The sequence below is a fragment of the Rhipicephalus sanguineus genome, chromosome 1 (assembly GCF_013339695.2).
Source record: "Rhipicephalus sanguineus isolate Rsan-2018 chromosome 1, BIME_Rsan_1.4, whole genome shotgun sequence".
Classification (NCBI taxonomy): Eukaryota; Metazoa; Arthropoda; class Arachnida; order Ixodida; family Ixodidae; genus Rhipicephalus; species Rhipicephalus sanguineus.
Genome location: NC_051176.1, coordinates 224,405,579 through 224,693,936, shown reverse-complemented (window position 1 = coordinate 224,693,936; position 288,358 = coordinate 224,405,579). Strand labels below are relative to the sequence as shown.

The 288,358-nt window shown below is 42.9% G+C and overlaps 6 protein-coding genes and 1 long non-coding RNA gene across 10 annotated transcripts in view; 2 read left to right on the top strand and 5 right to left on the bottom strand.

Moving 5' to 3' along the window:
* Positions 1-24,041: 24,041 nt before the first annotated feature.
* LOC119373275 (sorting nexin-21) lies at positions 24,042-43,376 on the bottom strand. Its single transcript, XM_037643298.2, has 4 exons — positions 42,940-43,376; positions 36,878-37,014; positions 30,408-30,789; positions 24,042-26,095 (listed from the first exon to the last, which is right to left on the bottom strand). The coding sequence occupies exons 1-4, from the start codon at positions 43,082-43,084 to the stop codon at positions 25,773-25,775; spliced, it is 987 nt and encodes a 328-aa protein (XP_037499226.1). The 5' UTR covers positions 43,085-43,376; the 3' UTR covers positions 24,042-25,772.
* Positions 43,377-43,783: 407 nt separating this feature from the next.
* On the top strand, positions 43,784-62,082 carry LOC119373263 (uncharacterized). The gene is made up of 6 exons (XM_037643288.2): positions 43,784-43,968; positions 44,164-44,356; positions 47,926-48,087; positions 53,024-53,231; positions 58,701-58,896; positions 61,144-62,082. Exons 2-6 carry the CDS (start codon positions 44,183-44,185, stop codon positions 61,295-61,297), a joined length of 894 nt encoding a protein of 297 aa, XP_037499216.1. The 5' UTR covers positions 43,784-43,968; positions 44,164-44,182; the 3' UTR covers positions 61,298-62,082.
* A 19,545-nt stretch (positions 62,083-81,627) lies between these two features.
* Positions 81,628-115,774, bottom strand: LOC119373245 (ubiquitin-conjugating enzyme E2 variant 2). Of its 3 annotated transcripts, none has more exons than XM_037643264.2 (4): positions 115,634-115,774; positions 102,996-103,147; positions 96,362-96,487; positions 81,628-87,087 (listed from the first exon to the last, which is right to left on the bottom strand). In XM_037643264.2, the coding sequence occupies exons 1-4, from the start codon at positions 115,656-115,658 to the stop codon at positions 86,947-86,949; spliced, it is 444 nt and encodes a 147-aa protein (XP_037499192.1). In that variant the 5' UTR covers positions 115,659-115,774; the 3' UTR covers positions 81,628-86,946. The 3 variants fall into 3 exon arrangements, with proteins under 3 accessions (XP_037499192.1, XP_037499199.1, XP_049275770.1); XM_037643271.2 differs by lacking the exon at positions 115,634-115,774 and adding an exon at positions 115,382-115,526; XM_049419813.1 differs by lacking the exon at positions 115,634-115,774 and adding an exon at positions 108,484-108,634.
* A 13,188-nt stretch (positions 115,775-128,962) lies between these two features.
* On the bottom strand, positions 128,963-157,664 carry LOC119373232 (docking protein 5). The gene is made up of 7 exons (XM_037643244.2): positions 157,315-157,664; positions 156,823-156,907; positions 153,758-153,980; positions 150,870-150,986; positions 147,767-147,956; positions 140,571-140,718; positions 128,963-136,550 (listed from the first exon to the last, which is right to left on the bottom strand). The coding sequence occupies exons 2-7, from the start codon at positions 156,886-156,888 to the stop codon at positions 136,293-136,295; spliced, it is 1,002 nt and encodes a 333-aa protein (XP_037499172.1). The 5' UTR covers positions 156,889-156,907; positions 157,315-157,664; the 3' UTR covers positions 128,963-136,292.
* Positions 157,665-157,920: 256 nt separating this feature from the next.
* On the top strand, positions 157,921-229,187 carry LOC119373221 (RING finger and SPRY domain-containing protein 1). Its single transcript, XM_037643232.2, has 15 exons — positions 157,921-157,994; positions 161,627-162,097; positions 162,373-162,538; positions 171,700-171,826; positions 173,444-173,502; positions 182,057-182,126; positions 183,188-183,328; positions 187,795-187,805; positions 189,092-189,196; positions 193,007-193,150; positions 194,091-194,202; positions 205,198-205,300; positions 211,871-212,026; positions 215,380-215,484; positions 216,764-229,187. The coding sequence occupies exons 2-15, from the start codon at positions 161,676-161,678 to the stop codon at positions 216,849-216,851; spliced, it is 1,809 nt and encodes a 602-aa protein (XP_037499160.1). The 5' UTR covers positions 157,921-157,994; positions 161,627-161,675; the 3' UTR covers positions 216,852-229,187.
* A 6,470-nt stretch (positions 229,188-235,657) lies between these two features.
* Positions 235,658-239,040, bottom strand: LOC119373213 (obg-like ATPase 1). Its single transcript, XM_037643224.2, has 2 exons — positions 238,054-239,040; positions 235,658-236,149 (listed from the first exon to the last, which is right to left on the bottom strand). Exons 1-2 carry the CDS (start codon positions 238,909-238,911, stop codon positions 235,814-235,816), a joined length of 1,194 nt encoding a protein of 397 aa, XP_037499152.1. The 5' UTR covers positions 238,912-239,040; the 3' UTR covers positions 235,658-235,813.
* A 27,155-nt stretch (positions 239,041-266,195) lies between these two features.
* Positions 266,196-288,358, bottom strand: part of LOC119373199 (uncharacterized) — a 61,215-nt gene continuing 39,052 nt past the window's right edge. The window contains exons 2-4 of one of the 2 annotated variants that reach the window (XR_005179779.2): positions 279,323-279,511; positions 276,762-276,856; positions 266,196-266,412 (exon numbers count right to left, since the gene is read on the bottom strand). This is a non-coding gene — a long non-coding RNA (uncharacterized LOC119373199). The remainder of the gene's footprint in view (positions 266,413-276,761; positions 276,857-279,322; positions 279,512-288,358) is intronic. The other variant, XR_005179785.2, reaches the window with a different exon arrangement.

Genomic DNA, 288,358 nt, shown 5'->3' with positions numbered 1-288,358 from the left:
TTTTTGAATAACAATTTAATCGCAATTATTCGGTTGATGGAGCATCATCAAAAAAGAAAGAAACAGGTTTCATCGTACTGCTGGATGCAATTTCCCGAGACGCTGCACACCATGGGTCACCACCATGTTCGACTGAGCTTCTTGGCACAACACAGGAGTTGCTCGGAGGATTTCATGAAGAACGGTCGCTTCGTCCGCGTTGCCCTGCACCTATCACCGATCGTGGTTCGCCCGTCTGTGACGTACTCGTGCCTCTCGCCGATAGTCGCCCCGTGACGGTTGCCTCGTCCGCCATGCCGTGTGCCTCTCAACGACCAGGGCTTCGCCCCGTCACCGACGTGCTCGTGCCTCTAGCCGATCGTGGTCCCGTCCCTGAACTTCTGTGACCGACTCCCACCCAATCTTTCCTATCTCATTCTTCTCCGTCGCTCTGCCCCTACTTCTTTCCTTTTTCTTTCTACTTTTCTTTTTATCCCCATCCCCCTACCTCTATAGGCGCTTAGCCGTGTCACCTTAAGGTAGACAGAAATTAGCGCCTTTTTTCCTTTTCATCAAGAATCACCAACAACAACAACAACAACAACAACAACACACTTTTCAACGAGGCACCTGTGCCTGAGGCTACCGGTTCGTCAATCAGTGAAGGTTCACCTTCGTTTCTTTAGGTCAACAATCAATCTTCATTCGTTTAGTTGTGTATTACGAGTATTTTGCAATGCGAAATACGCATGTATTTTGCCTACTTTTTAGGCAAGTACGTGTAAAAAGATGGCTGATCCCTCCGTAATAGGAATCGGTATAACACGAAAGTTTAACGTGGTTGAGTGTTTATATATATAGTGCATTGGTATATGAGAGCTTGTATAATGAGAGCTTGTTGTTTGGCAGATATCGCACCGCTTGATGTGGGCGCACCCACGTTAACGCCTAGTGGCACATCTTCGTACCGAGGACTAACTTCTAACGCCCATGATCATGATTTAACCCTTGCGGTAGCTGAAGTTGTCGAGATATACGTGGACACCGCATAGGGTGAATCCCGCGCAAAGATGGCATCAACAAGCACATAGTAAACAGTGATGCTCGATATGCATTCCTTTAAAGCGTCATGAAACGCGAAGAGAAACGCGACGAGCGTCGTGTCTTCCCTCTAGCTTGGGACACTAAAGAGCAAAACGATTTTTCTCGCATTAGTAAAGTAGTCCTCCACGATACCAAAAACACCACGCTTGCTGCGAGAAGACGCTTAATAAGCAAGAAAACGCGCAAAAAGAAAATACAGGTGGCGACGCCACCTTGGAATTCCCGCACCATTTGCCGTGACGTACGTATTTTTGACGGCGCCTGCTCGGGCCCACGTAGTTCCTAACCGGTTAAATCGAAGTACATTGTCCTCTGAGGGGGCCAGAGACTTGACATAACGAGTTTATGGAAATTTCGTCGCGCCAGTGGCGCCAAAATACGTTAAATGCTCTTTGAAATGTTTTAAGTCATAAATTACAAAGTTCGGCGCGAAATTTAAAAATGAAACTTTTAACTTGGTTTTCTCCTCTAATAATAAACCTATGGTGGTGAAATAAACTACACAAGAGTTCTCCGAGCACACTTTATCAATCTAAACCAATTCATTGTTTCTCTTTAGTGTCCCTTTAATTCTCACAGGGCGAGCGGGGAACGCGGTGCGACAGCCAGGGAGGGCCCGGCGAGCGTCGTAGAGCTATCTTTCAATATGGATGGATGCTATGAGCGAGGCTTTACGATGGATGGATGGATGCTATGAGCGTCCCCTTTAAAACGGGGCGGTGACATGTCTGCCACCAGGCTCGAAGAAAAAAAAAAAAAAAGCTTCCTTGTTTCATGTTGGCCAAATACCTTATCTACATTGATTAAATCTATGTTATACCAAAAAATATAAATTCACGGTCCATCTCTCTGCCTCTTAAGGCAGAATGACCTTATTTTTCCCCCATTATTTATTTTTGTTCTTTATCTCTACTTTTCTGCCACCAATACTCTAACCGTCTCTTACTTATTTCTATCGCGGACGTGTTCAGCTTTCCATTGTTGTCCCTAAAACCCAAGGCTTCATGTAGACTCGTGCCCACACGTATACCTGGGTGAATATCGCCACATTCAATCAGTACATGTTCCATCGTTTCCTTAGTTCCCTCGCAGCATGTACATTGTTCTTCTTCGTTACTAAATCTCGCTTTATAACTACGCGTTCTAAGGCAGCCCGACCTTGCTTCAAACAGTAAAGCGCTTCCCCTTGAATTATCATAAAACCTTTCCCTCCTTATTTCGTTTTTTCCTTTTCGGTAGTTACTCAGAGCCGGCTTCTTTTCCATCGCTGTCATCCAATAAGTCCTCTCCGCCTCTCTGACCTTCCGCTTAATGCTCCTTGTTGCCATATCGCCCGCACTGCCAGCCGTATATTTACTGGTGAGCCTCCTAGTTCTTTTTCTCCACTGCGTGTCAACGCTTTTTCTATACAAATACCTGAAAACCTTCTCTGCCCATCTACTCTCCTTCATTTTCCTCAGCCTCTCTTCGAATCTCATTTTGCTCTGCGCTTCCCTCACTTCAAAGCCTGTCCATCCCATATCACCCTTTACCGCCTCATTTGTCGTCTTCCCGTGAGCGCCCAACGCGAGGCGGCCCACCGTCCTTTGATTTACATCCATTCCTGATTGCACCTCTGACTTCATGCACACCACTGAGTTCCCAAATGTAAGCCCCGGAACCATCACACCCTTCCACAGCCCTCGAAGCACCTCGTACCTATTGTATCCCCATAAAGCTCTGTGCTTCATAATTGCAGCATTCCTCTTTCCCTTTGCTACCGATGCTTTCTCTTGTACCTCCATATATCTATCCCCCTCATTTACCCATACTCCGAGGTACTTGTACTCGCTTACCCTCGGTATTTTTTGGCCCTGTATTAATACCGTATGGTCTCCGTGATCATTGAATACCATCAATCCACATTTTGTTGCACTAAATCCTAGTCCTAGAGCCTCACACTCCCTTCCGCATATATCTGCCAGTCGCTGTATATCATCTTGACTGTCCGCAAATAAGACAATATCATCAGCATAAAATAGACCTGGAAGCTTCTGCTCAACCATCGCTCCGACCTGTTTGTGTGACAAATTAAATCCAATGTTGCTACCTTCTAGCGCTTTTTCCATTCTCGCCATGTACAGCATGAATAACAGCGGGGACAAAGGGCATCCCTGTCTCAGCCCCTTGCTAATTTCAACGCTGTCCTTGCTACTTATTCCTTCCCATTCTATACAAACTGTATTTCCTCGGTATATTTCCCTCAAAAGCTGTACACAGTCGTCACCTATGCCCACTTCCTTCAATATATCCCACAAAATTTCCTGATTAACGTTGTCATACGCCCCGGTGATATCTAGATAAGCTACGTATAAGGGCCTGTTTTCTATTTTAGATATTTCTATACACTGGGTAAGAACAAACAGATTATCGTCTAACCGCCTGTCGATTCGAAATCCATTCTGAAGTTCTCCCAAAATATCATTTTGTTCTACCCACGCTTCTATTTTTAATTTTACTGCCTGCATCGCCAACCTGTATAGCACCGATGTAATTGTTAGCGGTCTATACGAGCGAATGTTATCCTTTTCTCCCTTGCCTTTATAGATTAAGTTCATTCTACTTTTTCTCCAACTGTCTGGTATTTCCCTCTCCTGTAAGCACTTTTCTACGGCTTTCAGCAGTGCTTCTTTAGTGTTATGTCCGAGTTCGTTAATGAGGCTGACGGGAACCCCATCTAAGCCCGGAGTAGTGCGCTTAGGAATTTTTCCTTCGGCCTTCTTCCAATTGAAATTCTCTACTACTTCATCTTCTTCGGTTGCACTCCTTTGCGTACTTTTACTCACCGGGGGAATCCCCTGGGGGACCTTTTTAAACGAATCGGCTGTTATCTTTCGGATGTAACCTAGCGCTTCATATCCTTCCAATTTATTTCCTCCTTCATCTACCATATGTTGTTGCATTGTGACAGACTTCCTACCCAGCGCTTTTAGGTGGCTCCAAAAAATCCTAGGCGCGGCCTTCTTCTTTTCGCGAATCTCTGTCATCCAGCGTTCACTTTCACCTTTAATTTTTGCCTCGACTAATTTCTGCACAATGGATTTTTGCTCTAAATATATTTCCCATATTTGGTTGACTTCGTCCTGTGGCCGCTTCTCCTTTTTTGCCTGTCTGTGCTCCCGTGATGCCTGACGTCGCATCTCGATCGCTTCCCGGATTTCTTTGTTCCACCAACTTTTTGGCTTTTACGAGGCTTGGGCTAAAGCCGCCACCTCGAGGTGTATGAAAGCGTTGACGAAATTAGACTTCTCACGTGCCGAATGGGACGGTCGTAGCAACGGCGCGTTGCCGGAGCTAATTGCGGCGGCGACGAAGTTCTTTTTTTTTTTCCGAGCCTGGTGGCACACAGGTCACAGCCCCGTTATAAAGGGGATGCTCATAGCATCCATCTATCCATCCAAGAGCACTGTAAGAGAAAAATGTGAAAGATAAAAGGCACGTTATGCAGCCTCCGGTATGTAGCGTGGAAATTTCGGCAAGTTGGTAGGACATAATTGAATATAACAGCGCAATAGACAAGGACTGACGAAGAAAACACCACACAACGCCGACTTTCAACAATGATTAAATAGCGGTGAGCAGGAAGCCAGTGTACAGCTTAAAATTGATCGAGATACGCAATCTCTTTTCGCAAAAGCGCAACTGAAGGGGTACTTACGCAACTCCAGTATGTGTTTGGCGGTAGCTCAGTGGGCTGACTTTCGCCCAGAATAACACTTCTCTCTCTCTCTCTCACACACACACACACACACACACACACACACACACACACACACACATATATATATATATATATATATATATATATATATATATATATATATATATATATATATATATATATATATATATATCCCCGCTCCGATTTAATTAAGCCCTGCATGTCAGTGCACTTCGAGGTTTCGGCCGATGAGCGCGAGCGAGCTAGCACCAATACGCGGCGGTACCATTTGAGGCGGGCTTTGCGCGTTTTCTCAGTGAAACTTGCAGAGCGCTCAAGTGACGCGGTCATGTATTCGCGATGTGAAAAATTACTTGCTTTAATGTGTGTGATCTGCAGCGTGCCGCCTAAATATGTGACAGATTTCATTCCACACGTTTACTTGCAATTATCGAAAGCATCAAGAAAACAATTAACAAATATCTATTACATCAACACTCTTTCATTTTCTTGATGAATACGTAAATCCTGTACTCATTTTGCTTAACAGTGTGAAAGCCGCAGTTTTCATCACCCTGCGATTTCGTTCACAATGCGATTACGGCGCCAGACTCGGTGTGTTCAATTAGCTCGAAACATGCTCTGCACCCATCCCTTAATACATACCGCCACCACGGCACCACCACACGCACACGATAGTTCTTTCGTAGGTAAAATGACCGGCAACTGATAGTTCCTCTAACGCGATGCAGCAAGCGAGTTTTATGCCAGCATGCCGACCGCGGCTGAACATGGCGGAAGCTGAAGTTCTGTGACATTGCGCGCGCATATTGCATCAAGTTCAAACGAAGCTCATGAGTGCCGGATCTGCCTGTGGACAAAAGCGCGGTCACTAACTGATGAAGATAGCGATGCGGACAGCGCCGCCTTATTTTGATTGTCTGCGAACGCCGTTTTTGCTCTTTTGCGTCGCACAGGCGTATCGCGCTCGGCGCACTCCGAGGATCGTCGCCAAATATGACCGAATTAAGTAGTTTGACGCCATTAAACAATGCATATGCCGGCCGGGACCAGGGAACACGTCCGAATTATCCGATTTTTCGAATTAACGAGGGTCGAATTATTAACGAGCTTTTATGTATACACATGAAAAATTGAAAAATTTCGGGGGAGGGGGGTGTTGAACCCTCCCTGGCTAAGCCAATGTTGCAGGTGACTTTTACGGCGTCGTGCCGAATGTCGGAGACTGCACAGTGCTCGGCGAGTGAAACGCGACTTGGCCCACTAGCAGCTGGAGCTTTTATCAACCGTGAACACTTCGTGTATTTGTTTTATTGTAATAAGAAAATAAGGCTCCCGCTTTTTCTGGATGCCATAATGAACTAGCTCGGTGTCTCAAAAAAAAAAAGTACCAGCTGCCTTTTCATTTCAATCTGCCTTTTTCACGGTGCGACGGCGCATGCGCCCTCACCCTTTAGTGCAAAAGTCTCGAAACGTTTCGGTATGGTCCCTGCATGCCGCTCGATCTCCCGAGATCTTTGTTAGGCACGTGTACTGATATATGAACAGTTGTGCTCTAGCATGTCGAAGCGGTGTCAACAATTTCCAAATCTTGGCCCAAGTTTAGCTTAGACATACAAAAGCCATTTATAACAAGAAATGTGTAATACAAATGAAATTGTTGGTTTTCTAAAGAGCTTTATTAATCACCTGTGAAAGAAAATGGGTACAACAATGCAACTAGTGACATCTCCCAGCATTGCCACAGACACACACTACACACTAACAGTTATCCGTGTGTATACATATTAAAAGTGCTTTCCATTACTTGCTCATGTTTCTGCTAGTCTTTTATGGCATTGCCGCAACAGGGGATTCAGTAATACAACCCCCCCCCCCCCATTTTTTTCTTTCTAAATTTTGACCGATCAGTGCCACATTAGTATACAAAGACGTTGAAGACGCACTCATGAAAATGTTCAATGCATGAGCTGTAGAGAAAACCAGATAAAAAATATGTTGTGTAGCACTGCATGAAAACTATACGCCGTATGGAAGAGCTCCCAATTAAACTTTTTTTGAAATTTTTGTGTGGCTAATGACATGTTCGCAAATGGTATGTAGGACCATATGCTGGTAGGTGCAAAGCATTTACACAGGCTCACACAGCCAAAAAATTTCACTTCCATCATTTCACTGCAATGACAAGGCTATTATGGTGCAATGTGACGACAGATTGATGAACTTCAACTGACAGCAAATTGTCACACATGGTTACTTTTTCTTTGTAAGGGTGCATGCCATCTTAACTCGTCTGCATGTACTTACTAGCAATGAATTGAGGTGTTGGGTCCCACCTCTCACAGCATTCTCAGAAAACTGAGTAGACAACTACAAGATTCAAAACAAAAGCGCAGACACTACACAGAACACAATGTTCTAAAAAGTTTGCTACAGACCGGGGTTTTACTGGATTTTATCAGACAAGCAATCTTTTGCTGTATTCACCACAGTCAACCCCAAATCTTTAGTCACGCTTTGCTCCTCATGCTTTCTATTCACATGTTGCCCAATTCTTTAGGCTACATATTAGAATGCCTGAAAGTGCACTTGAGCCGATGAGACCAACTTAACATCCAAAAGTTATTATAATTCGGTCTTATTGAATTTTACCCCGTAAATGACTAATGTAAAGGTCTTAAAAAACATGACACTGCTCGTGTTGCAACAAACACCATAAAAATGCCTAGTGAAGTATTTTTTACTTCTTCAGGAGAATATGATAATTAAATGAAGGTCCTGGACTAAAGCCTTGAAATAGTACTGCCAAGCCTCAGTACGCCCTAAACAACGCAATAGCTTTTCTACAGCCACTTACGGTTTCATTTCCCAGAAAGCAACCATGACATAACAGAAATGCGGCCACGTGGGAGCAGGACATGACATTTTGACACTCACTCCAGCTTGTTCAGTCATCTCATATGCTGCTTTATCGGGCTTCACAATAACTAGAAGCATACAAGGCAACCAATCAAGCTCGAGTTGGGGCTAAAATATCACAATGTCCAATGTCCGTGACCAGTTTCTGCCTCGTGATGTCATGACACATTCGCCTTTTGGAAAACAAAACCAAAACTCGCAGCAGAAGAGTTATTATATTCATTTATCAAGACTACAGAGCCCTCCAAGGTTTGACAGCAATTTTTCAAGTAATAGAAAATTGGGCTAGTTGGTTTTGATTCACTGCAATGCACTGAAGCAGCATTTCTCTAGTTTCTTCCTTTTATGTCTGTTGTCATTATGTGCAATAATAGTTGGGCTTACATACCTTTTGTTCATTTTCAGACAAGCAATTTCTATGAATACATATACTGCAGTTCAAGTTCTGCTTTCATCCAATCCAGTGTTTGTTAGTGTTCATTGTTAGAGCTTCCCATTGCAATGATCTTTCAAGAGTCTTGAAGTCTTGGACCTCCATTTAATGCAAAAAATGAACAGTCACTACTCCTTTAACCTGTCCCATTCATTGCAAAGTGCTCAGGTGATTACTGTGCAGCACTTCACGATAGCATAAAGGCAGATTTAAACATTCTAAAGCTCTATGACAGAAGATTGATCGTACTTTGGTTGTAATCTTTTGGTGTAGCAAATGACAAGAACCTATTTCTAATTGTCAAGTCACGATTGTTATTCTGAAGTAAATTAGATTACAGCACTATACAACTGTTTGTAAAAACACAGATGCGTAAATATACGCAACATTAGCTATACCATTAAAGATTTGTATTGTCCTTCAGCAAAAGTAAACAAACATTCACAAAATATATGACAGAGAGATGAGAAATACACAAAGCAGTACAACAAAAAGGCATTTAAGAACAATTGGAATGTACAGGGTCCTGAGTGTTGAAATGCAGTTTCCTTGACACAAGGATCACAGCTGAAAATGATCCCAATCCATTTCAACAAAAAAAATGAAGGATTGTTCATGTGTGCATCCTAAAATACAGTTTACCTCTGTTGCTATTTAGTAGCTAATGGCAGCTATCACTTATGCTGCAAAGCTGGAGACGATGGCTTATATAGGATTGGCTGTCACAAATTTGGCATTGCCTGCAGCCTTTCTATAAACGTATCCACATGTACAACCATAAAAAAATTAAAACACCAGTGTATGGCTGGCACCTATTTAAAAGTGACACTGCTATTTTCAAGAACGTCTCTGCTTTCAGTGTTCACAGCAAGTGAACAACATGGTTGTTCAGTAACTTTTCTTTTTATTTCAAAATGTTTTATTTCTTTGGGTGATTTGCATTTGCACCAAGTGCTCAACGAAACAACGAGGTAACAGGAACAACCTACGGGGTGCATTCAGTTTGAAAAGTGACGTAAAGATTGTGCACTCCGGTTGTCAAAGATGGTGCAAGCAATCCCCAAAACATCATGTTACTGTGCAACTCTCAAACTGTGCAGACCACATGATTACATACACATATTTCTGAATATTATTCAAGTGCTCCAATCATGTGCATCAAGAAACTTAACGACTGGTATGTATTAGCGGAAACATGAAACACTGGATGAAACCTTTCATTTTACTACAATAGTGTTCACAAGTATAGAATATCAGATTAGTTTGTTCATGATCAACAGATTGAAGTAGACAGCAGCACTACCTGCTATTCATTGACTCAATCTTCTATGACCGCATAGCCACTGCAACAAAAACAGACAGTAACTTAGTTTTAATACAGCAATGTACAAGGGCAGAGAAACAGTTATGTTCATGATATGTTAGTGAAATAGCAATCTAAGTGTGAAGTAATGAACAGGAGTAAGGACACCGCTGCTGCAAATGAAGATGTCAAAATAGCTTGCAACAAATCACAGATACACAAAACTGCTAGTGTCCTTTCATTTCATCCTGTTTAGGGGTACTGTAATTCAATGTGTTGCTGAAGGATTTAGTACGGGTGCCTTCATTTTTCACTGGCACAAGAAAGCTCGAATAAGGATGCAATGAAACATAATGGAACAGGTTTGCACTTCATCTGTTCAATCCTGTTTGCATTTATCCTTGTACAAGTTGTTCCCTTGCACTATCTCAAAAATATGTGGAAGTTCAGTAACTAGCCTCATTTCAAACTTTACTGGTGAATCCTTGGGAGAAAGTATTACAAAGAGGATATGAAACACATTAGCCCCATTATTCATCTCACCTTTCCTACTGCCAAGAAAAAAGCAGTTCGCATTAGACACTAGAATTCATTTTAAAATTTATGAATTTCCAGGTTCCACTTTACCGATGAAAATGGGAAACTAGGAAGAACATAATTTTAAGTGTACATTTAGCAGTTATTGCAAATCGATCATGTAATCAGATTTTAAACATTGTCCCAGATATCAGCAACTTTAGACATGCATCATTGACCACTGCACACTGCTAAAGGAGTTATTCGTTTAGCTATGCCTGCAGTATTCTAGCACCAACGTAAACCTCCAGCTAGAGGTATCATCAAACTTATCCAGGAATAACCTTTGTACTACAAACATAAATCACGCTCTTTCAGTTGCTTTGGTCACACATTTTCTTCCAGCATCAACAAAAGCACAGACTAGATTCAGCAAGGTCACAATTAGTCTAAACACTAAAATGAATTTACCAGTCATAAAGCTTAAGCCTACACAGACCTAGACTTTCATTCACAAACCTCACAAGCTCAATGTCAACTTTTATGCACGAAGCATATTCTTTCAAAATGTTCAGGATTCCATGCACAGCGCACACAAGCATGTGAAGCCTTCACTCACCCAAAAAGCTAGCAGCAGCCTCAATCTGGCTCTTTGATGCAACTCACTAATATCAACATTGCACCAATATTACAAGGAAATCAACCATCTAATCTATTACTATACATGCCAGACCAATCAACTTGAAGCTATAAAGACAGCTCCAAGTGCACAGCGAGGTCAAGTCACTTCCAACAAAGACGGCTCACAGGCAGATTTCAGGACATGCAAATTTCAGTAAACGCATATTCTCCAGCACTCGTATCACTGTGTCACATGCTTAAAAACACATGACAAAATAAAGTGGATGCCACACCCTGGAGATGCAATTACAATGGTATCGAGACAATTTCAGCGTATATGTGCTTAAGTAAAAAACTCTGAGCACAAATAAACGATGCAGGACCAGGAAAGAGAAACACACCACAGATGCTCCAGCTAGACCTCCAGGTAAACATATTGTTACAGAGTATATGTGCACCTGACTAGGGCATTACTATAATCTGCTCGATGAAAACTTCTGAATTCTCTTTACAGCAGAGATTCAAAAGTGGCTAACTTCATCAACCATCAGAAGTTATACTTCTAGTGTGAAAACCATGGGCATGGCACATTTTTTTAACGTTTGATGCGTCAATCACACTGCATATCAGCCAAAAACAAAGTGTACAAACTAATTATTCCAGCAGTATACCACAGTAATAATTCGTTAAGTTATTCCTGCAGTATTCCGTAGTGTCGCTGCAGTGTCTCAATGATTATGGTTCTTAGCTGCTGACCTGAAAGTCGCAGGTTCGCTCCCGGACCCAGCGGTCGCAATTAGATGGAGGCAAAATGCTAGAGGCCCATGTACTGCACGATGTCAGTGCACCTTAAAGAAACCCAGGTGGTCTAAATTATCTGGAGTCCTCCACTACGGCACCTCTCATATACTGAGTCACTTTGGGATTGTAAACGCCAAAAACCAACCAACCAACCTATTCGGCAGCATTCTCAATCGACAGCCCAACAGATAAGCTGTAATTGCAACACAATGAAACGAATATTTATTTACATAAAAGCTACTCAACTGCATAAAAATCGAAGAATTGCAAGGAATGTGTTATCCAGCAACTAAGTATATGTTAATTCATGGCAGCCTGCTCTTGTATTCACTTGAAGTTTTATAAAGCACAATGACTGGTTGACTGATCGATTGGGTGTGAACATTTCAAAGCTACTAACGAGCCGCGAGAGACTTCACTGGGGCACTCCGGATATATCAACTATCTACAGTTCCACAACATGTAAAGCTGCAAGCAAAAGTTCAACTGCTGTGAGACTGGGTGAGTTGGTTAAGGTTAATTATAAAGGCAGTGCAGGAGATGGCAACACAAAACAAACAAGACAACAGGACAACACCTTGTGTTGTCATCTTCTGCACTGCCTTTAAAAAAAAAAAAGTGTGAAGATTTTCTTAGAAATACTACAAGAAAATAGTTTTTTCCCAGATTTGACATGCTGGCTGAAACCAAGAGATACAGCTTGCATTGGTATGTTTCAACGAATGTAGTGCAACTGAAAATTACGCATTCAAACAGGTGCAAAAAAAGGCATTTAAACTTTTAGCTGATGTCTCTCTAGGCTATTGCTCCATGCTATACCTATTGCTCCATACAGGACCATTTTTCAATTCCGGCATTATGTGAATGCAATCACCACAACAGAAATTTAAACGATAGGCTTGTGCTCAGCATTGTGATGACATGAACACCGATCTGCTACAGGGGCATTTCAGCTGCTTCTGTTATCATTGATTAGCTCTGAAAATTTAATGTACTCAATATGACAACCCTTTTTTCCTCTTAGTCATTCTACACAGTTAAATTTTCTCTCAATGAAAATTGCACCTTACATTAAGGACACCACTAAAACGTTCCAACACTACAGCTAAGGCCGACAGAGGCCACAGAGAAATTAGAATGTCTTTTTCTATTCCATCATAGTGTGCATGTACTTGCTTAAAATTATGATTCCGTGTGACAATCCCCTTAACATAACAGTAGCTGGACAATGATACTCTGAAATTGTATCATGATGCAGATACAAGTTACTATTGGATTAATTGTATTCAATTGATACTTGCCATCTGCATGTCAATATACTTAAATACACTTCAGTATTTCTCCCTTTATAAGCTATAGGGGCCGCTGGAAGTTCATAACAGTCCGCTTGTGAATTGCCAACAGACCTTGTACCTTTCGAATTTCCTGCATTAACTGCACGTAAAAACATTTTTGACATTTTGACAAGGTGATATACAGCAATTCCGAAGCTGTCAATAAGGCTGGCAGTACTTGCCTCAGATTAGTGAAGGCAAAGTCAAACCTCAATATAATGAATATCAGCATAACAAAGTTCGCAATGTAATGAACTTTTTTTGTTACTGTTTCTTTTTTTTTTTTCCACTGAGTTGCATGCATTTTCCCCTCAATATGACAAAGCAGTTTTGTGCTGCAGTTCAGATGCATTTGCTTTGGTGAGCAAAAAAAAATTTGCAGATTTGTAAATTTCGACAAATAATCTCTCTTTCAAAAAACCGGCATTTCCCCGAAGGGGAGTATGAGGAAGTGCGAAGCACGGGGTGATGTTATGAGGGGGCGCGCGCGACTAAACTGCAGAGCCGAGCGAAGGAGACGGCAGCGAGAGAGCACGCGCCAGCCGACCCACGGAGGTCTGGCCGTTTTTAAGTGCAAAGCACTTTTACTGATGATGATGATCTGTCTTCCGAACTCGTTCCAAAGAACCCGCAACGCGTTCAACTTGTTGGCGGCGTTGCGCACGCCCGAGATGGGGCTCAGGTTGTTGTCCAACCACAGTCGATCGCACACCGCGCAGCTATATCCGAAGCTGCGGTCCAGGAAGTCTCGCTTGAAGCGCGCGTCCGGCCGATCGAATTCGAGGGCCCGCGCTCGCTCACGCATCGCGCGTCCCCGCGCCAGATCGGCTTCGGGGTGCTCGGCTCGCTTCGCACGCTTTCGTTCGGCGTCTCGCTGCCGGCCTTCATCACCACAGGCAATGCGCAGGGCGCGCGCAGCTACGGAGCGGAGGGCGGAGCGCGCGCAGTCACGTGAGGCGTGACGTCGCTGCGCCGTTGCTACAGACGCTCCTCTCCGCTCCTCGCGCCGTTGCTATGGGACGGCGGATTCAGGGTCGCTTATAAAGTGCATTCGCACTTAAAAAACTAAATTGTGTATGCAAGAACCGCAACTCTCATTGTCAAGCTTAAAAAGTTAGTCCTTTGTAGACAGCCAGCAGAAAGCTGTTGCAAAGCTTCACAGCTCACGACACTTTTCGGTGGTGGTATTTACCAACAACCATCAGTCAAACATATATGCGATTCAGTCCGAAAATCTGATACAAACGTAATATGAAGGCACAGTGCAAAATGTAGTGGAATGCATAGGCTTTAGGAATGTGTGACATCCTTAGTGCAACTTAAATACCAGAACCTCGGTGCAACGAAATTGGCGAGTTTTTCTTGCACGCACTAAGTCATTACACAGAGCTTCAACTGTGTGCAGTGCACCTTCAGCAGTCTTTTTGTGCCACCTATATGTTGCTGTTGTTGCCTCAAAAAGAGGCTCATATAATTACAAAGAAACACTGTATTGTGGGCCAGAAGTCAGGGTCTTATTTTGTTATATATTTCACACAGTTCCACAATCACCCTGCATTATTTCAGATTACACATTGAATACATTGGTATGTGTATCACATTTTTTGAAGTTTAGTGTATCACAATCAGGAGATCCTGTGCATATGTAGGAATTTGTGTGTCAAGTGAAGCTTTCCTCAATTTTTTCTTAAAATCCAAAAGCAAATGTGCAAACATGATGTTAACGACAAGTATTTGTACAAACATACACAAATGTATTGCAATTTTACACACTTTTTATAAAGAGTGCCTTAATTTTCTGTTTTAGATTGTCTTCTTGTAGTTCAACGCTTGCACATAACATGGTCTTGTCCCGTTTCGTTCACTTCTTTTCTATTGGCCATTTTTGTTAAGTTCTTCACTTCCCCAGTGGATTTCATTTTTCTTTAACGCCTTCTTCACACCTTATGCCTTCTGTTTGTCTATTTGGGCCTATACCCAATGGCAAATATCCAGTGCCCCAAGTTGCTTATTTGGCCGTGTAATCGCAGCATGTGCCCAGTGGCCCTAATTAGAGATTCAGGTTATATACTACTGCCACACAGCCAATGAGACATACCATGAGGCCCAAGCTGCCTAGCAAAGAAAGCCTGGCTTTAGAGATTTTCAGGCAGTAGTAAACATGCCTAAATGACAAGCATGATTCGCGCAAATGTTCAAAGTGCATGCCACTGATAATGGTTGTACAAAACATTCATCTCCCTCATTTTGTTTTCCCCAGACAAGGAAAAAGCAGGTGATACTGAACATAGCATGCAACCGTGATTGCTCAGTGCTTTGATGAAGAGTTTAAGGACATCGACTTGCAAGATGCAGGAAATCCCATCAATCACCTGCATTAGGCAATTACACAAGCATTACTGCAGTGCTCCTTCATGTTCTCATGAGAAAGTATAGCCTCACAATGCAGATAAGCTCTGCGATGACAGTTGCTCATCAGCAGTGCATACACTGTGTACACTTCTTGCAAGCATGTCAAATTACTCATTCACCTAGAGGTAAATGAGGATGTAGTCACCACGTTGTGGGCCTTCCATTAAATAAGAATTAACCTGCGGTGAACAATAGTAAATGCAGGCTGGTGTGATAAAAGTAATAGACACACCTTAGTGTGAAAGTAGGCTCCGTGCTCTACTACAGAGTCTTTTATGGCTGCTGGCTGATAGTGACTTCAGCCATAACGTTCTGTCTCATGGTAGCCAAATCATTCGAGATAGCTATGTGCTCTGTCATTTTGGCAGCAATGGTCTTTTATAATACCAATACTTCACACAATACTGCGGTGCACAGTAATAATGTAGATTGTGTTAGAATTTGGCCCACAATATCTACAAGAGTTCCGGCCACCTGATTACAGCAAGAGAAGAAATGTCAAGAAAAAGGTTTGTAAAATTTAGCGCCTAGTTTTGTAACTTCAAATCCAATTAGGCCTCTACTGGTGGTTAGCTACGAGTGAAGCTGTGTTCGTAGAGTCTCAAATCCACAGTGACACATGCTGCTGTTCCAGCACTGTGGAGAAAAGCAAAGTGGGAAACTAATAACTGGAATAGCAATGCATTCAGGTCAATTTCAGTACTTATTTTACGAAAATGCCCAGTGCTAATCACAGATACTAGCACAAGTGTATGCTGCATTTTGCAATAACATATGCCAGAAAACAACGCATTGAAAACTTTAGTGATAACTGGACATTTGCAATATTCAGTCGACTTCCCTTAATTCAAACCCCACGAAACCGACAAAATTGATCAACATACCTGGTGCGTAAAATTAAGCGCAAGAAAAACAAACAGAAAACACTCCACTAACTCATTCTGTCTAAATACACATAAATCAAACACGCATCCTATTTCTTAGCAAGAAAAACTTGTCTCTCCTCTGGCAATAAGAAAAAGACAAGACCAGCAAACTTAATCTTCACGGAAGAAAACATTACTTCATGACTGTACCTAGGCTGCACTTTTATCCTTATGGACAATAGTATGCCATCCTTTGCATGATCGACCACGCGTTTGAATTCTTGTATTCATCAAACGACTTCTCAGCAATTGCAGATAGGATCAAGGCCCACACCTTAGACAATGGCATATATATGTACTCTTTAGCTGGGGATACTTCATGGTTTGCTTGCAAGGAGCAATCATCCAGATAACGTAGCAACGGCACGCACTCCTATTAATCTGGTGGCGGCAGTGAACGTCTGTCGGCACTATAACTAAACACAAAGCAGGTTTTCTCTCCTGTTGCTATATCAAGCGGCGCTTTGCAGCAAATCCAAAACGATTGAGCCACACGGTGAGAATGGTCAGTGGCGGGAAGGGAAAGGCACCTGTGTCGCGCACGTCCAGCAACTGGTGAAACGCAGCGTGTTAGACATGTACACGTCTGTCACTGAATTCGTATTTCCCATGAAGCAGCAGTTGCTATAACACAACATTAAAGACACATTAAATGAAACAATGAATCTGTTTAGATTTATAAATCTTATTCTGAAAACACTAATGTTATTTGACCATCATAGGCATAATAATAAAGAAGATCAAGGACACAAGTTTGATTTTTAAATTTCGCGTCGAAATCTCCGCACATGAAGTCGCGGATTTAAAAGTGAAGTTTTCGTAATGTAGCGACATCGGTGCAACGAAATTTATTGATACTTGAAATGTTAAGTCGCTGGCCCCCTCAGAGGATAATGTACTTAATTTTTAGCGATTAGAAACTACATAGGCCCTAGCAGGTGCCATCAAAATCTATGACATAACTGCAATTGGTGCGAGAATTTCAATGTGGCGTCGCCACCCTCATTTTTTTTTAGCAGGTTTTCTTGCTTACCAAGCGCTTTCTCACAAGAAGCGTGGAGATTTTGGTATTGTGAAAGAGTTTTTTACTAATACCCGAAAAATCGTTTCCTTTAGTGTCCCTTTACCTTTAAACCTCTTCTGTTTGGATGCTGCAGCATACCACCAACAGATAGGAGCTGCCATCGCCTCACCAATGGGTATCTGCAGTTATTTATCCAGTCGATCACACTTCGCAAGGGTCCTCGCCAAAAAAGTAAATATCACTAGTCTGTCCTGCAATGCATGTAATTCTACGGGACACCGAGAACACACGAAGCCACTTGCTGGCACTACCTTAACACGAAACAATTTGTTTCAATTTGAGATAACAATCAGACTAATAGTGGCAAGCTGTCATTGTCATGCTATGCACTAACTCATTCTATCCCCATGCATGGTATTGTGATTGCCATATTGTGATGCTAATGGGGATGACACTGGCCAGGTTTGATGTGACACAAGGTTGTTGCGAAAATGCGTTTTTGTTTGGTAATGCACTGCAATGACTAAGGAATTCACGGACACATTTTAGGAAAAAAAAACATGCACATTAGAATCTGGTAAGTACTGTAACAATTTATTGTGAGCTACCATCACTGCATTAAAATCCTCCTGGGATAGGTAAAACCTAGGAATTTCCGACATGTTAAACATGTTCGCTATACCCTAAGCATCGCCAAGACAGACAATGCTGCGACTGGAACCACCACTGCAGTCACCACCGGGGTTGGGTGCATCGGAGTTGGGTGCATGACCATCCTAGTTTGAAATAACCGGCATAGGCTAATTTTAGGATCAAAATAATGAAAGCTTGGTCCCATAGAAATGCATAGCTGCCACCCAGAATTTTCATTTAAAATTGAATTAACAGAAACCCACCTTGGGAATTAATGCAGAAACTATGATGCCCACTGCTGTTGCAACGCTTGGTAAGCAAAATCGAATGTTCTCAAAAATCCCTTACTTTTGGTAATCTCAAGTCATCATCAAAGAAACAAAGGACACGCAGTGTAGTATAAATATGCCATATACAGTTTTCACACTCAAGCTGAATGCTCATGCCCTCCGCTTAACAGCTGATGTGTGATTTTAGTATTGGTAAGCCACACATCTCAATTTTGAGATATTATCACTGCACAGCACCCTATTTTCTCAGTAGAAGTGGGATGAACTCTCACTGCCATTAAAATTGTAATGTGCAGAGCTTGCAGACAGCATTGTTTTGTTTACTGCTCATATTTCTTGCGTGGTATCACTCAAAACATAAGCCAATGATGATACTAGTCTTCGAGAAAAAGTTAAGATGACTCTGGGCGTCACTGTAGATTTCGGTGACAGCGCACTTTGTATTATCAGATACACAATATCTGAACTCTCCTATCAAAAACATAGATAATGATACCAGTCGTAACAAGTGTTTCAAGATACAGGTACAAGATACCCAAAGAGGGTCTTAAGATAGTATCCAAGATACAAGAACCTTAGATACTACCCAGCCCTGCAGCCAACTTTTTCTCAAAATGTCTTGGAATGGGCTGTTCTTATCACAGATTTCAACGTCTGCAAAGAATATGCATGAGAACATAAATTCCCCAGTCAAGCTTACTACAGCCCAGTAAAATCAACTCTGCATAGTTTTCAAAACTCTCTGTAGAGTTGATTTCATGGGAAGCCTAAAAAAATTTTTTTTTTCCAGACTAAGTAAATGCACTCAATCATTCCACTACGCACTCGTGAATGCCCGAGTCACACATTGCAGCTCCAAACACACAACTATCCCACACTTATGATAAAGATTTCCTACCCTTACCCGACTGTTTTCTAACACTAGTTACGAATTTTTTTTGTTTTATCGTGACCTAGGAAATCAATGGTTGCTGCTGTCCTGACACCTTCAAGGTGACAAATAGGCTCCATGGACCCGGCAAGGCAGAAGATCGCCGCCCGCCGGGCTGCCAACGTCATGGACTTATTAGACAAGAACGTTTAGTGTGGTGGGGTCGCGCAGGGACCCAGGGGGCCTGGGAGGTCCTGAATTCCCTTGCAATAAAGTTTTTTTGACTCGACTCGACAGTGGCAGCAGTGGGCAAAGAACTAAAGCCAAATCAATACTGAAAAGGTAGCAAAGAAAGTGACTTCAGTGAAGAAGGAAAGCCGTGCTCAAAGCTTTGCCACAGCTGGACAAGGCAGGCAAAAAAAGAAAGGGCAGAGTATTTATGTGATTTACCACACTTATCGCTATTACAATAGCGGCATCAACGTAAACTCTGTACTGAAGCAGCAACAGTGCAATGTGTGCTGCAGAAACCTGCACAAGTGCACAGCGTTACCAAAGTACAGAGTCCCTTGGCATATCAGATTCCCTTATGTACCACGGACAACTGCAACTACACAGGAAGCAAAGCCTCCCACGAAACAAAAACCAACTTTATGTTCTCAACTATGCTCGCTTCTATACCATGGCCTTAAGTCTCTACCAATACAGTCGAGCCCGACTATATCGAACCCGTTTATATCAAATTATCCCGTATATCGAACAATTTCTAAACACGGTAAATTTACATTGAGAATACATAGCAAAAGTTACTGTTACATCGAACGAAAATAGCAACGACAACCGATATATCAAACTCCATGTGCCTCAAAAGTGCCCCAGCAAGTTGGCTTTCCCTCGCGGTGGCGGGGAAAACTGCCGGCGCCACCCTAGAAAAAGTGGTTTAGACCCGGTTGTGCACGGGCGAACACCCCCCTGCAAGAAATGATCCTGGCCCGCTCGCAGCAATTACAGCCAATCAGAGGCCGTCGTGCTTTCTCCGAGGCGCGGAGGCGGTAGAAGTGAGCGCCATTTTTTCTTTCTTTATGCTTGTGTGCCTGCTGCTGCCTGTTTTCGAGTCCTCATTCAGCGTGGTCCGTGCTGGTGGTGTTGCCTGTTGGTGCTCTGTGAACTTTATTGGCGCGCTGTCATGGCTTGTGCAAAGAGGCAGAATTTGCCGTTCGCCGCGAAACTCGAAATCATAAATCGGGTCGAGCGCGGTGAAAAGAAGTCCGACGTCGCCGCCGCGTACAAAATTCCAAGGAGCACCTTGAGTACTATCCTGAAGAACAAGGCAGACGTCAGGGCCAAGTCGGACAAAAGGCCAGGTGCCCGTGGCGCCCGACGTGTGCGCACTGCTGTGTACGAAGATGTTGAAGCGGCCGTTTACAAATGGTTTGTGGACGTTCGGTCGCGAAACATCCCGGTGTCCGGCCCTATGATCGAGCTATTACCGTCAGCTATTACCGTAAATTGACGATGGCCCATTGCCTACATCCTCCGAAGTGATTAGTGCACTTGCGTTGGTCCGGCGCTATTGCGTAAATGTGGAAGGTTGCGGCCTCAGCTGCTCCGACTCGTTGGACAACGTGGAGGCGTGCGTGCTGTCGCAGGCAGCGAAGTCGTTGACACAGAAGAAAATCCAGGACTATTTTGTTCCAAAGTAGGGCACGCAAGTAAGCCACCATATTAATAAAGTACTTTTCTTAATGTTATGTGCCTTTGTGTCAAAATCCTATAGCGGGCCTATATCGAATTATGCCATATATCGAACTAATAAATGTTTTTTGGCGAGTTCGATATACCTGGGTTCGACTGTATTGATATCAGCATAAGCATGACATGGCTTCTGCTACCCAATATATTTCCTACAGAGGGTTACAAGTTTTCAAAACTTAAAAAAAAAAAAAAGCATCTTTAGGTCATACAAAGCAAAGAATAGAAAAGGACAATGACCAATTATTGCCACCAAAAATTTTTCTTCTGCAAAAATGCTTATCTTCACAACTTCTATACAAACCCAAATAAAAAAAATACTGACAGAATGACGATAATCAGTAACATGAACAGCACTTAAAAATGCAAATGTAGGGCTAATTCAAGAAAAAAAAATCAATGCCTCTGTCGATAATTGTTCAAAAATGCAATAAAACATAAATACAACACTGCTGCTAAAGCAAAGCTTCCACAAATGAGAAAAAGCAGGTGCAATTTAGTTGTGGTGTCACGATTATGCAAATGTGCAACCAGATCCCAGCTATTTCATTTCTGACGATGAGTCAATAGTGGTAAAAGACAACAAAAAGCAGATTACACAATAACTAGTCATAGTGGAAAATGCAGTTTGGCCGATTTTGTGGTATTTTTCAACAGAACAGCTTACCAATACTCTATGTTCACAATGCCTTTATAGCAATATTCATTACCACCTTTGTGAAGCACCTTTACTCGTTGAGAGAGTAGCAACCTCAGAGATTCTCTACTCGCACATTGTTTGCGAAACCACCCACCATCTGTCGCACCCTCTTGCTGCATAGTTAGTGATTACATAGCAAAGGAGAGAGCAAGGGATTTTAAACTATTTTTGACACGAAACTGTAAAATTCCCAGCTACATGCAGTGCAATGATGTCTGGCTTGTGTTCACTGAAGCCTTGGCTGCAGATCATCTGTTTTCTGACTCTGTTCAAACAGTGTGACGGGGCCCCTTTAACAATACGGGACATCCTAGATTGTCAGCACAGAACAGAACTTCTCTGTTGCACACACACGAACAATGTACCAGTATTTTCTTGAGCAATTTAATCTAACGAAAAGATGTACTCTCTTCAACCGTGATTTGATGAGCGACTACAGTAAAACCTCGGTGATACGATCACGGCTCGTACGAATTTCGGGGTGATACGAATTTTTCTGTGGTCCCAGCCAAGGCCCATTAGCCTGTAATGTATTGGAGTATGGTTGTTGCGAACCGATTTGCACCCCGCGACATTTGATACGAACGTACGCTAGCGCACAGGTACGAACAGGTGCTGCCCGCGCTGTCGCGGAAGACGCGGCGGTCACGCGCGGGCATGCGCGCTGCGCGACCATCAACGGTGCGTTGTTGCCTCCGAGGTAATGAGCGAATCTTGGAGGCCTTTAGGCGCCTTCGCGTTTAGACCATAGATGACGTTGACGTTGCGCTTTTTTTTTTCCGACGCGTTGACGCGTGCTCCTGTGCTCGAGGCAGCGGAGTCTTTGTTCTGTGTTAACACGCGCCTGCCACGTCGATGCAAGCCATGTCCCCGCAATCAGACGTTCTATGAAACAAGACTGAAACTTGGGCTGCGGGTCCGTCATGAAGTCCCATTAAAGCTGGACGAAAGCCCCAAGAGACGAAGCGGATGGTCTTGGCGAAGGAGCTTGGCCTCTATCTATCGTGTGCAAAGCGCTTCTTAAGTCACTTTTGCCGCAGTACTCCGGTGTCATGCAGAAAAGCGTAGTAAGATTAGGAAGGGGCTACTGGCGGTCACGAGGCACAACACATCTGGTTCATTAATTACACACGCGCCGATGCACCGTATAGTATTTACGAGTACAAGTATTATCGTTGACATCTAAAAACTTTACTGGCAATCATTCAGAGCTGTTCATGAAGTCGCTGCGCCCTTGAGAAAAACTAAATAAAAACGTATGCCAGCTTTCTTTTGTCGCATACTAATTTTCCATGTTTTCTGGTGATACGAATTTCGGATGATACGAATATTCTTGGTAATCCCGCGAGATTCGTATCACCGAGGTTTTACTGTAAACCATTTTTGCTACATAACAGATACTGCTTTAAGCAGCATTTTATTACTATGCTTTTCATTTAAGTCTAATGTCTCTACAAAAAAAGTTCAGTTAATGGCTTTCATCTTTTCAAAAATTCAGTGATAGCTTTGCACTTCTGTGACAATGTATTTTCACCTGAACTTCTCTGTTTCCCACTGACTAATCCTACCATCCTTGCTATACGATGCTGAGTAAGCTTGAAAATAAAAATGTTCTTAAGTGTATATATTATGCAGGCCAATTTTACAAAACTTTCATATAAAATGTATTAGACCCATTACAACCAGCACATAAAAATGAACAACATTGAAGGTCCACTTAGCATTATGACCCCTGTTGGTTTCCCACTAGTGAGAGACTGTAGAAGTCAACAATGCACCAAGAGCAGTGTAGCAGTTATGAGGCAGTTGCAATCATCACATGTACTTTCATTATAACTAAGGGAGTTCACACAAAAATGTAGTGATGTGTACTGCAAGATAGGGAAATACTATGAAGAAGTGTGCCCAATTTCTACATTACATGTGTACAAAATGCAGTGAACAGTTAGGGTTACAAGATTTCCCAAAATTCATCTATATTATTTCTAAATTACACATGCCAGATCTCCAGTGGATCTGTATCATGTCAAATTAAGAAGATGATCATCGCAAAACTCTTACACGTAAATCACAGCATACTTGCCCTATGCTCTGTGCTGGCCTAGAAATATTTTTTTTCCTTGAAAACTATTTCAGCAGTTACTGTCACCTCTCACAATAATGATACAAAATTAACATGAAAGTTTCCTTTGCTTTAAGATTTTAACGTGCAGGGTCAAAGCATAACCGTAATGAAAAAGAAATTATGGCAGCTTCGCACTAGTGGTGCCAAGCCTGAAGGAAGAGCGGAGCTGGGCGGCCTTTCCTTGTTCCTCTATTTTTCTCTTTCTTTCTCTATCTCTCCATTTATCGCTGCGTCTTTCTCTCACTCTCTTTCTTTGTTTCTATCTCTCTCTCTTTCTGTCTTGCTCTCTGCTTTCTATCTCTTTTTTGTGTGTTTCTATCCCTTTCTCTCTCTATGTCTTTCTCTGTCTTTATTTATCGCTTTTTCTCTCTCTTTCACGTGTTTGTTCAACGCTCGCACCTGCTGTACTCGGGCGCCTACCTGCCCGAAGTTTTTTGTTCGCGTTGGACAGATTATGACCGGCTTAAACAGCTCCGCTATTAAAAGAAATGGGGGGGGGGGGGGGGGGGGGCGAGGTCTTGTTGGCCTGTGGTCAAACTTTGAGAGACTAACTGCATTGCTCATTATGGCTATTAATAACTATATTGCACAATGCCAGGGTTTTCATCTTATAAATGCTCAAACTCTGAACAATTCTCATTTGTTGACATTACATAATATATAAATAATGCAGACATAAAACATGCAAGAATAGGACGCCTGGATTTGTTCTTCAAATGAGAAATGTAGAACTCAATAATTTATTGGCCTGAGCTATATGTTGAACTAGATAAAAACAAGGTAGTTCGGCACTCTGGTCAAAGATGAACTTACTACACATATGTGATTTAGCGAAACGTATATTTAAGAAGGAAGGTGCAAGTGCCAAAACTAGAGGCACAAAACTGTCAAATGGACCTTACTGTTGCTATATACACTACTGAAAAGAATGCATAACATTGTAGTGATCCCGTGTCAATGCTTCATAACAGGTCCTGAATAATTGGGCAATCAGTATGCTAAAACTACATTTCCTATTCAGCAGTGAAACTGCATACCACAGTCACAGTATGCAAAATCACTACCTCGAAAAAATTTGAATTTACTTCGTTGTCATTACACTAAACAAACATACTTGCAGGATATCATTTTATGTTTTTTTCTTCTGTGCATGCAAGCGCCAACCAAAACACCATTCGTCAAGTTTGGAAGTCATAAAGTAAGGTGTACAGCATTGCAGCTTCTTCATTGCAGCATATAATGCTAACAACTGATTGTTCTGAAAAGCCTTGTTTCAACAGGAAGCACATTTCCATTTTTAAATTTAACATCTTTTTAACATGCATCGTGTATAAGTCTAAAATGTAGGGTATTAACTTGCATTTGATACAAGCTTGAAAACACTGTAAAACACCTTAATTTCATCATGAAATGGCCATCAGAAAATACTAGCAGGAGCAATTTCAAGATGGTCGATAAGATAAAGCATGCAATGTGTATTTAAGAGTTTAATAAAGGTGCCATTACCTCCCACACATGGAAGGTTAGGTGGACAACAGTGAATCATAAACACATATCTGCTCTGCCTCCCATTTACCCAACCAAAGCCTTGCTTAGTGTGCCAAATTCTTCTTGCAAACAATATTTTGTGCTCTAAGTGGTGCTCTACAACAATTCCATTCACCTTTTCCCGTGATTTAGTCTTTCACCACCATGGTGAAGCCACAGGAAGGTATCTTTGAATGGCCGAGCAAAAAGGGCAGCACAGTTAAGCATGACATGTTGGGTACAATGGGCACATCATGTGCTGCAACAAGCACAACTATGTGCACACCTGCCATGACAAAGTGAGGAAAGAGCAGCAAGCAGAAAAAAAAAAAAGTTGTTGCAGAATCCTCTTAAGGCAATGGTGAGAAATGTAGCTGGAATATTTAAGGAAAAAAAAAAGAAATAAAGAAAACTCAGCGATAATAAAAACTACACAAACCCTTGCTCAATTCACACCTCACATTTTAAATTGCACAAAAGATGTAAGTGCAGATGATTCTTGCAAACTCCTGCAAACTCAAAGACTTAAATGTTCCAAAACCTGCCTACTCTCAAAGACTTAAGATTCCAGGTCACAGAAGTCCCATGAAGTGATGTACAGATGCACCTACTTGGCCTGCAAAGACTGTAGTATTGTCATCAAAACCTTTTGTGCATGGAAAATGAATTCCAGACCTCGTCCACAGCAAGAAAAGAAGAGCTGCAATATCCCAAAGGTAAGCAGCCACACAGTGTGCCGTGAAACGCACCCGGTGAGGAGCACGTGTTCGAGTCTATAATGTTAGGATGAATACAAGGTAGCACTGTCCTTCTTGAGTACCAGCTCAAGCAGTGTTGGCAGAGCATCCACATTGATTCCCGTGTCCTTCACCTGGCGCAGCCGCTCCTCCAGCTCTCGTTTCTCCTTTCCCACCGCCCACCACAGCCGGATTGCCAGAACCAGTAAGGGCACCTCTAGGTCGCTGGGATTTGATGCAGAGCTGCCAGGCAGCCGCTTGGATAGGGCCAGCTCAGCATATTTTTGTGCCTCAGCCACATTGTCCACTGCGTTCAGGCAAGCCGTCAGCACCGCCAGGGTGGTAAATGTGTCCGGGTCACCATCTCCTGCAGCGAGGGGTCATTCAGCAACAATCCATGTCACCAGATTGCACAACAGCATATGCTCTAAAAGCTTCTTAAAAAATATTTTTTTTTATGACACTAAATGAGTCCCAATGAAAAGAAAACCTTCAGTGATGCATACAGACAAAAAAATGCAAGCCTTCCGATCAGAGAATAACTTTTCAAATATTAACCCTTTTTTTTTGCACCACAAGTATGTCAGGTTTGTCCAACTCTACATATAACAATATTTCTCAGTAACAAACCTCCTCCATGCATAGATTTCACGTTTTCTCCAGAGTACCATGAATGAGCTGGTTTCCCAAAGTAGCTGTTACAACATGCCCAAGCACATGCTCTTTCATGTTACAACAAATCAGTAATATTGGTGCGTGGCAAAAATATCCGACTATGCCATATTCAGCATGGCTCTCCTTGGTTTCTCGTTGAAACAAGGTCCACAACTCATGGTTCTTGTTGCAATAGTACCATGTTTCCAAAAGCAAGAAAGCCACTTATTCAGCATGCAACCTTGAATAACAAAGAAGTCCTAGACAATTAACTTTTTCCTTCATTTGAATGATGTTTAAAGCATATACTTACCACAAACAAACAACAAATAAACTGCCAGTGATTTTTAGTTACACACTGCATTTACTGCACACTTGCTAGTGACAGCATTGTGCAATCCCTTATTTCTTTTTGATTGCAGAGCACAGTTTACCCAGAATAAACAAGATCAAATGCTCATCTATGTAAATAATAAGCATTTTCTTTCTGTTGTACCATACTCATTATAAACGGTTAGTTAATCCCATTCCTGAGTATGTGTTTTTTTTTTTAGCAAAACCAATTGTACAACATAAAGGCATGTTCTTGACACCAATATAAAAACAAGAAGTTCACAATTTCAACATTTTTCTTGGGCCTGAAAAAATAGATATTACAAGTCACTACACTGGGATTCTCTGCCAAACTATGCATGCTATAAGACAAACACGTGCAGTATGACACAAACAAACAGCTTTGTAAATTTTAAGAAAAATATTTCACTCAAAGTAAAGTCATTATTATACAATGGTAAATCCATTTCACACACAATATATGTTGTAGCCTTGTATGAGGAACGCAAAAAAAAGAAGGGTGTGGAAGGGGGGGGGGGTAGTTACAGCAGTCTCTCCTACAAAAGAAAGCCCTTTGCTCACATTCCACAGAATGCCCATTCAGTGCTATATTTAGTATGTGACATGATCCCACTGGACCAACTTTATTAATTGGATCTCTTGCTAAAATTTAAATACAATCTCAAACATCAGATGATTTTTTTTTTTATCTCAGACTTTAACTAGGCCATGTTATGTGTCACATGTAGCTATGACATTTAAGGCAGAGAAACTTTTTGAAAAAAAGTCACAGTTAAGTCAGGCTACAGTGTCCCATGTAAAGTGTGCTGAATAATCTTGGAAGAGAAAACATACAAATCTTATTGGAAACATTTCGGCACGCACACACTAGACGAAAACAAAAGGCGAGAAGACAAACGGGCACGAACTCACAACTCAGTTTATTGAAGGAAGTACACGAAATATATAACCCAGGGCGGTGGACCAAAAATTTGACAAAAAAAATGAAGAAGAAAAAATGTGTTTGCCTTTCAAAAGAAAGCGGAAAGTTCGTGAGGTGCAGGATAGGGGCAGTTTATTTATTGCCCTTAACCTGCGGTCGTGTAGACTGGCCGATGCATTAACACTCGCCTTAATGAACATATGAAGTCAGTGGATAATAGTAATCACTCCCACCTAGCCGAGCATTGCAGGAACTGCCAATGTCATCCTGTGTGGTGTGACACTAACATTTTGTTTTATCATAAAGACAAGATAACTCGGGAAATAGTTGAAGCTTTTCGTATTAGAAGGTGTGCTGATAAATGCGTAAGCAACCCATCGATTGCACTAACAGACAAGGAGTTCACCTTTTTGAGTAGCACTTGACTTTTACAATCTGCTGCACGTTGTGGATACCACTTCTGCAAAATTACTGTCATGATGTGTTTTTCTTTTGTTTCCTTATGTTTTGCTTGTTTGTTTGTTTGATTCTTTTTACGCACATGCACTCTTGAGCTACCCTGGGTTATATATTTCGTGTACTTCCTTCAATAAACTGAGTTGTGAGTTCGCGCCCGTTTGTCTTCTCGCCTTTCGATTTCGTCTAGTGTGTGCGCGCCGAAATGTTTCCAATAATGTCCTCAAACCAACTCGCCCAGCTCTCCTTACTAATACAAATCTTAATCTGAAGTGCAATCTCGGCAAGTATTTCATTAAAGAATTCACACAGAATGAAAGTGTTTTTGTGCCTTAGTTCTGTTTATTCTATTTGATGGATTAAAAAAACTGTGATTGTGTATATTATACTACCGAAAACTTTTTTTCGTGGCTTGAATGTGAGAGGGAGAGAAGCATCCATGCAGAACAAATACTTTGTGTGCATGAGCAAGTCGTGCTTTAGTAAATTTTTTAAATGTCAACACTCACACCTCAGATTTCCCATGATGTGTACCAATACAATGCAATGAACGATTAGTGAACAGTGTCACCGTGAAATACTGACCGCGGCAGAGGCTTTCATCAGCTTGGTAAAACAAATATAAATGAAAGCATACACAAGTACTCAGAAGAGAATGAGGAGAGTCACAGTGAAGTTCCAGTGATGACATGAGTGAAGATGAACACACCACTGCCAGCATCTTTGTATTTTCCCATTGCTCATCTTGCCTAGTATGAGCCCAATTGCAGGAAAAATACCAAGGTATGTTTCAGTTCTTCAAACTATCTCAAGGGTGCTAGGATCAACTATTGTAAAAAACAGGAATATAAAGTCAGCTGCACTCAAAGAGACACTAAAGAGGAATATTATTTCACTTGTAAAAGGTCTCGGTCAGGGTTATGTTCAACACAATTATCGGCATTTGAGGGCACCAACAGCACAAGGTGACACTGGAATGAAATCATGATGAATGAGGTGAAAAAAAAAAAACATAATGGACATTAAATGTAGAAATTATAAAAATAATCATCTTTCCGCAATGCCAAAAAAACCATTCTTACCGTGAGAACAGGGTTGATAAACCGGAAAATTCCAAAACATAATACTGATGACCTAGAAACTTTCACACAAGCTTCCTGTGAGAAATCTTGATGGCATCAGCTGGGGCCTAGTTAATTGTTTGTTAGTAAAAAAAAAAAGTAAAGAGGAGGAGGAGAAAATTTAACATGGCAAGTTTCAAGAGCTTTTACTGAGCCATGCAGCCTAAGTACAAATATTATATACTATATATTTTGAAATATATGGCATCACAATGACATACTGACACTGGGGTTCAGATAAAGGTGAAACGAAACTTTTACCTTCAATATATCTTCTAATAATATGCCTATCACTGTAAAACTTTTTAAAAATATGTTTGCAAAAAATATTGTATCATTTTAAACTGATGAAAAGTTTCTATATTTAGTATCAATTCAAAGCACCATTCACATGAGGTTCAATGTAGACAGTAGCAAAGTTATTAATGAAAGGTCCTGATACTATTTTCTCTGACTGTAGCCCTACAACAACACTGTCATTTGGTGACATAAGAGGGTTATATGCATGTAATGTTACCATGCATGACTGCTGTGGAAGCTACTCTACATTTGAGCAATATTCCACATTATATCACCTAACAGCCCTGCATGAAACTCACCAGTTTCACTGCACTCTGCATACATGCCACAGCTGGTAAAAAATGAATGCAATAGCAAATTCACTGCCGTCTAACTGAAAGAGGATGTGTCTAAGTGAAAGAGAAGGCTGTTACCAAGTGTAGTCTACTACAGCATGCACAAAGCCACTCCAGCTCTTGAGCATAGTAGAGAATTACCGTTTGCACACAAATAAAAAAATATGGTTACATGCCTCCTCAAATTTAACCAAAATAACAGCAGCATCTCAGGGTTATTCTGCTACAAAAAAAATAATGACACTATTTGCGCAGCTTTATGCTTTGAAGTTTTTCTAATGCCCATAAGAAAAACATTACTCACCGCCTTATACCACTTTTGTTAAAGGTATAATGTGTTATAAGTCATTCAGTAAGTGCTAACTTGCCATTCCTAAACATGTACAGAAACAACTCAGTTAACCTTAAGGTGGTCCCATACTACTTCCAAATGCCAACCACTCACAGTACGAACTTAGCAGGCCGCAATACCAAAAGAGTACGACACGTATTACTCAGATTAAAGAGAACCCAATTAAAAAATTGTGTACCACTTACCAAGAACTTTCTCTTGTACTGAGTAAGCATTTTCAAGCAGGACAGAGGCATCTTCAAACTGGCCAGCAGTCATCAGCCGGTGAGCACGGCACACCTCCCGGCGCCATGTGAATTCTGCAAACTCTGGTGATCGGCGCAGCTCTGGCGAGGCATGAACACGAGACAGCAGGTGGCGAAAGGCCAGACTACGTTCAGTTATCACCTCACTGGTGAAGTTTCCCAGCAGGGCTTTGCGTGGGAAAGGGAAGTCACGCAGTGCCACGCATGATGGGTGACGGCGACGCAGACCCGCAAAAAGGGCAGAGAAATCGGAGTAGCGACGCTCCAAGACCCCTGGGAGTCGCTCCAGTCCGGGACTCTTTTTCACAAGCACGGTGTAGCACTGGCAGGAACAAGCCAAAAATATCGAGTCTTAAAGGGGCCCTGCAACACTTTTTCAGCATGGTCAGAAAATGCTGCTGATCGGTAGTTGAGGCTCCTGAGAACGTGCGAGCCAAACATTACAGTGTAGTATGCGGCATCAAGTTTACAATCAATTGCCAAAGTCAGCTAGAAATCGCTCACTCTTCTCTCTACAAATGATGCCATAAAACCAAATGAGCGCGCCCTGAACCCAATGTCCACGGCCACTGGCTGATTTGAGCATCGTGAGCTGCATAGTTACGGCCACCGCAAGATGCTGCCATATGCCCGCACACACACATGATCACACCGTAAGTAAGCCGTGCATTCGAAGAAAAAAAAAAGAAAGGGAAGTGCTCAAGGTCATGACACGCATTGATGAACGGTCGTAGCTTCTTGCCCCCTTGACATCTCCCCCCCCTCCCCTGCGTAGCCTTCAGCCCGCCCGCTGGTATGAGAGGAGAAAGCGCTAAAATCGTGCGACAAATCTCTATAACTAAGCTCGTACTTGACGGATTCTAAAAATTTTTGTGGCAGTCGATTCGTGAGGCAACGAACTCCTTCAATGAAGCCATTCGACGATTCCTTGGAAAAAGTGCTGCAGGGCCCCTTTAAGTACAAAGTCTGCTACAAGACAAAAATTGAATGCTGTTAACACATGAGCCATCAGAAAAGAAAGTTTCAAAGACAACAAAAAATTAAGTGTTATTCTGCTTGAAGAGATGTGCCAAAATTCAATTTAAAATACCCAAATGCATTTTGACTGCCTTTTGTCTTTTTTTTTGCCAAGAAGTACTTTAAGACTGCTTTCAGTAACTAGCTTGGCGAATGAAGATACAATACTGTGCAAGTACATGAGATCAGAAGTAAAAATTACTGCCTCACGTCCTGCACAGCCATTAGCCATCAATGCTCCGATGAAACCAAACAGGCAGCACACCAGTCTTCTACAGGCATTAAAGATTATCACCATCCAATGACAGCATTTTCTATTGCCCATGTTTTGTTTTCATATTCTCAGTCAAAGTGCAACATGCTATTCACTGTTCTTGCATGAATAACTAGAATTAGAATGAACTACGTGAGTAAAGACTGTCAAGGTTGTAGCGTTCATCACTGCAGTGCATCAATCAAAGGCATAACTCCCACCACTTTCCTTACTAGGTTGACAACCATATTTTCCAATTTTGCCGATGGTTAGAAGCTAAACCTTACATACGAAACGGTACTATCAGGGTAGGATTTTTAAGTCTAATAACGAATTAAGTACCACTGATAATACTGCTGTCTTGATTGAAATGTAACAACACTTTGTCCCATCTTTAGCACTGTGATTTTTTTCTTGTCGTAATGTACCAACCAACCCAGCCCAGCACACTTCTGCAACCCTGCTCTTCTACACAACTGTTCTGTCAATGTGCCACTAAAATTAACAATGAGGTCAAATGCTTTCTATAGCATTCAATACATGCTATCTACACAATCGAGAAGGAAACAATACGAAAGCTGCTGCAGTTAGTGGATAAGGTGACCATGGCTGCATGGCATTTCGTCCCTTCTGTCAGATAGGAAGCTGCCACTTTAGAAAAAAATGTACTAAGTGAACAACGCTGGCATTCATGAAGAGAGCACTATACATAGAGACAGGCGTGCTAAAAGTACTAATGTCTATGGTGTTCTGTATACCTCACATGAGCTACCCTAAATGTACATCAGCAAGGTCCCCAAATCTCACTTTTCTGAACCTCCCTCTCAAAACAAAAGTGACTAAGTAAGTTAAAAAAAATTAGCAAGAACTTGTGAAAATTAAATCCTTTACATACACACAAAAAAAAAAAAATTTGCAATGGCTTAGCTCGGCTATGCCAGGATATACGTAGCATTAGCAAAGGTTCAGCTGATTATCCTTAGCTTTCCTGATTGTCTAGAATTATTGGCCTTCTGTTCATTCTTCGTACGCTGAACCGCTAATTTCCAGGCAACTACTTCAGGATCCGATGAGATAAGCTTCGCGGCTCTTCTGCGCCGCTGAGCAGCATTTGCGCTCTCCTTCTCCATGGTGTTACCCACCTGCAAACGCCAGTCAGAGGTGCTATCAAGTGGCTCCAGCACAGTGTCAGATGGCGAATGCACAGCGAAGGCAAACAGCTGCGCGCGCGCTGGCGCCAATATGTCTGCCAAGGCTACAACGTCACTATGGAAAGCGCAGACCGGCGGCGGCGAGTCGCGCGCGATGGTGGCGGAGTCTGCGCGCGCGCCGGCGCCAGTTTGTCTGCCGCGGCTACGACGCCACTCCTGCTGAACGCGCAGACAAGCAGCAGCGAGCCGCGCGCGGCAGTGTCGGAGAGCGCGTGAGATGCCAGCTCCGGTGACCCAGCTGTGTGACATCACTGACCCTCGCGCATGCGCAGCACGGCTCATGACGCTCCACGTGAAATCAGCTCCAGCTAGGCAAGTGTAGCTAACGCTAAAAAATCTATGTGGAAGAGCATTCTCCCAGGGGAACCTTTTTATAATGAGTTTGTGAAATCAAACTGCGTTATGCCAACCAAAAGATGTGTGCTCTTTACTGCTGATAATTTTCACTGATAAAAAATGTTAGAATAAATTCTTTAAAAATAAAACATGATTTATTCTTAATTCTTACCATGAATTATATCATCCAATTACATCAAACTCTTAACATGAAGCTTGAAAAACAAGAGTGCTTTTTTAGGTTTGTGACAACAGCATAGATCAAGGGTCTCAAACATGTGGTCCGTGGGCCATTTGCAAGCGGCCCGGCCCTCACATGACTGTCTTCAACCCATATTTTAAAAATTTTCTTAATAAGTATGTCATGAGCCTGAACCCGCAATGGACAGCTGTCGCCAACAGAGAGGAACTTGGCAGGAAAGGCCGACGAATAGGTTTTTCTTCGAATATTTTTGGCTCAAAGGGGATTTCGTAGTTGCCCGAGGTTGCCGAAGGCCATGTCGCTTGCCATGAAAAGGGAATCTACCTCGTGTCTCACTGCCTTCTCCGAAATAACGGATTTCCCCTCCCTCTAGCTTCAGGAGAAGAATGTACTTACCCATATACGAGATATGAGAAAGCCTTTCTTTTCAAATGGCAACATTAGCCAACATATTGTTCAAACTCTCTCCCTCCCCCACCTTCTTCACTGTCCTGGTCCTTGCGGGACTAAATTTCGTGACTGCGGCCCACTAGCTAAGGTTAGAAAATCATTGAACAGGGAACGTCGCTGGAGCCAACATTTTGATAAGTGGATTTGCCTTCATAAGGGCAGCAATAGCCTTCCGTAGCAACGTTTTTAAGTATGCCTTGCTCACTCTCCCCTAATCTCAAAGGTGGAGGAGAACAGTGAGCTTGCTTACAAACAAGAGAAAACTAGGGGTGTGCGAATATTCGAAATTTCGAATATTTTTCTAATGGTGTTTGCTATTCAATTCGATTCGCAGTGGAATTTTACTATTCGAACTATTCAAACTTCCCAAAAACAAATAATGTCAACGTCCGACTGAAAGTGACCCCCCTTCAGATTTTTATTATGCTTCACCTCATTACACTCTCGTATTGCAGCAAAGCTTCCTTTCAAGCTCCGTTACAGTCGAACTTTGCCAAGACACAGTCAACGTCCAATTGGAAGTGGTCCCTAGATTTTCAGTGTGCTTCGCCTCATCACACCCTTGTATTGTGACAAAGCTGCCTTTCAAGCTCCGTTGTGGTCGCAAATGTATTAACTCAAGAAAACACTGGTTCCAACATGGAGATTAAAGATGTCGCAGATGTGGGGGCTCAATTAATGCTGTTTTGGACCTGAAATTTGGGCAGGAAGTCCGAAAAATCGGACGCCGAAGCTTTTTAGCATACAAAATTTCAGATGTTCTTATATATCAACGTCTACAAGGCAGATTTGGTACTCCGGACTTGAAGGGAGCACACCCTTGTCCGCCACATCAGTTGGGCCTCCACAGAAGTTGAAAGAGGAGGAGAGGCTGAGGAAATGGCATCCTTGCCTATCACGTGTAAAGTGTTGTCGGCAACACTTTATTTGCACCAAATCATGTACGTAAATACAATTCGGCCTCTACATTGCCTCATTCTTGATAAGACAACTATGAAACACCACCCCGACAGTGCTTCATCAACCTAGTGAAAAACACTTTCATGTTGCTATCTCATAAGAATATGCTTAGGAATCCTTTCTAACTTTTTTTCTGCAATTTCGCTTCGAAGTATTCGAAAAATATTCTACAAATATTCGAGAAATATTTGAAAAATGTTCGATTCGATTCGCACTCACACTTCAATATTCGAATTCGCTTCGCACCCAAAATTTTGCTATTCGCACAGCTCTAGAGAAAACAAAAAAAAGTCACAGTTTTGCTGCAAGGGCAAAGCAAAGAACGACAAGCAGCTCGATGCTTGCAGCCCACCGCTGAAGCACAAAGAAGGACGTCCGAAAAGAATGCACAGGTATACACAGGAAAGGCGTGAACTAACAACTGTCACAGTTGTTATGTCTTTGTGCTTGAGCAACACGCTGCAAGTGTCAACAATGGAGAATCAGACACTCTTAGATATTTCATTTTCTTTTAAACTGCAGCATGTGGAGTGACCCCTCTGGACTCTTGCGACACGGGGGCGTCTAATGCAAGGTGTGCCCAGTGTTTAATTTTTTTTCGTTCCACATCACGAGTGGGTACAGGAAGGAGCCACTTTGTCGTGCGCGTCTCAAGGGCAGTTTTCAAATTTAAAGAAACTGTAGGAGCGTTGCGCGATAGAAAACACACTCAAGCTCCCCCGAGATCTGCGTACCATCAGCGATAAATGGTGTATATAAATAGCTTGCCGTTATTTCGCTGGCGCATGCATGGCACATAGTTAAGTTGTCCAATGCAGCGCACTGGGGAGCGAGGGGTCGCTGGTTCAAATACCCTGTTGGGTGCTTCCAAATTTTTTTCTTGTGCTTTATTTTTCTTTGTGCCTTTTTAATATATATACATACACATACATATCCGAGACATGACAGAGACGGCGAAAATACGCTGAGAGTGTCCATATAATTGCTATCGCAATAAAAAAGGGGGGGGAGGGGGGAGGAGGGGGGATTGGGATATTAGAGAAAGAAGTTTGTGTATGACAAAGGGAGGATTGATGTTGTACAGTAAGAAAGGAACATAAGGGGGAGGCAGTGGAGGACAAAGGCTGAATACTGGTTTTGGTCTCCGACAGTGTGGCCATGGTGAAGAGCCATGCTCCCACTAGAGTTGCAGAAAAGAGTGCCAAAATCTAGTAACATAGGACCTATATTGCTACTAACAAAATTGGAGGGCCAATACATGGTACTGCAATTGGGAGTCCTTAAAAATTTAACAGCCAAATAAACATTTCTAAAAGCCCTACTTTCTGGCATGTCGTAATGACAGGTGCTAAAATATCAATAAATTCTAAACAGCTTCTTGATTATCAGCCCAAAACATCTTGCCCAATCAGAGGCGTAGGCAGAAATTTTTTCCGGGGGGAAGGGGGGGGGGCACCTCCTTGATCTGAAGTGGGAGCCGGGCGGACAGATGTGATCGAGTGTCATATTGTGTAATGTATGGAATGGCAAAAAAATTTCGGGGGGAGGGGGGCGGTGTGCCATCCCCTGGCTATGCCACTGCCCCATTCTTCCCCAACTTTTAAGAACATGAAACATGCAGACGAAGAGGCCTAGGTATAGAGCCATATAAATTTGGCATGAACATGCAAGGAAAGCTCCAGAAAGTTCTCTAGTAGTATAGTTCTTGCAAAAGAAGGAATTGTTGACTTATACAACTGAAATAACAAGGATCGTTCAAAAATTACTCAGCCAAAAGTATACCTTCAGAACACTTTTCTGTTGTATTCTCGTGTGCTATAATGTAGACAAAGCCAAATAACAAAACATGCCCACCAAATGCATAATTATTTTAGCTATGTACTCTGTCATACTAAATGAAATGCTAAGCGAGTTTATTGTCACAGTGATGCATACACAAATCCAGTCATGAAAGCATAACATAACACAATAGTGTACCCACCACAAACTTCTTACGTCCTTCAACGACTGTTTTGGCTGACACAATCTCAAAGACAACCTGCTGAGGTCCTACTCTGGATGGAGGATCACCTGCCGAGGCCATCAGGGTGTTTGGCTGTGAAGTCTTTGACCACGACCCTAGAGACCAAATAATGTTTATTAAATCGCCAAGCTCCTCTTAAACAGAAAATATTTTGGGATAGCATGAAGTGTAACACCACATTCAAACATCACCAGTATTAGCAAAGAACACTGCTTGCCATAAAATGAAAAATGGGCAAGAATACTACATTATGGGCAAGACACCTCCAATGTCATAATACAATAACTCAATTATGGATATTACATCCAGACAAGCTATGTAGTCCACTATTACAGTTACACTTATGAAGTTCATGCAGTAACTGGCATGTGCTGCACTACTTCAACACACGATACATTACTAATTATAATCACCTTGTAATAATGACACTGACTACAAAAAGAAACTCCAAAATTCCCAAACTCACCATAACCAGAATTATCAGATACATTAGATATCCCTACTGTTTTATTGTTAAAAAAGCTAGCAAGCAAGTAAGCATATGTGTACTGTTGTTTTCAGTTAATGTTTTGTTTATGGACTTCAGCTGTGTGGTCTTACCACGTCACTTTTTTTTTCTTTTGCTGTTCTTCTCAAACTTCCCTCCTTTCATTGTTGATCAAGGCAGCTACGAAAAGTGCATGTGCCGACTATCAAGTCCCTCAGCTAATCAGTGCTCACCAATCACAATGCAGCCACCATGACTAGGAATAGACCATGCAACCTTGTGCTTAGCAGGAGGGTGGCATACCCGCTGAGCTAACATGGCCATTAGGAGGGCCCCTCCAGAGAAGTACCGACAAAAAACTGCAGCATTTCAGAAGGAAGGGAAGGATTTTTGCTTGCAACACTGGTCATAGCAATGACGGATACATCTGCTTTGGGTGGGGAAGCTCAAAACTCTCAATGTTTCACATTTACTCACTCCTCTTCTATTACTGAACACTTTTGAAAAATTCGAGTATGCTACTTCACCCTGAAATCAAATTCGAGTACGTTTTCTGTATCATCTACTAATAAAAACTGGTCGCAGGTGCCCGTGTCTTCTGAGGAACCGAGCAACATAAATACTTAAACTTTGGAAATTCGCGTAGGAGCTTTTATAGTGCACTGTGACCTGCAGAGTCCCGGTTACCTTTTTTTTTTTCGGCCAGTGCTTTATATACATGACAGTCTGCAACCTAGAATTTCCTTAGTACTAATGAAAGGATCTGCACTTTACCACTGTGCAGAAAATTCCACTATACAATTCCACAGTTTTTTTCTTCCTCAGTTCAGAAACACCAATGGGCAAGAAAATGCCTCAAAGAACGAATTCTTTATAAAAATGTTACATGAGGCAATCATGACATGAATAAAAGGAAAAAAGATACGAAAGAGAGAAAACATCTATAAACACTGATTGGCAAGATTACCGTACTCCTTTTCAATATGTATTAACCCTTCGAGGGTCAGACGTACATGCACGTCATCCGCAACAGCCACAAGACGGTCAAAGACTTACATCTATGTCATGCCTGTATTTTTCAAATGCCGCCTTTTTTGATGATTTCTTTTGTTTGGCATGTGCTGCCATACTGCGGGAATAAGTGGAATTTTTTTCTTGCACCAATGTCTCTCCGTTTTGTTTTTTGTTTTTCTATGCTTTACTACAACGGTGCGCCTACTAGTCTCGGTTTCGTTTTTTGGCTGGTTCCCACTTGTTGCGCCCACAACACTGATGGCTTTCCAGATTAGAATCTCTCAAAGGGTGACCATTTTGTTACTCATTTATTGCTCCCTGGGCGCGATTACGCTGACTGATGCAAACGATGCCAATGTGGTTGCATTTCCTGTTTCGGGGACTCACAAAAAACACTTCCGTCTCGTTGGAGATAAGACGAAGGATTATTATAGGTTTCGGACTTGTTTTCGCCTTCCAGGCGCGCTCACAACTACCAAGTTTTCTTCAGTGTACTCACCCGCGCAGTTTGCTTTCGCTATGGAAGTGCGCGTCGGTTTCTCTGCCGCAAGTGAGTCTAGCGAAGATTCCTCCGAATTGCCGCTTGACTGCCAAATAAGAATCTGATTCAGTAAATGTCAGCCCGTCAGATGAGGTGTTACTTACGAGTTAAGATTCAGATGTTGATGAGCGAGAGACATCTGAAAAGCATGCACAGCGAGACGATGCTGACTGGATCAAAAGTGGCTTTTCTCCCCCCCCCCCCCCCCCCCCCCCCCCGTGTTTCCGCTTCTTATTCTTGTACATCTGTGAACTACACAGACGTTTATTTCAACGCATAATTTTTTATCAGTAATCTAGGTTTTTTTAAGAATTCATCTTACTGTTACTCACAAATAAATAATGTCACTTTATGGTCACCCAAAAAAATTTGAAAATTTTTTTTTCTTTAATAGATTCGTCTGAAGAATTTAATTCAGCAATAAAAAAATACACATTTTTGGGACGCATTTCACAAAAAAAAATCGACCCTCAAAGGGTTACGAGAGCTTGCATCAGCCCTGTTAAGCACATGCTAGTTTGTCATAATACTAGCATATAGGTCAAAGGCATTTGGCAAATTGCAAATGGTCCTGGACCATTGAAGCTATAAGCCGGTAACTAGAATGAGCATTATCATGGTTGTGACTGAGCCCAATCAGGACCCACAAAAAATGTCAAACTACAACTACAAGATTCACACTTCTATGGGCAAAGTGAAGAACATCTGCATAGCAGCACACAGCTATTCAAGAAAAAACTCAGTTCCTTCTCATTGTAGTGTAAGATTGTACTTAGCACCAATAATACTTGACCTACATGACAAAATGTTTGTGAAAACTTATACTAAGTAGCAAGCGTACAACTGCCATGTTAGTAAAAGCTGCCCATTCGTGTGGCGTATTTACTGACATGGATACTATCGTGATGCCAGGCTACAGTGTCAACCTCACGCACCAGTATGCCTAGTTGTGATGACACGAGGTACCAAAATGGTATGGTACCTCGTGGTATGGGTCTGAGCTTGTTGGTAAGGCTTCATGGGTTCGAAACAGCGCGAAAAATATGCGGACACAGAAAGAAACAGACAGGACCAAGCACTGAACTGCAAGCGAGTGAATGCAACTCGCTTTATTCCCTGCAAAACAGGAGTGGTGTACGAGATCCCGACGTCCTGTGGAGGATTGTACATTGGTTAGATGGGCCGGTGTGTGAATGACCACCTACGAGAAGACGCCAGCAATCTTGGAGCAAACACTGGCAGCAATTTGGCAATTCATTGCGCTAGGTGCAGGTGTAGCCCAAATTTCCAGCAGACATGCATCGTTCACAGATACCAAGATTTCCGAGCCCAAGAAATCTATGAAGCCTTCGTAATGCACAATGTTGGGTCAGCATGTGTTGGTTCACTTTCGATAGCGTTAACTGACAAAGAGATTAGCTATCTGCACCGTTAATTTGATGCGTTGTATAGGGTAGGGCGCATGCGTTTCTTTCCAATACCCCAGCCCTCATCTCATGTGAAAAGCGTATTTATTTGTGTTCGCACAAATAAAAAGCATTGTTGGTAGTTCAGCGCTTCGTCATGTCTGTTTCTTTCTGTGTCCTCGTATTTATCACGCTGTTTCGAACCCATGAGAGTCATGGAGCGGAGTGGCCATGGAAACGTCACAATATCTTGCACGAGCATGCGATGAGAAGCTCATACCGTGTTGTGACATCGGGGTACTGTAAGAACTGAAACTAGCTTTTAAAAACTACTGTAATTACTTTTTCAGGGTACACTCACAGTTATTGGCACATTTTCTAGGCTCTCTAGGGCTTGGCCTTTCATTTGACGCAAAAAAACGACAACTGAAAATTTTCATGTCAGTAACCCTTTAAGTCCATTTATTCTTGTGCAATTACTCTCCATTTTACACAATTTTAATAGCCTACCACAACCTGCCTTCCTCCTTTTCAACAATTTTTTTTTAATTTCGTGAAACCAGTCTGGTGCTTGCTATTTATTGAACTAATGTAACTGCTTTTTCAGGGTACCCTTATGCTCACCAGCACATTTGCTAGGCTCTTGAGGGCTTGACCTTTCATTTCACGCAAAAAAAAAAAATGACAACTGAAAATTTTCGTGTTAGTACCCCTTTAAGCTAATTTACTCTTGTGCAATTACTCTCCATTTTACACAATTTTTAATGGCCTACCACAACGTGCCTTCCTTCTTTTCAAGAATCTTTTTTTTTTTTAAGTTCATGAAACCAGTCTGGTGCTTGCTATTTAGTGGACTAATGATCTCTATTCATTGGAAACAGCTAAATTCGTCCGTATTTTACACAGGGAGCCAGTTTATTAAGTGAAATGCAAAAACATAAGCTAAAGGTTTGTACACATCGCTGCTCTTGAGAAACCACTTGACAACATAGTCAATGACAACATAACCAACTAAAATTGAATAAAAGACATAGTGCCTTTTCTTCAGCAACATATAAAAGTTTAAATCAAGGGTGGATATTACGGAAACCCAAAAACCACGACTAGAAAGTGTGTGTGTGTTTCTAGATTTAGGCACTTTAAGAAGTGGTAAAGACATCTTAGAGGGGCTTGATGGGAACTGATCCACACAAAAGACAGGGACATAAGAAGGAACATAGGTGGACAGACGAAGAGCAAACTAACAACTGTTAGTTTGTTAGTTTGCACTTCGTCTGTCCACCTGTGTTCCTTCTTGTGTCCCTGTCTTTTATGCGCAAGATGAATCACCAACAAGCCCAAGTCGAAACCCTCCTAAAGTTCATCTTAGAGGGGCAGTGTTTATATTTGCTGGTCAAATGTTACACGCGATACTAAAAAACGGCAAAGAATGAAGGAACTGCACAAGGCACTTAATAGCTTTATTCCTTCACTCTGTGCCCCGTCTTCGCAATATTAGGGAGTTTTCGAATAGGGGTCCCAAATGTTTGCAGCCCCAAAGTGCTTAGCGTGTGCTGGTTTTGCGTCAAGCAAGAGCTAAGAGTTTTCGAATGGCTCTGCGTTGCTTTTGGGCACTCCCCCTGCCCCAGGTCACTCCAGTCTTGTCCAAGAGCCGTCGCTTCAGTGGGTGCCGTCATGTTTGTTTGATGCAAAGCTTTTGGGGCAGGCACTGGGGGTCCCGCTAAACTCGAGAAATAGCGTCCCCAATGCAAAACCCAAATGCTGTTTGGGTGTCATGCATGCACAGTGGCCTCGACGCTATTTCTTTGGGGCGCCTATTTGAAAAGTCCCTTTTTTTGTTTCTTACAAAGCTCATTTTTTTATGGTTTTTCACACAACGAATCCAAGACAAATGAGCATTCATCGCACACACAAAAAAAAAAAAACATTTTTTGTTGACAAATGAAACATTCACACAGAACCGTCAAAACGGAATTTATAGGTAGCATATCAACAAACTGCAAACTGACTACATATCCATGTAGCAACCACACGTCATAACTTAAAGGTATCTTTTGCTGGAAGAAGTTTAGCACTTAACGCGTTAGAAGTACTTACTGATTGAAGATCATACGTATGATGAAACAAAAGAGAATTTAAAAAACAAACACACACACTATGAGTAACAAGAGAAGTCGAGCGCAAGTAACAAAATGTGCTCAAATAGGCAGGCAAGAAAGTATGGGAAAGCACGCAAATTCGCTATTATCTGTCGTGGCGAGTTTTACGAGAATGAAGCGATTGTTTAAACAGTTTGTAACGCAGACTGATCAAAAGCCAAAATATCTTAACAGCTTCCTTTCGCTTTCTCAAATATTCGCTTTTACAATGCACTGTTTACCCAACCAAGTGAGCTAAGGCTGATTTCTCAGTCACAGCTCTACTACAGGGCCTAAAAGTGCATAGTGTTGACAAGACTGCAGCCGTTTTCGAAAGTCATTGCGCAATATCAACTATTCCCCCGTTAGAGGCAACGTATTACGGATCAGCTCTCAATTTAAAACAGGTCGGTAAGAGAATGCGAAAAACTCACGAATGGTTCTCGATGATGACGAGACGAAACACTCCCCTGTATCATCATCTGCAGCGTCCGAAAAGCAAAGGGTGCCCACCACTTGGGAACAACGCAGTTCGTCCACGTCGTCAGAAAGAGAAGAGTTCAGTTCCTCAGAGCTCATAACTAGTCAGCACTACGTACTACTCGGGTTGTAGCACCTCGCGCCCAAATCATCACCTCGACTTCCTCGACTGTCAATACAGCCAGCCTTGTGCAAGACGCAGCCTGCGCAGCTGCAAGGGCATACACCTTTGACACAGCGAACCCAGCAACGAGTACAACGATTACTTTAAGAAAAATAATCGTTTGGCCTCCGAGCGAGTTTCACTGCCGTCGTCTTACAGTCCGACACAATTTTCGTGGCAGGCTCTGGATCGGAGTCGGACTCTCCACACTGCCATCAACGAATTTTGATCAATTGGGCGCATTGGCGCTGTCATAGCGGACGATAGGGCGCTGTCGTCGTTGACCATTGGGTAACAGAGTTAATTGACTGATTCCGTTAATTGATATTCGCTAATTTAACATGTGTCACTGTACCAGCAAAGATATCTGTTAATTACTGTGGTGTATACAATCGGCGACCGGGGATCATCCTTTGAGTGTGTCAAAATAGCGAAACCGAAACCTTACTGAGCTCGCGCAACTGCAGTTGCCACACAATGCGAAAAAAGCTTTTTAAAACACAGAAGTTTCACAATAATATTTGCGTGTAGATCTTTTTGCATGTGGTATGGTCATTGTTGTTGTGAAACATATCTGCGGATGCTTGTTTCTACTTGTCCGCCTTGCGCATTGCTTGCGCGCACCTATGCTAGGAACAGTACCTATGCGCACCTAGCGCACACTTCGCGCGCAGAGAAGCTTGTGCTTAATGCGACATGTCTTCCGATAGTAGAACATATTTTCGGCCGAAAACCACGCACCATCACTCTGGAAGCAGAGTCGCTTCGTCGTACGAGCATGATGATGTTTTCGTGCTGTCGCGGATATGAATAGCGAGAGGTAAGCAATCACTGTGAACGATTGAAAACTGGAATCGATGCTGACTTTTCTGCATTACATAAGAGCGTTGCCGAGAAGCTATATGACGCGAGAACTTTTAACGCTATTGTTTGATTGTCTTTACAATACGCGATCACCGTGTACGCTAGTGGGTCACGCAACTGCTGTTTTCTCTTTTTCACTTGTGTTTTTCAGAAATTGTTAAAACTGACGAATGGCAGTAGAAATACTTGACGCCGACCATTTGGCCATATCTGCCATCGTCACCGTCGGACTGCAATTTATTTTCTTTGTCATCGCAGCGACGTTTCATTTCGACAAGTTAACAGATTTCGCTGGTGGTGCCAACTTTATTATACTGGCCTTGACTGTATTTATTCTGTCACAGGTATGTATGTTTGTGTGCCTTATTTGCTCCCTACTTTTGAAACAGCTATACATTTTCGTCGCGGCATGCATTCATGTGTGCACCATGCAAAACAGCGACGAGATAAGAGAAGCGTCTTATTGGAACGCAAAGGAGTTTCTTTCCTTTTTTTTCTTTTTTCTGCTGACATGCTACTTAAGATCGGAAGGGGGGGGGGGGGTGATAAAAAGAGTCTGTCTAGAAGGGAGTGGGGGGAAAAAACAAATTTGAAATATGCGAGTAAATACCATAATGATAGTTACAGGTAATTAAGATGAGAGCGTAAAATTGTGGCTTTTTAATAACACAAATCGACCAGCTAAAGTTTTTGAAGGAAGCCCAATTTCTGAAAGGTAGTTAACTAAACCAAATAATCTGAGACCTGTTTTGAAAGCCGGGGGGCTTCATAATGTCACCAGAGCATCATATGGATCATGTTCATTTGGCGTACATGACGAAAATCTTGTTCATTATCAACAACACATAAAGGAATATTGAAGAATTAAGGAATGACAAAGACACCAAGTTGTTATTTGTGCTTTTTCCTTCGTGCATCGTTTATAATGAGTGCATTTAGACTTGACCAACTTTCAATCATTCAAAAATTTCTCACAACAACGTCCAGGGCATTTCACAGTTTTTAAATATTCGGCCATATTTATAACAGTAGGTATTGATCGTTTACCCTATGAATGCTATATTCAGTTGGAGCCAATGATATAATGCCTGAGCCTGATAAGGAAGTAGCCATAAAATTTTTCATTTTATTTTTGGTTTAGCTTGTCTTGGGAGGTTGTCTTGGTGAGCTGCCCAAAGTAGACTTTACAAAAAAAAAATTAGAATACCTTTTTGCAAAATGTATCACTTTGAATAACAGAGAGCTGAGCTAGTTGGTAAGTATTCGTGTTAAAAGACTGGGCGTGCAAATACGTACACAAGAGAGGAATGGTGTCTTGACTTCTGTCTTGTGTCCGTGTTTGCACGCCCAGTCTTTTAACAAATTAACACTTTAAACTTGCAAAATAACAACGTATATGCATTCACCAGGATTCATCGTTGTCGTCGTCCTCAGCCTATTTTATGTCCCCTGCAAAACGAAGGCTTCTCTCAATGATTTTTACTTGACCATGTCTTGTGTGAGTTGGTTCCATTTGTGCCTGCAAACTTCATTTCATTATCCAGCCTAACTCGCAGCCAACCTCAGTTGCATTTCCCATCCCTCAGTATCTTTTCCATTGCTCTAACTGAACACCCATTATCTGCCCTATGCATTGTGTGGCGAGCCCAGGTCCATTTTTTTGCATAATGTCAACTAGAATATTGGCTACCCATGTTTGTCCCGTGATCCATTCTTCTGTCTTCCCATCTCTTCACTAATAAATTTTTAAGAACCCTCATTGCTCAGCAGCTTCTCCTCTCCATGTTAAATTATGAATCATCAATTTCCTTTTTATGTACATATATATTTTTCCCGGTCCCAAAACTGTACAAAATATATAGCTGAATGAGCTTGCAGCCAAGGAAGATAAATACATTGGAGCTCTAGATGTGAAAATTAAGACTCATCACACGAACCCTGTTGTGACAGTCTCATATGACACCAATTACCATTAGCTGCTGTCCACACACATACCACAAGCGTGCTGCGAAAAGCCCAGACCATTCGGCACTCGACGGAATAAAAGGGGACAGTGTCACCATTCCAAGAAAAGCAAACGATTGGGAGGACCAATTTGGCAGCTTTCAACTACACAGTCATTGTATGGCCTTCAACCATCACTTCGAGCTGACAGTTTGTGATGCCATATGACCACCACCTCCACTTTTACTTGCGCAATGAATCTCATTTACACATCTGAAGCTGTGCTGTGCCTAGCATGCATTTTGCTTGGATAACACAAAAGGTGCTGCAGTGAATTATTTATGGTACCCTTGAGGAACTGAGGCTTCATACCATAATTCCACAGTCAAGAGCTACCCCAAAAACAGAAAAAAAAGAAAAGAAAAATAGAACAAAAAATTGTGTTAGTACTTCTTTAGTATCCCATAAACCTTCTGTTTAAAAAACAAAATTATCTGAAGACTCTTGCTTTGCTTAGATTACAATGAACATAGCAGTGTGTTATTTCCTATAACATGTTATTATTGTAAGCATACTTTTAGCAAGCAGCATGCGTCCGAGCGATTTGTATCATGCGCTGAACTTTGAAAAATTACATGTCTGCATGAGAGTGCATGCAGTTTAAAAAATATATATATTTGCTAGAGTCGTGCATGCTTGTGGTGATGAAGTAGACTTGTTTGCAACTGCTATTATCAAAGGATAACAGGCCCATTATTTTTTACCAATATTAATGTCTGCATACTAAATAAATCGACTAAATACTATACACATCATACCATAATACCATGATAGCCGGACTAGGATACATGATGCGATCATGTATCCAGTCAGTTGTGACTGCTTTCATGCAGTCATAACTGACAGCTACAGTCTTTAGCACTTGTTCTGAACTGATGCCAGAGCTCATCATAATTTTTTTTTATTTATTTATTTCGATACCCTAAAGGCTCAGTGGGCATTACATAGGAGGGGATAATTATACAATCAGAAATTAGAAACTGGTCACAGGTAGCAAGGAAATGCATAAAATATAAATAGAATAGAAATAGCATCGTTACAAATAAATAAAGAGAGCACCTCAAATATTATCTCTTCATCAAAGAGAGATATACACTATTCTAAATATTGATTACAAGCAAACAAACAAGATCATTATTTATTAGTGTTAACAAAATGGAGACAGACCAGTAATTCTGTCCTAAGGAATGATATATTAGTAAACGTAACTATTTGTTGTGGTAAAGCATTTTAATCTTTACTGGCAACACAAGGGATTATTCTGATACATCACTGTTCTTGCAAAAATTGGTTCCACTTTCAGAATACAATCTATATGCGAAGAGATATTTTTGCCGGAAGAATATTTCGTGCTGTGAAGGCTTAGTTATTGTAATATGTTAGGTGAAAGAATAAAAAATGACAAATACCATGCGATGGCAAAGGCCAGTGTACAATGGCGTGGTCAGTATTGAACGTAATGATGCCATTGTTAATTATTTGTCATATTTGAGCATCATTGTTTCATTTTGTTATTACTAGACACAGATTAACTCATTAATGCATAAAAGTCAAAAGTAAAAAAAATTGTTGTGCATGCTTCCTCGACTCTGGTGCAAAATATGGAACATGATATTTTGTTAGAAACTTTTTAAATTATATGCACACTGCATTGTGTACACACATAAGCTGGTTTTTCTTTTTTTCTTCTTCTTTTTTTTCTTGTACAGCATAACATTTTGTAGAGGGCATGTTTCACTAGAATGGACGTCCTTTTATCACTTAATATCAAACTTCTTTATTTTGCTGTAAAATAAGCTGCATATAAGTATTTTTACCTGAAAAATTAAAAGTACCCTAAACACAAGACATATTCGTAGCTGAAAAAAAAGAGAAACTAAGAATACTAAGTCATGATTCTCTTTTTCAGACATATAGCCCAAGGCAATGCCTCATCACTGGTCTCGTCTGTCTGTGGGGTGTACGTCTATCAACATTCCTTCTTTTCCGGATCATAAAAATTGGTAGAGATGAGAGGTTTCAAGAAGCTAGCAAGAATATTGCCCGTTTCGCCATCTTCTGGACCTTCCAGGTTGGTTGACAATTCAGCAATGGCAATCAATGGAAAGTGCTTCGTAGTTTGCCAAATGGAGCAGTCTTCATTATTGTCACTGGTGCTCTGATCTCACAAGACAAGGACTGGGAGACTGATTGCCATTTGTCCCAGATGGCAATCAGCCTTTTGCAACACTTCTGGTTGGCTGTCATAACAGCGGTGGCTTGATTTGCAATAAGGCAAATCTTTACTGTTTGCATCACAATAAACAAGCAACTTCATTCTCATGCATGCTTATGTGAGACTGTCGACACTTGACCTGCATTCATTGCACTGCTTATTTTTTCCGTGCCTGCAAATTTTAATTATGCTAATCTATAATTGTTGATTCTCATGTCACATTTTACCATCTTCACGGTGGAGGTCAGCTCGGAGTTTGCGCGATTATAGTGGTAAAAGCTGATGGCTTTGTCCAGTCAACGCCTCCTTTAACACTATGTCTGGAACGTAATCCGCAAAAGGGCTGCCCTTCCCTCACCTATTCTCTCCTCTTTTTAGTACAGAGGTCAGCACCTCTTGCGGCGTTCCCTTGTAAACACGCACAGCCCTCACAGCTGCCAACGTCATGTCATGCGACTACGTGGTACAGTGACAAGCACTCTCCCATGCCGCCTGGTCACAACACGCAGCAGGAGGCATGGCCTCCACGATTGGTTCCAGCAGGAGGCTCTCTATGCAAAAGAGAGCGACGTCCCAGGCATATGGTTAGAGGATGCGTTGGTCCAGTGCAGGGAATCTCAAAGTAAGTACCGTATATGCTGAACAAGCCATCAGTGAGAATGCACAGGGGCGTAAGTGGTGAATAATACAAAACTGCCGGCAAACAATAATTAGTACTTCCAAAGAGTGCAAGAAATTACTTGTACACCTTTGCTGTCTTTTGTGTATTAATTCTTCAGATTGGCAAACACCTACCTAGGGATTTTCTGTTAGTCAAATACTCAACGCTTTAACTCCTGACAGGAACAAGGTGTAAAGTGCGAAAAAAGGACGACATGGACTAAGGCGGACAAATGGCAGGTACTGCTCGTCTGTCTGCCCTAGTCCACATCGTCCTTTTCTCTTGCTTTAACCTCGTTTATCATGAAACACCATCTAGCCCAAACAACCACCCTTCTAACTTAACTCCTGCTTAAAGGGGTACTGACACAAAAACTTTGGCCTCGCGTTTTTTTGCTGCAATGTGTTGCTCGGGGCCTGTTAGTCATAACACGGCACATCGTTTGCTGCAGCGCGCGACAGATAATTAATTACAGGCTCCTCATTACCGACCAGTGTCAGTTTCGGTTTCAAAAACGACAAGCCTCCGGGTGCAACTATCACCACCTAGCGGCTGCAGCGCTCGATCACGTCAGCACACAGAAGTGTGACGCACTTCCGCGCTGTTCGCGTCGTCTCCTCGCATTCGCACGCTTGCCGCACGTGCTGCGCGATGACGTCGCCATCATCGTCCTCGTTGTCGTCGTCTTCCTCATCGTCGTCTGTTGGCGACGATTTCCTTGAGACACCAACAGCGCAGCGGCGAGCGCGTCAAAACAAAAATGGCGGCTACGACGTCATCACAACTTGTTGTACCGGCTACAACGGTTACGTATGGGAAGTAAGGGGGTCACCTCGGGTCACCTCCGAGGGTGTCAATGCAATAGGTGCTCCCTATAATGCTGGATCGCGCACGCGAACTTCAATATTCATATAAAATACCTTCCAAGCTTTATTCGCTGTCGATATTTCGCAGATGGTACACGCACGTACACGGAAATCGATCCAGCAGGCTATCTCGGCCGCGAAATTTTGTGTCAGTACCCCTTTAAGGTAAGTTTTGTGCTTGGTCAGTACTTGAAAGGAAGACAGTGTGGGAATGCTGACAACTCTTGCGGCTATCTTCATTCCCACAGCATGAATATTGCCCACCTACTGCAACTCATATCATCTACTGCAGCAAATATGCACCTTTTTTGTTACCCTTACCAATCATCATTTTATGCTTCAGTGGAGACAAACAATGTATCAGCTCGTTTTGAACCTGGTCATTTATTATACTTGACAGTGTATATTTCTTTCATTATCAAGCATCCAGGCTACTGTATTTAACACTTATGTACACATTGAGAGAAAATTTGTTTTAAAAACATTTTTTCATCTTTTCAGTTTTATGACAAATATTTATGACAAATATTTATGACAAAGCGTTGTGTAAGGCCTCTTACTTGAATGTAGTGATAGAGTTTAAACTCAATTTAATGAATGATGTCCATGCTCGTAAGTTTGTAAAATTGAGAAAAGAGATTTTTCAGTCCTTCAAAATCTAAAATTGTAACATAGCAACACCCAAAAGCTACTGCGACATTGTATTTGCCGCTAACCAATGCACATGTGAAAAGTCCATGAGGGTCAGCCAGATGTGGAGCTTCTCGCATCACCCTGATATGGTGCCTCCCAAGTCCAGGCGATGCAGGCCAGGTAGACGGTCACATGAAGCTATGACAGGCTACCAATATGCAAAGACAGGGATAACGAATACAGTGAATGTGCAAGCAGGTCGAGCAAGCAAGTTGCGAGGAGACCACCACTGCCATCTTTCGAAATAACAAAAGCAACTACCACAGTGTTTCTGTGGGAGCATTTACAGGGACAATAAACCACCATCGCCTCTAGCAGCATCTGGTACGTAACAGTGTGACCGACTGTTGAGTCAATTTTGTGCATGCGCACAGCATGCAGCCTCGTCAAACTAAAACTAGGGTCATGACTGGGGTGGCTAGCTGTTTTAATGCAATAGTGTTAGTGCGTACACTTGAAGAAAAACCCATCTGTGTTGAAATTAGAAGGAAATCACCACTTTTTTTACTAATTTACTTCAGGAAGAACTTCATTAAATTGGATTTGGTGCCAAGTTAGCTTGGTTACTTCGTGTTGATGACAGCATTGAACCCTATGGGTATCTGCCAGGGAACAGAAATTTCTTCTTTAGATTGGGAACTTTGTAAAATTGGGTTTCGTTAGATTGAGTTTTAACTGTATATGAGGGGTTCCACATTTTTAGTTCTCAGTTTTGGTGAAATCAGCCTGGTGTATCCTAGAGAGTTTTATTTTTTTTATAGTTCCTGGTTATTCAAGACATGGCATTTACTCATACTGCAAACCACCAAAGTTGTAAAACAGAATTATATAAGAAATACATCAAGAACAGTGAAAGCAATTATAATGGTGCATAAAATGGTTATAAGCTAGCTTCAACAAAATAAAGGTTGCGGCAATTCAGATAAAGAAATGTGTCTTAAAGCATGCCTATCCTTTTTTTCTTCGTTTAACATCCTTCCTTAAACGCTCTAAAGTATTGTTGCTATACTCATCACTGTGTTTTTATCTCAAAGCACTTGTGACAAGCAGACACAGCATGCAGGAAAGACACACATATGTCACGCATTTGTCAGACTTCATTAAAAACAATGTCTGTCAGTGAGACCTCAATAACAACGCGTCTCATTGTTACAGAGACTGGGTTAAAGGCAAATGGCTATGTCTTGCTGTATGACTACAAATTATGGGTAAAGAAGTTCTTTAGCACTGACCTTGTAGTGCCCATAAATGCCTCTTTCAGTCCTGTATGCCTGTATACAGGGTGTTTTTTTTTTTTTTAGACAATGCAGATTTTTTATAAAAATCCTATGACAGTAAGGCTCCTGTCGTTTTGGCACATATACTCTGTCGAGGCGGAAATGCTTTGCCACAACTAAAATGACATTGAAGTGACTAATTAACAAACACTTTTTAATTAACTTTTTAATTATTGATTTGAGGGCAGTCATTTATATTAGAAAGTAGTAGTGCATGCCAATTTTATGGCAGTCCTATTTTTTTTAGAAATCGTAAAAGTTGTATGTAATTCAAGATATTCATCATCGAATTTTAAGGGCTGATATCGAAACTGATCGTGCCCTGCACACGAAACTCGATCACTCCGTTACATCATACTGGAATGACCCCTGACAAGGAAGTGCGCCAAATTTTTCGTGATTGTTAGTTAACATGGCACGTAATGTTTCTTTAAAAAATTTATTTCTAGCTAAATTTAGTGCTGATATGTATGCACCATTAGCAGTGTAGTAGGCTTCCTATCATGCATCGGAAGAAGAAAACTTGGCGGTGCAGTATGCATACGTTTTTCTATTCGCTAGGCATTTTAAGTGTGCATTGTACCAAGGAGAGTTAGTATTGCAGGAAAGGTTAAGCGAGGGGATGCATTTGTTTACGAGTTCGTGGACATTAGTTTTGAAAAGCTACCAGTTGTCATCAACAGTCTGATCGTCAAAGTTAGTATGAAAGAAGTCAAGAAAGTTCTATAGCTCAGTATTAATTGCCTCAAAATTTGCTTTTTTATACTCAAGAATGACCATGTTATCAATATGCTTTTTTGAAATAGGAGTGTTTTAACAGTAAATTCTAGAAGTAGGTGGTCACTTAGGCCAGGTAAATACAATATATTAGACACAAGTTTGGGGCAGCATGTTAGTATTAAGTCAAGTCAAGCTGTTCCATTTGCCAATCTAGTTGGTTTAATGACTAGCTGTGAAGGAGCTAATGATGAGCAGAGATTCAAAATGTCAATTGGTTAAGGAGAAGGGGGATGGGCTGTAGGTGGCACTGAAGACCATTGTATGTTTGGAAAGCTGAAATCTCCCAAAAGAAAAAAGGAAATGTCCAACATGATACAGTGTGCCTGCTTGTTTGCACATGAGGTAGAGATTCCTCTACTATTGTCAGTGTTGTAAGCCTATTCTTAAGTGCTGTGGAGCAAAGGCTGTTAATTAACGGTGGAATTGAAGATGTCAGATGCTTTGTGCATGTGTGTCTGATGAGCATTTAAATGGAACATCAAATAAGGTATCAGCTGAGTCATGATGCAATGCAGGCGGTGTGGGTGTACACTGTCAGCCTGCCTGTCATCTTTGTAAACTCCCCGCGCAAGGCTGAGCCCCTGACGGATGCCACCATGACCCGGCTTGACATGGCTGGCACTATTGTGTTTGTCATTGGCTTCCTCTGCGAGGCCATGGCAGACGCCCAGAAGTACAGCTACCGGCAGAACACGTCCAATGCCAGGCATTGGTGCGACGTTGGTGAGTAGAGTGGCAGCATCTGACCTATGCTGATATGCATATGTAGAGCTTAGTACATTTGTAGGAAAGAAGATGACTTTTGAGGGCTCGTTTTTCTTTGTTAGACACAATATCAATGAGAACTAACAGACAATAATGCCAAGGAAAGTATAGGGGATGTTATTTGTAGTAACTGGGATACATATGTGAAGAAAGTAAAGTGGATGAAAAGATAACTTGTCACCGGCAGGGACCGAACCTGCGATGGCGCAGCCATGGCAGTAAGTGTTCCACGCTTGCCGCCATGGCTGCGATCGGCGCTGACTAGCACTCCTAGGTTTAAATGCACATATATACCCCATAAAGTGGACGGGAGGATGACCGCTGCCGTAGCTCAGTAGCGGAGCATCAGACGCATTATTCAAAGGTCGCAGGTTCGGTCCCTGCCGGCGGCAAGTTATCTTTTTGTCCACTTTACTTTCTTCACATTTGTAGCCTAATTACTACAAATAACATCCCCTATACTTTCCTTGGCATTATTGTCTGTTAGTTCTCATAAGTACATTTGTGTATGACACTTATGCAGAGAGTTTGTTAAAAATGTGTAGGCCACGATACATGGGACAAATGCCATCTCTGGGCCATCTTGTTTGAAGCTCACTACTCTTGGCAGTTTGAAGCTATTGGCAATGCATCGAATTGACTTTGTCATTGTGCCTAAATGACAATTGCTGTCTTCGTAGATGGCCCAGACATAGGCTTGGTCAAACACTGTATGATTTTTATGCTTTTGACAAAGTCTGTACTTAGATCAAAGATCTCTTTGTAGAATTGCCAAGTGGATATTCCACAGAACATCACTGCTTAAATTATATCTCAACCTACACAATATTAGAGAGAGAATTATCTGTGTAGTCTTGCTGTTGTGTGCTGCAAATCTATATAGCATTTAAATAACTCTGCGTGATATGAAACACATAAATCACCTCACTATTCTTCTTTAATGAGCCTTGCTGTTATTGGGGCATTGTAGCAGGGGACTATAAAGACCAGCGTAATGTTTTACAAGAGTTATATTGTGAGTTTTTTTTTGTTTTAGTGTTTATACAAAGCACACATAAAGAAGTAGTGATATATTTTGCTTGAAATCCTTATATCCTAAGAATTTTGGCTATTTGTCTCCATAATACAGCTTTTCTGTTTTTTCGGATCAACACAGCCATGTGTGTTACAGGTTCTTTGTAACTCTCACACACCTACATAGGTCGGCAAACTCACTCATGAGTCGATTCACTCAGACTCACTCAGACTCAGATCAAGCCGTGAGTCTGAGTCTGAGCAAGTCCGGCTGAGGAAAACTTTGATGAGTCTGAGTCGGAGCGAGTCCAGTTAAGGAAAATTTTCTCTCCCCGCAAACTCTTTCACGGGAAGGTCTTGATAAAAATATCTCGTGTGAGTCGCGTATTTCATAGAAATGCCCTACTGGATTGAAACTGCTGAAAACTCGTATTTGAAGGTGCAAGATCAAAAGGCATATCGTAGAGCACCGATTACATGAGAAATTGGTGTTAAAAAGCATTGACACCATGATCGGAAAAGCTAATATTATGATAACGGACTCATGAATCAACTCACTGCATCGGATCTTGTTAACTACTTCTACATCCTGTATAATGCCCGGGTGGTCGCACATTATGAAGTCTATTTCATTTTTAGTTTCGCCATTAGGACTCCTCCACGTCCACTTACGAGTAGTCCGTTTTCTGTAGAAGGTATTCAAGATCCGTAAATTATTGCGTTCTGCGAACTCTACTAGTAACTCCCCTCTGGCATTTCTAGAGCCGATGCCATATTCCCCAACTGCATGATCTCCAGCCTGCTTCTTGCCTACTTTTGCATTAAAGTCGCCCATCAGTACAGTATACTGTGTCTTTACCTTACTCATTGCTGATTCTACGTCTTCGTAGAAGCGTTCAACCAGTTGATCATCATGGCTGGATGTAGGCGCATAGGCCTGTATCACCTTCATCCTGTACCTCTTATTAAACTTAATCACGATACATAACACCCTCTCATTAATGCTATAGTATTCCTCTATATTGCCAGCTATATTTTTATGAATAAGGAACCCCACTCCTAGTTCTCTTCTGTCAGCTAAGCCACGATAGCATAGGACGTGTCCGTTCTTCAGCACTGTATAAGCCTCCTGTGGCCTCCTAACCTCACTGAGCCCTATTACATCCCATTTAACACCCTCTAATTCCTCGAATAGTACAGCTAGACTCGCCTCACTAGATAAAGTTCTAGCGTTATATGTAGCCAAGTTCAGATTCCAATGACGGCCTGTCCGGACCCAGAGATTCTTAGCACCCTCTGCTGCGTCGCAGGTCTGACCGCCGCCTTGGTCAGTTGCTTCGCAGCCGCTGGGGACTGAGGGCCGAGGGTTAATTGGTGTATTCATGTGGGAGGTAGTGGCCAAGTACTACACCAGGGTGGCCAATCCTGCTCTGGTGAGGGAGTGCATTGCTGGCTGTGGTCGCCAGTGAGGCTGCACCCCAGGCCTTTTTACACAATTCCATCATCACGCGGATTTTTTTTTTTTTTTTTTTTAATCCGGTTGGGAATTGTCCGGCACCGGGATTCGAACCACGGACCTCTTGCATGCGAAGCTGATGTTCTACCCACTACGCCATCGCTGCAACCGCTGCAACCGGATGTAGAAGTAGTTAACAAGATCCGATGCAGTGACCATAGAATGGTAAGATCTAGAATTCAACTAGACGTGAGGAAGGAACGGCAGAAACTGATACGCAAGAAGCCGATTAATGAACTAGCTCTGCGAGGGAAAGTACAGGAATTCAGAGTTTCACTTCAGAATAGGTACGCGGCTTTAACCGAGGAAACCGACCTTAGCATTGACGCAATGAATGATAATCTGACTAGTATCATTAAGGAGTGTGCAGTGGAAGTCGGGGGTACAGTCGTTAGACAGGACACTGGTAAGCTATCCCAAGAGACGAAAAACCTCATTAAGAAACGTCAAGCTATGAAAGCCTCAAATGCAACAGACAAAATAGAGCTGGCGGAGCTTTCGAAGTTGATCAATAGGCGTAAAGTAGCCGACATAAGAAAGTATAATATGGAGAGAATTGAGCATGCTCTAAAGAACGGAAGAAGCCTCAAAGCTACGAAGACAAAACTGTGCATAGGCAAAAATCAGATGTATGCGTTAAGGGACAAGGATGGCAAGGTCACAACCAATATGGATAGAATAGTTGAGATAGCGGAAGAGTTCTACAGAGATCTGTACAGCAGCCGAGACAGTCAGGATGATAACGTAAGAAGCAGTAATATCCCAGAGGAATCTGACATCCCACCAGTATTAACAGGAGAAGTAAAGAAAGCCCTAAAGGGAATGCAAAGAGGCAAAGCCGCTGGTGAGGATCAGGTAACATCAGACTTGTTGAAAGACGGTGGAGAGATTATGTTAGAGAAACTGGCCACCCTGTATACGAAGTGTCTCTCGACAGGGAGGATACCAGAATCTTGGAAGAATGCCAACATCATCTTGATCCATAAGAAAGGGGACGTCAAGGACCTGAAAAATTACAGGCCCATCAGCTTACTGTCCGTTGTCTACAAGCTATTCACAAAAGTAATTGCTAACAGAATTAATACGACATTAGAGTTTAATCAACCAAGGGACCAGGCAGGATTTCGTACAGGCTTCTCAACAATAGACCATATTCATACTATCAATCAGGTGATAGAGAAATGCGCGGAATACAACCAACCCCTATACATAGCCTTCATAGATTACGAGAAGGCATTTGATTCGGTGGAGACATCAGCAGTCATGCAAGCACTGCGGAATCAGGGCATCGACGAAGCCTATATAAACATAATGGAAGAAATCTACAGCGCATCCACAGCCACTATAGTCCTTCATAAAGAAAGCGACAGAATCCCAATAAAGAAGGGCGTACGGCAGGGAGACACGATCTCTCCAATGCTATTCACCGCGTGTTTACAGGAGGTTTTCAGGGCCCTAGATTGGGAAGAATTAGGGATAAGAGTTAATGGAGAGTATCTCAGTAACCTGCGCTTCGCTGATGACATTGCATAGATGAGTAACGCGGGAGACGAATTACAGCTCATGATTACTGAACTGGATACGGAAAGTAGAAGAGTAGGTCTGAAAATTAATATGCATAAAACTAAAGTAATGTGGAACAATCTTGGCAGAGAACAGCGCTTCGCGATAGGTGGCGAGACGCTGGAAGTTGTAAAGGAGTACGTCTACTTAGGACAGCTAGTAACCGCGGAGCCGAACCATGAGAGTGAAATAACTAGAAGAATAAGGATGGGATGGGGCTCATTCGGCAAGCATTATCAAATCATGAATAGTAGTCTACCACTATCTCTCAAGAGGAAGGTATATAACAGCTGCATCTTACCGGTACTTACCTACGGAGCAGAAACCTGGAGACTTACAAAGAGGGTTCAACTTAAATTGAGGACGACGCAGAGAGCGATGGAAAGGAAAATGATAGGTGTAACCTTAAGAGACAGGAAGAGAGCAGAGTGGGTCAGGGAACAAACGGGGGTTAAGGATATCATAGTTGAAATTAAGAAGAAGAAATGGATATGGGCCGGCCACGTAGCACGTCGGCAGGATAACCGGTGGTCATTAAGGGTAACTGACTGGATTCCAAGAGAGGGCAAACGCGTGAGGGGAAGACAGAAAATTAGGTGGGTAGATGAGATTAAGAAGTTTGCAGGTATAACGTGGCAACAGAAAGCACAGGACCGGGTTGATTGGCGGAACATGGGAGAGGCCTTTGCCCTGCAGTGGGCGTAGACAGGCTGATGATGATGATGATGATGATGATGAATCAACTCACTCAGACTCAGATTGAGCCGTGAGTCTGAGTCTGAGTGAGTCCGGCTGAGTAATATTTTGGTGAGTCTGAATCAGAGTATGTAGTTGAGAAATATTTTGGTGTGTCTGAGTCCGAGTGAGCCTTAAGCGGAAAATACATTATTTAAGTGAGTCTGAGTGAGCTCCACTATTTTTGGCGACCTATGCACACCTGTATATAATTGCTTTTACTGATGTCTGCTGTCTTCAACTAGCTGCCACAGAACAACCTGTGTGAATGTAAGGCCTGATGCAGTTTCTGATTATTTTAGGTTCAACTCAAGAGCTGAGTTGATCTCGAATGCACTCCAGTGACATGTATACTGTATACATGCAGCATACATGTCACATTTACTTGCTGCCAGTAAGTGATCAGGGCATATGTTGTCGATTCAATTTGCTGTTTTACCAGTTTTCTTCTGCTGTGCTGTTTCATTGAGCACAAATTTAAGTCCATTACACATAGTTCTGTGACCTTTATTAGGCACGTTATATTATTGCATTTTGCCTAAACAGCTGAAGCCATGTTCTGTGTACAACACATATTTTTTTTATTGTGCTTGCTGCAGGGTTGTGGAAGTACTCGCGGCACCCCAACTACTTTGGGGAAATCACGCTGTGGTGGGGAATCTTCCTGATCTCCACCAACGTGCTTAGGGGGGCCGAGTGGGTGGCCGTACTCAGCCCCCTTTTCATCACAGCCATCATCCTTTTTCTTAGTGGAGTGCCCCTGCTGGAGAACAGCGCCGACATACGCTATGGCTGGTGCGTGCCACATGTCTGATAAGGCTTGCACCACCTCAGCTTTTATGAATCATACTCAACTTGGGGACAAAGTGCATGCTGTGCACCCAAGCAAAATAGTTGCATAGGTGCCATATATATCAGAGTGCCATGCTTTCTCAAAGGGCCCCTCACCAGGTTTGGCCATCGCAAACAATTAAGCGTGGAACATAGATCACTCAGTGGAGATGGTTTTACATCAGAAGGCCGTGCGCCCTTCCTTGTGAGGGAGTCACGCTTTGAGCGAGAGTGAAAGTCATGCACCCACGCATGCCTAAATAACATGCTTTCCTTGGAACATCACTGTCTATGACACATGACTTTATCCAGTGTCTGCAAATTTGCTGCCAAGCAAAATAGAAAGAGGAAAAAAAAAGGAGGTAGGGCTCATTAAGTGAACATAGAATGCTTTCTAGCCTCCAGCAGCTGGGAAAATTCAGGAGAGGTGTGCCGGCTTGCAGACGCTAGCCGAGGCAAAGGGGAAAAATGTTGCTTTGCCAGTGAAGCTTGCCTCCAGTAGGCATCGTAAAGGGACAGTTAAAATTCTTCTAAGTCCTTCAATAATGAACTGATTTGAAAAATTGGTTCATTATTGAACAATGAAATGCTCCCTAGACAGCTAATTGTGTGTAACCAAAATTTGCATTGAAACCTGGCAAGGGGCTCTCTAAATAGTCCCTTCAGAAAATTTGAATCCAGATTCCTCATGTCGTGTTTCATTGGTTCTATGCCATTTAAATGTTTCTAAAGAAATGCAGATAGTACAAAGCCGTGACACACAATCCCTTCTCACTCACTGATAAACATAGTCCTGAAGGTGGTCATCATGTGAGCAAAAGGAGCTGACAGGGTGCTATCTGTAGTTAAAACAAATCTCTCTATTCTCATAGTACTGTCACATCTATTCCATCAGAAGAGTGACCTTTCTCCGCAGGCATTTTCATTTCTATTTTTTCTGCATAACAGGTACAGAAACAAACCTTACTTGTATAAGAGGGTACATAGTCCATGAATGTATGCTTCTTAACCACTGACTCAAGCTTAATGAAAATTGAAAGGCACACTTAAAACAGCAGTATAGCACTGGGTGACATATGTTATCACTCTGGAATAATTTGTCAGAGTTATGACTCTTCAAATGTTCAGATGACTGTGATTAGTCACAGAAACTATTGTTCTAAAATGAAAAGAAAGCTTAGTACTTTTGCACTCTATTTAACATTAGAAAGGCGCTAACTATGCTACTGTGCAGGAATTTTTTTTTCTTGCATGCAAAATTTCACTTATTCCTTAGGAAGGAAAATGAAACATTCACTGTAGCATTTCGTGAAATTCAACCACAGAAAGTCCTCCAAAACAAAGTCTACATAAAGTAATGTAAAAACAATCGTGTTTTTTTTTAATGCAATATTTTAAGATTCATACTGAAAAAAGAATCCCTTCAACAATTCAAAACTGTGCCATTTAATTTTTACTTCACATATATGGCCTATAAAATTTCCCTGGAACAGCATGGCCTTCTTGTCTTCTGCATTCTTTCATGAAAATGGTCTCGACCTTGTATTTATTTTCCACCAGGTTCTTTTGTGCACTGCTGTGCATTTGCTGTTGCCCTGGACACACATTATTCGAAGCGCTTTTCCTAATGGTATGGCATGAACATCAATGGCCAGCATTGTGGAAGAAGATGCTGTGTTAGTCTCTTGCTGTGGCCAGAAAAAGGCCCAACTGTAAGCCATTTTTGCACACAAACACTCACCCACTACAGGCCGTGTCTTTCAGTTTCATGAAACAGTGCAGCTTTCTAAAGTTGTAGTGTGTGCCAAACTTCAGGGCCATTTTACAGATTCAGAAACTAAGAGTACAACATGCACAGAAAAGCAGTCAATAAAAGTACCAAAGGGGTTGGAAACCGAAGTAGCTGTGTATTGAGGAAGGCACACAAAATAAATCATTTTTGAGACCAAAATTAGAAGTTTTATTTAAGCGAGGTTCATTTTAGCAGTATACTACATGTCTAAAATAATTCATACACCATTGGAAAACATTTCAACCAATCACTTATTTGCATTTTTATATGACTAACTGTGCCACAGTGTGTGGGTTTGCATACCTGTAAAAAATGTTTTACCTTTGAACACTTGACTTTGCACTGTTGTAAAGCAAATGATTTCTTGTTCTGAAAACATTCATGGCTGTCATAACACGTAACACTGTTATTTTATCCAGCATGGAGGAGTACCAGCGGTATAAGCGAACCACCAGCCCCTTGGTGCCACTGCCTCCAGGTCTCTACAGGGAGGTGCCATCTTGCTTCAAGTGTCTGATTTGTTTTGAGTTCCCCATTTACACAAATTCAAAGGCCATTGCAACATCCATATAATATAAGTTGCATTGGCAATACATCCTCTCTACAGGAAAGCAAAGGCGGTCGTAGTGTGCTGCCATGGGATAGAAAGAAGCATTTACATGAAGTCCACTACAGTAATCTCCACTAAGAGACAATTTAACAGAGTGGCAGTTTCTGGCTAATTAATAACGCATACTGAGTTAATGAAATTTATAGCATGGACAAAGACACAGACTAGAGGATAAAGTGCTGTGCATTTAAACCCACCAGTCGGTGTCTTTGTTCCTATTTGTCTTTTTATTTCTACTGAAGTTATTTATGCCTAGCGACCCACAGCAGAAAGGGGAAAATATATGTATACACTTTTGTTTATGTTTTAATTGAGAATCTACATAAAAGCTGGTTTCCAGTGTTTTAATGTTCTACTGTACATTTGTATATACTGCATTTCGTGTTCGAATATCGAGCAAAATGCGTGCATTCAGGGGTAGTGACAATACAAGTCTTCACGAGACTCATACCTCCATTGCGCATGTTCTGTTTGTGATATGTCTTATGTGCCACAAAGGGTGCGCTTTCTTCTTGTTAGGGTACAAAGTGGGTGTGTCGGTAAAGATCCAATGCTGGATCATTTCTTGGAAGTCAGCGCTTTGTCCCATCTCGTCTTCTTTCCTTCTGTTAATTCAGTGCACTGATCTTTTTTCATAGTGGTGCTTTCTTCTGTCTCGTGAACAAACTTATCAGCATGTATGTTCTGTTTTAGAAAGCAGTAAGTCTGCAGTTGGCTGCTCAGCTTGCTCAAGATGGATTTGCAGATTCGCAGTAACACACTTATCAGCATGTATGTTCTGTTTTAGAAAGCAGTAAGTCTGCAGTTGGCTGCTCAGCTTGCTCAAGATGGATTTGCAGATTCGCAGTCGAAATACACAGTCAACTTTTAATTTGTGTTTGTTTAAATTACTCATTGTTTAAAATTCATTGCAGCTCTCGAGAGTTTCATCAAATTCAACATTCATCTTCTGAGGATGTCTGTGTTAGCTTACATCCATGCACATGGGAAAGTTGCATAAACAGTCTTGCAATGTGCTGCAGAGCATGGCATTCGCACCCCAGGCATGTTCAGTCACAGCTACTGGGCCTCTTTGTTATTGCCCCTGTTAATCTTTGGAAGCCTCACGTGTGGTATGGCATAGCTGAAACTTACACGTTCTTTACTGCATGGTCAGTGGCTTGCACACTTCTGCTCTGCTATCCATAGTTCATGCATGCTGAAATGGCTGAATTTCTCCAATTGAGAACTGAGTCATGCATTCTTTGACCACATTGTTCTGCACAGAAGTGAGGCTGCTCTTGCCTGATACAGCTTCTGTTTGTTGCTGGCTTATCAGTATTTCCACGCCTTCTACAGCTAGTTCAGTTTCCTTGGTATGAAAGAGAGCTCACGTAAATAGCAACAGTTCATTCCAGTATGAATTCTTAGCTTTACAACATTTTTAGTCTGAAAAAAAAAAAAAAAGAAAGAAAAATTTTTGAGAAGCACTGGGCACTTTTTGCAAACATTTAAACATGGTCAAATTAACCTTTTAATGAAAAATCGTGCTAGATTAATGGCAGTTGTCTTTTGTGTGCAGCACAACCATTAATCAAAACAGACAAATTACTTCAGCTGTGCAGATCCTGGAGCATTTGAAAGTAACATTGACTAACTGAAACCTTCAAGAGGCACTCTTTTGTAACTCTGTGACAAGAAGAACAAAGAATAATTTTTATTTAATTGGATATTTTCTAGTTTATACAATTAAGTAGAATTCAATGTCAGGACACCTGTCAGAATGTTGTGGGCTAGCAAGAATTCAAACTTAGATAGTTAGTAGTTGCTCTAAATTAAAACACATTGTAGCTTGGGTTAGCCAACCCCACTTTATGTATATTTAGACAATACTTCTGATTGCACAGTTCAAGATTTTTTTGCCTTTCACAGTCAGGTGAAACTCTTGGCTTCCTTGCTCAGTGATTTTCTGGGGGAAAAACCATTTCCACAGCCTTGAGCTGCCAAACACAAATATATTTGAAAAGTGACGGTAAAATGGATATTGGCTATTCCGAAATGTGAAAAATTAACTTGAGATTAAGACATAATTTTAGCTTCTAGTTGTTGATTTAATGCATAAAAATGTCAGTGTGATCCATGTCAATACAAATTTAAGTGCACGTGATGTACTGTAAAAAAAGCCCTTTTAAAGATTCCAAACAGTACCTCTGTTCATCCTTTCCGGTAAATAACTGCTGCATAATTAATTGTTGTGGATAAGTTTATGCCATAATTCACACAGACACTTTGTTGAATATGAAAGGCGGCATTTGGAAGGTTTTAGTGAAGGGGGAACAGAAAATATTTAGTTATCTTAGAGATGATAAAGTACAAAAAGATGCAGTATTGTTTCGCATGACTGACCCGGTAATACAGGTGTTGCATGTGCCACATCAAACCTGATCAACCACAACAGATGTAATGGAATAGTTAAGGAAATAGCAGAAGGAATACTACAATAAAAACAGTTGCTTTTGAATGAAATGGTAGGGATAGAAGGAATGTATGACTAATGAATGGATGTGCACATTCTGGAAGTTGCCAACGTTATTGTCAGTGAGCCTTTCATTTTATTTTGCTATGTGACATTAGAGCTCAGGAAGGCACAGTTTGTATTGTGAGATTTGGTTAACTAGCTCTATAATGTCACTTTTACAGCAGCTGCATTTAGGACACCACGCATTTGAGTAGCTCACTTGGATTTCGTTATTTCATAATATTTCAGGATGGAAAACATAGATGGCCAATAACATTTGCCACTTTAAATTCTCATACCTGTTACAGGCATGCCTGTTGCCTCTGCAGCTTCTTGCCAATACTGTTCCAATTTCTGTGACAGTGGGTTTCACTTCCCAGTGTATAGTAGCTACTTAACAGGGTGGCTACTTGGGCTGGTTGGTACTGCATTCTAAAAGGAAAAATACGTTCTTTGTGTGCTGTGTCCTATCTGTCTTCTTTTCTGAAACGTTCTGTGCACAAAGAACGTATTTTTCCTTTTAGAAAGTAGCTACTTAGTTTACAGCACAATTTTAGAATGACTATGTGAAGATGAAGTACAGTAGTGGTAGTTGCAGTTCATTAACGAAAGTGACAAGCAAAATGGATATAGTAATTGTGCAGTAACCACTAATAGGCTGTAGTATAACTATACTGTTGTAACTGTCCCTATAGCTAAACAACTCTCATTGCAGTTAGAGAAGACATTGCACACCTGCTATTTATGATCCAAACTAATAGAATTCTGTCATTGCCCACTTTATACTGCTATCCAGTGGATTTCTCTCCCATATAGTAGCAGTTCTGCACATAGTTGCGAGCAAATGTCAGGAGATGGTGGTTGAAGCTGACACTATCTCAGCCAGCTTTGAAAATGCAGGAAGGCACATTCGGAGGAAACTATAATGTTTTCTGGTTTGTTATATTAGTAGGACTATTTATGTTTTGCTAGAAAAAGTTTATAAAAAGTGCAATATTAAATTCATGTTCACATGTCCTGTTAATTTTGGACAAAATCACCATCAGCAGCTTTGCTCTTGTTTTCAAAATGTTTCGTCTTGGTGCTGCAATTGTCAGCTCACGCTGGAGCTGTAACATGCAGCAAAGTTTGCACTTTTACCAAAGAAATGCAATACTTTGTAAATGTTTATCAGTAGGTAGTACATACACCACAATCCCTGTCCTGCATACCTGCCAAGCACTGCAGCTAACAACAGCTTCAAAAAACAATAAAAAAGCTGTTCTACCAATGTGTAGAAAACGGTTGCTCTGCAGTGGAGATAATTTTACAACGCAATTTGTGCATAAGGTGCGAGTCGTCTAGTGTAGCTGCTACATAAAGGTACATAGGCACTTGCACATTTATTCACGTAGAATAAATGTAGATTAGAGCATCCAGCTTGATAGAGTCCTCACTCCTAATTAGAAAGCACTTCTGATCATGAAACTAGAGGTTGTTCCGGGTTGGCACCACAACTATGAAAGTACTGGCATAGAAGACTTTAATTGTATTGATTTATTCGTCTGTTTGACACACTGTATGTACATATATAAATATGACTATAGAGATCTTATAGAATAGTGATGTTAATATAGGAATTTTTATCTCATTAACTAAGATATAGATCATATTAGAGCTCAATTGTAGAGGTTAAAGAATGCAATATAGTAACTGCTTATGCCCATGGTTCATGACATAGTGCCAAAAGTAAGAAATGCCGCCAGATTTCCTTTTTTTTTAAGCATCTTCAAGATCACCTTTAGCAGAACCACAGTTATGGCAAATTTATGGAGCTGAATTACTTAAAGGAGCAGACATTAGTTGTACTGCCATGAATCACTAGGGGTGTTTGAATAGCCAGGCTTTCTAATGGAATCAAATATAACTTTTAGAGAAAATGACCTTTGAATATTGAAATATTGAATGTTCCAAATTTGTAAAAAAAAAAAAAAAAGTAGATGAAAAGTTCTGCAGAGTCTGTCTGGCAACAAATGGCTTGTTTACGTTATTTGATATAAATAAAACTTTTAATGACTGGATGTTAATTAGCCAACTGAGAAGTCTGTAAATGAGAAACAAAGGAAGGTATGATCACATTTGGGGCACTATGATAATGACAGTAACGAAGAAAAACACATCAAATGTAGTGCTCGTTTGAGGAGCTAATGGCAATGCTACAGCACTTCGCACCATTTTCAAGGAATCCAACGTGTAGAGACTGACGAGTTATTAAATTGCTTCGTATAGTGATAGCAAATTTATAGGCTGCCGAAGGAGGGACATGAGACATGCTTACTTAACAGGTGGCAACTGTTGTCCCTTAGTGACCTCCTTCCATGTGTTTGTTCAGGAACAGTGTTGCTTGCACAATAACCGGAGTTCTGTTGACGAGAATCATTCAGATGAGTTTCCGTTTTCAACAATCTTTCTGCCTACAAACTGCAAGAACTGTTGTCCCTTTCAAGGGAAACGAATCTTCGACTTCAAATAGTGACTTCTCTAAATGAATATTTGCTGACACCTACAAGTCGCAGTATGCAGTAAGCTAATTAACAATTCTACAAATAACTTTCTGTTTATTTACATTAGCAAACACGTTGCACCTACAGGACATGAGCCAGCCAGCACTTAAAGGTTGTCAGCTTTCTGTGAACCTTGAAACTATTACAGCTGTTGAGGTATGCATTAAGAATATTGTAGGAAAGCATGCTTTTGGTTATGTTCCAGTTATTTGCTTACAAGGTGCTTGTTATGCGGTGCGACACAAAGCTACATGTAATGCTCATATACTATGGGCTGGATATATCTGAACTGATGTTGTCCTCGGGATTCCTGCTAAATGGTTATGCCCTGATATCTAACCGGCTTCAGTTGCACAACTGCATTTTGTGCCTAAACGCATTGATCATTAGTGTAATTAGAACAGTTGTGTATGTTCTCTAACTGCACATTGTGATTTTCTGTGCAAGGCATGTCCATGTTTTGAATAATTTATCTGAAAACTGGAAAAAAAAGGGTTTTCTGCAGTGGTGATTCTGCAAAAGTGTGCGCGAATTAAAAAAAAAACTAAGGTGGTAGCTGTGTTCTGTTTACTGCAGGCAACTAGTTAGCATGTTCGATTGTATTCAGATACATTTGATGCTACCTTTATGATTTGGTGCAATTTTCTTGAGACAAGTGTGCCACTTTATTAAGGCACAATGCTGTGTTGAAGCCACTTGAATGTGCAGGCATAGATGATAGCTAGCCGTCAACTATGACCACGCATAATGTATGGACAACAGTATTGAATAGTCACCAACATTCTTATGTATGCATATGTACAATTTCTTGCATCCCTGCAACTTGTTCATAAGCCTGGTCAGGAGTGATTGTGCTCCAGTTTCAGCTCTGGTCTCACAAAAGCAGCGAAAAGCTGCTGTTGTGCAGATGCTCAAGCATGCATTGTTTTCACAAACACGGCTGTTGCAGGTTACTGTGAGTTTCACTGTGACAACAGGATCACATTTAAGTGTTTAACAAGTGTGCCTCCAAAGGTGCACTAGTCACAGCAGGATTTCTTGTGCTGGTGTAAGTCTTCCCAAGAACACCTAATAGTGCTCCTGTTTGCCCTGTGGAATTCTTTCTTCTTTCTCTTCCTCTCTCTCTTTTTAAAGGGACCCTACAACACTTCTTAACGTAACCATCGAATGGCTTGATTAAAGGAGTTCATTGCCTCACAAATCGACTGCCGCAAAAAATTTTAGAATCCGTTGAGTACGAGTGGAGTTACAGAGATTTGTCGCACGCTGTGATTGCTTTCTCTCTTCTCTCGTCCCTACGAGCGCATTGGAAGCTAAGCAGGGAGAAATGGCATGGGGGAAAGAAGATATGTCATACACGTGTCATGGGCTTGAGCACATTTTATTTATTTTTTTTCTTCGAACGCGCAGCTTACTTTCAGTGTGATCGCGAGCGTGCATGCGGCGGCTTCCCGTGGCAGTCGCGGCAACTATGCTGCTAGCGATGCTGAAATCAGCCAATGGCCGTGAACTTGGGTATATTGCGCGGTCATTTGGGTATGTGGCATCATTTGTCGAGAGAAGAGGGAACAATTTCTAGCTCACTTTGAGAAATAATTGTAAATTCCAGGCCACGTGCTGCACTATAATGTTTGGCTCGCGTGTTCTCAGGAGCCTCGACTACCGATCCGCAGCGTTTTCTGACCATGCTGAAAAAGTGTTGCAGGGCCCCTTTAACCTCCTACTACATAGCAATCGTATGCTCTCAAAGTGTACTATTTTGAGTTGTTCAACCGCAGGAGACAACTATACCAGACCGTACACAGCTTGGAAGCCACTGTCTGTCCACTCTGTCTTGTTTTTATATTACTGATGTGTTATATTTGACTGTCACAAATTCCTGTAAGCAGACTAACTATGTTTGTTTACACAGCACATATTATCCCATGCGTTCGAATTTTTTTCGGTATCTGTTTTCTGAATTTATGAATTATGCCTGTACCTGCAGAACAGTGTTCGCACGGGCTTCACTGTACGAGTTATAATTATATGTGCATACATTCATGAGTCACTGCACTTTTTAGAGGAATATTATAACCTACTTACTCATGTAAAATTTTAAAATGTCCTACCTTCATATTTTTGTCATATATCCTACATTTCAATCAAATGGGAAAAACATGCTCAAGTCACTGCAATCATTGCCGTAGCTTTCCTACTCTTGGAAACTGTACACCAATGAAGTACGCTTTTTCTTCTTAGCGCTTAGCTTCAGCATAATAGATGAGCCTCAAGCATGTCATAAGAGCACTGCAGAAAACTTTATAGAGTATCTAGTTTAATAGGAGCTATAAGAGTTTTACAATTAAAAGTCTAAACTATAGCATTACCCAGTGCCAAAAAAGCATTGCCTTCAGTTTCAATACTGCACTTGTTATCCTGTTGAAAGCATCTAAATCCAGGCTGTGCTTTTGTATGAGACTAGCAGAGACTGTATTTTTAATTAAAGTTTCTGTGTTTTTCATTGCGCTGATACTTCCAAACATAATCTTTTACAAGTGATTTTTACCCTATATTAATGGAGGCAGATAGTGAACAGCTGATTCCAAAACAGAACAGGACTAAGGCCAACAATAAAAGTATTTTTAGAAGCTAAGCTGGTCCACTATATATCATGCATTTATTCATTTATAAAAGTAGCATATATTTTTAACAATATTTTAAAGTGCCATGTTCTTGCACATATTAGCTACGCAAGGAAAGCAAAATATTTTAACATGAATTGCAGGATGTATGCGAGTCCTTAACTTTGTGTGGCTTTACAGTAGCATGTAATGGGCAATAGCATAAGGCCATAGCCGATACTTCAGCAGTGACTAATTAATAAACTAGAGAAATTGAGACAAAGTGGTAATTTTCACTAATGAAAATTCACAGCAGTGGTGGACATCAGAAATAACAAATAACTGCCCGTAACCTCTTGATTTGATGTATTTGCTCAAATATAGGTTCACCTATATTTGAGTTTTAAAGTTTTAATGCACAAATAACTGCCCGTAACCTCTTGATTTGATGTATTTGCTCAAATATAGGTTCGCCTTTCTTTTAAATCTAAAATGAGCTGTTTATGTGTGTCGATGAACAAAGGATCTTAACCTATGTTCATGGACAGAGCTAGCAAAAGTACCGAGATTGTGGAGTTCCCACATCATGCCCATTGTTCTTCAAGCACCACCAGGACCGGCTATGTTATATGGGTTGCCCTAGCTAACGTTAGCCAGAGTTTTAAAATATGCCAACGCACTCTATGACGACGCAACCAAATGCATGTTGCTGACTATTGCATCGAATAAGTTGCATTATTTCTCATATTCTTTCCTAATTAGTTAATTAGGAAAGATTAATTAACCAACTTTTAAAGCAACGAAGCTGGGCAAAAAATTCCGATTAGGAAGTTGTAGATCAGTTTACAAAATGTCCGATTAGACAGTTTCTAACTTTGTATCTATTAAGTATTAGCGTTTTTCTGCTTACTGCAGATGCCCACGAAGTACAAAAAAACACCATAGGACATGCATACTTGTGCGCCATGATTGCAGTGCTCCCTAACGTTTCACGTATTATTTGCTTCCCTCATGGCAGTTCATAACAGCGATAAGATGATGCCACGGCTATCGCTTGTGTGCTGCCGCAAGCAACAGGTGCATCATCGCACAGCCACTACCTTTGTCGCCCTGTTGCCTTTTAAGCGGCAGCACACCTGGCCAATTGCTATGGTCATTTGCACGCAGAACACACAATGATTGCAGTGCAATCATGGTGCAGAAGCAGGCATGTTGCGTAGTATTTTATTGCATTTAACAGGCATCTGCTGTAAGCAGAAAAGCACTAATACTTCATAGATACAAAGTTAGAAACTGTCTAATTGGACATTTTGCAAACCGATCTACAACTTTATAATTGCAATTTTTCGCCCAGCTTCATTGCTTTACAAGTTGGTTAAGTAATCTTGCTTAATTAAGCAATTAAGCTGAACAGCAAAAGTAGTGTGGCTTATGCCATGCAGTAGTCGGCAACATGCACTTGGCCATGTCTACATCTTTTTCAACTCTGGCTAAAATTACCTGGGGCACCCTGTATATGTATATGTATTATGTACGTATATGTGTAGTAAGTAGACACACCAAAATATAGAAAGGAAAAAGAAGAACTGAGCGAATAAAAAAGGATGTAACTTGAGGATGCTGCTTGGAGCATTGACTAGCGAGATTTAGCTGCCAAACTTAGTGATAAATAAAAGTTCGTCATGTTCAAAATTTTCTTGTTTTTATAAATAGCTACAGGTCACCATATATTCAAATTGTATTTTATTTCCCAGTGAGTTCAGTATATATAAGCCAACATATGTTCATTTTCTACTTATTTTGAGTAAATACGATTAAGTTTGCACTTTACTCTTGTTAACTTTACCACCTATGTTGCACGTATGGAAGTAAAGCCTTTCCAAGTCTAGCACTAGTTTCGAGCTATTGGTCTTCAAAACCATCATTGAAATACACGGGTTTCTTTTTTAGGGGTGTGCGAATATTTGATTCGAATAGTTCCACATTTGATTCGATTCACCAGTCACCTTTACTATTTGAAATATTCAAAGACCTCGAAACTTCATAACATGTATTGAAATCGATGCGAATAATTATGTACCTGTGCCAAATTTCACAAAGTTTTAATGCACAAATATACAAATTAGTTTCACTTTCCACATTGCTCCCCCCCTCCCCCCAGTGCACTTTTGCAAATGTTGTGTCAGTATCGAAGCGTGGCCAGAGCATGGCATTGTGTATGAGGCCAAGCACATTTTTGCGATAGAGTGCTGAAATTATACTGAACAAAACCACCTAAACAAATCGCGAGCCATTACAAATTTAAGAAGAAATGCCTAAAAAATAACAAAATCCAGCTTTACGCTGGGTTATATTACGATGAAGCACCTGCAGTGAACATTGTGCTGATCAGTTTTCACTACTCCTCAGAATTGAGAAAGCATGCTTAGTAGGGGTGTGCGAATATTCGAAAGTTTCGAATATTCGTCGAATATTACATTTGAAATATTCGTATTCGATTCGAAAATCGTGCATTCGAAAAGTTTCGAATATGCGATAACTTCGAATATTCGAAAAATTCGAATATGCGATTCGATTATCATGCATAAAATAACTCGTCTTCCACATTTCTGCTGCGTTCGTATAGCTAAAAACGTTGCCGAGAGGAGCGATAAGCATCGTAAGTGCACGGAGGCACGATATCTGCCTGCGACGAGCGCCCCAATACGTATGATTGCTGGTGCATCTCCGACGTGCAGTGCTGTTGGTGATCATGTAACCGTACCTTTTCAATATTATGCGGCCGTAACGTGCCGCACTACCACTCGTTCACTATGCGGGACCACTTCTGAAGAAAGACAGTGACCCACGTGACTGGTGGCGGACTGTAAGCACCTTCAGATACCCCAGTCTAGCAAAGCTTTGCCCCATGTACCTCCCTATACCAGCCACTTCTGTTCCAAGCGAGCATGCCTTTTCAGTGGCGGGGGGGGGGGGTGTCTCTGTTAGAAGGGAGCGCCTGCTGCCTGATCATGTGGAGCAACTCATATTTCTTCATGATAACATGTAGTCATTACTTTCATTGTGCCGTGATATTTGCTTGTGTTGTGATGTGCATTGTGCTAGCCTGGACATTGTGTTCTGGAGATAGCAGTGTATGTTGTGTTGCCAGTCAGGCTGTTAATGTTTTTGTTTTTTTCAAATAGCTACATGTTAAATAAATATTGTTACTGTGGAGGCATTTTTCCTTTGATATTCGATATTCGAAGGTGGATATTCGTATTCGATTCGTATTCGAAAAATTTGATATTCGCACACCCCTAATGCTTAGGATTAAACTATGACAACAAGATTAGCATATCAGCACAAATTTGCCTAGTGAGTGGCTGTTTTCACTGTCCGAAAGAATGGTGACACGCGCAATGGTGTTACTGCTTCCTGAACATACAAAGCAGCTATCCATCCTTTGTGACAACATTAAATAACTGTTATGTGGTACAGTAAAGCAACAGTGTCGTACAATGTATAAATTTCTTGAAAATTATTTGCTGTGCGACAAACTTACTTTTTCGTTTTGGTTGGTGAAAAAAAAATATTTTTGCAAAACTCAGTAGTTGTACTGTACGTATTTCAAAACGTTAGAAAAATATTCAATTCAATCTGAACTTTGTTTTCATTATTCAAATTTGCTTTGAAGTTGAAAGTTCGATATTCACATTTCCCTAGTTTTTTTTTTTTTTTCTAGGAGCTTGGTACCACAGCGCTTACAGAAGGCTTGTATGACATATTGGTATATATAAAAAGTATATAATATATGGTAGCAGTTTAACTGTTAAGATGAATTTCTTGATACTGGTGCTGGTCTTGTGACTCCTACTAGGTGAACATGCCTTGAGCATTGAATAGCTTCATTTTTGCACTTGGAAGAGATGGGCTGAAGCTATAAATGAACAGAGTACAATTGTGTTAAAAAGCTTGCTGGCAGTTAGGTTGTGCACAACTTCTGACATCCACCACTGATGGAAATTTTGGCTTGAGAAAGTTATCGTTTGGTATTCAGTACTCCATTTTTAAAGGAATACTGAGATAACACTTATTACGTTTAGCTTATTGCACTGAGTGAACGTTCTGGACCTCTAAACTCCAGAAAAATTGCCGGCAATCCTCAGAATGCCCGGATAACAGCTTTGCTACGAACCAGTTTGAGTTTCATTCTCCAGAAGGTGACCGTGCCATAATGTCTAAACTCAGTTTGTCACATGGGAGCAGGACATCGCAACATTTGCAATCGCACCAGCTTGCTTGGTAGTCTAGTATGCTGCTATTCATTGCGTGGCCCACGATAGGAGGTATATGCACAATAATGCGTACACCTCCTCAGAATAATCCCTGGGAAAAGAAGCCAAAACTGGCTTATATAAAGCTGTTATGAATTGTTTAGGGCAATCTGAGGCTTTCCACTATTTTCTCTACAACCTTCATTTAATGTTTTCTCTACAACCTACAACCATCATTTAATGCAAAAAAAAAAGTGAAATGAAATTATGTCAGTAACTCATTAAGGGCTAATTTTTTAAAATGAAAACGGTATCATTGTGGCTCCTTTTTTTTTATTAGCAAAAAGGGTAACCCCTGCATCAAGAATCGCTTGCTGCCATGTAGTATAACAAATTTTATTGAATGAAAGCACTGATAGAACAGCCACTGCCATTCGTGTTGTGAGATGAAACGCCCTCGACGACTGCTGTTCATCACAATCTATTCACAAAGTGAGAAAATAACCATGATGAGGATGATAATGTGAGGTCATTGTAAGTAAGAAAGTGGCAGTCACTTGTGATGCGCTGAAGTTGTCCAGTTAAAAGTTTTAATAATTTAAAAAAAGCTATCACCAAGATATTCAGTATATAAGCAATACTGCATTGATGGTTTAGTCAGAAGGCAGATCAAAAGTCCTGCAAAATTCTTGAGAGGGATGTAGCTTCTGCAACTACTGGAAGAAAAAAAGATCCTGGATGGTGATCTCAATGCTTTGTAATATTAAGCTTAGAGGGATCATGATTTTTTAGTAGACGGTCGTGCAAAACGAATACATGAGAAGCAACAAGGGCACCATGAACATGTTTATATATTATACACCAGCCTTTGTAAACCATGAATTTCTGCCAACTTGCTCAGCTTTTTGTTCTCAATTGGGGGGGGGGGGGTCACTGTTGCATGGATTTTAACATTGCATTTGTTCAGCATAATTATTTTTTTTAATTTCTCAGTGGCTATCTAACATGAAAGGTTAGAAACATTAGAACCCAATGCTACAGTAACTCACAGAATGAAGGCATGGTATTTGTGGTTGAATGCTGCTTCAAAAACTTATTTTGCATCTTTTTATTGCTGAATCCATATAAAACAGGATACAACAATGTATAATGATTGCTGAACTTAGTTTTTTGAAAACTTCGGTAAATGTATAATCAACGCCTCCTCTAGAAAGATGCCTGTGGCGTCGCTAGCTATCCCATTGTAGCCATCCTGCCTTGAGTTGTGGTCACTTGTCGAGAGATGGCGCCACATACTACCCTGTTGTTTTCAATGAGGCTGGCGTGGTGTGACGTCGGGGGTGGTAATGTGCGCGTGCGCAATTGCGTGTTGTAAGCGGCCACCACAAGGATCGCCAGCTACCGCCTCCATTATAAACGTGGAAGGAGGGAAAGGGAAGGGCAGGATGTTTTTGGCTCACACGGCAGGCATCTTTCTAGAGGAGGCGTTGGTATAGTTGGTAATGACAGATTTTTGTTTGATCGCTTTCTTCTTTGTAAACATCTTCTTGCTCTTGGCTTTATAAGAGAAACTTTTTTATACTTCTTCGGCTTACTGGGAGCGCGGTACACACAACAGACGAAGGAAGAACCACAGAACACGAGCGTCTGTTGTGTGTACCGCGTTCCCAGTAAGCCGAAGAAGTATGAATTACCAACTAGCCCACCTTTCGATACTTTTGAAACTTCTTTATGTTGAAAACATTGTGTCTTGCAGCGACGTGTTAAAATGCCCGATGCTGCGGACTGCTAGTTATGGCTGTAGTTCTATGCAGTCGTTCAGCTCTGACAGTACTGAAGATGCTAACCAAGTGCTGTTGGCTTACTTATGACGTGGGGAACATCATTCTATTAAGGTTGTGTAGCTTTCATCTCAGTTGAATGAGAGGCTGTAACCAGGCTGGTATGACAAATTATTGCACTTGTTGGCTGAATATCTTTTTACTAAAAACTTCACTTCAATTTGTTTATTTACTTAATAAACAGTAGCTAGTTAATAATGATCTAATAATACTGCTTCATTGCCAATTTCTAATTAACAGTTTGTTCTGAGGTCGTATACAATATTTAGTTTGAAAGCTCTATTAAGTAACAGTGATTACTTCAAGTGGACACAACTTTTTGGTTGCATAATGCATTCATGGGAACACACTAAGCATTTGGTCTCTGATCGCAAAGAATGTACTAGGTGACTGCCGTAAATTAGAACCCGATGCTACAGTAACTCACAGAATAAAATTGTTGCAACTGCAATGCATTTTTACATGATTGGACCTCATAGAAATAAGCTGCCACTATGATGCAGCCCAGTGTGCAGGGCTTTAAAAGGCAGTCCTGTTTGGCATGTATTAGCATTTCAAGAAGTTTAAGCTCTTGCAAAGTGTACCAGAAGAAAAATGGATGCTATGATTTACAAGCTGTTCAAACAATAATAGATAGAATTCTGGTTCTCATCACTAGTTCCTACAAAAATTCTTATAATTATCTCTCCATTTACAGTAGTATAATGGCTTACAGGCATTTTTCACTTGAGCATGTTCATAAATCACTCAAAACATGTCTGCCAAAAATATTTTGTCTAGCAGCTTACTACCTGTAAGTCATGTATGAAAAAGATGATGTTATCAACAGTGCGTTGAATAGCAATTTATTTACAGCTTGGTTAACCAGACTTTGTTTCATCTAGTAGATAGAAAATGTTTGTCTTGCTTGAACTTTTTGTACAGGGAATCTGGAGTCTTCACACCCAAGTAACCATTGGTATTCATGGCCTGATTAAAGTCCAAACATTCAGTGTCAAGACTGGATGCATGAGGTTATACATCACTGAATATTTGCATTGGACTTCAGCTGGATATATGAACAGCACTGATATTTTAGACAGATTTGTGATTGTTCTAAGCATACTTTGTGCCGTGGCAGCGTCACTCCATCCTTCCTGAAGATGTATTCCATCCATGTTGTGGCATGTACAATGCTCACGAAATGACACGTCAATTTAAGGCTAAGTAATGCATATACTTTTGTTTACACCACATCGATTTATGTCACATTGGCGTAATATTGGCTCGTACACTTTCAAAAGAGAAAGAGTTCATGATTGGTGGCCAACCATTGGAGTCTATACAAGAATACTCATGAAAAGCAAATTCACCGAAGAATAAGGATGGTCTGGAGTGCATACAGCAGGCACTCCCAAATAATGACAGGCAATCTGCCGCTGTCCCTAAAGCGAAATGTATATGAAAGCAGTAGGGGTGTGCGAATATTCGAAATTTCGAATATTTTTCGAATAGTGTTTGCTATTCGATTCGATTCGCACTGAAATTTTACTATTCGAACTATTCGAACTTCCCAAAGACAAATGCAGTCAACGTCGGATTGAAAGTGACCCCTTCAGATTTTAAATATGCTTCACCTCATTACACTCTCGTATTGCGGCAAAGCTGCCTTTCAAGCTCCGTTTCGGTCGAACTTAGCGAAGAGACAGTCCGATTGGAAGTGGTCCCTAGATTTTCAATATGCTTCACCTCATTACACCCCCGTATTGCGGCAAAGCTGCCTTTCAAGCTCCGTTACGGTCGAACTTGGGCAAGAGAGAGTCAACGTCTGATTGAAAGTGGTCCCTAGATTTTCACTATGCTTCACCTCCTCACACCCTCGTATTGCGGCAAAGCTGCCTTTCAAGATCCGTTACGGTCGAACTTAGCCAAGAGACAGTCAACGTCCGTTTGAAAGTGGTCCCTAGATTTTCAATATGCTTCACCTCATCACACCCCGGTATTCCGGCAAAGCTGCCTTTCAAGCTCCGCTACGGTCGCAAATGTATTAACTCAAGAAAACGCTGGTTCCAATATGGAGATGAAAGATGTGGCAGAGTTGGGGGCTCAATTAATGCTGTTTTGGACCTGAAATTTGGGCAGGATGTCCGAAAAATCGGACGCCGAAGCTTTTTAGCATCCAAAATTTCAGATGTTCTTACATATCGACGTCTACGAGGCAGATTTGGAACTCCGGACTTGAAGGGAGCACACCCTTGTCTGCCACATCAGTTGGCCTTCCACAGAAGTTGAAAAAGAAGGAGAGGCTGAGGAAATGGCATCTCTGCCTATCACGTGTAAAGTGTTGTCGGCAACACTTTGGTTGCACCAAATCATGTACATAAATACCATTCGGCCTCTACATTGTGTCATTCTTGATAAGAAATACAACTATGAAATATGACCCCACCAGCGCTTATCAACCTAGCGAAAAGAAACACTTTCATGTTGCTATCTCACAAGAACATACTTAGGGATTCTCTGCAACTTTTTCTGTAATTTCACTTCGAATTATTCGAAAAATGTTTGAGAAATATTCGAAAATTATTCGAAATTATTCGATTCGATTCGCACTCAATCTTTATTATTCGAATTCGCTTCGCACCCAAAATTTTGCTATTCGCACAGCTCTAGAAAGCAGGGGTACCTGATATTCTAGTTGACATTAAGTGAAAGAAATGGGCCAGAGCCAGTCACGTAATGTATAGGACAGACAACCAGTGGGCAGTTAGAGCAGTGGAATGGTTACCAAAGGATGGAAAACACAGCTGAGGATGGCAGCAGGTTAGATGGAATGACAAAATTAAGGAGCTCACAGGAATAGAATGGAAACAGTTCACACAAGATAGGCTAAATTAGAGATTATTGGTAGAGGTCTTCGTCCTACAGTGGACATAAAATAGGCTGATAATGATGATGAAATGACACATCAGAGCCAACATTACATTTACGGATCAGACTTCTTGCGACATGACGTGGTTAACTTGAGCAATTGCGTGTACCAGTTATTATACTTAAATTTTTAATGTCGGATATTATTCCATGAGCACTGTACAGTTGACACGGGCCCAGGAAAAGCGTGATCTTTGTAGGGATCTTTTATAAAAGTCTGAAAAAATGTTTGCCAAGGAAACGTTACAGATACAAATTATGCAAACTTTGTCAAAGCATAAAAGCCACTATATACTTCTACATAAAAGAGCATTGGAATGGGCATAATGCTGAATCCTCCTATAAAAAATATGATGAGTCATTACTACAACCTCTGGAGCGTTCTGCACATGAGACAGTTGGCCTCGAAACATGTAGTGATCCTGTCAAATTGCCAATTCTGCAGAACTCTGAAACTTGTTCTCATTTTGAAATGCTGCTATGCACTCAGGATGTTACGCACTACCAAAGAGTTGCACTTGGGAGCCTATCAGACAGCTAGGAGCCTGCTTGTAACACATTGCGGGAGCATTAATTTTTGACATAGGTTGTATGTACATGAAAATGCAGAGATTAGGGACTTTTAGCTTGTACATATACTTTTTAACGTTACCGTGTTACCGGAATACCGGGTTGCATTTACCATGTTACCACGCATGTTTCAGAAAAGTTTTAGCTCGCCATACGTAACCACTTACGTACGTACGTAAACGTACACCTTTACATTTGCGCAAACCACTAAATGGCGATGGTAACTGCATTTAAACTACATTTAATTTAGACAGTATTGAATTACGCTGCAGCAAAATCACAACAGAGGTTTTCAGCGTGTGTAGTATCCCAGTATACGCAAAGGGGTGTAGCAATACCGGTTTACCGGATGATGGTGTCGACATCTAGTGAAGCTTCGTGCAACCACAGTCATGGACACATTTGTTTTCGCTTAGTGTCTTTGAGGGAAAAAATTATTAAAAAGGCAACTCATTCATAATTATGCCGCTACAAGGCATTTACATTGGAAGTAGAATGCCCAATGTTTCTGCAATAACACTTTTGTGCTTGCCTGGTTCACCTTGGCCCCGCTAGATGTCGCCACTTACCCAGCCTGTCAGGGGCTTTAGGCCTCTCACGTTTACGGATTCGGTATCCTAGATTGCTGTAGCCTCGGTTATCCGGCTGAAACAAGGTGATCGTAAGTGGCGCTCGCACTTCGGCTTATTTTGACTTTGACTCGGCGGCTGGAGTCTCCGCGAAGCGGATATCGCGAGTAGCCACGAACGAAGGTGGATTTGCGAGATAGGGCCGTAAACATAAAGCCTATCCAGCGAGTAGTTTAAATCCGATCATTTCCGGTCACGTTTTCCTCTTCATTTTTCCCAGCATCAGATTGGAATGGCCTTTCCCATAACATTGCAGCCATTACTATTTCATCAACCTTCTTGGACAATGTAACCAATTTTCTTTCCGAATGAATTTCACCTGACTGTACTGTAAATCCACCCCTTATGTAATACCCCCTTGAGGGGTCTTTAAGGAAATAAAGTGATGTGATGTGATGTGATGTAACGTAATGAAGTATACGTACAAGCTAAAAGACCCTATTAACTGTGGAATACCATTAATATATCTGGAGAGTATCATTTGCTTTGTGGTAAATGTGTGCAAATATTAGTTTTGGAACATGAGTAGATAGTGAAATCAAACAGAAATCAAACAGGACATTGCCACTCGACATCTTTCCAATTGACACTTCCATCACTATCTCACAACTTCCAATGGTCTTGCCTGGAATTCAGAAATCCAGCAGATCCTAAAAAATATGCATTCCGTGTCATGGTTATCTGTGGTTACTTGGGAAAGGGCTACAAACATCTTGAAATTTAAGTCAATAACCTGCAAAGACTTTTTCTGAATTGATGGATAGTACACCTTTGTTTTCCAGCACAAATATTCCTGTGTTTCTCTCATTCCATTGCAGCTCCTCTTTGTATACCTGATTTTTACCTCAACTCCAATGTACAACTTTACAGTATGTATAACTATTGCCTATATTGTTAATAAATGGTGCTTACCCTGTTGTCTGGCTGTGTAAATCAACTGTTACGCATTTATAAAAAGGAAATCTAAAGCTATCCCAAAGTGCTGTCTGTAAGCCAAGGCTAGGTATCCTTTCTGCATGTGCATGAAATCATTCTAATGCTGCAAGAAAAAAAAAGAAGAAGAAGCACGGTCATTTATATGAGACACTTTTTAAAATGTGCCATGGCAATTATAGGGATATTCCAGGTGAAAATTTGCCATTGGTGGCGCCATTGCCTTAAAGGCTGTACTTTCGGTAACGGTAACACGTTACCTTTTTTGTAGGTAACATAGGGTGGTAACATGTTCCTTTTCTTGTTAGCGTAACAAGTAACATATTTAGTTACTTTTTTTTGGTAACACATGTAATACTGCTTTATGGTCACTCTAAAAAAATTACGGTAAAATCTTTTTTCGATAGATCACCTTGAAGATGTTAAACGTGCAGTATTTTCGATGGAGGGGAAAATGCTTGAGGCCCGTGTACTTGAATTTAGGTGCATGTTAAAGAAAACCAGGCGGTCGAAATTTCCGGAGCCCTCTACTACAGCGTCCCTCATAATCATATCATGGTTTTAAAATGTTAAATGCCAACTATTATTATAAATATGCAGTAGGAAAATCAACCATAAGCATTCCAATTCGGCCCTCAACAGAATATTTAAAATCACTTGTGGCACATACCATTGTTTGTTCTTTCTCCGTTACATTACTCACTGAGGCAAGAATTACTGCTACAAGAAATTAATGAGTATCTGGCTAATTAAAGAAGCTTTGCTAATTAACTTCTAAACTAATTAACTTACAATATATATCGCAAGTTCCAAATTGTGTTTGGCAACTCTGAATATCATTTTCACTTTGATTTTTGAGGATGACACTATTCTGATAATTGCATTCCCAAATCTTATGACAAAACGCATTGGAGTCTCAGTAATTTTTCAGCTTCAATGAATCAAAACATGTTCTGCAGAGAAAGTTGGTGCAACTCTATATTTTACTGCATCACAATGCAAGTGTCAGAACTGGTGGAAGCATCTTACAAATACTGGCTTTATTTTGTATATTGCAATATCTGTGATAAATAGCTTTAAATGTATATCAATGAAATTTGTTAATTGATCAATTATGCATTTTCACTTGCAGTGCCTCTTCCAAGTTCTCCAGCTCAATGAAAAGACTTAGGTGCCACAGGCGAGATTTAGAATGCTATTAGTGCTTAAAAGAAACAAGAACTAGTATAATCAAGATTAGTGGACACAAACGTTGCTATGCGTCATCGAAGCTGTATGCATTACACAGAAATAGTTCAAAATGTTGAGCAGCTTCTAGCTCCTGCTAATAATAATAATAATAATAATAATAATATCTGGGGTTTAACGTCCCAAAACAACGATATGATTATGAGAGACGCCGTAGTGGAGGGCTCCGGAAATTTCGACCACCTGGGATTCTTTAATGTAGCTCCTGCTCAACAGGTTTAAAATGTAATACTGTAAGTTGCACTGCCAGCAAATACATCTCATTTTAATGAGAAGTGATTTTATTACATAACTAAATGACAAGTCATTCACTCTTGTGAGCATTTTTGTACAGCACAGATTGCATAAGTACCAGCACATTTTGAAGAAAAGCTTTGCCAAACAAATCATTGTTCACCATTTCAAGGGTGATGCATAATACTGGCAATGTGCAGCGGAACTTTCTATGCTAACAGCAGACAGTAGGGCGAGCAGAGGTAGCCGTGTTATGCAGCTTCACAATGCCATTCTGTTTTTTTTAAACAAGAACATTTCGTGTCTGTATAAGACAACTGCACAAACCCAGCAGGACAAAGCACATATGTGTACAAGAGCTTGCACTACCATGTTCAACCAAATTTGTGGGTTGACATGGAGGAGGCAAGGTAAGAAACGCAAGTGTTTATATCAGTTTCCAAATTAAACCCAAGCAGCTGGCAATGGAAACCATAAGCAGGATATTGGAATTCACGCACCTGGTCAGTGAAAGTTCTCAAGAAGATTTTCGATAGCAGTGTTTTCTTTTGTTAACGGTAAAGGAGGACACTCCAAGTACCAAGGAGTAGAGTGTGCTTTTGTAGGCACAATTAGCCTTATTTTAGAAGCATTTTTCTAGTTTTCATTAGCTTCTCTTTCATCAAGACACCACCACTTAAAGGGACCGACAACTGAAGAAAATGTTAAAGGACAATACAGCCACAAAAGGTCATGCTTAACACTGGGAACAGGCACAATCGAAATTTTTACATCTGTGCAAATTATGTGACAAAGATGTGAAAAACCACACTCACACAGCTTACCTACCATGTGAATTGGTGTGCGTTTGTGTTCAAGTTCTTTGCATTCATTAAACTTTTTTTTTTCTCTCTCTCTCTACTACAGTAGCATCATTTTCAATACTTCAGCTTTCCTTAAAGGTAGTCCTTTCAACTGGATCTATTTTCCACAAACTCACATTTTGGTATGGGTGTCCAGTGAGCTTTCAAAACAGTGCTGGGATGCTCAAGATGTTCAAATAGTAAAATAAAGGCCGCACAGGGTGATTGCAGTCTTTTCGGGCTACTGTTCTTGCACTGTTTTTTGTGATAGTCATAAACCGAACAGTCCATCAATCAAATTTCAGCAGGAAAGATTTACCAAGCAAGACTCCCAAGTTCAAGGATGACAAACTTTATTAAGAACTTGAAATTACCCAATCTTTTTACTGGCTGTAGCTCTATTGCCACACCGATTCTATCTGCCTCACTTTTGTGTGTGTGCATGTGCTGTTAGTGGTCAACTTCATTTTTAGCACTTGCGGTCACACAAAAACTATCCGCATATTATACAATGCCCAAGGACCTTACCTTTTTAAACAGGCTCTCACAAAGCTGAGAGGACTCGCCACCACAAAAATAATGATACAACTGCTTCACATTGTAAGAAACTTCTAAGGCTCAGGCTTTGAACAATGTACACACTACGTGTACAGCATTACACAGGTTGCTAGATGAATTTATAATTACTGCAAAATCTGAAATGAAACTTGCAGCCATAGCCTCAAGATGAAAATACTACCCCTGTGCAGCTATTTTCAGATTTTCATACCACCCTGAACAATGCTGGTTGAAACAATATGCAATGTTTTTCCACCAGGTTTCAAGGAACCCAAGGAGGTCATTTACACTTGGGTGCCTTTACTGGTCATACAAAGCTCTTCTTCCATTTGAGAAGGATATGAACCCTGTGCCTGTCTAACCATTAGTGAGCAAGCTATTGCAGGGCTGCACTAATTGAACTAAAATTATTGCTGTAAAATTTCCACTCGTTAAGTCCACATTTTTTCTGGCATCTTTTTTCTGGCACCGCGATCTGCCTTTTTCAATTTCCTGTGCTGCCCTCTGCCACTTTGCTAGGGGGGTGGAGCTTTGCGGAGTGATCCGGTACAAGCTGGCCAGCCAGAACAAACGCCGCCAAGGTTCGGGACCTACCACTGCGTTTCGAGACTTTCCCTACAGGGGAAGGGCGCATGCACCGTGGCACCGTAAGAGGCGGATTGTGCTACCAGCATCTAACCAAAACAAAATTGAGAGGTTGAAGATTAGGATTTCATCGACAACCTAAGAAAAAAAAAAGAGGGAGGGTTCTTCAAAGCAGTTGTCAGTCCCTTTACAGCAGGTGGGGCACTATTCAAGTTGCATGCAACAGAAAATCACAGCTAGGCACAAAATGGTACATATAATACAGCGTACCCCACCACAGCCACCCTGCACCAGCGCAAATCTTAATATTCAAAGACACATCCAATTTAAAAGAAATAGAACACAAACATGGAATCCTATGAAGTGCTTCATAAAATTTTAGGAACCAGCATTCCCGAGAGCAGCAAGAAATAGAATAAGTTCCCTGAATGAGAGTTGTATGAGCTTAGTATGAGCTTAGTTTATTCAGACATCCAAAACTACCGATATCGTGCGTGAAGTAATGTTTGGGGCTGTGAATGCCTTCTTTTCACTTCATCCACAAGTTCCCATAAAAATTTTAAAATAGTACATAGCCTTATCACAATAGAAAATCTGCAAATATATGTAGTGTTCTCTATGCAATCTGAAACAGTGTTTCACATAGAAACCAAAGCAAGAACCAGTAAGTGAAAACTGGGCATGACAAACAAAAGAATATACAGGTATATTGTTCCGATTATTTGTTATTAAGGGCCTGAAACAGCCTTTGTTTTTAAAAAACATCTTTAAGCCTGAAAGCAACACAGCTTTGAAGCAATCAAAAACACTTTATTATGTCACTCCCTTAAAGTACACAAACTTCACAGGCATTTCTTACTCTCCTAACCTTAAAGGGGCATTGAAACACTTCACAGACTAAGAAAACTTGGGTGGCCAGTAGGCAACGCTACCATTACAAGCAAGTCATTCATCCAATGCATGTAGCAGGGAGCCCCCCACAATCTCTTATAAAAGATCTCTCACTCACTCCTGTGGTTTCCAAGGTCATCGTCTATTATGCTCAACGTATGATGTCATAGACACATGCGACAAACCACAGGCGCCAACCACTGGGCAATTGTTCTTATCATGAGTTGCTCCCGAGTACACACGTGCACGCTCACTCCTCCAATTTTCTATAAAATGTGAAACTAATGGTTATAGACAACTCCCGCCCATGATGTCAACACTCCTGTCACTCCCTGGCACTTCTGTCAGACACCAAGCTGGAATGGCTACTAGTGCACCATGGAAAAAAATGTAGGAAGGGCCGGGCATTTTTATCAGTGCCATATTTATGGGTGCATTGAGGAGGAGTGGGAAGAGAACGTGCTCAATGTATCCAATTATTAGGTACTTAAAAATTTTTCTTGGAATACATTTATTGAAAGGCATCACACTAACAACATTTCCAGTTTTGAAGAAAAGGTGTTGCAGAGCCCCTTTAATACACACAAAAAAGTACATTACATATGCACCTATTGTACTTACACATGACTGTAGGCAATACCCAGAGAAAATATAACTAGCTTTCATTCGAGGTTTTCTTGGCAGCTACATAACAAAGATATCTTGATGCAGTATGCACTGCACCTATACAAATTAACAAAATCTCAGGCAGCCCACAAAATCTACAACACCCATAGCAGGCATAAAAAGTAAAAGGAGAGAATAATATGTCACATTGCACTAAAATTAAGTTTACTTAGTGCCATGTGGAGTAGTCCCAAAAATAAATTACCTTCCACCTGACTGTAGTAGAATGCTACAAGTTGAAACCAGCTCAGTTTCTTGAAAAGCAAATCTCACAGTTGAAAAAAAAAAAATGTTATCCTGCTCTGGGAATCAAACCCAGGGCCACCACCAGGGTGGGGCAGTCACTCTGCCAAGTGAGCTAACCAGAAGGCCAGCAGATGGTAGTGCTAAGCCAGATCAATTGACAATTGGAAGAATGAAGTGATATATTAACCAAATGAGTTCTGCAGAATCTGAAAAGTGAAGGAGCTGCTCTGATGCGGTGGTGGCCCCAAGCATGATTCCCAATCCAGGTTGATTTTTACGAAGTGTTCGCTTTTCATGAAGTCAATATGGTTCCTTTTGTAGCACTCTGCTACAGTCAGGTGGCAGGAATATTTTCCTTTAAGCTACCTCCACCTCGTGGACTCCTGCAGAACTCATTTAGTGAAAATAAATTATCTGTCGGAAGTACAATGGAACATCATTCACTGGAAAGTTACTTTGTCTCCAATGTGTGTCAAAGCCAGCATGAAAGGCTCATCCGAACCGAAGCCAATTCACCATGTAGTGAATGCTGCAGACAAACATCACACTTATGGCCACAACTGGCACACGACTCAAGGCACGCCACGTGGACACTACCTGCACTGCGACTCTTTTAAAATGTGCATTTGCGCAGATCAGCAGTTCAGAACAACACACATCTTGCACATGCACGAAATAGCCTGCCAGACTAGGGCAGAGAATAAAGCAATGTAGCAAAAGACTGGTCAAAAGGCTTTCCTTATCAAACATGTAGATTGTTTCATTCGGCAGAGCTCAAGGTCAAGATATCCAACATTTTGTGGACCTGCCAGATGAGCATTTTGTGTTCCGCTACCATTTCCTACACACTTCACGCACGTGGGAAGGAAGGGCATAAGCCGATGGGTACAAGGCAAGTTCATGGCCAGCCCCAAACCAAGGAAGGAACAGTGCAAAACGTATATAGAAGGATGTTTACCACTTTAAAATAGCCTGCTTTTTCTTTATTTACTTTCCTGCATATTTCACAGTGTGCACGTTTAAAGACAGGACTGGTCTCTATTGCAAACACTGCAGCGCACTCCTCTAACGTCCCAATGTTCTAAGGCTGTTCTGCTTATTGAGGAAAGGGCAAAGCTTGTCATTTTCGCTTTAAAGGTGAGATTAAACAAAAATTTTCAGTGCCACTGGCGCTGAAAGCCAAAGTAGGAAAATGGTTCTTCATAGCCGTATGTGTACAATGCATGCAAAGAATTACACAACACAAAAGAAAACTCTGCATGTAATATACCCAAGAGCTGATATTTGGAAGGAGAGAACAGACAAAATTTTTAGAAGCGGCCACAGGTGTAGTTATCTCCTCACTTAAGAACAGTATGCGTGCGCCCTACCGGCAGAAGAGGAGAAAGGGATAAGGCTTATGAGACAAAGCAGCTTCTTATACAAAAATTAAGGAAAGAAGACTGCCATGTTTACGGTTTTAAGGAAATTAAACGGAAGGAAAGAAGGAGACACAGAGAAGAGCGGTGGTGGTAGTGGTGGCAGCAGCAGCCCGGTACAGAAGGGGAGAGCACCATTCTCTTAAAAGGTGGATCCTTCAGGTGGCTGGGCCATCCTCTGGTTCTCCTTGAGGGTCATGGCACGCCTCAACTCCTGCAGCACCGTCTTGATGGAGTAGTTCCTCTGCCAGCGGTTGAGCACACCCAGGCTGCGCTTCTCCACCTGCAAGAGCAAAAAGCCAGTTAACACAGACAGGATCCCACTGCTTTTTATTAAACTGTCCTTCTAAAATACCAAAAATGCCACTATTACCATGAAAAAAGGTTTGGTCAGCCAGAAAAGGCAAAAGATAAAGAAGCATGGCAATGTCGGCTTGAAGTTCCCACCAGCTTCTAGAAATGCCATGGATTTTGTTTGTGTTCAAAAGGAGCCAATGACTCAACATAGAGTATTTACTGAACCAAATAGGCCCAAATGCAAAAAAACAGCTTTGAAAGCTATGATGTCACACTGATATGCCTCATCAAGGTTCCAGCACAAAATTTTAAAACTTTACCATACTTTTCTTTATAATCAACCTGGCACAAAATTACCAGAAATAGTTTTTGAACATTAGTTTCTTACTCTACACTGATTTGATTTAGCATTTTCCTTTAGTCTGCCTTATTCAGTATTATTAAGAATTTATTTCACTATGCTAATTGTTCTGCATTTTACAACTACCACCTTGTTCGTTTTGTTATAATTTCTAGAAGGCATCCCACTGCAGTCCTATGTAACTTTGTCATTGTCATAAAATTCTGATTCCAATTCAATGCACTTATTGTTACTCTGGCAATGAACAGTGCACAGCCCATTTTCAGACCCAGAGCTGAAGATATGTCACAATGCACACCAATGAATATATCAAGCATAGCATGCCTTCATATGTCATACCTATTTCTGCCAAGGCACCTTTTTTATTAAGGGGGGGAACCCCTCCCCATGGGTCCTTAGACCAAGAAAGTCATAAAAAAATCAATTTTTCGAAAATAGCATTTTTGGAAACTGCATTTATTACTCTCCTTATCTTCTAAGTTTCCCGTCTCTGAGGTTAATATTTCAGCTGTAACATCAATTTCAAAATATGTAGAACACCCGATTTTTTTGCCTGTATTGACGCTAAAACAACGATATTCAATGATGCCATGCTTGCATTTCGCTGCCTTGAGGGTCTACTAATTGTAGACAAGTAATGTTTTGCAAGTGTGCATGTGCACACACATTTGTGCCGCTCCACAACGAAATGTCCGATTTGTTTGTTTTCTTCATTTTCTCAAAATGCCAATTTTGTACACCCAGCATGACATTTCCTGCAATATACCAGAAACTATTAAAGATAGAAGAATAATTCATGTTGCAGCATGCAGCTAGATGTTTGGAGCAGACAACATAGCAAGTAGATCTTAGTTTTTTTTTTGTTCTAAGTTTTCAAAATTTGTCTTAGGTGTGACCACTCCATGGCCACATTCAGAACTATGGAGTTTATTGTACTGTAAAATAAAAAATAATCACCCAATCATAAAAGTGTTTCCTTTGTTGTGTGCCTTGTGCTTTCTTCTATTGATCCATATGTCATTTGCAGTGATGCTACTGGCTTAGACCACTTTGGAGCAGCTTTTGGAGCAGGCAAAATTGCGTTTTGGAGCAGCAAAACTAGCTTTTGGAGCAGGTGGTAATAGAAGTAATTTCAAAGACACGCACTGTATTCATAATAGACAGCCAATAGAAAAGCAATGTTCTGCATGAATTTCAAGTACAATAAAAAATTAAAAGGACCCCGAATTATGAATATTACCCTCTTCATCTAACCTAATTGAAATTATTAAACAAAAAAGTGACGATAAACAAACACTGAGTCACAGCACTTTTTTACAAGTGACTAGGAAACATGTCAGTTATCACAGATGAGCTTGTACATAAATATCACAGAAATAGCTCACTGCACACGATATAGAAACACAACATTAATAAAAAAATGACTGAAGACAAAATGAATATAACAGGAGTTTCTACGTACTTGTGCACCAAACATCACAGAAACAGCACATTAAATATCACAGCAAATTTTTCCGCAGTGAAAAATAACATGAGACTCAACAACAAATAAACAGGCTTTTCACAAAATAAGTTGACTCCAGCATAGCAGCATGGCTAATGATCAACTACAAAAGCATCGACGTACAACACTCAGTACACTGGTATACCAATCAGGGGTACCATTCACGCACATGGCTACTAAATGTGAATACACATAATTAAAAAAACAAATGCCAAATGACTACCAAAAAACTTCTCTTTCGGCGCTCCAACTAGTGTAAAAAAAAAGACCAAAAGAAAACTGTCACAAGCACAAAAAATATTAGAATAGCAATTTTTAAAAAATGGTCAGAAGTGCGCAGAAAGGTCACTTGCGGGCAGGCTTTTTTTTTTTACTTTCAGCCATTTTTTGAATGGCCATCTCAAATCGAGATTTCCCTGAAGCTAAAAGAGAATTTCCACTTTCAACTTCGGCAAAGTCCTTTGTTTTAAGACCATGGGCAATCAGAAGTTCAGCATTCGTGAGCATCTTCTTAGCAGTCTCCACTTCCTTTTGAAGATCTTGACCTTCGATGCTTGGGCCTGCTTCAGGCTCCTCACGTGGATGCTGAACCGACTGTTCTTTCTCCAAGGCAAGGCGTTCAGAGTACCTCTTCTTTGAATTTCTCACCACCCTGAGAATCTCAGGTGTAATAGTGTAACTACTGGGGTCAGAGTCAAAGCGCTTACCATAGGACACAACATGGCGAATGCCATTGATGCTCTTTAGTGTCAGCCGAGCCCTGTCTTGCAGTAACTTGCGATTTTCGCTGAAGCCTCTTTCTACATCGGCATTGCTGTGGGGGATGCCGCGCACGAACTCCAGTTCACGCTCACGCACCTAGCAACTCATTGGACTGAAGCAGTGGTAGCATCACTGCATTTGTCAATTTTTGGGTGGTGGTTATTTTTTTATTGTAGGAAGAACAATAGAGATTGTTCTCCTAATTATATAATGAATTAATGAAGCTGCAGAAAAAATAACTGCATTTTCAGAATCAGGAGAACAAACTAAGCAAGCATGCCAACTTTTATCAAATTTGGTTAAAAAATAGATAAGGGTAGCCTTCGAACCCACGTCCCCCCTTAAGTACTGCCAAGGGAATGGTCATGAGACAATTAAAAAGCTACGTGCAAAAGCACGTACCACCCGAAAAAAAAAAAAAAAAAAGACAGTGAAGGATGCGCATGCTTAAAGGGGTTCTCAAATTCATCGAGAATGATCATAATTAAAGAGATTTTTCGCATGCTTTCTCTCTTCTCTGATCCCTATGAGCACGCTGGATGCTAAGCAGGGAGGTAAAAAGTAAAGTTAGAAGAAAGAGGGGCATGGGGGAAAGAAGTTACATCAGCGTGCATAATGACCTTGAGCGCACGTGATGAAAAGCAATCGCTCTCTCTTTATTTTTGTGCGTGAGTGTGGCTCACTGTGTAACATTAGCAGACTATAGGGGAGACCCACGCCATGGGAGGCGCTGTAGTGCCGGGCGCTGCCGGTGAATGTGGGGAGAAAACTCATTACTCGACTGTTCACCCCTCTACTGCCCCCTTCAAGCTGCCTCGAAAACGTGTTGCTTTGCTCGCACGCTGCACGCGTTTCGCACGAGTTTTTGAGAGTTTCACGTCACGCACGATTATGATGTACACGCGTCTGTCCGCGTTTCATGAAGATCACCGCAATTGAAGATTTTTTCGTGGCAGCAATTTGGTGAAAGGTCAGCTTCTGCCCAGACATGTAGCAGATGTGGAGCAAGTGATAGCAGACGACGCCATCCTCGTCAGAGCGAAGTGCATTTTGCAAGTGAAGGACGACGCTGTTTACAATGTGGAGTTAGAGGTGAGTACAATATTCTGTAAGTTCATAATTATATACCTGTTTTATTTGGTTTGCTGTGTGTACTATGCACTCTCTATGTTTGCTACTGGATGCATGGGTAAAGCCGATTCTCGTGCTTTAGGTTAAGCGGCTCTGGCACTGTGACTGCTATTAGCTGGGATACTTTAACTTACTAGCAACCATTCGAGTTATCGTGCGGTATGCAACACTCCAAAAATAAACGGTCTATTTGGGGCTTCTTTCTGTCCCGCAAAAAAAAAAATGACATCTATCTCGCATGTCCTTCCTTGCATTATCGCCGTTCTCATAGCCGGTACTCAGAGTTCACGAACAGCGTGCGTACTATCAACGTGACATAGCATTGTTAATAGGAACATGACGAGCGCCCAGCATTCAGAAAAACTTTTTTTTGTGCGGTCTGCGGGGAAAAAGCCAGTTGCTGTCAAGGCATTTTATCTTGGTCACAACCGAAAGTGCACCGTGTGGTATGGGCTGTACCTGCACACTCACTAACAACTAGTTCACTGTGTCTGCCAAAAAACCAATGGACATGCAACAACAGCTAATGCATCTTTTATTCTTTTTTCGTAGTTGTCGTGGTCGTGCCTACTCAAGCGGGAGCTTCGCATCTCCAGCGGCAAATGCAGTTGCATCGCTGGTGTGCACAGTCAGTGTAAGCACGCAGCGGCTGTGTGCCTACGCATAAACACCTGTGAAGATGACAGCTGCACAAACTGACCTCAGCAGTGGGGAAAGCCCAACGGGAAGCGTAGGATGCAGCAATCGCAGCCCTTGCCAGACGAATTTCCTAGTAATCCATGCCTGTCTGCTTTTTTCGTGCCATCTGTTTGGGTATCAGTAGAATTTCACTGGTGGAGTCGACCCCTTCGTGTTTGCATGGCCATTGTGACAGTTGACGACGCCGCAGTAGTTCCCTCGTTTCTGTCGGGGTGACATTGCAGAACGAGGGGCGTTTCCCGTGCAGCGTGCGCTTCGCAAATGCGTGGGAACCAAAGGGAGCGGAGAGGTCGTAACAGGCTACGGTTGTATGCTTTTTCTGGCAGGGGAATGGCAAGTGCTGGCGTCAGCAGGCAAACTTAGCGGGCCTCCCTTATGGAGCACTGCACATGCACGTGGTGGTACCCCATGGCAAAAAGCGCATTTGATCAAAATGCCGCACTTGATTTAGGTCGGCTATTGGCTAACAGCATGCTACCCGCTGTTCGACGACAAATAGTGGGCGCCGGCAGCTTTGAAGCGAGTGAGGATGGGCCTCTGTATGAAAAGAGGGTGCCTGAGAAAAATGGCAACTTCGGACTCTGCTTGTAAGCCCTTCTTGCCGCACACGACTGCAAGATTTGGCTGAGATGTTCATAGCAGTGTCTGCTATCCGCAGGATGTGTTTTCTCACCATGCCCGAGGGGTGGTTCATGACCCCTAAAGTCAGTTTTATTACAGAAAACCCACATATATGTATGAAATAGGTAGCAATGGTGTGGGTAAGTGCAAGCAGCTCCAATCAGGCAGCTACTTAAATCCAAATATTGCTGCAGTAGCAGTAAATTCAAAAAAAAAAAAATTCCTTTGCTGTAAAAGAATCAAAATTTGTCCGCTTCTTAAGACTTCAAAACATCTCTGAATATCACTTCGAGTAGAAGACAGCTTCTTTTGTCTTCAAGGTCATACAAAGTGAGCTCCATTGCACCCCAAACTAAGCAACATCCCTTTTCCTATTGACTGATATTGCTCGCAAGATAAACGAGACGGCTTTGCATATAGTACAGCAGTCTCTATGGCTACGAATTTTAATTAAATTTTTTTCTGTGGTTCTATGTGCCAAAACCATGATATGATTATGAGGCATGTTGTAGTGGGGGGACTGTGGATTAATTTTAACACACTTTAATGGACACCTAGATCTAACCACACTTTAGGACACCTAGATCTAAGTATACAGGTGTTGTTGCATTTTGCCTCCAACGAAATGCTACCATGGTGGGTCTCTGTGGCTACTCGTGCTTGTAACTAACCACACACGACAACAAAATCCCAAATCGAGCACTGAACCAAGACTGGTACGAAAGACAGAACTATGTTAAGTAGAGTGTGCAATACGATGTTCTAATACAAGTGTGCTTTAAAAAATCGGAATGCATCCCAAAATTCCTGCAACGAATTCTTGCACTATGTCACCACAATAACAATTGTAAAGAGGGATCACGACTGGTACATGACGTACGAGCTCTGTGATGGCATCACTTTGATGGCCTCGAAAGGGGCTAACTTTTAAAATGATAGTTTCACCCTAAAGGCAAAGCACTGGTATGGATAGCAATGTTTCTGACAACCACACAAACTAACGTTTATATGTTGCAGTAAACACCACCTCAAAAATTAAATTAATAAGCTTTGTGTTACACATGCACAGGCATACATGAACACATCTCACTCGACAGCTGCAAACACTCGCTGTCACAATGCTGGCATAATGGATGGGGGCCAACACCAAAGAGGGAATACTTTGTACTGCCCGTCACTTCCAAAACATCTCTGAAACTTGGGATTATGCAATGTTCAATACTAGGCACACGGGAAGAGAATGCCACACAAACCACCAGCCACCTTGGCTTACAAAGCCTCTGCAACCGCCGCAGATTACCTAGAATATACGATGCACATGGGCTGCCTAAGTGCTCAGCCAAGCAGAGAGCTACTGTAGCCACCGTGGCTGCGCCATCTAGGTGAGGAGACATACACCCACCCTCCTACCAACCTTAGCGTGCAGAATGATGTGCATGAAACCATCACCCTTCAATGCTCACCCATAGCACACGATTTGTCAGGCATGATGGTATCTTATAGCACTTCCACTTGATATGAAATGCCACAGCAGTAACACTGTCTATTCGCGTTCACAGGGGTGGAAGTGAGAGTGGAGATGTGAGTGTAGAGCTGGCAGAGGGGAGAACACCACAAAACTGATTCTATTCTATGAATGCGTAGTGCACGTGGAACACCTGTGGGTGTGGCAGCTCACTTGATCTTTTTATTTTGTTGTGGTGCTGCATTTTCTTCTTACTGGACATTTTGCATTCCCTTTCCTTTTAGCACAGACACACAGTAGTTCCAATTTAATTGCTGAAGCCAAAAGGGTGGCATGTGAACATTGCTGTAAGTGGTTTACTTCACTATAGAAGACAAGGTTCACGGTGCAAGGGATGCTCATTGTTATATAGTTAATTGTTAGATCTGGTATCATATGTGGGTTCGACTATGGGTGTTTGTGGGGGGAGTCAGTATTTCTGTGCAGTTTAAGTAAAACATCAATTTAAAGGGACACTAAAGGCAATATATTAAGTCGACGTTGATTGAAATTGCCATCCAGAAACCTCGTAGTGCTACTTTTGTGCCAAGGAAGTGCTTATTTTGAAGTAAAATCCTGTTTTAATGGTCCGCATCGCGTTAGTGCACTTCAAATCACCCGCCTGAAGGCGGTCTTTCTGACGTCACTGTTGCCGTGCCCAACACTGCCTGCCTTTACGGCGCGGCGGCGTGCACTGGCGGCGTGCACCATTCGGGCATCCAGCAACATCACATGCATGCAGAATTTTGTTGAACTTTCTGTCAGAGCGACTTTAACGAGCGTGCAAAACACATGCGGCAGTACGCGATACCGAAACTACCACTGAGATGCGACCGTGTGAGCCAAGCCGGACACCGGGTGAAGCGCAGTTTGGCAAAAATGGAACCTTTGAACCACGTGCGCCGTTCCCCATGGCAACGCCAAAGAGGTTCTTTTTTCCATGAATCAAACAGAAATGAACAAGCAGCATTTTATTACGTCTCTGGATGCATGGAAGATTATTTTTTATTGCAGGTAGTTTGATTACTAGTAATTAATTGTAGTCGGACACTTTCATGTCATCGGGATCATTTCCAAAATGTCCCCTCGTGGCGCACATTGTGTGATACATTTAGCTTAATTTCTCGGTAAGTAGGGCACTGCTGTTGACAATATTGCCGTTTTAGACGTTGTCATACATTGAGCTTTCACTCTGACATAAATTGTTATTTGCCTTTAGTGTGCCTTTAAGAGTGTACAGGTGCAGTCAGTCTCAGCACCCACATCGAAAGCATGCTGAACATGCCAGAGAGCAATCTCTTCCTCAATACAATTTGTTCACAGCACCCATGACCAATTTTTAGATGCGAAGTATCTTAAGGCCGAGCTCAATCCGGTGGTGTGTGGTGTGACCACCCTTACTGCGCATGCGCATACCCTCTCCCCACACCTCTCCACTCACCCTCTCCTCCCCCTTTCCACTCTTCCTCTGAAATGCGGGCTAGACATGCCGAAATTCTCTCCTGCGCAACGCCGCGATGAGCTCGAGCGCATGCGCGTCCCCTCCCCTTCTCTCTCCTCTCCTACGCGTTCCCCGCTCGCCCTGTGAGAATTAACGGCCAGGCTAGATGGAAGATACGACGTGCGTAGCGTCCCTCTTCGCGTTCCACGACGCGAGGTCGGTAGCATGCCCAACGAACGCCAACGGAACGCGATCGTGCAAGTCTCCGGCTTCGCATCGCCTCATGGTCCCCTTTAGCGGGAGATGGTGTAATTTTTCACTATGAGGTGCTTCAGTGGGAGAGCATTGCTTGGCTTACTAGACCATATTCTGGTACACTCATGCAAGAACTTGATCTGTTGCTAATTTGCCATCTTGTGATGGCAATGGCAACAGTAACAGTGATTAGGCTGGCTCTGATGGCAAGCCGTTACAAATACTGCAAACACTGTTTTGGTTTTGAATCAGACTGCCCCATGCATGCAATTTTCAGAACAATTATCATGGGTAAAAAAAGATGCATATCAAAATAGGGTAAATACTGCAACAATTATTTTAAATTTGTCAGCGCACTTAGTTGGGCTAGTTGGTTCCACATATCGACAATGTGGACATGTGCACCATCATATCCCGCAACCATATTCAATCGGCGAGACTCATAGTAGAAGCCAAATCAATTTGGGTACGCGCAGAATCATGTATTAGCATAGCTTCACTGTCATTATCTAAGAAAGAGATACAGTTTTTGAGTGCTCATTAATTTGTAATGCACAGGCCCTGTGTCACATGCTTCAGCGAATATATGAGACGCTCCCCTTTTTTTCCAATAAACAAGTTGAAAGTTGCGCTGTATGTGCCCAGTCTCTTCTCTGTCAGCGTCTTCAAAGCGCATGCACATTGTCGATATTTGTAAAATACTGTATCCACTTTTTAAAAATATTCTTGAGGCAGACCGAAAATTAAGCATGCGGAATATTCACGGTACATTAAACACAGCCAAGACAGTCACTGCCGCTGTTGGAGTCACGACTGGGATCAGGTGTGCACACGTTGACCAGACAAATTCAAGTTATGCAGCAAAAGCCCATTTCAGGCTTTCGAAAAAGTGTATGGGCTCACAGAACCTTTAGTTAGGATTGAATTATCCATAGTCAAATTCACAGCAATGTACTCTATGGATATTTAAAAATGTACTCACACCACCATTGCTCTCACTGATGCCAACCATCTTGATCTTAGAAATGAACTTGACACAAGGGGGTTCATCCGGGTACTGGGATCCACACTCCACACGCAGGCTGTAGATCCGGTTCTCATATGGAGTCTGGAAAGCCATTGTTATGCGAGTTATGTGTACTAACATTTGTTACACATAAAAGGGGCCCTGCAACACTTTTCAAAGTAATCATCGAATGGCTTAACCCAAATATGCCCAAACTCAGAAAAATTGACAAAACAAATATTTTTCTTCACAAAGTGTACTTCTACCCTCAAAAGAAAGCACAAGTTCTTTATTTACAGCCAGGTAAACGCAACACTGTTTTTCAAGCCGTCCTATACATATAGGACCCTGGGCATTAGGTGTGCTATGTGCGGGTGTGGAAGCCTTGAAACATTTCACATGCACACTGACATTGCACTTGTTCCTCTCCATGACAAATTTCATACAAAGCACGTGTTTGCCCGGAGAAAGCGGCCGGCATTTCACGCACACTTCTTCCTCTCCATGACGTCTTTCACACAAAGCACGCGTCTGCCCACAGAAAACGGTCGGCACGCGGCAGCATGAAAAGCAAGCAATGTCTAGGCTTGCACACATTGAGAATGAGGCCTGCTTGATGTGCTGTAGGTGGCGCTAGTCATCAGCTAAAGAAATAGCGATGTTAGAGTGCATCAAAGAAGCGTCCTATATGTAGGACACTGAGCATATATGGGTTAATTAAAGGAGTCTATTGCCTCACGAATCGACTGTCGCAAAAAGTTTTAGCATCCGCCAAGTACGAGCGGAGTACAGGAATTTGTTGCATGCTTTAAGCGTTTTCTCTTTCCTTTCATACCAGCACGTGCGCTGAAAGCTACGCAGAAGGGGGGGATGACAAGGGAGCAACAAGCTACGACCGTTCGTCAGCGCGGGTGGGCACTTTTTTTTTTTCCTTTGAACATGCGGCTTACTTTCAGTGTGATCGCGAGCGAGTGTGCGGGCACGTGGTAGAATACCACGGCAGCCGAAGTAACTATGTAGCCCACGATGCTCAAATCAGCCAATGGCCGTGCATTTTGGGTTCATGGCGCGGTCATTTGGGTTTACAGAGAAGGGCGAGCGATTTCTAGCTAACTATGAGAGTTCATTGTAAATTCCAGGCCGCATGCTGCGATTTAACGTTTGGCTCACATGTTCTGAGGAGCCTCGACAACCGATCGGCAGCGTTTTCTGACCGTGCTCAAAAAGCGTTTCAGGGCCCCTTTAATTTGCGCTGTTCTGGGCTCAGAAGCAAACTACATTACCCAAACGATACATGTGCAAAGTTTGGTAGGACAGTGGCTTTTCTTTGCAAGTGAGGCTTTCTGGACAAGTGAACATAAAAACAAAAGAACTGAACAGCGAAGACTCGGGGCCCTTTCACTACTGTGCAGCCCCAATACCGCCATATTCAGATTATTTTACCTGCATCTGAAACAAAGCTACAGAAAAAAAAGTTTTATATATTTACTAGAGCTGTGCGGATAGCAAAATTTTGGGTGCGAAGCGAATTCGAATATTGAAGTGCGAGTGAGAATCGAATCGAACATTTTTCGAATATTTCTAGAATATTTCTACAATATTTTTCGAATACTTCGAAGCGAAACTGCAGAAAAAATTTTAGAGAGGATTCCTTAGCATATCCTTATGAGATAGCAACATGAAAGTGTTTCTTTTCACTAGGTTGATGAAGCACTGGTGGGGTGGTTGGTGTTTCATAGTTCTCTTATCAAGAATGAGGCAATGTAGAGGCCAAATTGTATTTATGTACATGATTTGGTGCAACCAAAGTGTAGCCGACAACATTTTACACGTCGTAGGCAAAGATGCCATTTCCTCAGCCTCTCCTCCTCTTTCAACTTCTGTGGAAGCCTCTCGTCGCCATCTTTGTGGGGACTCAGCAGATTGCAACGCTGGTGCTCAAGGGCTTCACCTTCAGTTTTCATTATGCCTAGCGTTATCTTCTAAAGCCCATTCTGCCGTGTGAGATGGTGCGATTACGAGAGCAGCAAGCATTTGCATGAAACAACATTCTTTTCGTGTGGAATTCATTGCTCTTGGACAGGATGTGACAAAAGTTCTATGTGCAAGCACATGGATGTAGTACTGGTGTAGTTACAAATGTGGGGGAAAAAAAAACAGGGACAAAGAAACACGTTCTCTCTATGTTTGTTTCTTCACCTCCATTTTCTCATTCCTTCAAAAGAAGTATGTCTGACCAACTAACTCAAGCAAAAGCACTACTACATATCAGGTAAGGAAATGTCCCAGACCCTTAATTCAGCACAGGCGCAAGAGAATAAGGCATTATCAGCTGATACTAATTGAAGTTCAGAGGTAGAATTGCTATTATTTCTGGACAAACAATTAAAATGGCTTTTGCCCAACATTCAATACAGAACCAACTACACTTTCCACAAATTAAAAAGTATATGTTCCCACTGCTCCATATATGTTCCCATCATTAAAAACATCACAGCTGACAGAGCACCAACTATGAGAAAACTAGGGATAAGCGATTTTCCTGGGCTGATGAGTTCTTGCGCACTGGCCAGCAGTGACTCAAATGAGACTGCAGACCAGTTTTTTCTTCCTTCACAGCCTTCTGCCAATGGTTTGAACTTGGGCGATGCTGATGCTTCCTTACTTTAGACATGTTTGTGATAAGCTCTGTACAATTTTCCCACCCGATCTGAGCAGCTTTCTAGACAGTGGCACCTTCACAGCGTCACCGCCATAACGCTTTACGAATGCTTTTTTTAACAACGGCTGGACACACTTGCTACTGCTATTGACAAAGAAGCTCAATGATGCAGGGCTTGCTTGTTTTCATGTAATCCTCTCTCTCACAGTTCACACTTCCATGCAACAGAGAGAACTGCACTTGCGGGTTTTCCAAGTTTCGGTCATTTGGGCTTCCATCCAGCATTTTCACCAAGAGCATTTTCACTTAAGCAACAAATGCGCCTCTCCTGCTTCCTATGCAAAGTGACTATCAATGAACGTCTCGTTGCCTCGCATTTGGCTCCCCATGGAGGCACCGCTTGGGAGCAGTTTTGGCAAAATGTGTTTTGGAGCAGGATGCCACAGGAAAAGCGGATTGGCACAGCGCGGCATCAATGGCACAGCACTTTCACCCCTGAAAGTTGCGCTATAGAGAAGTATATACGTGCAAGCATATCCATAGTGCTGATCTTGACACATTCGTCAACTATAGACATGTAGTAAATAGTTGGTGGATGTGACCGTCAACTATAGACATGTAGTAAATAGTTGGTGGACATTATTGCATTGCGCTTAGTATTACACCAATGGAAGAACTAAAAAAGGGACACAAAAGAACAAAATGTTTAGATGTGGTGCAGATCCATCCACCTTTTGTTCTTCCATCAGTGTAGTACTTTGCACAATGTAATCATAGAAGGCATGCAGAATGCTAACTAATCAATTAACACCTGGTGGCAATGTGATTGATCTGGGCAGAAATTTTCGAGCTGTCACTTTCAGGGATACGATCATTTTTGAGAGATAATGCGTCAAGGCAACGGCATGTCTGACAGCGATTGTTCTACTCAAAAGTGAGAATAGTACAGTGTACAATCGTGCCAATTCGTGCCAGATTTTGTGAAAATGACCACACCCCCAAGTGCCATCATACAAAAATAGTGCTTCACATTTTCTGCAAACCAAGCTACATATTTCCAAGCAGGCAATGCACAAATGGGGCTAACTAGTATATGCACTAGGTGCAAAGTTTCAGCAGCTGCCATAGCGGCAGCATTTATTTACGTTTACACTGGCTAGCCAAGCATTCGACTTTAAACATTTCAGCAGCTTTGGGCTCTCTCAAGATCCCAGCCCATTTGACCATGCCGTTGTTTCCTGTCAGAAACAGAACTAGCTAGCTGCCGTTTTGCGGCCAGAACTCTGAAAATCAAACCCACTATCGATGCAGTCATAAATGACGCCTACAGCACTCTGAAGACATGTGAACGGCCAACACACACCAAGTCAAAGTGAAACAAGGGTCCTTCAATACTTTTATACTGGTCATGAAACTCTCACATAACGCTACGGGAGAGGTTCATATAGTGCCCGCAGTTGCCATGCCATGGCACTGAGTAGCTAGAAGGCGATGCTATAGATGCTATAATATACACTATAATAAACATTACAGATGCGATAATAAATTCTATTGACATAATAAAGTGGACACTCATACCACCCATCCAATCCTCCATCCATCCATCTGGGCAACAAGGAAGGCAGCTATGGCTAGTTGCAGCTACCAGAGGGGTGATCCCCAACAGCAGAGTGTCAGCGCAGCGTGTTTCTGTGTATGCTTGTATTTGTTTCACTTCAACATGTCTGTACATGTGGTGACATCGGTGTTTAGTAATTCACCATAGCAGCGATGGCCAACACTTGCTGTGTGCGAGGCTGTCGTTCCGTATATAAGGGTGTCAACTAAACGGTCTGCTTATTCTATATACCAGCCGACGTGGAAGAGAGGTGGAAGAGAGCCGGTTTCTGCCGGTTCTCGTTTGAATCTAAGTGCAAGGGGCAATTTCATGCCGGAGATATTACTGAAATGCCAAGCTTAAACTGACATTCACTGCAGCACTAAATGTGAATGGATGAAAAGAACGGACAGTTGTGCAGGTACAGAATAATCAGTCTTCATGATGGTGAAGCGCTAAAAAGAATGGAGACTTTTGAAGAACAGTCAGTCTTACAAAACTTTATGCACAAATACACACTTTCACTTAGAAACCACAAATATTGCCTGGATATAGCACACTCACTTGACAGCTCCTTCTGAAATTAGTACCATGATAGCTTCATGTCCAGACATCCTTGTTCCGCAAGCAAAATTCTCATTGGCAGTTTTGCGATGCCTCAGAATAAACGGGCAGTTAGCAGGAGAATAGATAATGATAATAATGTCTGGGGTTTAACGTCCCAAAACCACGATATGATTATGAGAGACGCCGTAGTGGAGGGCTCCGGAAATTTCGACCACCTGGAGTTCTTTAACGTGCACCTAAATCTAAGCACACGGGCCTCAAACATTTTCGCCTCCACCGAAAATGCAGCCGCCGCGGCCGGGATTCGATCCCGCGACCTTCGGGTCAGCAGTCGAGCACCATAACCACTAGACCACCGTGGCGGGGCAGCAGGAGAATAGACTGTTGGGAGAGTTGGTAATTCATGATGAATGAAAACAGCACGAAAAACGTAGTTGTTTGTACGCACTTGTGCTGTAGCCTTCGTCTTTTCCTACGTTTTTTTTGCACTATTTTCATTCATCATTAGCAGGAGAATGAGCGTTGTGGGCCACACGCACGTGATAGGGCCCACCATAGCTTTTTGCGTAAGAGACATTAATCTGTGGGTCAGGTAGACTTATTAATGATGCACTGGACAATTTAAGCACGACTAAATCGGGATCAAGAAGCGCAGGTATAGGCATGAGTACAAGTGAAATCGCATCACATGACGGGAAACCTTGTTCGAACCACCACTAACAATTAATGCCATGAGCTAGTAAGCAACTTGTGTGCTATGGTATTTGATCAACACTCATCACAACTATGTTCATAGCAAACGCAGTGAAAAAAATGTGGGGGTGAAATGTTTTTCATGGAAAACACCTACACGAACATGCGACTGCCCTTCAAAACGCTGCAGATCGGTCACCTACTCCCGGCGGCACATCTGGCGGCACCTTTGTCCCTGTCTGAAACTTCTGCAGAATTCCACGAGAAGAAAAGTATAGAAGGACCCGCGTGAAACTACATTTTGTCGCAACCGCTGTGGACTATACATACCGTGGTAGAATCGACGGATCATGGATAACATCCATGCAGCTCTGAAATTACGCGCACGGCCAATGCACACCAAGTCACAATGGAACTACACTTCTTTCAACAGCTGCAAATGGAACTATAGACGCAACCATGTGTGGTAACCAGCAAGTTCCAAACGCATGTGCACACCGCCAAAGTGATACTGCTTGCTGCAACCGCTGCGAACAGAATCACGGCCGCTATAGATGGACCATGGATGGCAGCCATGCAGCTCCGTTATCATAACTTACAGGGTCTCAGTGGCAAAGGGGAAGTAGAGAAGTAGAGCTAACTCTATCATAGAAACGGAAAGGAATCTGGGAAGGAGGCTCTTACTCGAGTCGTGGCACATCCAGAACACACCTGCGAATGTGAACCGGTCGCTCGGAACAATGCCTCCGATCTACGTGCACGGCCTCCGGAACGTGAGGGAAAGAGAAAGGCGGAGCCAAAAACAAGCCGCGACGAAGCCTCCCTGATCAGCACAGTCACCCCTGAAGAAGAGACCAAGCCGGTCTCGAAACGTCGGGTTTCCTCCAAGAATTTGTGGCTGGAGGTATTTCAACTTCTTAAGGAGCATAAATTACCTTAAGTTTTCCCTGAAAATTCCTAGTTTTCACGCTTGGTTAATACTCTTCCTTATGATTTTAAATCTACAATAAAAAAAAAACTAGATTTCGAGGGCCGAGTTTTGTGAAACAAGTGCTCACAGCTTCTCATACTCGAAAAAGAAATATCCTCACCCTTGGTGGGCCAATGATCATGCCAGTCCAGTGAGTCAGTGTCATGTCGCAGTCATCCTCAAGGCCCCAGCTAATGGTGCCATCACTAACACCTTTCTGGCCTTGTTCCAACTCTTCTAGCAGACGGAAGTTGCGTGGTACCACCACTCCGCCTGTAAAGCAGGTGCCAGCATTATGCATGTCAGTTTCAAGTATGATTCAGCAAGTGTGGTGGACAAGTTCCTCCTGCATTGTTATGACTAGGGGGTGGCACTATACAAAGCACACAGCACCAGGACAGGCACAGTTCTTGTCAAAGGTATGATTTATCATGCACATGCTGCTTTTCTGTGCTTTTGAATGAAGATATGAATGTGCTTGTTAATTTTGCAAGTGGTATGTTGGCAGATGAGAATTCTCTACACAACTCCTAGGAAAACTGATTCTTTCACTACATGGTGTTTCTTAAAAGCTCTTCAGTAATTAGTGTCCCTACCTCCTCTCGTTTCATGTTCAAAGTGAGTGTGTTAAAGTCATGGAAGTGCTCCTACTATGACATTCTGCAATCTCGTGGGTCATGAAATTGATAACAAAGAAGATACTGGTAACAAAGTCCTACAGAAATAGAAATGGCTGCAACCCTGGCTAGCTTTAATTTCAAAAATCCAACAAACACCTTAAACGGCCCCAAACCACCCAGAGGCCGAAATTTAGTTGCGGTGTTGTGCACTAGTCTTCAACAAACACACTGCCTCGAGAATTTTTCGAAATAGTGCCTTAATAGCAGAGTTACCCGCGTTTGATGATCCAAAAAAGGCCCTTGCTCATTTCGCTATTTCCTTTGCTAAGCGCTGTCCATCGGCTAGTCCTGAGGTGCAACAGCCGAATTAGGATTTGGAGCAACTTTTGGAGCAGCCAAATGTTGCTTTTGGAGCATGAAAATCCAAATTTGGAGCAGGTTACGAAAAAAAGAAGAACCTCAATTTTTTGGCACCAAATCCCTAATTCAGAGCAGTATAACAAAGATTCAGAGCAGTATAACAAAGAAGGCTTACTTTTAGAAAAAAAAATACGTACAAACCATTCAACATCAGCTAACTCGTGCACAGTGCACATGAACACTGTTATTTCAATAAAAGAAGTGTGCTGAACAACCCCACAATGCAAAAAATGATGAAGTTCACATTACCATTTGCAGCGCCTGTCAAATAATTTGACAGGCACTGCAAATGGTAATGAAGACCTGCCAACCTGGCAACCTCGAAATTCGGGAGACTCGTAAAGCAGTAGCGAGTGGGGGTGACGAAAAAAGAAAATTGACGTACGTTTTTATTTGTTGTTTCTCAGGGCAAAAAATGTCATACACAGCTCTGAATGATTGCGAGTAACCTTTAGACATCAGCAATCATACTCACACTTGTAATTAAACGGCGTGTGCATGCATGAGTAATTAAGGAACAAAATGTACTATGTCCCGTGACAGTACTAATAACCCGTTTCAAATCTTAATACACTTTTTCGCAAGGCACCGGTGTACTGCATCGAAAGTGGCTTAAAATGCGTTCTGCACATGATAGAACAAGGCTAGGACATTTTGGAACCACTGTCCTTTTTTCTTTTCTTTCGCGTTGGGGTTAGGGTTAGGGTCAGCACGTCTGGATTGGATCGGATGATGTCCAAACTGCAGGTAGCCAATATGGCCTCCATTTCTTGCTAAAAAGCACAAATGAGGACAATTAAAACTCTGACCACGATTAAAAGCAAATAAAAGCACAACGTTTCGGCTCCCGTACTTGTTCACAAGGCTCCCGTACGGGGGCCGAAACGTCGTGCTTTTATTTGCTTTTAATCGTGGTCAGAGTTTTGTTTTAATTGTCCTCATGCCTGTTCCTGACCAGACGGGTTTCCGTCCAACTATCGATTTCAAAAAGCACAAATGAAAAACATTTGAGGCTGGTCGGTCATTTTGGTGCAGCATGGCACAATTTCAACAAATTTCACTGTTTTGGCTCAGCTTGGCGCAAAAATAAGGAATTGTATCAAATTGGCGCAGCTCCTGGCACCTTCTTGCCGTGAGGAGGAAGAGCGGCGGCGAGCGCGCGTACCTGCAAGCAGACGAACAGGTTCTTTTTGTGGATAACATGACCCGACACAGGGGCGTAGGCAGAAATTTTTTTCGGGGGGGGGGGGGGCACCTCCTTGATCTGTAGTGGGGATGAGCAGGCAGATGGGGTCGAGTGTCATTTTCTGCTCTGTATGCTATGGCAAAAAAAATTTCGGGGGGGGGGGGGCACGGGCCCGGTGTGCCCTAACGTGGCTACGCCCCTGACCCGACATGAACGTTGACGTCACGGCCAACGCTGGGGATTAGCGAAAGGTCCAGAAAGGAGAAGGGACTGTTTCTTGGAATTTTTGGCACACCTGCGGCTCGTAGCGCTGCCGTGTTTGGCATTGCTCATCATCACGGCATTCTGAACTCGAGGCGCGCGTTTAATTGAAATGTTAAATTATCGAAGGTGGTTTAAAGGCCCTTTAAAGTCATCAGAATGCTACCAGCAAATCTTCCTAGATATTGGGTAATTATAAAATACCAATGAATTTCTCAACTGCAGCTACAAATAATGTGTTGTTGAAGTCCCATTGGCAATGCTGCACTTTTTCACCGAATTCTAGACAGGAAACAACTACTATGACTACTGGAGTGCACTATCATGAGCAATATTTGTTGAAACACGAGCAGGTGGCAAAGATCCCCAAAGTTTGACATGGGCAATCCACAGCAACTGTTGTAAGAAACGAGTGGAAAGGGCACCGCAGTTTCTCTAATTGTTGGCACTTATCAAAACAATCATTCGCAGCTCTCGATAAGTGGTTATGTAAAGCAGAGCATGGCTATTTGCCATTTGCAGTTATGCACGAAATACTGCTGTTCATCTGTTTTTCGATTCGTTTTCTATTTTTCTGAGCTTGGCACACATAATGGCACACATAATGCATTGCTTATTTTCTTATCAAATGGCACATTGCCAGTCACACCTACCCCGGAGCCATTCAAATCTATGGTAAACAAAGAAATCATTGGTAAATCATCGGGTGACAACTGATATGCCCTTTTCTTCACGCAAATGTGGTTATAGAGTACACCCCAGCTACCTGCACAAAGTAGTAATCCCTGCTTTAGTGCTTAATGGAGTCTCAAGTACCTCTTCTGCGATGTCCATTTAATCTATTATTAACAGGCTGTCCTGTTTTGCCTGTTAATATTAGATTAAATAGGCATTGCGCAGACATGGCGAAGAAATTACTGAAGCAGTGGCACAGCATTTTAAAGGTGCCCTGCAACACTTTTTCAGCATAGTCAGAAAACGCTGCCGATCGGTAGTTGAGACTCCTGAGAACGAACACGTGAGCCAAACATTATAGCGCAGCACGCGGCCTGGGATTTACAATAAATTCACAAAGTCAGCTAAAAAGCGCTTCCTCTTCTCTTGACAAAAAACGATGCTTACGACATCACAGGCAGTTTCCACGCCATTGGCTGACTTGAACATGGTGCGCTCAGTAGTTACTGCGGCTGCCGCAAGAGGCTGCCATGCGACTGCGCGCGCGAGCGATCGCACTGAAATACAGCACGCGTCCGAAGGGAAAAAAAAAGAAGAAAATGTGGTCAAGGTCAGGAGGCATGCGTGACGTACCTTCTTCCCCCATGCCATCCCCCCCTGCTTAGCTTCCAGCGCTTTCATCAGGGCGAGAGAGGAGAGAAAGCAATTACAGCGTGCGACAAACCTTTGTAACTCCGCTCGTACTGGACGGAGTCTAAAAATTTTTGCGGCGTTCGATTCATGAGGCAATTAGTTCCTTTAGTGAAGCCATTCCATGGCTATATGGAAAAGTGTTGCAGGGCCCCTTTAATGTGACAGGTCACCACTTCGATGTGCTCAAACTTTACATGCTTGAGTCAAACTTGCAGTCCCCAAGAGACAGAAAATATAGTCGCACCTCATTCACAAGTTTAGTACACTCCAGCCAATAGGTATAAACATTTCAAAGAAGGCTCTTGAATCTATCCAATATGGTAGATACACAACTAAAACCAGCAAGACTTGAGCCTTTCTTCTAAGAATTTCTAACCATTCTAATCACAGTGAAATTATAATTTTTTAGCTTGTGCTTACTTGTGACATTCATGACTCAGCAGAATGACCTGGGTGATTCCACGTAAGATCGAACAAACGATGGCTGGTCGACCTCTTAAATTTATTTCAAAATTTTATATATTATTGCCTCATGAGTGAAAAGAAGAGATCTGCAATTTGTTTTGCCGCCAAAAATTTTTTCGAAGCACAGGAAATCAATAATGACGAAGAGGTGGAGTGAAGCGCTCATCCGCTCTGCTGTTTTGGCCAACTTTCGTTACGAATTGCACAAAATATATTAAAGTTAAGTAGCTGAAATTTATTTAACTAAATATACGCATGTTTTTGCTTCTGCTCAGGTATTTTTAGTTTTTATGTGTAGTGTAGATGTTTTTATAAAAAACCTCAAAATTGGCCCAGGAGACATTATTTTCTCTACTTTGAAGGTCTTTATCTCAAAAAAGCCTCGTGGCAGAGCGACAAAAATTCCGCCATTACGTTCTTCGCATACTTATCTACCAAACTGCCGAATATCATATTTATATAACTTTTCAGTAAAGAGATACGATCGGGCTAAGTTCAAGAAAACACCGAACAATGGAAACTTCTGACGACAATTTAAAAAAAAACCCGATGCTTCCTTGCTTAAGAAATAAGCTTCTTAATCTATTTTTCACTAGTGTGGATGGCAAGAGAGTGAGGTGTTTACAGCGTTCCCGGAGTCCTGTCGTTGCTGCATGAACTTGCCTTAAGTTTTCGGTCCAATGCGCTCAGAACCAGCACTTTCCTTCAGCTGAATTTCCCAATGCATCACAACTTTAGGCCCATGATATCATGCAGCGACCATTTTTGGCTACCACTTTTTCCCCCTCAGTTTGTTTTCTCTTGATGTAGGCTGGCCTGAACCAACTTCTAACTGTGCCAGGAGGTTTCAAAGAGGACACGCCAGTATCTAGTTATAGTGATCTGGTTAACATCGTCGATTTTTTTTTTCAGAGGGCATAAGAATGTCATCGTTCAACTGTGCGTTCCGTGAAGATCTTTCATTGCAGTCGCAGCAAAAGTAGTCCGTCTCACTGACAGTCACTGATCTTTCAGGTGTTAAACGTTCCTTCAAAGCATTGATGTCTAGGTCGGTAACTCTGCGAAATTTTGTCTTCTTTGCAATAATTAAGCTTCTTGTGCTTCGAAAGGTAGTCTCCACAATACACTCATTCAGAGCTGTTTCTCGCCGTGAGACGCACAGGAGGAGTAGAGTAAGAGAAAAGTGTAAGACTATCGGCGCCGAATGAAGTGTGAACAGCAGACCGAACGCGCGGCCAGTTCAGGCCGTCTGCTGCCGACATCTAAGATAGGCAAGCGCATCCGGTTACCAATAGTTTTGCTTTTCTTTCCTTTGACATTCCATATTTTGCTTTGCCACTGGAGCTCCACGTTCATGCTTTCCACTGATCGCAACTGGCGCAGCACAGTTTCTCTGGCAGCAGCATGCATGAAGCGAGCGCTCATAGCTCCCTTATAGAGTTTTCATCTTGCTTCCATCTCCGCCGTGTTATCAGCACCTAGCTGCGATGCGAACAGAGGGCAGATAGAATAACGAAGCTTCAGTGCACGTGCGTTCAAGTCAAACAAGATGTGTTGCTGTTTCGAACTCAATCGGTCTGAGGACACGAAAACGAGCCATTTCCTGGGCCAATTATGAGGTTTTTTATAAAAACATCTACACTACACATAAAAACTAAAAATACCTGAGCAGAAGCAAAAACATGCATATATTTAGTTAAAAAAATTTCAGCTACCTAACTTTAATATATTTTGTGCAATTCATAACGAAAGTTGGCCAAAACAGCGGAGCGGATGAGCGCTCCACTCCACCTCTTTGTCATTATTGTTTTCCTGTGCTTCGAAAAAATTTTTGGCGGCAAAACAAATTGCGGATCTCTTCTTTCCACTCATCAAGCAATAATATATAAAATTTTGAAATAAATTTAAGAGGTCGACCAGCTATCGTTAGTTCGATCTTACGTGGAATCAACCACCTACACCTTCTAGCCTTTTTGACCCGGACAAAACAGGTGTGTGCCCCCACCCCGCTTTTTTTTTTCCTTTATGTGCTTCTTTTCTGCACAACCAACTCGACTCAGCACGCCAGCTTATGTCAATATACCCTGTCTTCCTTCTCCTTTACCTGCTAAGCTACCACGGCGGGTTAACAAAGTCCATTCGGCACTCAATGGGACAACCGAGGAAAACATGTTACTGAGAGAAGCATACAATTTTAAAGGGCCTCATGAATCGTCCCCGCCGCAAAAAATTTTTAGCAAAAAATTTTTAGAATCCGTCCAGTACAAGTGGAGTTAAAGATTTGTCGCAAGCTGTAATTGCTTTCACTCTTATCTCGTCCCGACGTACGCGCTGGAAGCAAAGCAGGGAGGGACGGCACGAGGGAAGAAGGTAAGTCACGTGTGCCTCGTGACAAAGGCCAACTCCGGCGATTTTTCGAGGTCAGTGGATCTCAATAAAATTCACTGGGTACGTTCCTTTTCACATTCTCGTTATTTATGCCAAATTACAAGCTGGAGAGATACGCAGATTCATTACAAACGAATTTTATTGATTGCCCCCACTCTCCCCACCTTACTTCCCAGAGTTATGGCAACATTGTGTGCGTGACGCCATTTTTGGCAAAGCGGAAGTGACGGAACCGAGGGGTCACTACAGCATCTGCTATCCACAAGGCAAAAATCGTGTACTTTTGGCCAGCGCTCCGTCGATTGGGCGTGCGAATTTCAGTTCCTTGTGGGCGTGCGTGCGATGGGTGGCAAGTGGTGTTGCGTTGTGGGCTGCACAGGATTCCCTGTTGGCAGTCTCGAAACACTTTGGCCGTCATGAAACACTCGCACCTAATGATTACCCTGCGTCTTTATATCAGAGCACTTTAGCTAGCAATGCCAGTCTACCGCACGGAAAGTACGGTAATACCGTACCGGCTAAAGAGTGCACATGCGTGAACATTACCATACAGAAACATTTTCCATAGCATATACAGGGTACGATGAGCATACGGTGAGCTGCGCATCGTGCGAAACAACGTAACCTAATCTAGTAACATAACCTAATCTAGTCAACGCGATGTTGAACGGCGCTAGTGCCAAACTTATGCGGCTATTGCGACGGGGTCACCTTTCTCCTCAGCGTCTGCTCTTCGGCGCTTTCGCAGCTTTCATACTACGCCACGTACTACGCGCTGGCAGGACCAGCATGCCTTGCACAATTTCCGGTTTTTGACAACTTATACGTCACGCGATGACAGTACGCTCGATTGGGTTTCGGTGTTTTGCTTTTTTGGTTATTTAAGATTATTCTGCAATCTGCCGAGTATTTCTGCTATCAGGACCGTGACAGGAGCGTCTCAGGAACATAAGAGCAGCATTACTTTGACATGGTCAAAAAATCGCCGGAGTTGGCCTTTAAGCACATGATCGCGCGCGCGCGCGGGCAAGTGGCGGCCTTTCGCAGCAGCTGCAGTAACTACCAAGCGTACCGTGTTCACATGAGCCAATGGCGTAGAACTTGAGTCAGTGAGGCAGTGATTTTGGGTAAATAGCATCATTTGGCGAGAGAAAGGGAAGCAATTTTTAGCTGACTTTGAGAATTTATTGTAAATCCCAGGCCGGATGCTGCGCTATAATGTTTGGCTTGCATGTTCTCAGGAGCCTCGACTACCGATCGGCAGCGTTTTCTGACCATGCTGAAAAAGTGTTGTAGGGCCTTTTTAAGGGTCCATTTGACATCTATTGGTGAAAGAGTCATTGTATGGTCTTGAACAACCACAACAGGGTGGCCAGCGGGCTCTTAAAGATCATATGTTGTAATATCTTGTGAACATCAGCAGTTGCACTCCACATCAAGGTTCAGTCTTCCACACAGTATCAAACAGGGTTCACAAATTTTTGATAGGTGGACATTATAAGAGTGGACGAAGTTTTGAAGAATTATATTTTAGTTAAAATATGAAGCTACCTTCTTTGAGACACTCTACCTCCATTATAATAGCTGCTTCGGCTCCCTCCTTAAATTTTGTCCAAATTGCCAAAGAACTGAATGCCTCGTATGTCAGAACCTTGGCTACAAAGAGACAAATACAGAGCACGTACTTCCAATATGCGAACAAAAAAAATAAAGAGAAAGCAGTGCAACAACAGCAGTGTGTGTATCCCCAACATCCACTGTCATACACTGTGCAAGTCAATCACCTTTTTGAGTGCAGTATGACCAACAATGCTCATAAAAGAAACATTGCCAGTCATGCACAAGCACGCCATCTCTTTGCATCCACTGTTGACTAACTTGCAAACATAACTAGCTCAACTATTGATAACATGTCCCCCCCTCCGCCCCACCCCCAATAACCTAAAAACCAGCTCGTAAACAGGACGCAAGGGAAGTCCAAAAGAGCACAAAGGCTAGGGGCTCTTATTCTCCATTAACTGAAGCAATTGCTCACAGGGCAATATAGAGATGGCAAGAGATACAGGTCAGAAAATGCAGAAAATGATAAACAGAGGGCTCACAAAGTCCCACAACAAAGCTCTGGGATAGAGTTTTGACATATGAAAACTACTGTTCTTGAGGCAGGAAGGGTGAAAAACATACAAAGAGAAGGAATATGGACACAGCGCTGACTATCAATCGTCCCTACCTGGGTACGCAAGTGGATCAACACATACTAATCTTTTGATACTACTGAATTGTACTTTCAGCAGGCATGTTGCTTACAAAGTAACATTTATTGACCCTTTTTTTCCACATATTCTTGGGAAAAGAACAGTATAGAAACTTCCAGTAATTTAATCCTGGTAAGACCGACAGCATAATACCCGTGTCACACGACAAATATAATACAGTTGAACTTCTTTACAATGAACAATGATATAGTGAATTATCAGCTATAACAAACTAAATACAAACTTTGGTTGATCATGCTTCATTTCAATGGCATTTATTGTTTTTATAATGAAACCAAAAGCACGACAGCTGCTGTAATATCGGCTGTAATGAAGAAATATTTGCTTTCTGCGAGACTCGAAACTCTAAAGGTAGCATAGACAGTAGCATAAGCTTCATGCACAGTGCTGGGAAAAGCCACCAGACGAAAATCACATCCTTCTTCAAATAAATGTGAACGCAGGTCTGTTTTGTCAAACTTTTTTCTGTTGCAATTTCATCTTCTCATGCTCCTGACTATTGGTTTGAGTTACCACAAGGAGACAGGTAAGGACTACCTCTTTTATAGTGGGCTTGAAGACTAGAATAATGTGTTTTTGCATCTAGGATTCTGGCGCAAGCCAGAGTGCTGATTTGTTAGGGCAGATTTTTCTCTACTGTTACTAATATTAGATATAATGAATTTATTTATGGTCCCAATGCCACTTGGTTACAACGACGTTCGACTGTAGTAATTTACCATAAGGTTCATTTGTAATGTAATTTGTTTTCTGCCATACAAGAAAACCAATGACATTCGGTGAAGACTTAATTGTCAATTGAATGAGTTCACAGAACTCATTCGAATTCAATTTTGGACTAAGTGCATTGTCTCAATGCCATGGACATTCTAAAGAGATCACTAATGCCCCATGTTTTTCGAATATATGTATTTTAGAAACAGATTGCTTAATTGAAAAAAAAAAAAACATAAACAGTCGTGTTGCTCCCACACACTACCATGTCATCGCTGTTGATAATTTTTGTTTGACTCTTGGCTTGACATAGTTAAAGGAGTACTGACACGAATTTAAAAACTATTCGGATTGTTGCTCTAAGTAAAAATACTGGTGTCGAGAAACCTAAAACGACTATTGTGGTGCCTGGGAATGCATCGTATATATTTTAATTAACGCTACCTTAAAAAAGACACTTTCGGTTTCGATATCGAGGGGGCGGCTTCTCAGTGACGTTTCATAGCAGTGTGACGTCACGGTGATACAGAAACTCGCGACATACTAGCGGCAAATCCTTCATCTGCTCGTGGTGCACATAAACAACGATGAACGAATTGTCGTCCAGTGCCCCTGACAGTAATTTCTACGATTTAGGCTGCATGCAGGACGCAGAACTCGAAAACTCGGGGGAACTGTCTTGACTCGTCGGGATAATGTCGATTGCAGTGGGGCTAAGATAGATTTACCAGCGCAAAAAAACGACAGGACATTTAGGAAGGACACACACATAGTCCTTCCTAAATGTCTTTTTTTGCGCTGGTAAATCTATCTTAATCAGGAACCAACTCGACCAAGCAGTCATTTTAGCAGTGGGGCGAGCTTGCAGATGCTCAGCGACGAAAACTTCAAAGTCAAATTAAAATATTTTATACGTGTTCTCTGGCTCCGGTGTGTGGACAGTGTTGACACTGCATACCAAGGAAACGAAAAATGTCTCTTTTGCGATGTCTCAAGATCGTGTCAGTACTCCTTCAACATTGAGCAGCTGCGACAAATTGTGTATAAAAGGGCCAAGCACATATATTTGGAGCAACTTTTTAAACCAATTATTTGAAGGATATACATGTGTTAAATGCAAATGGCGCAGGAGGGTATGGTTATTTTTCAAATTAGATTGTTTTTGTCGTGCGATGGCACGCAGAAAAAGTTACATATCGTTCACTTAATATCATTTGGCGGCAATGACGTTACATTTGCTGTGCAACAGGGGTATCACGCTTACCAATTTTCCACACATATTACACATTTAAATGCAATACTTGATGATGTGTGCACTTGTAGTTGGCAATGGACATTTTAAGATCAGCATTATGCCATGAATATATATAATTGTTACGAATCTGACTTAACAAGATGTACACAATATTCCGCCACATTTCCATTTCAGTTGTGGCAGTGACAACCATTATTGCTAGTGGCAGTGAGAGGCTAAATGTCTTGAAGGAGCAGACCAGCCACGGGAGTGAGTAATCATATTCACATTCTCACCAATGAAAATGGATATACAGGTGCCCTTGCACTGGACGCCTTCTAACAACTGTGCCATAATTTGAAAAACTAAAATTTCAAAAATAAAGCTATTCGCCCAGCCAGCTCTGGCAACGCACTAGAATGACAATGCGATAACTTATTTTTTGACAGAAATAGTAGGATTTGTTGTTGTTTTTTTCGCAAAACAATATCTCAGCGACTGGTTTTAAACAGGAACAAATCTTATGATCTCGAATCATTGGAAGTGAACCGATATTTTTCACACATTTGTCAGAATCAACAAGCATTTCACACTATCACTTTTGATCCCCATTGATTCTGATCCGGATGGAATTTCTTGATTGTGATTTGGTCCTTTACATAAGCTGCTGAAGGGAGCCATTCAGTGTTGAGAAATCTGAACCCGATCGGGCTTGATCGCGATCAGCAGTGCACCGAGCGACACAAGTAATAAAAATGTAGTACACGAGAACGCTTCGCTCCGAGTTACGGTTGCCGACTATTTTAACATTATCCAGAACATCGAACCTGAGGTGAAGTGGTACGTTCTATCAGAGAATCGCCGCATTCCTGTTTTTACCAAGAGTAGAGATAATATGAAGAAACGAAATGAAATAACGATCAAACCATTGATTTCAGTAGGGATAATTTACGGCAATGTTTTCTTTTTTTTTTTTACGTTACAGTGACGACAGCTAAAGCCCTATATGTCCAATTCAAGAGTACTCCATGCACAATCACACCGCTCCCCAAGGCGTGCAATGCAAAAGCGTAGCTCACGCGATTCTTTCACGCCGGCATTCCGCAGTGGAGTGCAAGATAAACCTGGCAGCAAAACGCAGATAAGCTGTGACGAGTAGTCTTCCACTCTCGATGCAACATAGCCACAAAATCATAAAACGCGCACGCTAATGCGTATTACTTCGGCACGTATAAGGCGACCGAGTTTCATGCAAGTTCAAATGTCGTGTTAAAATCTTAAACCGGAGCGTTCAGACGTCCCAAACAATTACAAACATGACCCTGAGAGCAGCAACATGCGACATAATTTTCTTGCTCGTGAAAATGAAGATTTCCAGTCATGACAAACACGTTTACGGTTAAATAATCCGATGACGCACAACACGACATAGAGATGTCAAGACCGGCTAAAGCACGTCGCACAACTCGCTCGCTTGGGGCCTTCAACTGAACCCTAACGAAGGAAGTATTCTCTCACTAGAAAACCAACCGTTCCACAAACATGTCAACCAACGCATAGTAACATGACACTTACGTTCTCGCTCGTCGGTCATGGTCAGACAGCACGTAAAAATTTCCGAAAACTCTCGTACGTCACAGCACACAAAAAAATGGCCGACCAGATTGAGGTTTGGTGTCACACCGGAAACAGCTCTCTAATGCAGTTAATAAAAGTAAAGTCAGCCTCAAGCAACCGACAATGCATTCACAACTGCCGTCAAGATAGTTCCCGTCATAGTGTGTAGCGAAATACGTGGAAATTGTTATTAAAAATTATATTCATTACCCGCAGCGCAGGTGGAAGCCGCCATCTTGGGAGTAGAACAATTAGAACAAGGTTGCCCACTGACGAACTCACGGCATCAAAACTCATCTTGACTCAGCCGGCTCAGGTTCGGCTGCTCGGCGGTTTAGCCGAAACACCAGTAATGAAGTAACACCAGGTAACACTGGAATCACGCTGTACGCAATCATGACTGCTGATTAGTTCTGAAGACGAGTTCTGTGTAGAATGCGAAAAAGCATGTGCGGATCACGTCGTGGTGCGAACGACCTTCTCTGCAAGTTGGTTGTTCCTCAGGGTTGGGAAGCAACTTTGCAGGCTGCTCGTGATCGAGCCCGATCAAAATCAAAATTTTCAACAGTGATTGGCTCTCTTCTGCAGCTTGCGTAAGAGAGCCAATCGCGATCGCGAAATTCGATCGGGATCAGGCACGATCGTGATCACAAGTGGCCGTGTGACACCGGTACCCTCGGCACAGATAGGACATTGGGACGAGTCAAGCACCATGAGATCTGTCCATTAAAAATTGTGTTTCACCAATTTTCTTGAATGTTCAGAGTCACCGAAAGGTGACGACATAAATTGAACGGATGGAGAATTTTCAGTTTTTCAGAGAGATTTGTCAAATTTACAAAATGTGCACTTCATGCGAGAGGTACTGACGTACTGACCATTTAATAGTAATAATAATAATAATAATAATAATAATTTTTATTCCTTATGTCAAGTGCAAGGCTTGACGGTAAGGAAATTTCCGTAATAAATGTGTCTATTCTCACACATTTCGTGTCTCCACATGGAAGGAATTAGGATATAAATGTGAAGAAAGTAGAGTGGACGAAAAGATAACTTGCCGTCAGCAGGGACCGAACCTGCGACCTTCGAATAACGCATCCGATGCTCTACCACTGAGCTACGGCGGCGGTGACCTCCCCGTCCAATTTGTGGTGTATATATGTGAATTTAAACCTAGGAGTGTTAGTCAGTGCCGATCGCAGCCATGGCGGCGAGTGTGGAACACTCTTTTTCTGCCTGTTGGCGTCACGTTGCACGTGATCTTTTTACGAGCTGGCAGCTGACCAATAATCCCTCGCATACTACCTAAAGGCACCAAGTCTACCAGAACGAGACCCTTGCTATGAATGAAGGAAAGAAGACGACCTTTAAGGGCTCGTTTTTATTTGTTCGACACAATATTAATTAGAACTAACAGACAATAATGCCACGGAAAGTATAGGGGATGCTACTTGTAGTAATTAAGATATAAATGTGAAGAAAGTAAAGTGGACGAAAAGATAACTTGCCGCCGGCAGGGACCGAGCCTGCGACCTTTGAATAACGCGTCCGATGCTCTACCGCTGAGCTACGGCGGCAGTCACCTCCCCGTACACTTTGTGGTGTATGTATGTGAATTTAAACCTAGGAGTGTTAGTCAGCGCCAATCGCAGCCATGGCGGCGAGTGTGGAGCACTCTTTTTCTGCCTGTTGGCGTCACGTAGCATGTGATCTTTCCGTGGCATTATTGTCTGTTAGTTTTCATTAATGTTGTATCGAACAAATAAAAACGTGCCCTTAAAAGTCATCTAGCTTCTTTCCTTCACATGGAAGGAATCTTTACAGCACTTGAAAAATATGCTTTATGAAATTGTTAAAAGAAATGAAAAAGAATGTATGAAAAATACATGAATACTCATTTGTGTGTATAGCTTTTAATCTTGATGCCTTGACCTCCGTCTAATGCTGCTCTGATGCATGTCACATTTAAACCTTCAGTGTATTTTCAATTATTCTTATTTTATTTGTCACATTCATTTTTGTAACCAGTGTATATGTCGTATTGGTTTCGTATTTGTTTTATATATGCATTTGTGTTGATGAATATATTTAATATATTCATGTACTCTGTCCCTGCCGCAAGGACCCATGCATCTTTGGGCCTACAGTATTAAATAAATAAATTGATTTTTCACGCGTTTCTAAATTTCACGCATGATTTTTTCAAGTTTGTGGTTTTTCTCGTAGAATTTAGAAACATCAGTGGTCTGAAGATATTTGTAGTGCGAAATATACCTTCTGTAAAGTACAAGTATTCATTAGTCAGATATTCATTCATAGTGCAATATTATAAGAGAAGAAATACACAGAACATTTTGGCGAAATTCCTGGAGGCGTATATGGCAGAAAAATTGTAGTAATATTATTGAATGTTGAACACCTTACAAAAACGCTTTTGCTTAATATCTAAACCAAATTTTGTATTGAAACAAGAAACGATACTCTCAGAATGATTTTTCTGATAAACCACACTAAACGGCATTCTGCAAAATTCGAAAGGCTCCCATGTGACCAAAAATTTTTTTCTTTCCAAAATATTCTGACAATTCACTTTTTTCAATGCACTAAATGAGCACAATTTTTTTCGAATACATTTGAGATGGTCGCTGAAATGGCTGGGACATTTGGCGTGGAATGACCCTGCTAAAACAGCACCTGCCTGAAAGACAGTCATGAATATCAGGCAGATGAAATGCAAAAGAGTGTTTCACACCTGCCATCTCTCCACAAGACAGAACCGTTGGTTGCAATCAGTGTGCATGACGTAGTTTCCAAATAGACCACTTATGTCATTGAAATACCAAGAAATTAGTATAAGCTATGCCAATGATACCACATTTCACCTACCTTAATATGCCTCTACACACAAAAACACAGTTCCTAAAAGATACCCCTATGGAAAGAAGTTGGTATCCGCTACAACATCGCTGAGATGAGTGAACATAGCTGTTGTATCTGTCTAAAAATTTCTCTCGTAATGATATTTTATATGCCCCTGTATTTTTTGTTAGTTAATTGTGCACTGGCCTTATAGGTGCTTCAGAGGGCAAATACTTCTGGGTGCAAAACTTTTGGACGAAGGACAAAATAGACACGGACAGGTGCTGCCTCTATCTATCCATGTCTAGCACCTGTCCGTGTCTATTTCGTCCTTTGTCCAAAAGTTTTGAACTTAACGGTGCTGAAGTATAGAGTACCAATTAGCTCGAACCCATACGTTGGAAAGATAACGTTTGACGCAGTCGCAATGCACACAAAGACATTAGAGCACCTAATGTTTCTATAATTTCTGCCAACTTTCGTAGCATTCTTAGCAAACAAGATCACGTTGCTTCCTTCATTCACGCATGTAGTGCAGACGTTATAATCGGAACCGAAACATGGTTAACCACCTAAGTTAACAACTGCGAACTACAAATTTCAAAATTTATTAGTATTTTTTGTAAAGACCGCACGGGAAGAAAGGGTGGTGTTGTGATAATAGCCATAAGAAAGCACATCAAGGTTAAAGTTATACCTACCGATAGTATTCTTGACATTGTTTGGTTTGCATGCTATTTGCCAGCTGTAACTGGTTAATGGAGCATGCCATAGGCGTGCGCAGGGTTCCCCATTGGGGGGGCCAAAGGTTCGTCGCAGCGCCCCCCTATTCTACTAAGTCAATGTATGGGGCAGATTTTGCGCCCCCCCCCCCCCCCTCTTGGGTGACTAGAAGGGTCAATGTACGGGGCAGATTTTGCGCCCCCCCTCTTAGGCCACTAGGGGGGGCAGCCGCACCCCCTGTGCGCACGCCTATGGAGCGTGCTACAGGCCGCCCGATTTTTTGAAAATTTTTTTGAGGAAGAACAGAGTGTCTTAGGCTCCGTACAATCCACGTATAATAACTCCCCTGTCATTTTAGCCGGTGATTTTAACTTACCAGGTATAGAGTGGTCTGCTTTGACCTCACCTGGCACACGACACGCACGTGAATGTGCAGATTTCATTGACCTTTCAGAATATCTTCAGTTATCTCAAATTATTCGAACACCCACACGAGGTGATGCAATTCTTGACCTGTTTCTAACGACACATCCCGAACGTGTAACCGTAGATGTTCTAGAGCATATCAGTGACCATCGTGTTATACATTGCACCTTTAATACGCAAACTGTGAAGAGAATGCTACAAAGAAAAGAGATTTATGACTATTCTAGAGCGGATGCAGAAGGCTTCAACTTTGAGCTGTTTGAATTTTATTTGTCATTCTTGGAAATATATGAAACTTGTTCTTTGCATGATAACATGGATCCGTTTTCGTGATGAACTGTTAAGGCTAAGGGAGAGATAGATTCCAAAAAGATTGATCTATGATACAGGAGACGAGCCATAGTTTACCCGAGAGATTGAGCGATGCTTGAATAAAAAGAAGCACTTGTTTCGAAAAGCAACGTGCACAAAATCCCTTGAAGCTAAATCACAATACTTCTCGTTTTCTAAAGAATGTGCACAACTGATTGATGCTGCAAAATATATAAGTTTTTCAACCAGGATATTTTGCAATTCTTAAAAACAGATCCAAAGAAATTTTGGAATGTCATTTCTTTTACACCCCCTAAAGAATTACGATTGTTTGACGCTGAGTCTAGTGCTGAAATTGATGCAAGTGATGTTGCTGATCGCTTTAATGACTTTTTTAGCAGTGTATTTAGTGAAGAAAAACCCCTCAACATGTCACAACAGTTTTCCGATATTTCAATGGTTATGGAATGTATTACTGTGACCTGTGATGGTATTGTTAAAGCTATTGAGCATTTAAAATAATTTTCTAGTCCAGGTCCTGACGGCATTTGTACTAAACTACTAAAAATGACCAAACACAATTCTGCTCTTATACTGACACTTTGTTCCAGCAGTCTCTTAGCACTGGTGAAATTCCAGACAACTGGAAATCAGCACATGTGATACCAATATATAAAAGTGGTGACAAAAACACGTGCCCATTGGTGCGTGCCCATTGGTGCAGGCTTGTGTGCATCCGCCTTCGTAACACAATGATCAATTTTCACACGCTTGTGTGCATCCAAAATGCAATATACTTCTTAAGTTGTATGCAAGTGTACGTCTAATCTTCCCTTCCAATATACTCATCACATCTCTGTCTTGTTATGGAACCAATTATTATTGAACCCCTTGGCATTGCTAAAGTAATTGACCCACTTAAGGTAGCTGTTAGCTCTAGTACTGACCACATTAATACAAAGTTTTTAAAAAGTACTTCTGTATACTCATTCTCAATTATTTCAAAAAATTTTCTGCCATCCCTTGACAGCCACTGCGTTCCTACTGACTGGAAGATCAGGAAGGCGATTCCTCTCCACAAGTCCAGTGACAATTACCATCACATGTTGCTAGCTAGCAACCCCTGTAAAATGTTAAAACATATATACTATCATATCAGTTGACTATGTTTCTTGACTCCATCTCGTTCTTTTCACTGGCACAGCATGGTTTTCGTAAATCATTTTCTTGCAAAACTCAACTTCTTTCTTTCACTCACAAACTTCACCTAATTTTAAATTATTCTTCGATGGTTGACTGCATTTTTCTCAACTGCTTGAAAATAAACTACTACTCTAAAACTCAACAAGTTAGATATACATGCTCATCTCCTTACCAGGCCTGAATACTTTCATAATAACCATATCCAGTTTGTTGCATTCAATGACACAAAATCTTCTAGCAAGCTCGTGCATTCTGGAGTAGTACAGCGTTCCACAATAAGCCTTTGCTCTTCTTGATACACATTAACGACCTCTCCAGTTGCATTTCCTCTAATATTCAACTCTTTGGTGACGATTGTGTTAAATCCCTTTGTTACATGGCGTCCCCTGTATGGAGACGCAACTTACTATTGCCATTTCTCTGCACCATTGGCAAGGAAGAGACCACAAACACTGAGCTAATGGTGAAATAAACATTCTTGTTGCCTAAAGTTCCGTTATGTCACTTCTGGGTGACACGTTTCGCTACACGATTGATTTGGTGAAGGCTGTGCCATGTATAACGAGACATTAAACGTAAGTCATTTCGGGAGAAGTTTCAAAATATTTTTTTACCTTTGTTAGAACATTTGCTGCCAGCAGCTAAGTATCGTATGTAACTTGAGTGGGTCGTTCCATTCGTTTTATGAAAAAATTTAGCATGATTGACCGTACAATTATGAGAAAATTAATTACTTTGTAATTGTAATTAATTGTACAAAATACACTATAATTTACTATAACACTTCCACTTGCTCTAGTCTCCAGAACTTTGGCATCAAATTATGTAAATTTCACGCATTTATAGGCAGTCGATCATAATGCATGTTGCAAAGGGATATTTTGTGAAATTAACAACAATAATGATACTACCACCTCACAAAGCAACCTAGATGCTGTATCTGAATTGTGTACGATTTATCTCCACTTGGCTCAAGGAGAGATTAAATTTTAGAAAGTGCAAAGTACCCTGCTTAACTCAGAACTGCCATTACCTCTCCCCCTCATCTTCTCGATAACATAACTATAGAACCTATGTCTTCTTACCGCTATCTTGGCATGCACGTTACTGCTAATCTTAACTGGACATTACACATCACCAGTGTGATTAGAGGAGTGTAGAGACCAACATCTATAACTTATTATCTTGTGTAGAAGGCAGTTAATTTGGGACATGATAACGGCCAACACATGCATGATTATGTCACCAGTAATTTAATATTACATAAGTGATGTGGGATATACAACCTTAATGAAAACCAACAGAAGGTTGTATCAAACAAAGAAACGAGCCCTTAAAAATTCTCTTGTTTCGACAGCTGATATGGTGTAGTTCCGAATTTCAAAATCCCACCAAGAGAGGTGAAAAACCTGTTAGTGATGAAAAAGAGGAGTATCACGTGACGGCATTATAATGCGGACCACCAAAACAGTTGCAACAGCTTACACTGTGGACGACAGTAAATCACCACATGGCATCTGCTTCATTTGACACGTGCTCTCGCATCTCCTGGTCGTATTTCGTTGGGCATGTATCAATATCATAATCATATCTTTAGATGAACATATGATTCTGCATCCAATCCGATGCAATGTGAGGCATTGCATCATACCATGATGTGGAATGGGATGACCAGCACGTGGCAAACTGGGCAGATTCCCGTCGTCCCACCAGTTGTAGGATTACGCCATTGTATGGCTACTGCCTACATCAGAGTGGCTGAGGTGTCACATTGGCTACCAGCCTACCACAGATGGTGATGCTGCCGGCCAGCCGGTTCCTCGCTGCTATGAACCTCTCAATCAGCGAAGTCATTTGATGGTGCTGATGTTCACGGCAGCATAAACAACTGACAGTTCCTGTAGATAACTAGGGAGAGCACAGGCGAAAGTTTATGCTCTCACGGGATTCTTAGTAGCTTCTGCCTCATATGTTAGAAGAGGCAAAATGCAATGGTTGTACACTTTCCGCTTTAGTGACAGTGGCAAGCTGCTGGTCATGAGTTGAGAATGTCTACCGTTAGCACACCAGCCTACCCCCATTCTTTGGCAAAGTTCTTTTACTCCCTTATTAGTATTTGGCCCATGTTGTTGTAGTCCCTTCTCCAACCCCCATTGAAGACATCTACACAAAAGAATTTCAAAGATTTATACTTCTTATGACTGGCCTGCATTCTGGAAAATTTAATCCAAGTTTATTATCTGTAACAATAAGTAGGCGTATATTAAACACTTTTCTATGTCATCAAAAAAAAGTCCAGGGTTTTATGTGCAAAAATGGAGATATGATTATAAGGCACGCTGCAGTGGGAAACTCCAAATTGTCTTGGCCATGAGGAGTTATTTAATGTGCACCTAAATCTAAGCACATATGCATTTTTACGTTTTTCCCCCATCGAAGCACAACCACCATGGCCAGAAACTGAACATGTGACCTCATGCTTAGCAGTGTAACACCACAGCAGCTAAGCTGCAACGCCAAGTGTTTTCTGTTTTTTCGTCTTTTTCCCGCTTGTGCACAAATTTTCCTTTACTTTAAGTGGCCCTGAAACACACCTCTGGCTTGACGAGAAAACACATTACAAGCATAAACGCCTTCCATGCATTCCACACATTCCATGCATGTACTATGTGTCAGTACCCCTTCTACAGCCCTCATTAAAACAGAACCTCACTACTTCCAGAACGTGGCAAGGTTTTGCACTTGTTCTTTTTATCTCTTTATTTTTATTTTGTTAGATTCCATGCACATGTGCGATAGCTGGCATTGTAATGTCATATGGTGCCTATATATGCGGCACTTTTCCAAATAAATTGACTGGAAGCAGAACGCTGTTAAGTCTGTTTTTGTCTTTGTACATGGTTTTAGTGGTTTTGTACATGACTTTAGTTAACCCATACCCTGCACAACAGATCTTACTTCCCTGTCCCCAGCCCTCTTCTAGTGGGCACAGAACAACCAGATATAATACTCAGCAACTAAAATCATATTTAAAAATAATAAAAACCCTGTTGTGCATAAATTCCATCCGAATAGCTTCATCATTAATGAAAATAGACTCTTTTAGCCGACAGAATCTATGGTCTGCTCCTGTTCCATTAAAACATTGAGCCGTACTGGAGCGACAACACACCTTTCACGTTTTAGCCAATTTTAGCCAAATGTCTTTTAGGTCAAGTCAAGGACCGACCTACTTTTTGCACTGCAATGCCATCTAGCGATAAAACACAGAACTACGTTGAAAACTAAAATAAACAAGTGTACTTATTCTGCAGCAATAAAGCAATTTCTATTTCAAAATAGTATGACTTAATTTATTTCAACATTATGGTTGCCGCCACTGGACTGCTCAGATTCATGACACTGGAGGCAGTCATTTTGCTCGTCTCGCTCGCTATGCATTCGCACTGCGCTCAGCCTGATATGTCTCAAGCGGACCGAAGGTGATGGTCCGGTCACACATTCACATGTGAGCGTCCGGCACATGTCCAATGGCACCACCGCCGGCTGGCTGAGCGGAGCGGGACGCAAAATACGGTCAGCTAACGTCTCTCAGTCTGATGCACATCTCCCCCAATTCACAGAAAATAGTACGAAGAATGGCATATGAAAAAATGTCCAGCTGCTGCTTCAATAGACAAAGCTAAGGCTGCTAGAGCTTGTTTGCCTCCTGTGAAATACCAGTAGTCAAGATTCGTATAGCTATGCTTTTCATTGTATTCCACTCCAACTATTACATACTGAAAAATGGCCGTTTTAATTAACCAAATTCTAGTAAAACGTGTCTACAGCCTATGCAAATGCCTAGAGCAACCAGCCCTAAGGAGCAAAGAAGCTGGTAACCGGTACACTTTGTTCCCTTTGTCGAACAATACTTTTCATACCAGTAAGTAGCCGATTTCATGTTACACGACGTAAATGCAAAGTGCCATTTACATACAGAAAATACTATAGTAATATTGATTAGCAATTGCATGAGCAGCAGTGAGTCAAATTCTCCTCATGGGAATTAATGCTCCGGCCCTTAGACCTAATACACTGCCTTTTTTTTTACATATGATGAGAAGTTCCACATAAAATTTCAAGTTCAAGGCAAAGTAAGGATAATACTGTCATGTGACTGGTCATCCTGTGTGACACCTTATAAAATTCAATAAAATGGATGGCAATCAAATTGTGCATCTTTCAGCTCACCGTATTGTACACTACCTATGTCCTAACCCAGTATTTCAATAAATGGAATTAAAATTCTATCCCCATACACGCTGGCTTGATGTAGTTTTTGGCAATGTAGCAGTGGAGGTACCCCAGCACAAATCCTATACCCTGAAAACAAGAACTAGCACTGAAGGCCGGCAAAGATACCTTGAGGCAACAGTTCCTCCCTCCTCATTTTTTACAGTGAAAGCAGTTATCAGTGGTGCGATTTTGTAAGTGTTCTTAAAACGAACGGAGGCAGTCCGTTTTAAGAACGCATACAAAATCGCGCTACAGATTACAATGGCAGGGGGGTAGCTGTCCACCGCCTCCGCCAGTGTCCATAACCACTATCACGTGAAATAAGAAAAAAATGAAATAAAAAATATCCAGGTTTGGATGAGATTTGAACCTGGGCCCACTGCGTGGCAGTCGAGTATTTTACTGCAGAGCCACGCTGGTTCTTGAAACTCCTTTGCAAAAAAGCCCTATACAGGCGTCATGTCGGGCAAGGAATTATGTTAACGTGTGTAATATAGTGTGGCAGAAGAGTAAAATTAACTAGGCGTCACACAATGCTAACTGAGGAACGAGTGCTCGGTTTAAAGCTTCCCAACCACTACAAAGTGCTCAACCATAATTCTTCACCGTCATCAGCACATGCAGCATCAACAAAGGGCACGTAATGCCTTACAGATGTGTAGAGGGTACCTGTCTTCTCCGCAGAACGACAAATAATGGCATAGTGGGTGCTTCCCTACTTCACAAAAATTATGATTTGCGCGTGTAATTGTATTAGTTTCCCCACAAGAGTTTAGAATGGGCTCCAGAAAGGGCGCTCTTCCAGCTTTCACTCTGACTGTGCTGGGCGCTCTGTGCAGGCCTGGTGTTAAGGAAGCCATCTGATATGCAAAGAGAGCACAAGACAACATGTAATCAACTCATTAAATGCCAAGGTCCATGTTTGAGAACTGCACAGTGAATTTTGAGGAATACCAGGTGGAGGGTAGAATAAATTTTGACCATCTATGCCTCAATAAACGAGCATTACTTCATTTGGCCCCGTCGAACTGCAACCACCAAAAGCAAATCAAACCTGCAACTCAGTGGCGCATCAACTCGTTCGCGAGTGGGGGGGCTGCGTCGCCCACTCTGTCCGGCGTGTATATATATATATATATACATATTGTGCAGGCTGGGGCGCCCTATGCCGCGACAACACAGTAGTGTTTCACAACATTTTGCAAATATTACCGTGAAGTTTAAAAAGTACACCCAAATTTAACCTGATCATCTGAGCATTGCATGAGAAAACTTCCCAGTCTTACTTTGGCGTTGTAGATAGGATGAGTATGAAGAACCTGCTATGACTCTAGTACCTTAAATTCTCACTTATTAAACAAAACATGTGGCCGACAAAGCAAGGCACTTCGCATAAGTCTTCAGGATAAGCAGAGTGCCAATTTCTTTGCTGTTAGAGCCCTCTAATATAAAGTATTTCTTAAGTAGAAGACCAAGTTCAGTCGATTAATACTTAAGCAAAGCACACTGAGCTGGTTGTGCACAGTTATAAGATTATAAATGACTACGAATTTATATACTAGGTGTCGTTCCTTGCCCTCCCACTTTTCTCAGCTTGGGTGGGGTGTGGACGGAAAAGCGGTGAAGTGGCCCTTTACTCCTCCCCTCCGGTTCCTCCAAGTAAATAGCCTACATAAACTGTGTAATCTCAAATTTTCCTTGAAAAAATGTGGGCGATTATAACCTTAAACTACCTCTCATTGTTTCCTTCTGCATAGGTCGTTAGCTGTTAATGATTGGTCGAAATTTTCTGGGTCATGCTCACAGCACCTGCTCGTAAAACGTCTCAACAAGTGACGCATAAGTGATCCACCGCGTAATTACCACGTACGCATGACTGCGTAAAAAAGATATAATAATGAACTATATTCAATATGGCGTATTGTTTGTCATTGGTTCTTCGCTATTCGCCAAAAATTTTCAATGTGCCATAAAATCGCCTCCTTGTTACGCGACGTCACAAGTCTGCGAAAACTCGCGGCGTTAAAATGAAGTGTGCACAATAAGCAGCACATTACTGTGCTGAACAATAACTCTTCTTTTTTTGAATAGGCAATGTCTCTTTCTGAACGTAATTTAAGAAGGCTGCCCGCCAATCACATTGGCAACGGCTGCTTATAGCAGCGGGCGAGATGGATTCATGTGTATAATATTCACGATAAACGGCAGCGCACATTGGGTTAAGACACATACACGAAACACGAAAAAGGGCGACACTATCGCTGAACTTCAACTGATCTTTACTGACGACCACATTTGCTTAAATCTCAAGAGCAACAAAGCCCAAAAGCTGCAATCAAATCACAATGCAAGAGTGAAAGGATACAAGATAGGAAAAACCAAAAGACCAACACCAAAAAACCAAACCACATCACGTGTTAATACCTAAAAACTTCCTCTCTTGGAGATAGAGCAACCGATGGGCAGCTGATAATCGTACTTTCAGTTGTAGTATAACAGTGTTAAGCTGTTTTTGCGCGTGTACAACTTTCTGTGAACTCATCGTTGCTGACAAAGAGGTAGAGAGAGAAATAAACATTATTAGGAATAGACACAATCCTTTGCAGGTAGAGTCTTCTTAGTCCAGAAAACCGTGGAAGCTGATCATCTCCCTAATGTGGTAGATCAAGTAACGGGGCAAACTTGAAAGCTGGGCTTCTCAATGTGCTCGAGTCCACTGCCTTGTTACAAGCCGCCACGATCGCTGCAGGCTACCATATGATAAGCCAAGTGAAGCAGGCTAATCGGAGACAAAAGTGGGAATCTATTTTAGCTGTCCTGGCTAGGCACAACTAAAATACTGGACACTTCTGCACACTCATCAACTCACAGCAGCCTGAACATGGAGCAGTGACGATGCCATTCGTTTCCAAAGAAAGAAACTGAATTTCCTGAAAAAAAAGAGCGCGTCTGATCGGACTATAAAACGTTTGCTGGTTCCCGCCCATATTTGCGTCGCGCATTACTTAAATTTCAGGCCCGGCAGAACAAAATAAAATCATGACAGATTGCTGAAATGTTATAGATCCCCTGCTGAGCGACAGCCTGCTCTGCAGTGCTCGAGCGACAGACGCACAAGCGTGGAATATGCAGCCCGCACCGCAGGTAGCCTACAGTGCGTCACAGTCGTCACAGTTGTCACAGCAGTCGTCACAGCAGAATCATAGGACAAATTTTATTACAAAATAATGTCATTGCTGCGTTCAAGCAAAACTTTGCCTGACTTGTTAGTTTCCCAGTGTGCAGCCGACAATAACCACTGTGGAAAGTGGGGGGCTCTGCCCCCCCCCCCCCCCCAACATTTCTCAGTGGGGGGGGCTAGCGCCCCTCTTGCCCCCCCCCGGTAGATACGCCTATGCTGCAACTCCGCATTAAACAGAACGCCATTATCACCAAGAAATGACAGGTGAGGCGACAGTGCATAGCCACGTGCTTGTTATCCTGCACACTGTGCATTACACACTTACATCTCCCAGATATCTCTAGAGCAAAAACTCAATGCAATGTATTTAAAACATACGCTACTTAAAGCAGTCATGAGGACATTTCGTCACTTCCAACATGTTTCAATGGTGCGTATGTGACACTGCCTCGATTCTCACTTTTAGTGTGTAAATGTTAAATGCCTACACGTTGATAACTACACAGAAATTTGCAAATTGCCCAATGTGGCTCCATAACACAGTCACATATGTATCACCTTGTCAGATCAATTTATTATGCAAATACGTTCACTCATCCTGTACAAAACATGACATAATGACTTCACTGCAAGAAGATTAGGCGCAACAGTTGCACTAGAAAGTAACACAACACAACCTGTACTTTCAAAAAATGTACACAAGTCTTTCACTGTTAGGATTACAAAAATATGCCGCAATCTGGGTTTAATAAGGTGCAAGGCTACCATCACTATGTACACTCAGACAACACCACAAGGTGCTTCAATTCCACAACAAAGCAGCTTATGTACCACAGAACAATTCCTTTAAATCGTATTATGGCTTTGCGACATTGTCAAGCTTCACCTCAAGTAACCACTAACTCCAAACCTTGAACTAACATATGCCGATAATTACTTGAACTTATTAATACACAAATAAATAAAGTTACAATCATGTTTTGCAAAGTTAAAGCTGAAATCAACAATAACTGCTATGTGCAGGTAGATTCCAAAGTATCTTAAAGGGGCCATGACACAGTCGTCCTACCAGTCTCAGTTTATCATTGTAACCGAGAGTGAAGAGTGCAATATAGTAGTCACAAAAAAAACCTGAGCTCTAAACGCCCATTATAGCTCAAATTTTCAATTTGAAAGCGCCAACTCAAGGTTTCTCCCTCTGACAGAGATTGCCAGTTTAGCATGCACTGTGCAATATCAAGAAATGAGGAACTACCTCTGTGTTGTCCGTTTTGAAACATTGCAATACTATGCTTTATGTATCTGGACATGTACCTAACACCATAGCAAAGGCATTGCTTTTGAACTGTGCTCGTACATCCATGCCTCTCGCAGTTGAACGCTGCTGCAAACCGCTGCGATGCACATGAAAAGAACAATCACCATGACGTATTTTCGGCTCTTGCAATCATTTCCAGTTTTTACAGTGACCTTTGAGGCCAGTGTTTGTTACCAAGAGATTTCTTTCTGGGTGTGAGTCCACTTCTTGGTTGCCACACTAGCGTATAGTTCAAACGTCACATTAAAAAATTCAGATATAAATTTCCTATCACACCTAATGCACTGAAATTTTGCCAACGTGCATGGGTTAACATGCAATGCATAATGGAACTTTAAAATTTTGGCATCATGACCCCTTTAAAGTTTATTGTTCACATTTCACAGCATTCTGAAAGTAAGTTTCACCCAAACAAGCCCCATGCCGACTCTTGTGACCATTATGCCGTTATGCCATTCAGCTCATGCAAAACATAGACGATGGCGGAACATGCCACCCATTCCAAAGAAGGTTAAAAAAACGTTGTGAACGAGATTTCACAGTTTCCATTAATGGAAGCTGGCATCAACAGAATGAAGGACACCAGGAAGCACACAATAAGCAGTGAATAAATAATCTAAATGGCAATTTCCAAGTGTGCAGACAGGCGTACTTGATTGCACTAATGTGGGTGGCCAACGTGCTTCACTCGAACAGGCTTAGGCAGCGGGATCATCAAATCAACAAGAAAAAAAATGCTGGCCTGCTGCACTGAGGGCACTCAAGCAAGATGTAAGGACACACTAAATTTTAAAAAAGGGACTAAAACATTCACTACAGCAAGCAACTGGCAAATGAAAACACACCCTGTCCAAAGTATTAGTGTTTGGGAAGGACACTAGGATAAAAGGAATAGCCACAATAACATACTAAGATCGCAGCAAGCAACAGTGCTGAATGATCATGCGAACAATACAATGAGCATCTGAGAGCTGTGCAAAAAAAAAAAAAAAAGTCAGCCCCCTGCAGCATAGTTTTGTACCAATATTCCCAGAGGAAAATCTGGTGCTAGCATCATAACTTTACCATTATGTCTGTTCAGTGAGCACGGAAATAATGCACGCTTAACATTGTCCATCCGGTTTCAAATTACATTGTGGATTCTGTAGCAGTGTTATTGAGACCCATATATCATTATTTTTTTTTTGTACAGCAACAGATACGTCTATTCAAATCTAATTTGAGCCACTTGACAGTTTTTGCACCATTACAAAAAGAAACGTCTAGAACATTTAAAAAATCATTACATAGGGTGAGCATTGCTGCCCACTGTGTAGATTTAGTGACATATAATGAAATGCATCCTGAAAGTAAAGTCAAACCTTGATATAACGAAGTTCACAATGTAACCAACTTTTCTCATTTCAGTTTGTTGCTTCCATAAAATGCATGTATTTTTTTCTCTTCATAGTGTAGTAGTTTTGTGACGCAGTTCCAATCCGACAACTTTTTTGCGAGCAATAAACCAAAGTTAATATTTATGCTCTGAAGTTCTATATGCCGAAACCATGACAAGATTATGGGGCATGTGGTAGTAGGGAACTCCCAATTACCTTTGACCACCTGGAGTCTCTAGTGTGCATCTAAATCTAAGGGCAACAAATGCTTTCACCACCATCAAAATGTGGCCTCAAGCTAAGCAGCGCATCAAGGTAGAGGCTCAGCTACAACGGTGGGTCCTAAAAATAAAGCAAATGTGGGCAAGTTCGACAAAGTTCCAAACACGAAAGAAAATTCCTCTCACCGCGACGCCCATATAGACATTCATATGGATAATGTGCTGTTTCAACGTCTCGAATGTCTACTTTTTTTATTGGCCATCTATGCGGAGCATTGCCAGATTTTGATTCGTATTTGGTAAAAATGCCTGCTTCATAGCAGTCGCTGCAGTATCATGTGAAGCTCCAGATATCTTTTTTGGTATCTATACTACACTCGCCAGTCATTTTGCCTGGTGTTGCTTCTAAACTACCTTGCAATATCTTCATGAACGCACGTATGCAAAATTTAGTGAAACAGTTAAGTTCTGCCCGACAACATTTGTGCAACCGAAAGACTCAAACCTCATTGCAAAGAAAGTTTGCACAAAGTTTTTCGTGACATGTACTACTTTGTTATATCAAGGTTCAATTGTTTTGAGATTTATTGGTCCCCTGGAAATTACTTAAATGAAATTACTGCAATGAGAATGAAAACCCGTAACTGCTCTAAAGAAATCTTGCGAGAATAAAATGAAACACAACCTCAAAGAAAAGCTGCAACATGCTTTCTTGATAATAATAATTGTTGGGGTTTAACGTCCCAAAACCACAATATGATTATAAAGGATGCAACATGTTTTCTTAGCGAAACCATGAAAAATAAAAACAAGTTATGCTACTCAAGATTGCCATTGAAGCTGGACAATAATTGCAGCAACAGACTGCTTCTGATAATTGTATGAAAGTTTACGCTATGCACAAAGTCATCCTAAAGTTTAATGGCATTGCTTAATGAATAATAAAAAGAATACTCAGGAACAGGTGATAAAAAGTTTAAACAATATTGGTACAGAATGTGATACAGTTGTGTAAGAATATAGATGCCATTCAGAAAACTAGACTGTTAAAAAAAGAAAGAAAATTCAAGACATTTCAGTGGTCTAAAAATGCTCTCTTCATCTACATTTTTACACAAGTGCACCACAACATGGTAAAGCAGAAATAAAAGTGGAAAGTTTTAGCACACTAAACAACACCATTGCACAAGAAGTTCATCATGGTGTGGTCAGCTGGACAGAATAAACCAAAAGTTGGGACACAGAATCCAATAGCCATTGTATGTATGTATAACTGGTTACACCAGAATGAACAGGTAACCGTTAGCCCACCTATTCCCCTTATATTGAAAGTGGAATATAAGCGTGCAAGCTTCATTACTTTCAGCACTCTCTATCCTAGGCATGCCTGTGACACTGCTCATAAATGCAAGAGCATCGAGCATACAAAACTTAACCAGCAAAAATTCTACTGTAGACTGGGTTTGACAAGTGGACAGTGAGGCTAGCCAGCATGCACAGCACCTTTCACACAGATTTTCACACAGATGCACATACATATATACAATACTGTATGCCCTTTGTCAAAAGTATATAGGCTGGACTGCACGTGACTAGAGCAGAATGCAGGATGTGAGCAGTGGGCAACGAATGCATAACCAGTGCAAATGCGCAGAAGACCATCAACTCTCTTGACCTTCAGAGTTGTGCAACTCCAAAATCCCCGAAGCAGAATCCCCACATAGCCCAGCAATAGCTCCTATCACTCATACAGGGGCCAGTATACTCTCGACAAAGGTTGTTACGAAAACCACATAGTACTCAAAGTCGGCTTAACATAAGCACTGTTGTGCAAGTGCTGGTCTCAGAGATAAAGAATGAAAGTACGTCACCCCACATGACACACCAACGTCCAACTCACTGCCGAGCATACTTTCCCTAGCTCACTGGCTGGTCATAGGCTGTTGTTACTCTCACACTACAAAGCAAGTGTACTGCTGTGTCACAAGGTCAGGCCCAAATATTTATCAGTGAAGCTCCTACCATGAATACATGAATTTCGCATAAACTGTTAGAGCTAAACTTCCCCATCCAATCACTAATGTGTATTAAGCAAAATAATTTCAACACAGACAGGCAAGTTACAATTACTGAAATAAGTATGGGGCCCTAATTAACCAATATAATAAATTCCTTTAACTAGCTCTTTGACAAAACGCTTCAATCCTTCCGTTACTGTCTTGGTCACCCTTACTCACGGTCCCACCCCCAAATAAAGTCATGCACTGCTTTTGCTTTTCTTAACTGTGACAGTGTACCAGTAGTTACAATTAGGTGCGCAGTATAGGCACTATGCCCAGCATAAAATTAATTTGAGGGCATCTCATTTACAATATCTCACAAGAATGCAAGCATAATGCAATGGTTTGCAAAGGCACCAAACTTAGCAAAAGAAGAACAGTTCAGGCAGAAAAGACTGGTCCACAAGCAACATGACTGCAGTTACATAACAGAAAACCAGTGTGAAAGCAGCCATGGTTTGACACACACACACACACACACACACACACACACACACACACACACACACACACACACACACACACACACACACACACACACACACACACACAGACAGAAACTAATAATTAGGTACTGCCTTCAAAATTTCTCATCTTCCTGTGGTCACTTTTAAATAATCATTGCTGTTTCAACCAATACAAAAGACCTTTTTAAAAAAAAACACTAAAAAAGGGAAGAAAAAAAGGTATGCACTATGCCAGTTGCAGCACTGTTTATATACAATCCTGATCAATAAACTGTCAGTAGAGTGCAACCAGAGCGGCACCATTACAGAGCCTGTGCACAGCATACACAAATACAAGCATACAACTAAGACACATGACAATGCAAACAACACCGACCTGGAATACCTTCTGACCAGGCAGATATGACATTATAGTAACACATTCTAACTACACCATAAAAACAGAGTTGATGTAGATATACCTTATGAATATCACTTATTTTGCAATATTTAAAACAAATATAAATACTAAAGTGAGCTAAAAATGCAAAATAGTACACCGATTAGCCAAATCACATATTTGGTACATTAATTCAATTTCATGTTCAACAAGACACTTGTTCAGGAAACAAGCATTCGAAGAAAAAGTCTAGTATTAAAGGGGCCCTGCAACACTTTTCAGAGTAATCATCGAATGACCACATTACTGGAGCTTACTGCCTCATGAATTTTTTGGTGCAAAAAGTTTTCAAATCCATCAAGTATGAGCAAAGTTACAGGGGTTTTTTGCATGCTCCAAATGCTTTTTGTCTTTCATTCCGACGTATGTTTGAATCCACACAGGAGGGGATAACAAATGGAGCAAGACACTGCATCAGTGAGCATCATGACCTTGACCATTTTCAGATTTTTCTTTTCTTTGAATGTGTTCACACACTTCCCGTGTGATGACGAACGTGGTGGCACCCTGTGGCAGCCGCAGTAACTATGCAGCACAAGAAGCACTAATGTGCAAAAGTCAGGCTGAGATCTGGGTACCTGGTGTGCACTGGCTTTAATTTAATAATTAACACCTGGGGTTTTACCTGCCAAACCCACGATATGATTATGAGGCACGTCGTAGTGGAGGGCTCCGAAAATTTTGACCACCTGGTGGTCTTTTAACGTGCACTGACATCGCAAAGCACAGTGTCCACCGGCCTTGTTCTGCATAGTAGACAAATCCAGATAATGTATTTCCAAGCCAATTCAATTAGCTAACCACAATGCGATGTCTGGCAAGGTGTCTTGCTCATACGACGTTTTAAAGAGATAAAGAGTGCAATGGCAAGAACACCGGTAGTTTTCGAAGCAACGATATGCATTGGTAATTGCTCTTGTAATGAACTGAGTACAAGTGGCCAGCTCAGGCATGCAATGTTTGAAATAGCACTGGTGTAGTATGCTGCGTATTGCCTCACATAAAAGTAGGAGAAAACAAAATAAGCAGGTGACCATTCATAAAGGCCCGAAGTTCCAAGGTAGTTACTTTGTCAGCGTTTCTGAATTGAGAAACATGTTTGTTTCAAGTTGAATAAATAAAAAATATACAATATAAATATGACGGAGGATGTTTTCACAATCATAAAATCAGCCAATGGCCATGCCCGTCCCTACGACTATGTAGTCAGCCCCCTTCACTGCGCAATTTGCCGAGAGGAGAGTGAGCAATTTTGGCTGCTTCTGAAATGAAGTAAATTTCCTGCTGCACGCAGTGCAATAATTTTTGGCTCACATGTTCACAGGAGCCTTGACTACTGACCAGGAGTGCTTTCAGACTGTGTTCAAAAAGTGTTGCAGGGCCTATCCCTGCAAAGCCACAAATGGCTGTGCAAAGATGTGCCATAAATAATAAAAGCACTCACTTCAGGCAAACTTTAGTTTACAGTGTACAAGTACAATAAATGATGCAAGCAAGTTTATCCACACACACAATTATAATGTGCACTCTTATTTCCAACACAAAAAAATTGCAATCGCCTTAAAGCAAAACAATGTTTGAAACATGAACCAACCAGGCCAGATTTACGAGGTGTAAAGATGTGAACAAAAATGAACAACGCGGTTTCTCAAATATACACATTTCAGTGTCCACAACTTGTGGCACCTGAGGCATATGCCAAGCACAAGGCTTAGAAGGTCACAGAAAAAAGTGCATGGTCAGTGGATATTACAACCACAAAGTGTCATCAAGCACAAGTCCAATTTAGTGCACAAACAAATCACTACAAGTAAAGTCAAACATCTACACATGCACAGTAAGTTGCAATGGGTGTTCTACAACCATTCCAAAGGAGCGGTAGGTCCAAAGCTGCTACAGCAGCAGTCCACTACTGTGTACTTAAACATGATCCACAAGCCCATAGCTTCACCTGTTCAGCAGATCACCCACATATACACAGTCTCCCACTCTTGCGTTGATAATCAGCGTGCTTGAAACTGGAGAAGATGGGATCGCAGACTGCAACGCGAGGTCCCTCCAACAGTACTGGAAACTCGGGGTGGATTTAAGATGTTGTCAAAAGACTGTGATGTAGTAGGCACATCCCGCAGGGGCATTACTGAATGATTGGTCCGCTCCTGACTACCTGGGAGGTTCTCAGATGAGCTGAATTGCTGAAGGGGGCTGGTGGAGTTACGATAGGGCACGGACGATGTTGGGCCAGTCGATGGGATCAGACTCTGTAAAAAGATTACTAACATTAGCACCAGCGGCTGGTGCAACTGGCCACACTGACCAGTGACCCAAGCTTCCACAATTCACACTGGAAAAGGTTAGGAAAATAATATTATAATAATCTTCTCAGGAATGAACAGAAATGCTGACATATATACAGAAGCCAAATATGGCACATGTGCACCTAAGCCATGGTGCATGAAATTATCAGCACATCCGGGCATGTAGTAAAATGTGCGAGGCCATCTCAGCTGGTTGTGAATTCAGGCCCTAAGAGGATTTGGTGGTGCAGTCAAGTACACCATTTGGGCACTGGCAAAGTGCACACTAAGGGGACCTAATGCTTTGTGATGTGTCAGTGGGCTGTACACAACTGCGGGTGAGATAGTGAGCAGAGATGTCCAAGCAAGAGTAGAGCACAATGCCAAATAGTCAACACCTGATGCAACACACCATAATAATCTAGTGAATAAGGTCTGTTACATTTGAAGTCCTTTCTATCCAAAGTTAAAGTTGCAGCACATTGTAAAACGGCTGAACTTTGCACATACTGCTGGCTAACCTGAAGGTGGCCACAAATATGATGAAAACATTGAAATTAAGATAAATACAAATAAACAAAAAGGGTTTATGCAGTAATCGCACAACCATGTGGCACAACGGCCTTTCGCCCACTGTTTTTGACACAGGTTGCTGAAACGACACTGCTTTCCCGCAATAGATCTATAGTGCCTAAAATATTCTCCCTTTCCACTGTTCCTCACAGAAAAGCCAAAGCTATGAGGCCTATGTACATTCTAGAGCACGTAGGTATAACATCTGCGTAGACTGTGCCTTTAACGAATGTGTGATAAGATGCAATAGAAATTGCACAAGCATAATTATGCTGCTATTTTGTAGAAATGTCTCTTTTTCATAGCTGTGCTAGTCTTACAATTCAGAGCACATGGATGGCTGATCACCAGAGACGATGTGGGTGGGCTGTGACTTTTACCACTAAAAGAGAATTAGCACCTGCAAAGGCATTTCTTCAAAACTGTTGCCTTAAAATGACTTTTGCAGTGATGCGATCGACCGCAGCCACTTCGACGCACCTTCTGGAAGGAGGTAAAATCTCGCTTTGGAGCAGCATAACCTATTGGAGCAGTTAACAAGCAAATGTTTTCTAACTCAAATATTTGTCTCTAAGCTTGATCAGTTGTACTACGTTTAACAAAATCGATATATGCAAAAATACATGCATCTTTACTTAGAATACCCCAAAATATGAAACTGTGTTACTGCTCGTCGTTTTTCTGTGGACAGCCCTAAGTTTCTTTGGAGCCGTGACCTCAGGCCACCTACCATTTTCCCAGAATCCACCTCATATTTGTGAATGAATATGACTTTCCCTGATGCTTCAGTTACAGTACTGGAAGCACAATCTATAAAATGTCTATGCACTCTGTTTACTACCTGGAAAGACTACTCTGATGACGTTCGTACTTTCAGAACTACCTAAGGCTGCACTGCGTGGTGAAGTGTCCGTGGTTGTGCTTTATGGAGAGAATCGTGAGGATCCTAGTTCATGGACGGTTATAAAATACGGGGTTAAATAATTGGTCCTTTGTGCCCGAAATCTAACTTGTGCTCCATGAAATTTGCGGTAATGCGAGGCTTCGTATTTAACTTTGGCAAATTTTCAAACGTGAACTGTTGCTGCGGTCGAGAAACAGAACCGAGATAATGGAATGCTGGGACATCATGCCTTCTCAGCAAAATCCCACAGTCCACAGCAGTGGTATTGTTGATAAAGTCCGGTGATTGTATGGTCAGAAAGAAACAACTTGTAAATTAAGCACCTTGCACGAACTTTTATGGAAGTATGTCCCAACAAATGGCACAAAAATTTTTTTGTAAAACAAACTAACTATAATGAAATGGTCTATACAAGCACATACATGTACTGCTCAATGTAGCTTAGTCCACAACAGTTAGAAGCTATTTTACTGAGCTTAATAATGGAAGCAGATGATTTTTCAAGGGCTCGTTTATCTTTGTTAGACACAATACAGTAGAACCCCGCTGTTACGTTCCCGGCTGTTACGTTTTCCCGGCTGTTACGTCGTTTTCCGCCGGTCCCGGCATAGCTCCCATAGGATACAATGTATTGGGAACCCCGCTGTTACGTCGTAACTGTCGGACCGTTCCCGTATGATACGTCGCGAAGTGCGCCCGGAGCCGACCGAGTGACTACCAAAGAGAGCGGCCATGGCGCATTTTCACGCAGCTTGGCCTCGTTTGACCGTAATATTAGCCGCTTGAGAGGCGCAAGCAACAGAATCTTTCAATTGATGCAAACAAAAGCATGGCCTTCGAGATTCAAATTGCAAAGATGGCGTCTATGACGTAACTGCTCGCGAAAGCAAGGCCTTTGAGATTGGCATTTACTATTGACAAAAGCATAGCCTCTGAGATTTGCATTGCACAAACATGGCGTGTATGACGTAATTGCTTGCGAAAGCAAGGCCTTCGAGATTGGCATTCACTTCTGCCATCGCGTTGGTGTAGACTCATCATCATCGTTATTTGTCGGAGAACGGGAGGAGTTCGAGCTGGTTGGAGCTCGCATGGTCGTGCGTGCGGTTCGCGGTCGGACTCGCCGCGCCGGTCGTGATTGCGTGTGCTTAGTTCTTTCATGCCTACAGCTGTTGGTGTTAAAAAAATCACATACGTTGATTACATTTCTGTGGATAAGGCCGTCCTAAGCTCCGCGTTTCTATCCATCGACTAGATCGCGGCTGAGCGCGCCAATTTTCGTGCTGCTCGTAAGAATTGAAATAAAATTCTGTACCACTAAATATTTTGCCGTTTTTCCTGTTTTTCGGCTGTTACGTTTCCCGTCTCTTACGTTTATTTCCTACGGTCCCTTCAAAAACGTATCAGCGGGGTTCTACTGTATTAATGAGAACTAACAGACAATAACGCCAAGGAAAGTACAGGGGGTGTTATCTGTAGTATTTAGAATATAAATGTGAAGAAAGTAAAGTGGACGAAAAGATGACTTGCCGCCGGCAGGGACCGAACCTGCGACCTTCGAATAACGCGTCCGATGCTCTACCACTGAGCTACGGCGGTGGTCATCCTCCCGTCCACTTTCTGGGGTATATATGTTGATTTAAACCTAGGAGTGTTAGTCAGCGCCAATCGCAGCCATGGCGCTGACTAACACTCCTAGGTTTAAATGTTCAGTCTTCTCTTTCTCCGAAAGACCGCAGAATGACGTCTTGGTACATGCGCAGTGCAAATTATGAGATTTTTGCAAAAATGTAGCAGGGTATAGTAGGTTTCATTTCTTGGCGCAGGTTGGCGCAATCGGCACAGCTATCACATCACTGCTTTTGGGCATTAAAGGCGTTGCGACTCTTGCAATTTCACATCTGTATTTAAATATAACTTGCATATGTGTATTGTAATAAAAAAAAAAGAATAGTAGTTCTTGATTTTTTTTTAGTAATACAATAGTTAAGTGTTTATCAATCAGAATTAACGTGAAGTCACATAATCTACACCACTTTAACTTTAAAAAATCTCTCGAGACATGAGCATTATAAAAGTAATATACAATGAACAGAGCCAACACGAAGCGAATGACTTGTTTTGCGTAGAGCATCACCACTTGTCAAACTTGAGATCTGCAGACTCGATCGATATCACTGTGTAGTTGTTTAGTTAGGTGGGCTACTAACACAAAATATGACCATGTTTAAGAAAGACAAACAAGCTAACAAACATGTTTCATAGCCCTGGTCTAAAACCCCTTCTTGTACCAGCTAGCTTGAAAGAACATGTTAAAATTGCCCAGTGTCCTGACATGGTAGACATCAAAAACTCTCAAAGACATCAAACTTCTGTCAGACTCTCAAGGGCTTAAGGAGGTGCCATATGCATATTCTTTGGTGCCTGTGGCGATGGCATTATGACCACAGGATGACAGAGTGCTAATGTACACACAAATGTATTTCAAAGCAGTGGAAGGATGCTACCTGAGGTGGAGCTGAAGGCACTGCGTGCAACCGTCTGGAACGATGATGTGCCTCAGCAATGGCAAGGGTTGCTTGGTGAACTTTGCAATAGATCTTCTCTCCCTCAAGGGTGTGAAACACAAACATGCCTTCTCCAGTGGCACAGTGCCTACGAGACACCACAACACTAACAATGAATCTCTATAAAACTTTTGGTGCTTATGCAATATGTTAGTCTCAACACCACAACACTGACAATGAACCTCTACAAAACTCTTGGTGCTTATGCAAAATATTAGTTAGTCTCAAAAGAGAAAGCACAGCACAAAACTAAGAAGCTTGTGGCAAAGGTAATTTTGTTGAGTTTTTCAGAACTTCACTTTTGTTAAAGATATCTCATAAGTGACAGCTCGAAATTTCACCACCGTGTTAAAGAGTCAGGGGCGTAGCCAAGGGGGGGGGTTGGGGGGGTTCAAACCCCCCCCGAAATTTTTCAGCTTTGCTTGCGTATATAGGCACGCACACATACAAATGCATGCACGAACATACATAAAGTATGGTTGAACCCCCCCCCCCCCGAAAAATATTTCTGGCTACGCCCCTGTAAAGAGTGATAGAAAAAGAATAGAAAAAGGTGGGGAGATATGCCCACAAGTTGGCCCTTAGTATACTGGGAATGACAATGCAGTGCTTATTAAATTTTATGAAGCACAGATATGCTCCCACTGGGTAGTTACAACACAGTAGACTTGTGCCTCTGGATAGTTAAATTCTTTTTTTGTTAATTTTGATCCCAGCCGAAGAACCTGGCTAGCACCTGTGCATTTCTATAGACCAGACTTTTATTACTTCGACCTTGAAATTGGTCTGCCACATTATTTGAACTTGGCTGGTCAGCTCACACAGACCCAACTGCAACCATGACGTCAATAGCAACACTGTTTACCTTGATGGTGCTTAGGGGACAGTAAATAAGCCTGACCCTGGGAAGATTTTCAAGTAAAACTGGCAGATCACAATGAAAAATTATTTTATGTACTTGATTCTATGAGCACCTCCATTTCCCAATCTGTTCAAAAGCCTGTGTGGTGCAGTCAGATATGAGACCACAACTAAGTTTATGGCATTACCAACAGCACACCTATAAATCCCACATCACTGTCATCAAAATGGCTGCAGAGCCCATTTTTACATGGAATGCTGACAATGATTTATAATTATGAGAATTTTACTTGATGAAAGTGCATACAAAACATAACTTATTTTAGTTCCTGAGCTACTGGCAACAGTATTCCACCATGTGTATTCAGCGCCCTGGAGACTTGCAGGACAAACGGGCAAACTGGTTAATCTAGGCCAACGCCTCCTTTATAAAAGCTATGCATGTCAAAAGAGCAGAAGAGCCCCTCCGGTCAATCACTCTCTTCTGTCTCCCTTTCTCATTCGTCAGTGCTTGCCACTCGTGGTGCTACCGGCTGACACTAGCGTGAAGCGTCCCATCCCATCCACACCAGCGGTGCACAGGCTTGTGGCACCTCATTCACGGGAGATAAGCAAGGAAATTTTCACTTGCTGGTGTTGATGTGCACAGGGCAGTGTAGTGAAGTGCGATTTGCTTCAGTTTTGAGTAGGGACAGCGTTCATGGGGCACTGTTGCATGCCTATGTGCACATCAAGTGCAAGAAACAAGGACACCAGAGTATCATTCCACGAGATTGCTGCCGACCTCAAGTTGTGTCAACAATGGCTAATGGTGACCTCGTGAAAGAAATGGAAGCCGAACACAGCGCCCAGTTACTCCATCGCTTACAGTAAGCACTGCCTTGCCGCTGGCTTCACAAACAATACCAAAATTCGACAACAAGGAAGCGGTGCCCAGTGCGTTCAAGGGCTACTCCTTGTACATGAAGCCTGCCCTTGCCAAGGTACGCTGTGATTGAAGTATTCAAAAGCACGCTGTTCAGCTTGCATGCGACCAGAAGGAAGCACGCAAAAAGCGAAAAGAAGTAGCTCCTGCCAGCTTCAACGACAATGAAGACCCTTGTTGCCCTTACATCGCGTCATTAGTTATGAGACCGGCATTCGCACCAACAGTCCAATATGCTAGAATGCAGCTCTTACTTTGGGAAACGCCTCAGGTGTCGCTTTAAGTGACACAGTATATGCTGTAGCTGAGCCGGTGCATACCGAAGCATTAAGTTGCAGAACAGCGACGTTTCCAGTCAAACAATTGGTGTCTTTCTTGAAAGGCCTTAGCAGTTTGTCAGCATTATGCTGTTTCACAGGAAGTCCATTTCCAAACTGCTACAAGCCAGTGGGGAACATACTGTGGACGTGCTCATGGATGTCCCATTTTGATGTGCAAGAACAAAGAGCCAGGCCACAGCAAAGTGCTCCCAAAATTCTTGCACCACAAATTCAAGCAGTGGGGAACGTACTGTTGACATGCTTGTGGATGTCCCATATTGATGTGCAAGAAAGAAGAGCCAGGCTACAGCAAGGTGCTCCTGGAACTCTTGCACCACAAAATTAATCAAATCATTGCTGAATAACGATGCCTTTAATATTAGACAAGAAAGCAGTTGTAAAGATGTATGCAAAAAAGCCACTGTCGCGAAAGCTGCTAAAATTGTAGTATCCCAAGTGGACTGTTGCATTCTTGAGATGTTGAGATAAGTACTATACATAAATGTTCAATTGTTAAATTCCCATGTGCATGTGGTTCACTTGTAACAAAATTTGGGTCATGAGAACAAAATCTCACAACGGGCGCAGCGGCTTTGTCACTATTCGATTTGATCCGCACCGGAATTTGACTACTTGAGCTTCCCTAAGATAAATACAGTCAACGTCTGATTTTTTTTACTCCCTAGGGACCGTGAAATCGTCCGCAAAATCGGGCAGCCCGAAAAAACAAATTCATGCTTTTTTATTCCGCTCAAGTGGTCAAATCACCACAGCCACGTCCGAAATAGCTTCAATGCCTGCCAGTACGCTTATCAGACATTTTAGTGAGTGCTCAGGCTCTCGTTAATATGTTCCGTACCTGCCATCATCCCCGCTTAACTACGTGCCAACCACAAATTGCAAATTTGTGTCTCGTGATGAGCGCCGCCGATACCAGCAAAGCTAGAAATAAATTACAGGTCTTTCACATGGAGTGTTTGGAAATGATGACGCTGAACCCAAAGACTGTGGCGGAAGAGCGGACGACTCGTCCGGCTTTCCCCAATGCGTGTGCGCACGTAAACGATGCGCACATGCATCGCCGACTCTCCGCCGATACGCAACATTTGCTGCTGCATGACGCCGATCGTTCCTAGTTGTGTGCAGCACATTGTGAACTAAGCTGACGCGGTCATTGCCGGGGTGCTTGCTGTACCGCATGCAAGCATTTGTCATGAAAGTGTTCGTGATGGCCACTCCGTTCCTGACCACACGCGGGCGCGGCGATGGAGAGCTGCTTACGTTCGTGAAGGCAGCGCATCCGCACTGCGCACTTAGCGGTCTCGCACAAAGAGGCAGCATGAACGGCAGCGCGGCGCGTTTGGGCTACGTGCACTACTGAGTGGATAGCTGAAGATGCTTATCGGAAAAATTGTCAGCGATTAAGTCGTACTGGTGTGTTTGCCTCTTGCCGCCATCACACCTCCGTGCATTTCCGGTGCTTATCCGTAAAGACATCGCCACATTGGCTGCACTGCGCTGTTAGCGCCGTGACAGTGGCCCCTTCAGATTTTCAATATGCTTCTCCCTATCCCACTATGGCATTGCGGCAAAGCTGCCTTTCAGACTCTGCTACGACTGCAAACGGACCGACTCGCGAAAGCACTGGTTCAAACCAATGACACAAAAGACGTGGCAGAGGTGGGGGCTTTAATGCCGTTTCGGACATAAAATTTGGGCAGAAAGTTCGAAAAATGGGACACCGAAGAGTTTCAGCATCCAAAATTTCAGATGTTCTTAAACACTGACGTCTACATGGGGCAGATTAGGAACTCCGGACTCTAAGGGAGTGTGCCCTAGTCCACCACATCGGTTGGGCCTCCACAGAAGTTGAAGTGGAAGGAGAGGTTGAGGAAATACTCTTTTCCTTTCATGTGTCAAGTGTTGTCGACGCCACATTGGTTGCCCCAAATCATGTAAATAGTAACAATTCGGCCTCTGCATTGCCTCATTCTTGATAAGACAACTAGGGAACACCACCCCTCCAGTGCTTCACCAACCTAAGCCAAGAGAAATGCTTTCATGTTGCTATCTCATAAGAATATGCGTAGGAATTCTCAGCAACTTTTTTTCTGTAATTTCGGTTTGAAGTATTAGAAAAATAGTCGATTAGATCCGCACTCAAACTTTAATATTTGAATTTGCTTTGCACCCAAAATTTTGCTATCCGCACAGCTCTACTCGTGATACAAGCATTTCAGCAGTGCTTCGCTCTACTCGTGATACAAGCATTTCAGCAGTGCTTCGTTAGCATACTCGACGAACTAAATAAAATATAGTGTAATATGCAACTTGAGAAACAACTTGAGTAGCACAACTCTGGCATGACACGTACGTTTCAGCAACCTTCTCAGCGACGGCATAGTGTAAGCTAGAGCAGCACGCAAACTGAGGCGTCCGTGGCAGTCCCATTGTGAGGTGCTGAAACCAACGTTACTAGATCTTTCTTTCAGTTCTCAAACTCCGCCGCTGCACGTGACGCCTTTCCACTGAGCGCCGCGTCGGGGCACGCGTGACACTGTTTGCCCAGCTCGGTGAGAGGTGAGCCCACGGAGGAGCCGGACTGCACGGCCAACGTTGCTAAAGACGACCGCTGCGTTTTGGTTATGTTGTTATCATGCGGGCGTTTGCTTTGATTTCCCGTGCATAGTCTTAGGATGTCAATGGCTGCTGTGCCTGTGTAGTGAGAAGTAATGCCGCGTTGCTTTGTGACCGGCTGCAAAAGCGGCTACGACTCTGCGAGGGGTGCAGCTGAGAAGAGGCACTTTTTCAAACCGCCTAACGACGCCTCGCGGCTTCAAGAATGGCAACACGCGATCCCAAGAAGCGACAGGGAGCTCACGAGCTCTTTTGTTGTGTGCGACCTTCACTTTCAGGAAGAAGACATTGTGAAAAACTTCGTGCACAAGATTGGCGGTGACGTCGTCGTCATACCACGAGACAAATGGAGCCTCAAGGATGACGCCCTACCTCGCTTGTTTCCCAACTGTCCAAAATATCTGTCAAAGCATGTGTGGAAACGCAAAGCACCTGCCGTGAGGCCACCTCTCCAACCGAAGTGTCGGAATGTTCAGGACGCCGCCGAACAAGAAAACATAGCGCCGAACACCTTCGATTATGGGAAGAGAGGCTGCTCTGTGGCAGGCAGCGTCGCACTCGATAGCACCCAGTCCCTGTTCGAGGATAGCACCCAGTCCCTGCTCAGCCATGTGGAAAAGCTAAAGTCATGTCAGGGCTTTCCTGCCAAGCTTTACCCACAAATATCGCCCTCGTCGGTAGCCAGTAAAGATGGTGAGACATGGAGACGCAAAACGTGCACCATGTTGAGTGCACTGTGTTCAGGCATTACAACATGCACCATGTTGTACGGGCTGATAAACATGCAAATGTTTGTCAGGCCGTACATACTTTCTTTCGCTGCGGCCGCTGCAAAGCTAGGTGCTAGGCTGCAGTAAAAGTAAGTGCGAGCGCATTGAGTCCTCGTCTTCTTTCTCTTGTCCTCGCCGGTAGTTTGGGTTATCAAGACGCTAATTGTTACACCAACAAGCACAAGCAACCACGCTTGCGAGTGGCGGAGCGTGTAAACGTTGTGCGGAAATATTCTAGCCATTTCGAACCGAGCCTGCTGCCGGGCGTTCGCGGTACGCGCTAATCGGAAGATCGCGAGCAATACGGGTCGCCCACTCAACTTTTCCCGGTTTTCTGGATAGTAGCAACCAATTTGTCTCTAATACAGGAAAAATGTTAGCCGAAAAAGCATGCAGAACCTATGGACAACATCCGTTACCGCGCTGAACTGCAGAAGGAGGCTGCGTGTTTAGCCAGGTTTAGCTGCAAGCCGACCCGCCAATCGGGCTTACCGTGGCGGCAGCGGCCCCTGGTGACAGTAAATGGAGAGGGGTCATGTTTCCGGGGCGGTTCAGGCAGAGTTTGACAACTGGGAAAGGATCTAGTAACGTTGGCTGAAACTGACAGGCATAGTTTTATAAAGAAAGTGTCGTCTAGGCTAGGGCCCGTACTTCATTTGCTGTAATTGCAGTCATTTAAGGTACCAGGAATACCACACGAAGTTGACCGCACAGAAAACTTCATGTTGTAGATCAGCACACAGTAATTTAAAGTTGTTAGAGATTGACAATGATAGACTAAATTTTCATCCTGTGAAGGTAAACAATAAAGGTCAAATCTTATTTACAGTTACCAGAAGCACAGGCATGCTACATTATATTGGTCTTGCCTTATAAAATTTTGTGCGCATTAGATTTGCGCACAAAATTTTTCTGTACCTTCAACCTATAAACACGGCGGGTGCGTGAAAACTCGGCAAGTACAATCTAGTGAAGAAGCATTTTTTTAAAATGTTTTTATTCCCATTCTTCTAATTCAGCCAGCTGGATAATTAAATTTTTCAGTCCCATAATTGTAAAATTAACAAAATATGACTGTATCACAATACTAGGAAGGCCATACTTTTGCATTATAGCTTTGCATTATAGCTGCATACCACTGATCCTGATAGTATTTTGGCATTCAACTTGTGGTCAGATTAAAGGCGAATGACAGCCTCATCTTATCTAACAGATGAAGATGGGTGTCAACTGTAGACAGATGCTCCTTACCCATTTTCATTAGCCAAGCTACCAAGTAATTTCAGTACAGTGTGACAGCACATAATCTCTCAATGTTGGAGCAGATAACACTAAGGTTCTTTGACCATACTCTGGTCGTGCTACAAAAGTGGTAAAAAACAGCAGAGCTGTATTACGAGAACAATCAGGTATGGAAGTAGTGATCCTACTTATTGTCATCAGTAATACTTAGTTTCTCTCTTATATGAAATTTGCAGTGCTGCTAAAGCGCTATGGCATGAACATCTAGATATGCCATAAATATGTTGTAGAATCTAAAAAATGAATACACATAGAGCCAATATCTGGATTTTTTTCCTACCACAAAACCAACTAGAATGTTGCCAAAGTAAACCTGCCCACCTGCCAGCTTCAAAGGTGAACTTGGCTGGGTCACTACCATAGCGTCGCAGAGCAGTCAGGGGCCATGCAGCCAGCTTAGTTCGAGGGCTAAGCAGATCCCAAAGGTATATGTGCTCATGAGTGACCTGTAGCAAACACTCGCCGAAGACATCCAGTTTTGGGCTTGGTACCAAATAGACATGAAATTGTTCTGAAAAACAAAATGAAGGAAGGGGAACAAAATATGGGTCCTCTCATACAGCAGGAAGTGACCTTTTTCTTCCTTTATTACCAGTTCAAATGACAGATTCAATATAACAATTTGCAACCATGCCAGCATCAATTCTATCAGCTCAATGGAAGAACACTATCAAGCTGCATAGTTAGCTGCACTGTAGAAGCATAAATTAACAAAGTTCTACATACTTAGGTTCTTTTTTGTGAGGAAAGGCGGAATCAAGGTCTCCGTTTCATTGCTGCAAATACTCACATACCGCTTTCCTGCTAATTTTAGCTTAATTTACATGACTGCGAATCAACAGAAGAGTAACAAAAACAAAGCTAGCAAAACATGAAGGTTAAATTCTGCGGCTTAAGATCCCAAAACAGCACAGTATGTTTTGAATGGTGCCATAAAGGAGGGCTCTGGATTAATTTTGACTACCTGCAGTCCTTTAAAGGGACACTGATTGGCAATAGAACTGGCTTGAAAGTCACCCTGAGATGAAGATGCAGTGGTCTTACAGATACTGTATTAATCATCCTTTTCAACATTTCTGCATGAAAAGAAAGCGTCATAAGCGTGAAAGTGCCTCATTTTATATGTAGAAAAATTTAATTATTTATTCAAGTTGCAGCTGCAGGTAACTTGTAGCAAAAAGCCTTAAGTTCTGAACAGCCTGAAGGCATGGTTAGTATGAATTTTCGGAAGCCAATAGGCCCCAAGCAGTATGACTTTTTTCTAGTTGGCCCTTTGATAGCCAGTGGAACACAATGGCCACACTTTCTTGGCAACTAACCTGCACAGTGATGGTGAAACACGAAAACCCCGATTGAAATTTTCTGTGTGGCAATGTTTCTGGACCTTGTCAGATTTTTTGTGTTCAATTGCACATTCATCCCCTAAGCAAAGCAGTAGCAGCATTTGTTTAATTAACTTTACTTTTCCATTAGTTTCATTCTCATTGTCTTTCTTCAAGTCACCAGAATGAATAATGGGGACTCTTTTGATGAGCAGACTCTTGCACAAGAGTAAAGACACACAGCCAAAGCCCATTACCCTCCACATTTGTTATTTGAAAATACCTGACATGCTTCTATATTCCCGTTGATTTGGTGAGGTTATACACAAATTCAACACACCCACACCTGCCAATAATATACTATTATCGTCTTCATGGGAACATCTTGGCACTTATATGAGAAATGCATAGCCTCTGAGGCTTTCAGTGAGACATCACTTTTTCAAGAACTGTTGTGATAACTGGAAGGCTGCTAAAGGGTTGCTCAATAAACACAACAAAAACGTGTAAAACACGCATATGCTGCTTCCGATCATTTTACAGGCAGCCATGAGCAAGTAGAAACAGGCAATATCATGTAATGTTCTTGATGGATACTGCCTATATATACAGTGACATGTCTCAATTCTTTCTGCTAATATAAAAAATGTGTCTCAGCTTTCAGCTGCGATTTTCAATGAACAATACCCGATAAGGAACACCTGACAGATTGTGCTGATCAAGGGGTTAAAGTTTAAACAGAGAAAGGTGTTGAAACATGGCAGCTTGTATGAAAACATTGAAATGTCTTGTTTACTATTTTCTGCTTACCATAATAAATAATATGGATTTATTTCTGAGAAGCTTTCTTTCCAAAAAATTCATATGGATTTACTTTGTAGCTTTGTGCTACTAATGGGCGGATAAAAACTTTCCCATTTGTTGAACCTCACTACAAGTTGCAGGTTTACGTAGAATTGATTTGCTGTAATCAAAATTGTTTGTTAAATGAAACTGAATGTAGTCTTTTGAATTAAAATGTCAAAATCATTATAAATAACCACGAAAAAGACTATACAAAGGGAACCTCACTGTGTGAAATGACAAAACCATGCCGTTTAAATTAAATCCATGGCAAAAATATAAATGTCTCCTTGGGTCTACGAAGTGTGAATAGCAGCAGCCATCATAATGTGTCACAGACACTTGCTATTGCTATATTGTGCACCAAAAAATTGACAAGATTGTGCCAACAAACATGTGGCTTAATATATGCCAGCATCAAGCTGCATCAATATTTCTGCACCTGACTGTCAGTATTCTGGCAGCACCTGACAGAACCAACTTCCATATGTACCATGTGCAAAACAATTATTTCAGTAAAACACTCCCTTACCCTTCCAGTGGATAACCAAAATTTGCAATGTGGCCTGGTGAGGGGCATTTTAAAGAAGATTCTAGCAGAATGCACGCAATGTTGCCTCCTAAGGACAGACTTAGGAGGCAACATGTCTCACAGAAAACATGCAGGATGACGGCACCTCACAGTTGTAGGTGCAGTGTTTCAAAGACACAGGTTAGTTCTCACAGTAAATTGATGTACAATGTGCGCACACCAGCAGGATCTACAAGTCTATACATGGTGCACTGTGCCACAGTTACCAGCACTGAAGTTTCGAAAGACTGCTTAGTATTGCCCATCCCTTTTTACAGTTGTGCAAAAGAGCTGGAAATGCCTACCACAGCCTTCACTGCATTAAAAATGCTCCAGTGCATGTAAACAGATAAGTTCGTGGTTCTCAGTCACTGCACAGTTGTGCATCAATCCAGTCAGGCACACACTAATGATACTTACTGTACTTTGTAAACAAAAATAAAACCTAATAGAAATGGCTAAGCTGACAAGGGAGATATAATTTTTTAAAAATGAAATATAGGCCACCGTAACTTGCAGATCACTTTGCATACGCAAATTGGCTCTCCACAGCCAAAGCTGCAAAGATACTACTCTTTGGAGCTTTGGTTAGTGGGTAATGTGCCGAAACTTCACCAGACAATTTTTATGCACTTTCGTTCAACCAGCAGCTTCAAGAATTATGATTAGAAGCAAACACAGTGCACACCTTGGAGCTCTTTCTGGATCCCTGGACTTAATATATCTGGCTCCCCAGCTGAGAGGCCAGACTGTGGTTCAAGGCATTCTTGAACCATCAGCTTCACCCAGGTGTCTGCCTCCAGATCTGAAACAAAGCACACAAAATTCATAACAATACAATCATACAACAAAGATGGGCCTGCTTTACACTACAGCTGCTAATAAGATTATACAGTTTTAGCTTTTGGCACAATTATAAAACATCTGCAATGTAGGCAGCCTACAAATTTACAACCTAGCACCATCTTCGGAGCCCATGGTAGCACTGCTCCAGCTCCAATGCCCTAGCAACTGCCACAGATGCATTCTTAAGTGTCTTTCATGCTTTACAGAAAGCCTCTGAAGAATGTTCAACCTTGATACATATAAATAAACAAACAGAAAACAATGAGAAAATAGCCTACTTGTCATGGAATCTGTAATGTTTAAATTTAACACTTCATGGAAACTTAACAAGGTTTTTTTAATGCTAGCTAAGATGCGAGCTAGACTAGGAGATATAGCAAGCAAAGTACTCTATGCCTACTTGCTATTTTTTCTGCTCATTCATCCCGTTATGAACACTATCATCACCAAGATACTGTACAGTTGTGTCTTACTCAAACTGCAACACAGTAGCACAAAAGTGAACTTGGAGCAGCTAGATAAAGTAACACAGATCGAGGTTTTCATTTTCTTTGACCCCTTTCTTATTATTTGTGACATATAAGATTACTTTTGCACTGACAAACTGAAAAAAAAAAAAAAAAGTGAGTACATTACATGGTGTTTGATTGGTTCATTTTAGTTGCCAAATCAGAACAACAGGCACATTCACTGCCAACTTCTGGACTAGTTTCACACTACCATTTGCTCAGTGCCACAAATTTCTGATATTTTCATTTGTCACAGATATTCCTTTACTGTAAAACTGGGGCTCTGCTGTATAAGGGTCTACGACAACCTGTCACAGAGCACATCAAAGCTGCTACTTGCATTTACAACAGCGAAACATCCAATATGTCACGATGGTCAAGCTGATTTTGTCCTTACAATAAAAAATTTGATCAAGCAACATCACTTTATCACAACAAGAGCATGCACATCAAATTTATATCAACTTCATATACACTGCCCACTGTCACTGAACACTACTCAGTGACAGTCATTAGCACAGCTTCAATTTTAGGCTAGTCGGCATGGCATTGCAATGTAGATGCGCTGAGCGAAATGCACAAACGATTAACGGAATAAGTGGACAGGACGAGTGATGCGCAAACTATCTACTGTTTATTTTCGCAAATGCACGTCAAAGATATACACAAAAACATTTAAGATAACAAGGACTACGTTACTACGTGTTGTTCATGGAAGCAGGTCATTTTGGCACTATCATGCTCCGCGTGTGTAATCTTAACTAATCTGACGGTTGTCAATGAAGTTAAAGGCTGCCTCACTGAGGGCAATAGATGCAGAGCTCACGTGATTGTGTGATTTAAACAGATTTGCAGCTAAAATTCCACTCGTCACATACCTGCTGGGAATATAAAACTAGGAGCAATAAGTCCCTGCTGCCGTACGACTCGGGTCATACGAAGCTCGTTATGAGGGCCATAGCTTCCTCATGCCTAACACTGGCAGTCAGAAGACCATGTGACCACAAGGTCAATTATAGTATCCAGCAACAAGCAACGAAGCTTAAGAACAGCAAATACCCGGAGTCTTTAATAGCTTCGGTCGCTGAAAAGGTCCGAAGAAGTTTGCTTGGCAGTAAGAATGCACCAACAGAAAACAAGAAAACTAGGAACATATGTGTTGTTCCATATATGCACAAGACTTCTCATGCTCTCAAAAAGATTGGGGAAAAGCATGGTGCAAAAGTTGTTTTCTCTGCCCCTTTAAAGCTTAAAGGCCTTTGCAAACTAGTTAATGATTCCCCCAAAACTACGCCCGCAAAAAAGTGCACCATCAAACATGTAAACAAATATTTAGAATGTGACGAGGGCATAGTCTATAAAATTCCTTTCACGTGCGAAAATGTTATATTGGGCAGAACGGGCGCTGCATAAACCAGGGGCGTAGCCAGAAATTTTTTTCGGGGGGGGGGGGGGGGGTTCAGCCATACATTATGTATGTTCGTGAGTGTGTTTGTATGTGTGCGTGTATATATACGCAAGCAAAATTGAAAAATTTCGGGGGGGGGGGGTTGAACCCCCCCAACCCCCCCCTTGGCTACGCCCCTGGCATAAACACAAGGTTAAGAGAACATAGGTATGCCACAGAGATGCTGCAATCACCAGGGCACCTAGCTACTCATTGCACAAGATGCGGATGCAACCCCATTTTTAACCAAACACAGACATTGGCGCACTGCAAGTCTAAAAGAACAGGCGAAATCATGGAGGTATTCTTCCTGTTTAAATCACACAATCATGTGAGCTCTGCATCTATTGCCCTCAGCAAGGCAGTCTTTAACTTCATTGACAACTGCCAGATTAGTTAAGATTAAACACGTGGAGCATGATAGCGCTAAAATGACCTGCTTCCATGAACAACACGTAGTAACGTAGTCCTTGTTATCTTCAATGTTTTTGTGTATATTTTTGACGTGCATTTGCGAAAATAAACAGTATAAAGTTTGCGCATCACTCGTCCTGTCCACTTATTCCGTTACTTGTTTGTGCATTTACTCATTTGTGCATTTACTCGTTTGTGCAACACAAAAAGGTTGCTTGGGGTCTCCTAGATGCTCTTTATACTTCTAGCAGGGAATATATGCTGCCTAGGCCAGGGATATTTGTTCTCGTTTTGAACGCACTGTTGGTCTAGAAATACAGCAAGATGCAATGAACACTCGAGCCATGCCCGAATCCTTACCAGAATCGCATGCCACTGATTTGACTGATCCATCTTGAAAGCAGATGGAGAAGGCATGCTTTCGAACACTAGATGGCAGACGGGTGATGCTGGTGGCTGGTGTCAGGAGTACCACCTTTTGTCCTGTGTGGGTACGGGCATGCTTTTCCTCGAGGTACTTCTCCAGGCGACATGCCGTCGTGCTAGTTGCCTTGCGCAGCACAAGCCACCGCCGCTGCCACACCTACAGCCACAGACAAAACTACTATTTAACTTCGCACATTCCATTAGAAGTGCAAGAAGATTTATGATGTGTGTGAATACATAATGAGAGCCACATAGTCCCGCCAGGCCATATCTTTTGAAAGCTCTGTTCCGCACCAAAGGCCACAGCCACATTTTTATGTCTTGCACACAACACATGAGAGCTAAATAAAGCAAACAAGCATTATCCCTCCCCCCCCCACCCCCGCGGACAGTATACCATGCATAATCCAATGTCATTACAAAGTAAGTGTTGTGAGTGATAAACAACAAAAGCCATATGTGATGTCATAACTCAATTCATAGTATAAGCTTAATAAGAACAAACAGACAATAATGTCAAGAAAAAGTATAGGGGATGTTATTTGTAGTAATTAGGACATAAATGTGAAGAAAGTAAAATGAACGAAAAGATAACTTGCCGCCGGCAGGGACCAAACCTGCGACCTTCGAATAACGCGTTCGATGCTCTACCACTGAGCTTCGGCGGTGGTCATTTTCCCGTCCACTCTATGGGGTATATATGTGTATTTAAACCTAGGAGTGTTAGTCAGTGCCAATCCCAGCCATGGCGGTGAATGTGGAACACTCACATAGCACGTGATCTTTTTTCAAGCTGGCAGCTGGTAGTATGAGAGAGATTATTGGTCAGCTGCCAGCTCGTAAAAAGATCACGTGCTACGTGAAATCATTTGATAGACACTTCCCTTCTCGATCAAGTAAATTATTGCATCTTAAACTACCTATAAAAAAACAAAGGGGAAGATGGTGATTTACCATGGTCTAATCGCTAGGCAGCATCTAATTCACCACTAACCAGAAAGGATCTATGCTTATTTGAAGTTCGAATCCACCCCATTTCTCAGTTCGTGTAGTACAAGCTCTAGACAGCTTTAAAGGGACACTAAAGTGAAACAATGAATCGATTTAGATTGATAAATTGTACTCTGAAAGCACTAATGGTGTTAATTTCACCCATCATAGGTTTATTAATAGAGGGAAAACTCAAGGTCAAAGTTTCACCGAAATCTCCATGTGTGATGTCACGAATTTCAAAGTGTATTTTTCATATTAACGCGATAGTTTAAAGAGCTCGTTTCGCAGAAATCCCGGTGTCGGCGTCGTTGGTTGTGAGCGAAAAATAATCATCTTGTCCGTGGCCGAAAAATCGAGAAAGATGCAAATAAAATAAATAATAAAAATTTTTGGGCTCGAGTGAGAATCGAACCGAGGCCGTCTGCGTGGCAAGCAGGTGTCCTACCACGTAGCCACGCTATTTCTTGTAACTGCTTCGGGAAAGAAAACTATACGAATATCATGCAGTGGAAGGTGTATCATCAACGCATGTTATATTGTGCAGCAGAAGTGCAGAATCACACCAGACGTCAAAACACGTGAATAGCACAACGAGTGGGTGTTTTAAAGGCCCACCCATTACAAAGCACTCAAACATATTTAATCATCATCATCAGCAAGAGCATCAACAAAGTGAACAGCTGCGTAGGATTGTGTGTGGCCTTACGGCTACGTAGTAGGCGCTTCGCCGATTGCCAAAAGGAATAATTATGGCTTAGTGGGCACTTAACAACAGTACTTGCAGTAGGCATTCTAGGATACTTTGAAACGGCGAATGGCACGCACACAGTCGTTGGTTTCCTTATGGCACGGTTGAGGCATGCGCCGAGAACCGAAACAGCCAGGCTAGCAATTGAGAAGGCGATATGGACAGGGCCCGATTACGCTATCACATTCTGCTCTTGAAGGCGAAGCTCAAGCGTCCTTCAATTTTTTTTTTTTGGCGATATTGGCTAAACGAAATTTCCTGAAACTTGATATGTTAAGTCTCTGGCCCCCTCAAAGGACAGTCTACTTCATTTTCATCGATTAGGAACTACATAGGCCCAAGTGGACGCCGTCAAAATCTACGATGTCACGGTGACTGGTGCGGAAATTTCAAAGTGGCGTCGCCACCCGCATTTTCTTTTCACACATTTCCTCGCTTACCAAATGTCTTCTCACAGCAAGCGTGGTTATTTTGGTATTGTGAAATTGTAATTTACTAATACAAGAAAAATCGTCTTTCTCTTTAATGTCCCTTTAACCTCAGCTGCTTTATTTCCAGTCAAACACTACCAGCCTGATTGTTTTCCAAAAGCAAAGTGTGGGACGCATGCCATTTTACATGCTGTAATGTATCATCGGTAGTTCACAATACCACACAGGTCACAACATATTTGACAGCATAGTAATTGGAAGCTTGCACAGTTCTGACAAGTGCATACACATAAATGTTTCAACAAGTGCATGCATACATAACTGTGATACTTGTTTCCCGTTTCTCTGCACGCACACACCATTTCAGCCAGAAATTACAAACATAAACCAGCACTGCTTATGCCAAGTATAAAATAAAACTGAAAGTCAAGCAAGATATATGTAATACGTACAGCAGTTTAACTGCTCAATTCACCTGCTCGCCTGCTGTCCACAACACACACACACACACACACACACACACACACACACACACACACACACACACACACACACACACAATCAAGTCAAGTAATCTGACTGGGTGTCCAAATCATCAGCACATAAACGGAGGAAATGTACTTTTCACAGATGTAACAACAAAAATTTCTATGCGAAAGAGAAGAGCCTGGCGCTTGCTTAATAGGGAAATAAACGGCTCGCTCAACGCCAGAGTACTGTCCCGGATACCGACCACGCGTGCTCTGCACAATACGGCGAATGCTCGTTAAACACTCTTTCGACGTGTAAAGCCTATATTCAAAACACGTTGGTCAGCTCCTACTTACGCCGATGTTACGACTGCGAACTCGAACGTAGCCTTGCTTGGCGATGTCACTTGTGTCTGTTGCCATGGCTGCACAGCTGCGAGACCTGGCAAGTTGATATACACACAGTTTCAAAACATTACCGAGCGTGTATTTCTCACTACACAGAACTCATAAAATCGATCAGTATCATGATTTGTGCACACCTGCTGCAGACCACCTCTATTACCTTATTGCAGCAAGCATCAAGAATATGTCCAGCATCACTTGTTGATCCGGACCCGTGGGATAGAGAAAACCCCCATAAAAGCTGTTTCGCTCTGAGCCATGTCACCTCAGTTTCAGCTGCCGATTTCACGCACAAGCGACAGACGACCCAACAAACATGTTTAGGGGATGTGCGATTGCGTTTCCATCGTATCTTCTGTGCGCACTAACGATGGTGCAGTAGCTTAGAAGCGCCTAATCAAAAATAGAAAAAAAACGTTAGGCTTAGCGAGTCTGTCTGCTTACCTGAGACCGCGAAAACGTTCGGCAACTTTTCTCCCGGTAGCACTACGTTCGAGTGTCCGATTTCATCAGTGAAGACGCGCAGGACTTTAACACAGGAACTCGTCCCATGCTTGTTCTATTTCCTGCACGGGTACCGCTCGATTCACACTTGGATCTTCGATCAGCGCTCGCGTCAAACCCACTCGGCATCCGCCTTCTTTTTCCGTGATCGTCATCAATCAGGTTGGGGCCACTTCCTTCCCACCTCGCTCGACTGCTCCGCACACTCCCCTTCGTGGGGCAACCAGGGCGACCAGGGGGCAACGCCTCTCTCATCTGCGCCCTCCTTTTCCTTCCTCAACAACACTTGCCCACGTGCTCTTGCCTTTCTCTCTTTCTTTCCTGAACCACTCTCTCTCCTCTCTTCCAGGCCAAAAGAGAGGGCGTGGTGATCTGTAATATAAAACGAATAATAAAGCAATGTCCTATATTCATTGCGTCGCCATTATAAAGAACTTCATTGGGCGCAGCTTTATTTACTTGCAATTATTACAATTTATATAAGGACGACGTACTTTTTTTTCTACGAAAGTGCGCCTACTAAAGCTTTGATGCTGTTACAGTGGCTGGCTGAAGCTGATGGCGGACCGAAGGAGGCATCATAGAGGCATTGACATCTAATGTTTACATGAATGTTCCAGGTAAATTTTGCACCGAGATGCATTTACTTGCCTGATCACGGTCGTTTTAGGTTGCATTTTAAACTTCTGTTCAGTGCTTATAAGATGCGGGCTACCAACGGCTCAGTAAACGCGCGTCGTCTCGTTCGTATAGGTTTGATGACTTGAGGGGAAATATTTCCGTTTAATTGCCAAGTGTGATCGTTGCAACTAGGCTGTATTAAAAAAAATAATAACTCTTTCGTTGGGCTGTTTGAGGGTGTGGCCGTGAAATGCGTCACGTTTTACTTGAACGGTGATGTCATACTTGATGTACTCAAGTATTTGCGGTCGCGAAAGATAACCTGTACCCGAAACTCGATTCCGGAACACGTTTATCAAGAATTGCGGCTCGAACATCATGATATCTGTTTCAGGCAAGGTGCTTACTTTGTAAATATTTTGCTGTGGATTTTTTCATCACGTGTTCCGCTGACTGTCAAAAGTGGAGGCAAGCCGGTCATTAGGTAATAGTTGTAAATGCAGCTCTGCGTTTAGTCATGAAGTGTTTGTTGAGGTCATCAGTTTGCAGTCAGTGCTTTCCTGATAATTTCCCAATGTATATGAAAGACTGCCGCATAGCTGCCCCATCCTTATCGATGAATTAGCATCAGGAATAATGCCGGTCAATGGGATCTTGTTTTGCGCTCTCAAAAATTCGTACGCTGTTCCTGCCCATCCGTGCGCCAAGCACCTGTAGTCACTTTCGAAACTATAGTAGTTAAAAAAAAAAAAGAAAGAAGGAAAGGTGTCTGAAACAGCCTTCACAGGCTTGCTGTATTCGTATGAAGCAGCGTCTGCCCTCATTTAAATGCAATGCCATGCCAGATTTAAGACATGCAAATTCATTTTAATTTTGTAGTGAGAACATTTCTGCACGGTAAAAAAATCTGTCATATGTGAGTTAAGCGTGGGATTGGATGGGTGTAATTATAATTCTTAAGACACATGAAACTAACTTGGGCCAGTATATATTTCCATGATGTTGACTCTAGAAGCTATACGTACTAGGCAAGCCTGTGATGTTAGTGTACTATAGTTGAAACTTGATTTAACGAAATGATGACCGCACTTGAATTATTTCATTAAATCAGGACGTTTGTAACATAGAGAAATTTTTCGGTCCTTCAAAATTTAAAATTGTAACGCAAACACCCAAAAGCTACCGCTGCATTGTTTTTACTGCCAACCCACGCCTGCACGTATGAAAAGTTTGCGGGGGCAGCCCGGACATAGAGTCTACCGGGCAATGCAGGTTAGGTAGACTGTCACGTAAAGCTATAACAGGCTACCGACATGCGAAGACACAGCGAACAAATGTAGTGGTTGTGTGAGCAGGCCGAGCGAGAATATTGCAAAGAGACGATCAGTGCTATCTTTTGCATCAACCATGAAATAATGAAAGCGACCACCACCACCCTTAACACCATCCGGTACGCAAGAGCACTACAGACTGCCGAGTCCATTGTTCTGTGCATGGGTGCGCCGTGCAACCTCGTCAAAATAAAGCTAAGGCCATGACTAGGGCACCTGGATGTTTTAATGCAACAGTGTTAGAGCGCACGCTCGAACAAAAACTCATCTCTGTCAAAATTAGAGAAAATCGCCGTTTTTTTGTTACTTAACCTTTTGAGCAAAAGCTTCGTTACTTTGGGTTTATGACAACACTGAACTCTATAGGCATTTGTCAGGGAATGGAAGTTTCTTCGTTATATTGGTAACTTTGTAAAATCGGGTTTTAATTGTAATTATGGTCTGAAATTGCTAGCCTTGAAAACCATTGGGATATCAGCGTCCGTAATGTGGTCCTGGCCATTTCTGCTTTGAATGGGCACAACACATGCAGTCTTGTAACATTATTTCTTCAGTGTCTCATACACTTTAAACTACTTATGACACTTTCATATGCTGAGCTTTCCTAATTGCCCTAACATGCAATGAACATCTGTAAATTAAAGTTCTGTGATTTAACAACTTCTTAGTCATTCTAATGAAACTGTAAAAAATATTTCACAATATTATTGCATTATAAATACACCACTTAATATGTCAAGTTTTTCTGATATATCATCAGAAGAATGACGAATTTGTCCTACCTGCAATGATGACTGATGCCCAACAAGTTTGGGGTGTTCATGAAAAGGGGGTTACCTTATTTTTTATCTTTGCACAAACCTTCCCTTTCTTTGTTGTCGCTATGCTACATGAGATTTTTCTCATGTTTGTGCACAATGGTTAGTCACAAAAGTATTTCAAAACACAAAAAGCTTCATGTCCTTGCAGTGTCAGCGTGCATTAAAAAGTTGAATAATTTTTGCACTTGCATGTTGTGACATATCCAGTGCACTTTTTCATTATGACCTTTATTCTAAGGGCATTTGGAACTTCAGTTGTCATGGTTGTTTCCAAGTTTTGAAAACTAGTGTGAGCACTTATTGTTTCTGGGCATGGATACCAGTTGTAAAATTAAAAATTGCTAAACACTCATAGCCTTCTTTCATAGCCTCACTGTTTTATACATTTCTTGAAAATGCAAATAATTTCCGCTGTATATAGAGTCTCGACTGAAGCTTAACCCTTTCAGACGCTGCCTGTAAGAAACTGTCTGTAAGAGCGTCAGACCTACGCAACATTATTTCAAGGCACTCGTTATCCTATTACAATGAAAATAATGTCATAATGTGTTGATTTATGCATTTAATAGCAAGTAATCTTAATTAAATCATAATTAAATATCTATTCATCCTGAAGTAATTGATGTTCTGTTTTTGTATAAGTAGAGCCAAATCGCAGGCTAGAAATATAGTGAAAATTTATTTTCGGTTGTGTTCATTTCGAGCAAAGAAAAATGAGACTTTTAACGTGGCTTGCAGAAAGCGGCACGTTGAACGTGGTAATGCCTCCAGGAAAGTGATCATGTGCAACAGCTACACTGCGAAATGAAGTAGAATGAAAACACATTTATTATGCAGAAGGTTCAATTCATCCAAACTTCAATCTATCTGAATTAGCAGGGACAGTTGGGTGAGTTGGTTGAAGTTCATCTTTAAAAAGCGCGAGAAAACCACAACAGACAGGTAGGAAGGAGACAGGACGACGCGCTTCTAGCAACTGAAGCTTTAATCAAAAGCGAAGAAAGAGGGACTAAGCGCGTCGTCCTATCTCCTTCCTACCTGTCTGTTGTGGTTTTTTCGTGCTTTTTAAAGATGAACTTCAATCTATCTTCCTCTTTTTGAGTCAATAGTATATGCAACTAGCAAAAACAAGTGATGTACACAATTGTGTACAAAGCGTCTCAAAGGGTTAATAGGCTGTGTTATGTTCATAATGTGTCCCAGAAAGTTTGAAGAAAGGTCTACTGTTTGTGTGGATGGAGGGTGATAGGGCTATTGTGCAGTTAATTTATAGAGGAGATACATGTTTTAGCTGAGAGCTACATCTGGAATCTGGATGCGCAGCTAGAGCAGTGCTCTCGACAGAAGATGGCTCGCCAGTAGACAGTGCAGACAGGAATTTCACCACGCACTCACGTGGTCCATATTATTTTGTGGCCGAGTGTACCTCTGAGGGACTGCCTTTAAATGTTTATTGTTTGAACTCTTTGAAACTTTCAGCACCTTCCCGAGTTGACCATGTGATGCTGGAACCCAACTGGCTCACCAGATGGTTTACTTCCACACTGTTGCTTGGAAACCGCAGCAGGGACACTTGTCAGCCTCGTGCAGCTGTCGCTGTGCCAGCACTTTTGCTACTGTCCTTGTGACATGTGGAGGCCCCGCAGCAGCCTACACAGCATTTGAAAGAGCTGCGAAAGCAACGATGGGAAACCTGCTCTGCTGTGTCTGCAGGGACCACAAGTCAGGGGTAGATGATGGTGGCAGCACGGGTGGAAGGTATGGTTTTCACCGAAGACAGAGCTCTCGTTCGCTTCCCGTAGAGGCTCATGATGGCTCAACTGAGCGGCGCCGGTCTAGCTCTGCTTTCAGCTGGCATGGCACGAGGGGCTCACTTAGTGCACCTGCAACAAGCTACGTGGAACATCTCATCCTCGAAACCCTTTCTATCATTCGGACCTTGGTTGACAAGTAAGCACCAGGGCCTTTTATGTTTTACACTGTGCTCCTTTTAAAATATAGTTTGAAAGGGTTCGATTGAATATGGTTCTGGGAGTACTCGCAGCATAAAAGGATTCTTCAGCCTTATGGAATCTTATCCTGTCTCATTTTCCTCTTCCCTTTAGGGCGATTGTGGCTGTTGAAAACCATGTTATAGCATTGATGCTTCTTTTGCTTCTAGCTTTCTTTATGGGGAACCAGTTCACTGCAGGAGACATTGACTGATTGGTGTAAAATAATTGCAGTGAGCAGGAGCCTCCACCCTTCATGATCAAGCTGCACCTGATAGCTGACAAAGAGTCTGGCTGGCTTTTGGTCGTCCGATCCATGGTGAATGCGATACCTATGGATGACCCCTTAGGCCCGGCTGTCATTACTCTCATCCTTGATGACTGCCCTCTACCAACTAAGGTACGTGACAGTGACCTGTGTGTAGCCGTGCAAAGAATGGAGGGAGGAGAAAGAGAGGGCGCTGTCGGATCTATAAAATGCATTACTAGAGACCACCCTAGTGATGCAGAACTATCGGTAAATTGACTATCGATAGCATCGATAGTTCTTTTAAAACTATCGATAGTGTAGGCAAACTATCGATAGTACGTACGACTATCGACAAACTATGAATAGTGCAATGGGTAGTACCACGGTTAATATTACTAGCGATATTACTGCCACGCTTGTTTATTGCTTTGTTTTGATTCATGTTTCACCCACAAAGACTGTTAGCAACGTTTGACACAGACTGCGCCGTAATGTTGGAGAAGCTTCACAATTGTTTGAAATCATTCTGTTAAGAGGGTTCACCAGCGCGAGCTCCCATAGAGAATACATGCGCATTTTGAGAAGCCCTAGCGTGCCCAAATTTGGTCAGATTTAAATGGGGTTTTCGGCACTGCATTCATTTTTTGTATATCGAGGAAATGTTGCGGACAGATATTTTCCTCGGGCTTTCATTTTTTTACAAACCAGAGGCAAATATCCATAAAAATTGTACATTTTAACGTCTCGCTCTTTCTTGTTGTCTCCTGAAGAAAATGGCTTAGTTATCTAAATTTCTTCCACAACATTTCCTCCCTTTTTCTTTCCTTATTGTTATGGTATAATTGTCATGCATGTCAAGCCCCTGGTTTCCATTTTACAGGCTTTGAAAATGCTGTGTGTACTTTCAGTCTGCATTTAAAATTCGCGCCAAATTTAAGAGGCGCGACGTGGCTCCACCTGGTATCGCCTATATTCCGCAATCCTACACTATACCACCAGCCTCTCATATGGCTGTATTCGTGCGCTGCGTAGAAAAGTAAGGGACTTGCTGAGTGAGCTTGAAACAAGCTTCGGTATTTTTTTTTTTTTGTATCGTTTTTTGTGGGGGGAGGGGGGCTGTGCTGCCTCTTTTCCTCCCGAGCGTGTTCCCTGCGACAATGAAGTGGAATGGGAGGCTAATGCAGGTGTGTGACCCAAACACAAAGCAGCGTTCCTTCGGCGTCGGCATCGACGTTTTGGCTACCAGCACGTCATATAAGCAGGGTGCCGAGAGGTCCTTGGTGCTCAGGAAACTGCCCCATGTCCATAGCTAATCGTCCTATTGAGCGCTCGCAGGAATTTACTGCAGTTGCAAGGGGGACAGTGGCGGCATCTGCAGCAGAGACTAGCCAAGAGGCTCGTGTGCTTTCGCTCAGTTCTGTCGGTCAGGAATACGCAGAAGCGCGACATCGTGCCTGTTTAGAAACGTCATAGGCAAGCAGGCAAATCTCGCGGCAGCGAAATCGGCTGCCGCGAACTGCATCTTCAAGGCGCCAAATACACATGCGTAGATCAGAACAAGCTTTGTTCATTGGAAAGAAAACATTATTTGATGTTGAGCGGCCACTGTCAAGTGTATGACTGGACACATGCCTTTCACAACGTGGCAGCTCGGGAAGATGGTGCTGGCTCATGCCTCGCCAAGTTACCCGGTCTTCATGCTCGACCACCTTACATGTAATTTCTAAACAGTTTTATACTTCATTTTGTATCCTTGATAAACATTATCCTCGCGTTTTTCTTTTTGGCCAAAGATGCTCTATGTATGTAGGAGCAAATGTGGAGGGGGGGAGCCGAAGACGTGAGGAGTGACAATGGGCTGGAGGAATGCACCCATGTTGTGTTGGGGCTTCAAAGCATTGGAACTTCAAAGCATTGGGTACCGTGTAAGGAAAACAAAGGTAAACTGCCTAGATTAGTGTGTATGAGATGTGCGCGTTTGTATCTAGGGAAACATTTCGAGTATGCAGCTACACTCGCGTGCCCGTAGACTGGCCAACGCGACTTGTGAGTCATTAATATCTCAGGAGCTGTTTTTCGTGCATTTTAAGTGCAAGATGTGGAGCGACTCTTATCCCAGGGCAAACGCCGTTGATTTTCCCATTACTAGTGGCGATGCGCCAGACCCTAGAGACACTCGTTTTCCCGAGTGGCGGTGACGGTGGCGGTGACTCGGGGAAGAAGGGTGGGACAAAGAACCTTGTTGTTTTGAACACGAAAACGTAGTGTAGGTTGGGTGCAGTTGCCTGCCGAGGAGTCAACACGACAGCTTTAATTTATGTAACGCTGCCCAGCCTGGCGTATTCCTCCCAGATGCAGATAGAGCACGTTTTTTCCCCCATTGCATTGTGCAATAGATGAGGTTTGCAGGAGACTTGCTACTTTTACTCAACAGCCCTAGCTCGTTTGCAGTTGATGTAGACTCAATTTAAAAATGTCTGCCATGCTTTTTTCTCCACTTTATGCAGGTATTATATTTTGTAGTTGTTCTTTGAAATGCAAAAATGAGATTGCGTGGTTAGCACTGCGTGCGTACATAAAGAGCCAGCTATGACTCCAGTTGTATTTTATATTGCCCTGCAATCATTTCGCAAGAGTGTTACGCGCGTAATTCACCGAAAGTATACACAGTACCGGTGAAAGTTGTGACACTGAAAGAAGTTCCTAAAGCAATCTCTAGAAAATATCTTGTCGGCAGGTATCTTCACAATAACCGAAGGTTGGACAGTGCCTCCTTTATGCTCAAGGCATAACTAGCTGAAACGGGCCGGGCCAGGCCGGGTACGGGCCACATTTAGCAACACTGGGCCGGGCTCGGGAGGGCCGGAGCATGGCGTTTTCAGGCCGGGCCGGGCCCAGGCCGGAAAAATCGGCCTGTGCAGTGCTCTAATTGGAACTCGACTAGTGACTACAGGAATATACTTCACCTGGACGATCTTTGTATATCAGAGTAGTTATTGTTTTCTTTCTTTCTTTTTTTTTCAGGAAACACGTGTGTTTCGTAGGCCAAAGTATGTGCACGTGGGGTGTTGATGCCTTTTTTTTTTTTTAAGAAACACGTGTTATTCTTATGTCAGTCAAAGTATGTGCACAAGCGTATTCGCGACTCTTTTTCGTCAGGTTTCTTACTTCTCTCTCTCTCCTCCCTTTTTTTTTTTCTGTATGTACTTTTTCTTAACCCTTATCTCTCTCTCTCGGCTCGGAGAATGATGATATGAAAGCGCATCGAAGCCTGGTAAATTTCATCCTGATGAAGATCGGTCTCCGATCGAAACATCGACAAATAAACAGTTTTTTAGAAGCGTATACCTTTTTCCTAATTATTTTACGGCAACCGAAGACAGACTCTTCATAATCTATACACACATATATATATATATATATATATGTATATATGAGAACTAACATACAGCAATGCCAAGGAAAGTATAGGGGGTATTATTTGTAATAATTAGAATATAAATGTGAAGAAAGTAAAGTGGACGAAAAGATAACTTGCCGCCGGCAGGGACCGAACCTGTGACCTTCGAATAACGCGTCCGAGTCATACACTTGTCAGTGAATGTTTTCTTTCTAAAAAACAAAGCTTTTTCTGATCTACGCTTGTGCCGTTGGTGCCTGGAAGGACCAGTTCGCGGTAGCCGATCGCGCTTTTTTATCCATTTGCCTGCTCAAGGCAGCAAAAGCATTCAAGTCTCTGCTGCAGGTGCCGCTGCTGTTAGTTTTGCCACCACATCAGATCCCTGCGGGTGCCGAATAGGACGATTAGCTACGGGTAGGGAAAAGTCTCTGAGTACCGAGGATCTCTCGCCAACTGCTTAGAGAAAGAGCTGGTAGCCGAAACGCTGTCGAGACGCCGTAGAAACACTGCATTGTGTTTGGGCGACACGCCTGAATTAGCCACGCATACCACAACAATGTCGCGTGGAACACGCACGAGAGATGGCATCAATAATGCATGTTGCTGCGCAAAGGAAACACGGACAAGGAAGTGAACAAGGAAGGAAGTGAGACTCGCGACTGGATTTTAATGAACATAAAACGCATATTTATACGACACAACCACAAATTCATCTACGCGCATGACAGGAAGCAGCTTTCATTATCGTACAATCTTATGGAAGTATCACTGACGCAAATGTCTCTTCTTTTCGTGATGAAGAAAGCCTCAGCCAGCTCACGTGCCAATTGGTTCGAACTACGCCTCATGATTCCCGTTGTCGCCAGCAGAGGCTGACACGGTTTGCCACAGGCAGCCAATGGCGTGCGCTGCAGTGAAGAGGCAAATTAGATCCTTGTCCGTTCTTTATCGACTGCTGGTGTGTGTGTGTATATATATATATATATATATATATATATATATATATATATATATAAAGGAAAGATTACTTTTAAGGGCTCCTTTTTCTTTGTTATACACAATATTAATGAGAACTAACATACAGCAATGCCAAGGAAAGTGTAGGGGGTGTTATTTGTAATAATTAGAATATAAATGTGAAGAAAGTAAAGTGGACGAAAAGATAACTTGTCGCCGGCAGGGACCGAACCTGCGACTTTCGAATAACGCGTCCGATGCTCTACCACTGAGCTACAGCGGCGGTCATCTCCCCGTCCACTTTACAGGGTATATATGTGGATTTAAACTTAGGAGTGTTAGTCAGCGCCAGTCGCAGCCATGGCGGCGAGTGTGGAACAGTCTTTCTTCACATTTATATTCTAATTATTACAAATAACACCCCCTATACTTTCCTTGGCATCGCTGTATGTTAGTTCTCATTAATATTGTGTATAACAAAGAAAAACGAGCCCCTTAAAAGTAATCTTTCCTTCATTCATAGCGAGAATCTCGTTCTGGCAGACATGATGCCTTCAGGTAGTGTGCGAGGGATTATTGGTCAACTGCCTGCTCGTAAATAGATCACGTGCTACGTGATGCCAAAATAGGCAGAAAAAAGAGTGTTCCACACTCGCCGCCATGGCTGCGACTGGCGCTAACACTCCTAAGTTTAAATCCACATATATAACCTATAAAGTGGACGGGGAGATGACCGCCGCCGTAGCTCAGTGGTAGAGCATCGGACGCGTTATTCGAAGGTCGCAGGTTCGGTCCCTGCCGGCGACAAGTTATCTTTTCGTCCACTTTACTTTCTTCACATTTATATTCTAATTATTACAAATAACACCCCCTACACTTTCCTTGGCATTGCTGTATGTTAGTTCTCATTAATATTGTGTATAACAAAGAAAAAGGAGCCCTTAAAAGTAATCTTTCCCTTATATATATATATATATATATATATATATATATATATATATATATATATATATATATATATATATATATATATATATATATACACACACACACACACACACCAGCAGTCGATAAAGAACGGACAAGGATCTAATTTGCCTCTTCACTGCAGCGCACGCCATCGGCTGCCTGTGGCAAACCGTGTCAGCCTCTGCTGGCGACAACGGGAATCATGAGGCGTAGTTTGAACCAATTGGCACGTGAGCTGGCTGAGGCTTTCTTCATCACGAAAAGAAGAGACATTTGCGTCAGTGATACTTCCATAAGATTGTACGATAATGAAAGCTGCTTCCTGTCATGCGCGTAGATGAATTTGGGGTTGTGTCGTATAAATATGCGTTTTATGTTCATTAAAATCCAGTCGCGAGTCTCACTTCCTTCCTTGTTCACTTCCTTGTCCGTGTTTCCTTTGCGCAGCAACATGCATTATTGATGCCATCTCTCGTGCGTGTTCCACGCGACATTGTTGTGGTATGCGTGGCTAATTCAGGCGTGTCGCCCAAACACAATGCAGTGTTTCTACGGCGTCTCGACAGCGTTTCGGCTACCAGCTCTTTCTCTAAGCAGTTGGCGAGAGATCCTCGGTACTCAGAGACTTTTCCCTACCCGTAGCTAATCGTCCTATTCGGCACCTGCAGGGATCTGATGTGGTGGCAAAACTAACAGCAGCGGCACCTGCAGCAGAGACTTGAATGCTTTTGCTGCCTTGAGCAGGCAAATGGATAAAAAAGCGCGATCGGCTACCGCGAACTGGTCCTTCCAGGCACCAACGGCACAAGCGTAGATCAGAAAAAGCTTTGTTTTTTAGAAAGAAAACATTCACTGACAAGTGTATGACTCGACACGTGCTCTTTTCACAACATAACAACTTGGGGTGATAGTGCTGGGACATTCCTCGGGAACTGACTCCGTCTTCGCGTTCGACCACCTTCGATGTAATTTTTAAACATTATCCTCGCTTGTATGTAGCGAACTTCTTTCCGTTTGCCATCCTAAATTTCCAAACGCTAGCCTAAAGCGTGCTGTATGTAATATATAAATCTGGGAGAAGCGCACAATATAACAAATATAATAAAACAGTAGAAACGTACAAATCTTTTATTTTGAATTTTCTTACAACCATAATGTTCTCTAAGTAGCCATTTCAACTAATCACCAAAGTTGTTTAGATGGCACAGAAGCAGATCAAAGTGTCCCCGAGAGAAAACAACGTAAGCCGTGCCCGAAAAAAAAAATTTTTTTTTTACGACAGTTGCTTTTTACGGCATAGTCAGTTGTGAATCGCGATAAGAGGGTTCTGCGTAAAAATAATAGATCTAGTACCTTGTAAACCCCAATTAATTAAATTTCATTCAGGAAGTTGGAGGGGGCACCAGAACTAATCTGATGTCACCGTTTCTTGCTCAGCGCGTTCGAGCAAGAGTTCACTCTGCGTCTCAACCAGTTTGTTCACAAAGATGGCGGCCACGGTGACGTCAATGCAAGCTATGTATTCTATAGCATCAGACAATAAGCGGCAGAGAACTGTGAAGAGAGGTCACTACCCATTGTTTGGGTTACTGCGGGAGCGGTGTGGGGATACGGAGAAGTTGGAGGGAATGGCTTACACCGCAACGGTACGGGGAGGACAAAGCGGCAAAACCCCTCCATCGCATTTGCTACGGCTATGCTGGCGGAAAACATAGGAGCGTTCACCCTTTTTTGAGGCATTCCCGGGCAAGTTTCAAACAGCACTACTTTTCGCGCGCGGAATGACCTTTTCGCACGCTTTCATGACCTCGTGAGATTTACACGCCTAGAGTGTACTCTAACTTACCTCCTTTTTGTGGTGTGTAAGTGCTGCCATCTATGGACACAAAAAGTTCAAATCTTAGTTGCTTTGGAGCTGGTGAGCCCTCTTAAGATTACGTGCCGGACGCGAATAGGCAAGTTTATTCGAGAGCTTATGCGATGATGCTGGAAGGTTCGATGACTGATGTGTAAAAGACTATGCTTTCCACCGATGATCAAATTACTCGGTGGCCGACGACTGTTCTCGCCGCTATCAGTGCGCAGCGTGTATCACTTGTGTATTAAGTTTTGACAGGATGATTTTAAGCCAAAGCAAAATACTGTGAATGTTTATACAGAGTGACTGTTAGTAGTCCTGCACCAGCCAAATAAAGAGCTCTGTATTTCCCAGTCTTGCTGCAGCATTTTTCACCGTCACAACCACGTGACACTACTATCGATAGTGGTGTGAATAATGATGCCGTTTCTGGCCGGCCAAATTGCCAAAATATTTACGATAGCCTACTATCAGTTTTGCTTAATTTATGAGCAATTTTTAGTGAAAGAAATAAATTATTTCCGCAGTGAAAATGGCGGAATATATCCATCAATAAAGTCACATCCAAAAGCAACCAGTTACACCTTAAAATTAACCAACCTAGTTCATGATATTTTTTTTTTTGAAATCGTAAAATGCAATATAAATTTGAAGCCGCGCAGTTCCATCACGTATAACGCCTTCATTTCCGCTACAGCTGAACAGTTTGACTTCATAATCATGTGTCAGCAAAGGACTCGGGTGAAGACCACAAGCATGTCAACTTTCTTGCCCTTCAGCCTGCTCCTCCAATTCCACTATGTATCACGGGCACGGGGAACTATTCTGCAATTAGTTCGTGCTGTTGATTTTATACTATCGATAGTACCATCGAATTTTTTACTATCGATAGCGCTATCGATAGTATTTTTTACCATCGATAGTTCGATAGTGACTCAGCTATCTATAGTATCGATAGTACCATAGATAGTTCTGCATCACTAGACCACACACCATTATGCTGCTATAGAAGCATACACGAATACAACACTAGAGACATGTTAGAGCTCTTTTTGTGAGGACAGATGTTTAAGTTTGTTGGGTGCAGTATATGGTTTAAGAGCAAAACATCCTTTGCCCAGCAAAGCCTCCAGCAAAGCCTCCTGCAGCGATGCTTGCACAAGATGTATTTGCTGCTTTTTAGGCCTCACGAATAAGTGCTACATCAATTTATTATCATGAAAAAGGGCAACACATATTCACTGCATGTATAAACCAGGTCATGATTTGTGAACATTTCATCATGCCTATTACAGACTTTATTGTGTGTAACCGGAAGCTGGTAGCTTGTTTCACAGACACCGCATAATTAGTTTAATACTTTGCAAGGACTGCTCTCGTAAAATGCCTCATACATGCTTTCAGGTATACTTACCTGGTCCTTAAAAAGATTCATTAAATATATAGCATACAAACCTAGATTTACCATGCTCCTCCCGTAAGAGATCATATGAACAATAATACACCTGAAGTGCAGTTTGTTAAGCTGTGCCAGGTGTACTTTTTCATACCCGTGCAGCAGCTCTGAATGCAGGTGCTCCTTCTCTCTCATGGAAACTTCCGTACCTATAAAAAGATAAATATAATATTTGGCATGATCCTCGCTTCGATATGATAGCATAATGAGGTTAGTGGCGGATTACAAGGCATAAAATTGAAGCAATATTTTTATGATTGCACTGATTGCCATTTTATGTGAATATTTCTGGTGGTTTACCATGTTAAAGTTGCAATGAAGCACATAAGCATACTAAAGCTGCTGGTAGTAAGCTAAAAGAAGTGTTAATTTCCGTTAAGTTAAGAAGTGTTAAGTTGCTTTTACTACTTTCCTTGGCATTATTGTCTGTTAGTTCTCATTAATATTGGTAGTAAGCTAAATATATAACATACTGTGTGATGGAAATGTTGCTTCTGACTTAATACTGTTTCTAAGATCTTGTGTTTTCCCTTTCATTTACCAGCATTCTGAAATGTCTGTCCTGCAGACTTTCTGTTTTTGGTATGACAGTGTTACTTCTGCAAGTTCACTTTGATTCTTCGAGCTTTGCACATTGTGCTGATTTAGTTGCTTTTACTACACTTTTTAAGGAATCCGTGGGAAAGTTGTCGCAAATGTTTCAACTCTCGAGAGAGCTCTCGCTGAGTGGCAGGAACAACCCAACGTGGCATCGAAACATTTGTGTTGTTCTTGGATGCATTGCAGAGAAGCTTGCAGGTAAGACTTAGAGGGCTGCTCAATGTTTTTTTCTTTTTCCCCGCAAGTATCTTCTGGGGATTATGGTGGCATCATGCTTTAACAACTTTCAAGTGAAAGAGCCTATAATTTGAAGCATTCTTCGAGCGAATATTCTTTCAGTGAATCTGTGAGTGAGAAATATCATTTTTTCAATAAATGAGCATAACTTTCCTTTATAGATTGTCTAGTATATTGGTGAAAAAACAAGCTCAATATAAGCATGCACAAGGGAAGAACTGCTGGGGGCATTTGAATCGCAGGACAGTGGTGTCATGCATTTGCAAAGTAGGAATGAATGGTTTCATTCTGTGTTTGTTGTGATCTGATTGGTCTCCTTTATATACATGTCAAACAATTTGAATAAACTAGTTATAAGTATGCACATTATTCGCTTGTATCTACTTCTTGTTCCTGTTCTTCTTGCGTTATCAGGAACATGCTACTGAAGAGGAAGTAATTGCTATAATTTTACATCTGTAGGCTTAGTTGTGGGAATGACAGGGTTGAAATAGTTGGTGAGGTGGGGGGAAATAGGGAAAATGCGGAAATAGTAAAAGGAGGAGGAAGAGGAGAGCGAGTTGGGATGAACACTTCTTGGCCAATCCCCCGCAGTGGGTGTGAGCCATAGTTGAAGGCGAACAAGAACAAGAACAAGGATGGGGACAACCTGGGTGAGCTGTTCACAAAAACCAGTTGTAAGCACCACACAAGTTGTGTTTTTCTAAAGGTGGATTGTTCTTTTGGTTAGCGTGTGGGCATCATATGCGATAGACACTGTGCAGGTCAAGGAATTGCTGAGATAACACATGTGGCAGTTGTAGCAGGTGAAACGTGGTCATAGTGACCACAGTGTTGTCCGCGAAAAAATGTCTTATGCAAATTCGTCGGAAAATTCTTTAAAGTCCTTGTGACGCTTTGAACTCAATTATTGTGCTGTTCCTGAGACAAAAATTTAATATACTAGCGCCTAGCACAGCCAAATGAATCCAACAGATAGTTAGGCCAAGGAAAGCATAGGGGACATTATCTGTGGTGTAGTGATTAGGGCGCAAATTGAAATGAATTAAAGTGGGCAAGAAATCACCCTTTCAGTCGGTGGGATCGTTAGGAAGTTTTTAACACTTTATTGTTGCACCTTTTACATATCTACATGCTTTGACTTTGAAATTTCATCATGTGGGCTCATTATGTAACATGATGCAGCTAAAACATGACGTTCACCTCCCATACATCTTGCAAAGGCAGCTCGTGTGAGGTCGATGAGTACGAAGGTAACTATGGAGCAGAGGTAGAGTACCTTACTGCAAGACATGCAAGACATATACTGGATTCTGTCCTCAACAATGCTTCAAGTGCTGCATAAAATGAATGGCGGCCACTAATGAAATGAGTAATTTATTATGCCTTTCTGTGCATCAGTGTAATACTTCGCTGGGAATATTCTCAGCCAGAAAACCAATAAAGGGGTAAACATTTGATTGCATAGGGTCACTTGTGGCTGTTATTAGTTTTCACCATGCAGCACTTTAATTTCAAGTTCAGTCATTTATTTCTGCTTTCTTTTTTTTTTTTCTACTTTCCTGCATGCACAAACAGGACCAAGCAGTGTTGCACTTCTGACAGAAGACACACTTGAATACCTCATCGCAAATTTGGTGAGTGTGTTGTATTCACAATTCTTGTTTCCCTACATTGTCCATACAAATTAAGAAAAAAAGCTTGGTAACACAACAGGATGATTTTAAGCCAAAGCAAAATACTGTGAATGTTTATATAGAGTGACTGTTAGTAGTCCTGCACCAGCCATTGATTTGTTACAATAGAGCATAGATATGACTCTTGTGGTGACCTGATACTGTTACTGAATCTCTACTCCTGAAAACTGAGTGATATCCATTGCCTACTGTCATGTTATGGCACATTCAGTTAATTTTTTTCAAGCGCTACAGAGCACTTTGGGGATGCATGGCTGGTCAAAATCAAGTTTCGTAAGCACATTTGGCTGGTTCTTTCAGAACACTTTGAGATGCTCTCACCTTTGACATGAGAGCAGTACTATGGAGTTCCGGTCATGTGGCTCCTATGGCTTCTGTTGTTCACGTGACGTCTTCCGTGGCATTAATGGGCAGATGCTTCGCCATCTGTTTTAGTTGTTTGTTTACAACAGAAGGAAAAGCTTACACATTTCTTCCTTAGATGTGTGGTCGCTCTAGCAAGCAGCGGCACATTCGGCTCGGGCATGCATTTTCTGGCTTCGATTTGGGTAATTTTTAGCCAACTAAAAAAATAATTGCTTGTGGCATTTAGCACAAACCTACCATTGAGTTGGATTATTCACCAAGGTGGTTATAACACTGTAAATTGAAATAAAAATGAAATAAAAATTGAATAAATGCCAGAAATTCACTAATCAACTTTTTAACCATTACGTTAGCACGCATATTGCAGTGTACAAGTTGAATCCAGTCGTTTGACAAGGCGAGTACACTTGGGACAAATTTCGAAACTAGTACCAGTTGTCAAGTAGGCACTGTCAAATTTAGCGTAAAAATGCACTTGTGTTCTCCTTGCTTTTTAACATTTTATACATTGAAGCTAGAAAATTACTCTGCACCAATGCATATCTTGAAACTAACATCTTCATCACAATTCATTTCAAGTGGATCTAACTTTTGAAGTAAACAGCTGCAATTCATCAGCTGGCTGCAGTATGTGCCTCTTCATGTGACATATGTATAAGTTACGTGTAGTCCTTGTCAAAACTATGGCATCAAAATCATCTCCATGGTTGCCTTTGTAGGTTGCAGTGAAATAAAGACTAGCACGCCAAGGAGAATTAAAAATGTTGTGTCTTCTGACACCCACTACTGGCTATTATGAAGACTACAGGCACATATTTTTTAAGGGCGCAGGGTACACCCTATACATCCCATGCATTTTTGGCCATTTTGAGGTACCATTTTCTCATTAACTAAAAGGGATATCCACATGATGCATATGTCATTTTCTTCCAAATATTCCACTTTCTTAAATGAAGCATATTTATTTAAATCTTACTAATATTTGAATTTTGGGGAATTTTTTATCATTAGGACCTAAATTTTAAGTTAAATTGCATCTTTGAAAATTTGTAACACAAAAACTGTAAAGTGCATAACTTCAATTCTGGTACAGTAGTTCTATGCGTTTATGCAGAATACAAGAAAAAATAATCTTCTGGTTATCTTGGAATACATAGAAAATAAGGGCACCTAAGTAATAAACGTGGTTTTGAGATAATCGAGTTTAAAGTTAGAAAACAGCTTAAAAGCAAACATACTTTGCCACAAACACCATTCAACTATTTTATTTAGTAGCTATAAGCTTGGTAATCATTGCTAAAGTCAATTTTTCACTTTGGAGCCTCTCGTCTTGCTTGCCTTGCTTCTTTTGTGAGCTGTCCTGCAGTTCTATCCGAACTGTATCATCGATTGTGGTCAACATTTTCCAGCAGATCGACTGTATTTTGGCCAGGCTTCAATCCTAATTATTGCAGAATTTTGGCTCGTGTGATACCGCCATCATTAAACTAAAGAACAACATCCAATGCCGTAATCCTTAAAACTCTGAAGCCTAAACAAAGACAGCAAACACTCTGCGACGAAATTTCCATTAGCTCAACACTTGCACCGCACAGTTTGCACGTGCAATGTGGTATAATTGCATCACAAATAATATTCATGTCCATTAGAGCATACCCGTTGTCACTCTGCACGCGATTTGCCTCGAAGGACGCTTAAAAGGCTGAGAGGTTCAACGATAGAGAGGTTGCTGGTTCAACGTTCAGCACCTCAGTATGTTGCCAGCATTTATTCGCATTTACAAGACAAGTGTATTAGTTGCCATGAAATTTACACTTGGTGAAGACCTTCTTTGCCCTCATCATCTCAACTTTTTGACAAACACGACAGACACAAAGTGTAATGAAGCTAGGAGCTGAAAGTGTTCGAACAGACGTGCTCAGAAGAACAAGCGCGAATAAAAAGGTGCACAGCATCTTCGGACTACCTTAGAAGTTATCCGACAATTTCCTATACACAGCTGGCTCCAGACAAGCATTTTGGCTTTCGTACACAAAGTTTTTTTTATAGAAAAATGCACCATAAGCACGGAGCGCATGTGAGGGGCTTGTCCTAGGGCGCGTGTTCACTCACTACTTGCTTTCGGAAAAACTGGCTTCCAGCCACAAAAAATACTTCTGAAGAAAAACATGTATGTGAAAAATATGCACAAAGCAGGGATGCAACAGCTGCGCCAATTTGATACAATTCCTTATTTTTGTGCCAAGCTGAACCAAAACCGTGAAATTTGTTAAAATTGCGCCACACTGCGCCAAAATGCCTGACCAGCTTAAAATTTTCTCAGTTGCGCAAATTTGAGCGAGAAATGGAGGTCACGTTGGTCATCTGCAGTGTGGGCATCGTCATCCAGTACAGACGCACAGACCCTAACCCTAACCCCCTCCCCTGCGAAAGAAAAGAAAAAAAGTCAGTTTCACCGGAAGGACGAAGCAATGAACGCGATAGCAACAAATTGTAATGCTCTACGAAGTGAGGCTGGCAGCAAACTCTTTTGTACCCGATCTCGCGTAACTCTACAAAACGTTGGTGTAAGAGAATACTACGTTTCCAGGGAAAGATGCTCTTTCTGCACAGTGTCTTCGCATCGAGAGCGCAGCACGTAGCAGGATATATGAGCCGCCCGCTGATGGCTGCCGAGATAGCGTGCGCGCCATAATCGCGACCACGCTCTTCGAATCAAAGTTAGAAAGTTGCTGCTCGAGCGACAGCCCCCCCCCCCCCCCCCCCCCCCCGCTCCTTTCTCGCGTCTTTTCATGCGCGTTTAAAGGCCAACTCCGGCGATTTTTCGAGGTCGGTGGATCTCAGTGAAATTCGCTGGGTACGTTCCTTTGCACGTTTCCGTCATTTATGCCAAATTACAAGCTTGAGACATGCGCAGATTGTTTGCAAATTAATTTTAAAGATTGTCTGCAAACGCCCTCCTGGCTTCCCACAATTATTGGCAACATTGCGTCTGTGACGTCAGTGTTGGCAAGGCGGCGGAAGTGACGCAGCCGAGGGCACCGCTAACTTCGGCGCTTAGGCCGCTACAGCGAGCGTCTGCTGTGCACAAGGCGACAGACAGCATTGGTTTGGCCGGCGCTTCGCTGGTCGTCCCGGCTGTCACAGTTTTCATACTTCGCGCCGGCGTGACCGGCATGCCTTGCACGACTTCCGGTTCGTTCGTAACAACGTCTACGTCATACGTAGACAGTACACTCAGTTGGGTTTCGGTTTCGGTGTTGCGCTTTTTTGCTTAATTAAAATTATTCTCCAATTTGCCGAGTATTTCTGCTATCGGGCCCATAACAGGAGCGTCTCAGGAACATAAAAGCACCATTACTTTGACATGGCAAAAAAATCGCCGGAGTTGGCCTTTAAGACGGGCAGGGCGTTTCCTCTATGCTTCGATGGCAGGCTTCCCGAGAGGAGTGGTGTTATCGCATGCGCCCTCCAAGTGACTGAGATGGACTGGCTCGTTTGATATCTACTTCAGCTGCATTCGTCGCACGCACTTGCGCGCTTTTACCCACTGTAGAACATACTATGCACAGGGATATGTTATCAATTTGGACTTTATACGGGAGATGACGGCAAAAACTCGTCGAGAGTGTTCATATCGTTGCTATCGCAATAGAAAAGGACAGTAGTTCTCAAATTTCCTGATGCTTGTTTTATTGCGTGCAGAACGCTTTTTAAGCGACTTTTGCCGCAGTACACTGGTGTCCTGCGGAAAAGCATACTGAGATTTAGAAGGGGCTATTAGTACTAGCTTTCAGGGACACAGCACATTTTGTTCCTTAATTGCTCATTCGTGCACGCGCCGTGTAATTACGAGTACTAGTGTGATCGCTGACGTCTAAAAAACTATTGGCAATCATTTGGAGCTGCTGTGTATGGCGTTTCTGTGGCCTTGACAAACAATAGACAAAAGCGTATGCCACTGTTCTTTTTTCACTACCCCCACTTGCTCCTGCTTTACGAATCTCCCAAATTTCCAGGTTGCCAGGTTCGCAGGTCCACATTAGCATTTCCAGTGTCCGTCGAATTATTTGACAGGTCCTGCAAATGCTAATGTGGACTTAGTCATTGTTCACATTGACTTAGTCATTGTTCGCACTGTGGGTTGGCTCAACACACTGCTTTTATTGAAATAGCAGTGTTCACGTGCACTGTGCACGAATTAGCTGATGTTGAATGGTTTTTACGTATTTTTGTTTTCTTGTCTAAAAGTAAGCCTTCTTTGTTGTACTGCTCCAGATTTGAGATTTTGAGCTAAAAAATTCAGTTTTTTTTTTTCGCAACCTGCTCCAAATTTGGATTTTTGTGCTCCAAAAGCAACATTTTGCTGCTCCAAGAATTGCTCCAAATCCCATTTCGGCTGTTGCACCCCTGACAAAGGGACATCCTTCCCAAATTGCAAAGAAAAAAAAGTGATTTTTTTTTTTTTCAAATTTTGCCTTACCCTGTGCCCTTAACCCTTTGCGGTCCAAAACTTTTACCCACTTTCCAGCTCTACCGGTCCGAAACTATTTTGCCAGTTTCTGGCGCCGCGAAGAAAAACACAAACTGTGGAAGAAATAATAATATCTTGGGTTTAAACTCCCAAAACCACAATATGATTGTGAGAGACGGCGTAGTGGAGGGCTCCGGAAATTTCGACCACCTGGGGTTCTTTAACGTGAACCTAAATCTAAGTACACGGGCCTCAGACATTTTCGCCTCCATCGAAAATGCAGCCGCCGCGGCCGGGATTCGATCCCGCGACCTTCGGGTCAGCAGTCAAGCGCCATAACCACTAGCCCACTGTGGCGGGTCAACTGTGGAAGAAAAACTCACAGGATACTTATTTTTGCCCCTACAGAATGCAGGAAACTCCTTTAGCGATACTTGGGCAGCGTATGATACCGCTCGTCCGCCGCGGTGGTATAGCGGTTACGGTGCTCGGCTGCTGACCCAAAGGTCGCGGGTTCGATCCCGGCCACGGCGGTCGCATTTCGATGGAGGCGAAATGGTAGAGACCCGTGTACTTAGATTTAGGTGCACGTTAAAGAACACCAGATGGTCGAAATTTCCGGAGCCCTCCACTACGGCGTCTCTCATAATCATTGTGGTTTTGGGACGTTAAACCCCAGATATTATTATTATTAGTATGATACCGCTCAAAGCATTTTCCTGGGTGCAGCACGTGGTTGCGCACTGTTCCCCTTTGTGTCAACAGAGGTGTTGTCTCCACCGCAGTCGTCGTCGTCTTCGTCACTCCCTTCTGTCGAATCACTGTCATCACTGTCTCGTGGAGGCATGTAATTCTCTTCCTCACTAAAGTCATCCTCGTTTTCACTAAAAGCACCACCGTAAAACGCACGCGATGAAAACGTAGCCATGCTTCTAAGCGAACCGTGCGCGAGTGGGTACGCTCTGGGCTCCGTGCTGAACGTAGTGCTGCACCCTAGTGTTAAAAAAAAGTAAACCTCAACAAACAAGGCTCACTTATTCCTCAAGAGGTGGCGCTTCATGTATACAAAAAATGAGCGCGACTTGCAGTAAGAAAACAGCAAAATTTAAACCACAAACCCCCTTTGGCCGGTGCCCGACAGCGGATCGCTACGGCCGTGTTGTGTTGTCGGGCGTTGCCTGAAAACGGACGACAAAGGGCTAAGGTGGGCTTTAGCAGCAAGCAGCCAGTGTTATGATGGTGTAAGTGGATCACAGCCAGGAGACTGGCCACAGCCATCTGGATTCTGGTGTCATTGAGGGAGAATGGTTAGGTGCTGCTGATCAAAACTCAAGTTTATTTACGTAATGAAGGTCATAGAATTGTAGAAAAAGGGGGGGGGGGGCAAGGCTTTTATTTTACGTGCCCCTGTGACCTCTATTGCCTTGCTCCCCTCCTCTCCACAGCTTCGAGCAGGTTTTGCAGGAGCTGGGTGGCTTTCCAACACTGGAATTGGATCATTCTAAGCAAACAGAAAGAATAAAGAACAATTGGAAGAATGTCTGAAAAACGCATTGCTGAAGTCAAGTCTGATTGTCACAGTGCAATAAAGAAAGCTTGTCTGAAGGAGGAAGCTTGCTAAGGTTAGCTGGAATGCAGATAGAGAATTTCTGTGTTTTAAAATATAATGATATTTGGCCGAAATTCATTCAAATGCAGCGTCTCCAATTGTAAAAAAAAATATGTTTTAAACTTCCAACTTCACTTTTTGCTTTTTTCAAACTTGTGTTGTTTTCACTGCTTGTGCAACGAAATTCATGTACCTGACGCGACTCAATCTCTGCAAAATTTTGCATGCATGTGCATAGGGACATGTAAAAAATCAAAGTGCCCAGGTTTTGCTGTTATGTTTAATAGTTTTGAGCTTGTACTTTTTAGGAAACCACTTGTCATTGTTTGCAGTAATAATGGCTGGATAAATGCTTTCTTTAAATAATAAAGGTAAAGATATTTTTGAGCTTATTGACAGGTAGTTCTTCATGAGAAGCATTATATATTATTTTTTAACGCTATTCCATGCCAGCTGCGAAGCCCAAACCTTACGCAAAAGTTCACACATTTTACACCTTTCAGGGGCCATGGAAAAATAACCAGACAAGATATAGAAAAACTAAAAATATTTCTGAGAACAAAAGCTTGAAAATTGTGCAGGATATAGACTTCATTCAGCTAGCTTTATTAATAATGAAATCATCTCTGAGATGCATCTCTTTCGGAAGCCACGGAAGTGGCTATTTCGCACAATGAAGGGGAGGGTTAAGGGGCCCCTTAACCCTCCCCTTGTGTTTTCATTGCGCGAAATAGCCACTTCCGTGGCTTCCGAAAGAACATGAACCGACTAGCCCAACAACGTGTGCTTCTGGAGGTGCATCTCCCTTAAGCAAACTTAAAGGATAAACATTACAATGTCATAAGCCTACAACTGGCACTATGGGCACTGCGCACTACTTTACTTAAAGCATACTCTGCCTTGCCCGAACATTTCCTTTGATTGCTTATCATTTTTTGTAGCTGCCTCACACCATCACCCCCCCCCCCTTTGTTCATACCTTCTTCATTGTCTGACTGTCGGGGCACTTGCAAGACTAAATTTCGTGACTACGAACCGCTAGCTGAGGTGACTTTGAGACCCCCGATGTATACCTATAACTAAGACATGTTCCACTTGCTTGTTTGTTGAACTAGTTGGATTACAACGTATAATTAATGATTTGATGTACATTCAAATAATTGAATACGAGTCAATGAATAAATTTTAAAAAATAAAACACTGAACGATATTTTTTAGGACTTGGGTGTTTGAAATTGAAGTTTTTGTTGCCTGCATGATGGGCGCTCATTATGCTTCACAGTTGTTACTTTTTTATTTTTGCCAAAAGTGTAAAATGCAATCCATGCATTGAAGGCAATGAATGTTTCACTACAATGTTATCAGTGCAAAGCTTGGCTACCTGGTAAAATAATATGCATATTGCAAAGGGAACAATGCAAGTGCTAAATTCTAGCAGCCTGGCACATCAAAGCCACAGTCGCTTTTGGGTCATTAAACCCCTTATAAATAACTAAACTCTCACATAACATAGAGTATTGAGTACCATCCCCATGCTTTATTGTCAAAAGTAGCTTGTGTGGCTTGAAAATACTAAAAAGTGCCAAACAAGCTCTCCACTGTATGATCTCATATCAATGCTATATGTTTTTCAGTGTCATTCTTTCTTTTCAGAAGTGGATAGTAAAGGTGTGATGAAAATATAATATTATGACAATGTAAGCTAGCAGCCTTCATCTTGATGTGTCACTTATATATGTCACTTTGTATTAGTAGTCATCTGTGTATGCCCAATGTCCATGTTGTCATCTTGTATGGGTGCTTATTGTTATAACTAAGAGCCGGCTGCGAATTCTCCCTTGGAATTCAAGCTGTCTTTTACTGACAATAGCTTGAATGGTGACTGTAGGTATTTTAGCTTATTACCCTCAAAATCTTATTGAATCAAGTTTCTGCTAGAGTTTACAAAACTTGTATTGCTTTAGAAACTTTTTAAATGTTCATGGGTTGTGAAATATAGCATCATTAGCATTGTTGTTTGTGTGTTTTTCTTGATTATCTTGCAGGATCCTGTTACATGCAACACTCTTGTGATCTTGTTCTCGCTTATCGCCTTGGAGAAATTTGCTCAAACAAGTGAGTTCTTGTGTAGCTTAGTCTAGTCTTTTTGGCACTCTTGTTTACAGAACTCAGTTCTTCATAACCATGTTATAAATGGTATTTATAATATATTATTACTAAGCATATTTTTTAGTATTCATGGTTCACTAGGCACTGTGTTCTGTGCCTACCTTTGCTTTATTTCGCTTAATTTTTCTGGGTTCCTTAGTTGCGTTTCTTTCCTAAAGCACTAAATGCCAATCTCTTGTGGAGCAAATGTGAGGTTGATTCCATGAGTGATTGAGAGAGCGCTGTTCTTGCTCGAAATTCAGAAGCTTCTATCACAAAGGCATATTGAACCGGCCCCTTGGTGGAGGAATAGGAAGGCGTTTGACAGACACTGTCAGTCTACCGAGTGTGGTGACTGCAGCCCTGTTCCCATTTCTTCTTTCATCTGCCTGCAGGAGTGCTACAGTGTTGTGTTCGGGGATAGGTTGTCATAAATGTTCTGTGATCTACCAGTGGCCTGAGGCACATCATTGACACGTTTCAATTAGTATTTCACTGCAAACACCCTCATAGCAGAGGAAGTCACTTCTTCTGGGGCACTACTAGTGCTTACTGTTTCTGCACTACCTTCTGTACTACTGTATTACTGAATGCAGGAGTGGCTATAGCTTTCCTTTAAGCCACTGGACTATACATAGAGTTGCCCTACCGGGATGGACTCATATACATGCACCTCCATACGTCATAATTGTCATTCATCACTCGTTTTATTCTCTGCCCCCTTCATCAATGTAGAGTAGCAGGCCAGAGGAGCCTATAGCTCAGGCCAGCCTCTCTGCCTTTCTACAAAAAAAATTCTTTCACCTTTCTCTTTCAATTGTGTACTATGAGGCAACAATGAAAGTAGCTTGCTACTTGTTGTGCCAGTGTTACATGCATGTGGAGGCTCCATATGAGGTACTACGTACACCCTTCAGCTAGTCAGCCTCTTTTTGTCCAGAAAAAAAAATTGGGTCGTAGTCTAGAGCTTCGTAGTGCACTTGAAGTGAAGAGATAAGTTATATTAGTGTGCATGCACCTTCATGCAGGTGAGAACAAAGTAACCCTGGAAAAGCGCCTGTCAGGGCTACCAGAGAACCCTCTGGCGAAAATGGAACCTTGGGTTAGCAGTGAAGATTTTGTGGAGCGTCAAGTTGGCTTCTGTGCCCAATGGTGTCTGGACAACCTTTGTGAGTACTTTATGGGTAAAAAGTGCCTATTTGCTTGCAAGCTTTTTGTGACAACCACTGTAAAATGATTTGCACTACTACTTGAAGAGATAATGAACAAAAATATGAAAAAAAAAAAATGAGAAAAGCATCGGAATTGCGCTCAGAAGACATGATTATTAGGATATGCAGTTATTGCAGATAGTTTTGAACAGGTGGCTGTATCTTTAGGAGTTGAGTGCACACCAGTGGCATGCCAGCTCATGCAGGGCTGCACGCTGACAGGTATGCCTACTCGAGGCAGTAGGTGCAGATGCAGGGACAGCATTAGATGCCACCATCTCAGGGACATGTCCAACCTTTGCAGCAAAGCAGGCTCGTCTGATTGCTCCCTCCTAACTAAGAGTCACAAATTCAAGGCACCCGTTTTGGCTACAATAGTTGTGCAGCACGATTGGCTCTCATTAAGGTATCACACAGACAGTGATTCCACTTCTGCGCCGACTGCGGCAAAGTGCGCCAAATTAGATTTACTGTGCCATCCTGATAAAACCGACATAAATTGTGCCAAACTGCGCCAGCGTCTCAGAAGTTGGACGGTGTCTATCATTGACAATAGCATCACTGTTGCGTTAAGGCTTGTGTGCAACGTTTTATACATACTTGACTGCATGCAGCCATACAACAGACACAACATTTATAGATACGTTGCTCACACGTGCATGCCAATTAAGCCATGACGTCATGCACAATGCCAATTCAGCTTCTCGTGTCAGGGAGGTCTTGGGGGATCTTCAGGCACCCCACCAATATTAATGAGGCATGTGAGACCTCCCTTGCTAGAATGTAGAGGTGTGTGTTTTTAAAATGTACAGGCTGCCATGTGCGTCATGGACCGAAGTTGTAAGTTTTGTCCACTCAAAAAAGCGTGCACTGTTTGCTCGGCATTACTCGGCGTGGTGGGCTTCCTGTCCAATGTGTCTTGCGCTACTGAATTGGCGCTGAGATTGCTTACAAGGGCACCATCGGAAAACATTTGGCGCCCCTGCACAAGCGTCCTCACACTTGAATCATCCTGCGCAAGTATCTGTCACAAGAGACCGTCAAGACTGTTCAGAAAAGATGCCTTTGTTCTTAATGTCATGATTACTATAAAATAGTGGTTTCACGAATAACATAAAGAAGCGCCAACACTTTGTTTTACTTTGAGCTCTTTTACGTCAGATACTGCCGAGCACCATGGCAGAGATTGGGGATCGCTTGTTTCAGGTCTGCGTCATGAATTGAGCGAAAGGAATAAGCACCCTTAAAATTTAGTTTGCCTGTTTGTATAAAACGATACTTACAACAATCTAATAGCCGTCTTTTTCTCTCTCCCTCTTTATTTTGCTCTCCACCTTTGCTCTAATAACTAGAGACCCTGCCTTTGACAGAGCCAAGCTTTAAGCACTGCTGTTGTGCAAGTCAGCTTGACACTCCGCTGAGGCAAGTGACTTGTGAGCCAATCGGTGGTGGCAATTCATTGGCTGATGTCGTCTGTTCCAGAAACGCTGTTGGTAGCTTGTTTCTAGTGCCACACTGCATGTAATTAAGGCAATATTCAGCAGTAAATCAAAAGAATTAATGCAATATAAAAAAACATTAAGGCAGCTTCGCACTAGGGGTGCCAAGCCTGGAGGAAGTGCATATGGGCAGCCTTCTTTGTTCTTCTTCGGTTTTCTCTTTCTTTCCTCCTCTCTTTATTTTTCTCTTTTTCCGTTTTTCTTCCGTCTTTTTTTTTCTCTCTTTATTTCTATTTATTTCTACCTCTCTCTTTATCTAGTTCTTTCTCTTTCTTGCACTTTCTATTTTTCTTCCTATTTTTTCCCTCTCTCTTTCTCTCTCTCTTTCTGTTTCTCGCTTGCTTCCTCTTTTTTCCTACTTTTATAAGTGGTTTTGCTGGGCCCCTAAAGTGCTCCGCACTTGGTATCATCGTCAAGGCCCTCGAAGACCAAGGGGAAGAAGACTTCTCCTTGGCGCCAGCGCACACTAAGTATTCTACAGATGGCTATGCTATACGTGGTTTTGCCAGCATTACGCCAAACTACATGAGACGACGACAGCATACGACAGACCAGGCCGCTAAAGTGCTCCCCACTTAAAAGAAGCTGACTTTCACCTTCTAGTCGTTTTCGGGGAATGCATAAATAGTGACCTTGTGACTTTTTAGCATCGAGGCACAGTTGTATGTCGTGGTGTTTCTCTGCCACTTCTGCCGATTTAAAGTGCAACGTTTTATTAAGATGATTTCTGGCAGGAGCCCTGGACAGTGATGACCACATAATTGTGTTTCGAATGTTATTTCATGAAATGCAATTTTATTGATTGAGTATTCTGTTTATTTTGCCAAGTCGAAGAAAGAGCTGGACAGGTTATTTCACAGCATCCAACTCCATGACGCCCTAATTTTTGGCATAATTGAGTGAAATAACGAGTGCTCTGGAGAACATTTTCTCCATGAGATCTGCAACGAATCGAGATGATTATCTAGCTCGTCATAAGAGCCCCATCATAATTTTTCGGGTGTCTGAATGCAAATACCTCCTGCTCCTCCAATGTACTTAACAATGTGAAATTACCTGCTCTAGGGGGCTGCCAGACGCAAACTTACCTGCTCCAAAGTGCTCCAATATACAACTTTTTGCTGCTCCAAAGTGCGCCAAAATGAAAATTTTGCTGCTCCAGAAATTGCTCTAAACCAGAAGTTCTCGGTAGTATCGCTGCACAGAGTGTATCCATGACTGTGCCTTTCTGTCAGGTACTTCATAAATCACATTCCAGAGCCATAAAACTTGTGTGGGCGCAACACACATCATAGAAAAGGAAATTGCAAAACAAAGCAGCTGTGCACTACGTGTCAATCGCTGTTCTATGTGCAAGTGAAGATGCAGGCAATGGCTGACATTGTTGACGGGCATGAGCCGAGCACGTTAGTACCAGATGGTGATTGTTTAGGCTTGTTGTTATGACATCCTCAAAAGCTGTTTGTTTAGCGCAAGTGCTGTTTAGCGCTACTGCCTCGTGTATCCTTCCTTCTCCATTTGTACGTGCGCTGAAAAATCCATATTGCAACATTGAAGTGCATGGACAGCAATTAGCTGTGAAAATGGGGGGAAAAAAATGTTGAGGCATAACTCTGAACACAAAGCTAATGTTCATTCCATGCGTGAACTGTCATAAAAACATCTGCTTAAAGACAATGAACATTCTAAAAATTTTGTTGCACACAACATGGTGTTGTGACAGGAAGTGCCATATGAATGAAATTGTACAAAAGTCTCATACACATCTGCTTAGGCTATGTAATCATAGTTTATCTGCCTGCTACTCCAATTGCCTTGCAAATGTTGGACCCTGTCTACCATCTAGATATTCGCCTGGCTGCAGGCGCCGCCTTTATGACCAGCCCTGTAGAAAACTTCTTACCAAAGGAGTCGTCACTCCATCTGCACATGTTGTACTCAAGCTTTATGTAATTTCTGAAAGTACATGCAAACAGTAAATGTCTTATTAACCATAAACGATATGACATGTTCTGAACTTTTTTGTAACCAGCCTACAATGAGAGAGCTTCTCTCTGCGTATGAGAAATCCAAGTGCAGAAATGGACTTTCCACTCCTTCAGCATCAAGTAGGTTCCGCCGTGGCAGTGGCAGCTTGCAGACTGCACCCACCATAGTGGTCTAGTGGTTATGATGCTCGACTGCTGACGTGAAGGTCGCAGGATCGAATCCCGGCCACGGTGGCCGCATTTCCCTGGCGGCGAAATGCTAGAGGCCTGTATACTTTGATTTAGGTGCACGCTAAAGAACACCAGATGGTCAAAATTTCTGGAGCCCTCAACTATGGCGTCCCTCATAATCATATCGGGGTTTTGGGACGCAGAACTCCAACAATTATTACTATTATTTGTAGACTGTGACAAGTCATTTTGTAGAAGTGATGAAGCAGACTCCAGAGGCCCATATCCACATACACTTCTGAAAACCGCAATTCAAATACTCATGCCCAGAATTTTACACAGATGCACTAAGTTATATGCCAGTGTATTGAACCATCGGTCCACCCTTCTCAGATTCTAATGTCTTGCACCCTGAAATGTGCAAAAGGTGCATGTACTATTTTAGCCTGTGAAGCACATCATGAAATATTTTCTTAGCCAGTGATCATGTTGGAATCGCACCTCTCCCTTGTGCAATATTACATAGTGACATAGCACTTGATGCACTATCCTGCAACCACGAATGCATGCTGTCAAGGTGAAAGCTGCGGGTATAACTGAAGCTCTGAAGCTTGTTGAATGCAAAATAGCAAATAATTTATGCTTACAGTAGACTGAATTTTTCTGCACTTATATTTTGTGTTTTTTGTGAGTGATTTTTATTTGCTTACTCGTTCCTTTTTTTTTTTTTTTTTTTTTTCATGCAACATACAAATGGCATTGACAGTCATCCTCGAGGTGAGTTGCCATTGCCTGTTGGTGTACATATGCAATGCACAATGTGGTACTGCTGTTGCTTACATGAAATGCATTCTTCTACTTTCTTTTTACATGGCATGGAAATGCTTGTTACACAGCGTATTCATTCTGTCTAAACTATTAATTGAGGAATAAATGTTGCGTGCAGTGGTGTGATATGTCCAAGCCACTTTGGAGCTAAATGCTCATTTCAGGAGAACATCCTATTTTTCTGCACAATATCCAGTTTCATGGCAAATGCTTTCAGCTTGCAAAATTTCAGGTATTCTTGTACATTGACTCTGTCGAATACATGGCTAATAATATGGTTAATAATTGGGTGCCCTTACGTCATCCGAATTGTTAATCATATTTGAGAAATGGGGCATTCGATTAATCAGGCATTGTCTGGACACGTTTGTCATGAAAACAGGCAAAAATGGTGTATAAATCGGGTATTTACCCTTACTGGTCACTCTAGATATAATGTCATTAAAGTACAATTTGAAGAACTTCCACCTTATATAACTGGTAACCAAATTAATTGCCCTTTTAACTCTGTCTACAAAACATTTAAAATGACTAAATTTTGCTCAACTGCCAAGGTGATACCGCAGTACAGTTGGCTAATCTTCAATGAAAAATTAACACTTCTTGAATGCATGCTCAAAGAATACACAAGCTGCAAGACTGATACAGTAAAAAGAATATTGAAGGGAAAATTGTTGTCGACATAGTATATGTATTCCTTTTGTAGGTTCATGCTGCAATTTTTTTTATGTACTCTCATCATATGAAAGCTTAGATTTTGTTTGGCACTTTTTTTTCCTGGTGCTCTGCTTGTGAACTTGAATTATGCAAAATGTTCCATTTTTAGACTGAAAGGATCAATTTATTGATAGGCATTACTGACATTTGCAACTTTTGAGCTGAATCTAACTGTAATCGAATGAACAAAATTCTGATTTCTAAATTTTGCCTAGAATGGGCCTGTAAATGCAGTTGCTAACCTCCCATTTGCACCTATCATGTTCATGCTGTTCTACCATATGTCATTGTTTACAGCAGCGGTCTCTAGGACAACAAAATGTTTGTTCCTTTGTAATGATGGTTTTTGACCCTACTGCTCTGGCTTTGATGTATTGAGTACCGACGTGAAAGTGTATATAACCAAAGCACCTCATGCAACTTTGTATTGATGTGAGAAATTTTATTTTTAAATTAATGCTTATTTATTAATCTTTGTTTTAACAATTCAAGCTGTTAATGTTTGTATATCATTGCAGGGACGTCGTTACACGTACGAGGTTACCGACCGAACCAACATTAACGCCATGCTCAACAGCAATGATGTCAGCGAGTATCTGAAAATCTCCTCAAACGGTCTCGTGGTAAGCCGCCACCAGCATGACATTTCCACTCGTACAGCTGAAAACAGTTTGACTGTTCCTTGCAAAAACTACTAGTACTTGCAATGATCGAAAAAAGGGGTATTGATCAAGGGGTCTGTATTTGTTCGACAACTGTATGAAGGGAAATCTTAGGGAGTGTTATTTGTGGTTTATAAATGTAGTAGTTATAAGATAAAGGGAAATGAAAGTGGATGATCAAACAACTTGCCGCAGGTGGGGACAGAACCCACAACCTTCTTATCATGACCTTTGTAATGCCATTGGGCAAAAAAATGTTCCACATAAATCAGCATGTCTACGAGGGGTGCTGGCTAGCACTTTCAGGGTTATCCATACAGAGGTACCCAAAAAGTGGATGGGTGAACGGCCACCACTATAGCACAACTGGCAGTGCATCGTGCACGTAATTGGTAAGTTGTTTGTTCTGTCCCTGCTGGTGTGAAGTTGTTCTTTCGTCCACTTTAATTTCATTTTATCTCGTAAATACTACACTTCATTTAAAAACTGTAAATAACACCTCAATGCTTTCTGTGGCTTCGTTATTTGGTTGATTCATGTGATTGTGTAGAACTTGTAAGGATAATTTATAGCTCGTGGTTAAGCACAACCTTACATTGTACGCGGGATCGAATCCCGGCCGTGGCGGCTGCATTTTCAATGGAGGCGAAAATGTCTGAGGCCCGTGTACTTAGATTTAGGTGCACGTTAAAGAACCCCAGGTGGTCGAAATTTCCGGAGCCCTCCACTACGGCGTCTCTCATAATCATATCGTGGTTTTGGGACGTTAAACCCCAGATATTATTATTATAACCTTACATTGTATATCACGTAAGTCTTACCATGGGGAAATGGCTGTTTTTTGTGTGTTTTAGTTTGGAATTTTTCGTGGTATAGCTACTTGGTTCTCAGTGTCATGCATTACATCAATGTGAAGGCAAAGGAACATGCTTTCAAATGGTGTTTATTTTGAGAAAGACAAGAAAAGTTTGTTGGCTCAAAAAAATTTATAAACCAAAAAAAATATTCTAAGAAAATTTTGAGGAAGAAGTAACATTTCTGGCAAAAATATTTTTAAAGAAACATGGAAATATATAAATGTTTGCATGATTACTTGGCGACATTTGTTCAAAGAATTATAACCACAGATCTAGGACTGTTTGAATTAAGAAAATTTACATGACAGATAGTGAAACGTTCAAATCTTTGCTTGGTCCTACTAAACATTCATTTTTAGAAAACTATATTTGCAGCATAATGCTGTATACCATATTGTTAGTACTTAATCAACATTTCAAGGACATATTTAGGAAAAGTAACCGTAATTACAAACTATATATAAAATTTAACAAGCATAACTAATTAACAAAATTTACTATGCTGAAGTTTCGTGATGAGACATCATCCTTTTCTCAATTTTTGTGTAGTCATCACTGCTCGTAGAGTCTGAGAGAGCACGCACAATTTCAGATGTCAAGGCCATTGTGCCACTCGTGTGTGCTTTAAACGGACCGACAACCGCTCAGAACACGAATTGAGATAACCCCACTAATAGAAGGATTGTCTCTTGTATTGTCTAAAACTAACCCTGTTTTTCTCAATAAACGCGGATTTATATTTTTATTTCTTCGCTCAAAATTACTTTTGGTGCCTCTGGCTGCAAAAAAGTGAATGTGCACATGTACCTATCACGTGACCGTTTACTGGTGTTCACTATTGATTGTCTCTATATTAGCGTTGAAATACAGCACACTTTTTATTATAATATTTTCTAACGTAAAACGTGCAGATATGCATTCGTTTGCACGGAGCAGAACAGTGGTGCCGCCTTCGCTTGATGTATGACCCGATGCTAATGAGCGTCAGCATGAACATTGTTAGCTGAGGGCCTAGCGGCACCTACCGACGTGTTGGAAAAGTACGAAGAGCACCTCGCGGCCTTTGATATTACCTCCGGCGACGCGTTGCCGGAACTAATCGCGGAGGCCACGAGCGCCTAGCTCACGAGGCGGTAAAAAGATCTCACATGACGATGAGCGTTCGGAAAACTTATTCTACCTGCTTTTTATATTCCAAAACGGTCGAAAATGTCGATATGAAGATGGTTAACCACAGTTTCACCACTCCTATGAAAGAAAAACCTTGAGCATAATGTGAGGAGGGCTATCGACATCGCTATCGCTTCACAGCGTTGCTGGAGAAAGTGTAACGTGCAGTTCAGGGGCTTTTCAGACCGAAAAATACTGCTAAGAAAATAACCACGCGCTTTTGGGATTAACCGCTGCAGCTACAAACACAACGAAGGGTGAGCTTTCTATTGCGCCGTAAAAAATTGGTTGTCGGTCCCTTTAACCTTCGAGCTCACATGATCTTTTAAAATCCCCGCCTCGCGATGAAAATGTAAACTGTGCAGAAATGGCAACTCTAGTTTGTGTAAAATCACCGAGATGGCACAACAAGTCAAGGTGCGTGGCGTATTTTTTTAAATAGGCCCCTCAAAAACGCTGTTCACTGGGGATCATTGCCTAGTGGCATGGTAAGGAAAGAGTTAAAGAGGGGTTTTTGGCGTCCTCATGGTGTTTTGCGAGAGACTGCTTTCCCTTGTTAGCTTTGCATCCATGCTATTCTTTTAATAAAGCCCGCAATTGTGGTATGGATACAATCATAGCATGATTTCATTCACTATTGACTAAACCTGCATCCTAATACTTGTTAACGGAACACAACTGCCAATGAGCCACCCATTGCAGGTCATGTAATGGGACCCTTACTATCATGTAAAGGGACGGACCCTCGAACGTTTTTGAAACTCATTGAGCCAGTAGAGCAAGTCCTAATGATCATTTGCAGACCCATTTAAGCTCTGTACATAAACTTTAAAACCTTCAAATCACTACAGATCGCAGTGACTCAGCCAGGAGAGTTTTCAACCGCCACTTTCACTTACATAGCATTATTCCACTATACATAGCACCGGTGACCGATCCATTTGGGCATGTTTTATATACGTCACTGACCATTTTCCTAACCCAATTGTGAAGAAATGGTGTTTATAATAGTTGTTAAAATCTGTTTTGTTCTTAAAAAAAATCAGTAACAGAAAGAGAATACACAATCACAATTTACTACCAGACTATTATTACTATCAGGTAGTGGCCTTCTCTCTTTCTGCGCTGAATGCAGGGTATAGCTACTCGTTGCGGCAACTCCACTGTCCAGCTTTCTTTTTGTTCCAACTGTATTTTGTTGCCCTGTCTCACGGTTACGCACGCACCTGCACACGCTTTTTGTAGAGGCTTTCCCAAAGAATGCTTTTTTTCCAGCAATGAGGGTTCTCCTTTCATCAGTGCACTTTCTCCAGGATAACTTCTGCACTCTGTCATATCTTTTTCATTTCATATAAAGAGTGATATTCTTTATTCAGTCTGTTTTTCTTTCGTATATAAGCAAAACAAGAGTTAATTGTTTTTCTTTCCTGTATAGGCAAAACTAGAGTTAATTTCACGACATCTAAAAGCTGGCACCAATGGTATGTCACCTCCAAAAAATTGCATTGAAAGGGTTAACACGATTTTTCAGAGATACACTCAGAGTGTATGGTCAGTGCAATTAATGAAAATGCTTTTGTCAAGGAAATGAATTTCAAGTAATCTTTAGAAAACTAGACCCAAATTGGATTGTGTGAGATACAACTGACAATGAAATGTTTCAGTGCATTGTTACAAGTGCTAGGTTTGAGGGAAAGAAAGCGACAGGTTGACAACATGATGCTTCTTAATTTTTGCTCTTCAGGCACGATGTGACGCATCGTCATTTGAGAGCGTACGCTGTACCTTTCAAGTGGATTCTGGTGTCTGGTTCTACGAGGCCTTAATTGTCACTTCAGGCGTAATGCAGATTGGCTGGGCCACCCGAGAAAGCAAGTTTCTCAATCACGTAAGCACAATCTTGCTCTTTGCACTTGTTTTCTGGTGTAGGGATCTTTGCATTATTAGACCTTATTTAAGATGCAATTGTATGGTCCTCTCAACGGATCGAGTGATTTATTGCTAAGTACAAGGCCACCGTTGTTTCCTTGTTTTCTTGTTACGGCTGTCATCTGCATGGAGTTAATCAGTTAACTAATCAAGCCTTCTCTGTTCTCATTTAAACTAGGCTATGGAAGTAAGCAGCTGTCGAACCGGCGAGGTAGCATGAAAAATCTGTACAAACGGGGAGCTGTATAGACACATATGCACAGTGTCTTCCCGTTTTTGTCCTTGGTCTGCTTAATTGGCATCAGCCTTATACCAAATAGTCCAGGCTGGCCTTTTGGTCAGTTAAAAGGCGGACGGTTAATTAGTATGTAGTGTTGAATTATTATCTTGAAAACTTGTGGTGTTTTTTTTTTGAGGGGGGGGGGGGGGGGGGAGTGAAGAAGTATTATTTAATAACAGAGGATATTACTTCAAAAGTGTGAACATTCTTTTCTCAGTTCTCGTGTGTATACCCAAGTCTATACCTTGGGTACAGGGAGAAAACGCACTGAAGTCTCAGATTTAGTAGCTCTTGTGTAGGAATTGTATATTGTGTATGAACTGTGGGTAGACAGTTTCTCCTGTAAAAGATGCTGAAATGAGAGGACACATATGAAGGCTAAATTTCAACAAATTAAGGTTGATGACATTTGTGTGTTCTGTGTACAAATTGGATGTATATATTCATAACACATCTGATATGATAAAAGTTGTGTTTAATATTGTTTGAGTCTTATAGCAAAAAAATAATAAATAAATTGCTTTTGAGGGCAACATTTTTGTCTAAATAGCCTGTGTGTGTGTTAGCACCATTGGTTTGTTCACAAGGAAATTCCATTTCTGTAAAATTGTTTCTGCAGGAGGGTTATGGAATTGGTGACGACGAGTTCTCAATAGCTTATGATGGGTGCCGGCAACTTATCTGGTACAATGCCCTGAGCCAAAGCCATAACCATCCTTGCTGGAAACCAGGTAAGCTTGGGTCAAGCAAAACTATCACCATCTGCTCATCCACCTACCCCATGGTGCCAAAACTCTTGATGCCGAAACATTACAACTTCAGGTGATCTGTTGTTCTAGAATACCGTCAAAATAACATGCCGATATGATGTTCTGTGTTTTACTGGTGCGAAGTGATGTCAGCATACAGGGCTGTTTTTCTTCACCTGTAAGTTGCCATCTTTTATGGAAAACGAGATGACAGATATGAATGCTGTTATTACTCTGTGGCATTGACTTAAGCACTGCTATTTCACAGTGATTCTTTTTTTTTATGGGGCTTTGAACATTCTCATTGTAATTACTACATCCAGGACCCTTCTATAGTTCCTCAACAGCAGTAAATACTTTCAGGTAGGCTGTTTACTTTTAGTCTAAAAATTGCACGAATAATGTTCAGGGATATTTATATTATGGTGGAAAGTTCTTCGTGTTTGAGGACTTGTTGAGCCTGCAGGAAGGTATTGTGAAGGCTCAATTTCTTTCTACATTGTACAGTGAACTCCCGTTAAGACGAACTCGATTAAGACGAATTCTCGCTTATACCGAACAACACGGGACCATTTGTTTGGTTTCCCATAGACTCAATGCAAAAAAAAATTTGCTTAAGATGAACCACCCAACTGTACTCTTCTGTTAAGACGAACTTTCGCGGTGATCGATTCTGCGAAATGAACACTGCAGTCTTGGTGGGGCATTCAGGCAACCGAGAAAAAGCAAGAAAGATTAAAAAAAAGCGAAGAAGATCTGTCAGCGGATAAAGCCGGTATCCCCCCTCAACCCCAGCCTGTGGGTGGGGGAGGTGCGGGCTTTATCAGCAAAGAAAGCAACAAAAAGAGTAGGGGGATTTACAAATGGGACCCCCAAGCCATTGTGTCCTTTTGTATCCCCCCCCCCCATCCCCCGTTCTTCGGTTTCCCAGCTGGAGTACAAAGGAGAACAGAAGAACAGAGGAGCTTGGGTGCATTGTCATCGCCATCACACAATGGCGGCCGAGCACATGTATTTTGTGGTCAATTCGCGTTGGTTCGCGTAGGACCTGTGTGCGTTGTATCTGTTTCCAGTGAAGTGCAAATTGTGATGAGCCATTTTTATTATGGAAGTGCACGTCAAGGGAAGGCTATTTTGTACAATGAATATAGCTGAAGTGCAAATTGTGATGAGCCATTTTGATTATGGAAGTGCACGTCAAGGGAAGGCTATTTTGTACAATGAATATAGCTGCGTCGTGTCTTTTTCGTGTGCGCGAGGCGAGGCTTGTGATCGTGAGTAGTGCGATGGGAGATCTTCAGCTGCACGTCTATCAGGAAAAGTTACTACGGGCTGAAAACGGGAAAATATCCGCACCTCGAAGAAAACCTTGCAGACTTTCTTAAGCAACTCGGCATATAATGACTTTGTCAAGGCAACAGCACGCAACCGAGGCGTATCCAGAAGTGATCTTAGAGCTAGCAAAGCAAAACAGGCTCACAGAAGAAAAGAAACTGCCAGGGAAATAAATTTTACATTCTTTGAAGGAAAATTGTGCTTGTCTCTTAATTTTTTTTCCTAATCGTCAACGTAGGAGCGTGTTACAGTTTTATCATTAAAATGTAGTAGCAAATATCTTCATGGGCATTTTTATTTTTGAACACGCGAAATCGGGTGCTTGTAAGATTCTGTAAATACTCTGCTTGAAGGCATAGTTTTTATCTAGATGAGCCAAATAAATGCTTTTTCTTGTCTTTTTGCCCCCATTTTAAGTCTACTCCATTCAGTGTTTTCAAGTAACATATTTGGATGCACTTGGCATGTTAGCATGTCTCTTTTTGAGGGCACTTCTGATAAGCCGAACTCCTGATAAGATGAACAGATGACCGCGGTCCCTTTGAGTTCGTCTTAACGGGTCTCGACTGTACGTTTTTTACATTGTGACAGCACAAAGTGAGGTGTCTCTGTGTTGTGATTGAATCTTAGAAGTGTTAAGAAGCACAGCATTTGGCTTTGAAGGTATGAATGCTGGCTTGAGTGGCATATCTTGCATTTTTTAAAGAAAGACATCAAAATTAAAAAATTGCAGAGTACTTTTCAGAGCTTTAAATGCATAAAAAGCATTAAACAGTCTTCCTAAAGAAGGGACAACAGTTAAAACTAAAACTTTTGTCTGCAGAGTGTCATCACACCTTGAGTTTGTCTATGACCGTAGGAGCTAATGTAAAAAAATATCGAGTAGAGAGAGTTTTGTAATCACTTCATCATGAAGCTGCTCCAAATTTAGATTTTGCAACTCCGAAAATGTCCTTTTTTCCCCATTAACCTGCTCTAAATTCATAATATTGCCAGTCGAACAAAAATATTTCTTCTCTGAAAATTGCTCCAGAGCTCTTCCAGCATTCCCTCCCTGGTAATAGAGCCTTTGAAAAAATAACATTCTCACCTAGAACATTTCACGAAGAGGAATGCACTGATGTACCATGTCTATTCCCTTCCCCCCCCCCCCCCCCCCCCAAAAAAAAAAAATATGTTGCTCACTTAGCGTGACATTTAGTGCAAGCATGAAAAGTTGCATCTTAACTAGGCTTGTGCGAATATTCGAGCACTTCGAATATTCGGACGAATATTACAGTATTCAAATTCGCTTCGATTAAGAGGGGACACTGCGCCTGAAAGCTTTTCTTAAAATTCTTCACCAATTTCAATGAAACTCGCTGAGTTTATGTATATTTGTGTGCCGATTTCAAATGTGCAATTTTTTTACTAGTACAGTATTTAGATTTTAAATTCCAGGTGCCATTTTGGGAGCCATAGTTTGCCTAAACTGAGAGAGTCGCAAAGTAATTAAGCGCATTAGAATGACCTGGAATGAGTACTGAGTGCAAGAAAACAAGAATGGATGTTCTAATAAGCCCATTCGAACAAAAGTTGTGGTATGTTAAATATTTGTGACAGAAATCCCAGCTTGACGTAGACTAATTTGGAATGTTCAATGTGCCATAACTTTTGTTCAAATGGGTTTAGAACATCCATTCTTGTTTTCTTGCACTCTGTACTCATTCCAGATGATTCTGATGTGCCTAATTACTTTGTAACTCTCTCAGTTTAGGCAAACTGGGGCTCCCAAAAAGCATGTGAAATGTATATGAAAAAAGCATATGAAACAATGAAAGTAGCTTGCTACTTGTTGTGCCAGTGTTACATGCACATGGAGGCTCCATATGAGATGCTATGTACACCCTTCAGCTAGTCAGCCTCTTTTTGTCCAGAAAAAAAAAATTGGGCCCTGTAAAGGTTGTTTCACTGCAGTGGAGGGGTGTATACTCTGTGTACACCTTTCCAGGAAAAATCCACACTGCCGCGAAGCCCAGTGTTAAGGTTTAAATGAACATATTACCCTCACATCGATTCATCATTTTTTTTAAGTTTAAGAGCTTGTTATACCGGCTTATATGCTCTAAGTATAGCAAATTTTAAAACATAACATATTTTACAGGTTATCACTTGCATTCTACCGAAAGTCAAATCCTGCTACTATCCAAAGTTGCTTCCACTTCCCTTGAACCAAAAAGAATGATATTTTCACATGCCTTGTTTCAGTGAATGAATGAATGAATGAATTAATTAATTAATTAACTTTATTAAATGTCCGGCAATTTCCTTCGGGCGAGGCGGGGGGAAGAGGGGATTAACCCCTGTCCCGTCTCACCCTCCGTCGATGATGATGGCGTCAGGTGACGTTGTTTCAATTTTAAAAAAAGATATTGTGCAGGTTAGTTGGGTCATGACAAATTAGCTCATTTTTCTTTATAATGTGTGGTATATACTATTCAAATTCGATTCGAAATTATTCGACTAAATCGCTATTCGCTTCAAGTTCACTTCGAGCCTAAAATTTCCTATTCGTACAAGCCTAATCTTAACCCTTTGTAGGTTTGCCTATATTTTTGACACAGTGATATCTAAACAAGCTGCGGTATAGCGATATAAACTACAAAGAAATAGTATAAAACAAATTTCATCAAAATGAAGCCAGTACGTTACTGAAAAAAAGTTGGATACTACGTATGTCCCACTGACTCATGAGAGTGTTTCCAAAAAGTGGCCAAACATTGTCCGGCTGGCTCATGAAGGCACCATCTCGACATTGCATCAACGAGTTTTTGGGATGAAACGGCCAAAGCAAGTGGCACAGAGTAGTACTTCTCAGCTTGTGCAGAGGAACCTTGTCCGCACCTCATTTCCAGCAGTAGAACACCGCCTGCTTCTGTGCCTCTTGTGAGCCTTCATAGCGCTGTGGTCTGTTACTGTAAAGCTCACTTCGCCTCATGCACCAACCTTTTTTTTTTTTGTCCATTTGCCTGTCTTTTCTTTAGCTGTCAGAATTGTCAAGTACAGCGGTTGTCAAGTACAGTTGTCAAGTACAGCCTGAACATGTGCCCACTTTTCAAGAGGTATATGATATCAAGAAAAGTATTTCCATGCACATTATCCACAATTACGCTAAGTGACGAACATTGCAGTTTTGCAGGGAATTCTATTTCGATGCATTTATCGGTCAATTGTGTTGGAAATCCGGGACTCACAAATCACAGGATGGCTTGGTAAAATAAAAATGGTTTTAATAAGTCGAAAAAAAAAAAAGAAATGCTCACACGAAGGAACACACGTACTGAAGTTCGTCGCACGGGGGACACACATAGCGTCCGTCGAGCTCGCACTCACGGTCTCTCGCGCTCACATATGCACAACCGCGCCGTCGCACGAACGCGCACACTCTCCCAATAGGACAATCCCACCACCAGGCTAGTCTCAAGCCACACCGCTGGTCATGGCGCACAGGATCGGTGGCGCTAGCTACCCGCTAATAAAAATTGCTAACACTCGGCCGTCCTGAAGCCTTAACGTCCTCGTTAAGGTGGTTGCAAAATAAAAGAAAAGATAGCAGTTTCACAGCACACAGTCGCGTAGTCTGGCAGGTAGTACCCGTTGCCTGCGTGGGCGTCAAACGGCCAAGGGTTATTCGCACTGATCCGTGGTTGGTGCTCGGATTCTTCGTCGTCGTCCACATGAGACGTATTACTTGTTGCCATAGGTCGGCAAACTCACTCATGAGTACACTCACTCAGACTCACTCAGACATGAGTCTGACGTGAGTCTGAGTCTGAGTGAGTCCGGGTGGGTAAAGTTTTTGTGAGTCTGAGTCCGAGTGAGTTCGGTTGGGAAAAATTTTGGTGAGTCTGAGTCCGAGTGAGTCTGGTTGAGGAAATTTTTGGTGAGTCTGAGTCCGAGTGAGCCCTAAGGGCAAAATATATTGCATGAGTGAGTCTGAGTGAGCTCCACAATTTTTGCCGACCTATGGTCCTATCTACTCAACTTTAGCATTACTATCAGCCCTATGTCAGCTCACTTTTATACTCCCGTATACTCCCGCATACTTCTACGCGCTACCGTTCATACGTCAGCTCAATATTTATTGATCAGAGCCGTGATTTGAAGAGGGAGAGGGGGAGGAGGTGCTTTGACCTCCCCTCGCAAACTTTTTCACAGGAAGTTACTGGTAAAAATATCTCGTCTGAGTCATGAATTTCAATAAAAAGGTCCTTATTGAACTGCAAACTCAGATAACTCGTATTTGAAGGTACGAGATCAAAAGGTGCTAAGTAGCGCACCGATTATGCGAGATATTGGCGTTAAAGAACATTGACATGACGGTAGAAAAAGGATAATTTAATGCTAACGGACTCACGAGTCGACTCACTCAGACTCACTCAGACTCAGATCCAGCCGTGAGTCTGAGTCTGAGTGAGTTCGAGTGAATAAAATATTGGTGAGCCTGAGTCCGAGTGAGTCCGGTTGAGAAAAATTATAGTGAGTCTGAGTCCGAGTGAGTCCGGATGAAGAAAAGTTTGGTGATTCTGAGTCCGAGTGAGCCCTGACGGTACGACATGTCTCGTGAGTGAGCCTGAGTGAGCTCCACATTTTTTGCCGACCTATGCTTGTTGCCGACCACACCTTCGGCTGTGAGATGTGCTTTCGCACGTAGTTGCGCATCCTAGGGAACCAGAACGTCTCCTGGATCTTTGCCACAGTTCGGTCCACAGAAAATGACCAAGCAGATCATGACATCGGACCACAACTGCTTTCCTCATGCACTTCGGTAGCACAAACTTCATAACCGTCTCTTTGTCAGAGTTGATGATCCGCATGAGTCGACCATCCTTGAGCACATAGTCCTTTGTTCTGTTCTTGTCTTCTCTCGAGCGGTCACGTTCCGGCTGTTCAAGTATTCGTATAAGTTCTCGTAACTCTTCGTCTCCTCTTTGAGTGGCAACTATCTGGTCTTCCAGACTACAAGTCAGGCACACCTCAACGCGTCTCTCCAAAAGATCATCCATGGTATCAGTCGGACACTCCACAGGTTCTCGACTCAAAGAGTCGACATGCTCCATCCGTGTACCCGGCCGATGCCTTACTGTGAAGTCAAATTCCTGAATGAGGTCATACCATCGTGCAATCTGTGGTTTCTGTGTTCGCTGTGCATTCAAATAAATCAGGGCCTGGCAGTCTGTGACCACCGTGAAATGTATGCCCAAAAGTAGGAATCGCAGTCGATCAACACACCACACAATGGCCATCAGTTCCAATCTTGTGGAATGATATCTGCTTTCTGATTCAGTTGTCTTCTTGCTTACACAGTACACAAGGTGCCAATTGTTACCCTTTTTTCTGGAGCAACATTCGTGCTAACCCTTTGGAAGTGGCGTCAGTGTGCAATTCGGTTTCTGCCTTTGGATCAAACAGCTGCAACACTGGCTTTGATGTAAGTTTTTTCTTCAGATCTTGGAAACTGCTCTCTTGGTCCGACTTCCATTCAAATACTGCATCTTTCTTGGTTAGTCTTGTGAGTGGTTCAGCAACCAAGGTGTACTTGTGAATGAACTTCCTGAAGAATCCACTCAATCCGAGGAAACGCCTCATCTCATGCACATTCCTTGGCCTTGGGAACTCGGATATTGCCTTTGTTTTGACTTCGCCTGGCTGTACTAGTCCTCCCATCAGACGGAAACCCAGGAAGTCCACATGGTCGTTCGCAAATGAGCACTTGCTGAGTCTCAGTGTCAAACCCGCATCTCTGAATGCCTGCAGGACTTGACGCAATCGCACGACCATTTCACTCCAATCTTTTGCCGGTATGAGGATGTCGTCTAGGTAGCACCGCACGATTTCACCCCTCAGTGGTCCGAGCACTCGATTCATAAGCCGTTGGAACACGGCAGGCGCATTTGTAAGACCAAAAATCATTCTTTCGAATTGGCCAGTTTCGTCTGGAGTGATGAACGCTGTTTTCTTCTTGGCTTCTTCTGTCAAGGGCACTTGCAAGTAGCCTTGAGCCAAATCCAGAACTGTGTAGTAGGTAGCTCCCGCGAGGCCTTCAAACTGATCATCTATGTTGGGAAGGGGATACTTCTCCTTCACGGTTTGCGCGTTAAGCCTTCGGTAGTCGATAACAAGGCGCTTTTCCCCATTCTTTTTGTCTACTACGAGCACAGGGCTGGCATAATCGGAGTTCGTCTCGGTCACTATGCCGAGGTCCTTCCATTCCTTGACAATTCTTCGGATTGTTTCTCGCCCTTCGGCGTTTGTTCGATGTGGACGCAGTGCAACAGGGGTGCTACCCGGCACTTCTACAATGTCCATCTTCAGCACACTTGTGCAGCCCAATTCTGCAGGGGTCATTGCAAAGCATTCTCGAAATTCGTTCAAAACATCTACGAGTTCTAAATACTGGGACTCTTTCACAGAGGGTCCAACGTTCACGTCACAGCGTCGTATCGGCTGTCGTTCAGTTGGCACAGGCGCCTCTTTCACCGCTTTCTTTCCCTGCTCCGCGTCATCCAAAATGGACCTTCGTGGAGAAACCTGTAGTACCTCTACTGGTGTAGCTCGTCCAAGCGGTTGACTCTTTTGTATGAAGGCCTGTCCGTCACCCACTGGGTGCATAGGAACAGTAACTTCTCCGAGCGTCATGTCGAGCAGGACATCTTGACCACAGTGTCTGTATACGACGGGAGTGGTGATCCTTTGCTCCGTGCACAGTGTAATCCAGTTTACCGTGTCCCTCTGGAGTACGCACTCCTCCTTGGCTCTCAATTGCAGTCTTTGGTGACTTTCATCAGGCTCCAGATGAGCAAACGAACAGTCACTACAATGCCAAAACCGCAGAGAACCTCCCATTCTTGCATACGTGATGTAAGGCAACTCTGTGAATGTCCTTCCGACCAATAAATCGACAGATTGAGCTTCATCTGGGACTACGAGGATGGGTATGTCCTTTGCCAAAACACCATCGATGCATAAATCGGCCTTGCCTTTTCCAATGCTTTTTGCCGCAGGCACGGTGCTATTTCCAAAACCATACAGGGCTGTTGTCTCGGGAACGATTTCTAAGCCACATCGCGCTGCTGCGGAGGCACGCAGGAGACAGCCAGAACTGCCTGTGTCAATGAGCCCAACGACAGTGAACCTTCCATTCATAGTGACTTCCTTCAGCAACACGCTTGGGCTCTTGATTTCACACACTGGCTCAGTTACTGTGTTTGCTTCATTGCGCTGCAGTACCACCTTGCAGTGACGCTGTGTGTGGTCTGTTCCATTGCAGCGAAGACACTTCATCGGCCGTTTTGGTTGCGGACAGTCTCTCGCTATATGGCCGTACTGGCCACAGTTGTAGCACTTTCGTTCTCCCTTTTCATTAGACAGAGGGGGTCGCCTGTCCTTGGTACTTCCCTCGTCGACTGGTTTTCTTGCATGCAACACGCTGGTATTCTGAGCACGTGTTTCGTCGCTCGCCGCTTTACGGTCACGTGTTGAACCGAAAAAAACTTGCCTTTCACGCTCAATCCTTTCGAACTCTTGAATGTCGTGCAAGGTGTCGTCGTCGTCTTCATGACTTTTTCCGAGCAACATCGTGCTGAGTTGTTTCGAACGTAGTCCTGTGATTATCTGCTCACGGGTGTCCCAGAAATCCAAGTTCGCCTCCTTGCACAACCGCACCTTGGCGTGGAAATAGACCACTGAGCTTTCGTTGCGCTGTTGCACGCGCTCGTGCATTTTGTGCCAGCGTTCCGCCGTGCGCGTCTGGCTCACAAAGGTACGCCGAAAGCGCTCTTCAAAATCCCTCCAAGTTTTGATTTCGGACCTCCTCGAACGCAGCCAGTCTCTTGCCGGTCCGGTCAAACGGGACTTGGCGGTCTCAAGCACGAAAGACTCAGGCCAGCTGTGTAGTGTCGCAGTTGTACGGAGATTTTCAATCCAATCCCTTGCTGAGGGTGCGTCCTCGCAACCGTCGAAGCTTGGTATGTTGTTGCTGAGGTCGGGCATTACCTGGAACGCAGCGATTCCACCGGGCGTTCCCGCGGACACGGGCTGTGGCGTCGCTGACGGAGCCAAGCGCTCGAGCAACGCCGTTAAGACGCGGTCCTTTTCCATAAGAGCGTTCAAAAGTTCGCACACGGTAACACCATCACTTTGGCCGGCACCCACGGGAAAATGCGCCTCACGCACAGTCTCACCAGTAACACCACTCTCGTTGTCGCTGTTGGCTCGGGCGTCTCCACTCTGAACGTCCTGGTTGTTCATGGTGCCGCTCAGTTCGTTAGGCCTTGTAATCCAATCCCACTTCTGAGATGTTGCAAATCCGGGACTCACAAATCACAGGATGGCTTGGTAAAATAAAAATGGTTTTAATAAGTCTAAAAAAAAAGAAATGCTCACACGAAGGAACACACGTCCTGAAGTTCGTCGCACGGGGGACACACATAGCGTCCGTCGAACTCGCACTCACGGTCTCTCGCGCTCACATACGCACAACCGCGCCGTCGCACGAACGCGCACACTCTCCCAATAGGACAATCCCACCACCAGGCTAGTCTCAAGCCACACCGCTGGTCATGGCGCACAGGATCGGTGGCGCTAGCTACCCGCTAATAAAAATTGCTAACAATTGATTGCACAAATTTACAAAAACACGTAATGTAGGCTTGTGCAAATAGTAAATTTTAGGTTCGAAGTGACTAGCGATTTTGGTCGAATAATTTCGAATCGAATTCGAATAGTATATATCACATATTATAAAGAAAAATGAGTATATTTATCATGACCCAACCAACCTGCACAGTGTTTTTTTTTAAATTGTAACAAGGCATGTGCAAATATCATTCTTTTTGGTTCAAAGGAAGTAAAAGCAATTTTCAATAGTAGCAGGACTTGAGTTTCGGTAGAATGCAAATGATAACCTGTAAAATATGTTACATTTTAAAATTTACTGTACTTGGAGCATATAAGCCCGTATAACAAGCTTTTAAACTTACAAATGATGAATCGATGTGAGGATAATATGTTCATTTAACCTTGAAGCGGGGCTTAGCGGCAGTGCGGATTTTTTCTGGGAAGGTGTATTCACGGTATAGCACCCCTCTACTGCTGTGAAACCACCTTTGCAGGGGGGTTACAAGCAGACTAACATACACCTATTCGTTCATTTCGAATACTTCGAAATTTCCAATAATTTAAATTCGAATCGCAGCGAATTCAAATACTGTATTATTTGTTCGAATATTCATAGTGCTCGAATATTCGCACAAGCCTAGTAATGACTGGAAGCTAAAATTGCCTCTCTGAAAAACCAGAAAAAGAAAAAATTATCCGGCATTTTGATTGGAAGGTACTTTCTATCTGAAGAAGAGGAAAATTCAGAACCTATTGTAAAAAATTGATCGCAATTCACTGCCATTGTAACACTACTTCCACCCTTCGAAAGCATGGTAAAAAAATTTTGCTCAAGATTAGGAAGACCTAGGTAAGATATGAGTGACTCAACGTTGCACTAATTGCGGCGGGTAATGTGGGAGAAAATTTTTTCTGCAGGTGGAAAAGTGGGACGTATGTGTCCCGCTGACGCACAAAGGGTTAAGAATATTGCTCTCTTTGCAGGCGACATCCTGGGCACCTTGCTTGACATGAAAGCATTCCAGATTACGTTTTACCTCAATGGAGAGCCCCTGCCACCAAACACTCAAGTCTTTCAGAATGCCAAGTAAGTTGTCTTTGTCTACGAAGTCATGGGTCCACCTCCCAGTGCCACTGACCCTACAAAGAAAGTAAACACTGACAAAAAATCACAGGGTCCCTTGCGCATTCACCTAAGACGACTCGAAGGCGAAAGCCATCATCTTCTTCTCAGTCAATGTATTAGGGAGCCTACATGAACGGCTTGTCATGTAGGCTCTCTCCGAAAGGTTTGTGCACCTAGCATGGTTTCGCACTGCCTCCAGGATCGGAGACACCTCACCTGGTTTTGCACTGCCGCCGTGATCGGCCCGCCTTTGACCAAGCTTCGATGTCATGTGATGACGGTGTAGGCTTATGCCACAGGAGCGAAGGAATGAGACAGCCAAACGAGAATCGAACACCAGCAGGGATTACGAGCCGTGGCTTCAGGTGCCACTGCGAAGCGCCGTCTTTATTTTCTTCTCTTGAGGTCGCGCGCTCTCCAGTTCTATTCGCCGCCTAAAGGAGGACGCTACAACGGCATTCTGTGGCGTTACGTCACATGACGTCACGCCAGAATTTATTACGTTATGATGATGTCACAAATTTTTGCGGTCTATGACGTCATATGATGACGTCATTACGTGATGATAATTTTTTGTACCACTCAACCTCGATGCCACAGAACGCGAGACGCCAACGGCGACAGTCAAATTTCGTGTTTAATGAGGCATATAAGGCTTTCGCCTTAATAAGTATACAGTAGAGATTACAGATTACTCATGACTTTGACAAAGACATTGTGCAATTAGTGTGCAAATGTCTACCGCAATATATTGGAGTGATAAAGCTACAAACATATTTACAGCTATCAGGTGCATTTCTATCGCTATCAGTGCTTTGCCTTTTGGGCGAAACTGCGATTTTTTTTTTATACTATCACCAAATACTCGCATCATTATGTACCTGTCACTCTTTTCTAAGGTCTTGATTAAAGGGGCCCTGCAACACTTTTCCAAGTAGCCATGGAATGGCTTCACTAAAGGAACTTATTGCCTTGTGAATCGAACGCCGCAAAAGTTTTTAGAATCCATCCAGTACGAGCGGAGCTACAAAGATTTGTCGCATGCTGTAATTGCTTTCTCTCTTCTCTCGCCCCGGCGAAAGCGCTGGAAGCTAAGCAGGGGGGGATGGCACGGGGGAAGAAGGTAAATTTTCTTCTTTTTCTTCTTCGAACGTGTGGCGTACTTTCAGTGCGATCGCGTGCGTGGGCGAGTGACGGCCTCTCGTGGTGGCCACAGTGACTACCGAGCGCGCCACGTTCAAATCAGCCAATGGCATGGAACCTGCCTGTGACGCTGTAAGCATAATTTTTTGTCGAGAGAAGAGGAGGCGCTTTTTAGCTGACTTTGCGAATTTGTTGTAAATTCCAGGCCGCGTGCTGCACTATAATGTTTGGCTCGCGTGTTCTCGGGAGCCTCGACTACCAATCAGCAGCGTTTTCTGACCATGCTGAAAAAGTGTTGTAGGGCCCCTTTAAAGCTAGATAAGAAGCATGGGGAAAGAGTAAACGATTGGGTAGAAGAAAAACCATTTTGAATATTCACCATCTTGAACCATTATGAAATAGTACATAGAATAATTCTGGCATTGCATAATAAACATCTACTAGCCAGGAAAGCCCGAGTAATCTACTGCAACAGAGTATAGCAATAATTTACAACACAAGAGCTTAGGCTGGCTTTTGACCTGTAATTTTTATTCCATGTATTATGCCTGGGAATTGTACAAAATGATTTAGTTTCACATTCTGATTACGAAAACACTAATCACAAACTGCATTTGTATAAAAATTTGCTTAATGCTTCAATTCATGTTTCACTTCCATTTTTACACTCTTTTGGGAGATGCTTATTGCTAAGAAAAAGGCAAGAACCATTGTAGAAAGCATGAACAAGGCATTGATATTGTGTCACTGTTTATGTTTTGCATCGGAGTGGTATTTCAGAGTGATTGTATGCCTTCTTTTTATTAGAGCTGTGCGAATAGCAAAATTTTGGGTGCGAAGCGAATTCGAATATTGAAGTGTGAGTGCGAATTGAATCGAATATTTTTCAAATATTTCTCGAATATTTCTAGAATACTTTTAGAATACTTCGAAGCGAAATTGCAGGAAAAAAAGTTGCATAAGATTCCTAAGCATATTGTTATGAGATAGCAATATGAAAGTGTTTCTTTTCGCTAGGTTGATGAAGCACTGGCAAACACTGGCGGGGTGGTGTTTCATAGTTGTCTTATCAAGACTGAGGCAATGTAGAGGCCGAATTCTATTTATGTACATGATTTGGTGCAACCAAAGTGTTGCTGACAACACTTTACACGTGATAGGCAAAAATGCCATTTCCTCAGCCTCTCCTCCTCTTTCAACTTCTGTGGAAGCCCAACTGATGTGGCGGACAAGGGTGTGCTCCCTTCAAGTCCGGAGTTCCAAATCTGCCTCGTAGACGTCGATATATAAGAACATCTCAAATTTTGGATGCTAAAAAGCTTCGGCTTCCTATTTTTCGGTCTTCCTGCCCAAATTTCAGGTCCAAAACAGCATTAATTGAGCCCCCACCTCTGCCATATCTCTCATCTCCATGTTGGAACCAGCGTTTTCTTGAGTTAGTACATTTGCGACCGTAGCGGAGCTTGAAAGGCAGCTTTACCGCAATACCAGGGTGTGATGAGGTGAAGCCTATTAAAAATCTAGGGACCACTTCCAATCAGACGTGTCTTGGCTAAGTTCGACCGTAACAGAGCTTGAAAGGCAGCTTTGCCGCGATACGAGAGTGTAATGAGGTGAAGCATATTGAAAATTTGAAGGGGTCACTTTCAATCTGAAGTTGACTGTATTTGTTTTCGGGAAGTTCGAATAGTTCGAATAGTAAAATTCCAGTGCGAATCGAATCGAATAGCAAACACTATTCGAAAAATATACGAAATTTTGAATATTCGCACACCCCTACTTTTTATGCCTTTTTCCACCATTAGCCATCTGCCATTGGCCAAAAGGTGTGGCCCAGAAAATTTTGCCAATCGCAGACGGCTAATTGCGGTGAAAGGCATAAAAAAAGGTGTAGAATCGCAAGAGAAACACTCCACGATGGCACCCTCACTCTCCTTGTCTTTGTTTAGCGGTAAGCATGACATGCACTGAATACCAACAAGTTTTCTAAATCATGCACTGATGTAAGTGTTGTGCGACTTGTGCTAAACTGCACCAACAAGGAAGTGCTGATACATAGTAATGCACCAAACAACTGCCTTTCATGTTTATTGCACTATGGTTGTGCCAAGGTTCACATGAGTTGCTTAACCCTTTGCGGTCCAAAACCTTTACCCACTTTCCGGCTCTAGCGGTCCGAAACTATTTCGCCAGTTTCTGGCGCCGCGAATAAAAACACAAGCTGTGGAAGAGAAACGCACAGGATATTTATTTTTGCTCCTGCATTCTGCAGGCAACTCTTTTAGTGATATTTGGGCAACGTATGATACCGCTCAAAGCATTCCCCTGTGTGCAGGCCAGGGTTATTACTGCAGGTTTCCACCGCCGCCGTCGTCGTCTTCGTCACTCACTTCTGTCGAATCACTGTCATCACTGTCTGGTGGAGGCACGTAATTCTCTTCGTCACTAAAGTCATCCTCGCTTTCGCTAAAAGCACCGCCGTAAAACGCACGCGGTGAAAACGTGGCCATGCTTCTCAGCGAACCGCGCGCGCGAGTGCGTACGCTCTAGGCCCCGTGCTGATCATAGTGCTGCACCCTAGTGTCAAAAAAGTAAAACCTCAACAAACAAAGCTCACTTATTCCTCAAGAGATGGCCCTTCATGTATACAAAAAATGCGCGCGACTCGCGGTGAGAAAACAGCAAAATTTAAACCACGAACACCCTTGTCGGGCGGGGCCCGACAGCGGACCGCTACGGCCGTGTTGCGTTGTCGGGCGCTGCCCGACAACGGACCGCAAAGGGTTAATTAAAGGGACACTAAAGGCAAACAACAATTTATGTCAAAGTGAAAGGTCAATGCTTGAGAACGTCTAAAGCGTCAGTATTATGCATAGCAGTGCTTTAGTAATTGAGAAATTAAAATAAAATGACTTGCGCCACCAGTGGAACATTCTGGTACCATATGCTGAGGATGTGGAAGGCCCTCAGTACAATTAATCACTGGTACTCAAACTGTCCATAATAAGAAAAGAATATTGCAGTGCATTACAAGACGGAATAAAACGCAGCTTGTGCATTTCAGTTTAATTCAGGGAAAAAAAACTTGACGTTACCCTTGAGAACAGCAGGCTGGTCCAGAAGTTGTTTTTGCCTGGCTGTGCTCAGCCACGGGGCCAATCTTTGGAGCAGGCAATGCCACCATGCCGCAATTTTCTTGCCCACACCCCATGTCTCTTTGTGGTGGCCTCAGAGAGTGGTGAGACAAAGTGAGCCTGAATACGGCGGCCATGCCATAGCGAACGGCGTGGATGTTCTCACCCTAAAACAGAGAACGTGTGCCTCAAGGTACCCAGCCTCCGCTGCCTTGCAGTGCTGGCTGTCTGGCAGGAAAAGGTGGACATAGAAAATGTTATGTCACAAGCCCATTCACGGAGGTGGGCTGTCTGAATTTTAACAATATGGGGATCACTAAAACTTGACTTTCTTTGAAACTAAGCATTTCCTTGTCACAAAACAAGCACCACAAGGTTTCTCGAATGCTATTTCAGCAATGTATGTCGACTTAATATTTGCCTTTAGTGTTTCTTCAAAGAGGCCCTGCAACACTTTTTCAGCATGGTCAGAAAACGGTGCCGATTTGGAGACTCCTGAGAACACATGAGCCAAACATTATTATAGCACAGCATGAAGCCTGGTATTTACAATTAATTGTCGAAGTCAGCTAGAAATCGCTCGCTCTTCTTTCAACAAATGATGCCATAAACCCAAATGGCCTTGCCATGAACCCAACGTCCACGGCCGTGGGCTGTTTTGAGCATCATGGCTGCACAGTTACCATGGCCGCCGCTGGATTCCACCATGTGCCCGCGTGTGCGCTCTCGATCACACTGAAAGTAAGCCCTGCGTTCGAAAAAAAAAAAGGGCTGAAGGTTATGATGTGGGCTGACGAATGTACGTCCCTTCTCACTCACTTGTCGTCATCCCCCCCCCCCTTCCCGTCTGTGTAGCTTTCAGCGCGCTCGCTCGTATGAAATTAGGGAGAACTTAAGAGGCAACAAACTCTTTTAATGAAGCCATTCGATGATCACTTGGAAAAGTGTTGCAGGGCCCCTCTAAAGGGCCCTTAAACCACCTCCAATAATTTTTGAACATTTCAAGTAAACGCGTGCATTGATTTCAGAATGCCATCACGATGAACAATGCCCAATGCAGCAGTGCTACAAGCTGCAGATGCCACAAATTCCAGGAAACAATCCCTTCTCCTCTCCGGGTCTTTCGGTAATCCTCAGCCTTGATCGTGAAGCCACCATTAGCTTCTGGTCATGTCATATCCACAAAAAGAACCTGTTTCTCTGCTCGTAGTTACGCGTGCTTGCCACCCTTCCTCTTTGCTTGGCGAGGAAGAGCACTCAGCCAGGAGGAGAGACAAGCTGACGAACAGAGCTCAGTGAAGGAAAGAGCGAAGTGAGCGGGGGCCGCTTTTGGATCATCAAACACATGTAACTCCGCTATTACGGCACTGTTTTGAAAAATTCTCGCAGCTGCATGTTTGTTGAAGACTAGCGCAGCTGCAACACTACAGCAAAATTTTGGTCTCTGGGTGGTTTAGGGGCCCTTTAACATTCATGTTGACTCTACTAATGGTTCCAAAGCCAAAACTGTGTGCTTATGTTCAAGTGGTCAAGCCAAGCAAACTTTCAGTCTTTAATTAAGCAGCTGCTAGTGGCGTGCACAGATTTGCGTGTGGCGATTGGTTTTTCTAGTGCGTCATAGTGGTACCTGTAGTGATACCAGCACTCTAGGCTTCTTGGTGATCATGTCGGAGTGCTTGAATTCGCAATGATACTGAAGTGCACGAGGTAGGCCCCTGTAGAGTCACCATACACAGCTCCAAGAAAGAGCCAGACTTTTGCCTGTTTGCCATGTGCCACTCCACTGCCACCTGCCGAGTGCAGTCACAAAGAAGTCCAAGTGTTGCAAAGAAGTGTGCCATACATGCTGTCTGTGAAATGTCATCCCTCCTTTTGTTCTCGCCAATTACAGACCTATCAAGCTTTAGTTCTATGGTTTCACATGTGCAGAGAGCTTTTGTACTGATACATTTGGTTTTTTGTGCATCCTGTTTTGTATGTTTCCATACCTGAAATACTTTGCTGTCTGAACGTAAAGCTTATTTTTATTGACAAAATAATGTTGAAATATTCCAAACATTTTACCCGCTCTCTGCTGTCTTTTCTAGTGATCTTGAAAGCTCAAGAAATGTTCTCAAGCTAAATTGTGAACAAATAGTGCCCGCACAAGATGTAGTCGTATTATTTCTGAGGAAAGTACCGAGAGCTGATCAACAAGCGATGGTGTCTGCCTGCTTGCTTGTTTTTGTTCATTTACTTTTCTGTTATTTTTCAGATCTGGTTTCTTTGCTGCCGCCAGTTTTATGACATTTCAGCAGTGTGAGTTCAACTTTGGACGCTCACCGTTCAAGTTTCCTCCTAGTGGAGTTCAGTTCTCTTGCTTTAATTCTTTTGCCCACCTGTCTGAGGAGGACAAAATTATTCTGCCAAGGTGAGATCCACAGTGTGTTTGTCAGAAAATGCAAGCTGTGACTATGAAAACTTTCGATAGCACTTGTATATCCAGACATCATGAAGTGATAAGGCTAAATTTTTACGCACTGTTGAGGCTTTAGCTCTGCAAAAAACAATGGATGATGTTGCACTTGAGATAAGTAGATGCTGTGGTTTTCTATTTATGGTGCACTTCACATGTGCCAGCAAGCACTGTGGCTTTGAGCATGCCAAGTCTTGCAAGGAGCTGCCTTTTCTCTTGTTGTAAACAACGGGCTGACATGCTGCTGCATGCGCAGTCAGCCTCTTCAAAGGGAGACAAGATTGGGACAGTACCATTAAGTCAGTGTTGACTCCTGGTGAATCCTTGAGCGTATGATAGAGTCTATTTAACGCAAGTTCCTTAAGGTCACCAAGATGTTTCTCTTTGGTCTGGAGAATCCTGTCTAAATCACACCAGTGCCAATGATTGAACAGTGGTCAAGGATGCGAACAGTGAAGCATGCAAAAGATTGTTAGAAATTTTGCAGCATGAAATGCCGGCAGGAAATGAACGGCTTCCTTGCAGTGTTTGCACAGTGCCAAAAGCATCTCTTATTTGACGGGTAGCCATTGCTCACTCTGGTACGATGACAAGAGTGATGTTCGGAGGTTCGAATGGGAAGTGGCACACCTAATCAAGTGGTGATGGAAAACAAAGACCCTTGTTTACAGTCCTCGAAGTGACTGATAACTGCAACCAGTGTGGGTGCCCTTGAATGTGAATGTCAAATATATTTTTCTACATGCAAGAGAAACACAATAGATTGGTCATAAATGTAGTCAGCTCTATGCATGGACAGAAAAGTGCCTGTGTCAAAGAGAGGTGAAATTGTGGAATATGATCTCCTTGTTTAGAAGTACAGTTTATTTTCCTCTCAGAAACTGTCTTTTGTTCTTATCTGGATTTTCTGTTTCTGTGTATGTTTGTGGGTGGCTGTAAGTGAAAGGGTAAGTGTCGTGTAACTAGAGGAGGGCTAGTATTTCATTTTCCCTGCACACTTTTCCCACATTCCATTATCTTACAGCAATTATGTAATCATTTAGCATGTGCTTTAATACTGCATGTTGTAGTTAAGCAGCTAGAATTTGTCAACAAAATTTGGTATAGTTCTATGTTTTTGTATTTTCATTAACATCATAGGTATCACAGATGTGATTACATGAATGCTTTTCATGCACATTCAAAAGCATAAATGAAAGTTTTCATTGTGTTATGTAAACCTTAAGAGTTCTTTTCTCTCTCTCTCTCTCTTTTTTAACAGACCTAATGCAATCTTTGTAAAAATGAACTGCTACTTCAATACATGAAACACACTACTATTGAATGCTGTGCGTGGATGCTGAGATAGACAGACAATGAACTTTATTATCAGAACTAATATACAGCTACTACTACAGATGCTACCACTACACAGGGATCGAAGACACCGATCTAATTTTGACATATAATCTAAATACACATGTAAACCTAGAGATTGTGGTACTTTAAAAAAAAATAAATAAAAGACGGCACTTCCACATTCTAACAAATAACAGGAAAGTTAGATTATTCTATGTCATCTCAGCATGACATAGAATAATCTAACTTTCCTGTTATTTGTTAGAATGTGGAAGTGCAGTCTTCTTTTTTTTTTAAGTACCGCAATCTCTATGTCTACATGTGTATTTAGATTATATGTCAAAATTAGATCGGTGTCTTCGATCCCTGTGTAGTGGTAGCATCTGTAGTAGTAGCTGTTTATTAGTTCTGCACAACATATTCAGCCAAATGTAGAAGACATATATAGTGATTTCATTTGACAAATCTTTGATTTGTAAGAATGCTTGTTCCTTATGTATACACCATCTTCATATAAAGCCCCAATCGATTGGGACTTTAACACATGCATAGTAAAACAATAATTTTGTAATGACAGAGAGATGCTCTTATACTGATAACACAATGAGTCTTCTGCAAGTTCAGTAATTATCGTCTTTCTACTGATGTCTTTTTTTACCTGTGCGCCAAGGTGGTACTGCCATCTTCAGTGCAGAATTGTTATGTTCTGGTATCAAAGAATCAAATGACACAAAGTGACTTTTAAGTCAACATGAAATTTTACGGCTTGAACTAAAGTTGTTGTCAGTATGTATGTACTCAGTATGTATTTAATTGGACAAAGTGTGAATGTCTGCTAACTAGAGCTGTGCGAATAGCAAAATTCTGGGTGCGAAGCGAATTCGAATATTGAAGTGTGAGTGCGAACCGAATCAAATATTTTTCGAATATTTCTCGAATATTTCTAGAATATTTTTCGAATATTTCGAAGCGAAATTACAGGAAAAAAAAAGTTAGAGAGGATTTGTAAGCATATTCTTATGAGATAGCAACGTGAAAGTGTTTCTTTTCGCTAGGTTGATGAAGCACTGGCGGGGTGGTGTTTCATAGTTTTCTTACCAAGAATGAGGCAATATAGAGGCCGAATTATGTTTATGTACATGATTTGGTGCAGCCAAAGTGTTGCCGACAACACTTTACACGTGATAGGCAAAGATGCCATTTCCTCAGCCTCTCTCCTGTTTCAACTTCTGTGGAAGTCCAATTGATGTGGCGGACAAGGGTGTGCTCCCTTCAAGTCTGGAGTTCCAAATCTGCCTCGTAGACGTCAATATATAAGAACATCTCAAATTTTGGATGCTAAAAAGCTTCGGCTTCCAATTTTTCAGACTTCCTGCCCAAATTTCAGGTCCAAAACAGCATTGAGCCCCCACCTCTGCCACATCTTTCATATCCATGTTGGAACCAGCGTTTTCTTGAATTAATAAGTTTGCAACCGTAGCGGAGTTTGAAAGGCAGCTTTGCCGCGATATCGGGGTGTGATGAGGTGAAACATATTGAAAATCTAGGGACCACTTCGAATCAGACTTTGACTGTCTCTTGGCTAAGTTCAACTGTAACGGAGCTTGAAAGGCAGCTTAGCCGCAATATGAGAGTGTAATGAGGTGAAGCATATTGAAAATCCGAAGGGGTCACTTTCAATCGGACGTTGACTTTATTTGTTTTGGGGAAGTTCAAATAGTAAAATTCCGGTGCGAATCGAATTGAATAGCAAACACTATTCGAAAAATATTCGAAATTTCGAATATTCGCACACCCCTACTGCTAACACCTTTGAATTCCAGGAAGCACATACAGAGTAACATTAGCAATCTATTAGGTATGGCTGTTTAGTTTTATGCTTCAACTTCCTTCCTCACTGCATAGTGTCATACTTTGTTGCTGCACTGGCTATAGGCACAAATTAATTAACTGTAAATATTTCCTTACAGGCACATTCGTATGGAGAAGCTAAGGCACAGTAGTGTCCGTGAAGATTCCTGCACCCTATGTTTTGACCGCAGTGCTGCTGTCCGGCTGGAGCCTTGCCAACACAAGTTAGTGTGCTACTTGCTTATTGCATTCATTGTGACACAGAACCTTTCATGTCTCTGCGATGATTTCACTTCTGTAGCAGGTTGTTTATAACTTTCGAGTCGGTGCCAATGTCAGTGTTGCAGTTGCCATGCTTATTTTGCCAAACTGTACCTTGATACGTCTCACTTCTTTCAGATGAACTTTTATTAGTTTTCACCAAGCCTGTATCACAATTTCATCTTTGCTGTCATTTGAAAATTAATTAGCGGACCATCAAATCGAGCCATACTGCACCCGTACAAGGGACTTTGTGTTGCTGGCTCTAGAGACATGGGTTCGACCCCGGCCACAGCAGTCTCATTTCGATGAAGGCGAAATGCTAAAGGGTCGCTTACTGCGCGATGTGGAACCCTCTCCTATGGCATGCCTCATAATCATATTGTGGTTTTGGCACATAACACCCTCGAAATGATTATTATATTTTATTGTTGGACAGCATGCGTAGTAACCTGATGCACTGCCGTATTTGACTGCTGTCAATTTAATGCCGGATACCTTGATCTTTGGTGCAAATGCCTATTGCCACAAAATCCAATTGACACTATCATTCCATGGTTGAGGTGGTGGTCAGGCAGCGTTATCTATAGTATCAGCTGGCCTTGAGATGCGGATGATGAGCATGGTGGGAAATCAAGCGAAAGGGGTCACTGCAAAATTGCGACGCATGCATGCTGTTGGTGCTGCTTCCGTACCATTACCAAAGTAGTACGTCATCTGTGAAGGTGCACAACAGGCAGAGTGGTTACTTTCAGTTAGCTTATTTGAGGGCACTGCTTTATGATGCTAGTGGGAGCATAGTCGCGTGGTATTTTTCATATTTCACTGGCTTTCTTTATGAGTCAGAAAAAGTTAGCTCGAAATTAGTATGTAGCTCCTTAGAAGCACTTACAATTGCATAATTATGTCCTGGATAATTAGAACAGTACTTCTCAAGCCAGATAATTTATTATATTTAGCTAAATAAATGTCATTAACAAAAATTACTGGTGACTGCTCTATTGTACCAACAATGTTTTGTAGGCTTTTTTCGCACAATCCAATTCTTCTTTTTAAAAATCTTGGAGCATAATATTTGGGACACTGTGTAGTATAATGTTTGAATACATTTGTCAAACAAAGTTGTTGCAGTTCTAGTCCATGGTGGTCACTTTTATTGAATACAATAGCAGTAAATACCTATTGCAATGAATTAGGGCTGCCCAATTAAATATTGATATCATATTCATTGTCTATCTGCAGGGGTTTCTGCAGTGAATGTGCCATACAGCTGGAGGTATGCCCCATGTGCCGAAGTGAGATCCGGGAGCGGATAGAAGCATCTCTGTAGCTTCTAGACTACAACCTTGCCAGCAGTGCTGCTTGGTTCAGGAGATATTATGCCTAAAAATGCAACCGCTGCAGAGTCCACTGGCTTTCAGCTGATTGCTTGAGAAATGTGGCATACTGTAGGAAAGAGTGTGGCATGCAGCATGGAATGAAAATATGGGTTACTGATACTTGTGAAGCTGTTCTGACTTTTGTTTTATTCACTGTTAGTTTTTTGCACTGAAGGGATCGTGTGTTTTCAACAATGGAAACATGCTTTCATAGTTTTCATCACGCATCCATTGTAGGTACTGAATTGGAGAAAGACATGTGGCCAAGAGTTGTTTGAACAAAGTCAGTTGTAATGGTGGTGCATAATTTCTGACAGGGTATTTTCAGAATTATCTGATGTTGTGACTGCATTTTGAGTGGTGATATGTTAAAATTTATTTGTGACTGGTTTGGAAGACTGGGACTAGCAATTGCGGCCAGTTGCAGTGGAACTCCATGGTGTTATAGGGACCGTGCGACACCTAGAAGTGGCTATTGGTGGCGCTGCATCAACACCACCAATGGCCAGGGCAGCACTAATGGTTTTCTGCTTTGTCTAGCAACATATTTTTCTGTGAACGCTGAGAGTTTCTTTGGTCAGAATCATGGGGTCACACATTTTTCACACAGCACATATACCTTGACAGCTGAAAACAATTATCCTGAACAAAAATTGGGCAAAGTAAACTGTGCATGGTACCTCTCAGAAGAGAATGTGTATAGGTCACTGGAAGTATATCTAAACATTGTACTTATAGTTCAAACTCTACCCTGCAAAATAATGTACTACCCTCTACATAGTCACTTTAATGTGTTTTTAAAGCACGCAATAAATTCTTGTAACAAATTTAATAGACATCAGTGTTGGGTGCAAATCTGTGCAAATCTGTGCAAGATGGGGCAGACGCAAATTGACAAATCATCTGCTGCTGTGGTTTCGGGGCTGTGGCGTTGTGCAGCTGAGCAAAAGGTCACAGGTTGAGTTCCTAACGATGGTGACCTCATTTCAATACGGTGAAATGCAAGCATGCTTATTTATAGGTATACAGTGAAACCTCGGTGATACGATCACGGCTCATACGAATTTCGGGGTGATACGAATTTTTCTTTGGTCCCGGCCAAGGCCTATAGGCATGCAATGTTAATGGAGTACGGTTGTTGCGAACAGATTTTCACCCCGCGACGTTTGATACGAGCGTACACCACCGCGCAGGTACGAAGAGGAGCTGTGCGCGCTGTCGCGGAAGACGCGCCAAGCACGTGCGGGCGCAGAAACGCAAATGCGGGCATGCGCGCCGCGCGGCCAATTCGTCAGAATCACGGTGTAAGAAAAATACTTTTCTTACACGGTGGTCACAATAAATCTTCAGTGACGCGTCGTAGCCTCCGAGATTGTTTGCTCGAATCTTGGGGGCCCTAATGTGCCTCCGTATGTTTTCGTGTTGAGAATATACAAGCCATGTCCTCCATGCAAGAGATGTCCTCGTGCATCAGACATCCTATGATCTCTCGAAAAACATCCGAAAAACATTTCGAGGATCTCTCGAAAAATATCCCCAACACCACCGCGATAAGAAAATAATAACGTAGGACCGCGTTTTTGAAATTTTGGAAGCGGTTCTTAAGTAAATTTCGCCGCACTACTCTGGTATCATGCGGAAAAGCATAGTGAGATTTGGAAAGGGCTACTAGCTGGCGGGTCACAACAAACCTGGTTCAATAATTACATGCGCGTGCACGGGCCGTATATATAAGAGTGCAGGTATAATTGTTGGCATCTAAAAACTTCAGTGGCAATCATTCAGAGCTGTTCGTGGCTTTGCTGCGGCCTTGAAAAACAATGATTGAAAATGTAAGCCAGCTTTCTTTTGTCGCAGGCTAATTTTCCATACTTTCTGGTGATACGAATTTCGGATGATGCAAATATTTTTTAACGATCCCGCGAGATTCGTATCACCGAGGTTTTACTGTATAATGAAAACCTCAGGTGGTCAAAATTAATGAAGCGCTCCAGTATGGCATCCCTCATGACCCACTGTGCACTTTCCGAGCACTAAATTCACATCACACGTTCACTATAAACAAAGCTTTACAGTGACGAACTTCTTTTATAAAATGACCATCTGGCTGTAACCATTTGCACTGCAGTATGTATTCATTTAGACATTATAGGAAGACAGCGGAGCGGATCAGAGAATGAACAGGCAGCCGATATTTAAGTTGACATCAGAAGAAAAGAAAAAGGAGCTAGGAAGGCCATGTAATGTGTATGACAGATAAGCAGTGGTCAGTTAGAACAATGGAATGTGTACCATGGGATGGTAAGTGCAACCGAGGATGGGAGAAAGTTGGGAGCGGTGAAGGAATAAAAAAAATTTGCCAGCATAAAATGGAGTCTGCTCGTGCAAGAGAGAGTAAATAGGAGATCATTAGGGGAGGCCTTCATCTTGCAATGAACATAAATAAAAAAGGTTGATGATGATGTGATGATGATTTAGACTAAGTACTATCAGCAACGACTGTAGATGGCGACAGAACATACAAGCAGCACATGGGATACAAGTGGAGCTTAATTTTACTTGGGGACTTTGCATGCTCAGCATTTTTTAAAGAATTTTGTAGCATTTCTTCTAGCAGTATTCTCATTCATGTGACATGAATGCACAACCATGTACAGAATGATATTTTTTTGGCAGTTATGCGTCCATTTTACTCTAAATCTGTGCCGAGTATAGGGGATACAGAACCATCCCTAACTTCATTCAAATGATAGATTGAACTTTAAGGAGCTAGACACAGCCAGGCGGATAAGGTGTCCACCTGGGCAGTTTTCCTTCAGCATGACTAGTTTTTTTAGAAAGTTAGTTTTCGTAAAGAGCCTTGCTTCATATTGTGCATGTCACACTCGCTTGCTGTCCACTACATCTTGCACGCAAAGTAGCTCAAAAGTGCGCTGCCAAGGTGGCACCTTTGTGCATGTCACTCGGTCCCTGTAACTGCCATTTCACGATGCAAATTGCACGAGTAGATAGGACATTTGGTTAGCCATGAGTGTTGCATCAAGATAAACAGCTCAAATTTTTGTAGCAAATCTTTTTCCATGGATGCTGAAACATAAACAGGCACAGCTACTAAACAACCTACTTGTGTCAGAACAGCTTTTGAAAGCAAGTGTGTGAATCATTTTTAAATCTTTTGTGCATTACTACTTCTCTTTTGATCTGATGTTCAAGGGTAGAGCTAACAGTAGTAGTCTGTCAGCTATCTACCGCTGCAAAATAATTGAAGCTTGTGTTTTTTTACTGGAAAAGACTAGCGTTCTTCTGTTTTTTGAAGATCTGCTTTGATCGCATAGGTACTTTTATCAAATTGTGGTTCTTGCAGACATGTACAGTCAAAATGTAAATGGTGGTTCTCGGGAGTGCAAAAAACAAAACAAAACAAAGCTGTTATGTGATTCATGGCGGTCTCAGAAAATCAATAATTAGATAGCTAGTTGTTGCAAGGACATTATAGCTGAGTGTCAGTTTACTTTTGGCACGAGCAGTGCATTGACAGCAAATGAAAAAGAAGGAATTTCTATCAATAATATATTATGTTAGTACAAACCCTGTGGTGGCGTTTCATACAATTTCGAAATTACATTATGTGTAGAATTTCATGTAAAACATCGGTATGGGGAGTTATAAAAAGATATTTCTTGTTTATGTAAAGGTGTGGGAATTTGAAAGAAATTCCTGCTTTTCCTTTGTTTTTTCACAAAGCAAATTCCATCTGTCATGGAGCGTGCTGTGGAATTCCTATGCACACTTCCCTCCTCACTTGAATTTCAAGTGCTCAAAAGCTGCGTTGCAGCGTGCTGAATAAGGAATGTGTAAACGCAGTGGCAATCATTGTCTAAACAACACGGGTGTCTTTATCCTCACTGCAATCTCCTTTCCAAACCACAATGTGTGCATATTGTTTTAATTTGAATCAAGTTTCGTAAAGTAGGCATTAAAGTTCAGCAAGACTTCAGCACAGTCATTCGTAAAGGTTTTTTGTGGTTGCTGCAGCTGATTCTGTTTTAGTTTTAAGTGGCAATCTACAGCATTGCCTTCAGTTACAGGTTAAGCCTGTAGATTATAGAAATCTTCAAAACACCATAAGAGTGGTGTGTGCACACTGAAATGTCATTCTACTTTCAAGTGCTCTGGCCTCGAAAATATGACGAACTGAATTGTACAGAAAGCACTTTATTAAATTACTGCAGATTTCATAAATATTGCTTCATTATCCATGACCACCAGTTGCGCATGTTGTATTCTGTAGAGAATGGAAGTGTAGTCAAAATTTGTTTCGTTTCCCTCGTCTGAAAGGTATCCCAGCTAACATGCAGCAATTTTTTTAGAAAGGCGAAGCCGTCTATGTGTATGAAACTGAGTGTTTATTGTTCGCAGCCACCTGAAGCAACCTTCAGTATTTTTTTGTTTTTAAATAATTAGCATTGATAAATTTTTAATGGTTATCTTTATGACCACTATTTCAATACTAGAGTTTTAGAGCACACTGGGAAACATTAATTTTATTTGCAGTGCACTAACTGTAGCAAAATTTTATATTGCGGTAAAGATATACAAAAACTTCAGTCACACTAACAATGTCAGTATCATGCCAACAATTGCAATGCCCACCACCCTATTTAATTTTCCACCTGTTTCTGGTAACATTGTTTGTTAGCATTAAGCTGAGTGCAAAACCCCAGAGAGCACTTGAAGTGGCAGAAAGCATGGAAAGAGGAAGGGGCATGTGACAGGCCAGTCTTGCAAGAGCAACCAGTTTTCAGGCGAGAAGGCTGGTGCTTCAATGCACGCTCTCTCACTATACGTTGAATGTTGGTTACATGATCTGTCATGTTTTGGGCGGCACAGTGAAATATAAAGGGAGCAGCAGCCCAGAATTTTCGCTTGTGAAAGTGGCTCATGTGACGCCTCATGTGTGTAGTTGGCAAGCAGGTGTTTACTGCAATCTGTACTTACCATGAAACTATCTTTTGCTGACTCTGTCACTATTTTGCCTGCAAACTTTTTTTCACACATTTCAAAAATCATGAAATTTTTTTTCAGTTAACAACTGTCTCCTGCTTGCACACACAACAGCACTGGTCTGCCGACAGAGTACACTAGCTTCATGTGTAACCTTGAATTTTGGCAGGTTTTACTTTACTGTGGCTGCCGCATTCCTGCTAGTGGTAATCTTCACATTTAGTTTGAATTTGACGAGTCCAATGTTTTTTTCATAAACAATAAGTAATCCGTGAAAACCAAGTCATTCTACAGCTCATGCTGGATTTGCCATGTCAAGTGAACCCACCTCAAAGAGAGTAAATGCGTCAGGCTTTCTTGAAGGGGTGTCGGACTTTAATATGGTTATTGACAATGGGAGATTATAATGATTTGCAGGGCTGCTTACGATTACGATCAACAGCAATATAAGTTTGAGTCCCAGTGAGCATTACGACTAAGTTTCATTTTATGTCGAATTATACGATATACCGAACTAATTACCTTTTTTTTTCTGAGTTTGATATATGCGGGTTTTATTGTAGCATTAATTTAGTAAGCGCTGAGTAATGAGCCATGCTAACTATTTAATGAAAATACTGGAGGCTTTGCCTTCTTGAAGCTTGTTGCGTGTTAGCTGTTCGTTGTAACCAAGGACATACAGGTACACCCTGTATGCCCTTTGCTTAACCCTTTGAGTGTAGAATTTTTTTGGAAAAAACTTCCCCAGGTGGTCATATTACTTTATTGCAGATTTTGAATGTACAAAATGTGTAAAGTCGGGACAAAATTCTAAAAAAAATCAGGTACAGAATTATGGTGTCAGCATCACTCAGAACTGCAATATGTTCCATAGTATTTCAGAGCGTGGTATTCCTTGAAACACGGGTCTATGCACAGCGCCTTATTGCAGTCCACACACATAAAATACGTGTCCGGTCTCCTCTTGGAATGACGAGTTGTGTTGACACACGCACACCATCTTCTCTGCCTGCGGCTGCCTTGACCAGAGTGAACTCAGTAAACAAGGACAGCGAGAATACTTTTTGAGCATCAGTGATAAACAAGCTAAGAGCAGCACCAATAAAGGTTGAATAAAGTGCCGATAAACACAAAAATCAAGTTTCACGCGCCTCCGTTGCGATCACGCGGCCAAACTGAAACCACGAAAGGGTGTTGTCGCAGAGCGCATGAGGCGCTGAAGCTAGAAATCAGTGTTGTTTATCTCCGCAAGAAGGTAGCACAATCATTTCAGATGCTTCTTGTAAGTCCTAGGAGGTGGCAGCATCTCCCAGTGAGTATGCATCGTCATTATGGCGCGAAATTGCAAACGGTGGGTCGAAAACGTACCTGTACGGCAAAGACCTTGCAGGACAGACAACCGCTGCCGTACATGTATGGCAAAAACACTCAAAGGGTTAAAAGGCCGAGCTACAATTAGGTGCCAGCCAGCAACAGTGCTGACATCATGCTCTGCTTACACGTGGGTCAATACACCCCCCCCCCTATTTATTTTTTCATGTAGAACAACAATGTAATGAATGTGTTTCTGGCTGATTTATGCCCTGCATTATGGAAAAGTGCGTGCATTAGTTTTTATTCAGCTCTTGATGCCACTCCCCATTTAAATTGTGTGGAAAGCTTCCTTTGTCTGCTGAATATCAAAATGATTTTCCCTTTTTTTAATTTTTTTAACTGGTCCATCTCCTGAGCTAATATCATGCACTTAGCTTTTCTTTCTTTTTTCTTTTCATGTGAGGGCAAGCTTTACACAATGTGGCGGTGCTCATGCATAGTCCCTTGAAAGGTTATAGCCTGCCATTCATTTATATTCAGCTGAAGTGAGATATAGGGCATTTAATAAGGTGGTGTTACTCTATCTATAGTAATCACTATGGTGATGTGACATGTAGAGGTTATTACAAAAAGGCAAAAAATTGCATTTGGAGCTAAAGAGATGAAGGTTCAATTTATGCTTTAGGTGCTTTCATAAAAGAAAGTGGCATAGCATTTAATTCTGTTACATGCAAGCTCACAGTTTCTATTTACGATAAAGAATTGTACAAGATTACAAGAGCTATCGTCTTCTGCCAAGATGTGGTCTGATTGTCCTCTCATAGCCACACTGTAACAGACAGTACAGTGGCCATTTCTTGTTTAATCAAAATCAAGATTTCATGGGTGCATGTGTGCAATGTGCATGCATTGTTTGTATACTGTGCAATGCAGCACTGCCTTTGCATTGGACCTTTCAGATTTTGACAAAATACAACTGAAGTTGTCTGAATTTCAGGCACTATTTTTGGTTTGCATTCAGTAAATTTTGGGGAAATATTTTTTTGTTTTATGCTATCTTGAGCATCTTTTCATGCGCTTCTCCAGCTAACATATGGGCTATATTAGAGTCCTAACCAAGCCAGTTCTATGACCTTGTATGAGGCAAAACAAGGGCACTTTCTTTAAAGCAGTATCTTGACTAGCTTTGTAAATGCTGTGACAACCTGTTAAAAAAAAAATGAAGAAAACCTTTATTCTGGCTACAACACAGTTACATTTAGGCACTTCTTGAAGCCCCCCCCCCCCTTGATTTTATATGGCTTGTAACTATAGCCTGTCAGGTTCATTGTAAGTTGGTAGCGTTACTCCAGCTGCATATTTTGACGTCCTACTTTCGAGAACAATTTTTGCCAGAATATATAATGTAGGGGAGCTGATTAGCCACTAGTGCTCCTCTCCCTTCTGCCATTGCAGAGTTCATTCTTGTAGCATTACATTCATTCGCCTATAGTGGACAGCTGTTGTTTGGTAGTACTGTTCACACTTCCTGAAATGTATCTAGTGCAGGGCAAAGAGTGTCCTTCCAATACCTTTCAGCAGTTGGCTTACTATGTGGCCGTTTTGAATATAGGTAACTTCAAAAATTGGCAGGTACAGAGAGCAATTGCAATTGGATTTGAATAATTGTCATCCATCTCTTATGCAGTTCATTGCTCAGGTTTTTGCAAGTCTATGGGCGATGATGAGACTGTGTGTTCTGATTTCGTTATATAATTTGTGTGCTTTGAATGCAAAGAAATGTGTTAATTGTATTTCCTTTTTTTTTTTTAAGTCAAGCGAAAGTTATGTCTTGTGATGTGCAAAAAGCCTGTGGTAGAGTGTTCTTCTGACCAGACAGTGTGCGAGTGATTTGACCATTTGTAATTGAATTCGCTGGCAGCTCCTACTTATGCCTTTGATGTCCAAGTGTCCATGACCAATGGAAGCCCTACAGCAACTAGACTGTTAAGAACCGTTAGTAAACAGGGTCAACTGTATAAAGATGGCACAAGACCTGTATCCTGCCCTTTTGAACATGCATGCAACACTTTAACATATGGTGCCAAGCAAGATGCTGCTTTGCATTCTGTTTCATTGTGTAGCCAAGAAGAGCACCTGCAGTACTGCAGGGTGCTTGTTACGATACCATGCTGATTCACATGCAAGGAAATGTCACCAGTCTGAGCACGTCGCACAAAAGATAGTAATAATGAAGTAGACAGTTGGAATAACTGCAGTAATTGGTTCCGTTGTTTAGCGGCCAGTCTTGCCTTTTCAAAAAAATGAAAAGGCGAGTTAAGCTCCCAAAACTGCTAAGTGGCTGAATCACTGAAAAACAGCTTGGCATCATTCTTTTTGTAGACATAAAGCAATACAGCAGCAACCACTGAATCACTGCTGTGACCAGTATGTAAGGCTCATCGTAGTGCAAGTGTAGCAGTGCTGTTTGACACTTCTTAGCAGAAAATTGCATTGTTTCAAGCTATGATTGCATTCTTCAGGATGTCTTTTTCCTGACACGTTGCATGGCTTTCTCGCCGACCATTACTGCTTTGCTCAATTAATGTCGCAACATTTGCCAGAAATTACCCAACACGTAACCTGCAGCTGTCCATCTTAATGTCTCGTGCATATATTTTATCATTGAATCTGGGTCAGTGACCAGAAAGGTGCTAAGAATTAGTTTGTGACCAAAAATATTTTATTCACAACTTTTTTTAACTTTAAGGATGTAACATTAACACATAATTGCATAGACACAAATAACACAAGAATAACAAGAGGGTGAAGTATAGGATGGGGCTGGGCTATTCTTCACACTCTGTCTCCTTATGTTTTGGGCTAGTTTTTTTTGTGTGTGGTTGAACACTAGCTTGTCTAACTCCTTACCCTGTTGTATTTTCATGTACATTTCACTATCATCAACTTTCATTGCTGATGTGGATGGATGATGGTGAGATTTGATGCTCCAGTGAGCTATGCTCAGTTGAATTGGTCCCTTCCAAATTCTCTTCAGACGATGACGGCTTCGGTGCTTAGAGGGACTTTTATAAGAAAAACGAAGTCGGTACATATTTGGCACTTTGTCTGTTATGCTATAATAGCTATACAGCTGAAACTCGATTTAATGAAGTGATGACTGTGCTCGAATTGTTTCGTTCAATCGGGAAATTTGTAAAATTGAGAGAAAAGTTTTCAGTCCTTCGAAAATAAAAATTGTAATGTAGCGACACCCAAAAGCTACCGTGGCATTGAATTTGCCGATAAGCTGCGCCTGCGTATGTGAAAAGTCTGTGAAGGTGGCCCGGACATGCAACCTCCCATGTGTGGGCGATGCAGGTGAAGTACGGTCACGTGAAGCTATGACAGGTTGCAGATATGCAAAGATGAAAGAATAAATGCAGTGATTGTGTCAGCAGGACAAGCAAGAAAGTACCGATCAGTGTCATCTGTTGCATAAATTATGAAATAATGAAAGCAACCACCGTGTTCCTGTGGGAGCAGGGACAATAAACAACCACCACCCCTAGCGCCATTTGGTATGTAAGAGTGCTACCAACTGTTTAGTTCTTTCATCCATGCACGGGTGAAGCGTAAAGCCTCTTCAAAATAAAACTAGTGTCAAGGATAGGATGGCTAGATGTTCTAGCGCAACAGCACATTAGAGTGCACACCCGAAGAGAAACCCGTGTGTGTTAGAAATAGAATGAAATTACCGCATTTAGAAAAACTTCGTTAAGTCTCGTTTTGTGCCACAATAGTTTTCTTAATACAAGTTGATAAAAACGTTGAACCATATGGGTTGGGTAATAGAAATTCCTTATTTAGATCGGGAAATTCGTAAAATCTGGTTTTGTTTGGTCGAGTTTCAACTGTACTACAAAATTATAAAGGCCTATATGCCATGAGACAGCTAGTGACAAACAATCCTAGTAAGTGAAAATACTTTGCATAGTCCAGCAAATTATATTGTATTTTTAGTTACAAACTTAGTTTACTTAAACCATGTGCCTAGAGGGTTCGCTGGTTATGACAGCTTTATTTATCATAGCAGTTAACAAAAGCACCATATGCCCAGAACGGCTCAGCCGCGACAAAACAGCATCATCTGCCCTTTCCTCTTCATTACATGCTCTAGTTATTTCTCTTGTGAAGTCTGACAATAGAAACATTACCATCCGTGTGATAAAACACCGAGTCATCTATCTAGTGATGAATGAAGGGTGCAAAATTGCCGGGCTTTGACTGAGGAATGCACAAAGTATGCAGTGGAGTGTAGTTTTTCTGCTTTTACACTGTTTGGCTATGCCTTTTGTCAACACATGTGTAATTTGTGTGAGATGTAGTACAACCAACCATTTTTTGCTGTTCCACATATGCTAACTTTGCTTGGAGGATGGCCCGAATTAGCACATATCTTGGAGCTTATTAGGGTTCTTTATAGCGAAGCAGTTTTCCCTCGTGAACAATACACACCATAAATGCAATCCACCGAAAATGAGGAATTTGGATCTTTCAAAAGCGAGAAGGGTAACACGCCTGTTATTTCCTGGTTATTACTCTCACTGTAATCTTTGAAACACTAGAGCAGATAGACCAATTGCAAGATTGACACACAGTATCAAACACCACTTACGAATTGCAAGTTCCTTTGGGAAATACTTGCATTTTTTGCCATGTGTCTGCTAGAATCGTTTCTTGTGCCTGCATGTGTTTTTAGCCCCTCTGCTTTTTAACTTATGTGCACAACAATTTGTAAACAAATATTTTTGCTTAAAAATCATCACCTCTTGTGCAAGGCCCAAAATATTGGCTGCACGAAGAAGATGTGATGCATTAGTTTTCAGGTACCTTAAAAACTGCAGTACAGTAGTTCTGTAAGCATTGCAGCAAATGGTGTGAATTTTACCGTTTAAAGTTATTTGGTTATAAAAATATGTTTTGCGAGAGAAAAATTTTGTGGCGCATAAATAGTGCTTAAAGCGATGTAATTGACATGTTAAATAATATTTCCCATACCCCACTACTATGGTATGGTTTTTCTTTCACAAGCACATTGATGGGCCGGTTACATTACTGCGCGATATTTTGTTTTGTATAAAGCAGGTAATCTTGTCAGTAGCCATACTTGTTTCTTGATAATCACTTTTCTACAGTCAAGCTACAGCAAGGATGACTAGGCCTTTGGACATAAGGCTACTAATATGTTGTATGACTAGGTCTAGACAGACTGCTTATGCAGAGTAAGGAATGCTTGTGCTTGTCTCTGCATGCTGCAATGAGGAACGTTCCTGTCGTGCTTGCTACGATTGAAATGCTTATGGCTATTTTGTGCTCGTGCACGAAAGAGTTTTGTGAAGTGGTGCCCAGAGCTTGCTCTGTAGGCACAATCAGCTCTAAATTATCTTGCAATTGTGTTTTGTTTTAATCTTCCCCATTCTGTACTGAAGAGATCTGGAAACTTTAGGTGCCTTTGCCCTTTAGGTAAGCAAGAATAATCTCTCGTCAAGAAGATGTACTGGCTCAAACTATTCACACAAAACACTTTGTCAGTGCTGCCTCCTTTCTTGCCAAGAATTGTTATTGACGAGTATATTGTCACTATTTCAACTGTCGCTACTGCATGTCCATATTAATTGCATTGACTTATTGCACAGGGTTTTCACTAGATGTTTGCGTTGTATACCAGCAACATGTAGGTCACCTGTACAGGATCTAGTCACCTTTTTTTCTTCCCTTCTCCAGCTGAAAAAATATACATTCAAATATTTTTAATTTGGTAGCCTTGCTTGTGAGGCCACTTGAGAGTCATGTAAATATGGAGCTTGTCGTATATTGTACATCATATGTACCAGTTGATTAAAAGTGCTGTTCACCAAGCGAAATTGCCCTGTTTCAATTTGCAAAGTTTTGGTGTTGTTAGGTGTATCACTCCATTTCAAACAAAACCATAGCATTTTACCTTCTCTCTGCACTATAGATTAAATATGTATATCAGTCATAACAGAACCAAACTAAATCTTTTATAGTAGTTTTCAGAACAAGAGTTTTTTGTTCGTGGTCAACCTCTTGATAAAGTAAAAGAGGAAGCTGAGGATTTTATGGAAGCTCGTCTGGTTGGAAAGTAATGTGACAAAAATAAAAAGTATGCTGACCACTGAAGAAATTTAAAAAAAAAAAAGATTCTTAGCTGTCCTGACGGGAGCCTTGTCCACAATCTAAAGCATCAGTACACTTATACATTTACCTGTGACCACAGTGTAGGTGTAAGGTGTCTGGATTTTTGCCAAGGAAGGAAGTTTCCCAAGAAATGGAATGGGAAACTATTTGGCAGGCACTGCCATGTCATTGACAGCAGCATTGTGATATTGTGAGGTGGAAGCATACAAAGCTGTTTTGCTCGTGCCTAAGCAACCAAAAACTGGGTGATTAAAAACGAAAATTATGTTGACAGCAGAATGGACTACAGAGCAAAGATGGACCTACATTACATACAGTGAAGTTGATGTCAAAAAATACAACTCGAGTTATGTGACTTGTTGAACACTTGTTGGCCTATACGAGTAACAGATCGAATACAAAAGGAAACGTTGCAGTTGAGGATGACAGAAGATTAAATGCTCATGCAGTATCGAGGTCAAAAAACTTGCAGGAATATCATGGACTTAGCTTATGCAGGACAGAAGTGAAGATCTCTGGGCCTAGAAACTGCAAGGAACAAGCACTTCTGTCCCTTGCGAGTATAATGGCAGAACGAAACTCAAAACTACATACCCATACTGTGATATTTAATGTTTCAATTTTATTTACAAGATATGTACTTTCAGATAATATTAAAACTGACTGCTTCTTGGGTACTCCCCCATTGTGGGAAAGTGCCATTGCTTGGGAACAAGAAAAAAAAAGAAATGTATAAATGAAGAAAAACATTGAACTCCCAAGATCAAATTCTGCAACAGTCTGGTAAAATTTTCTGAAAACTGTATGAGCACTTGAAGGAAACTGTGCCATTACACTGCTGGGAGAACCTACCTTTTTCAGGGGCACATAGAGTGCCTGTGTAAATTTCTTTTTATGAGGCACAAGCTGGCCACTTGCAACAACAACAAAAAAAAAAAAAGCAGAAGGTAATTCCGGTCATTCTGTGCTGGCAGAAAACAAAGCCATATGGTTGAAACAGTGTTATGGTACTTAGCGTTATTTTTAACAATTTCCATTGACATTTAATACTAATGATATCCTTGAGTCCTTGCTATTTTTGTTGAGGCACTTACAAGTGACAACAGAAACATTTCATGTAGTACTTCTCTGATGGACTACATGTGGTGTTGCTTTCTGGCATGAAAGACTGACTGACATTGAAATATGACCAACTTGCAGAGCTCATGTGCTGTATAAAGTTTTGCATGCTGATTTGCCAGTCAGCTTTACATAATGCTGCTGGCTATGAAGGTGGAAGTCAGGTGAAACAATGCACTCACTAACAAGTAAAACCAGGACATAATAAACTGAACCCACATGAGCAAGAGTGGTCACCAATTCTTTGAAGAGTCACTTCAGAACTTGCACAGTGCCACTGTCCCACAGACTGAAGTTTGCAAGGATTAACTATTACACATAATCCCAAACAATAGCCATTATTCCAGGGCAAGCCAATCGGGTTTCAGTGTCCTCAGCCTATTTTATGTCGACTGCTGGACCAAGGCCTCTCCCAATTATTTCTAGTTTACCTTATCCTGTGCGAGCAGATTCCATTTTACTCCTGCAAACTTGATTTCATCACCATATATAACTTGTTGCCGTCTTCAGCAGCGTTTCCCATCCCTTGGTATCCATTCCGTTGCTTTAGCTGCCCACCAGTTGTCTATCCTACGATGACCCGCCCAGGTACATTTTTTTTTTTTTTTTCATTTAATATCAACTAGAATATCAGCTACCCTTGTCTTTCCTCTGATCCATTCTGTTGTCTTCCGATCCTTTAATGTTATGCCTATCATTTTTCATTACATTGCATGCTGCGTGGTCCTTGACTTCTTACCAGGTTTATTTGTTATCCTCCAAGTTTTTGTCCAATATGTTAATACTGGCAAAATGCAACAATTGTGCACTTTTTGCTTTAGGGACAGCAGTAAATTGCCCATCAAGATTTGGGAATCTCTTCCATGTGTGTTGCAGCCCATCCTTATTCTTCAGTGAATTCCCATTGTCGTGACTAGGCAACCTCATCAGTAAATGACCTACGCATACATGCTCTTGCACTGGTTCGAAAGGCTGGTTGCCAATTTTCAATTCTTAATCTTTCGCCAGGCTAGTGTGCATTATGTTTATCTTCAGCGTATTCATTTTGAGCACCTTGGGTTCATTAGTGTCAAATTAACTGAGAGTTTAGGATAATAAAAAGCAGAAATGCACGTGAAACATCTGGGGGGAAAAAACTCACTTGATTCAGTTTACTGCGGTCACAAAGTACCTCTCTGTAGGCACAAAGTTTCTTTACATTATTCTGTTACATTGCTTGTGGCCTCAAAATGCTTGACAGCACAAGTTTCACAGCATTGACAAACTGCAAATCTCGCCCATTTCAATGAATATCTGTTAACGTTGTTCTGTGGCTTCTTTAGAATGTCAAGAAAATAGCTACGTGCACAGTCAAGGAAATCTCACCCTAGACAGGAACCAAACCTGGGTCGGCTACCTGTGAGACAAGCATGCTACAGTGAAGCTAATTCCACAGCTCGTAAAGCACCAAACAAATTAAGTTCGGCCAAATGCAGCACGGTTCCTGAAATTATCTGGTGCGACATACTGCTCCATTTTAACTATCTTAGAGGTTTACGAATGTGCAGTTATGATTTGTGAAACACACAAGAAGGCTGGGCAGACAGCCACTCAAGGTGCAAATATCCATGGCCGTGAAGAAAAAGCCAGAAAAAAAGCTCTCACCTTAGCTGCTAAGCTACTACCAACAATGTAGTAGCTTAGCAGCTAAAGTGTTGGGCTGCTAAGCTTGAGGAAGTGGATTCGATTGCGTGCCTGACATGATGGCCACATTCCAAGGGGGGCGAGATACAGAAACACCCACATACATCGAATCAGGTGCACATTAAAGAACACTGGGTGGTCAACATCAATGCAGAGTCCCACACTACAGTGTGCCTCATAAATGTGCTGTGGCTTCGGCATGCAAGACCTGGGACATTTCTTGGATTTGCCTTGGAAGTCGCTGGGAAAACAAAGGTTCAACTTGCCACTGAGTTCAGCGCTTCAGAAAAATAGTAGCAGTTGCATTCTGTACTTCCACTTGTTTCTGCTAGAGGAAGAAAGCTACAACCACCAAAACAAGACCAAGTGCACACTGCAATATTAGTATACACTTTCTAGCCCATTCCCACCATAATTCAGCAGATTGACACTGCTTAGCCCTTTCGGCCCTGGCGGTGTCAATTGACACCATCAAACAAAACTTGTCCTAGCACCTTGGAAATGAAACCAAAACTGCCGATTCTTGGGGGAATACTTCTTCAATCATACCCACTGCGATTGACACCAAAATGGTGGCATGCTTGCGGAGTTGCGAGCCGCAAAGAAGAAGAAGCTTGACCGAAGTCATGGGTGACGCCGAGGCGGGTCAGCTGAGGCGGGGAGCGCTATTTTCGGATCGACGTACCGAAGCTGTTTCAATGAGTATCACGCTGAAAAATGAGACGTGGTTCACATTTTGTGTACTCTAGTGAATAGCAGGAAAAAAGATGCCATTTTTCTCATTTCGCAACCGCTGAGCCCTGATGACCTAATTTGACGTCACGTCTGTAAATCCATTAATACTTGCACCACTGGCTCAATTTTTCGTTTTTGGTCTTCTGAGGTCATAACTATTAGGAAAACACGCACAAAAGTTTTCCCCGACCAAAATAAAAAATCCAGGGCTGAAAGGGTTTAGATGTTAATATACTTTTCTGTTTGACTTGTTTCCAATTATGTGCTGAAAGTTTCATATACTGAAAAAGTTTTGCAAGATGGACAAACCAGAAGGGTGCACAGGCATAAACACTGGTTTACAAACCATTTGTGGTTCTTTATTAACACGACAGCATTAAAGAGCTTGTTTCACAGAAATTCCGGTGTCGGCGTTGTTGGTTGTGAGCGAATAATCATCACCTTGTCCGTGACCGAAAAATCAAGAAAGATGCAAATAAAATAAATTATAAAAATTTTACGTTCGAGTGAGAATCGAACCCAGGCCATCTGCATGGCAAGCAGATGTTCTACCGCAGAGCGATGCTATTGCTTGAAGCTGCTTAGGCAAAAAACGCTATATGAATGTCGTGTGGAGGAAGGAGTCTCCTTAAAGGCCAACTCCGGTGATTTTTTGGCCATGTCAAAGTACCGTAATGGTGCTTTTATGTTCCTGAGAAGCTCCTGTTACGGGCCCGATAGCAGAAATACTCGGCAAATTGGAGAATAATTTTAAATAAGCAAAAAAGCGCAACACCGAAACTGAAACCCAACCAAGTGTACTGTCTACGTATGACGTAGACGTTGTTACGAACGAACCGGAAGTGGTGCAAGGCATGCCGGTCACGCCGGCGCGGAGTATGAAAACTGCGATAGCCGGGACGACCAGCGAAGCGCCGGCCAAACCAACGCTGTCTGTCGCCTTGTGCACAGCAGACGCTCGCTGTAGCGGCCGAAGTTAGCGGTGCCCTCAGCTGCGTCACTTCCGCCGCCTTCCCAATACTGACGTCACAGACGCAATGTTGCCAATAATTGTGGGAAGCCAGGAGGGCATTTGCAGACAATCTTTAAAATTCATTTGCAAACAAACTGCGCATGTCTCAAGCCTGTAATTTGGCATAAATGACGGAAACGTGCAAAGGAACGTACCCAGCGAATTTCATTGAGATCCATCGACTTCGAAAAATCGCCGGAGTTGGCCTTAACGCATGTAATATTGCGTGGCAGAAGCGTAGAATCGCGCCAGGTGTCATAACATGTGAATTGTGCAATGAGTGGCTCTTTTAAAGGCCACCCATTACAAAAAGCTCAGACATATTTAATCATCATCATCAGCTGCAAGAACATTAAAGTAAGCAGCTGCGTAGGTTTGTGTGTTGCCTTATGAACGCGTAATGGGCCCTGCGCTGATTTGGAAAAGGAATTATGACGCAGTGGGCACTTAACTGTACTTGCAGTAGGCATTCTAGGATAGATTGAAACGGCCAACGTTACGCGCACAGTCGTTCGTTTCATTGCGGCACAGTTGAGGCATGCACCGAGAACCGAAGCCAGGCTAGCGATGGAGAAGGTGATGCGCACGGGGCCCCGATTACGTTATCGCGTTCTACTCTTGAAGGTGAAGCTCCAACGGCCTCCAAGTTTCTTTTAATTTATGTTTGTGCACTGTAGACTGCTTGCAGATATTATGAAAAAGTATGTCGATGTAAAAACCAGTTATGTGCAGTAACACTTTAATCAATACATTATGTTTCTCTATTCGCCAAATGCCTTTTACCAAGCTTAACACAACATTAATTAGAACTAACAGACAAGAAAGCTAGGGAAAGTATAGGGGATGTTATTTGTAGTAATTATGATGCAAATGTGAAGAAAGTAAAGTGGACAAAAAGATAACTTGCTGCTGGCAGGAACCGAACCTGCGAACTTTGAATAACACGTCCTATGCTCTAGAGCATCACTGAGCTACGGCGGCGGTTATCCTCCCGTCCACTTTTTATGGGGTATATAATGTGCATTTAAACCTAGGAGTGCTAGTCAGCGCCACTAGTAGCCATGACGGCAAGTATGGACCACTCTTTCTGCCTGCTGGCGTCACAAAGTGCGTGATCTTTCTTTTTTTTTTGCAACAAAGCTATTCTTGTAGCTCTGTTGCAATGCCTTGTAGCTTTTATAGTGAAGGCCCTTGAAGACACTGGATCAGTTCTTCTACCTAGGTATCGAGGGAACCTTCAGAAGGCTCATGCATTTGTGCAAAAGGTTCTCTTGATGGTAATGTACACGCAGTGACAAAAAGTTTACTGTACATGGGCTTCACAGTAAATGCTAATTTCTCTCTGCTATAACATGATACTGTGAGCACAGTCACTGACTCTTCTTTGTCAACTGGACATATCATTTGTACAACTTCCTCATCTGTATATATCATCATCAGGGTGTGTCACCTCGAGCTCGACTCTAATGAAGCGGTTCCTCATAATACTTCTATGTAATGCATAACAGTTTAGGTCACAAAAACTACAGCAGGCTGAAGCATTTAATTAGAAGCAATTTTCCCAGGCTCAGCAGGAATTCAGCTCTCTCACAAATCTGACGTCCCTTAGACTTTTGTTGCTGGGTGTACAGTGCAGGTACCGTGTGTGATATGCAGTTTAATGAAAACAGTACACCAAGACATGTCATATGCCTTTACAAGGTTTTTCAGTTTACTTCACACCTCATTCAAAACTGGCAAACACATGCAATTTGTGAAACTCTGTAAGGCATACATGCTTGGCAGAAATATGAATGGACCTGTGAACAAAGTGTCATATTAATCTTTGACAGTGAGCAGTCAGCATTACTTTTTCTTGGCTTGTAATCCTGCACCTGCATTAAACTTAAAAAAGATGATGTCACCATCTTCCACAACATAATTGCGGCCTTGTTGTCGATACTTGCCAGAGGCTTTAACAGCTGCCTCTGAGCCTTCCTCCTTGAAGTCGTCAAACTTCATCACCTCAGCCATGATGAAACCTTTCTCGAAGTCTGTGTGAATTTTACCGGCAGCCTGCGGTGCTTTAGTGTGCTTCTGGATTGTCCACGCCTTGACTTCATCTTTTCCAGCCGTGAAGAAGTACATCAACTGCAAGGCCTTGTATCCAGTCACAATTATCTTGTCCAGAACTGAAGTAACCTATGTAGAAAAAAATTTTTTTTCACCATTATCTCATCTCTAAATAATAATAATAAGCTTTGGAAAGCCAGACATTACAGAAGTGTCATTCAATGTACCACTGCAAAAAGGTTGGTTTACAGTACAACTAAGGGCTGAATTTCTTTTTGTATTTGTTAAAAAGATATATCAATATTGCCCAAAGAACTGGGAAGACCAAAATGGAGCATATAATGCTAGCAGTGCAAAAGTGGGTAGGAATAATTCCAAAACTCACACTAAGAAACCGAAGTGATGGCCCAATTTGATTTTTAAAATCAACAGGCACAACAAATAGGGGTAGTGAAAAATTTTCACAGCAACGATGTGCTGTCTTGAATTTACATCCAGCACAGCACACTAAATTTTGTGCTGCTCGGGGAGACATACCTAAATAAGTTTCCAAGTTAACCTGCTGGCTGTCATGTAAGCTGCACATAAGTGATAATCAGCAGTGCTTGACTGGTACAGTGCTTGACTGCTCTCTGCACAGAATTACATAGGAGGTATGTGCCATTTAAAGCAATGCTAGATCAAAAATTTTTCGCACTGAAAGGCCATTTCGATCAGCTTTTGTTCTGAAGCGCTGCTAAATGGAACCATAGGGGCCCAAATTATTGTTTTATTTTTGCCATCATTTCTTTAACATGAAGCAGCCACTCATTCTTTCTGCATATATATACTCCTGTACAAGTCCATTTAGGACCGATTTGCCAGGCATATCATGGCTTGGCAGTGGTGCAAGTGCTTAGCATGGTCATCACTATGGTAGGCTATCATTCAGTTTCGTTACATAATTTTCAGACCAGTATAGCTGCAAACTATGTGTTCTTTTGATTGCTCCCAATTAGGTAACTCCCAAATAGGTAACTGACTTGTATTAGGCATGAGCACAAACAAGCCAGCAAATCAACTGGGAGAGCCATTAACAGTTGCCCAATTGAACAATGCATTCAATATTGAAGAAGTGTATCGCTCACACAATGGTATGTTACTGAACCAGGTCCATTAAACTTAGGAGAATGTGGCAATCAATTTCAACTGTAGCTTTGTTTGAAGTGAACGACAGCACGTAAAACAAGGACTATGCAACATCAACTAGCCCAACGTCGTACCCTTTCGTAGCTTTGTGCATAAGAATGTCAAAGCACTCTCTCACGCCAGAAGCTGCCTTTGGTACCACTGGCATAGCCAGAGGAGGGGGGGGATGGGGGTGGGTTTCAACATCCCCCCCCCCCTCACCACCCAGAATTTTTCAATTTTGCATGTGTATATATGCATGCACTCATACAAAGGCACGCACGAACATACATAAGGTATGGTGGAAACCCCCCGAAACATATTTCTGGCTGCTACGCCACTGTTTAGCACACTTTGTTTCTTTATTATTGTTTGCATAAAATGTCACAGTCCGATTACACAGCTCTATGTACGCTGTACAGTACAAAATTAAAGAGCAGTGGAACGGGCACTGCAACAATACAAAAATTCATAATTTGAGATTAATGGTATATTACTGATTAATCTTTTTCTGAGCCACTGGGAGAGGTGCCAATGCCTATCAGAAGTCATGCTTATCAGGAAAGTCCCCAACGTTTCATGAGCACCACTACTGTGGCCGGCGTCTTTTTAAAACTTGGAGCATTTGCACAACATCCACAAACTACTCGAAGCTCGCACAGCACAACTGCTAAAGATCTGACAAAAACAATATATATATATATATATATATATATATATATATATATATATATATATATATATATATATATATAAAGAGGCACGTATTCAAGTTGTCGACTAGCAGGGACAGTGTAATCTATCCTAGCTGCAGAAGAATGGGCGCCAACAAAAGCACTGGCTCCAGCGTCTCGGCACGTGCTTACCTTGTGCTCCTCCTCGTAGGCTTTCTTTTGCTCGGCGTCCATTTCGATCAGCTTGTGCTCGAAAGCCCCGCTGAAGGGAATCACAGCAGCACCTGGATCATTCTTGTCAACCCATTCCTTGATCTTAGGCAGCCACTTGTTCTTTTTGCGTATGAAGTCCTTTTCGGCTAAATTTACCAGGTAGATCATGGGCTTGGCAGTGATGAAGAGGTGCTTGTTGAGCACTTCAATCTCGTTCGCATTCCAGTCACAAAACCGAAGGTGCTTCTTTTCATCGCACAAGATCCCCCGGATTTTGACCAGGATGTCATACTCGGGCTTCATTTTCTTGTCGCCACCTCGTAGCACAGTGCGTTCCATCTTGTCAATGATGGCCAGCAAGTATTCCTCATCCTTCTTTCGGAGTTCCTCATTAATAATGTCAATGTCGCGGACGGGGTTGACGTCGCCTTCAACGTGCGTCACGTCTTCGTCTTCGAAAGTGCGACACAAATGGAAGAGCGCGTCACAGGCTCGAATATGGGACAGAAACGCGTTTCCGAGACCTTGACCATCGCTGGCACCTTTCACAAGGCCTGCGATGTCAACCACGTTGAGGAACGCCGGCACCTTGCTTACCGGCTTGAAGTACTCGCAGAGGTAATCGAAACGAGCATCGGGGACAGCCACCCTGCTCTCGTTCGGGTCGATGGTGCAGAAGGGAAAGTTTTCGGCGGGCACCTGGTTGGCTGTCAACACGTTGAAGAAGGTCGACTTGCCCACGTTGGGAAGGCCGACAATGCCCACTTTAAGGTTCGTGCCTACGCGACCGATCAGCACCGGCCGCTCTGTCTCGTCTTCCTTTTTCTTCGGCGGCATGTTCAAATAAAGAGACCGGCGTGCTGAGAGCCCGACAACGTGTTTGGTTTCAGGTAGCAGGCAGCGATGACGACTAATGACAACGTTTTGGACTGGCTTTCACGGCGCCGCCACGTTTAGCGCGTTGCCCATTCCTCCATGTTCAGAACATCAGAAGGTTCAAAAGAGTTTAGCGAAGGTAGACGTACGGAGGTTGCGGAGGTTAGAAGTAGGAGGTGTGGTAGCCGGTGTCCCTAGTGGAATCAATGCACAACTCGTTAAAGTATCTCTTCTTTTGAAACAATTACATTCGACCATAGAATTTCATACTGTGAAACTCTATGCCTTCGACTAGTGCTTTCTGAAATATATAATTTATTTGTTGAGCGCGCTAAGACAAATGTATTTCGTCAATACAACTACTAGATGGCGCCTGCAGTCCGCGTGTAATTTCGGCTAGTTGGTGGTCGAGGGAAGGCGTTGTAGCTGGTTGTAGTGCCTTTCATTATCGCTTGTACCCATGTGGTATGATTTTATTAGTCGATGATTTCAATATTTTGGTTGCCAGATTATCATAGACGATGACAATGCCTCAATGCTGCATGATAGTGTACGTGTAACTCATACCGCGTTACGTCTTCGGCAGACGAATCTTGGCGCAGAAAAAGCGGGATTTCGAAAATTGCTAAGTGAGGCACGAAGCGTTTGGACTGGTTGGACGCCTGAGCGACAGTGTTTACAGCAATCTGTCGAGGTGTGATGTAGCGCTGGATTACTTCACCTGCCACCGCTTCCTCAAAGAAAAACTGATAGCCATTCGCTATTCTTTGCGAACATTGGACTCGAGTTTAAATAATGGGTGGATGTTGAGCGTGTAGACTGACGATGGCGGCGGCCGAAGGCCCCTCATCTTGAATTCCAAGAACTGAGAAGCTTAGCGAACCAAAGGCACCTTGGCCGTTTACATCTACGTGTCCATCTATCTAGCCGCCTACGTCTGGGCGCTCTCGTGGTCGTCTCTGACACATACAAAATTTTGCACGGGGAAAGGGGGGGGGGGGGGCATTAGTGTACGACAAACACGATGAACAGCTTATTATATGAATAGCGTGAGGTGCTTGTCGCGTACGTCATTAAACCCTTTCCTTCAGTGACGTGTGGCGCATACCCGCATACCACGGCCCATGGAATGCTGGTATGAGACACAGGTGACTGACAGTTTGTATCAAACCAGGAACGGCGATGACAGGCTTTGAAAAATCGTTACGCGATCGCGTTATGAAGCTTGTGTTACAGAAAATGCGGGACAGGCGTCGGCAGCGTTGTCGGTGAGGGAAATATCAGAGAGATGGAAAGATTGAAAATCGCGGTTAGAGCCGGAATCTGACCCAGGCATTCTTCGTGGCAGTCATGTATTCTACCACACAGCTACGCCAGCGCTTGAAACAGCTTACGAGAAAGACCATACAATGGCGTCATATCGCAGCAACGTAAACTGTGGTTGCAGTGTTAGCTGTCAGCTTTTATAACAATATAATAGACATTACATATTAACTCCTATGTCTCGCCAAGCTATGGTCAACCATTGCTCAACCCGGAGGAATACGGTGAAAACCGCTTCTTATGATATGCACATCATCACACGGCATCACCGTCGCGTGCAATTCATTTCGATAAAACTGACACCTGTGCTCTAATGTGAGAACCGTCGGACCATAGGATACCTTTTGGGCGTCGGTGTAGTCGACGTGCCTGGTAAGCCCCCGATCAATCCCGTAGCCGGGGGAGGCGGGGGCTTTCCGGCTTCTAGACTCCCACCCCCCCCCCCCTTATATTTTTCTTCAAATAGGTACTTTCCTCAAATAGTCGAGTCTTTAAGCAAGTGCCCTTCTCTCCCCCAAAAAAGATTCCTCGCTACGGGCCTGCCCACGATATGCCCATATCTATGCACAAAGTCGGTCAAACTCTCAACACTTGGCTCAAATCAATAAAAAAAAAAAAAGAATGCGGTAGAGGCCACTACTCGCCTATATCTTGCTTCGCATGACATCTACTCCCAAAGTGAGTGGGATCTGCCGACTTTTTTTACTTCCCATTTTACTCCCGGAAAGCCACGGACGAAAGGCAGATCATTGAGAGAAGCAAGTCATCGCTCCATTTTATTTATTTTTTTCATCCATTGTGAAGCATGTTGTGTTTTGTACTCGACCAACTAGGAGGGGGGTGCGCTGCGATGAAACATTGTATATCAAGGCTGAAGCTGGCCAAGTGCCTCAGACGCATGCAGCACGAACTTCAACCTCAGAATATAGACTGGGCGATAAACATACACGCTGTACTTAGGTCAGTTTTGGTCAATACTGTCACCGAGAAAACTTGTTTGGCCTCTGCGTGATCTTGGCAGGACAAGCAGCTTCATTGCTCCTTCCGAAAGACGCGCCGTGGGGTTTCTGGCGGACGAATATTTTAGTCGTGTATCTTCGTCCAGAAATCTACGACTGGTTCACATACCTTGATCCCTTCCACTTGTTGATACCTCAGCTCCTATTCATTTCCCACATACACACTTTTGGATAATTTAGATGAAATGAAAGCGCCCCATTGGACTGCCATTGAGAATGGACAAGCTCAAAAAGTAAAAGCGTGCGCATTTGAGCTAGTTGGTTCCTATACATGCTAGGGAAACAACGCGAGAAACAACATAAGAGAGGAGACAAACCACGGCGCCATAGTTTGTCTCCGTATGCCACATCCTGTATTTCGCGTAGTTTCCCCCGCAAGGTCGAAAAGGCTTGAAGTGTCCTCGTCGTTCGGTGGCCTAAATGTTTGCGAAAATTGCTGCCTAATATGAGCCGCACGTATTTCTATCCCATGTTTGCGATAAGACAGGCATGTCTAAAAGTATAGACAACGCAAAATCTTTCCCGCCAGCAGCCTGAAAAAGTAGCCAATTTGGCGCTATGTAGCCAAATCTGGCAACCCTGACTCCCGGTGTAATTCCGATGCTCGCTGGTGTTGCTACTGTGTAATTTTAGCACACAATAAAGCGCGTCGCCGGAACATGGCAGCACCCCGTGGCAAGAAGCGCATCTGATCCAAACGGCGCTCTTGATTTATGCCATGGCATAAATCAAGAGCGCCAATAAGCAGTCATCTGCTCTGTGACGAAATAGAACCAGCACCAGTGGCTCCGAAGGGAGTGAGGACGGGCCTCTGTATGAAGAGAGGGCGCTTGAGAAAGTGGCAGTTTCGCGCTCCGCTTGCAAACTCTGCGTGCCGCGTACGACCACAAAATTTGGCTGAGCTGTTCGTAGAAGCGTTTGCAGTTCGTAGAATGTGTTTTTACAACAAGCATGAGGGGTGGTTCAGGACCTCTTCAACCAGGCAGCAAAGCTTGAGCCAAGGGAGCCACACTCCAGCTTACCGCAGAGCCGCAGGCAGTCGTGCAGTTAGAACCAGATTGCAGGTCACCTACAACCTAGCGTTGTAAGTTAACTTATCTCTGTGTCAATGTCGCCTATACATTGTGTGGCTGGTGGACTTGGAAGCATATTAAAGGAGGCCGTTGCTGTCGGAACTATGGAAAGTCAGTGCAGTACCACATCCAGAATTTCTATGAAGGTGCGCAGGGGAACGGGGGGGGGGGGGGGGGGGATACGCACCTTGCATAATATACCACTCTCTTGCTTCAAGTGGAGGAAATCAACAGCAAATAACATGCCAGATAACAACATGGTGGATGGTGATGATGATGTTTATTAAGACGAAAACCTTAGATGCCTCACCAAGCGCGAAAATTAACTGGCGTTCCGCGTCGGCGGCGTCAACGCGAGTAATGCAACAAATAACCATCGCGTGATGACGTCACCATGACGTCACATATTGTAATCGTTTGTGACGTTATAATGACGTCATAGTGACGTCACATCACATGACAGGACATGATGACATAGTCAAATGACAGCATCGCTTGGTCAAAGGTGGGCCGATCACGGAGGCAGTGTAAAACCAAGTGAGGTGCCTCCGGTCCTGGAGGCAGTGCAAAACCACGTTAGGTGCGGAAAGCTTTCGGTGGGTGGCGGGGCAGGATCAATACATCCACTGAGAAGAAAAATAAGATGGCATTCGCCTTCGAGTCGTCTTAAAGGGACCGACAACTGCCCAGAACATGAAATGAGATGACTGCACTGATGGAAAGATTGTCCGTCGCATTGACTCAAACCAACCATGTTTATCTCGTGAAACGCGGATTTATATTTTTATTTCTTCATTGAAAGTCGCGAAAAATGACCTTTGGCGCCTCTGGCGGCAAAATCATACACGGTCCGATGAAGCCGGTCACGTGACCATTGATTGGTGTATGCGTTCGATGACTTTTCTGTTAGTACTGAAATATTGTTTATTTCTTTATATTAAAAGATATTACTCCATAAAAATGTACATATAGGCCTGCGTTAGTTGTATTCAACAAAATGGCGCTGCCTTCGCTTGGCGTAATGATCCCATGCATGATCCCATGCCGCGAAAAGCCATCCATGACACAGGCGCAGGCAACCTTGGTCACAGGCGCGCACAATGCTGTACAAATACCGAGAAGGTGTATAAAGCCACATCATCTCATTGTAACAGCTTGCTATTTTCAAAAATGGCTGGAAAGCTCAAAATAATGGTGGTTAAGCATAGCTACAGTAACTCCTGCGAAAGCAGAACAACGACACCTTTCACAAGGGCTAGCGGCATTGCTATCAATTCTCAGCGTTGCTGGAGCAAGCCTTCATGCGTGTTTGGAGCCTTTCAGATCGAAAAATACTGCTTATAAAATAACTACGTGCTTTTAGGATAAACCACTGCAGCTACAAACGCTACGAAGGGTAAGCTTCCTGTCGCGCCGTAAAAAACTGGGTCGAGAAAAATCAGTTGTCGGTCCCTTTAAGTGAATGCATAAGGTGGTGGTCCCACGGCCGCCATCTTGACATTAGTTCAAATTCAGCCACCAGACGACGCCACTCAGTCATGTTTGGAAAAATGGTAAAAAATGTGCTCTTCGCTGTCGCAGCAAGCTCCGGTCTGTCCCTGTTGCGACTCCTCCTGTCTTTTCATGGGTGCAGGCGTGCGGTGACACCCAAAAGGTTCTTGGTTGTCGCGATAATCTCCTTTGGGATGTTCTACATATATGCGTGACCACGTCCACCCCCCCCCCCCCCCGCCCCTCCCAAGAGAAAAATGCACTGCCTAGGAAGTCTTTGTATTCCTGTGCAACGGTCCAGAAAAGAGGTGATCCCACTCTCTCATGGAAACAATGAAGTCTGGACAGATAATTCATCCGTGTTTTGCCGGCTTTGTAATGTTTAGTGGCGCCACATTTGACGAATGTTGGAACTGACGTGAAACAGCTTGATATTATTTTTCACAGATGGCGCCACCACCAAAAAAAAAACACCTGCGAAATTTATTATTTATTGAAAATCTTTTGTTTAAAGCACTGCTTCGTAAAGTTGGTGAGTACTGTTAGTTACAAGACACTATATAGCTCTACTAATGTACAATACTCGTTGGGAATTGGCGTGTAAAAGAAAGAAAATTTTCAATTACCACGGACCTGGCCAGCAGAAAAATTTGCTAAATGCACTGCTGTCCTGTAGATTCCCGAATAAATATAACACAATTTTCTCTTCATAGAATCCTAGAGAAGGACTTGCTACTGGATTATTGAAGATTTCAGAGTTTCAGTGGGGATAGTTTTGTCCCTTCGTCGGTAATGCGTGACTGAGTAGAGCCATAAATTGCCAAATTGAAGTAATAATAATTCATGAACTGTTCATCAGAACACAAAAGAACTTCGCGTAGACATAAAATACACTGTAGGCTAGAAACCCATTAAATATTGTTGTTCTACCTGGAAAAGAAAAAGAAAGATATTCGCTCATAAACATTCATTGTTTTTCCCATTCTTATTGGAGCCTACATCAATGTCTAATTGCTTTACACGCAATGTATCTTCATAGGAACCTTGCATAAACGCTTCATTAAATGGCACAGTAAATTTCATTTCGCTGTGTTGAACAGTTTTGCCGTACTCGCCGTACAACGGAGGCTTGTGCAGCAAAAACGCTGTTTTTTGCTCACACTGTTTTCATTGCCATGAGATAACGCTACAGATTAGGCGATAATATTAGGTGTCATTGGAAAGCAGAAAACGTAAGCTTTCTAATGCAGTACGTTTACATTCATCCAATGAGCGCAGCAAGCACAGCAAACAATGACTAAAATGCGGAGCGGGTGCCGCTGACCGCCACCATAAGGGACCCTGTGAATTTTCTTCGGCGTTTTACCAAAATGTCTCGAAAGAGCTTGACAGGGCCAGGAAGCCGTTCTGCAAAGCAGGTAACGTAGCAAGCAAACTGAAAATTAATAAACCAACGCGTAACATAGTTGCCGACGAAACTGTCCGGCACATGCTTACTTTTTTTTTTCAATTTTGCCACTCCGTGGAATGATAAGGGTGCTAACGTGGCGACCGTAACCATAGGCGTGCGCAGAGGAGGGGGGGAGGCAGGGGGGCGGCCGCCCACCCTAGTTACCTAAGTAGAGGGGGGCGCAGAGTCTGCCCCATACATTGACCTAATAGGGAGGGGGGGGCACCGCGATTAACCTTCCCCTCCCCCCCCCCCCCGAAGGGGAACCCTGCGCACGCCTATGCGGTTAACGGTTGAGCGATGCTGTTAAAAAAATACTGCAGCTGAGCATGTTCTAAATTACCGGAGCAAGACATGTTTCCGTTGAGCCTCGCCAAACTATGAACCTGAAAGTGTGTTGTCGCCCTTAACTAGCTGATACTAGCTGCATTTGCGGCCGCCGTCAAATTTTGACCCCACAGAAATGGGTCGATTCTCGACCCATTTCTGTGGGGTCATATATATATATATATATATATATATATATATATATATATATATATATATATATATATATATATATATATATATATATATTGTGTTCGTCGTTTTCTGGCGCTTTTTTTTTCAGCTATGAACTCCTACAAACTCACCCTAATTGCAGTTCTTGTACACGTCGTGTCGTCGACTTACCTTGTGCAACTGGTTGCCGCAGCTCTGCGCTGCCTAGAAATGGTGTAGTGTGGCCAAGGGGTCAAAGCACTTCTGTCGTTTGCGTTTCAGCTTCAAATTTTGGAACGCTCACTGATTCATATATAGGGCAAGTGACTGAAGTGAAAACTAGGGGTTTTTTACTGAGAGAGATAATAATCTTTAATGAAAATCCCGGAGAGGTTAGCCTGGTTTGTCGCCTGGCTTGCTACTCCGGGTGTCGGGTGATGACTGTGGTATATACAATGAATCACATACACACACATGGTACGTACAGTCACATACGCATAAAGTCACATACACAAAAGAGTCATTCACAAACTTTGGTTTGGTCCAGTGTTCCTCAAGAACACCAACAGCGCTTTGGTGTTGCGCATCGCACAACCGCTGTCTTGCCACGGGCCGAGAAGGTGCCGCAGTTCCAAGCTCGAGCCGCGTTGCAAATTAAGTTCTGCCTTGAGAATCTCTCGTTCGGTGTGATTTTGCTAATCCACCAAAATATCATGGCAATGATGATGATCGCATACCCTTGTGTGTGTGTGTGGGGGGGGGGGGGGGGGGGGCATATTTCTGTATCCTAGTCGATCATAAATTGAACAAAACATAAATGAAAAAAGTAAAAAAGTAAACGTGCGCAGGATTCCCCATTAGGGGGAGCCGGAGTCTCACCGCAGCGTCCCCCCCCCCCCTCTAGTTGGTCGAGTTCGAAAAAACAAGCTTCCAGATGCGAAAATGAAAATTAAGCGATCACGCGCTTCCCACAACCATGCAGGCCCGTAGAGAGGTATATTCTTCCGGGAGGGGAGGGGGGGCTCTTGCTGAAAACCTTGAGCATGTGAGAAAAACACCTATTTTCATCATTTATTTTCGGTAAAACACCCCTCCATCAAAATTTTGGTAACCCCCCCCCCTCCCCTCTGGCTGCGGGCCTGCCCACCACGCCTGCATGCCTTTGGTCCCTGGCTTTCCCGGGGGTAAAAACTGGAAGTAAACGGCTCTTGGAATGCAACATCAGTAGTCTTCGGCCGTCATTATTGCCAAAAACTTGCATGGCCATAGCCTTGCACTTTAAAGAGCGACGGGACAGGACGACTGAGTAGAGGTATGGCGCAGAGTTGGCGCCCCCCTTCAGATCATTGGGGGAGGGCGCCCCCTCTGCCCCCTCGTGCGCATGCCTATGCCAATGCATTAACAAAAATTCTGAAGGTCTCTTACATTGTCGCTAAGACGGCTCGAGGGTGAAAGCCTCAAACGTCACGTCGGAATACGACGACCCGTGTGGCTGGCCGCGCCTCATTTCGTGCTTGTCGAGTCTCCTCTGGCGTTGTATACCTTTTCGGCCTACCACACAATCCACTAGGCCTTGGCTGAGCGTCTTCCATTGCGCGCCATTTCACCGTTACACACACCGTAGCGGCCGAGTCACGCAAGCGCCTCAAGGACGAAGTGAACGCGTAGCTTGCGCGCCTCGAGCCGCTATAGGGTGGTTATGTGACTTTTTGTGCGATTTCGAGTCGACACCGGCTTTTCGCTCACTGAGGCCACCTTCGCGGGAGACATATAGGGCTTTCGCCTTAACATGATGGCAGGGGACCGCACACAAGTGGGCCAAGTACACTCCTAACGTGCCTGAAGAGTTTTTCTCGTTCAGTGTTCCAGGCCCATCTTGCTTGGCTTCACCGCTTGGTAGTCCACCCATACATCTGCATCTACGGAGCCCAATGTAGCAGCGAGAGTTCTGTTCGCCACATTGGGAAGGCTCAGATGAATGCACTCTCTCACAATGTGTTTTGTGGTCTCATGGGCTACACACGCGACGCACAACATTCAATAGTTTGCTGTCGTCAGTGGCGTAGCCAGGGGTGAGGTTTGGAGTGTTCAACCCCCCCCCCCCCTCGATATTTTTACATTTTGTATGTGTATATATACGCGCCCACATAAAACACACGTACAAACATACACAAAGGGGAGTAGAAAATTATGTGGTATCAACACCACGCTGTTAAAGGGTTCAAGCCTCTGGGCTGTGGTAAGTATACATTGCCTCCTAAAAATGCACTGCCAAGGCAGCGACGTCAGCTTGCGTCAGCCTTTGTAATCCCGTGCCACGTACAGTCCAGAAGGGAGGTGCTCCCCCCAGGGGCGCAGCCAGAAATGTTTTTCAGGGGTGGGTCCTACCATACTTTGTGTATGTTCGTTTGAATGTGTGCGTAGTACATATCTGTACGCCAATGGCTCCCCCTCTCATTTGAAGAAGCCTTTAGCGTGAATATATGGTGCTAAATGATGCGACAGCTGCAGAAGGCGCGAACTCTCCACCGTGGCGTGGCTTCTGATGTCTTGGGACCCCTCTAACATGCAACCCACCGCGGTGGCTCAGTGGATGTATACGTTAGGCAGCAGAGCACGAGGTTTGATTAGCGGTGTCTACTCGCTGCGGCGGCCTCAATATGAAAACGCTCACGCGCAATTCTTTGAGATTGCACATTAAAAAATCCTCACTTCGTCAACGAAAACCTCGATGGAGCCGCTAGAAGTTCCGCCTTTCATAGCCCCCGTGTTGCTTTGGGGCGTCAGGGAATCAATGCAGTCAAAGGTCGCTGTTTGCAGAAGACTGGTTTTCTCGGCTTCGCAATCATTGCGAACAATAATAATAATAATAATAACTATAGGGGTTTTACGTCCCAAAACCACGATATGATTATGAGAGACGCCGTAGTGGGGAGGGCTCCGGAAATTTCGGCCACCATGCACCTAAATCTACACACGGGCCTCTAGCATTTCGCCTCCATCGAAATGCGGTCGCCGCGGCCACTCATTGCGAAGACACATAGCGAGTGCAAAGCATTGAATCTACTGCATGACCGCTCGTTTGATGCACTGCGATGGCGCGACGTCGGATTTTATGCTGCTTGAACACAAGTGACGCATGAGTCGGCATGAGGTTTCAATGGCCGGAGCCAAAGGGCGCCAGTGACCACGCAACAATAACTGCCCTCATGCACGCGTATGTTTCGCCAAAAGCAAGTCGCTTTCCTGCTTTTATAGGCAGCGGCGGAAAGCCTCTGGCTAGGTAAGATGACACCACCTCGGAAACCGGGCAGGATAGCGTTCTCCACCCCCGTTATTATTATATTTTCCTTTTCTTTAAAGAGCATCAGAGCGCCCTGACGTTTCGGTGACGATCGGCGCGTCTCGCCGCTTGTCGTTTGCTTCTTTGTTTGAGTCGCTTTGTTTCGGGCACGTGTGATTGACGCTGGCTGTCTCGTCACATCTGTTGTCTTCGCGAGACGGGCGGGCGGGTCACGCCTGTTTGCACATTCGGGTTGTTGTACGCGGGCAAAGAAACAATGCGTCACGCATCATTGCATGCTGGCATGCATGCTCCCCGGGAGTTGGTTGATAAACCGCAGGCTGCCACGCAGCTGCCACCCCTCCGCCACGGCGGCCACTTGAGCGAGCCACAGGATTCAATCATTGGCCGCCCGGCAGTGTCTCGTGTGTCCGTTGCGCGACGGGAGCACGTGCGCTGCTGGTGCCGAACCCCGCACATTCGCTCATCCGGGCACCACCGTCCACGAGTGACCTATACGGTGGCTTCCTGTAAATGTGGTTGTCGAACAGCTTGACCGACGCTCTCACTCTAATCAGCGTCTCAGCGTCGTAACTTTCTTTAACGTTTATCTTCCCGACTGCTTTTCGATGGGGACGAAATGCAAAAGCGCTCGTGCGTTCATACCAAGGTACACGTCAAAGAGAACACCAAACGCAAGCGCGTACACATGCAACAGAGCCCCCACAGAAAGCTTGCAAGGCTGCGAAAGAAATTCCAGAGACGCACAACTTACGGTGGCCCCATCGCTGTATGGTACATCAGAGCCTTTCGATATATCGCTTAAAAACTATTCAAGGACTGCCTATCTGCTGCTGAGAGCGTACAGGTTATGATTGCGTTCCAGTGAAGGCGGAACAGAGAACCACTCGTGCATCATGCTTTGGGTGCACGTTACAGTGGCATGCTGTCGAAGTTAATCCGCATGTCTGAATTTTGTGAGATCCCCGGATATGCTACGTCATTCGTTCATTCACTTAACGCAGTCAATAACTTATCAGCAGCGACAACTCAGTTTTTTTTTTTCTGCAACTCTAAAACCTCTGCCAACGTCTTCGGTTACCCAACGTCCTACCCAAACTGACAAATTTCCTGATCTCAGGACTCCACCTTATCCTCTACCGCCCCTATAACTGCGTTTCCTTTCTCTACAGGTAGTCTACATGCTGTCAAATTTACACATTGCATTACTTACCCAACTTTTCTACTTCCTCCTCTTAATGTCAGCTATTTTAGAATATAACCTAGTGACTCCTTCCAGTCCATGCTGCCCGTCTCCCAGCCTCTTGTTGACGTCATATAGCTGCAATTCCTCCTGCACATCGCTCTAAGCTTGCTCATTACTTGGCTTCTGCTCATATACCATATATTCAAATTTTCAGGACCGTAAATTGGTACGAACAAAATACACTGATGCTATGATTTTCTTTTCGAGGATATACGGTAAGCTGCTGTTCATGACTTGAGAATGCCTGTCATGAGCTCCCGCCCATCTTTATTCGAATGGATATTTATTCTTAATAGTATGGGAACCCTGTGACTACTTGGCTTCTACGAACTACATACCCTCAGCCTTCGCCGGTTCAAAGTCCAATCATTTCCGTCGTAAGTAACCTCCAGCGTTAACTGAAAAACACAGTCCTCAGCTAACCACAAGTGGATGAGATATGTCCCATTATTTTATCCTTCGCCGCAATCCTTCCCGTTGTGAGATTTACAAATGTTGCTTTCAAGCAGGGAACACAACAGTGATGGAGCAATTGCATTCAAGGACAATTTTTCGTTCTGTAATCATAGCGTATTAAAGTAAGCGGATATTTTAGTTAGTTTCTGGGGTTTAACGTCCCAAAGCGACTCAGGCTATGAGAGACGCCGTAGTGGATGGCTGCGGATAATTTCGACCGCCTGGGGTTCCTTAACGTCCACTGGAACCGCACGGAAGCATTACGCATCCATCGAAATGAGACCGCCGCGGCCTGGATCGAGCCCGCGACTCGGCTGCTGACATTTTAATAGAATAACGCATGATATTCAACGGCTTCACAGATAAAAGAATTTTTTTCTTTTTTTACCCCCTTTTTTTTAATGCTTGAACTTGATGGAAGCTGCTAGGCTCGCTATGTTATAACTTATAACTGATCATCATTCAAAAACTTCTTCAACCCCAAGAGCGAGTTCCACGTGGACCTACCTTAAGCAGGTTGAAGTGTTTCTTGGCATTCTTGAATAAAAAGTGGATTGTCTGATCCATATGCCTGCTGTGGAAGTGTACGCGACCCTTATATTACCACAGATCGTGTCGGCAAAAATCAAGTGCCAAATACATATTGACCACCTGGCAGTCCTTGCATCCTTAAAGGAGCTCTCTTTTTTCTCTCTCTTTTTAAGGTAAGATCCAGAGTTTTATACCTTCAATTACGAAACAGTAAAACTAGGCTACGCTTCTCCTCTTGAAACGGATCCTTTTACACGTGCTTAATATTCTGTTGATCGGTTTCCTTGAATTTGCGTGTGTGATACATTTTTCGCACTTTTATAAAATGTGATTCTCCTTTTCTTCTTCCTGTGACGCCTTTTTTTTATTGCACCCGGACAAAGCCTTGATGCGTTTGAGAGCCTCACCTATGTTTGTGCACCATCCGGATAGGTTCATCTTTTCATATATAGTGCATATGCGGCCGTATGCATGCACGCATAATAGAAGTTCTTACATGAGATATAAATTTATGTATCATGAAGCTGAGAGACAACTGGGTCAAAGAAAGCATCGGGGAACTCAACTCTAGCTTTTAAAGTTTCAAGTAACAACTGTGGCACTAATTATTCTTATTAGACGAAATAAAATGAAACCGCAGCATGCGGCAGGAGAGACAAGAATGATGACAGTCCAATGCGAGCACTTCGCGCCAGGCGTATGCTGACTTTGAAGGTTCGTATCACACCTGTGGTGGGTAGTATATCCTTTACGAAAATTGTTTTTAATTATTGTTTTTTTAATTTTAAATATATGATGTTTAGCGGCGCAAGGGCCAGATGTAGCCAAACAGCGCATGTGTATAACTCTAATTTATCTGTTTAGATACCTATGAGTAAATGCACACGATATTTTAAAATGTACACTCCTAATAAAGTCCGCATTATTAGAGGTTACAGGTTAATCTTTCTGGTAAATGCTGTTATGTAACTTAGAAGAGCATTGTAACCTTTACAACTATAGTATAAGGTCACCATATCTAATGGTTGCGCGTATGTAATATGTAAACCAGATGCATGTAAAGTTAAAAAAAAATGTATGCCTAATTGATAATGTTTATCGAATGAAGAATGCACAGCTGGATTTCTGGACAAGTGTGCGGCGTCATTGTTTTGTGTGCGCATAATTTGTTTCTTTACGCACGTGTTCACCTGCATAAATTTCGCTGTGATCTCAGCGGTTTGACGTAGAGCATTTTAAGTCCACGTCACTCCTTCATGCGTCGAGCGCCTGGAAACTAGCATCGCGGCTGTCATATACCCGATGCTGTTTTCGTCAGGTGCTAACGGTGTACACGTGAGCGAACGAAGCACCACAAAATTTGCCTGTTGCTTCCGAGTCTTCAAACTTGTGCAACGTCGGGTGGTGCATCAATTTGCATCAACTGCAAATATTTGCATCAACTGCAAATAGCGCGGGAATTCATCGACCGCTAGTTCCCGGAGTTGTCGGTATGATTTCAAATCTTTTTGAAGCCTTGTAAACGTTTCGCACTGTGATCGTTGCAGCTTGTGCGTACTGAAGCAGGCGATATACGGCACGTGATCCAAAATGTTACGTCGAATACCTACCCTCGGCATGGCGTCACAGTATGCTTTGACGCTGATGTTCGCAGCTTGGTTCATGCCAACCCGCTGGACAAGTGGACGAGCATCATGTCTGGATAATTGGTTAATCAAATTACATCTATCACCATGTCGCAGTGGCTTGATTTGTTTGGTAACTTAGAAACGACTTCAAATAATAATAAAGGTGCAATAGTTACCTTGGAGAGCAGGTTCAATGAGAATCGCCGGAGCTGTCAATTTAACGCCTGATTGGACCGTTTCGACTTCTTGCCTGCCGACGTTGTCCCATGACCACGCGTTGTCGTTCAGCGCTTCCAATTCCCGTGAACCACGCACAGGGCATGATACCAAATCTGTTATTTAATTGAACCGTCGCTGATTCGCGGTTTCTCTCTGTTCCCACTGAAGCCCACCTTATTACTTAGTCTAAGACGTGTTCTTGCCTGTATTTTCCTGTGGGATACCTTATGTTTTAGTCGTACGTTATTCCACGAGTAAATACACACTGCAGAACCGCGAAGCATAATGCCACGAGCACTTGACATTTTCTGCGTATGAACTGAAGCAGCTATGTATATGTGCGGTGTGCACTATACATCAGTGGCTAAAAGAATGAACATGAATGAACTGCGCGAGTGGTGTGTTTTATTCGTTGTTGTTGCTCTTCGTCTGTTTCGTTGTCGCTAAATTTCTATTACAATGCTCGTTTCTTTTATGGCAATAATGATGCTGCTGGAGCACCGTCCCCATCGCTCGTCGGCCCACAAGGCAGTTAAAGCACTTTTGTGCATTTTAAGGACTACGGGCCTTTGTGAACGCTTGTGACTATTGTGCAGTGCCACCGCCACATATGTGTCAGCGCATTAATTGATCATTTCCTTTCTTTTTTTTATCGCTCCCCTCTCTCGTACTGTCCCTCCCGCCTTTCCACTGCCCTTCCCTTTCCCCCGGCGTAGGGTAGCCAACCGGACTGCTGTCTGGTTAACCTTCCTTCCTATTATTTGATTCCAAGTTTGGTTTCATTGTTATAGCCGGGAACAATGCTTTAATTGTGTTCTTATCCGCTGACTGCTAGTTGGAAATTGAAGGGGCACGTCATCCCGCTGCGCTATCGCACCTGTTTAATTAAACGCGCTTCGCTTCGAAATAATGTTCCAGAGGCTTCCCCAACTGCATGGCTGCTCTACTTTAAAAACAAAACTCAGTGCAATCGAGCTGCGACAGCCTTTTTATTTAAAAAAGAAAAACGGAGCAGAAACTTCTCATCGAGGCATTGTCAGATAGTATACATTTAAAATTTCATCATTTAACCAACATTTGGCCGCACTGTCCGACCTTAGCCGTCATTCAGCCAACAGTACCGACATTATCCATCATTTACTAGGCCTGAGGGCAGGCTTTCAGGGAAAAAAAAAACTGCAGTGGATTACTTAGTATGCAAGTAAATGCTGTAGGCCCCATGCAGGACCATAGTACGCGAGTAAATTAATACGGTATCCAACACTATAGCCAACGTTAACCAGTGCTAACCAGTGCTGGTAGTATGCGAGTCAATGTGGTGGTCCGGATCACCGGTCTTACGGTAAATAGGTGGATAGCAAAAACCTGACTCTCGCAAAGGATTGTGGGCTACGGCCGTCTGCATCGACTTCCGGTTCGAGAGCCCGCACTGTTACATATGCCGTCGCTTTCTCCGTGTTCCACCTAGCAGTGGCGGGGATATTTTTCTCGAAAATTACTGCATAACATCTTGGAAAGCCACGTAGCTTAGTTGAATGAAAAATGCAATCACTACTGGACAATTATAAAATGTGGGAATGGTCCTTCCTTCATTCAAGCGGCATGAAACTCACAAATTGCTTGTTGTTCGGCAGCGGAGAGTGTTTTCGCGCATTTTTTGGGCTTTATAAATATTCGTTGCACTTCCTGATGCCATGAAATATCAGTCCAATGTAAGACTTGGTACTTCTTTTTTCATCTATTGAACTGGTAAAGTGATTTATTTACTTTAATTGTGTCACAGATATTATCTCGGGTTCGATATGGTGAATGAAGATAGTAAAATACGTTTTACTCAAAAAGTGATTGGTTCTTATTTTAAGACTGAATCTTTCTTTGCCTGAGAGTTCGTTCTCTTGTGCCTTCGAACTTCGTGTTTGAAGGCATGCGAAATTCTGCGCACTCCACATAAATTTTTCTTCCATTCGGCACTTCACGTTTGTAAGCCTAGGAAATACTACAGACGTCATATCTATTACGTCACTCGTCGTTTCAAAAGCGACGTCGATCGTTTTGCGTCCTAGTCGATGCCACTGGGCCGTTTTATTCCATTGGCCGGCCTTTTCCGTGCTCAGTATTCTCCAATAATTTGACATAAAGTAGGCAGCGACAGTGCAGTACACGTCATGCAGGTACACTAAATCGGCGCATTTGATGGCAGAACACCTGTACTGTTGTCAGAACCTCTAAACGATTTGGGAACGCATGTTGATTTGGCCCTATATGTGCTCATATGTGTGTGATTCTGAGGTAGCCGTCGTTTGTGCTCGAAAATACATAATCAAGCTTATTCGGTAAAATATTACTGCGTGTTTTAAAGCCTAACCGTATACATATGCTGGCTGCCGCGCTCGATACCCCCCTCTCACCGTTCCTCGTGTTTAATTCGCAACGACCGTCTATTTCTACTTCCCGCTTCGTTCTGTGAAATGCGAAATATTTCCTATCGATTCACAAATAAACGCAAGAACACGATCACCGCGCAGCCGGTAATAAGCGCGTCGCAGCAGTGCACGCGTTTCCTCCCCGACTACACCGAACGCACCGAACAACAGGCACGTTGAAGCAGCGAAGAGCTAGGCCTCGAACCGGAAGTACCATAGCAGACGACGCGCCGTTTTGCTATCCACATTGTAGTGGCCTGCATTATTTATACGCCAACTGCTTTTTTTACACTATACCATGCACGCTGTTACCCCCTCCCCCGCGAACACACACACACACACACACACACACACACACACACACACACACACACACACACACACACACACACACACACACACACACACACACACACACACACACACACACACACACACACACACACACACACACACACACACACACACACACACACACACACACACACACACACACACACACACACACACACACACACACACACACACACACACACACACACTGACACGCTTTTTCCCAGGAGACCTAGCCAAAAAATGCTGGCGCATATACTTACGCATCCTTAAAATGTTCACTCATTGCACCAGACACGCTGTCCCGAGCCGGACCCTGTGCACGTGCTTCACTTCAAGGGCGTGAAATAACGGCCGAGTCAGACTTGTTGCTGGGCGAGTTGATTGACGATGAAGGGATGCGTGTTGGCGCGAACAAAGAAACAAACACTCAAGAAAGAAAGTGTAGGAATCGGAAAGGTCGGGAGCTTAAACTTGCTGCTGCCAAGAGCCCCTTTGCTTACAGTAGCCCGAAACGGAGTTCCTTCCTTATGTGATTTAGCTGTGAAAAAAAAAAAAAACCCTTTACGGAATCACCTTTACATTCACTTGCTGCCTTCACTAAATCCATAAGGTTAACGTCTTTTTGCACAGCGCTAAAGCTTCCTTCTTGACTTTTGCGGCCAGGGGCGTAGCCAGGTGGCGGGAGGGGGGGAGGGTTGAACCCCCCCCCCCCCCGAAATTTTCGATTTTGCATATGTATATATACACACACACATACAAACGCACGCACGAACATAAAAAAGGATGGTAGAACCCCTCCCGAAAAAAATTTCTGGCTACGCTTCTGCTTGCGGCCTTTTCTCCAACAGGTACAAAGTTCTTTGCTACGGCTTGTCGCGCCTTGTCATTGAACACACACCTCCTGAGAAAACCACAAAGCGCCCTTCCTTGACAGACTGAAGAAGATGAAGGCCATTTTCTTTGAGACGTTGGATTTCTGGACTTGCGAGACCCAACCTTGTTAGCTGTCCGATCAAGGGCATCCACTTCCTCCAAAAGGCAACGTTCTTGGTCTTCACTCGTAGCTTTCTTCGGTGTGCGGCTATTTAAGGCTGGAAGTTCATGGACTGGTATTACTGGCTCTAGGATATAAGCTTATGTGATACCGTATATAGAAGTAGTGAGCAAGACAAAGAGCACCGACCATAGGATGGTGAGGGCGAAGATCTTACTCAGCCTAAAGAGAGCCAGAATAAAATTAACCGCTAAAAACAGGCCAACATAGATTTAATCAAGTTAAAAGCCAATGAATTCAGGACTGCAATTGAATTGAGAACAAGTATAACGCTTTATAACAAGACGAAAATGTTGACGTAGAGTGTATGAACGACATCGTAACAAAAGTAATTTCTGAAACTGCACTTGAAATTGGAGGCAAAGCACCAAGACGCAGCAAGCTGTCTCGAGCCACTAAAGACTTAATAAAAAAAAAAAAGCGACAACAGATGAAGGTAGCTACCTCAATAAACAAAAAAGAATTTGCTATGAAAACTGATCAGTAAAAGTAAACATATAGCGATATACGAAGCTATAACGTCAAATCGATAGAGGCAGCAGTAGAAAAGGGCGGCAGCACCAAGGAAGCTAAAACTCTATATTGGAAAGACCATAATGCGTGCCGTCGAAGATAAAACAGGGCGCAATTGTTAACAATTTTAATTGCGTATTGAACATGGTTGAGGACTTACAGCTCAAATGTGAATTGTGCTGCTCCAAGTTAGAGCGAAATCGATCCTGACACCGAAGTCCCAAGCGTCACTATCGATGAGGACCTTGTGTATGTCCCGCGGTAAAACTGCTGAAGAAGACGACATAACAACCAATTTCATTAAAGACTTCATATGCAAGAAGCTTGCGTCCTCATTATGTCTTGAAAATTCGAATGTACCAGAAAGTTGGAAAACCACCAATATTTTACTAACACACAAAAAGGGAGACGTGAAAGACTTGAAGAATTTCAGACCATGCAATCAGCGTTCTCCAGCATACCCCTCCAAGTAAATACGCCAATGCAAACGGTGTAACCACAAATTTGCTTTGAGAAAAAAAATAATAACGTTAAACTACCCCGCATTGTGTCCTTCCTTCGTTCGCTGTTTATTAACCGGTCGATGGGTCATGCACACCGCACCTTCTCGTTGATGCAACAAATGACGCAAAAATGATCCATCGCGTAATGACCACTTAAGCATTGCTATACGTAACAAATAAGAGAATAAACTATTTTCATTACAGCATATTTTTGGCCATTCGTTCTTGCATTCGTCAAAAATGTTCGGTGTGCCATAAAATCGCCTGCTTGTTACGCGAAGTCACAAATCTGCGAAACCTCGCGGCGTTAAAATTACGTGTGCACACGAAACAGAGCATTACTATGCTGCGTAATATCTAAACTTTTTTTTGCAATAGCCAGATAGTGTCTCATTCTGAAGGTAATTCAAGAAGCGCTTCCCGCTGCTCACATTGGCAGCGGCTCAGCAGCTGGCGAGATGGATATATAAGTATTTTAAATTGTATAGTACAACGGTGTTGAGATGTTTGTGCGCGTATAGGACTCTGGCAACTCAGCCTTGCTGAAAGAGAGGGAGACAGAGAAATAAACAGCGCTGCGCGTGGGTGCTTCTTTGCCGGCCGAGTAGCATTTTGCGCTGCCCAAGTCAATCGAAGATGAATAAAGACCAATTAGCCTGGCTGTCAATTCAGTCTCCTTAGTACAGAAAACTGTGCACTTTGACCATTTCCCTGGTCCGGTAGATCAAACTGCGGGGCAAGCTTGAAAGCTGGGCTTCCCAATGTTCTCCAGTCCGCTGCCTTATTCGTCACCTTGTTGCAAGCCGCCGCGATTCTTGCAGACTACCATATGATAAGCAAGGCTAGGCAGGTTAATTGGATGCTAAAGCGGAAACCTTTTTTTAGCTCTTCCAGTTTGGCCCAACTAAAACACACAAAACTTCTGCACACTCATCGACTCACAGCAGCTTGTATATAGAGCAGCGGTGATTCTATTCCTTTTTGATGAAACAAAATGAATATCCCGAAGCAGGAAGAGGTTTGATTGGTCCATAAAACATTTACTGGTTCCCACCCGTATTTGCGTCATCGAGGCCAAGCAGAGCAGAATAAAAGCATGACAGATTGATCCAACGCTATAGAGCCCCTGCTCAGCGGTAGCCTCCTCTGCAATGCTGGAGCGCAAGGCGCGAAAGCGTCGCAAAAGCTGCCTGCACCGCAGAGAGCTAGCCTACAGTGCGTGTTCGTGAGACACGGAGGACAGTCTCTTCACAGCAGAAGCGTAGGACAAATGTCATTATATCATTACGCGATTGCTGTGTCGAAGGAAAACTTTGCATCTGTTATTGGTTTCGCAGTGTGCAGCCGACAGTGACCACTCTCGAAAGTGAGGGGGCTCCGACCCCTAACTCTTCACAGGGGGGGGGGGGAGCAATGGGGGCTCTGCTCCCCCCCCCAGTAGATAAGCCTATGACATAGCCAATGATACAGGGTGCCCCAGCTAACTCTGCCAGTGTTTACAAGTATGCCGACGCACTTTATGATGACGCGACCAAATGCATGTTTCTCACTGTTGCATGGAGTGAGCCCACTATTTTTTGTGTCCTGCTTAATTGCTTAATTAGGCAAGATTAGTTAACCAGCTTTTAAAGCACCGAAGCTGAGCAAAAAATTCCGATGATATAGTTGTAGGTCGGTTCGCAAAACGTCCGATTAGGCAGTTTCCATGTTTATCTCTATTAAGCATTAGCGATTTTCTGCTTACTACAGATGCCAGCGAAATACGAAAATATACCACGTGACATGCCCGGTTGCGCGCCGTTATTGAAGTGCTGCCTAGCGTTCTGCGTACAAATGATATGCGATAAGCAGGCGCAGCAGTTATCGCTTGTGCTGTCGCAAGCAACAGGTGCGTCATCGCACTGCTACCACCATGGTCGACCGCTGCCCTGTCGCCTTTTAAGCGGCAGCACACCCGGTGGACGAAAATACAACTTGCCGCCGGCAGGGACCGCGCTTGACCACTTCCAGCTTTCATGTAGAAATGTGCCACATGTGCCAAGTTGTCTTTTCGTCCACTTTACTTTCTTCACATCTATATCATAATTACTACAATACACTTAAAACCGCACAATTAATGCTCCCTATACGTTCATTGGCTTCATTATCTGCTGGTTTTCATTAACAAAAAAAAAAAAGCGCTTCGGAGGAACAGCTCGAACGCCTGTACTTCTGCCCTGCCGGTTATCGTTATAGTAGCGTTCGCCACGTTCTCCGTCAGTCACGTGCTGGTTCTCAATCGCTAAGCTGCAGGGTTTCTCTTTTTTTCCTTTTTGTGTGTTCATACGCGTCTGCTCAATTTACGGTTGCGTTTCCTTTTACCTTGGCTCCTTATCGCTTCTCCTGTCCATCATCAGTCGGAAGTTCGGCCGCCTGAGTTTCAAAAGCTCGCATGTGGCATGGCTGCGAAAATATGCGTTCAAGTGGCTGCTTTTTAATGTGCCAGTGTCAAATGAAAACCATGTCACCTGCACCTGTCTCTGCTCAGGCTCAGTTCCCGTTATGCTTTCGGTATACACTCGAATATATAATACAGATTTCTAAGCTATAGTTCCCGATTAGCTGAAGGTTGATTGCCCGCAGCCGCTCCCGCCTTTTGAGCGAAAAAAAAAAGATTCATGATCAAAAATATACTATCGGCAACGACTGGAATGCAGACAGCGGAGCAACAGCGGAGCCTTCGGTGCGTGAAGCGCCCGTTAAAACGAATAGCAGTTCTGCAGAATTGTTATTCTTTTTTTAGAATAACCACATATAGTAGTTTCAGCACGTAAAAAACCACGAGTTTTCACGTGTTAAAACCTCTATATGTGGCACGCCGTAGCGGGGACTCCGGATAAATTTTGACCACCTGGGTTTCGTTAACATGCACCTAAATACAAATACGCAGGTGTTTTTGCATTTCGCCTCCAATCGAAATGCGACCGTTTGGCATCGAACCCGCGTCATCGACATTAGCACCTTAGCTATCACGGCGCCTAGTGCATTGCACTGACACGAGGATTCGTGGCTCAGCCACGGCTTCGTGGATAGACGCTTTCACACTGCCGTCAGAGGCAATAATTATGTAACTCCTCAGTTATTTCGGATTTTGTGTGCGTTTCACTCTGCATGCACACTGTAAACCACTTTGCACCCTTAAGGGTGTTTCAAGCAAGCAAAACACCAATTTGCCTAACCAAAATTTGCAAAAATTAGGGTGTAAGGGTGTTTTTCTTCCCCAAAATCAGGGGCGTAGCCAGAAAATTTTTTCGAGGGGGTTCACCCTTACTTTATGTATGTTCGTGCGTGCGTTTGTATGTGTGCGTGCCTATATGCGCAAGCAAAACTGAAAAATTTCGGGGGGGGTTTGAACCCCCCCAACCCCCCCCTTGGCTACGCCCCTGCCCAAAATAGTTAAAGGGACACTAAAGGCAAATAACAATTTATGTCAGAGTGAAAGCTCAATGTATGACAACTTCTAAAACGGCAGTATTATCAACAGCAGTGCCCTACTTACCGAGAAATTAAGCTAAATGTATCACATGATGAGCGCCACGAGTGGGACATTTTCGAAGTGATCCCGATGACGTATGAGAGTCTGCCTACAATAAATCACTAGTAATCAAACTAGCAGCAATTAAAAAAGAACCTTCCGTGCATCAAAAGACGTAATAAAATGCTGTTTGTTCGTTTCCGTTTGATTCATGGAAAAAAAGAACCTCTGTGGCGTTGCCATGGGGAACGGCGCGCGTGATTCAAAGGTTCCGTTTTCGCCGAACTGCGCTTCGCCCGGCGACCTGCTTCGCTCACGCGGTCGCGTCTCAGTGGTATTTTCGGGATCGCGTACTGCCGCGTGTCTTTTGCGCGCTCGTGAAAGTCGCTCTGACAGAAAGTTCGACTAAATGCCGCATGCAACGACGCCGGCACTACGAGCCCTCAGCAGCATGCCGCGTTCATCGGGGCTCAAGTCGCTGAATTGGAGCCCAGCGTCGCGAGCCAATGTCTCGTCGTCAAGTTCTCCGTCCACATCCATTGCGGCGATTGCGGCAAGCTTCGATGGCATCGATGGCCGTTGTTGCTGCTGTGGGTCCCGCTACTTTCGCTCTGCTGCTAAGTGTCGGCGGCCGCGCAGTAAAGGCGGGCAACGTTGGGCACGGCAACAGTGACGTATGAAAGTCGGATTTCAGGCGGGTGATTTGAAGTGCGCTAACGCGATGCGGACCACTAAAACGTGATTTTGTTTCAAAATAAGCACTACCTTGGCATAGAAGTAGCACTACGAGGTTTCTGGACCGCTATTTCAACAATAAACGTTGACTTAATATTTGCCTTTAGTGTCCCTTTAAGGGGTAATGCTTTAACTAAACACTCTTTAGGAGTTAAGGGTGTCATGGGTTATCGAAACCCCCATGGCCCATACCACAGCGTGCCAGATGATAACTGGTACTCGCTGATTAAAATGTCGTTGGATCTTAGGCGAGTTTAGATTAAAAGATATGTCTCTTTTAAGGCTATCTACAAGCGTACCATAAATGTACGCCTATTCTCTTAATGTTTAAAGTTCATTTATACGGAACAGAAATATCTCCACCGGCACTGAACGGCGGCTTAAGATACTATGGCTATATATACCAGATGGTCAGTGTAAGGCTGTGTAGCACGAGCGCTCCGTCCATATAGTATTTTACAATACGCTCTGTTGTGTGTGTGGTTTGGCGCTTGCGTGCACCTTCTATGCTGATGTCATCTGTAATTGGATGTTCCCTGACTGGTAGATTTTATTTTTCATATTTTTCAGTGATAAGGGTGTTTAGGCTATTGGAAACACCCCATGATAAGGGTGTTAGGCCAGTGGCAACACCCTATGGTATGGGTGTTTTGATACGTGAAGACACCCTTTTTCTAGGGTGTAAGGGGTGATTCCACGTAAGATCGAACAAACGATGGCTGGTCGACATCTTAAATTTATTTCAAAATTTTATATATTATTGCCTGATGAGCGGAAAGAACAGATCCGCAATTTGTTTTGCCGCCAAAATTTTTTTCGAAGCACAGGAAATCAATAATGACGAAGAGGTGGAGTGGAGCGCTCATCCGCTCTGCTCTTATGGCCAACTTTCGTTATGAATTGCACAAAATATATTAAGTTAGGTAGCTGAAACTTCTTTAACTAAATATATGCATGTTTTTGCTTCTGCTCAGCTATTTTTAGTTTTTATGTGTAGCGTAGATGTTTTTATAAAAAACCTCAAACTTGGCAAAGGAAACGGTATTTTTTTTACTTTGACGGTCTTTATCTCAAAAAAGCCTTGTAGCAGAGCAACAAAAATTCCGCATTACGTTCTTCGCATACTTATCTACCAAACTGCCGGATCTTATATTTATATAACTTTTCAGTAAAGAGATACAATCGGGCTAAGTTCAAGAAAACAACGAACAATGGAAACTTCTGACGACAATAAAAAAACAAAACATTTTTTTATATTTCTTCAACTTTGTCCACTTATTCTCCTCTACATCAACTTTCACAATCATTGAAAACATATTGCATAATTTCGTTGCAGTAATAGTTATGGCCCCTCCAATTAGACCCTTAGGCAAGGATTGGCAATTCCGACTTCTTGCCCAGCAATTGTATAAAATGCTGGCAGGATTGAATTTCTTTTTATTAAAAGGTCAGCAGTACTGGAAAAGCTGTCAGCGGCACTGAAGACGTTAATTTTGAAATTATTTGGTCACTGCAGCGGCCACGAGCGCGGGGCTACCATGCAGGCGCGCGCGTATCCGAGATGCTCGTTGTAAGAGACGGAGCAGTGAGAGCTCGTTTTCGTGTCCTCAGACCGACTGAGTTCGAAACAGCAACACATCTTGTTTGACTTGAACGCACGTGCACTGGAGCTTCGCTATTCTATCCGCGCTCTGTTCGCATCGTAGCTAGGCGCTGATAACACGGCGGAGATGGAAGCGAGATTAAAACTCTATATGGGAGCTATGAGCGCTCGCTTCACGCTCGCTGCTGCCAGAGAAACTACGCTGCGCCAGTCGCGATTAGTGGAAAGCATGAACGTGGCGTTCCAGTGGCAAAGCAAAATATTGGAATGTCAAAGGAAGGAAAAGCAAAACTATCGGTAACCGGATGCGCTTGCCTATCTTAGATCTCGGCAGCAGACGGCCTGAACTAGCCGCGCGTTCGGTCCGCTGTTGGCACTTCATTCGGCGCCGATAGTTCTGCGCTTTGCTCTTACTCTACTCCTCCTGTGCGTCTCATAGCGAGAAAGTATAGCTCTGAATGAGTGTATTGTGGAGACTGCCTTTCGAAGCACAAGAAGCTTGAAGGAGTACTGACACGAATTTAAAAAATTTTCGGATTGTTGCTCTAAATAAAAATACTGGTGTCGAGAAACCTAAAACGACTATTGTGGTGCCTGGGAATGCATCGTATAAATTTTAATTAGCGCCACCTTAAAAAGACACTTTTGGTTTCGATGTGACGTTTCATAGCAGTGTGACCTCACGGGGATACAGAAACTCGCGACGTACTAGCGGCAAATCCGTCATCTGCTCGTGGTGCATATAAACAACGATGACTGAATTGTCGTCCAGTGACCCTGACAGTGACTTCTACGATTTAGGCTGCATGCAGGACGCAGAACTCGCAAACTAGGGGGAACTGTCTTGACTCGTCGGAATAATGTCCTTGCAGTGGGGCTTAGGGATGGTAAAATCGATGAACGATTAATCGATTAAAGGTCCAAATTAATCGATTAATCGTCATCTATTTCCGGCTTTCGATTAATCGAATTAATCGATTAGAACTATTCGATTAATCGATTACGGCACTCCCCACTGCCGCCCCCAACCTCGCCCCTTGGCCGGAGCGCATCACTGCGAGGCGCGCTATCCTGAGACGCAGTTGTCGTGCACATCCCCTCTCTTTCACTCCTTTCACTACAGCGCATATTTCTGCGCTAGCAGGACGAGCCCGGAGCTGGCGGTGGTCATACCCCATAGAGAAAGATATGAACTCGCCCTGATATCCGTCGCGTACGGGTACGGCGTCCAACTCCAAGCAATTCCCAATGCTTCAAACCCGGGCAGGAGGCGTCTCCACCCCATCGAGGCAGAAATGAACTTGCCCGCTTCACTCCGGCTCACAGTCTACTGCTGATATTGCCTCATGCGTGCCACGGCATCGTCTTGTTGCTTAATTTGTTCGTGTTTGTTTTTTGCCGCGCTGTTTCATTGTGTTGCCGTATAAACGCATCTCTCCTTACATTTGATAAACGAGTAGTTTTCGTCGCCTGTAGTATCAATCGCAACTTTCTTTGTATTTTGTTCAACCCTCAGATTTTACTCGTTTCTTGTGGAAGTGCTGCATTGTAATATGCGCTGCTTATTTCCTGACTGGTTCTTCGTGCCGTTCTGTTTTACTCTTTAGCAAATACAATATTGTTTACCAATGAGAGAGAGAGAAAAAAATATATTATAAGGCAGAAAGGGTGGCCTGCCCTGCCTGCTACTCTGCACCGGGGAAAACGCAACGGGGGAAAAAGAGTGATGAAGTACGATGATAGGGAGAGGATTAGGTAATCCGTATATACATAATAAGACACGTTTGCTAGCGTAAAGCTGACAAGGACGCTAGTAACTATCTTTTATTACGCTGTATACCAACTAGCCCAACTGTCCGTCTTATAGGGTATATACCATTTTCGTAACTGTTCATCTAGCTTTCCTGTGATGCAGTTATCTCAATTAATGACAGCTAGTCACTTCTTCAAACAGAGTGTTCAAGTGCGGTTTGCTTGCGCTGGGACGCGGAAAATGTAGACTCGGCTCTCTTGACTCGAACAGGCATAATAGAGAGCCCGCGTGCAACTACGACCTCGTCTCCACTTGGAGCACGAAAGTTGCTGCCATTAGTTGAGAGAAAATGTAGCGCAGGAATGGGCACTCGCGAATTGTGAGAAGGGTCGACCCTTTATGTAATCCGCAACTTTACGCGTCGGTTTACCGAACGTCTAGCATCCAGTGCATACTATTGAAGAAGTGACCTTGTAGCATTTAGTAACACTGTATGGTCGCATATTTAGGGAGAAATAGCGCTTTCAGCTAGAGGCCCCCGTCTTCTGCTGTGACAAGAAAGAAGGACAGTCGCGAAATTTATGTTGTAATGTCTAATACACTAGATAGCGCTCACAGTTCAGGTTGTACGCACCATTGAAAAGGTGCCAGTGGCGCCAGCAACGATCAGATGAAACCTGCGGAGTATACTGGCGCAGCTGCTGTTTATTCTAGCCGAGAGGCAGAAACTTATATCACTCCCGCAGTTGCCTGTACCGATGGTCTTTTTGAGGCCAGTATGTTTCCGTGTAATCCCTGCATGGGTGACCTAAAAAAAAAAAAAAAATGATCGTGTCAGTCCGCAATTATAGCATTATGTAGGGCTTCCACAATATCTAACCGACAAACCGAGAAAAGATGCCGTGCTTACGAGAGCGAGCGTCTTATTTTATTTCTCTTCCTTCTCGTCTCTCTTTTACCTTTCTCGGGATTGCCTCACCCTCCGCCACACTGCATGTTTCAGGTGCGACTTTCCAATTGTGGTCCCCGAAAGCGCCTCCGGTTTCGATGAGCTCGAGTAGGCAGGCTTCGAGAAAATATGACCTGCTGCCGAATAGTTTAGGGATGATGGCCACAGATGCTTAAATCCGCGACATCAACCAACGACGACGGGCCCGTCATTGACACTTTCGAAAGTGGGAATTTTCGATCGTCAGCGCGTCTGATAAAAAGATTTGGGTCCATATCAAACACGAACGATGCCTCTCAAACAAAGAGATATCGGTTTTAAAGCACCCACACAAAAATGTCGATTAATCGATTAAAACATTCCACCGAAAGCAATTAATCGATTAAAGGCTAAATCGATTAACGATTAATCGATTAAAAATTTTAGTCGACCATCCCTAGTGGGGCTGGCTTGCAGATGCTCAGCGACGAAAACTTCAAAGTCAAATTAAAATATTTTATACGTGTTCTCCGACTCCAGTGTGTGGACAGCGTTGACAACACCAACGAAGCAAAAAATGTCTCTTTTGCGATGTCTCAAAATCGTGTCAGTACTCCTTTAATTATTGCAAAGAAGCCAAAATTTCGCAGAGTTACCGACCTAGACATCAATGCTTTGAAAAAAGGTTTAACACCTGAAAGATCAGTGACTGTCAGTGAGACGGACTACTTGTGCTACGCGTGCTTTTGCTACCATTGCAATGAAAGATCTTCACGGAACGCGCTGTTGGACGATGACATTCTTATGCCCCCTGAAAAAGAAATCGACGTCGTTGACCAGATCACTGCGACTACCGGTGCACGTGCGTTTAGGTCACCCGAGAGGTGTTGCTGTTTCGAACTCAGTCGGTCTGAGGACGCGAAAACGAGCTCTCACTGCGCCGTCTCTTACAACGAGCATCTCGGATGCGCGCGCGCCTGCTTGGTATCCTCGCGCTCGTGGCCGCTGCAGTGACCAAATAATTTCAAAATGAACGTCTTCAGTGCCGGCGACACCTTTTTTGGTACTGCTCACCTTTTAATAAAAAGAAATTCAATCCTGCCAGCATTTTATACACTTGCTGGGCAAGAAGTCGGAATCACCAATCCTTGCCTATGGGTCTCATTGGAGGGGCCGTAACTATTAGTGCAACGAAATTATGCAATATGTTTTCAATGATTCTGAAAGCTGATGTGGAGGAGAATAAGTGGACAAAGTTGAAGAAATATAAAAAAAATGTTTTTTTTTTAACTGTCGTCAGAAGTTTCCATTGTTCGGTGTTTTCTTGAACGTAGCCCGATTGTATCTCTTTACTGAAAAGTTATATAAATATAAGATTCGGCAGTTTGGTAGATAAGTATGCGAAGAACGTAATGCGGAATTTTTGTTGCTCTGCTACAAGGCTTTCTTGAGATAAAGACCTTCAAAATAAAGAAAATAACGTTTCCTGGGCCAATTTTGAGGTTTTTTATAAAAACATCTACGCTACACATAAAAATTAAACATAGCTGAGCGGAAGCAAAAACATGCATATATTTAGTTAAAGAAATTTCAGCTACCTAACTTTAATATAATTTGTGCAATTCATAACTAAAGTTGGCCAAAAGAGCAGAGCGGATGAGCGCTCCACTCCACCTCTTCGTCATTATTGATTTCCTGTGCTTCGAAAAAATTTTTGGCGGCAAAACAAATTGCCGATCTCTTCTTTCCACTCATCAGGCAATAATATATAAAATTTTGAAATAAATTTAAGAGGTCGACCAGCCATCGTCTGTTCGATCTTACGTGGAATCACCCTAAGGGTGTTAGTTATAGACACGGCACAACCCCCTTAAGGGTGTAAAGTGGTTTACTGTGCAGCGATCCGTTGTATCGATGTTTGTCGTCCAGAACCAATCTCCGAGCTTATCAAATTCTCGAATGGCATCGAGTAGCAGGCCCTATTAATTCGATTCTCGCTCGAAAGCTCGTTTACTCTCACACCCGTGCACGCAGTCTCTGAAACCGCTCCTCTCCACGGCCGTCTCCATGGATGGCGGTCACACTGAGGGCTCTTAAGATATGTGTACACGAATGTACTGCGATCCCCGCGCGCAGCCGTGTGCGATCGAAGTGCGGCGGGTCCTCCGGCGCTGCAGCACCGCGCCAGCCGTCGGAAGCGCCTTCCGAGTGCGCGCGAGGCATGTGCCCAGAGCGCTTCGACGAGCCTGGCCCCTTTTGTTTGGCTTCCGCGTTCCTGCGCATCTCGCATTCTTTTCTACCCGTTTCGGAGCTCGGCTCCGTTGCTTCTTTTTGTTCATAGGCGCCAATGTCTTCGTACGAGGCCGTGTCGCAATTGTGCGCGAAAAGGATGGACTGCTGCTGTCCGTCGGCGCCGTGCCTCCTTTCTATCGCTGTAATTCTGACCAGCCTGATACATGCAGCGACGACTGTCCCACTCATAAAGGGAAAGAGGGCAGGGGGATGCAAAGTATGGCACATAGAACTCTACGCAAAATAAGTAGCCAAGATTAACGGCAGTGGCGGAGATCGGAAATTGTACGACGGCTGCCAGTACACATGTTTAATTATTACTAATTAATTAATTGTGCGTGGTGTATAGTTGCGAGACTAAGGTCACTCACCATCCAAGGAACATCGGTCCACTTCGTAACACTTCCGAGACGAGCATGCGCTTTCCCCTTCGAGATTATTAAGTTAAGCGGCGAAATATATACTTCGCCTATTGCGTACGTTTGTTCCGCGGCATTCGAATAATGCTTCGTGGGAAAAGGTGCGTATAAACGCCCCTGCATTTCAGCGTACGCTTCACGATAACAGATTCACTCAATCAGCTCAAACATCAGATACCGCAGCTGGGTTTCTTGTGTGTTGGGTATATGTTCAGGTTGCGGGACGTGTTCCTGAACAACTGACCCGTCGCCTTGGTAGTTCAGTCGTTCAGTGGCCGTGTTGTAGCTTAGCTGAGCTTGAGGTCGCGATTTCGATTCCGACCGCCGCGTTTCAATGTAGGGGAAATGCAAAAACGATTGCGCTCTGCAGAAAAACTTAGGCGCGCGTTACAAAACAGCGGTTGGTAAAAACGTATGCGGAGTGCCCCCCCCCCCCCCCCCCCTATGTACACCGCGGCGTGACTCATAATCGCATCGTATTTCTGGCACGTAAGTCAGTATAGAATTTAATGTTCATCTTTCATAAACGCTCTCCCTGCCCCACAAGTGGTTCGAAGCCTCGTCGAATATACTTGTCGCCAATGCTGCCCACAAAAGATGGTTCTTTGTTCACAAAGCGTCCGGGGAGTTGTAGCCGACTAGCCGTCATGATTGGCACAATATGAAGCTTAAAGTTAAAGCCATATCGCATGATGCCACTTAAGCGCCGTCGGTTTCTTTTCCGCCAGGTGACACGCATGCGCCGCTCTTCTCCGCGAATCTCCCGAGCGCAAGAACTGCGAAAGCACTCTTCGTGCCTTGGAAAAAAAAAAAAAAAAAAGGACAGCCTGTCAGCAGCTCGCGAGAGAGAAGCCAGACGAGTGATGAAAACGCGCAACTTCCCGACGAGGCGTACACAGCGGCGCGCGATGTCAAGGAAAAATAATAAGAAATAATAAAAAATAAAGCTGCCGTTTTCTGAATTCCACCCTGTCAATGAATAATAGATATGCTCTCGTACAGCAGGAACTGAGCTTTTGGGGCTCCTTGGCGCATTTTGGCCGGCGTCCGATGCCGTGAATGGCCTGGTCGCGCCCAAACGGTCCTGCATGGCTGCTGACACTCAGCACGTGTAGTGCGCTGCCTTCGCGAGACTACCAAGAAGGAGCGGTACAGAACGCGACGACGTGGTGCAACCACCATCGTTTGCTTTTTTTTTTCTTTTCCCCCTATCATTTCCATTTTTAAACTGGTACTGATAAAAGCTTATCCTGACGAACGCTGAGAAGACGCATTGTGGCGCCCTTTTGTTTCTTGGCTCTTTCGCGGTTCCTGTCGCTTAAAATAGGCGGAGCTCTGCCCGCGGAGGGCCCTGACATGGTGCTTGTTTTGCCTTTCGTGCCGTTGTGCGGGTGTTGGCGGCTCTTATTAAAAAAAGAAAATGGGGGAGGATGGAGGGGTCCGACTAGCTATAGCTGGCCGCCAGCCATTGCAACATGGGCTCGCAGACGGTCACGTGTGCGCCCCGCGCGCGCGCCCAATGTCCAGGCCCGGCGGTGCGATGACGCCATGCGGCCTCGAAGTGACGCCGCCGTTTTGGCGGCCGTCCAGGGAAAAGGTGCGCGTGGTGTAGTAGCCGGCGCTTTTCTGCTGCTGCTGGTAGCAGTGGTGGTGCCAGGGCGGGACCCTTCTTCGCTCTCGTTTCGCCACTAGTTGACAGTCGGGCGGGGCTTCTGCCTCTTTGTCTTAGCCGCTGCGCTCACCTGGTTGGCTGCTCTCTTTTATGCCTCCCGGTATCCGAACGAGTGCAGTGACTGATGCCGTCGCGCTGGGAGGACGGCTTGCCCGCATGACGTCCGCGCGCGTGCTCCCTGCGACGCTCTGTCCGGAGAAAGTCGCGAATGCTCGCGCTTCGCTATTTCGAATACTCATCACGAAAGCTCGCAGCGCTCGACATCCACACCGCTGACGAAGCTCGTCAAGCCGCGAGCAACGATGGCTGTGACGTCCCGCTGCTTCAGCATGCAGAGGACCATGCGCGCGCGTATTCCTTGTTGAGAAATTTTTTGCGCGATCCCCGAAGTTGCTGTATCTCGCGCGTGCCGTCGATCCCAGCCCGTGTCGTCAAAGCAGGCGGCAGTGCAATGTGCAAGGTTAAACGGCACTTCTCCGGTAATTGTGAGCTTTGACTGCTGTTACAACTACTTCTGCTGCCGTTTGTGTTTTGACGCATTATTGTCATAGCAAAATGACTATATTGTAGCAGAACAAAACTTAAAGTTCAGTGTGAAGGAAATATTCATTCCATGTTTTCACTGGTGATATTAGTTTACTGTCGCGGGCTGCAGGCTCGGTTAGACCTGTGAGGGGAAAGAAAGAAAGAAAGAAAGAAAGAAAGAAAGAAAGAAAGAAAGAAAGAAAGAAAGAAAGAAAGAAAGAAAGAAAGAAAGAAAGAAAGAAAGAAAGAAAGAAAGAAAGAAAGAAAGAAAGAAAAAGCCATCTGTGACTCTGACGCACGAAAAACTTCTCTCGCGTACTTTGTGGTTACTTTGTGGCTAGTTCTCTCGCGTACTTTGTCATATCACCGCAATCCTTCTCTAGCACAAGCGGCTAGTGCAACATCTTCATTCAACCACGAACCATTTTTGTCTGAAAGGTGTATTTACTGTAATGAAGAACACATATATGATTTGCTTGAATTTTTTTTTTCTGAGAGTTAGTTGATAATGTGAGTCTCCTTGACCGGTCCATTTCCTCTAGACACAGATACACCTCCTTCGCTAACGTGTCGTGTACTTCCCTGAATCAGTTTTTAATGCTTTTTGCTCCCGCTTTTAGACAGCTCCTTCCACACTGCGAACAACCACAACGTCTCCAACGTAGGATCCCTGAGTAAGTGCTAGTTTCTTGTCGTAGCTAGTATGCTGGCGTGGTCATATATGAAAGCACCTTGAACTTCCTACTTCACCACGTTGTCGAATTTCCCTTGGCAGGCACTGCGACGTTGCAAAACGACGCTCCTTTCGTTAATCTCATTGGGATAAATTTCTTCGACGGTAGACCGGTTGGGGAGCTTCCGTGCTGCATTGCATTCGTCTGTATCGCAAGTCTGAGGTCTCGTGCCCTTGCCTGTTCACAAGGCCGCAATCGACCACAATAATGTTTTTTTTTTTTTTTTTAACATATACTATGCAACGTTTTACAGGTGTTTCCATTGCAGTTTGTACGGAAACAGTGACATCCTTGGAGTGCACCGAATTGACCGTGGCGACCTCATAAGGAAGACTACTTTATTAATTGACCTGCACGTGCTACTAAATTGCGATATAAGTGATTGTGTGAAATGAACTGCGGGAAATTCATGGCGCTTCGCGTAGGAGACACGTGAAGTCGTGGATATGCGTTGCGAGCTCGAAAGAAGCTTTTATGAAACGTATCAACATAAAAGCATACCGCGTATACCTGTTGGCGGTCATTGTGTTGTTCTTGAGTCTCTCTTTCAAAGCGCATTTAGCACTTATTTGGCTATAGGTCCCTGCCATTTGGATCGACCGACTGACCGACCGACCGGGTATCAACGCCAACAGGACTCGGGATGCAATTTAACCGCGAATGACGTCGCACACTCACGTGCGCACGAGTGAGGCCAGCGCAACACATATATGTACTGCACCGGATAAACATAAATAAAAAAAAATGTTCCGCCGGCTCGATTTGAAATTTGAGCCTCTAGTACACCGACGCGGGACATTGTGTTGATGGTATTCTATTCCGCGTGACGAGGCATGCGCCTGTGGCGTGTGTCTCGTCACGCGGAATAGAATACCGTCAACAATAGACAGTTATAGTTTAGCGTTAGCGTGATAGCGGGGGTTAAGGGAATTCGCAACTTTCACGTACCGTGGCGCCGCCGAGTGGTGGCCGCCGGAAGCTCTGTTGAGATTATTGAAATGTTGGACCCGCTGGAGTCAGCGAATGTTGCCACTTGTTTTGTCTCGTTTGGGGTCGTTTCGCGACGGTGTGCACGGTCTGGATATTGGCTTGACACTTTCGGTTCCTCAATGTGAACGGAAAATAAATAGAAAAAGGCAAATGATTTTACTGCGGGCCCCGATGCTCACAGCGTACAGCGGGAGGCAAAGCAAAAGCCTCCCCTTCCGATTAGCGCCTCGAAAAGCCGTGAGTGGTTAAGCGGGTTAAACTTCGCAAGCAAATAACCAAGGCCCATGAATGTATGCAGAATCCCATTTTTGTGTCCGACTATATGTCTACCACCTCATATCACCTTTCTCGCGCTTCGTTCCTCCGCTCGACACAGTCGCTGTGCAGACAGTACCAGAACTGATTAGGAATGCGTTCCGCCTCTAGCATATAATGAAAAGTCCGGTTTCAAAGTGTCCATTGCACCATTCCACATCTAAAGTGGCTGTGATGTGCCTCCGTGACCTTCATATCTTCAGCACTTTTTGTTCGATATTACTTTCTGATGGCGCTGATTTTTTTTTTTTTTGTCCCTGCCCGCACGATGTTACTTATTGCACTTCTCATAAACACCAAAAGCGTAGGATGATAATGGAAACGTCACATCTTAAACGTGAAAATTGCGTGTTGCCGCTGGTTTCATTCGCTGCTTGTCGACCTATTGTGGCATTCCGCTGTTTTTTTTTTTCTCTCTTTTTACCAAGAAAGCGCAATAAAATCGTATTTTTGATAATCGCACGTGCCTCAAGTCGTTCTTGTGTTTCGGTCTCGAAGGGCAACAAATTTTTTTTTTCTTTACTTACATTACTTCGTGCTTTGAAGTGAGCTGAGCAAGCTACGCGGCAGAATGCAATGCAAGCAGAAATGAGATAAAGCACGTCTCCGAGAATGTCTCTGATATTACTGAGAGATCTTTACTGAGACTCCTACTACCATATTGTGCTAACAACACAGCGGGGGTTGCAACGCGCGATTACGCGACGCGAGCAACGTGTGTTTGCTTTATTTACAATTGTGTGCATATTTATCTTCATAATGAGGTTCCAATAACGTACCCGACATTCCTCTACTTATTATAATATGTCAACGCCATCCTGCTTTCACAAAAACATAAATCGGAGTGCTACCGAAGCGCAAAGAACTGAACTCTTCGCCAAACGTGTACATTCCTAAACCGTCTGCAGCGGGCCGATAATCTCAACGACCACCATGTTGGATGTACAGTCGAGCCACCTATAGGCCGTAAAAGTTGCGAATGGCGTTACCGTGCCGCAAACGTTGGTTGCGGAAAGCGTGTTTTAGTTTAGCGGGATAGCGTTTACGTGCCCAAGCCGGGACGGTGGCGCCACCTAGCGAAGGGTGAATGCGTTAAAAAAAGTGAAAAGAATAAAACCGAGAATGCTTGCCTGTATCCCCGCACGCAGCAATATTACTCCTTTTTTTAGTGAAAATAAAAGTAAATAAATATGAACTAAGCACCAAAAGCGAAAATTTTCATGTTGCAGACTTGTTTACACCGACTTTCGAAATAGGAAGCGATCTCAAAAACTACGCTAAGTTATCCGTAATACCGTGTCGTCGAAGCTACCTGAAGGCAAGCGAAGCCATTTCGCACAGTCGTTTGCAACGAAAGAAGTGGATCCGTCCACATCTACGCTCGAAGTTCGAAGCGGGCGTCGAAAACCGCCGCCAGGTTTTACGTACACTACGTTAACCACGCAAACACGCTAACGCTAAAACGCTACGGGTCGCGTACGGTACTGCGCATGCGCATTTCGGTCCCGCTATTCCGGTAAGCCCGCTATTCCGTTAAGCCCGCTAAACTATAACTGTCTAATGTCCCGCGTCGGTACTGTGGCGTGTGCCTCGTCACGCGGAATAGAACACCTTGAACAATGTCCCGCGTTTTCCCCAACGCTGATTGCATACTAGTATATCGCGCTTTCCACAACGTTTTCCCGCAAAGACGCTTGGCGCGTTTTCCACAACGCTGATTACTCGAGACGCCGTTCACTCGAATGTCGGTGCAGACCACCACGAAGAGAAAACAAACAAACAAACAAAACAGGTCCCAGAAAAATGTAAACGCTCCCAAGTAGAGAAAACCTCGCCATACCAGCAAGGTATGGCTCACATTATGAATGTGTGATTTTGGAAGTAGCGACAGGTGTGCACAATTACTTAATTAAAACAACAACAACAACTCAGAAACCGTTCAGGGCATCGCTCAAACAATGCAGGGAGATAAGGAGCACATGTGAGTTCCGGAAGCAATAACAGGTGACCACAATTACAGAATTCAAAAAGAAAAAGAGAAGAAAAAAAGCTCATAAAGGCCAAGGTGGTTTTCACCCATGCCGTGACCATATAAACGACAGCTTCTCGAACTGTAGCGCACTCCCACACAGGGGCGTAGCCAGAAATTTTTTTCGGGGGGGGGGGGGGGGGTTCAACCATACTTTATGTATGTTCGTGCGTGGGTTTGTATGTGCGCATGTATCTATGCGCAAGCAAAACTGAAAAATTTCGGGGGGGGGGGGGAGGTTGAACCCCCCCCCCCCCTGGCTACGCCCCTGCTCCCACAGCCTGAGTAGGACGGACTCGAGGTTTTCTGTTTGTGTGCATACTGCGTTGTAAGCAGAGCTTACGTGTAAAACGAACGAATAAAAGGTATATTCTATAGGAATGACGTAAATATGAACTAATGAAGGAAGAGAATTTTCGATGGCTCGTTTCTTTGTTCACAAAACCAGCAGATGATGTGGCTTCACTATCTGCTGGTTTTCATTAAGGTTGCGTCAAATAAATATGAATTGTATGACAAATGAAGGTATGCGTACAACTTGGCAAATACTTCGCACAGCACTTGAGAGCAAATTAGGTTCTGTTTAGGAGACGAAGAATTAAACAGACTACGTAACAATGACAAAGGAGCAAGAACAGCATCGAAAAATGGTGCGGACGTGCATATCTATTAAGCTTAATAAGCATGGTGGAGTTCTATGGTTCATGCAAAGGCGTCCTTTCAGTGCATCAGGTTGCAAGATCAAATGACATATACCTGCTTCTAAATAAAGACAAGATAAAAGGATATACTGAATTTGATTGGAGTATTTTAGAGAAAAATGAGCAATTTTGGAAACATGTTTTTTGCTATTCCCTTAGAAAGTGCGTTGAACTTGTGAATTAGAAATTATTCGCAAGGTTCTCTGTCATAGTAGCGGAAGAATGCCGATTTAAAGTAGTTGTCTTGAACTTCTCGATAGTGTGACCAAGAGTGCTTACGTGTTAATACGTAGCCTAAATGGGGTTTGTGTCAGTCTGATGTGTTGTGCGCTGCAAATATGTCGCATTTGTAGTGTCCTTGCATTCTGAATGAGAATGAATACCCTATGATGTCGGCCATCTTGGTAGTGCTCAGGTTTCACGCATAGTGCGCAATTATAGGACGTTGGTGGCTCGCCTGTAATAACACACGCGGAGGTTCAGGAATAATCTACCGCATTCGCTCGCTTTGAAGGGGTATAGTGTACGATGTTTCCCCAGAATATTACTTACGTAAGGGTTTGATGCTGAAGCTGAACATTCCCAGGATTTTGGGACATTTGTACGTGGCGCCATCTGTCGGCAGCAGCAACGGCGTCTTCCCATAACTGAATGGAAAAGAGAAAAAAAATCAGAAATAAGGTCATATCTGCCGAAAAAAATTAGTTACCAAAAAACACTCCCGGTTCCCTACAGCAGATACACGCTGTAACATTCTGGTAATATTGCAGTATCGTGCATTAGGAACACATGGGGTCATATTGTAAAATATTAATCGCTCTGGGAAGCCACGCAATCTGTAGTGCGACACTGCAATTTTATGAGAACATTCCAGTGGGTCTCTGCTGTATAGAACCGGGAGTCATTTTTGATAAGCAGCTTTTTTTCGTCAGATATGATTTTTTTCGCCTATGTCCCATTCAGTTACGACAGATCGCCGCTGCCACCGGCGAGAGATGGCGCTACGTGCACATGTCCCCAAATCGTGATCATGTATGTGAGGATATAAGGTTAGTTCGTGATTCCGAGAGCGCTGGCTTGTTGTTCGTGAGCCCAGGACGATCAAGGTTATCAGCTTTCTGAATCGCGTCGCTGATTACAGAGAAAGGATATCGCTGGCGCATTAACTCGCTACGAAGTTGTTCACAGCTCAGCCAAATTATTGTCTTCATTTTCGGTGCATACACAAGCGAAGTGCTTGGCTGCACGGAATAGCTTCTTTGCAATGCTTTGCATGACTGCTGTCACAATGTAACTATATTGGTGCTGATCTGATGGTTTTCTGTAGACGGATATGTCGAGATTGTTGTTGAACACACTTGCTGAACATTATTTATGCCTTTCATCTTCTCATATGTACATACTCATCATCACCGCATGCTTTTGGGTGTGGGGCTCATACTCGGGACAATAAAGAAGAGTCTTGAGGGTCCTAAACGTTGCCTCACAATATATATACATAGTAAAGGGAAAATAATCACGTGTACCCCAACAGAATATGGAAGAAAGAAAATACGACTTTAGTTATGTTTTCACTAACGGTTCGTCTGGTGGACCAGACACACCTGTACCATATATATATATATATATATATATATATATATATATATATATATATATATATATATATATATATATATATATATATATATATATATATATATATATTAGGGGTGTGCGAATATTCGAAAGTTGCGAATATTCGTCGAATATTACATTCGAAATATTCGTATTCGATTCGAAAATCGTGTATTCGAAAAGTTTCGAATATTCGATAACTTCGAATATTCGAAAAATTCGAATATGCGAATCGATTATCATGCATAAAATAACTCGTCTTCCACATTTCTGCTGCGTTCGTATCGCTAAAAACGTTGCCGAGAGGAGCGATAAACATCCTAAGTACACGGAGGCACGATATCTGCCTGCGACGAGCGCCCCAATACGTATGATTTATTGCTGGTGCATCTCCGACGTGCAGCGCTGTTGGCGATCATGTAACCGTACATTTTGAATATTATGCGGCCGTAACGTGCCGCACTACCACTCGTTCACTATGCGGGACCACTTCTGAACAAAGACAGTGACCCACGTGACTGGTGGCGGACTGTTCAGATACCCCAGTCTGGCAAAGCTTTGCCCCATGTAACTCCCTATACCACCCACTTCTGTTCCAAGCGAGCGTGCCTTTTCAGTGGCAGGGGGGGGGGGGGTGTGTCTCCGTTAGAAGGGAGCGCCTGCTGCCTGATCATGTGGAGCAACTCATATTTCTTCATGATAACATCTAGTCATTACTTTCATTGTGTCGTGATATTTGCTTGTGTTGTGATGTGCATTGTGCTAGCCTGGACATGGTGTTCTGGAGATAGCAGTGCATGTTGTGTTGCCAGTCAGGCTGTTAATGTTTTTTTTTTTTTTTCAAATAGCTACATGTTAAATAAAATATTGTTACTGTGGAGGCATTTTTCCTTTGATATTCGATATTCGATTCGATATTCGTATTCGAAAAATACCCCTAATATATACATATATATATATATATATATATATATATATATATATATATATATATATATATATGTGTGTGTGTGTGTGTGTGTGTGTGTGTGTGTGTGTGTGTGTGTGTGTGTGTGTGTGTGTGCGCGCGCGTGTGTGTGTGTGTGTTGTGCGCTTTTTTGGGGTGCCACTACTTCAATTTTCGAGCTACATATGTACCGGATCCACGAAACTTTCTCCTTGAATTACACTCAAAACAAAGTTTCTGCGGGTGTCGATGAAGCATGTAATGAAGGCAGAGACACAATTACAAAGCAAGCATGACATGCCGACGTTTCTGCCACGGCATGGCCATCGTCAGAGTAAACGGAGATACAAGTGCTCAGCCGCTTTTATGGACACCCGCACGTATAGTCGCTATCAAAATGACTGGAGGCCGCAGCAGCAGCAGCATAAAGATAGCAGTGACAGCAATAAATCCTAGAGCGAGACAGAAGCCCGAACCACACAGGCGATCAAAAGCTTTCCCCCAAAAAACTGCAGTGACCACAAACTGCGCTACGTGACGCGACACTTACAAATTAAATCACAGCAGCAAGAGTGGCATTTTCTCTCTCTCTGCCCACGGCGCCTTGTTGCCGTACACATCGATCGCAGTAGAGGCGATTGCAGTAGAATCCCCGATGGTTTCTTCGTTTCTTCATGCTTGGACTTTCTGACAAAAGTGAATCACCCGAGTCTTCTTTCACTCCGGAGCGAGCCAGTTCCTGTAACAAGACGGCGTTCGGTTATGCAGTCGTGCCACATGCAGCAGTCGATCAAAGGTGGTGGGGGATGAAGGGGCTGGCGGCTTGGCGCACCACCCACCTCCTTCAACACTGGCGCTGAGCCGTGCTCCCCAAGAACCACCACTTCTCTCTCAGCATAACGACACACTCCCGCCTGCCTTTCCACACCTGTACCATTCCGTTTGCTCCCAGGGTTCTCCGAGGAGTATGGGAGATTATAGACTGCATAAAGGTAGACGAGCAGTAGAACAAAGCAAAAAACAAAAAAAGAACATGGCTGATCTCGCCGTCATAGGAATCGGTATGCCCTAACACGAAAGCGAAACGTGTCTTCGCAGAACTAGTGCTTATTGTGTACTGATATATGAGAGCTTGTATAATGTCTATTCGTGTTTGGCAGCTATAGCATCGTTTGACGTGGATGCTCCCATGTTGACGCCTAGTGGCATGTCTCCATCGCGACTACTAACGCCCATGATCATAATTAAACCGTTGTGGTAGCTGAGTTGTGAACATATATTTGGACACAGCGAATCATGGATCCCGCGTAAAGATGACATCAACCAGCTCCTAATCAACACTGGTACCCGATATGCACTTCTTCAAAACGTCGTCAATTAAAGAGAGAAACGACACAGTGTGCGCTTTCTAGTAATGGGTAACCGACGGCTGTGCTCATGCATACGCTACCACACTGCGCTTCAGCAACACGGGAGGCAGAGGTTCGTATCTTGAGCCGCAAACGCGTGCGTCCCGCTAGCCTCTGTCTCGCTGGACCAAGGCACGACATTCGCCCGTCAAAATCGTGTCCTTTCTGCAACGCGTATTGCAGCAGTTTTGTTAGTCGGTGCTCTCGTTATCGAAGCAGCCGGCGGTGGAGAAATGCCGTTGGTGCATGTGAAAGCTGCACTACTCCGATGAGCCGGCGCACGCTAACACGCAGCGAAAGGCAAAGAACGTAACTACGTCTACGGTGCCTCGGCGACGCCAGCGCGGCCAGTGTCCCTCGCTGGTATCGAGACGCTTTAACCATGAACTCCGATATCGCACGCAATCTCGGAGCAGCGGCCGTGCTCGGAGTAAAGGCCGAACCATATAGAGCGTTTTGGCCGGCGTTTTCTGACGTTGCGTACCTCGGCGTCGTCGCATCATAAGAATCATAAGCCAAGGTGAATCAGTAGGTAATATTTTCCAATCACAACGCATTCTCTCGGTTCCGATATTGCGCGACTACAAAATTGCCGTTTCAGTAAATAACATAATTAATAGAAATTCACCTTTGCCTGCTGATCTTTTTTCAATTCCTAAACGCAATACGCGACATGCTTCGAATGGTAATTTCAATCTGCCCAAATGTTTTAATGTTTACGGAGAAAGACTAATACAATTTAATGGAACAAAAATATGGAACACGGTCCCCCTAGAGATTAAAACGGCACGTAATTTCAGCATGGCATGTAAATCATTTTTTCTGTGGAGTCAAGACATGTAAGCATGTGTGTGTTTGATTCGATTTTCATTGTATTGTTTTTTTTTAAATAAGTGCCTATGTATAGCAAGATAGTTGCAAGCTAATAAGTATGCATGTCTGCAGGAAAAAATGTATTACTGTGTTGTCTGTATTTATATGACTGCTTTTGTTTGGTTTTTCAAAGCTGACCTGTACTTTTTTTTTATGTTGCACATTGTATTGGACCGGCCACTAGCCACTTTAGGCTATCGGTCCAAATAATCCCTGTAATTGCATATATCTATTCATGAAAATAAAGTTTCATTCATTCATTCATTCAGCTAGCGGCTTTCCTGATTCCATAATTGCGGCTATCGCTGAAAAAATGCTTCGTAACATGTCTACGAAAAGCAAAAAAGTAGGAAGCGAAAAACAATGGCAACGACCCGTGGTCATCCCTTATATCCACAAAATATCGCATAGATTAAAGAAGATCGCTAAGAAACACGACGTGCCGGTTTCATATTCAGCCCCTCAAAAATTGCTAGGGTTGTGTAAAAAGGTCAATAACACGCAAGAAACCCAAGAAGGAAAGATATGTAAAATAGGCCACAGACCAAGATTCGTTCAGTGTGATGTAGCAGTATACAGTTTGGCATTAACATGCGGAAAACAATATATTGGACAGACCTCAAGATGCGTTAACACTAGGCTTAGAGAACACCGGTACAACTGTCAACAGATTATCCATCCCGGGAATTTAGCTACTCACTGTAACCAATGCACATGCATACCCCAGTTCGAAAAAACAACTATTGTAAAGCGGATAAAAGACGACAGGGAGAGAATAGTTTACGAAGCTGCTGTCATGGTACCCCTGGGCGCCGAAACATGCGTCAGCGAGCCGTCGATAAAACTATCTCCTGCGGAAATCGAGTTCGTGATGGACGTCACATAGGCGGAGTCAAGTGTACTATCTCTTATTTCCACGTGTTTTTGTGAACCTATATTTATATGTCTACTCATGAATAATAAAAACCAGTTGAAGTTTGCGCTCGTCCTGTTAACACTGTGTCCTGTGTACTTTGTAACGTCTCCCTACCGTAAGCGCATCACCAAGTCTTAGGAGGAGAAAGTGAAGGAGACACCCGTGTGCTTAGATTTAGGTGCACGTTAAAGAACCCCAGGAAGCCGGAGTTTCTCGCTACGGCGTGCCTCATTATCATATTGTGGTTTGACACGTGAAACCCCCGAACTTATTAGCATGTTAAGTTTTTTTTTTTTTTTTTTCATTTAAGTTTTCGTGATCTTCTTACATTAGGTGGCACCACAGACGGCAAACTGCCGAACGCTTTATAGCCACGCTTTTCGCTTACAACGAGGCTTTTAACGCTTATACATAAAAAAAAGCGAGGTAAACAAAAAATTATCAGCGTTCCTCGAACTATTGCACTCACGTCAGGCGTGCTTTACCTTGCTCTATGAAATTAGTCTGCATGACCTTTTTTAATCAATTATTGTATCGTACGGGGTGAAGGCCTCGTCAGGAGACATACGAGTCTCCTTTTGCCTTGCCTCGTGGACATATTTCATGTGATGTAACTATGTCCGAAAATAAACTGAAACTGAATACTACACACCTCATCTAATTCGTATGTTTGCAGCTCCAGTATTGTTTTATTGTGAAAAATCACAAATGACTATCATATAGGTGTCCCCCTTGCCTTTCAGCCCGTTGACATATGCTTCCGTAGATCCGCCCCTGGCCATAGATGTGACAGAATTTACGTTGTACGGACTTGAAAGTCACGCTCTTCTGTTTAGACTAAATTTAAGCAGCAACGAAATTAAACGACATCACCGTGCATGGCTGCATCACTGCACAGAAAAAGCGACGACCAAGCGTCTCACCGCGCCGATGCCTCTGGATGTGTCGGTGATTTGCGACACTCTGCAAATGAACTTCAATACCATGTTTTGCCGGTCTTGTTGGTACGACGACATATCACCGTAAACAGCGCGATAACGGAGCAGAGCTCCAGAGTCGTGTGTACTCCCACACCACTCGCACATTGATAGTATCGAGTAGCACGAACGCCGATGCAGTGGACTTGGTCGAAGCACCTCCCCTTCAGAAAAAGCTTCTTAAACGGTGCCTTATCAGTCTGCGTGAATGATGAGAGATTAGCGGCGAGACGGTTGCTATTTGATTTCCCGCGGAGGAAACAGACAGACTATCAAATTGCTCAGCACAGCGCTGCCAAGGTTCTGCAGCGATCCGTTTGCGACTATTTCATGACACTGCATTTACGATGCGCATGTACGTCATACACGTTTATCGGGGTTTCTGATAAATTGTTTCAACGAGTGACGGGACTTGCGTTATTGCATACAGCAAGTTATGTATGAACAAATGTCATCTTTTCTTTTTTGAAAGCGTGTGGTCACGTATTCAGCAGTTCTGCGTGCACCAGTGCAAAATATATGAACCAATAAGTGTTCTGTTTTCACTGTCATGAGGGAAGCCCTTCGGCCGTGTGCCGTGAGAGGGGCCACTCGGAAGCCACGCTGTCCGGCGGCGCGTTTTCCCGCCTTTTTCGACGGCCTCTGCTCGTTGTCGGTGCACTCGGGAATGCGCGTTCTCCGGTCGGACCTCGCGGGGCGCCTTTCCCCCCTCTTAACAGTATTTTGGCCGTAAACAGCCAACAGATAGAAAAGAAGGTGAACGCTCTTCGCCCCTGGGCACTCGGGGGCCCGCGCGTCCTTTCTCCGCTTTCTCGGAACGCGCCCTCCCGCCATGTTTGCGCCGCGCGGCTTCTGCTGTTGTGTACTTTCGCCGACTATCTTTCTTTTCTTTCATTATTCTTTCTTTTTCTCCCTTCTACTTTGGCGCGCTTTTTTCAGCCGTTCTCTCTCTCCCGCCGGCAGCACACTCCGTCAGATATATTCAGAAAATTCCTGTTCTTCGTTCGCGCGCGCCGCTCTTGCCAGCGCTAGTTTGTTATCGAATGCCTTGCTGATGGCATATGTTTTCTCATTAGAGTCCCGACCAGCATCGCTATAATTTTAACTCCGTTCTCGCTGCTCAAATTTTAACTGTTCTTACAGCGGCCTTGCGCATTCGTCCTCCGGTCAACGAGCTCTCAGTCGCCGGCGGAAACCCGCACTCGTGTACTACCCGACATGAATCGAGCAGCGTGTGTTCCGTATTTCTGGACCACGACGCCCTCGCCTAGTTGAGCGCGTCGCTTCTCTTGGCCACCCCCTCGCTGCGCGGCTAGACCCGTCTGAAGTTCGCAGAATTGGCGCACCATGGCACGCACACATGCAGGGCGCGGCATCCGCGGTAGAGAAAAGGGGGGGGGGGGGTTCCCTCTCCTCCTCAGTCCCTGTTACTGTGCTCCTTTCGCCAAAAGTGTCCCCGTCCTTTCCCGCCCGCAGGAAGCCATATTTCTTTTTGCTCACTTTATGGCCCTGCTCTCTAGTGTTCCTGGAAACGAAGGGAAGAGAGGCTCTGGAGGGGAGGGACGCGCGTGTGGCATTTTGGGAAGGGAGGGACGCGCGCGCCTGTTTCGATTTCGCGCCGTCCCCGCGCACGCTGCCGGGGGTCCTCTGCAGCCGGTGCCTGTGTGTCCCCACGAGCCCGCTGAGCGGCATCACCACGCGGCGTTTGTTTTCTTTTTCCCGCGCACCACCAGGCACAGCTTGCAGGAAAGTGTGGCCAGCCGGGTCCGAGGAGGGGGGGGGTCGCAGAGACTGTGAGGATGCGTGCCCTTGACCGACGCCGGGCTGGAGCCGCCGACCAGGTGGGGACCACGAACGCTCCGTGCGCGCACCCTGTTTTGCCAGAGCGGCACCGAACATCTTGGCTGTGCATGACCGACACGCGCGTTGGTGAATGTCGTGCGCCGCCGCGCCCTTTGAACGTCGCGGGCTGTCGCGAACAGCATGGCATCAACGCTATCTGCATTGCTCTTCAGGTGGGGATTCTGCTTGAATGTTGAATATGTGTTGCGATGCATTCCCTTCGAACCGCTCGCGGCATCAATGCTCTATTGCCTGCTGCTGGCGATCGGTGTACATAGGAACGGCACATATGACTGCTTTTGGATTTGGTTTTCAGTTGTACTCAATGTCAATGTGAATTTGGAACGAATTGCCTAGCTGAGAGCTTCAGAATGTAAACTTTCTCTCCTCTCAGATTATTTGGCGCTTCAGCCGCAAAAAAAGTATAGCGAACATGCTTTTCTGTTAAGAAAAAAAACAACTAAAGTAACAGACGCTGACATGTAGGCGTGCCTATAATGCATTGTTGGATGCGTTGCCAAAGTGAGGACCAGACAGGATTGGTCTCTCGTGTGTTTTATGATTTTCACGCTATACATGACCGATCGCGCGATCTACTTGCTTGCCAGACCCTTCGGCATGAGCGAGCTTATGGCGCTAACGCTAACATTGTACTCTGAGTGTATCTTATATAACATTGTTAAAGCCGCCGACATTTAAGCGAAATTGCAAACCGCGTTATGTACAATGAAGCGGTTTGTGAGGCTGGGTACATTTCATTTCTTGATCAACATCCCTCAAAACTGTTCGTCGTGCAGCTCTAATATCCCTGCTAGAGGGGAAAAAAAAATACAGGCGCAGTTTACACAACGCTCATGAAAAGTTCAGAATACTTTCTCCTTCAACCGATGCCATCTGGTCATACCTCCAACATGCACCGTTTTGTGCGCCGTCTTGAGTACCTTTTTTTTTTTTTTTTCCTCACTCTCACACAGCACCTGCATCGCTTATGTGCGTGTCATTAAAATCCAGAAGGCCCGTCATCCCTTTGTCAAACACACACCGATCACGCTACTGTGCCCCATGCAAATATATGAGCCGATATATATGTTCTCGCCAATGCATGTAATACGATTTGTGAGCAAAAGTCGATCTCACACTGAGTTCGCGAACGCCGCGACACGCGCGCGCGTACTGGAAAACGTGGTTTGCTGCCTGAAGTAGCTTTTACGTAACGAGAGTTACCTAAGCAATATAATGGCGCTTAGTTACAAAACTCTCGAAATCGCGTACTTTGCAAACTGCATTTGCTCTGACATCACACCTTCTAAAGAACGTTTAAACAACGATTTACCTGCAGGCCGTCAAAGCCACTTATTATCTAGTATGTTCGCCGAAGCTCGATAGGAGTGACCGTGAATTAAATGTCCGATGCATCGAATCCAGGAGGAATACGTACCGCGCACTGGCGCAGAACAGCCAAGGGGATATTTTCTGTTCTTTCTATGCTGACGTATCGTTCGCGATATCCTCCTCTGTCCCGTCACGTGGTGTCCCGTCACGTTATGGTGGCTGTGGCACGGCTCCATCCTCCAAACATCGTGCACGCTTTTCACAGCAGAAAATTTCTTGAAGACTGATCAGGAGCTCGGCCCTTAGCTCGAAGGGGAGCAGGAACGACTTTATTGAATGGTTGCGACGGCAGGTCCGCCTGGGGCCCTCAGCCCCGGGCTCCACTGCGGTGGAGACATGCCTTTTGCGGCCATTTGGGTCTCGCGGTCCTCGCTCGCGAGCAGTGCCTCCCACAGCCGTGCGAAGTCGATGTCCCTCAGAAGAGGTGCATTAATGTTGCGTGATCCGTCCCTACATTCCCACGTTATGTGGGCCGGCCAGCGCGGGCTCTGAGTGTCTGCATATCTTGCATTATGCGATAACACGTCGTGAAATATTCTCATACGGTGCCGTTGCAATGTTGCGCGGTGTTCGTCATACTGGCATTCGTCGTGCTACAAAAAGCGCCGCGTTTCTTTTTATTTTTTAAAATCTATACTGCTTTATTGAAAGTCTCAACATATAATAATAATATCTGGGGTTTAACGTCCCAAAACCACGATATGATTATGAGAGACGCCGTAGTGGAGGGCTCCGAAAATTTCGGGCACCTGGGGTTTTTTCACGTGCACCTAAATCTAAGTACACGGGCCTCAAACATTTTCGCCTCCATCGAAAATGTAGCCGCCGCAGCCGGGATTCGATCCCGCGACCTTCGGGTCAGCAGTCAAGCGCCATAACTACTAGACCACCGTGGCGGGGCGAAAGTCTCATCAAGATCTGCAATCGCGGTTATCTAAGTATGAGGAAGATGGCTTTTCCTTCCCGCTTCTCTATGTAACTTGTGTTTCTTTAAGCGGACACAAAACAACAACTGCAAAAAAGAAACAATGTTATTAAGGAAAAGCGTGGACAGAACCAGGGGCGTAGGCAGAAATTTTTTTCGGGCTGGGCACCTTCATCTGAAGTGGGGGCCGGGCAGGCAGATGTGGTAGAGTGTCATTTTTTGCTCTGTATGCCATGGCAAAAAAAAAAAAAGAAAAAAAATTCGGGGGGGGGGGGCACGATCCCGGTGTGCCACCGCCTGGCTGCACCACTGGACAGTGTGTTCGGCGAGGATGGAGTAAGCAGAGGCGGCAGTCAGTGCAGTTGCACTGTATATACTGTCACTCGCATCCTGTCTCGTGCGGCAGAAGCTCTAGCTGTTCTTCATTATTTGCTGGAAAATAAGCGGACGTGACATCGTCTTCCGCTGTCGCTGACGTGAAATACTGAATGCTTTAGTCAACTGAAATTTAGTGAGGACAGAAAAAAAAAAAGCTGCTAATTCTTGAAGTTTCAAGATGTCGTCCATCGGTGTCCCTAAGCAAGGATACCATCAAAGTCATTTAATGCTTATAAGAAAGACATATTACAGGGCTCGTGGTAGACAGCGAGCCATAAATGTAGCCAGAGGTAAGGGAGAGGTTTACCTCCACCCCCTTCCCATTTGATGTGACGATGAGAACAAGGCACACAATGCGATAATTCCCATGCATAGATATTTCGTGTACTGTCGGCGTCAAAAGTTCAGAGAAATCTATGCCTGAGAAAACCTTCAATTTCGCGGCAATTTGTGACTCCATTAGCTAGAACTGCACAGTACATGGTGTTGGCGTGGTTTACATTAGGCCGGAAATCTAAATTCACGGTTACCTGCCGAAGCAGCGGATATATTCGGCCTTTTCTTGTGGTTCGTGGTCCCTAAACTTTTGACGGTGACTGTAAGTCATTAATGCAGAAAAAAAACAACAACAAATGAGTGGATATCAGTGATCTTCAAGCCGCACGGCCACACAAAAGAAAAGCATACTTAAGTGCAAATAAAATGCGAGTCACATATGATCTGAAGAATCAAAACAGTAATGCACAAGAAAAGATTATGCCAGAAGAATACGCTAATTGTACACAATGTCATGTAATGCATCGAAGGTCTTGCGAGATGTCGTGTGACCTATTTGAACCATATCCTCATATCTGGTTATAGCCTTACCTGGACT

Excerpts from the sequence above, each read along its gene's own strand:
- LOC119373275 (XM_037643298.2), bottom strand. The coding sequence starts at position 43,084 with ATGAGCTCTGAGGAACTGAACTCTTCTCTTTCTGACGACGTGGACGAA. Across the intron at positions 37,015-42,939 it reads GTCATCATCGAGAACCATTC|GGTCGTGGTCAAAGACTTCA; the intron begins GTGAGTTTTTCG and ends TTTGGTCTCTAG. Across the intron at positions 30,790-36,877 it reads AAGGACGTAAGAAGTTTGTG|TGCTACACCGTGCTTGTGAA; the intron begins GTGGGTACACTA and ends TGTTCCTGCCAG.
- LOC119373263 (XM_037643288.2), top strand. The coding sequence starts at position 44,183 with ATGGCAGTAGAAATACTTGACGCCGACCATTTGGCCATATCTGCCATC. Across the intron at positions 44,357-47,925 it reads CTGTATTTATTCTGTCACAG|ACATATAGCCCAAGGCAATG; the intron begins GTATGTATGTTT and ends TCTCTTTTTCAG. Across the intron at positions 48,088-53,023 it reads CCATCTTCTGGACCTTCCAG|GCGGTGTGGGTGTACACTGT; the intron begins GTTGGTTGACAA and ends GATGCAATGCAG.
- LOC119373245 (XM_049419813.1), bottom strand. The coding sequence starts at position 108,619 with ATGAGCGCTCGCTTCATGCATGCTGCTGCCAGAGAAACTGTGCTGCGC. Across the intron at positions 96,488-102,995 it reads TGATCATTGGCCCACCAAGG|ACTCCATATGAGAACCGGAT; the intron begins GTGAGGATATTT and ends ATGGCTTTCCAG. Across the intron at positions 87,088-96,361 it reads TCAGTGAGAGCAATGGTGGT|GTGGAGAAGCGCAGCCTGGG; the intron begins GTGAGTACATTT and ends TTGCTCTTGCAG.
- LOC119373232 (XM_037643244.2), bottom strand. The coding sequence starts at position 156,888 with ATGGCAACAGACACAAGTGACATCGCCAAGCAAGGCTACGTTCGAGTT. Across the intron at positions 153,981-156,822 it reads TTCGCAGTCGTAACATCGGC|GTGTGGCAGCGGCGGTGGCT; the intron begins GTAAGTAGGAGC and ends CTGTGGCTGTAG. Across the intron at positions 150,987-153,757 it reads ATCAGTGGCATGCGATTCTG|ATCTGGAGGCAGACACCTGG; the intron begins GTAAGGATTCGG and ends GCTTTGTTTCAG.
- LOC119373221 (XM_037643232.2), top strand. The coding sequence starts at position 161,676 with ATGGTTTACTTCCACACTGTTGCTTGGAAACCGCAGCAGGGACACTTG. Across the intron at positions 173,503-182,056 it reads AATACCTCATCGCAAATTTG|GATCCTGTTACATGCAACAC; the intron begins GTGAGTGTGTTG and ends ATTATCTTGCAG. Across the intron at positions 215,485-216,763 it reads CTGGAGCCTTGCCAACACAA|GGGTTTCTGCAGTGAATGTG; the intron begins GTTAGTGTGCTA and ends GTCTATCTGCAG.
- LOC119373213 (XM_037643224.2), bottom strand. The coding sequence starts at position 238,911 with ATGCCGCCGAAGAAAAAGGAAGACGAGACAGAGCGGCCGGTGCTGATC. Across the intron at positions 236,150-238,053 it reads CCTACGAGGAGGAGCACAAG|GTTACTTCAGTTCTGGACAA; the intron begins GTAAGCACGTGC and ends TTTTCTACATAG.